The sequence below is a fragment of the Plecotus auritus genome (assembly GCF_963455305.1).
Source record: "Plecotus auritus genome assembly, chromosome: 7".
NCBI lineage: Eukaryota > Metazoa > Chordata > Mammalia > Chiroptera > Vespertilionidae > Plecotus > Plecotus auritus.
The window spans coordinates 90,436,239-90,695,360 of NC_137774.1; the positions used below are offsets into that span (position 1 = coordinate 90,436,239).

A 259,122-nucleotide genomic window follows, 5' to 3' on the forward strand; every position below is an offset into this window, starting at 1 on the left:
TGTCGTTTCACATGGACTCACCCTTCTGTGAGTCTGTCTCTGTCTAAATTTCCTCTTTTTATAAAAACATCAGCCATATTGGATTAGGGCCCATGGTAATGACATCATTTTAACTTAATTATCTCTGTGAAGACCCTATTTCCAAAAAAGGTCACATTCTGAGGAACTAGGGGTTAGGGCTTCAATGTATCTTTTCTGGGGACAACACAAGTGCACCCATAAGAGTTTAGAGAAGATTTGGAGATATTACTGCTGGAGAATTGGCAGAAATGTCACATTCTTAAGCTTCATGAGTGAAGTTGAAGCTGATTGGGGGCTACTATTCAGATTGGGGGCTACTATTTTTTCCAGTTTTATTGAGGTGTAATTGATATGTAAGTATGTCTATAATAATAAAATCGTAATATGTTAATTATACCAGACGTCCTTCTGGAGGACCTTCCGGATGAAGCTGGGCTGCGAGGGAAGCCCGGGTCCTGGGTGCCAGAGGGAAGCCAGTGCTGGCAGCCAGGGAAGGAAGGCCTACTCTTGCATGCATCGGGCCTCTAGTATATATATAATTCTTTATTGTTGAAAGTATTACATATGTCTCCTTTTTTCTCCCTTTGACCTCCTCGCCTGCCCCAGGCCTTCACTGCCCCATTGCCTATGGCCATGGGTCATGGATATATGCATACAGGATCTTTGGTCAATTACCTCCTACTCACCCACTCTTCTCCCCTGCCTCCCCTCCCCATTGCCGCCCCCCCTCCCGCCTTCCCTCTGAGATTTCACACTCTGTTCTATGCTTCCATGTCTCTGGATCCATTCCATTCATCAGTTTATTTTCTTATTTAGATTCTACATGAGTGAGATCATGTGGTACTTGTCTTTCTCTGACTGACTTATTTCACTTAGCATGATACTCTCCAGGTCCCTCCATGCCGTCTCAAAGGGTAAGAGATTCTTCTTCTTTATTGCTGCATAGTATTCTATGGTATAAATGTACTACAGCTTTTTTATCCACTCATCTCCTGATGGGCACTTGGGTTGTTTCCAGATTTTAGCTATTGTAAATTTTAACACTGTATAAGTTTAAGGTGTATAGCATAACGACTTGACTTACACATATTGTAAAATACTATTTGGTTTTAAAAGGGCAAAGGGATCAGCACAGATGTTCACTGCTGGGTTATTTATAATGGTCAAATAGAAGAAATACCTAAATGTCCTGCAGAAGGAGGATGGTTAAGTGGATGATGATGATGATGATAACAAACTCTGCCAACAACTGTATATGAAAATTATCATTTAAGAATAAGTAATAATTTATCAGCCTTACAAAATGCATCCACAAAACCCCCACATCTAAAATCATACTTAATGGTGAGAGACTAAAAGCTTTTCCCCTAAAATCAGGAACAAGACGAGGATATCCATTCTTGCCATTGTTATTTAACCTCTTACTGGATGTTCTAGTCAGGGCAATTAGGGAAGAAGAAGAAATGAAAGACATCTAGGTTGGAAAGAAAGAACTAAGTTACTTCTACTTGCAGATGTCATGATCATATATATATATATATAAATTCTAAGGAGTCCATAAACACACACACACACACCTCTATTACAGCTAATAAGTGAGCTTAGCAAGGTTGCAGGATACAAGACTAATATACAAAAAAAAATCAATTGTATTTCAATCTAAAAATAAAATCAAGAAAATAATTCTACTTATTACAGCATCAAAAAGAATAAAATATTTAGGAATAAATTTTTACCAAGGAATGTAAGAGTTTTATACTGAGGACTACAATACATCCATTAAAGAAATTAAGGAGTTCTTCCTGTTAAGATGTCAGAGTTGGCATGCACACATAGACACAAGCAATTCTATTCAGTTACTGAGATGCAGGCCCAGATAGGCTTACAATAGCAATAGTATTCAAAATATTATCTATCTGCTGCAAAGCAAGCTCTCTAGAATGACATAACTAAGGTTATCTATAAAATAATGAGGAGTTTCAAAATAAAATATTTAAATATAAAAAAACATTTTATATCCTATACAATACAAGATTAATATGCAAATCGACAGAATGGTGGAAAGACTGGTCACTATGACTGCGCACTGACCACCAGGGAGCAGACGCTCAACATAGGAGCTGTCCCCTGGTGGTCAGTGCGCTCCCACAGGGGGAGCGCCGCTCAGCCAGAAGCCCTGAGCCAGGCTCACTGCTGGCAAGCACAGCGGCGGTGGCGGGAGCCTCTTCTGCCTCCATGGCAGTGCTAAGGATGTCCAACTGATGGGTTAGGCCCGCTCCCTGCAGGGAGCAAGCCTAAGCTGTCAGTCGGACACCCCCGAGGGCTCCCAGACTGTGAGAGGGCACAGGTCAGGCTGAGGGACCCCCCCCCCAAGTGCACAATTTTTGTGCACTGGGCCTCTAGTATATTAATAAAAGAAGAAAAAAAATTCAGGTTTAAGAAACGTGGCATTAAAAAAAAGCCTGTCCAATAATTTACTCTCAATAACAATAAAGAAAAACAAATTAAGGAAAACCTCAATTAAAGTAAAGCTATCATGTGCTCATCCAAAAATAATAAACTCTTACTTTTCTGATCAATTTATCTTCAACAAAAGTGCCAAGATCATTCAATGGGGTAAAAGTCTTTTCAACAAATGGGGCTGGTACAATTGTATATATCTATACATGCAAAAGAATAAAATTAGTCCTCTGTTTCATACCATATCTAAAAATTAAGTCAAAATGGGACATTGACTTAAGTGTAAGAAATAAAATCATAGAGGAGAAACCAAGATGGCAGCATAGGTAAATACCTAAACTGCTGCCTTGCACAACAATTTCAAAACTACAACTAAAAGACAAAATGGACATCATCCAGAACCACAGGAAGGCTGGCTGAGTGGAAATTCTACAACTAGAAGGGAAGAGAAAAGCACACTGAGACTCAGAGGAGCTGCAGAAGGCAGAGGTACGGAGGCGCACGTGTGCAGAGAGGGTTGGCAACTGAGTACGCGGCTGGCTTTCTCAATCGGGTGGGAGACAAAAGCTCCCGACTGCTCTGAACTCCAGTTCCGGGTGAGACTCTGGGGACCCAGACTCATTCGGGGAGAAACTGGACTGTCTGGCAGCGGGCGAAACTCAAGGGCGGCTTTCTCTCAGAGGTGTTTGCAGTGATTACTGCGGGACAATGAGACACAGGGGCCTATTAGGGCAGGGCTGACAGGAAGCCATTGCTGTCTGCTCTGCACTGAGACTCTGCCCCATCCAAGCTGAGCACAGAGGCTTTTGCAAGTCTTGTCTCATAAGGGTGTCTCCAGCACAAAAGTTCTCCTGGCATATATACAGTTGATCCTCACAGCCAATTGGCCTGGAGGTCAACGCCTCCCAGTGACACCAACAACAACCAGGGCTTAACTACAACAAGACTGTGCACACAGCCCACAAAGGGGTGTACCAAGAGTGTCCACTTCAGGTAACTGGGGAGGCTGAGCCACTGGGCCCTATAGGACACCTAGCACACAAAGCCACTCTATCAACTCAGGGAAGCAGCCAAAATGCAGAGACAAAGAAACAGGTCACAAATGAAAGAAATGGAGGAAAGGAAACAACTGGATATAGAGTTCAAAACCACGGTTATAAGGTTTTTCAAGAATTTTCTAGAAAAGGTCGATAAATTTAGCGAGGCCCTCAAGGATATGAAAAAGGACCAACTAGAAATTAAACATACACTGACTGAAATAAAAAATATTATACAGAGATCCAATAGCAAACTAGAGGATCGCAAGAATCAAGTCAAAGATTTGAAATACAAAGAAGCAAAAAGCACCCAACCGGAAAAGCAAAAAGAAAAAAGAATTAAAAAATATGAAGATAGTGTAAGGAGCCTCTGGGACAACTTCAAGCGTACCAACATCAGAATTATGGGGGTGCCAGAAGAAGAGAGAGAGCAAGATACTGAAAACCTATTTGAAGAAATAATGACCGAAAACTTCCCCCACCTGGTGAAAGAAATAGACTTACAAGTCCAGGAAGCCCACAGAACCCCAAACAAAAGGAATCCAAAGAGGACCACACCAAGACACATCATAATTAAAATGCCAAGAGCAAAAGACAAAGAGAGAATATTAAAAGCAGCAAGAGAAAAACAGTTAGTTACCTACAAGGGAGCACCCATACGATTGTCAGCTGATTTCTCAACAGAAATTATGCAGGCCAGATGGGAGTGGCAAGAAATTTTCAAAGTGATGAATAGCAAGAACCTACAACCAAGATTACTCTACCCAGCAAAGCTATCATTCAGAATTGAAGGGCAGATAAAGAGCTTCACAGATAAGAAAAAGCTAAAGGAGTTCATCACCGCCAAACCAGTATTATATGAAATGCTGAAAGGTATTCTTTAAGAAGAGGAAGAAGAAGAAAAAGGTAAAGATAAAAATTATGAACAACAAATACATATCTATCAACAAGTGAACCTAAAAATCAAGTGAATTAAAAATTTGAGGAACAGAATAAACTGGTGAATATAATAGAATCAGGGGCATAGAAAAGGAGTGGACTGATAATTCTCAGGGGTGCAAGAAGAGACTGGACAAAAATCGTACACCTATGGATGAGGACAGTGTGGGGGGAGGTAAGGGCAAAGGGTGGGGTGGGAACCAGGTGGAGGGGAGCTATGGGGGGAAAAAGGAGAAACAATTGTAATTATCTGAACAATAAAGATTTATTAAATTAAAAAAAAAAAAATGCCAAGAGCAAAAGACAAAGAGAGAATATTAAAAGCAGCAAGAGAAAAACAGTTAGTTACCTACAAGGGAGCACCCATACGATTGTCAGCTGATTTCTCAACAGAAATTATGCAGGCCAGATGGGAGTGGCAAGAAATTTTCAAAGTGATGAATAGCAAGAACCTACAACCAAGATTACTCTACCCAGCAAAGCTATCATTCAGAATTGAAGGGCAGATAAAGAGCTTCACAGATAAGAAAAAGCTAAAGGAGTTCATCACCGCCAAACCAGTATTATATGAAATGCTGAAAGGTATTCTTTAAGAAGAGGAAGAAGAAGAAAAAGGTAAAGATAAAAATTATGAACAACAAATACATATCTATCAACAAGTAAATCTAAAAATCAAGTGAATAAAAAATCTGGTGAATAAATCAACAGAATAAACTGGTGAATATAATAGAATCAGGGGCATAGAAAGGGAGTGGACTGACAATCCTCAGGGGGGGAAAGGGGTGTCAAGGGTGCAGGAAGAGACTGGACAAAAATCGTACACCTATGGATGAGGACAGTGGTGGGGTGTGTAAGGGCAGAGCACAGGGTGGGAACTGGGTGGAGGGGAGTTACGGGGGGGGGGGGGGAAGAGGAACAATTGTAATAATCTGAACAATAAAGATTTATTTAAAAAAATAAAATAAAAAGAAATAAAATCATAATAATCTTAGAAGAAAACATAGTAAATCTTTGTGACCTTGGATTAGGCAGATTTCTTAGATATGACAACTAAAGCATAAGCAACAATAGATAAATTCGACATCATTAATTTTTTTTAATTATACTTCAATAGACACCATAAAGAAAGTGAAAAGACAACCCAGCTGGTGTGGCTCAGTGGTTGAGCATTGACCTATGAACCAGGAGGTCATGGTTTGATTCCCAGGCAGGTCACATGCCCGGGTTGCAGTCTTGATCCCCATTGAGGGGTGTGCGGGAGGCAGCCAATCAATGATTCTCTCTCATCATTGATGTTTCTATTTATCTCTCTCCTTCTTCCTTGCTCTCTGAAATCAATAAAAATGTATTTTTTAAACAAGAGAGGGAGGAATAAAAAAAGGGTCTAACAGTATTCTGGAATTACCTGTTATCACTCAGCCAGCTCAGGCTCAAGGCAAGCTGTGCCCCAGTGACTGGGTGGGTACTGGGCTGAGTGTGGGGAGAGCCAAGTAGGGATGGAAGATTTGGCAGAGCTCTGTGGTTTGAACCACCTGCACCAGCTTCAGAGTAGTTCTACTGGCCTTGGTGTGAAGTTCAGGCCCCGGCCCATCAGCTGAACACTGCAGGCATCCAGAAGACTATCAGAGTCCCACCTGGGGCAGGAGGCCCAAGGGGCAGGTGCAGCCTGGCAGAGGAGAGCAGTGGCCAGGGGAAGCTGGGATCTGGGCGGGTGAGGGGATGCAATGCAGGGGCCTGATCTGTGGCCCAGCACAGCTGTGGCATAGAAGGCTGGCCCCAAGCTCCCCAGAGCAGGGTTCTTGCTTTCAGGAGCAGGGCTGGGCTGTTACCCTCCCTGCTGCACAGGCCTGGGCTTACAGTTAGGTCCCACTGCTCACACAGCTGAGCAGGTCCGGAGCACACAGGAGACAGGTGTCTAACCCGAATCACAAAACAGTCGTGCAGCTGATGCGCTCACTATTTGTCAGCAGCTCTTTGCTTCCCGGGGCCTTCATGGCACCACTCTGTGCAGCCAAGTGGTTGTGGGTGGGGGCGACAGTGCTGTGGTCCTGGACCTGGACCGCTTTTCCCACCACAGCCCGCCTGCTCCAGTTTCCTCTCTGGTGGCCGCTGGGGGCTTCCTGTCCTCCCTGGCTGGCTGAGCAGCTTCCTTATTTCTCTCTCAACCTCTAGCCCCAAGTGTCTGGATTGCTTCTGCTCTTGGAAACTCAGGCTGGGACCAAGCAGAGAGATTGTTCAAAGGGACACCACGGAAGGAACTCAGCCTGGCAGGGCCCAGCTGGGCTCCCCAGAGCCAGTGCGGGAGCCATTTTCCCGAGGCCCGACTGCTCTGCTGCTCCCTCCGCCTCCCCCACTCAAAGGCCTTCTGTTTGCAGATAAGAGTCTGGCTCCTCAGGGAGGGTTGCCAGAAAAATACAGGAAGCCTAGTTCAATTTGAATTTCAGATGAACAACAACAAATAACTTTTTTTAGTATGTTAAGCCCCACATAATGCATGAAACATGCTTATACTAAAGAATTATTTGTTATTTATCTGAAATTCACATTTAACTGAGCATCCGATATTTTTATTTGCTAAATCTGGCAACCTGATCCTAAGATGTCTCAGCTTTCAAAGTTCTAATCAGGTTTCCCACGAAGGAAAGGGGGGGCGGGGAGGGAGAAAAAAAAAAACCCAAAGGGAGCAGGCCTGTGACTCACAGCTGCCCCTGGGGATCTGAGGGCTGAGAGGACGCCTATGTGCCCAGAGTCGGGTGCCCCTGGAGAGAGGGCCAGGCTGGGGGGGGGGGGCACTGGGTGCCAATCCTGACTCTCATCAACTTACTGTGTGGGTCACCCTGGACATGGCTGGGCTTCCCTGGCTTGTAGGCTGGCGCCTTTGGCCTCCAGCACTCATTTATTCATCACTCTTGTCCCGAAAACCCCCTCCATGTGCCAGACTCAGCCTGAGAGAGGAGTGGGATTCCCAGGCCCTTGAGCAGCTGGCCAGCAGTTGGCATGTGGATGGTACAGACACGATCCAGGAAGATACAATTTCTGCTTCTCTCTTTCAGCCGGAGAGCTCCTGGGCCCCCACTAGGCCCCGCACCTGCCCTCTGCCTGGGGCCAGTGGCCGCTCAGGAATCTGCAGGGGCTGCCTACCGGGAGCATCTGCTTTGGTGGCACTTCTCACAGTACCCAGCGGTGGCACTGCCATGCCAACAAAAACTCATCGGTGCAACCATTCTTTCTCCTGCAGCCCCCGGGATGGCGGCCGTGAGCTTGCTGCGCAGGAAGGTGTTCTGGAGGGACTTGCTTTCCCTGGACCAGCTGCACCGGGTTGTGCTGAAGCAAGTTTGTGTCTCCTAGACACCCACCTATAAGTGTCCAGGGTCTCCGAATCACCTGGGGGAGGTGGGAGTCTTTGAATGGCAGGCAGAGAGGATGGTATGGTCAATACTACTTGCTTTTCCCAGCTTGGATGGATGTCAGGAAAAAATGGAAGGAGGGAATTTGATTTTGATGACCAAGGGAATAATCTAGAAGCCACCATTCTCCACACAGTAGCCAGAGTACTTTAAAAAAAATGTTTTTATTGTGGTAAAATATATATATAATGTTAACATTTACTATTTAAGTGTACAGCTCAGGGGCATTCAGATATTCCCAGAACTTTTCCATCATCCCAAACAGAGACTCTGTAACAATTAAACAATAACTACCCATTCCTCCCCTTTGCTCTGTGGGAGTTCTGCGCTAGTCACCTCAAGCTATGGCTCTGTGGTGTGCAGTTGTTTTGAGTTAAAGGCAACTTCAACTAGAGGGCTAGGAGCTGGAGTTCTACCCGAGGAAAATAAAGGTGTTTTATCGTTCTCTATGTAAATAAATAAATGCAACTTTAGCGGTAGGCTCAAGAGAAACTCTGCCCCTCCTCTCACCACCTAGAAGAACTTGAATTAGGGACCTTGTCCATAACAAGAGATTATCAGAGATAACCTCTTTTGACCTATCTATAGGGCAGGACACACTTCTATTTACTAAGAAGTGCTGTCAGCATCCTGCAATGAGCATTAGAAGTCCCAAGGCACCTTACCTCATCCCCGGCTCAGAATGTCTTATCTACCTCCACCCACCTTTCTGTCTCTGAACCTCTCGTGCATGTGGGCTCTCTGACTCTCTCATGTAGGCAGGGTTCCCATCCATATGTGTGTATTAAATTTGGTTGTTTTTCTCTTGCCAACCTGTCTCATGTCTATTTGATTATTAGACCAGCCAGAAGAACCTCGAGGGTAGAGGAAAGTTTGTTCCTTCCCCCAACCCCTGGTAACCTCTAAACTATTTTCTGTCTCTATGAAGTTCGCCTGTTCTAAATCAGTGGAACCATACGATATTTGTCCCTTTGTGTCTGACTTCTTTCACTTAGTGTAATGTTTCCAAGATTCGCCCATGTTGTAGCATGTGTCACAACTTCATTCCTTTTTATGGCTGAATAATATTCCACTGTGTGGGTGTACCACATTTTGTTTATCAGTTCATCTGTTGGTGGAGTCTTGGGGTTGTTTTTACCTTTTGGCTATTGTGAATGGTGCTGCAGTGAACACTGGCACACAAGTATCTGTTTGAGTCCCTGCTTTCAATTCTTTAGGGTATATGCCTAGAGAGGAATTGCCGGGTGAAAAGGAGAAACTCCGCCGTGTTTATCCTCTATCCTACTGTAACACTCTACGCTCTGGTCACCAAACATGTGGGGATTTCCCACACCAAGCAATTCTCAGACACCAGCTGCTGGGTGTCCTACAATTTGTAGATAGTCTCAGATCCAAGATAGTCTCAGATCCCACAGGTTAAGGGCTCGGTCCCATAAGACTGCCCCCACTTCAGACACCAACTGCAAGTTCAGGTTGTCACCTGTGCTGAGAGGCTGGCTATAAATTGGAGTTTCCCATGACCCCCTCCTTGGGTTCAGTCATTTGCTAGAGTGGCACACATAACTCCGGAAAACAGCTTATTTATTAGATTTCTTATTTATTACAAAAGATATTAAAGGGTACAAACGAAGGTTCCCATTTCTCTACATCCTCACCTGATGAAGAGATACATAGAGCAATGTCCAGAAGGGTCCAGAGCACAGGGACTTCTGTCCCCTTTGAGCTCAAGGCATGCCACCCTCCTGGCACGTGGATACATTCTTGTTCATCAACCTGGAAGCTCTCTGAACCTGTGCTGTAGGGATTTTTAGGGAGGCTTCATTCCATAGGCACGGCTGATTAAATCACTGGCCACTGGGGATTAATTCTATCTCTAGTCTCCCCCTTCCCTCCCTGGAGGTCAGGGAGCAGTGCTGAAAGTTCCGATCCTCTAATCACATGGTTGGCTCCCCGGGCAACCAGCCTCCATCCTTAAGTGAAGTCCAAAGTCACCTCATTAACATAAACTCTGGGGTGTGGAAAGGGCTTGTTATGAATAACAAAAGACACCTTTATTGCTCTTATCACTTAGTCTTAGGAAATTCCAAGGGTTTTAGGAGCTGGTGCCAGAAAAGCAAGTGAAGACCAATATATATGTTGGTTGCCTCCCACAAGTGTTATCATATGATAACGCTGTTGTAGGAAACGGACCTCTGTGATCCATTTCCAGCATGGCGGCTTTTAATGGAATTGGCTGAATTTCCGCAGGGCAAACAGAATGTAGGGAGGAGGGAAGAGAATATAGGAACAAAGAACTGCCCTAGCTGGTTTAGTTCAGTGGATAGACTACTGAAGGGTCCTGGGTTCAATTCCGGTCAAGGGCACATGCTCGGGTTGCAGGTCTACGGTATCCCCAGTAGGGGGTGTGCAGGAGGCAGCCGATCAAATCAATGATTCTCTCTCATCATTGATGTTTCTATCTCTCCCTCTCCCTTCCTCTCTGAAATCAATGAAAATATATTAAAGAGAGGGAGAGAGAGAGAGAGAGAGAGAGAACTGTGCACGTGGGTCAGCATCATGGTGGATTCCCCCCTCCCCTCCAGGCGCCTGTCTCAGCTAGACTGGGGAGGTGAAGGCAACTAGAGAAGGCCTTAGCCCAATTTTTTTAAATGGCCCAATGGAAGACAGAAGACCTAGGTGACGTATGAGGAAACAGGTGACCCCATGGCACCCAGCCAAGGAGGAACCGGAGGAGGGACTGACTAAATGGGCTGTGCCCCGGGTGTGCCTGGACAGACCCCTGCTCTTGAGAATGTATTAAGTCTCGTTTTTGCCATACTTCTGTCTCTGAGTCCGTAATTTGAATTTGGACAGGTGAGCATTTCTCACACTTGTTAAGGTTTTTGTAAAACCACCAGTTGTTTCCCACAGCGGCTGCACTATTTTACATTCCCAGCAGCAAAGCATGAAGGTTCCCATTTCCCTACAGCTTCACCAACGCTTGTTATTTTCTGTTTTGTCGTAATAGCCATCCTAATGGATGTGGTTTGATTTGTACATGGGTAGCTGACCAGCCATCTGTATGCCTTCTTTGGAGAGAGGTCCAATCAAGTCCAATCATTTCTTTTCTCTTTTTTAATCCTCACTCGAGGATATTTTTTCCAGTGATTTTTATTTTTAAAAAAATATATTTTATTGCTTTTTTACAGAGAGGAAGGGAGAGGGATAGAGAGTTAGAAACATCGATGAGAGAGAAACATCGATCAGCTGCCTCCTGCACACCTCCTACTGGGGATGTGCCCGCAATCCAGGTACATGCCCTTGACCGGAATCGAACCTGGGATCTTTCAGTCCGCAAGCCGACGCTCTATCCACTGAGCCAAACCGGTTAGGGCTCCAATGATTTTTAGAGAGAGTGGAAAGGAGGGAGGGAGGTGGGGAGAGAACATCGATGTAACAAAGACACACCAATTGATTGCCTCCCATAAGGGCCCTGACCTGGGGCTGGGGGCTAAAACTGCTACCAGGTATGTGCTCTTGTCCAGGAATTGAATTCGTGACTGTGGGCCCACACTATTGAGCCACACTGGCTAGGGCAAGTCCAACCATTTCTTACTTGGGTTCTGTGTTTTTATTTTTGCTGAGCAGAATGATTAAACACACACACACACACACACACCACATAACTTGGAGCCCTGGCTGTTGTGGCTCAGTTGGTTGGGTGTCATTCCATGCACTGAAAGGTCACTGGTTCAGTTCCCAGTCGGCATATACCTACATTGTGGGTTCAATCTCTGGTCAGGGTGCGTGCAGGAGGCAACAGATTTTTTCCTCTCTCTCACTCTTTCTCTTTCTCTTTCTCTAAAATCAATAAACAAACAATAAAAAAAAAACATAAATTGGAGCCCTGGCCAGTGGCTCAGCTGGTTGGGCATTGTCCTGTGCACCAAGGGGTTACCAGTTTGATTCCTGGTCAGGACATATGCCTGGGTTTTAGGCTCAATCCCCAGTGGGGGAGTGATGTTTCTCTCTCCCTCTTCCTCTCTCTCTCAAAATCAATAAAAATATATTTAAAAAAAAGATATCTGCACCCCCATGTTCATTGCAGCATTATTATTCTTTAATTGATCTTGTCAACGTAAGAAACATTCAAACCTGTAAAGAATTTTTGTGAGTTTATTTGAGCCAAACAATTGTGGGGAAGCAAAACCTCAATGCAGTGAGATAATACTCCAGAAAACATCAGTTTTACACCTTATTTTATACTTTATAATAAAAAGAAAATACATAAGTGGGTTAGATAAAATTAAGTGGGAGAAAGCAAAAACCTTTGGTATTAATACATGTTTTACACAGGTGTGAATAGGATTGCTAATAGTCAACAGTTAACAGGATAAAAACAACAATGAGAGGGTGTGTAGTCTTTGCTCGGGTGCACTGGTGTGCCCTGAGGGATCTGTAAAAGGGGAAGTTACTCTGACTTTCCAAAGGTGTGTTATCTTAGATGCAAAAGACAACACACAGGCTTAAAGTGAAGATTGATTTTTGTCAGGGAAGATTCTAGCCTAAGACATGACTATCTGCCATAAACTGCTGCTTTTAGTTAAAAAGTTTTAATTTCATGCCCTGGCTGGTTTTGGTCAGTGATTAAAGCGTCGGCCCGTTGATTTGACTCCCGGTCAAGGGCACGTACTCCAGTTGCAGGTTCCCCATCCCAGGTAGGAGGGTGTGCAGAAGGCAACCAATTGATGTGTCTCGTGTCCATACCCCTCCCCTCCCACCGTCCCCTCTCTCTAGAAGTCAATAGGAAAAATAACCTCCGTTGAGGATTAAAAAATATATTTTTTAAAGTTTTAATTTCAGATCATCCTTTGCGGTTACTTTAGGCCTCTGCGTTTGAAAGGCCACCACACAGGCCTCCCCTGAGCTTGGCAGGTTAGCACGTGGCCCCTTTTCATCCACAATTTTGAGAGAGAGAGAGAGAGAGAGGCGGGGGGGGGGGGGAACAACGATGTGAGAGCCTAACATCGGTTGGTCGGCTGCCTTCTGCACCCTCCCTCCTGGGGACTGACCCCTGACTGGAATCAAACCAGCAACCTTTCAGTGCCCTGGATGACAGCCAACCAGCTGAGCCACACTGGCCAGGACCATTCCAACATTGTTTACAATGGCCAAGATAATGAAGCAATTAAGTGTCTATCAATGAACGAATGGTCAAGAAAAAGTGGTATGTGTACATGATGGAATATTATTAAGGCATGAAGTAAAGAAAGGAGATCCTGCCATTTGTGAGAACATGGATGGACCTTGAGGACATTATGCTAAGAACAACAAGTTAGAGAAAGACATATGCTTTCACTTATATGTGGAATCTAAAACAAACAAACAAACAAACAAAAAAACACAGAGAAACCAAACTCACAGATACAGAGAACAGATTGGTGGTTGCCAGAGGCAGTGGGGGTGTGTGTGAGAAATGGCTGAAGGCGGTCAGAAGGTAGAAACTTACACTTATAAAGTAAGCAAGTCCTGGGGCGCGATGTGCAGCCTGGTGAGCAAGAGAGGCTTCAGGGGAGTGGCAGGTTTCCAGCGCAGAGAAGGCCTGTGTCTCAGAGCTCATGAAGCACGAGGTCTGGAAGGCTACAGAAAAGGAAGAAAAGAACCTCCTTTTTTTCTGGGGATATTTAGGAGATATTAGGAGCTTGTGTTTCAGGCCATATGTTCAATAAGCTGTTTTTCCGGGGACAATAGCACACTGTGTTTAGTGCTCTGAGAGCACCTGATGGGCCACCCCGCCTGGGGAGGCTGCACAGAGAGGACCCATGCCCTGGGTCGTAAAGCAGAGCAGACTCTTGCCAAGCAAACAAGCAAACAAACAAGACAACAACAACAATGGTGTGTGTGTGTGTGTGTGTGTGTGTGTGTGTGTGAATGTGTGTGTGGGTGGTAGGGACAGGCAGGCCAAGGTCTGGGCAGTGGCATGGAAGTAGGAGAGGCTCCAGAATGCTCTGAGAACAGTGAGGACATGGTTTGGCTGGAGTCCAAGGCACACTGGGAGCTACAGGAGTGAGTAGTTGGGGGCTGGGCCTGGGATGCCAGAGTGAGGCATGTGGATTTCCTCCTGGGACAGTGGAGGCCAGCAGAGCCAGGCTTACGCCGGGTCGGGGCATGCTCAGAGCTGTGGGTGAGCAGGGCTCTTTTTCAGGTGCCAGTTTCTTAATATGTGTGTGCCAAGCACTGCACTGTAATTGGGGATTGTGGCAACACCTGTAATGAGCAGTTTTTAAATGTGGTGTGTCTGTGTATGAGTAGGTGTATGTGAATGTGTGTGTATGAGTGTGTATGTGAGTGTGTGTGTGAGTGTGTGTATGTGAGTGTGTGTGTGAGTGAGTGAGTGTGTGTGTGTGTGTGTGTGTGTGTGTGTGTGTGTGTTTCTGCGGTCCTTCCAGCTGTGGCCTCTGCTGAGATCCCTTCTCTGTGGATTGAAAGTAGTGTCTGGTCTGAACAAAACCTGAACTGACCGGCACCCATTTGTTTGTTTTTTTCTTTTCTTTTTTATGTATTGATGTTAGAGAGAGAGAGAGATTTGTTGTTCCATCTATCCATCTACTTATGAATTCATTGGCTGATTCTTTTTTTATCTTTATTGTTGAGAGTACTACAGATGTCCCCCCTTTCCCTCCCATAACCCCCCTCCACTTGGTTCCCCCTTTTCCCCCCATGGCCCCCCTCCACCTGGTTCCCACCCTGCCTCAGACTTTCACCACCATACTATCTGTGTCCTGAGGTAAGATATTTGGTTAATCTCTTCCCGCATCCCCCACCCGCCCCCCATTGACTGATTCTTGTATGTGGCTTGACTGGGGATAGAACCCACAACCTTGGTGTATTGGGATGATGTTCTAACCAACTGAGCTACCCGGCCAGGGTTTTTCGTTTTTGTTTCTTTTTAAATGTACCTCTCTTCTTCAAACAAGGGGGAAACCAGAAGAGAAACTCTCCCCTAGCCTGAAGTTGCCACTGCTTTTCCATCCCTGCTGGGAAGCGAAGTTGCAGGCAGAATCCATTCTGGAAGGGACCTGGTGGCTTGAATCTCTGAGTCAGAGGCCCTAGCCTTGAACCCTTGTTTGATACTTAATTTTTCCTAGCTGTGTAACCTTGGAAATAGCCCTTGATCTTTCTGAACCTCAGATTCTTCATCTGTTAGTGGAAGAAATAATATTTACTTTGCAGGGCTTGAGGATTAATATTGCACACAAAAGTCTTGCCTAATGGCTGTGACATTGTAGACATTAAGTATACAGCAGTTGTTTTTACTATTAACTGCAAACGTGTAAGCAAGACAATGTTTTTGGTACCTCCAGTAGTGGCCTACTCTGCCTCTTCCGACACCTAGAATTTATCCTGGGTCCCATTTCCTGCATCTTACGTGGGCTGTCTCCGGGACATAATGTTGAAATCTAGAGCTTCTGGAGTCCAAACACTTAAACAGAAATAAAGAAAGCAAGTTTAGTGGTGGAAATATAGGCAGAGGCACCAGTCATGGTTTCCTTATACAAGGATCCTGCGGGCAGGGGGGCGGGGGGGCGGGGGGGCAGGGTGTCTAGAATCATTGTGAAACCGGACAACGAATGGGTCTGGGCTGCCTTCACTACTTGAGCTAATTAAGCAGAGACAAGGTTGAATCATGTATGAGTGTTTATTCTAATAATGCCGGCAGTGTGAGAGCAGCAGGTCATCCACAGAAATCTGCTCTTACCCGCCCCCCCCCACCCCCGCTCCCAATAAACTAGCTTATTATATTGGGTATAAGGACAAAGATTACTTGGGAAAGTAGGAATTACAGGCATGGGGAAGTAGGCAAGGTACAATGGTTACAGGTTACAGGCAATGCGGGCTGAGGGGCACAAAGGGCAGGAACCTCAGGGACAAGACTGTTTCAGCAGCAAGGTTGTTAATCATTCCATGATGACAGGCAGCTCTCGGGAAAGGAGAATGGACTGCATTCTGAGGTTAACTCCCATGTCCCGGGGCATATAACTCTCAGCAGGTTAGACTGTGCTTCCTCTAACCAGAATAGAGCAATCACAATTAACAGAGCATGATTAATATTTCTTATAATAAAGTTAGTCCCCACTGTTCTATTTCTGTCCCTAACATTCCCCACTGCTATTTCTATCATCTCCTATCTATGAGATTAGTTTTAGGTAAAAAGTCTCGCCCTAGCCAGTTTGGCACAGTGGATAGAGCGTCCCGGGTTCAATTGCTGGTCAGGGCCCATGCCCGGGTTGCGGGCTCGATCCCCAGTAGGGGGCGTGCAGGAGGCAGCCGATGCATGATTCCCACTCATCATGGATGTTTCCATCTCTCTCTCCCTCTCCCTTCCTCTCTGAAATCAATAAAAATATATTTTAAAAAAAAGTCTCGTCCTGCTGGACTGCATTTGCTTTTGCCTTGAAAGCAGTTCATGGGGATGGAATAGAGCGAAGGCAAGATCTGAAAAGAGGAAGAGACTGGAAGGAGGATGTACAGTTAAGGGAGTACTTATTTTCTGTTCTCTGTGGACACAGGTGTAGCTGATTCAGACATCTGTGTGGCCGGCTCACATTTAGTGAGTGTCTCCCATATCCCCTGCCTGTGGTAAGTGTTAGGCTGTAACAGTGAGCAGAGGGACATGGTGCCTGCCGTCATAAAGCTAAATAAAGCAAGGCAGACAGCCAGAGAATAACTGCACAGAAGACAGCATTACACATGGTAGTAATGACATGGTATTTTAAAGAGGAGATGAAATTGAAAAACCATGAGGTGGGGCGCCCACTTTAGACTAGGTGCGCTGGAAGGTCTCTTGGAGGAGGGGCATTCAATGACATTTCAGTGAAAGGTAAACGAGGAAGGAGCAGCCTTATGAGTTGGGAAGGGGAGGCCATCTTGAGGAAATGAAAGAAGGACCCCCAACCCTGTGTGACAGAAAGGCGGTGCTGTGGAGACCAGCTTAAAAGGAGACCAGAGGAGCATGGGGCAGGGGCCAAATCATGCAGAGTCTGGGGTTGTTGGAGTCCTGCTGCAACCCACACCTCGGCTTCTTCGCATTCTCCTTCTGTATCCTCAACCTCAGTCACCCAGAATGTTGCCAACAAGAGCAGGGCTTGCACCCTAAGAGCTGTCTGCCCAGAGACCACAGCCTCCAGTCCTGTTCCTTCACTGTCTTATGTCTCAGTTTCTCCACTGAAAAATCCTTAATGTCATTTCCCCCCAAAGCACTCACCTTTCATTGAACCACAACATGAGTCTTAAAAGAGGGGATATCATTTCTCTCCATCTTGTCTCTTCTTTCTCCTTCTTTGCCTGGGCCAGGTGAGAGGGAGGGAGCCCTCCACATTTGGGGTAGTAGACCATCATGATTAAAATGTTGACCTCTTTAAAAAAATAAAAAGGGCCCTAGCCAGCTTGGCTCAGTGGATAGAGCGTCAGCCTGCAGACTGAAGGGTCCCAGGTTCGATTCCGGCCAAGGGCACATGCCTGGGTTGCGGGCTCGATCCCCAGTTGGGGTTGTGCAGGAAGCGGCCAATCTGTGATTCTCTCTCATCAATGATGTTTCTATCTCTCTCTCCTTCTCCCTTCCTCTCTGAAATCAATAATAATAATAAAATTAAAAAAAAATAAAAAGGTATCTCACAGGGTTGTTATGACGCTCCAGCCACTGGCGCTTCATTACCCGCCTCAATTTTGCAGAAGGGAGGTGCCTGGGCAGCGAGGGAGGCTTTGGGATGGGAGCAGGTGCAGTGAGAGCTGCCTCCCCTCCATGTCTCCCCTCCTTCCTCTCCTTCCCCTCCCCAGGAGCCTCACCCTGGCTTTGTCCCTGTGCTGATTATTGCTTTATTACTGTTTTCAGTCAGATATAATTCTGGCATTTTCTATAATCTCGATCTTTTCATTGATACCAGATTTTTATACAAAGATTTGTATATAAAATGATTATGTACCCACCAGAATACATTCCCCAGCAATTAGAATGTTTAAGATGCAGCTCCTAACACTCCTTCCGCACATTCCTCATTTAGTACTTTTGAAAGTGTTTTGTGATTTTTGTGTGTGGATGTGTTTACAAATCCAATAACAATTCTCATTTAGAGTTGCAAAACACGAAGCCATTTTGAACCCAGACAGATGGCAGCTAAATGAAGTTTAATTAAAGAATGAGTGCTTTGAATCAAATCCCTTTAAAAAGTACAGTACACTGAGATTCTGGAGAGGCTGCATAAACAGCATCTGGCTGTTCTAGAGAAAACAGGGAGTGCTTGCGAGGAAAACACTCGGGAAGCCGACCCCATCGGATCAGGGCTGAGCAAAACAAGCAGGCGGGCAGGCGGCCAAGCCGTCCTCCATCCTCTGCCCTAAGCCCGGACACACCTCCCAAAGCCCAGAGCTCCCGGGACAGGAGGGGAAGCTGCCACAGGCCACCTCTTGGTTCAAGAGCTTTGACTGGGGTGGCGGGGGTGGGGTGGGGGGGTCCCCTTCTAAGTTTATGGAATGAGGTCGGGCACCAAGGCGAGAAGGTTTGCTGCACCAACCCACTTAATTGCACGCGTCCATAGTGAAGAGACCGATGGCGGCGGGGGGCGCTCTGCACTCCACGTCCTGGATCGGTGTCCAAGGCTCTTACCCCGGGTCCCCCACCCCTCCGCGCTGCCGCAGGGGGCACACGCCCCCGCCCGCCCGCCCCGCCCTCCCCGCCCCGCGGGGACCCACTTCCGGCTCTGGCCGCTGATCTGAGCGTCGGGCGGAGGCGGCCAGGGTCGGTAGAGTCTAGACGACGGAGCGGCGCCAGCCGGCTGGGGAGGGTTGGGGGGGCAAGCCCCAGGACGCCGCGGGGTGGCGGGTGCCCAGGCTGCAGCCGCTCACCGCCGAGTGGTGACTGCCGTGGAGGAGAAAGGGGACAGACAGACCGTGGGATGAGACGCAGGGGTGAGGACAGACCGAGAGGAACCTGGAGCACCGGGTTGAGATGTTTGCACTCAGTGCTGTTGGGTAGGAAAAGCACGGAGGTTTTTAATTCAGGGAGCGACAGGGTTAGATGGGTACCTGGAGAGGGGGCTGAAGGCAGTGTCAGCTGCTAGGCTGGCCTTCATTTCATGGGCAGTTTCTGCCTTGAGGGTGGTGGTCGGTGTAGGGGGTCGACCTTCCCCTGATCCTGGAGAGAAAAGACCCGGGCTTGAGGATGGAGTGGGGGCCCTGGCGAGCCCCGGAGCCACTGGGATGTGGGAGGGAGGTGACACAGCGGAAAGAGGAATAGTTTGGGTGGGGTGTGCCAAGCTTGTGGTCTCTGGCTTCTTCCATCATCTTTCCGGGAGGAAGCAGAGTCCGGAAGGCTGGGAAGCCTTCCCTCCCAGCTTGGGGCAGGGCTGACCCAGAGGCTGGCAGAAGTACTGGACTGTTTGGATCATGTACTCAGCTGACTCAAACCCAGTTCCTCCAAGTCTTAGGCCTCTTGCTGGATCTTGGCTGGATCTATGGCCACTCTGACCCCTCCACACCCTGACCCCTCCACACTCCAGACCAATTGACCTTCAAGTTCTGTTGGCTGACCTTGTTATTCTCCCACCTGGCCAAACCACTGCCAGCTCTTGCTGGAAAAACTGAAGAGCCTCCCACGAGGTCTTCCAGCTTCTCTCACCCCTGACCTTGCCTCTCTGCAGGAAGGCAGACCCTTACAAAGTGTGGTTCTGGTCATGGCTCTCTCCCACTCCCCTGGGACTTCCAGTTCGGCCTCCCTGCCCTCCCCCCATAAGCTTGGGAGAAAGAGGATGAATCCTGGCCCCAGAGTGTACTGCTGGGCCACCCCTCAGTGCAGCACCATGCTCACAGCCTGCTGCCTGCCCCCACCTACCCCTCTATCTCACCTCCTGCCACTCTCCTCTGGACCCTGCTTCCGTGACTTCCTGTTCCTGGAGAGCCTGGGTTTTCAGTCTGTCCTCCCTGCCTTTGCACACGGGGCGCTCTCCTAGAACACCATCTGCCCACCTCTCCCCATGTTGTCCCACCAACGCCTAATGTGCTCAAGTCTCAGCTGCAGGGACTGTTTCCTGATTCTGCACTAGGGGATGTCGCCCTGCCTTGTGCTCCCAGGTACCCTGCCCTTCCTCAGCAGGACCCTCAGTTCACATGCCTGTCTTCCCCACCAGGAGTGAATGAGCAGCCCCAGCGTGCCAGGCCCTATGACTTGTGTTTCTGCCTCTAGTCTGACCCCTTCTCCCACCTTTCTGCCACCACAGCAGTCTTCCCGAGACGCAAATATGACCCATCATTCTGCTGTTCAAACACCCTGAACTCTATAAAAAACCCACCCTACCCTCCAGGCCCAACCCAAAGCCCCTTCTCCAAGATGCCTTCCCTCCAGCCATGGAGAGCCCACACTTCATGATCATACTTGGCAAGTTTCACTTCACCCGAGTCATTGGGGCCAAGACAGCTCCCTAGCACACTGTGCGCTTGGGGGCTAGTCGGGCACTTGGCCTTCCAAGGCCCCTCTTCCTGAGGTCACGTGGGCACAGCAGCAGAGAAATGGAGTCTGTACCCAGACACCAGAGACCAGTGGTCAGGGATACCACTATTACTTTGGCAAGAAGGGAGGGTGTTGGCAGGCCATCTGAGCTGGGTTTCCTGACCTCGTCCTAGGGACGGCTGCAGCCACGATTCCAAAAGAGAAGACGCAAAGGCAATTTTTTTTTTTTTTTTTTTTTACTTATTTAAAAAGGCCTTGGTGGCAGGAATATAGTGTAAAAATCATTGGAAAAACTAAAAGGCATCGATACATATCCGAATATACACTTTGTACATAAATTACATTTCCTTTAGTCTTTCTGAGTGAGGTCCTGATTCAGCACTGAGGTCTAGTAATTCAGAGGTCCCGGCAGCTGCACGTTCAGGCCGGCATAGTCCACCATGTACATGGGCCATTGCTAGAGAGAGGGGGACAAACGGTCCCGGTTAGGATTCCAGGTGATGTAGAAAGAACACCAGAACCCTTAGCTCCGCTTTCTGAAGGGCTTCCTCGGATGCTTTTATTTTGAGGCTGCTGAAGGCCCAGAGAAGAGACATGACCTGTCCAGGGTCACACAGTCCATCAGTAGCCATGGAACCTGGGCTGGAGCCTTCTGACCTGTTCCCACTTGTGTCTCAGGGACTAATCGTGTGGACCAGACATGAGGGCCAGAAGGAACTAGCGATTGGCTCAGAACTCCCATCAACAGCCCCCTCCAGGCCTCACACTCCCAAGAAGCTGTCCTGTCTCTGTGGGGCGTGAGGGGAGCTAGTAACCCTCTGTGGGCATTCAAATTACCCAGGTAGCGAGAGAGGCAAAGCCTGAACTTTGGGGTTTTCCAGGAATGGAATGAAGGGAAACATGGTCAAAGGGTAAAGAAATCCTGAAATACATGAGGAAATAAAATTCTATAACTGTGTATGTTAACTACTTATTGTGGTGATCATTTCACAATATATACAAATATTGGATCATTATGTTGTACACCTGAAACTAATATAACGTATGTCAATTGTACCTCAAAAAAAAATCTTTTCTAAATGTGTTCCAATATTCTTCCCATTTGGACTCAGGATTTCAAAGGTAATATTTTGAAATCAGAAAGAACTCTCCAGCGTATGCCCTTAATGAGGTTTCCCTGTTGGGTGGGAGAAAACCAAAGCCAGACACATGGCAGAGCAGGCGGAGCTCTGCAGGAGGTTCTCCACCCACCACTGACTGTAGTGAGGCCACAATGTGTAGAGCCCTCATCTCCCAGGGCTGTGCTGGGGCTGGAGGTTGAGATGTGAGCACAGAGATTAGCTTAGTATCTGACTGTCCCAAAAAACTGGGACTCTGCTTGGGATCCTGCGCAGGTACTACTCGGGTGAGTGGACAGGTTCTTTTCGTCTCTCAGCCTTGGCTTGCCAGTGGGAAAGTGATTGTCTGCCGGGGCAACTGTGAGGTCCCGATGAGAGGGGTGGACTACCTTGTGGGTAGATCAGGCAGTTGTGTCTGCAACCCCGGGCTGTGGAGCCCACTCAGAGTCCAGTGCCTCCCCGCACCCCAAACCCACATCCCACAGTGGACGGCCCTGCCCGACTGCAGGGCGAAGGCCAGAAAGAAGAGTGCTCAGGTCCAGATCTGTGCAACTTTACCACGAGTGAGATCTGGTTGGTGGATGCCACGGACTCCGGGTTGGAGGACGAGGAAGAGGAAGACGAGGAGGAAGAGGAGACCGAGTTTCCTTCGGAGACCCGCTTTCTCTTGCGCTTGGGGATGCTGCTGTCTTTGGCTGGTGGGAGGAAAGGTTGCTGACACTGGATGCCAAGACTGTGTCTTGTCTTTACCAACCCCTCTGGAGAGGGCCTTTGTTTCAGGTTTAAAGTCCCTTTCTCAGCATTCAAGGCTCCCAACTCACCAGAGGCCCATCTCTCCAGCCTCCTTCCCTAACTAGGCCCCACAGCCCATTCGTCCACCTCTTGCTCCTGCTTACCTGTCTGCCTTTGCTAACATTATATCCTCACCCCCAGGGAGGCCTCCCCAGAACTCCCAGAATTCCCCTGGGGCCCACAATCCCATGGTGAAGAGCATGGCCTCCCGAGGGCATTGGGGAGAGTCATTACTAGGTGTACTGGTTACTAGTGCGGATTTTTGTCAATAGAGTTATACATATGTTGATATATATGCAATTTGATATGTATGCTATCTGAAGGTGTTAACAACATACTTTTACACTTAAAAATGTCGAATTTTGTGCCAAAAAAAGAGCACTTGCGGGAAGTTTTGATTCATTATTTTGAAGAAAAGTGCTGCTGAAAGTTACCATATACTTCGGGAAGCTTATGGTGAACATGCTCCATCTCAAGATACTTGTGAACGCTGGTTTAAACGCTTTAAAAGTGATGATTTCGATGTGAAAGACAAAGAACATCCAGGTCCACCGAAAAAGTTTGAAGACCAACCATTACAAGCATTATTGGATGAAGATGTGTGTCAAACTCAAAAACAACTTGCAGAAAGATTAAACGTTGCTCAGCAAACAATTTCCGATCGTTTACAAGCACTGGGAAAGATTTCAAAGGAAGGGAAATGGGTGCCACGTCAACTGAACGAAAGACAAATGGAAAACCGAAAAGTCATCAGTAAAATGTTGCTTCAACGGCACAAAAGAAAGTCTTTTTTGCATTGAATTGTGACTGGCGATGAAAAGTGGATTTATTTGGAGAATCCCAAATGCACAAAATCATGGGATAATCCAGGTCAACCATCAACATCGACTGCAAGGCCAAATCACTTCGGAAAGAAGACAATGCTCTGCGTTTGGTGGGATCAGGAAGGTGTGGTGAATTATGAGCTTCTAAAACCAGGTGAAACCGTTAATACTGATCGCTACCGACAACAAATAATCAATTTGAACCACGCTTTGATCGTAAAGTAAGAAGACACGGCAAAGTGATTTTGCTTCATGGTGACACACCATCACACACTTCAAAACCAGTTAAAGACACGTTAAAAGATCTTGCCTGGGAAGTATTAACCCTCCCGCCATATTCACCAGACCTTGCTCCTTCAGATTACCACTTGTTCCGATCGATCGATGCCACATGCACTTTCTTTCTTTCTTTTTTTTTTTTTTAAATATATTTTATTGATTTTTTACAGAGAGTAAGGGAGAGGAATAGAGTTAGAAACAGCAATGAGAGAGAAACATCGATCAGCTGCCTCCTGCACACTCCCCACTGGGGATGTGCCCGCAACCAAGGTACATGCCCTTGACCGGAATCGAACCTGGGACCTTTCAGTCCACAGGCTGACGCTCTAGCCACTGAGCCAAACTGGTTAGGGCCCACATGCACTTTCTGAGCAGCACTTCAAAACATACGAAGAAGTGGAAAATTGGGTCTCTGAATGGTCTGCCTCAAAACAAGAAAAGTTCTATTGGGACGGTATCCACAAATTACCTGAAAGATGGGGGAAATGTGTAGCTAGCGATGGACATTACTTTAAATAAAGCACTTTTGATGTTTCTCTTGAAATTACCGTGTTTTCTTTGATTACAAAATCCGCACTATTAGCCGGTTAATGGTTGATCCGTATTATTAACTGGTTAATAATGTGGGTTAACTATTAACGGATTAATAATGCTGATTAACCAGTTAATAATATGGATCAACTAAACGGGTTAAAATTCAGATCAACTATTAACCGGTTAACAGTGTGGATTAACCATTAACCAGTTAATAATATGGATTAACCATTAACCAGTTAAAAATTCGGATCAACTATTAACTGGTTAATAGTGCGGATCAACCATTAACCGGTTAATAATGTGGATTAACTATTAACCAGTTAATAATACGGATCAACCGTTAACTGGTTAAAATTCGGGTTATCTATTAATTGGTTAATAGTGCGGATCAACCATTAACTGGTTAAAAATGTGGATCAACCATTAACTGGTTAATAAAATGGATCAACCATTAACCGGTTAATAGTGCGGATTTTGTAATCAAAGAAAACACGGTAATTTCAAGAGAAACATCAAAAGTGCTTTATTCAAAGTAATGTCCATCGCTAGCTACACATTTCCCCCATCTTTCAGGTAATTTGTGGATACCGTCCCAAAAGAACTTTTCTTGTTCTGAGGCAGACCATTCAGAGACCCAATTTTCCACTTCTTCGTATGTTTTGAAGTGCTGCTCAGAAAGTGCATGTGGCATCGATCGATCGGAACAAGTGGTAATCTGAAGGAGCAAGGTCTGGTGAATATGGCGGGAGGGTTAATACTTCCCAGGCAAGATCTTTTAACGTGTCTTTAACTGGTTTTGAAGTGTGTGATGGTGTGTCACCATGAAGCAAAATCACTTTGCCGTGTCTTCTTACTTTACGATCAAAGCGTGGTTCAAATTGATTATTTGTTGTCGGTAGCGATCAGTATTAACGGTTTCACCTGGTTTTAGAAGCTCATAATTCACCACACCTTCCTGATCCCACCAAACGCAGAGCATTGTCTTCTTTCCAGTGATTTGGCCTTGCAGTCGATGTTGATGGTTGACCTGGATCATCCCATGATTTTGTGCATTTGGGATTCTCCAAATAAATCCACTTTTCATCGCCAGTCACAATTCAATGCAAAAAAGACTTTCTTTTGTGCCGTTGAAGCAACATTTTACTGATGACTTTTCGGTTTTCCATTTGTCTTTCGTTCAGTTGATGTGGCACCCATTTCCCTTCCTTTGAAATCTTTCCCATTGCTTTTAAACGATCGGAAACTGTTTGCTGAGCAATGTTTAATCTTTCTGCAAGTTGTTTTTGAGTTTGACACACATCTTCATCCAATAATGCTTGTAATTGTTAGTCTTCAAACTTTTTCGGTGGACCTGGATGTTCTTTGTCTTTCACATCAAAATCATCACTTTTAAAGCGTTTAAACCAGCGTTCACAAGTATCTTGAGACGGAGCATGTTCACCATAAGCTTCCCGAAGTATATGATAACTTTCAGCAGCACTTTTCTTCAAAATAAAGTAATGAATCAAAACTTCCCGCCCTGGACAATTTGGCTCAGCGGATAGAGTGTCGGCCTGGGGACTGAAGGGTCCTGGGTTCAATTCAAGTCAAGGGCACATAGCTGGTTGCAGGCTCCTTCCCGGTCCAGGCCCTGGTCAGGGCTCATGTAGGAGGCAACCGATCGATGTGCTTCTCTCACATCGATATTTCTCTCTGTCTTTCCCTCTCTCTTTCACTCTCTCTAAAAAGCAATGGAAAATACCATCAGGCGAGGATAAAATAAGTAAATAAATAAAAAATAAAATTTCCCGCAATTGCTCTTTTTTTGGCACGAAATTCGACATTTTTAAGCGTAAAAATATCTATGATGTTAACACCCTCAGAAAATTTGACATATGAAGTTTTTTTTTTAAAATATATTTTATTGATTTTTTTATATATATTTTATTGATTTTTTACAGAGAGGAAGGAAGAGGGATAGAGAGTTAGAAACATCGATGAGAGAGAAACATCGATCAGCTGCCTCCTGCACACCTCCCACTGGGGATGTGCCCGCAACCAAGTTACGTGCCCTTGACCGGAATCGAACCTGGGACCTTTCAGTCCACAGGCTGACGCTCTATCCACTGAGCCAAACCGGTTTTGGCGACATATGAAGTTTTGAAGGTTGCTGTCAATACAATGAAATAGCATACATATCAAATTGCATATATATCAACATATTTGTAACCCCATCTATTGAAAAAAATCTGCATTAGTAACCAGTATACCTAGTAAATGTCCCAGCACCTTCCTTTTCTTGCCAGTAAAATGTAAATAAGATTCTTCAGGGCTGCTGGGAGGGTCCCGTGAGATGATGTGCATGGCCTCCTGTAAATACTCAGAAACTGAGAATTGGTATCGATATTATTGCTACTGTTCCTGCATGATGACCCGAACCTGACAGATGACAGTTCACAGGGACCAGGAGACAAGGCAGTGCCCCTGTGTAAAAAGAGCTCCGATTTAGAGCCAGAAGTCCTAAGTTCAAAGTTCATGGCTGCCACTTACCATGTGTGTGACCCTGGGAAACTGATTAAGCGCTCTGAGCTGAAAGTGGACAACAATGTGCTGCGAGACTCCAGGAGATTGTGTGTGAAAGAGCCCAGGACCAAGCCCGGCACAGAGCAGGCCTCGGCAGGTTCTGCTGCTGAATTAAATTGATGTGAGGATCTAAGTTTTATAAAAAAGATCTGCAGCTGTGTGCTACATAAGTGGGGCTTGAGGCTTGACTGAGTAACAGGCTACTGAGTAGAACCTGACTACAGCCCACGAGAAAGGTCTTAATGACACAGTGTGAGGGAAGGCTGGGCCCAGGGCAATTCCTTCTCCAGCTGGTGAAGAAAAACTGGGGATATGTGATGTGATATAAATAGAGACCCTGGGAAACAGAAGGCTCTGGAGGCAGGACTGGCCCAGGCTGTGAGCCGGGAGGAGGGAATTTTGTGGGAGGCAGGCAGGCGCTGCTGGAGACTGGCTGGGCTCTCTGGATACTGCCTGCATTTGCAGGCCACGTGCCTACACCAGGCCCTGGGCTTTAGAAACTTTCAGTTTGCAGTGTGCCCGGGCCAGGGTCGGGGGGTGGGGGATGTAAGTGACTGTAACTACCGCTGATAATGTCCCAAACTTTCCTCTTTGAAGCCTCCTCAGGGCCTTCTGTGTCTCTGCCTTTGACCTGGGAGCAGCTCTCAAACCCAATCACCTCCCTACCCTGAGTGCCTGGTGCCCTGCTGGGCCTTTTTAATGGGCACATGGTAGGAGGAGGTGGTCTCTGGTTGGGCTGTGCCACCTCAGGCAGTGGAGTTTCAGGTGAACCCTAACATATCTGCAGTTGGGCCTCAGGTTTCAGGCTGGGGTGGGGTGGCCTTGCTGAATCCCACTACTATCCCCACTGAACAGTGGTCTGCGGTTTAGATGGATAATCTGCACACAGGGCTCTAGGCAGCCACCAACTCACTACATAGCCTTGGCAAGTCCTTCCTCCGCTCTGGGCCTCAGTTTCCCAGCTGAACCATGAGGCCACACCTCCCAATCATCTTGAGTCCTATCGCACATCTTCTCAGAACTGTTGTACAAGACAGTCTCCCAGGTTCCTGTGAACTGAAAGGTTCTAAAAGCCCAGGGGCTGGTGCAGGCACGTGCCCTGCAAATGCAAGTGGAATCGAGGGGGTCCAGCCAGTCTCGGAAGTACCTGGCTACCTTACCCCTGCCAATCATGTCACTCCTTCTTTCCCTGGGTGACTTTCATGACCCTATCTGACGTCCCCGCCTCCTGGCTCCAGCCTGCCCCTCATCCTCTCTCTCCAGTTGATCTGACACACTCAGCTGTGGCAGGGACCCCCTCCAAGGGCACCTACGGGCTTCCTGGGCCTTTTGGGAATGCTGGCCCTGCAGATGGAGATCTCAGGTTACCTGGAGAAGTACTTAGCGGGAGGGACAGACTGTTCTCTACATGGCCAGCCACCTGTTGCATGCCACCTGTTCTATGTCCACAGATCGGTCCCTGCAAGGTAGAAGGGTGCCTTCTTCAGCCTCTGACTTACCTGGCACCTTGGCATCATTGCAGATTTCTGCAAAAGGCCTGAAAAAGAAATGAGGTGGCAGTTAGAAAATGAGGTTTCTTTTCCTTCTCACTTGATACGCCCCAAATATGGACATCTCCTGTGAGATGAGATGCCACCACTGCCGCTGGAGGGTAGCCAAGTAAGACCCAGATGAAAATGGTCAGCACCCCCCTCCCCACAGAGCAGGCAGGATGGCCAGCCTGGTCTCTATTAACTGCCGTGTGTCAGGCAAATGGCCCCTGGGGGCCTGGTTCCCTCATCTCCAAAGCGAGGGTGTGGTCTGACCCAGTGATCAGAAATGTGTGGCTCGGTTTATGTAAATAGATATTCATTACAGCATTATTATTATTATTATTATTATTTTTACAAATCTTTTATTTTATTAATTATTTTACTTGCAGCATTATTTATATAAACAAAAAAAATTTAGACGCAACTCCAATGTCCATCAGTAGAGACAGTATGGCCCATCGTACAGTCATTAAGGGAACTATCATGGACACAATGCTCAAGTGCAACCAAGACAGCCAGACAGGAGACATCAAGTTTTATTTAGTCTACAGATGAACACTGTGATCTCAGTTTCATTTTCTCCAAAAGCATGTCTCAGAGTGTTAAAAGAAAGTGGAAGCATGGCTGGAAAGCCCCTGCATGTCTGTGGTGGTATTCTCTAGGAGGTCAGCCTGTGAGGGCGGGGTACAGGGTGATGGGCATTTTCTCCCATGATCTCCTGTATTTTCCAGTTGTTACTTCAGGGGGTGGAGTGGGGGGTGGGAGGGATGAAACCTCTATTCTTCATTGGAGACCTTTCTGAATGATTTGATTTTTTGGTACACATTCAAATATTATTTTATTTTTAAAACTGAAAAGGAAATATGCGTAGGGGAAAGATATGGAAGAAACACAATACAATGTGAACTCTGAAGAGGAGCATGATGGATTATCTTCTTTTCTTCTACCTTTTTAGATTTCCCTAGTTTGTTTTTAAGTCTGAAAATAATCAAACTATTCTATTTAAAATATTATAAGGATATATGGTAAAATATGGACAAAAATAAAGAAGAATAAAATATCTCTGGGTGATGAAATGACTGTTATTGTATAAATACCATTAAAATGGATAAAAATTAATGATAGAGTCAGAAAGTCAAATTTAATTAAAAATTTAAAAACAAACTAACACCCATGACTGTTGCAGCTGTGTGTTTTAGCAGAAAGGGGTTGTAATCAGGACACCTGGTGATATAGACTAAATGTCTGTGTCCCCCAAATTCAATGTTGAAACCTAGTCCCCAAGGTGATGGTATTAGAAGGTGATTAGGTCAGGAGGGTGGAGCCCTGGTGAATGGGATTGATACCTTATAAAAGAGGTCCCAGAGAGCTCCCTTGTCCCTTCCACCATGTGAGGACACAGGGAGAAGGTGGCCATCTGTAAACCAGAAAGTGGGCCCTCACCAGACACTGAATCTGCGGGCACCTTCCCAGCCCCCAGAACTATGAGAAATATGTTTCTGTTAAGCCACCTGGTCTATGGTATTATTACAGCAGCCTGGACAGGCTAAGAGACCTGTGTCTGGAACCAAACTGACTCATACTGACTTTCACCATCCCTTCCCTCAATCTGGGTACCAGTTTTCTCAGCTTTAAGATTCGAGTCTAAGCTAGCCGGCCTCCTGGATTCTGTGCAAGTGCATGATGGGTCTCTCAATCTCCCTCTTCCCTTCCCCAGTCTAGGCTGGGCCTGCCTGGGGAGTCCCCTCCCAGATCCAGGCAGCACCCTCTCCCTCGGCCCTCAGCCATTCTCCCCACCCTGCCTCAGGGGCTGGGGCACTCACTGGAGCTGGTTGATGATGACCATTCGGACATGCTCCCGGGCCTTCAGGATCTTCTCCAGCCGGTGGATGTCGTACGTGTTGGGGTTCCGGAAAGGGATGTCATCAGGCAGGCCTGTGACCTCGACGGCGTCTGGGCTGTCCCGGATCAGTTTGTAAGGGACCAGCACAGGCCGGTTCAGGCCCAGGGCCTCACCTAGAGGACACAGGGGGTCAAGGTAAGGAGATGTCCCCTGTTAAGGCCAAGGCCTCTGGGAGAGGGCTGGAACCTGGCAGGGCCCAGTGCAGCAGCCATCACACCCCAGATAGTTAAAAAGTCAACACAAACAAAACATTTATCCAATTAGCAAAACTACAAATCTAATACCCAATGCTGATAATGAAATAGGTACCGTCACACGTGCCGGGTGCAACAATTTGTCAAATGTGTACACCTGGAACTGACAAATGAGGACTTGATAGTTGCTTAAAACCTACTACCTTTATTTAGAAAAAAATAAGTCCTTAAGTATTATGGATGAAATGATGTGATGTCTTGGATTAATTTTAAAGTATTAAACATATCAAAGTGAGTATGCAGAAATAGATAAAATAAGACTGGCAAAATGTTGGTAATTACAGAAGCCGGGTTTGGGTTACGGGGTGGGCTGCTATGTCATTCTTTCTGCTTTTGTGTATGTTTGAAAACTGGTTCCAAAATAAAAAGTGAAAAAGACAACAGCACAAACCCCCACAGTGGCTTCCCATTTACTCTCAAAATGAAACCCTGACTCACCTCAGGCCTGCCCACCTCCCCACCGCACTGGGAACCTCGCCCACCTGCGCGCTCTGCTCCCGGCCCTCTGCCCTCCCGCTGGTCCCTCTGCCTGGCAAGCTTTTCCTCCAATGTTTGTCCCCTCTTGACATTAAAGTCTCAGCTAAAATGCCCCCTCTTCGAGAGGCTTTCCTGATCACCTAACCGGGGAGCCCTTGGCCTCCCACTCCTAACCCTCCCCCTCATTCTTGGCCTCTTGGCCACACTACTGCATTTTCTTCTCTCCCTGAAATTCTTCTTTGTAAAAAATTTACTGTATGTCTCCTCTGCTACAATGCAAAATGGAGACAATACAAAATTCATCACAAATACAGTGTAAATGCATGTAGAGCGCTTGGTACAGCCTGACACTCAATAATCTAGAAAGTACTGTATCAATTGTAACTATATTAACGGTCCCACCCTGGGCTCGGCCTTCAGCACAGGGCCTCACGTCTCCTGGTTCTCATCTTCCCATGACCATCTCCCGACGGGGCCTGAGCCCCCTGATGGCTGGAGCAGACTGCTTCCTCTGGAGTCCTCAGGGCAGACAGGCATGTGCATAAATAAGAACTTGGCCGTGGGCCATGGCCTCTGCCACACAGCCCAGGCCTGGAGGCGCAGAAATGCTGACTGCATACCACAGACCGGTTCTTTCCCTTCTCAGAAAGGGGCACTGAAGGATCAGTTCCCATCCGTCATGGGCAGAGCAACTATGTCCTCGGGGAGCTGGCAGGCCAGATGGGGGCAACTGGAGGCCAGGCTGGCTGCAGAGGGAGGAGGGGCCACCCAGGAAGACTGGCCCCACAGATCCTGCCCCAGGGGCCCCGCCCCCGGGGAAACTGACCATATTTCTCATTGAGGGAAACTGACCGTATTTCTCATTGAAGAGTTCCTTCACCTGCTCCCGAAGGATCACCTTCTCCCCGAGTCTGTTGGCATCATCTTCATCTACAAGAGGAAGACAAGGGGGCATGAGGGTTGGCATGGGCTTGGCCACTGCACCTGCTCCTTCTCCCATGTGGCACCCCTGACCCTCACCAGCTGGAGCAGTCTCTCCAGGCCCCACCCACTCCCCTGCAGCCTGCTTTGGTCCCCATCCATCCATCCACCCATCCATCCCACATTCTCTGAACAGCTCCTCCAGCATAGGCCCATGTGCAGCACGGAACAGCCTGAGGAGAGGGAGGCAGGGCTCCTCTGAGGCACTCACAGCTTAGAGGGGTGGCTCGCAGTCACAGCGCCCACCCAGAAGAGACACCTTCAAGGAGACATGGGGCATGAATCGTGCAAGTCTGGGGAGGCTCCCTGGGAGAGGGAGCTGTTTAAGGAGTGTCTCTCCTGCTCTTAGAAGGCTGGTAAAGGTGGAGTGGGGTTGGGAAAAGGCACCCAGGCAGAAGAACTGGCCCATGCATGGCACCACAGGGTGCAAGGTCACAGCATACTGGATGTGGTGGACGCACAGGTTGGTGCTAGGGGAAGTGGCTGTGATGGGTCCAGCAGCGGGTGCCACTGAGACTGAACTGCACTAACAGGCACTCACCCTGCCTGCCTCGCAGTCCACCAGCCCCAGGCCCGTGTCAGGGAGACAGAACGCACCAGGCACTGGGGCTGTGCACCCTCCCTGCCAGGGCAGCTCTTCATGGGGCTTGGACCTTGTGTTCCCCTCACCCCTCTCCTTGGCTTAGAAGAGCAGCGGGGTCGGGGGAGCCCAAGATAGGGCCTGGGCTGGGGGATGTAGAGTTTGGAGAGGCCAGGGGAGTGGATGGCATGAAGAGGGTCCCGGGACAGCAGGCTGCTGGCTTGTGGCCTGAGCTGGGGAGAGAGCTGGGGTTCCAGGAAGGGCACTGTGCACCATCAATCACACAGTAACACAGTAACCACACTGGCTGGGCCTCCGCCGAGGGCGGAGCTGGACACTGGCAGGGAGCCAGGGCCTGGGAGATAAGGAGCAGAACAGACAGATGGGTCTGTGGAGAACAACAACGCCTGCTTTAATCTGGAAAATCTCACAGAACTCAGTTCCATGGAGAAGGCCGACTGGGGAACGGCGTTTCCCAGGCCCGGTATCTCTCAGCATCGGCTGCCCCGTCTGCACATCACTCTCCCCCAGCCTGGGGGCTGCCCCACAGGGCAGAGAGCTCTCCGTACTGCCAATGCCCTCCTCCCCGCGCTCCTTCACCTGCTGCCCCTTGTCCTGCCCTGTTCGTGGCTACCCTCCTGACTCTGGAGTCTAGATCTGTCGTATCTAGAAGTTCCTGCCTATTTCTTTTCAGCTTTCAGGATGCCTGAGACACCAAAACACCACGCATCCCAGTTAACCTCCTCCTGTGTCCCCATCTCAGGGAGCGACAGCTCTCCTTTGCTGCACCAAGACCCAAAACTCAGCCCCTCCAGAAACCTCCCTCCCACACGCCCCAACACGGCCCCTCCAGATGGTCTCCAGGACCCTAGACACGGCTAGAACGGACTTGATCCTTCTCCAGGTCCCGGGAAGACAACTGTGACAGAGTCCTGGGCCCAAGGACCACCCTGCTAGCGGTTCTCAACCGCTGCTGTAGAGCTCACAGGTCGCGACCCACAGGTTGAGAACCGCTGCTGTAGAGCCTAAGACCATCGGAAAACACAGATATTTACATTACGATTCATTAACAGTAGCAAAATTACAGTTATGAAGTAGCAACGAAAATAATTTTATGGTTGGGGGTCACCACAACATGAGGAACTGTATTAAAGGGTCGCGGCAGTAGAAAGGTTGAGAACCACTGACCTAGAGCCTTCAGGGAAGTGGTGGACACTTCCCACTTGTCCCCTTACAACAGGGATTCCTCTGGTGGCCAGGACTCTGCACAGGCATGATAACACTGCATATAGGGGAGGGGGGCCTGGATTCACACCAACGTGTGCCAGACGCTTAGCTGACACCTTTCCTAGACATGATCATGGCCACTCATCACAGCCCAGGATATAGAGGTTCAGAGAGGTTAAGTAACTTGCCCAACGTCACACAGCTGGTAAGTGCCAGGAATAGTGTCTGACCCCAAAACCCTGCTCTTTCACTTCACCACAAACTCCTGGTTTCCTAAAGTCTCTGTCTCCCCATCTATAAAAAGAAGAGCTGATCTTTAAGGTGTTTCCTCTTAATTTTTTGCTTTATCAGCTCGTAGTTCCAGGTCTGTCTCCTCTTGAGCCCAGGGAAAGGCTGGATTTATAGCTGGTTCTCGACAAAGCCTGCTGGATTGAAAGGAAGTGGACAGCAGTCGAAGATGAGCCCAACAGCTGAGGTTGCTGTGGTCGTCTGACGAGGCCGTCTCTGGAGAGTCTGAGAGTGCCTGTCGCATGCACCCACCCTGCCTCCCCTGGAGGCTCGTGCTGCCCAGTGGGTGGAGAGAGACCAAGACAAGACAGCCTCCTCACTTTGGGAGAGGCAATGCCAGACCCCAGAAGGGCACAGAACTTGGGAGTCAGAAACCTGAGTCATGAGACGTCAGCTCTCAGCATTTCTGCTCACTGCTCATTTATCTCCTGAACAAATATTTCATGAGCGCGGTCCCACTTGGACGCAGTGCTGTTCCTGGGCACTTAGCAGAGTACAGAAAACGGCCCTAGTCTGAGGCGGGAGAGGGCGAGGAGCACGTGGTGACCCGCCGGGCTTGGAACACCGCTATGTGAGGACTGTGCCAGGCCCACAGCAGTTACCACTGGGTTCTCCCGCCTCAGTGTCTCCCCACTTCTTTGCTTTTATTTAATTTGGAGGAATGATGGTCCTTTTTTCTTAAAGGAACAGTTGAATAAATGGGCCAAGTAGGTTCTCGGGGTGAGAGGGTTGGAGGGGAGAGTGCCCCTGCCCTCTGGGTACTCAGAGGAAACAGGAGGCAGCTCCTCGGGCTGTGGGGGCAAAGGAGTGACCCCCTTTCTGGGAGGAAACCTGAACCAGAGGGGAAGGGGCTCCTCCATGTTCCTGCCCCAGCCCCAACCTGCCCAGCTCTGTGTTGGGGAGAGGGCAATGTGACCATCAGAACATACTGGTGTTGGGGCTTGCAGGTGCCAAGGACAGAGCTGGTCTCCCTGATGTGAATCGTGGTCAAAGCCCCTGGCCCATGCAGCTTGGCCTGGCATCTGGTTACCCCTGGGGTAAAGAATGGGGGCTGGGGGACGGGAGCTACACTCCATGGTCTAAAGGCTAGTTATTACTACTATGAACCCTGAGTCAGCAAACCTATTCTGGGGATCTGGAATAAACCACGCCTCCTGTGCTCCTCTGAACCTAGGTTGGCTGTAATAGACACCAATAGCTGCAACATTTCAGAATGTTCTCCATTTGGAAACATAATTAGGGCACAATGTGGAGTGTGAGTGTGTGTGTGTGTGTGTGGCCTTAAAGTATCTGCTTGAATGCCTATATACAGTGGGGAAGAAGGGGCAGTGACAGGAAAGGTCCCTGGCTCAGTAGATTACAAAGCAATCTTGTTTGTAACCCTAATGCTGTGTGACATTTGGAAAAATCACTCAACCTCTCTAGGCCTTCGTTTCCACATCCTTCAAATAGGAATCCTAGCCTGTTGGGAGGATCTAATCATGTCACATAAAAAACTTTAAGGTTTCAAGCCATCAAAATCAAATTGTTGTTGATGGCATTACTAGACCAATGCCTCAATTATCCTGTGGTCTCAGGAAATGAAATTTTACAGGAGACTCTTCCAGATAATGGAAGTTTATTCTCTTAATCCTCTGGGTTTGATTTTCCCATTTTAGGTAGAACAGTTTCTAAAATGTATCCAGTACCCTTTTCTTATTAAGCACACAGTGTGGCACGTGAGAGAAGTCACCCTCATGATCTACCCCCTAGTGCCTTCCAGAAAGTGCCCCCTTTACCCGCCACAGCAGTGACCTGTACCCCACTGCCCCCGCCCCATCCTGCGGGCATTTCTCCCGCCTCTTCCTGCTCAGTCCAGTTTCCTGGTCTCCTCTCTTTCACTATTGTCTGCCCTAGAAGCTCTCATCTTGTCCTTTCTCATCTGCTGTCTGTTAGCTGAGGATTAACGGAATTTTGCCTGGGGAAAGAAAGCAACCAAGCTTATTAAATCACAGCCATAGTAGATACACAATTTTAAGCCAATCAGCTTCGGGGTGATGCCTGGGGTGGCCCCCCAGCCTTCTCCTGGGGCAAAGTACAAGAGCCGTGAGCAGCCTGGTCTTTCCCTGCCTGGTGTGAGGCCTGCAGCTGGGACTGACGACCATGCTGATAAGCATGATCATAAACAGAAGCACAGAGGCAGCCAACAGCGAAGGAAGGGCTGCTTAGAGGGAGAGCTCTGTCCACAAGGTGGAATAAATATTCCTCCCCTCCCCTCTCTCTGCCAGGCCTGGGCTCGGCAATCCAGGCATCAAGCAGACCTGGGCGGGCCTGGACCTGCAGAGAACACGGTGGATGTGAGGGCACTCCCCCTTGGGGGAGCAGCTGCCTGGGCCACAGGTGGAAGAGCAGCCACATTCCTCCCTCAGGCCTGCAGCTGAACAACACCTCCCTTTCCTGGCACCAGGCCTTTGCCAGGAGAAGAAGGTGCATTGGGTTCATCTTTTAACTCCTTGTTGGGCCTGCACGTAGGGGCAGCAGGAATTCCGTCATCTCTGTTTTACAGATGGAGAAGCTGAGGCTCGGAGAGGAGATGGCTGTGCTGCAGTGGGTGGAGGCCCTTGCCCAGGCCTGTGACCTCATGTACCAGGAGAAACTTCTGTACGTGCGCAAAAGGAAACATGTGCAAGGGTGCTAACTGCAAGGCCTTGGGAGCAACCCCAGAAGCCTGGGGCAGGAAAGCAGATGAATTCAGGATGGTGTAACGGCTCCATGGAATATTAGGGAGCAGGGAAAACAAACAAGCTACAGCTACATATTTCCGCAATACGTTACATCAAGTTAAGTGACAAACGCAAGTCCCAGACTTGATACCTGGTTATAAAAGTAGAAAAGAAAACAAAGCAAATGAAACAAATTTGTTTTAGGCAAATATATGCCATAGAACAATTTAGAATATCAGCTATTGAACAATGATGACATAATGTGTGTGTGTGTGGGGGTACAACCGCCATAAAAGACATTGAGGAATATGAATATAGACCAGCCTTGGGCAAACTATGGCCCGCGGGCCGGATCCGGCTGTTCTATCCGGTTCTCTTGCTCTCCCCTCCGCTCCTTTACTTTGAATTTATATTAGTTCACACAAACACTCCATCCATGCTTTTGTTCCGGCCCTCCGGTCCAGTTTAAGAACCCACTGTGGCCCTCGAGTCAAAAAGTTTGCCCACCCCTGATATAGACTGTATATTTGACAAGAGGGAGTTGTTAAGTTTCATAAGTGGTATAATAATGTTGTGGATATGTAAGAGAATAGCATTGTTCTGAGGAGATGTGTGTTGAAATATTTAGGTGTGAAGAGTCAAGATGTCTGCAATTTACTTCAAGTGGAAATAAATGGGGGGTGGGGTCTCTGTGTGGGGGAGAAAGATGGAGGGAGGAAGAAGGGAAACGTGGCAACATGTTAAGAATGAATGAATCAGAGAAAGGATGTATAGGCAGTGACTATACTATTCTTTCATTTTTTTCCTGCAGTTTTGAAAATTTGGAGGCAAAAACCAAGAGAATGGTACACATAAAATTCAGGGTATTTGTTCTGGGGAGAAAGGTGGGCAGGATGACGGAGAGCACGTTGTTGGTACTGTTCTAATCCTCATGCGGGTGCTGGGTCCATGGGTGTCCGTCGTAGTATGTATTAACCTGTTAGCAGACCATCAGGAGGGAATACCAACGAAAGAATAAAAATAAGTGAATACTAAGCGCAATGTGGTATCCGGGACTGAACACTGAAACATCAAAAGGATGTTAGTGGAAAAACTGATGAAATTTAATGTCTGTAGGTTAATCACGTCCTATCAATCCATGTTAATTTCTTAGCTTTGACAAATGTACCAAGGTTATGTGAGATGTTAATGTCCTACATGGGTCAAACGCTATTTGGGAACTCTGAATCTTTGCAATTCTTTGTAAATTAAAAATTATTTCAAAATAAAAGGTTATAGCAATCCATTGATGGTTACATGTAGACATCGATGGCAGAGCGATTGATGTGATTAGTGCATGAGGTCCCCTGGGGAGGGGAAGGGAGGAGGGAAGAGAGCAAGTGTTCTCCCTCAGGCTTGGCTCTGTGCTCCCATCAATCCACCTCTCTTCCCTGGGTGGGTGGTGGGTGGGCCACCACCTGCTGAGGCAGGTGCTCTGCACTCCTCCCTAGAGCCCAGCTGTCTGACCTCCAACTGCACACAAGGGGCTGAAACAGTGGCCAACAGGGGACTCTGGCTGGGGCCTCCCCTGTTGGGGCTACCAGGCCCTTGCACTTTCCCCTCAGCTGCCAACATGGGGATGCAAACCCCACATCTGCTGACCACACACCCACCAGAGACTGCCTGCAGATTTAGGGATGCCCTTTACTCCTCATCATGAGGCTGACCTCTAGGTGTTGATATCCCCGTTTTATAAATAAGTAAACTGAGGCTCAGAGGAGTCAAGGTGCCTGCCCAAAGCCACCAAGGATCTGGTCTGCAATCGGTGGCACTAGGACTCAAACCCAGGTTTCTCTGACTCCCAGGTTCTGCTTTCCTGTCTGAGATCAGCCCAGCACCTTCCGGAAGGGCTGTCTCACAAACTCTCCTGCAGCCCAGTGGCTTAACCTACGAGCCAGGGTGGGCAGGGCAGGCACCCAGTTTTGTCATGGGGTCCATCCTAGACAGACAATCCTTGGGCCAGCCACACTCATGGCCTTTCCCAAGGGAAATGCCTCCTTCTCCCCCCCCCCCCCCCCCCCCCGCTCTCTCTCCCCCTCACTCCCTTTGCTTTGCCTCCTTCCCTCTCTCCTCCCTTCCTCCTAGGTCCCAGCTACACAGAGACAGGGACAGCACTGACCCAAGGCTGGCCAAGGCCCAGGCGGAACTGTAGCCACACTGGCCACACACAGAATGCCATGCTCTCCACATGATGAGCAGGGCATCTGCACCTCTCTTGGGAAAAGTGGACAAATTGGGGCAGTTGGCCGCACAGGCTGGGGCAGGAGGGATGCACTCTCCTGCATCACCTGGCTGATTTTGAGGACACATCCTCATGCTGTGCAGCAGCAGCAGCCAACGGCTGTTCAAGAGAGAAACCTCGGCTGCCTCCAACCCTCACTAGAGCTAACTACCAAGAACGGACATTCCCTGCGGGCTGCGATGGTTGTTTTTCAGTGACCTATTTATCTACTGAGCACCTATGATGTGTCCAGCCCGAGCACCTATAATAAATAATGCCTGACACATCATAGGCGCTCAATAAATAGAGAAATCAAGCTCTTTTAAAAAAAAAAAAAATCTTTATTGATTTCAGAAAGGAAGGGAGAGGGAGAGATAGAAACATCAATGATGAGAGAGAATCATTGATCGGCTGCTTCCTGCACATCCCCTACGAGGGATCGAGCCCACAACCCAGGCATGTGCCCTTGACCGGAATCAAACCGAGACTCTTCAGTCTGCAGGCCGACACTCTCTCCACTGAGCCAAACAGGCCAGGGCGAGAAACTGACCTCTTAAGTGCCAGACACTATTCTTAGATCTTTGTATGGATTCATTCACGTAATCTTTCCAACAACCCTATGAGGCTCTATGAGTATCTCCATTTTACAGATGAGAAAGCTGAGGTGCAAAGAAGAAAAACCCTTGCCTTAGGTTACACAGTGAGTGAGTGGGGGAGCCAGGATTTACCCTAGAGACCTAACCACCTCTTAGTAGATATAGCCTCTCTCTGTCCTGGCTGCAAGGATGGCAGAGGAATGTCTAAAACCCAGGCTCATTATCATGCTGACAGCCTATCGGGACCTTGTCTCCACATGTGAGGAGGGAAGAGATCTTCCTTCTACCCCACCCATGCTGCAGCTCCTCACTCTTCTGCACTTGCAACCCCGAACCCACATTCCCAACTTCCTCCTTGAGCACCTTGGATTCTGCACTTCCCCAAAGAGCCTCTCCCTGGTCCCAGACCCCGCTCTCCCACACAGCTGCTCAATGGAGAAACCCTTAAGTGTCTGGCACTTAAGAGGTTGGTTTCTCGCCCTGGCCTGTTTGGCTCAGTGGAGAGAGTGTCGGCCTCGGATTTGATTCCGGTCAAGGGCACATGCCTGGGTTGTGGGCTCGATCCCTCGTAGGGGATGTGCAGGAAGCAGCCGATCAATGATTCTCTCTCATCATTGATGTTTCTATCTCTCCCTCTCCCTTCCTCTCTGAAATCAATGGCTGTCTCCAACCCTGGGTAGGCTGTCTGGCCCCACAGCCATGCACGTGGCCCCCCACTAGCTGTCCTAATCCCCGGGGCCTGTGACTATGTTTCTTTTTATAGCAGAAGGGACTTTGCTGCTGTGACTAAGCTGAGGATCTTGGGGTGGGGAGATGATCCTGGATGATTCCAGTGGGCCCTAAATATAGGGTGAGGCAAAAGTAGGCTTACAGTTGTTCATACGGAAACTAAGACAGCAACGAATTAATAATACAAGGGTAAACTCTGTTTTGAGTACTCACAACTGTAGACCCACGTTTGCCCCACCCTGTATGGTCACTAGAGTCCTCATAAAGGAAGCAAGAAGGTCCAAAGCTGGCGAGGGGACAACGGAAGCAGAGGGCGGAGTCCTGCACTTTGAAGATGGAGGAGGGGCCATGAATTTGAGTGGCCCGCAGAAGCTGGAAGACGAGAAAAGTTCCTGCTTAGAGCCTCCGGAAGGAACCTGTCTGCCCATGCCCGGCTATGGCCCTGCTGTAAGGCTAATTTCAGGCTTCTCACCTCTACAACAGTAAGGCAATAAGCCTGTGTTGCTTTAAGCCACTAAGTTTGAGTAATTCATTACAGCAGCCACAGGAACCCTGTATCCCCTTTCCTCCATCCACAAATCCAGGTGGTCTCCATGACAAGCCACTTCCTTTTTTGTTAATCCTCACCGGAGGATATTTTTCCGTTGAAGGAAGGAGGAGAGACAGAGAGAGAAAAACATCAATGTGAGAGAGACACATCAATTGGTTGTCTCCTGCACGCGCCCTAACCAGGGACGGGGATGGAGCCTGAGGTATGTGCCTTTGACCGCAATGGAACCTGGGACCCATCAGTCAGCAGGCTGACGCTCTATCCACTGAGCCAAACCGGCAAGGGTGACAAGCCACTTTCCCAGGGAAACTTCACACACGTCCAGCCCATGGATCAGTTGACTCTCATCTCACTGTGGCAAGAACGTCTCACCTGGCCTCCACAAATCCATTCTCTGCTCTGCAAGCCACGTTGATCTTTCTAAGCAATCTACCTGACCATGTCATTCCCTTGCTTAAAGCCTGCTGAGGGCTGTTGTCCACCTGACAAATCCATCCTCCTCCCCCTGGCACACAGACCCTCTGCTGGTACCACTCTTCCTGTTTGTCACCCAGGTAGTATGTTCTGCCTGCCATTCCCCAGCTCCCCACCTGAGAGGTCAGGGAAACCTGCGCAGTTTCATGGAATAGATAATGGACCATGAAGGGGGACCTTCTTTTCCTGCCCCGCCCTGTGTGGCATCTACGATCATGTATGGGGGAGGGGGTATCTATAAAGGACAATTTTTCCTCTCGCGCCCAAGACTGGGTCCTGCTAAGAAGCCACCACTGCTCAGGGCCTGATCCCAATATCCCAGCAAGATGCTCAGTCAAGTCTCCAGGCTGTGGGGTCTTCATGGCCACAAGGGGAGAAGGTTCCCCCCTGGGGAGAAATGGGGTTTTCTCATTGGACTTCAGGACACTGCCCACTCCTCCCTGACCAGCTGACCAGCCCCTTCTCATCTTCCCAACCCATGAACACTGAAGGCACCAGGACTCCGGCTTTGACTTGACTCACTTCCAATGATCTCATTCTGTTTTAGGCCTTTAAAAACCAGCAATGTGCTCATGACTCCCCAAATTATACATTAAGCCCAGTCTGCTCCCTGAGGTCCGACTTGTGCAAGGACTTACTACTAGATGACACCCCGGAGTTAACAGCCACAGAATGAGCCCTGACATTGCAGTCTCCCAACTGGCTCCTCCTTTCCTTCCAGCTCAGCCCAAATCCCGGAGGTCAAACTCCTCTCCCTCACAGCTACATCAGCAAGTTCTATTGGCTTTTGCTACAAATATACCTGGAGCCAACGACTCCCCACTGGGCCTCCCGCCTTACTTTTCTCCCTGATTCCATCTGTCCTCCCCCAACAGTCAGAGCAATCCTGTTAAAAGTCTAAATTGGATTCTTTCTTCTGCTCAGAAGCCTGCACTGGCTCCCAGCTCACGGAACAAAAGGCAGCATTCTTACCCCGCCCCACACAACCTGCCTCCTCTCCCATTTCCTACCACGTCCGTCCCGCATCTCCTTCCTCCCTGGTGGGTGATCTCAGGGCCTTTGCGGGTGTTCTTTGCCTGCAGTCATGGTCTTGTCCCGCTCCCCCAGCTCACTACCGCCCCCTTCAGGCCTTTCCTGGACACCTACCCATCTGCTATAACTCCCTAAATATAAACACAACCTCTCTCATGGCTTCTCTGCTTCTCCTTAGCTTTATACTTCACACACTGGTTATTCTCTGCATCCACACCAGAACGTAGGCTCCGAAAGGCAGGTTGTTGATTTTTAAAGTCAGTGTTGATTAAATGTCCAGCACCCAGCCCAGTGCCTGACCACAGACACCTGGGAACTGTTCATGGACGAAATAACTGCACCTGAGCTCCCAAAGCCTTGAAGGGCCCCTCTGCAGGCTGTGCTGTCCTGGTCCCCATGCCTGGGACCCCCCGCCCTCCCCGTTCCCTTCACCACCAGGCCTCTTTTGTCACAAGACCCCTTCCGAGGCTGGAAAGATCCAGTCCACCCAGCAAACGCCCTGTGCTGAGCCCCGCCCCCACTTCTGTGGCTCAAAGAGGCATTTATCCGGCAGCAGGAGCTTCTGTTCAGCAGGCAGTGCCTGGTGACCCCTCCAGCTGATCTCCTTCCAGCCCAAATAAAGGCACTGGTTGTTCCTGTCGTCTTGGGTGGTCCCAGTTGGGGACATGGTTTCAGTGAGGTTTTCTGGAATGTTGCACAAGAATCAGAAGCCCCCTTCTGGGGCCCGTGGAGGCCCCGTTTTAACAATCTCTGGGGAACTCTGAGGTTCCCCTCCCCCACCTGGCAGGGCTGGGGCCACCGACCAACCCAAGGGCAGGATGGGGCTGCAATGACCTAGCTGAGCCCCCACAGGCCAGGAAAAGGGTGGGGCCTCCTGACATCACATCCTTCCATCGCCCACTGCGCAGCCTCTCCGGGAAGAAAGGAGGCAGCCAGCCAATTCTGGGCCTGGCAGCCAGGCGTCTGTCTGCCCACAAAGGCCTCCAGGCCCCGCCCCGCAGATGCCAGCTCCTCCGGGGAAGGCAGAGGAAGATCATTACTGGAGCCTAATTAACAAAGAAAAGCAGAGATAATTAAGTGGAAAAACATGTGGCTGGCACTGGAATTGTGATATCTTTAGAAACTTGAGAAAGAAGGTTTTATTTTGAGTTCTCAAGAGCCTGACAGATGTAAGGGTGGAGAGAAGGTGGGGAAGGAGAAGCTGGAGGAGCGAGCGTGTGACGGGGGCGGGGCAGAGAGCGGTGCAGGGAGTGGGGGAAGGTCACCACTGAGGGCATTTCTGCTCCAGGTAGCCTCAAGGCCCAAAGGCAAGAAGGCTATTTATCTGAGATCACAGACAGCAAGTTAACTTGTCCGAGATCAGATAGTTAGCGAACTTATCCAAGATTACAGACAGTTAACTTATCTAAGGTCACAGGCTCAGAAGTGGTGTGACCGGTTTCTGAAGGGGCAGGAGACCTGTTTCCGCCCCTGTTCAGGCCCCCACCAAACGCCCTCAGCTGATGGCAGCACCTCGCTGGCAGCCAGGCCCAGCTCAGGGGCTCTTCCCGGGAAGCCCACTCCACAGCACCTGCTGAAGGACAGACCCCATAGAGGAGAGGAGCCCAGGAGGGGCGCCCATGGGGACAATGATAGATGTCACCCATGTGAGAGGCTCCCTGAAAACGGGCCGTGGCCCTTCACCCGGGGAGCTTCGCTTCGGGAACTGGGCCTCAGGCTGTGCTGGGGTGGTAGTGAAGTGAGTGAAGTAGAATTATCTCCGTTCCTCAGCAGAATGTAATTTTACGCTGCAGTTCCTTAAATTAAAACTCAAGTTGAGTTTATGAAACAGACCCTGTGAGGACTTCTTAGATAAAGCTAGGGCTGCCAAGAACTCCGGCCCTGGCTTACAGAGGTGCTCGGCTCCGGCTTCGGGGACATCAGCGCAAGAGCTTGCCAAGGCCGGGTCTGCAGGGTCCAGTCCACACTGCAAAGCCAGGCCTTCCAGGCCCTCCACGCTCTGGCCTGGCCGGCCTGCCCGCTTCGCCACCTCCTGCTCCGGACGGGCCATTCACCCCCGCTCCTTGCCTTGGCTGTGTGCTCCAGGGTGGCCCTGCTGTGGGACTTTTTCCGTTTTACACGTAGGGAAACGGAAGCCCAGGCAGGCAACCTGACTTGTGGAGTCAGACAGGAAGTCGGCAGCTATGCTGTGTCTCTGGGGCCGCGTGCTCTGGGTGCCCAGGGGGCGGGGGCCGGGCTGCTCAGCCGGGAGTTCCCTCACGCTCGCAGGGTGGGCAGGGTTGAGGGAATGAAAGGAGAGTAAGCTGGGGCAGGGCAGCTGGCCTGTAACTGGTTACCATTTGGTTCCCAGACCAGAGAGGAGCTGTGGGGAAGCTTGGAGCTGAGCAGCAAAGGGAAGGAATGCGGTGTGTGTGTGGGCGGGAGGGGGGAGGCCCCTCACTCCGCACCCTCCCTGGTTCTGAAGGGCGTGGGCTCGGCTTCCCTTTCTCACCAGGCTGGTGGGAGCTGCACTAAGAAGCTGGCCCCGCCTCTCCCGCAGTGCGCCCTGTGGGAAGCGGCCTCTTTGGGGGGTGGTCACTCAAACTTCTGCTCAAATGCTTCCCTCCAGCAACAGGGATTTCCCTTCCAAGGCTTTTTAAAAAGCCACCATTACTTGAGGATAGTTTTAGAATGTTCTTTACTTCTTTGATCCCTCTGGTGTTGCCCAGGACTCGGCTCTTCTTACCCGCAAACCCCTCCACTTCCTTTCCTTGGGCTCCACCTTCCCCTGACCCTTCAAAGGCTCTTTTCCTTCAAGGTCTCTTGGAGGCTGCAGTACTCTGGGCTCGACCTTGGTCCTCCTCTGCCACCTTCATACCTGACCACGCCCAGCCCCATCGCCACCCTGCTGGCTCCAAGCACCACTTAGGACCCGCCAACTTTACATTTGTCCCTGCATGTCCCATAGGCCGGCAGACCAAGCTTTGAGTACCATGATCACCCTTCCAGAATCTTCCCTGCTCCCTTCTCACACCCTACTGCTACATCTAGACCCAACTCCACCCACCTCTGGGCCCTGCAGCCACTGCCCGACCTCACTGCAGAGTTTAGCCTTCTATAATCCACCCATTCTGGCTGGACTGTCCTCATCCTCACTGTGATCCAGTTCCCTAACTGAAATACAGACGGGCTCCCGACTGCACGTGTCTAGCGGGACCCCCGGATTTGTGGATCCAACTGCCTGACCTGCCTGTCTACTTGGGGGTTAAACTTGCCCACTACTCAGATCCTGCCCCCTATCCTTTTCCAGTTGTTCAGGACAACATCTTGATCCCCACCTCGATGTGCCTCTGTGGTATGCAGATTGTTTTGAACTAAAGGCAACGACTTCTGCCCTAGCCAGTTTGGCTCAGTGGACAGAGCGTCAGCCTGCGGACTGAAGGGTCCCAGGTTTGATGCTGGTCAGAGGCACATGCCCAGGTTGTGGGCTCGATCCCTAGTAGGGAGCGTGCAGGAGGCAGCTGATCAATGGTTCTCTCTCATCATTGATGTTTCTATCTCTCTCTCCCTCTCCTTTCCTCCCTGAAATAAATAAAAGTATATTAAAAATAATAATAAAGGCAATTACTTCTTTTGACCTATCTACAGGACAGCGCAAACTTGTGTTTACTAAATGACTGCTCTTATCCTCCTGCAATGACCCTTTGGAGTTCCCAAGGTGCATTACCTCATCCCTGGCTCAGAATGTCTTATATACCTCAGCCCCCCTTTCTATTCTGAACATCTCCTGCATGTGGGGCCTCTGACTCTCGCCTGTATGCAGGGTTCCCACACATATGTATTAAACTTGGTTTTATTCTCATGCTAATATGTCTCATGTCTATCTGATTACTAGACCAGCCAGAAGAACCTCAAGGTTCTTGAGGAAAGTCTGTTCCTCCCCCACAATGTCAACTTTGTCCTCTCTCTTTTCCGCACACTCACACCTACAGCATCAGCAACCTTGTTGGCTCTACTTTCAAAATATGTCCAGGGCCCCAGGGCCTTCCATCGACTGGACCCACCCCCGGGATGTTTTGACCTGGATTTCTACTTGGCTTATACCCTCACTTCTTAACAGTCCTATCTGTTGTATTTGTCTCCATGGCATTAGTCACTATTGGGTAAAACTGTCTCTTCTTATTTATCTGTCTCCCTCACTAGACTATAAGCACCACAAGAGGAGATTTTTGAATATTTTGTATTCCTATATCTTGCTCAACACAGAGCAGATACTCAATAAATTTCTGTTGTATAAATAAATGAACCCAAAGGATTGTGAGCCTAAAGGATTAGGTAGGTAGGACCAATGTTATAGATGCTGGCAGCCAGAAGGGGGCAGCAAAGAGCCACCCAGTGTAGATGAAAGATGAAGGCGGGGAGATCCTGAATGCGTGTTGAGTGACCTCGAGCAGGTCCCTTTATCTCAGTTTCTTCCTTTAAGACAAGTTATTGGGATAGATCACTTGTGCTGGTATGGGGAGTCCTTGTAATTGACAGATCATGAGCATGATGTGGATATTAGGTGTCCATAGTGTGAGGAGTGTCTCAATGTCCACAGTTGGGGGACAGGGTAGTTAACTATGATGCAGCTTGATGAGGGAATATTATAAAGAGTTTTAAAGACCTGAGGCCAGCCCAGCTGGGTGTGGCTCAGTGGTTGACATCAACATATGAACCAGGAGGTCAGGGTTCGATTCCCAGTTAGGGCATATGCCTGGGTTGCAGGCTCAATCCTCACTGGGGGGTGTGCAGGAGGCAGCCAATCAGTGATTCTCATCATTGATGTTTCTCTCTCCCTCTCCCTTCCTCTCTGAAATCAATACAAAAAATATTTTTAAAAATAAAAATAAATAAAGACATGGGGCCCTAGCCAGTGTTAGAGCGTCAGCCTGGGCACAGAGGGTTGCAGGTTTGATTCCGGGTCAAGGGCACATGCAGGAGGCAATCAATCGATGTCTCGCTGTCTCTCTCCCTCTCCCTCTTCCCCTTCCTCCTTCTCTAAAAATCAACAGGGAAAATATCTTCCAGTGAGGATTAACAACAACAACAAAATAACAAAAAAGACATGGGGAAATACTTATGTTTTAAGTTTTTGTGTATGTAAATTTCAGAGAAAGAACAACAGGGAGATGTAAAATTAATAGGCTTGTGGAAAAATCTGGAAGAAACGTATCATCATAAAAATGAACAGCCATGGCCAGTTAGATGTTTATATTTTCAGATTCTTTAGCATGGGCATGTATTTGCTATTCCCTTTAGGTTTTTATGACCCACTAGGACAGTGGTCGACAAACTCATTAGTCAACGGAGCGGCAAACCGCGGCTCGTGAGCTGCATGTGGCTCTCGAGCGCCGTTTGCCGACCACTGCACTAGGAGAATGTGCTATGGCTATTACTACACCTGCTCCCGGGGCCGAGGCCCCTGCTTCCTTAGTCACTGCTTCTGCCCAACATATCCCCAACTGCTTCCTCTGCTGTACCAGGTTTAAGAGGTCCTCCCCTCTGGGTTTTCAGAGAGATCGCTTGGACTTGAGTACAGAGGGTGATGCCAGGTTCACCCAGAGCCCCTTCCATAGCAAACAACCCTGCCGTGCCCAATGATCTGTGGCCCCTGGTGCACATCTGTTCCTGCGAGCTGGATGCCTGGGAGGACAGAGACGACCCATTAGTGTCCCCAGCCACCCACCTCTCTGGCCCCTGGCCCAGTCTCCCTCCTTGAACTCAGTGTTACTGTAGGCAGGTGGGCTACCAATGTTGTGGACCTCTCCAGGCCTCACTGGCTTGGGCTCCTGAGGTCAGACCTGCGTTACCTCGGCTCCTTGAAGTTAGGCGAGAGCTCACTCTAGTATAAGTGGGGGGGCCTGGCCCTACCATCCCTCTGCCGTTCCAGCTCCTCCAGCCTGAATGCCCATTCCCCAGGGGTCCCATGAAGCCCCTGGTCCACAGCTCCCCTGACTGGAGGCCTGAAAGCCCTCCCATGCTCAGCCCAAGCCTTCTTTCTCTCTAGCCAGGAGCCTACCACCACTCAGCATGAGCTGAAAAGGCTACAGACACCAGTGGGGAAATGCAGGCCCTGTGGGCAGATGTGTACCCATTGGGACAATGCTAATGGCCTTGTGGGGTCATCTCTTTGGACTCAGTACAAAACTAGCCCAGGAATGGCCATGCCCTCGCCCCACTCTGGGCCAGCCCACTGTTCCAGGCCACACTGTCCAAGCCCCAGATTTAATGACCAATTTATTTTCAAAGCATAGTTTCCTTCCTTTCGATGCATCTTCTCAGGATGTTTCTGTTAGGAAAGGCCTCTCTGGGAGCCTCCAATAAATGAAGGAAAATCTGAGAGCCATCCTTCAAAGGGTCCCTCCCTACCTAGGGAAGCTCCCCTCCTTCCCAAGCCTCACCCCCCAGCACCTCATTTCCGCCCTCCCCAAGCACAGGTCATGTCCAACCCTCTGCAGTGTGGTAGTGGCTGCAGAGGTGGGCTTCATAGAAGGTTCCAGGCCCTTGGGGTGGGGGCAGTGCTCAATGGGTAGGAACAAGGGCCGTCTCTCCAATCACCTGGGTGGACAACTGTCCATGGATATCTTCTGCGTACCAGTGTTGACACATGACATTCAAGACTTGACGGCCCCCCGCTCCTAATTTCTTGGCACTTCTCAGCATAACCATTATTGCTTGTCTCATTTTCGGTTCTTATAAGAGTATTTCTAGTATCACATGATCTCACTCATCTGGGGGAAATAATGAACAACATAAACTGATGAATAAAAACAGACCCGGAGACAGGGAAGCATCGATCAGACTGTCAAACCTCAGAGGGAAGGTAGGAGAGGGTGGGGGTAAGGGGGAGAGATCAACCAAAGGACTTGTATGCATGCATATAAGCCTAACCAGTGGTCACGGACAACAGGGGGGTGGGGGCATGCGTGGGGAGGGGTTTAGGATGGGAATGGGGGGATGAGCACAACTATGTGATACCTTAATCAATAAAGAAATTAATTTAAAAAATAAAATAAAATAAAAATACATTTTAATGGAATAAAAAAAAATTTCTTGGCACTATGAAAGCCTCTGAAACTTGGACACAAGTCCGGGGGAAAGGGGGCCCTAAATAGACTCAGATTAAGTTTCTGCCACTATGTAATGGTGGGTTTTGGTAGAAATCTAGTTCAATTTTAGAAGAATAAAAAAGAAAGTTCATATCATACACTTCTGAGTTAGCCGACTAAGGTTCACTCCGTATTTTTAGAAGAGGACAGAAGAGAAAGGAAAGTCTCCAAGTCTCCACTGTGCCAGGATAAGGGCTGCCTCTTTGTCAGGACACACCATACCCTCAAGCTGAATGGGCTGCATCACTTACTGGTGCCCTAGCCATGTCCCCTGGGTACCGATGAACCCTGTGCCAGCACCACACACTGTTCTGCTCACCTCCAAGGCCCAGGTCAATGTTACCTCCTCCAGGGAACCTTCCAGAGCCTCTGGAATAACAATAACTGCCACCCCCACTGGCTGAGTGCTTTCCCACAGCAGGTCCAGGGCTGAAGGCTTTACATACTCATTTGAGTGTCAGGACAAAGGCAGCAGGGTGAAACTGGCCTCCAGAGCTCACCCACCACTGCCCACCATTTGTCCAATTCAGATCACCTGGGAAGTGGGTATGACTATCTCCATCTGACAGATGGGGAAGCGTAGGCTCAGGACGTGAATGAGCCCAGTCACATGGCTAGTAAAGGGTGCAGGGATTTGAACTGGGTCTGTCTGAACACCAGCCTGTGCTTTCCCATGGCTGACATCCTGTTTAGAGATCACCAGCTATTCCTCCACATGCCCAGGGCCCCTGCTAACGTTCGCCTCCCCAGAGACCTGAGGTCCTGCTCCAACATCACCCCCTGATGCTGGCCTGTATCGGGCTTCAGTGATTTTTCTCATGGAAGATTTGGAACAGCCCTTTCTGGGGCAGGAACAGCACTCAATGACCTCCAGTGAACCCTCAGTCTCCTGTGAGCCTGGACACCTTCCCAGCTTAGCATGACAAGTGGCATGAGTAGGCTTGGAGCTGGCCTGCAAGCCAGTCTGCCTGGCCCCTCCAGGCTGCCACCCAGTCCGGCGTGCCAATGCCTGGAAAGGTGCTGGCAGTTCCATCCCTGAGGGCTGGGGCCAGGGCCATTTTTCCACCTCCTCTTCCAGGCAGCCTGCCATCTCCTCCCACACCATGTGGGCGATAAAGTATTTCCAAGGCCTCTCTCTGTGCATAGAGGAGGCAAAGGGAAGGCCGATGGGTAGGTGGGCAGGCAGACTGGCACAGTGACTGGGGGTTGATGGCTGAGGTTCAAGAAGCTGCTCAAACAGCAAGAGGAGCTGCAAGCTTTCCTAGTTGGAGGGTAAGCCCCGGTTGGTGAAAGCGGTCACCCCCGGAAGGACCCAGGAGCTCTGTGGTCCGAGTGACGGCTGCTGGCTGACCCTCTGCCCCAAGTGTTTCTCTCTAAAGCCTGACTCTTCACTATGCGATGACTGCTCTGAATTACATACCACCTGCCCGTGACCATGGCCTCCTGACATAATGCAGGGAGCCAGGCTCGGAGCCAACAGTTCCCTCACTCCAGGTGCGCCATCCCAGGCAAGTCACTGAAGCTCCCACCATCCATTAGCAGGGAACAGAAAAAGGTGCCAGTGCAAAGCACTGAACTCACAGCACAGCACACATCAGGCGTCATGACTATTCTTTGCTGCTTTCCAAACTTATTTAAAATGTACGTGCCCCTTTCAGTCCTCCAAGGGAACCCTTTCTTCTGGGGAGGAGGGGCTGGGGAGCAGAGGGGAAGCCGAGGGGAGGCCAAGGGGTGCCTCACTACATTTCTAGTCTTCATCAGCAGAGGGAGGCTTGGCCATGCTTCCTGCTGCTGCTTATGGGATCGGGCCCAGCACTGACACCAACTTGGGCTGAAACCCAAGTCAGGGCAGGCAGTGGCAGGAAGCTGACTCAGGGGCACAGGCACTGATGTCTATCAGCCCTGGAGCCAGGCGAGAGAACCACAGGCTGCCAACCACGGTCCTGGAGCAAGGCAGGTCCTGGAGGGCCAGGCAGCCGGGGGAGATGGGCTGGTGGTGCCAGGGAAGGTGTGTTCTGGTTCCCAGGGCCAATGAGAAGGGAGCTGTGTGCCCAGCCGGTGTGGGTCAGTGGTTGAATGTCGACCTATGAACCAGGAGGTCAGGGTTCGATTACCGGTCAGGGCACATGCCCAGGTTGTGGGCTTGATCCCTAGTAGGGAGTGTGCAGGAGGCAGCTGATCAATGATTCTCTCTCCTCATTGATGTTTCTATCTCTCTCCTTTTCCCTTCCTCTTTGAAATCAATTCTATCTAATAAAGAGGGAATATGCTAATTGACTGCCCTGCCCTCAAAGATGGCGGTGCCCACAGCCAATAAGGAAGGGATATGCTAATCGACTGCCATGCCCTCAAAGATGGCGGCACCCACAGCCACAAGATGGCGGCGCCCAGTCCCCTCAGCCTCCCGGGGGTGCCGGAGTCCTCCAATTCCCTCAGCCCCCCAGCCGCCCAGGGCCAGCCCGAGCACAGACAAGCCTCGGATGTCGGCTGCCCAGCTGCCCAGGGCCGCCTGAGGCTCAGGTAACCAGGGCCGGCTGAGGCTTGCGCTGTCGGCAGTGGCAGCAGCAGAGGTGTGATGGGGCGTCATCTTCCCCTGATCACCGGGTTGCCTCCTGCCCCTGAGGGCTCCCGGACTGTGAGAGGGGGCAGGCCAGGCTGAGGGACCCCCCCTCCAGTGCATGAATTTTCATGCACCAGGCCTCTAGTAAAAAAATATATATATAAAATAAGGCTTAAAAAGAGAAGGGAGCTGTGCAAGTCCATAGGCCTATGATGTTCTCATGAGCATTTGAGCATTTATGTATCTGCCCTGCTGTCCCCAGCCTGCTTCCTGGGGAACCACTCACTTCCACTGTGGGCATCTGAATCAGGGGGCCCCTGGTTCCACCTCTCCAAGAGGATGGGCCTTCAGGCCACCTGCTCGGCGTGTGAGGCAGCACATCGCTGAAACCCTGAGCTCTTCCCCCGCGTCCAGCTCTCGCACCTTATCATGGGCCCGAGGAGTAAACGCGATGCCTCCTCTGTGTTCATCGCTGAAGCCCTCGTGCCTACAGCACAGCTGGCCCTAGGAGGGCCTTGGAAACGTGTAAGATGAGCCCCCATGAGGCGGGCCTGACACCAGTCATCTTTGGTCAGAGCCACCACGGCTGCTTTTACTACCACTTCCCCCAGCTCCACCTTAGTAATTTCACCTTGCCGTTTTCACACCTCTGAGAGCTCAGGGATCTGGGTTACCAACCAAACACCTCCTTTCCCTCCCCTCTCCAAGTCTTGGCTTCTCCTGAGGCCCAACTGGAGCCTTCCTTTCCAGGAAACCTTCCCTAGTCACCCCCACTCTCGCTTCCCTTCCTGGGGGTCCCTGCAGCCTGACAGCAGCTGCCATATCACTACACCCTTAGGAAGTCTTGCCCCCTCCAGTTCGATGGCCTCCTGACCCTTCCCCAGAAGCCCACCAAGCCAGGCCTGGGCGCAGGGAGCAGGGGCCAATGCCATGCAGGTGGGAGCCTTGCACTGTGTCCAGGACTGTGAACCAGACTCCTGGGTGGCAGGCTTCCTCTGATGTGGGCCTGCTGTGGCGGCTCACCCATTCCCAGCACAGCCGTGCAGCCCCCCTACGGACACAGGCCGGCTGGTCTTCACACCTGCAGTGGCTTCTGGGGTGGGCATGGTGTGGGGTGAGATGGCAGGGCTCCCCGTCTCTCCATACACAGGCCTGGCCAGCCCGGAGTGCTCATCGGGTGGCGATGTTGCCCCCACAGGGACAGCCTCTGCGCATTAAGCGTTGGGGGGGGGTGCAGGACACAGCCATGGAGGAGGTGGAGGGGCTGAATGCCTTGAAAGGGGTCAGGAGAGGCATTTACCATCTGAGGCCGGGTGGGCGCCCCTTCCATCTTACTGCCAAGCCCTCCGAGGTTAGAAAGCCCTGCCACCAACCTCAGCTACTCACCAAAGGCGACCAGGGCCCTTCCACCAGAGGAGTGAGGGGCAGGGACCCAGCCCTTCCTCCGGAACCCTGGCTGGGCAAAGCTTAAAAGTCACAGGTGCTTCCCACTACCCCTTCCTCTGCCTCAGGTTCCAGCTTGGCCTTCCTCCTGGCTCTTGCTTCAGGGCCCCACCCCCTGTGTCCCACAGTCAGCCTGGCTCCAGCCTCTGGCCCCCAGCACCATGGCCGGCCCCCCATGCTAAGCAGCTCCCCCCATAGCCGATGCCTCTTACCAGGCTTTGGGATGAGTCCTTGGAAAGGCCTGGAAGAGAAGCAGAGAGGGGAGTGTCAGGGGAGGGGCCGGGAGCTCATTAGAAATGTTTGGGGCACATCTAAGACCTACTGCATCAGAATCTGCCATTTTAACAAGATGGGCAGTGATTCGTGTGCACGGGACACTGCGCAGAAGATGGTGACCAGGGTCTCCTGCTGGCTCTGTCCTGGATGGCTGTGACCTTGGGCAAACAAGTTGTCTCTGTTTACTCCCCTCTGAAGTGGGCCTGATGCCTCTCCCAGGGGCTAGGAGTGCAGTGGGCAGGTAGAAAGTACCCATGAAGGCCGTGCCTATTATAGTGGTTATGATGTGGTGGCTGGTCTCACCTCTGGGGGCCCTCTGCACCCCGGCTGGCCTGCAGTCCTCCCCCGAACTCCCAGGACCCAAGTTGACACTGGGACAGCTGCACCGTCCTGCAGGGAGGGCAGGACCAACCGGAGGAAAGGCCAAGGGTCCCCTGTGCAAGCCCCCACGCATGCTACCATTGCCTCCTCACCCGGCCTCTCCCCCCAGTACCTGGTGACTGTGAACTTGATCTTGTCAGCCACTGCGAGGATTCTCTCCAGGTTTTGGGAACCAAAGGTGCAGGGCTTTCGGAATGGGATTCCTGGGGGCAGCCCCTCAATGATCACCGAGCCGGGGTTACTCTTGATGCGCTTGTAGGGGACCTGGACCGGGTACTTGATGCCCAAGGCTTCCCCTGTGGATGACGGATGGAAGAAGTGTCATTAGGAGCCAGAGGCACTGCTGGTGTGAGAATGGAGGTGTGTGTGGGTGCTTCGTGCATGAGTGTGAAAGAAATCTGTCATTTAGTACCAAGGAAAGGCACAATCAGTGGGGGACTGGGAGTGAGGGTGTATTGTGCAGGGGGCCTCGGGGGCCAGGTGTGTGAGTCTGTACCTGGGCTGAGGAGTGGGCAGGGGACGTGTAGCTACGGCTGCTGGGGAGAGGGAAGTGGCTAATAATTCTCATCCGAGAATCTGAAAGCCCACCTAGAGGATGTACCTTGTGGGCACAGCCGCCCTTCCCACAATGCCTGGCTCTCCATCAGCTCCAGGGCTCTGCCTCCCCTGGTTCAGGACTGGCCTGGCCTGAAAGGGCAGATGGCATTTGGGAGCAAGGAAAGCAGCTTGAGGCCAGCCAGGGCGCAGCTCAGACCTCTGGGCCCTCTCCCCACATCTGAGCACTGGTCTCCTTCCTGTCACCAGGCCTCTGGGCAGGGCTGTGACATTTCCATCCCAGTGACAGTGCTTTGTCTGACAGCAGGCCTAGGGGCAGTCCGGGGGTGAGGAGGTGGAACTGCTGCCCCACTGAGGCACTGCCCGGCTAGTCCTGCCATGGTTCTTGCCCACGGGGACCACGGACCAGGTGCAGGCATCGTAGCCCCGGATGCTGTGAAGCTGAGTTGAACATTCATGGCTCTCCCAGACTTAGATGGGGTCCAGCTGGAGATCCACGCGGATGGAGGTCTGAGCTCACGGGGCCCTCCTGAGGGGCTGGCTGAGAGCATCATCCTCAGTGCCACAGGATGCCCCTTACGAAGACACACGGCAGCAATCTCCATGTGTCTTGCACTAGAAAGAACAGCTGGGCCATACACTAGTTTTTATCTCACGGGCACCGAGAATGGCAGAACTTGCCTCATTTCCCTTTTTGCTCGGACGCCTAGGAAACGCAGAGTCTGATGAGTGCCCTGCCTCTAGCAGGTCTTCATGTCACCTCTGGATTCGTGCCACTGCTTCAGCCCGTTAGTTTTATTCAATGGAGATGGAATTCACACGCCATAAAGTGTACCATTTTGAAGTGCACCATCCAGTGGTTTTTAATATACTCATGAGGTTGTGAAATTATCTCTACTACCCAATTCCAGAACATTTTCATCACTCCAAAAAGAAATGCCGTGCCCATTAGCAGCCACTCCCCTTGCCCCCTCTCCCCAGGCCCTGGCAGCCACTAATCTACTTTCGATCTCTATGGATTTCCAGTCTACTTTTACTTCTTCATCTTGACTTTGCTGCTCACTAGTTTATATGCTATTACAAAGAGATCCTCTTTTTGAAATAAAGAAAATTCAGACAGAAAGGAACATTTATACCCATAATCCACGAATGGGAACACTGCCATCTCCTTATCCTCTCGCCTCCGAAACGGCTCTTGCCACAATGACCGGTGGCCTCCATGTTGCAAACCCTGTACACACTTGCACTCTTTTGGCAAAATCCAACACAGATGCCCACTTCCTCCTTGAGGCCTTCTCCTGGGTGTCCATGACCCCGCACTCCCCTGGTTTCCCCTCGTTCTGGCCACTCCCCCTCCTCCTGGACCTGACTTCTAAGCACAGCCCTCTTGGCCTTCAATCTGGGTCCTCTTTTGCCCCGTTTGCACCCCGTCGTGTCTCCTCTACTCCCATGCCCTAATTTTGTTTTAAAGACACAAGTGTCTTTAAACACTTTCTTCTTCTTTTTTTAAAAAATATGCTTTTATTGATTTTAGAGAGGGAGAGGGAGAGAGAAACAATAATTGGCTGCCTCCTGCACGCCCCCTACTGGGGATGGGCATGTGCCCTGACTGGGAATCGAACTGGTGACCTCTCGGTGTATGGGATGACGCTCAACCCACTGAGCCACATCAGCCAGGGCCCATGACCTAATTTCTGGTTCCAATCCATATACCCTTCTGAACAGCAGACTTCCTCTCCACTCACTCCTCAAACGTAACGTCCCAAATGGAACCCATTACTTCCTCCCTAACTCCTCCCCTCAGTGATGGCACTGCCCCTTCTCCCTGACAGCTTGGGTATCCACCTGTCTCTGGGGTTCCATGTGCTCTATCCACTCCCCTGCGGCCCCCGCCCCCCCATCATGGTGACAGATCCAGGTACCCAATGAGCATGTGGCATTTCCCTGCCACAGAGATTGGGTAAGGAATGGACATATGACTCAACAGGGACCAATAAGAAACAAGAGGAAAGCTCAGAGAATTCTGGGAAAGAAACAACCTGGCTCTCTTGAGAAAGCCTATGGAAGAGCCAGCCCTTGCCTTCCTTCCAGACTGTGCAGATGGGATGTCTGAACCCGCTGCGGCCATTCTGCCAACAAGCGGGAAGCCAGCCTGAGATGCTGCTGACACTGTGGGAAGACACCAAGGGTACTCCTGGGCTGCTGGATCCCGCTGACCCTGAAGGCCATCCCTCTGCCGGACCTCCCATGCTATGAGTTTTGGCTGACTGTACTGTCCAAAGATAGCTGCACCGATTTTCCTCCCATCCCACATGCTCCTCTTACCGTGTAACCTCTACACTCCCCAACAGAGAACTGGGGATGGGACTTTGTAACTGCCTCAACCTGTACAACAGAGGTGACTCTGCACAACCTCTGAGGCTGGGTCATAAAAGGCAACACAGCTTCCACCTGGCTCTGTCAGGATGGCGCCTCAGGAGTCCTGCCTGACAAGTAGGACTCTAGCTACCCTGGAGTCACTATGCTGGAAAGGCCCCGTGAAGGGATCTCATAGACACCGAGAGATGCCCGAGGGGCCCAGCTGTTCCAGCACCAGCAATTTCCCCAGCCCGGGAGCAGACATGCGAGCCAGGAAGCTGTCCTGGTGATCCCAGTCCCAGCCACCGTCTGCGGCAACCTTGGGAGGCACCCTGAACGAGCTGACTCACTGACACCAATGAGAGATCATAAATAGTCACTGTTATTTAACCCCCTTTATTGTTCAAGCCAGTTTTAGTTTGTTTTTGCTACTTGAGCATCTTCACTGATTCCTCAAGCCAGGACTCAACGGGAGGCCTCCCGGCTCCCTGCCAATTCAGCACCAGTGATTCTCTCTCTGAGCACATCTTGACTCCACCCACTTTCCTCTAGTACCAAGGCCAGGGCCCTGCCCAAGAGCATCACTCCAACCTCTGAACTACCATCCACTCCTTGCTCTCCTGCACCCATTCACTTTCTTCACAGCGTCCAGGAAGAAACTTCAAAAGCACAAAGTGGCTCGTTACTTCACTCTTCCCAACAAAATACAGAGCTGATACCATGATCAGCTCTGTTTCCTTCCTGGCCAGCTCCATGGGGTCTCTCCTCCCTCCATCTCCACCTCCACTTTTCAGCACTCTCCCCTTCTAAGGACTAGCCCCAGGGCCTTTGCACATGCCATTATCTCAGCTGGAATGTCCTTGCTTCACACTTTGCTTAACTCCTTAACTATCCTTCAGTTCTTTCTTCAAAGAGGCTTTCCTTGGCCCCCGATTTAAGGTAAGCACACAAGCTGTTCTCTCTGGAACAGCCTGCTCGTTTCCTATATGATTGTGGAAGAATTCCTCATTGCTATTAGATTCTGTGTAGTTGTTGAATGTCTCTCTTTTCCCTGATCTGTGGGGCCCATGAGGGCAGAGACTGTGCGTTTTCTTCATTGCTGCATCTCCAGGGCCTGGTACATGGTAACTGCTCCAGAAATATCTATAAGTGGATGAATGGTTTTCCCAGAGGTGACCACAGCGGACCTGGGAAACTCCTGCCTCTTCCCACCCTGCCCGCTTCCCTCCACCCCGGCGTCCGGGGCTCACCGTATTTCTTATTGAACAGATCCTGGACTTGCTCCCTCAGTGTGTTGGCAATGTCGATCCGGGAAAGCCTGGCATCATAATTTTCTGCAAAGTGAAAAACAATTATGGATTGGGGCTGTTAAAAGGCACTTAGTGACTTTTAAGGAATATGATTTTCTAATTATGGGGACCTCCTTCTCTGGCAATTATCAGATCCTTGGAGCGAGCCCCTCGGGTCCTTCAGAGCTAACATCTCAACAGAGATGTGTGTTTTTCCGGAAGGACGCACACTGTTACAACAACAGCAATGAGCTGGAAATTGAATTAATTGTTGACATTCGAAAACCACCACAGTGATAAATAAGCCTGGAGGGAGAAACACCACGAACAGGACCTGTTCCTGCACCACCTGCGCAACGGTGGGCTCGGAGGAGGGACACGCGAGCTCAGGTGACTGGGCGGCCCCCAGAGGGGCAGGGAGCCGGCCTAGCAGCTCTCAGTGGTCACTCACTCACCCCAAGGGTGTGTGTTAAGGAGACTGTATGCCAGCACGTGCCAGGGGGGCCCCTGATGGGCCCCTGCCCAGGGGAGATGCCTGGCATTGCCTCGTGAGAAGGGAAAGGTGAGGGAGTGGATCTGGACCCCAGTCCACTAAGAGGACTGGGTCGGAGGAGCCTTGGGGTGCGGTGAGAGACTCCAGTCCCCTCATCACAGAAAATTCCAGCTGCTGGGGAAGGAGTGAGAGACGGCAGTGAGCAGCCACCCCTCTGGGAGTTGGGTCCTGTCACTAGGGCTCCCCCACCTCCGGGGCTGGCCCTCCTGCCACTGGTCTCACTGACCCGTTTTCTCCTCAGAGCCACAGTGACCATCTAGGGCCCACCTAGGAAATGTCCACTCACTCACAGCCACCTTAGGGCTGCCCCAATAGGCACTTGACGGTGGTTCCCTGTCCCCCCACTGACGCTACACTTGATCTCAAACGAAAAGCTGAGAAGTGATGCTGCACCCCCACAGATGGGAGGGGCAGAGCCTCCCCCTCAGAGCCTGGCAGGTCCGGGTTCTGTTTCTCAGGCATGGTCCACTCTTCACGCTTCCCCTCCCTCCACATTCACCTCCTCCCATCCCTTCTTGGCTCAGCTACAGCTCCCCTTCTCTAGAGAGCGGGGGCCCTCCTTGCCCTTGCGACACCCCCTCCTCTGACTTCAAAGCAGCAAGAGCAAGGCTGACTGCCTAATACAGAGTGGGCAGGGCAGCTGACTTGCCAGATGGACAGTGGGCAGCTCCTGCACCCTATGGAACCCCCACTCCCCAAAACTCCCGTGGAGTCTCTCACTCAAAGCTGACAGGCTACAGCCCATCCCCACTGCCAGCCCACCTGACCCAGGCCCCCAGGTCCTGGGGTTGTAGCCAGCCCCACCCCTAGTGTGGGCCTCCAAACTCAAGCCAGGTCAAGGTCATGGCGCTGGGACAGTGGACCCCATCCTGAGCTACAACCTTACCTTGAAAGCCCTGTCTCTTCAGGTTCCTGTCAACAAAAAGGTCCCCTGAATCCCTCTCTGGGGGCGGGGTAGAGAAGCCAGGGTGAGCAGGCAGCTAGCTCCTGAGACCCAGGAACAAAGGTAGAGCAAATCCGATGGGGAGGTCAGTTGGGGAATGTCAGGGGAGGATAGAGGAAGCAGAAGGAGGGGTGGTGGCAGAAGCCTGGGACCCCTCCCACGCCCAGCCCGCACCTTAGCCCATGACCCTGTGCAGGGTACCTTGGCTGTCCGTGATGGGCTCTTTGACTCCTTCGGTGAGCAGCTCAGGCCTGGAAAATACAAGTGGGCGTATCACCAAGGTCTCTCCAAGCCTCCTTCATCCTGCACAGACCGCCCCTCTGAGCCTCAGTCTACACATCTGTGCAATGGGCTCTTCTGCCTTTGGACAGTCCAGGTCTGGGGTCCCTGCCCTTCTCCTTGCAGCTGTCCTGCTGATCCATGTGTGAGATCTGGGCCGGGTGTGTGTGTGCGTGTGCATGTGCGAGTGCGTCTGCGCTGGGCTCCGAGGATGCAGCCGGGAGTGAGACCAGCCTGGCCCTGGCCTGGTGGGGCTGACAGCCTTACTCTCAGTTCCAGGACGCTGCATGACTGCCGCTATCCAGGGTCAGAGCACATGGTCTGGGGAGGCCCCAGAGAACCGGTTTTAAGTGTAGGAGCCACTGGGGATGATGATGTGGCAAGTTCTCGGAGGCATAAGGAAGGCCTGAGGTTTCTGGCTGAAACCTGAGAGCTGCCATTTCACTTTGGAGTCAGGGGCCTCGGGGACCAGGCCCAGTTCTCCCACTAATGTCTGTATCTACACAGACTCCACAAAGCCCTTCCCAGACATGAAGTAACCCGCCCCACGTGCTGCAAGTAGCCACTGTTTCTATCATCCCATTCTCAGGACCAAGAGACTGAGGCATCGGGAAGGTTAGTAACATGCCCAAGACCCCATGGCTCCAGGGGCAGAGTTCAAATAATGTGCCCCTCTCCCCCTCATTGCAGCCTCTCCAGTTGAGGGACACCCCCTCCTCACTCGGACCTCTGTTTTCTCATATGAAATGAGACAGTAACCCTGTCTTGGTTCAAAAAGAGGGGAGCAGGCCTTACAAATCCAAGTCTGAGGAGACAACGCAGGACTGTGGAAGTTACGTTGGCCTGGGTGTCGGGGGTTCTGCTCCTGACCCTCCTACGTGACTGTGGGGACATCATTCTACCTTCCGAGACTCAGCCTCCCCATGAGGAGAAGGGGAGAGGTAGTGGTGGGGGATCTGAATACAGTCAGGCCTTTTCCAGCTCCTGAGACTGTGGGCTAAGGCAGACTGTGCCTCCTCCCTTCTGGGCCCCAGGAGCCCAGCCCTGTGCCAGGGACTGAGCGAATGCCAATACCTCTGCCAGGATAGGCATCAAGTGCTCATCCGCTAGCCGCCTGACCTGGGGGCAGAGTGCCCCGAGAGTTTGGCCTGCTCAGCCCCATCTGTGATGGAGAGCTCATCACCTTTCTGGGCAGTCTCCCCACAGACCCCTCCTCACACTAGACCCTGTCTGCATCCCTTCCTTCCCTTTGGGAGGTTTGAAGTAGCTGTTACGTGTCCCACTCCTCCAGGTAGTCAGCTCTCCTCTGGCCGGCCTGCCTCCCCAGCATCCTCAGGCGGCCAGACCCCAGACCCCCACCACCCGGGCAGGCCCATGCTAGCTGGACCAGGCTGCACTGAAAATGGGGCATTTAGAGTCAGTGCTGGGTGAGAGTTAGTCTGGTCCTTGTCCCTAGTTCCCGGGAGAGAACCTCTAAATCTTTGGAATTTATGGAATGACAGGAGTGTCTGTTATTCGTGGTGAGCCTCTGGGATCACACCTATGTTTATGCTGATAAGCTGACTCGGGTTTCAGGAAGAGCAAGCATGTGATTAGAGGACTGGGGCTCCCAGCCACCTGACATCAGCTCAACCTCCTGACTTCTAGTGGGGGTGGGGTGGGGTTGGCTGGAGACAACCAAGCCTGCTTAATGCATCCCAGTACACACTGAAGCTCGGTGCAGAGGCCTGGTTAATAAATCGATGTGCTGAGAGCGTGCCATGCCCTGATTTCATGGCAGAGGGCGTGGAAGCTCTGTGCCCAGTGCCCTCCCAGACCTCACCCTTTGTGTCTCTTCAATTGGCTGGTCCTGACTTGTATCCTCTCTTTAAAATTGTGATCATAATACAGCCTCCCCTGAATTCTGTGAGTTGTTCTAGCTTTTTATTGAACCTGGGTGAGTCACGGGAAGCCAGTTACTCAGAAGTGTAGGTGGCCCAGGGCCCCTTGAACTTTAAGTGGGGATGCTCTTGTCTTGCTGGGGTCTGAGCCCTGACCCTGTTGGGACCTGCTAACTGGGTGGTCAGCATCAGAACTGCACTACGTTCAGACAGAACCTCCCTGCACTGCTCCCTGGGTCTCAGTCTCCCACCGATAGACTCCCATGGTTTTAAATTTCTAAAGGGTTTTTAAACTTTGGAGAATTTGATAAAAGCAAGGAACCGTCTCTCCAGAAAAATGAACAAAAAAATACAAAAATTTGCATACAAGTTCAAGGATCTGGGTTAATAATGTTTTTTGACCAAAGGTTTAGAAAGTTTAATTTGATTTTTGTGCCAACTCTAATTACTAGGTAGTGGTTGCCTGGAATATTTAGAAGGCTGTAGAGGTCAGGTTCAGGTAGAAAGTGTCAGTCCATTAGTGATGTCTCCTGCAGGTGATAATTTCTCATTTATATATGTGTGTGTGTATATATCTATATCTATATCTATCTATATATATATCCTATATAATAAAAGCCTAATATGCTAAGTGTCCAGTCGTCCGTTCAACCAATCAAAGCATAATATGCTAATGATATGCTAAGGCTGCTCAACCACTCGCTATGATGTGCACTGACCACCAGGGGGCAGATGCTCTAACTGGTAGGTTAGCTTGCTACTGGGTTTGGCTGATTGGGACTGAGCAAGACAGGCCGGACATGCTCTGGAGCCCTCCCGCGGTCCCTCCCCAGCTGACCAACCTCCCGCATCCCTCCCTGGACCTGATCATGCACAGGTGGGGTCCCTCTGCCTGGCCTGCACCCTCTTGCAATCTGGGACCCCTCGAGGGATGTCTGAGAGCCTGTTTCAGCCCAAGCCTGGCCAGGCCAAGGAACCCCACTGTGCATGAATTTGTGCACTGGGCCTCTGGCATAGGCTGAATTGTGTCTCCCCAAACTTCATATGTCAAAGCCCTAACTCTCAGTACTTCAGAATGTGACTATTGGAAAATAATGTCTTTAAAGAGGTGATTAAATTTAAATGAGGACATTCTGACAGGTGCCCTTGAAAGGAGAGGAGATTAGATCATGCAGAGAGAGATACCAGGGATGCATATGTACAGAGAAAAGACCATTTGAAGACCCAGTGAGGAGGTGGCCATCTATCTGCAAGCCAAGGAGAGAGGCCTCAGGACAAACTAACCCTGCCAACACCTTGATCTTGAACTTCTAGCCTCCAGAATTGAGAGAAATAAATTTATGTTGTTCAAGCCAACCTAGACTCTAATACTTTATTATGGCAGCCCCAGCAAACTAATATTCACATATACATACATGCATACATGCACATATTTGTATATCTATTGAGATGTATTTCACATAACATAAAATTCACTTTTAAAGCATACCAATCAGTGGTTTTTACTATATCCACAAAGTTATTTATGTAGCCACACTTCTATCTAATTCTAGAACCTCACCTCCCAAATGTATCCTTTTTATAAGTAAGATTAATGAGAAGTGGCTATTTTTCACTTAATTGTCCCAACAGTATTTTTGCTAATTTTTAAAATGAGGAATGCTATAATAAAGACACTCGAGTGTTCAATCTCTCTCCTCCAATAATCTCTTAAAACCACCCCAGAAGATAGTCTTTCGTCCCATCACCCCACCTGTTGCACTGGATGAGGTTTATCACTCTCCCACTGGAACCACTTTCTTCACTTGCCTTTCAGGAAACTGGAATTAAAGTCACTTTTAAAAACGGCTACATTTTTGCTCTGGCCAGGTGGCTCAGTCACTTAGAGCTTCATCTTGTACACCAAAAGGTTGCGTGTTTGATTCCTAGGGCACATACCTAGGTTGCAGGTTGGATCCCTGGTGGGGGTGGGTACAGGAGGCAACCGATCAATGTGTCTCTCTCACATTGATGTTTCTCTCTCTTCCTCCTTTTCTCTTTCTCTCTAAAAATCAATAGAAAACATATCCTCAGGTGAGGGTTAAAAATAAATAAAACAAAATTGCTATATTGTTAAAGCAATGGACTCCTCATACAGGTAACCCCATGGATAAATCTCAGAAGCTAAGTGAAGGAAGCCAGACGCCAAGGGCTATACACTGTCTCACTCCATTTACATGACATTCTCGAAATGATAATGGAACTCTGCCTAGTCGCTGCCAGGGGTAAGGGCTGCCAAAAAAGGGGGCACAGGAAAGTTTTTGGAAACTGCTTTGTATCTTGATCGTGGTAGTGGTTTATGAGGCTATATGAGTTTGTCTAGTTCAAAGAGTTGTACATTTAAAAAAGGCGAATTTTATTGAATGTAAATTAAACCCCAATCAGCCTGACATTAAAAAAACCCCCACCAAACCCACAGTGACTAAGTTCTTAGAGTGCCAGGTCCTCTGCTAAGCTTTGACCTCTACTGCTATCCTATGAAGTGGAACAGTGCCCCCCACTGAATACCCCAAGGACCCTGCTGAAGGTCACTGGGAGTAATGACTAAGATCCAGGAGACCACCTCTTAAGTCTGCCACGGAGCCACCAGCCTCATGTACTTCTCAATAGAAAACAGCATTTAAAAATGCTCAGGTGCCCTGGTTGGGTAGCTCGGTTGGTTAGAGTATCGTCCTAATATGCCAAGATTGTGGGTTCTATCCCTGGGTCAGGGCATATACAAGAATCAACCAATGAATGCATAGATAAGTGGAACAACAAAAAAATGTTTCTCTCTCTCTCTCTCTCTTTCCCACTCTCTTTTCCTTCCCCTTCCTCTCTCTAAAATCAATAAATTAAAAAAAACGAAGTGCTTAGGAGCACAAGGGAGAGACTGCTTCTGCAGGTGAACAACAAGAAAAGTCAGTTCACATGGATTTGCTATTGATTTGGTTCCTACCTTTGAGCCGCCCAAGGGCTTCAGGTCTGGGTTTAAGGCGATGAATGTGGCAAGCTGTCTCCAGGTACATGTAGCCCCCTAAATGCTGATAGTTCCAACTTTCTGTCCCCACCCTGACCTCTCCACTGAGCATCAGGACTGTCAGTCCCATTACCCACCTCCCTGAAAAGCCCAATGAATCTCAACCTAACACATGTCAGACCCAGCTCTTTACTTTTTTATAAAAATATATTTTTATTGTTTTCAAAGAGGAAGGGAGAGGGAGAGAGAGATAGAAACATCAATGATGAGAATCATTGATCGGCTACCTCCTGCACGCCCTACACTGGGGATCAAGCCTGCAACCCGAGCATGCCCTGACTGGGAATCGAACCGTGACCTCCTGGTTCATAGGTCAATGCTCAACCACTGAGCCATGCTGGCCGGGCAAGGCCTTACCTCTTAATGACGAACTGGATGCTGTTGCTGGCCTCCAGGATCTTCCGGAGCTTGGCAATCCCGAAGCAGTTGGGCCTGCGGAGGGAGATGCCTTCAGGCAGCCCCACCACAAACAGCTCCTCTGGGTACATCAGGAACTTGGAGTAGGGCACCTTGACGGGCTCCGAGATGCCAATGGCCTTAGCTGCAGAGACACAGCTGCTGTAGGGCCACCAGAGCTATGGGGCCACTGGCCTCAACTCCCGCCTCCCCCGTCTGCACGGGGGCCACAGGTGCCAGAGACCTTTTAGAGGCAGCACTTAGTTGAGCCTTTCTAACCTTCCAGAGAGGTGAGTACTGCTACCCAGTCCCCAGGTAAGAGACCTGGAGCCCAGGCGGGATGTGCCTCATCGCAGGTCCCAGAGCTCCAGAGCGGAGGTATGTGAATCCCAAACTCATGCTTGGTCCATGCCCTCACACCCAGGCAGTGCAGGAGAAACCACTGCCGGTTGGTGAGACCTGGCAGTGGCTCCATCCAAGACCATGTGTCCCTCTGTTGCCAGAAAAGCCCTCCAGAGGGTCCTCTGCCACCATAAAGAACCCCAAAACTCTGTGTGGCCTAACACCATGCTTTGGGGAGAGGACAGATCCGAGGTCCAGGCCAGGTGCTGCCACTGACTAGTTGTGGGGCCTCAGAGAAACCATGTCACTTCACCAGGCCTCATTCTCCTCATCTGAAAAATGGGTATTAGGACACAAAAATTCTGTGAGATGGGATGAGAGAACCTGTGAGAAGCACTTAGCCAGTGCCTGGCAAACCACAGGTGCTTAATAAAGAACAGCTTTCTATCCTGCCTCCCCATCCTCTCTCCTGGTCTCTCTAGTAGGAAAGTCCTCGCTATGTAACGAGTCCTCCTGAGGACCCTGAACGACGGTGCCCACGAGGACAGAGGGGCCTTCTTACAGTGGAGTAAGGACCTCTCCCACCTGAGGCTGAGGCGGATGTGAGTGAGCGTGAGCCTGCTGACCGAGCAGGCCAAGACGCAGCATGCAGAGGCTGGGGTTTTCTGGCAGTGCCTGACTTCCTGGATGCCCCATCCCTTTCCCAGTGGGTCCAAGCCCCTCTCGGGCCTCCCCACCTTGTGCCCATGCAGGGAGCAGCTGGGATGGGGGGCCAGGCCAGGCTGCCCAACCCTGCTGTTCCTTGCTCACCGTATCTCGTGTTGAAAAGCAGCTCCACTTGCTTCCGCAGGGGCCGGATCACATCGCCGTGGCCGTCTGAAAGGCAAAAGCAGCGTGGAGCCTCCTCAGTGGCAGCAGCACCCTGCTTCTCAGCGTGGGTCCCAGCTCTGCTGGCACCCAGAGTGACCCTGTGGTGGGACCTCGGGATGGGGAAGGCCAGGTAACGTATTCCTTCAGAAATGGCACCCCCAGACAGGCCTGCAGCTCCTGGGCTCAAATCCTGCTATGAAACCCAGTCTAGGGCATCCCCAGGCTAAGCGGAGGTCTGGGAGGTTTTGTGGCCCAAGAATGATAATGGGCCTTTCTAGGTAAAGTGTCACTCCAGACCAGCTCAGCGAGTTACTTAACCAGTTAACTGCCACGATATTTTGAACTTAATTAAAAAAGGTCTGCCGCTTGCATCTATGGACGCTTACGGGATACAAATGGCTAACTAGTAAACGCTAAGCCTGCAAATTAAGGATGTTGCCACACAGGTGGCAGTGGATTTCGGCTAACACTTCACGGTTCCAGCTGCCTGGCCTGGTTTGGGGAAGTGACCCTTCTCTCCTCTGACACCCACTCATTCCATTGCAGGAGCCGATACTCCTGAGTTGAAACAGGCCCATCCTCACCTTGCTCCCCCTTCCTGGCCTAGTCTCATTCTTAGCAGGAAGGGAGCGAGCCGTGTTCCTAAGAAGGAGCATGTCTGATGGACACAAAGCCAATTTTGTGCTTTCAGGCCTACATTGTACTTGCTCAGGAAGACTGACTCAGACCTCATCCTTAAGATCTTTGTGGATGATGGGGGCAAACAATTAAAAAATAAATAAGGGGAAAAATCTTTGTGGAAAGGAGAAGTGTGTATAAAAACAAAAATGGAAAGCCTTGCAGTTTCCCTTCCCAGAAAGAGCTGCTGTACCTCTGACCAGGTGCCTCCTAGAAAGCAGGTCTGCAAACCTCCCACCTCAGGCCGCCCACTGGACTTCTGTTCCCAACGAGGTGTTGAAGAGAGAGAAAGGAGAGATGAGGGGCAGGGGAGGCAGCAGAGATGGGGAGGTGGGTGAAATGGGGGAGGTTGTCAGTGCCTTACCCTCCACAGGCCGCTCCTCTGGCCGCAGGTCCTCGCTGGGGCCTTTGTCTGAAAGAGAAGAGAGGATGCTGGGAAGCCACGTTCATCACCTCCTGCACCCTGTGGTGCCAAAGTCAGGTCAGACAGGTGAGGAGCGTTAGGCCGGGGGCTCTGACTCTGGAGCATGGCATAGTGACCCTAGACGGGGTCAGGGATCTTGATTGAGCACAGGCACGCTGCCCTCAGCTCCATGTGAGGAGGGCAGGTTCAGAGACCAGGCATCCCTTCACATCTGGCAAGCACCCCTGAGGGCCAGCCCCGTGCCTGCCCGTCCTTCCTACTATGCACTACGCTCTGTTCCAGGCACCAAGGACACGCAGGAACAAGACAAAGCCCTGTCCTCCTGGGATGACGCAGACATAACACATAATGGCAGATGGTACTGATGCCATCAAGAGAAACAGAATCAGATAAGGGGACAGAGGGAGGAGGGGCAGGTGTAGGGCATGGAGCCATCCCAGGTCTGGTGGTTGGGGGTGGGGCTGATGAAGTGGCACTGGCACCAGCCCAGGCTGCCAGCAATGGGTCCAACCTTGTTTCCAGATGCTTTCTGCCCTAAAAAAGAAGGGCGCTTATTGTCCACAGGTAGCAAGGACGCAGGGCAGCAAACGGGAGGTGGCTGCTGAGGCTGCATGGAAGTAGAGGGGGGTCCCTGCTGGCCTGGGGGGTCTGAGGCGGGAGGCTTCCTGCAGGAGGGGACGCCTGGGCTGGACCCCAGTGTCCAGGAAAAGCAGTGGATGGGAGGGACACAGGAAGGGAGCGAGCACACGGGGAGGGGGCGAACTCTGAGGTGATGGGTTTTGGCTGGGATGACATGGGAATTGTGACAGTGGAGTGGGGTGAACGGGCCGGGTCCCTGATGAATATAGGCCCTCGGAAGCAGCCTTTATTGCTGGGGCTGAGGAAGGTCCGGGGCTTTTCAACATTTGTGACCATTAGATGGGAGCTGTGACATAGGAAGCTCACTGGTGCCTTCACACGCAGTACTCAGCCCTTAAACAGCTCCTTTCAGCCCAGGATGCAGCGGAGCTGGGGAATGGTGGAGCAGGTGGACCCCAGGTCTGCTCTCCCAGCTCTGGAGGGCATGCAGTGATGAGGGATGCAGGGCGCTATCCCCCTGTCCAGAGCTGAAGGAAAGGGGCAAATCCTGGGAGAGCTGTCTATGGTTAAGGCCCGATCACTGAGGAAGGGGAGCCCGCACATCTGGGGTCATCAGATAAGCCTGAGCCTTGGGGCTCAGCCTGGAAGGAGCTGGAAGGTTCTGGAAGGTTTCATCTATACAGCCGACTTGAAAAGGTGGAGGGCCAGCCCTGAGGTTTAGGCCTAACCTTTCCTCAGGGAAATGGACACACTGCAGGCAGTGCGTGCTGGGTCCACGTGACCGAAGAACTGGCTGTGGGAGAAGAACCAGCAAACAGCTTGCGGTTAATGCCCTGGAAACAGCGCTCAGCCAATGATGGGGGGTGATGTGGCAGGTCACTAACCCAGCTCCCTCTTCACCCAGCTGTGTAATCTCAGCGCATGACTAGTGGCTCTCATGGGCCCTCAGCTCAGCTGCCTGCAGTGCTCACATACCTGATAATATGACTGTACTGCCCCAGCCCCACTTCCCACCTGGTGTTCCCGGGCCTCCTCCCAAATGAATCAACGCACCGCTCTCGGGACAGCTTCTGGGGGACCCACTAATACGCTGGAGAGCAGGGCAGACAGGAAGAGAGGAGTCTGGTGGGGACAGAGGGACAAGCAGGGCCACCAAGGAGGGATTCCTGGGCAGGTGCCAGTGACAAGGAGTCAGGAACTGTGTCTATCCTAGGATGCAGAAAGCTGCCAGATGGTGATGATGCCACACCCTGGAACACCTATTTAGTTCACCAGGTGGCCTATGAGGCACAGGAGAGGGGAGACCTGGCCCTGGAGTCTGTCCCCGCCTGAGCTGTCCATGTTGCAGTGCCAACCCGCCCCCCCGCCACGCCCCCTGGCAGTAGCAACAGTCTAGAGCACCAGGCCCTGACCCAGCCATTCACAGGGTCTCAAACTGGGAGTGGCTTATGCCAGCCTTGTTGGGCCCCCCAAACTGGACTAGGTCCTCTCCTGGGGAATCTTTCAAAGGCAGGGGGAGACAAAGAAAAAAAATTATTTAATTTCCTGGCACACAGGCAGGTGCTTTGGGGCCCACATTCTAAATAAGGGGAACTTGTCATTTACTCTGAACATTCCTGTCCACAAGCTGACTGCTCCCCATTTCAACAGTGGGAAGCCGGAAACCACCTCAATCAGTGATGCAGGGCACGCCAACACAGCGAAGACCACGCTGCTGCACAGCTGTCCACGGTGAGGACACGAGGGACAGTGTACAAAATAGAACCCGTGCATCAGCATGTGTGCAGTTTCCCGCTGTCAAACCAGGAGGGAGAACCCTTTCCAACAGAAGGGGTACCGTGCTGGTCCATGCCCCCCACACCCTCATGCCACCAGCCCCTAGCTCTCCAAACTGGGACCCCCATGGCATCCTCTAATACTGCTGTGAGCACAGCCAGGCACCAGGGGACCTCCTAGTGGCCAGGCCACACTGGCAGCTCACCCTGAGTCTCTGACCAGCTAAGCTCCCCACCATCTCCACACAGGGCTGTCAAGTCTGGTCACGCCCAGCCCGTGCCCGGCAAATAATATTCCTTCTTCATCACCAAGGGATGGAAAACACATCACAACTGATTTAGGAGACGAGAAAGATAAAGCACTTAGCCGAACACAGCTTCTGTTTTGATATTTCTTTTTTTTTAACTAGTGATTATGTTTTCAACACAGTTGTCAACCGAGTACACTCGGTTTCTGTCTTCTGCATTCTCCTTTGTTGCCTATTTTTAGCGGCTGTGTCAGGAGGAGACCATTAACAGCGCCCTGGTTCTTTCCAATTTCCACTGTCATCAGTAACACGGCTACGAACACTGTGCAGGAAATATTGTCCATATTGCAGATATTTTCCTAGGACTTATTCCTGAAGGGCCACAGGGAGCTTGTTTTCATGGCTCTTCAAGCTGACAAACTTCTTTACTATTATTTCCAAATTTCTTTAAAAAGCAACTTGCACATTTGCATTTGCACCAAGTACCCATTTCCCAATACACTCAACGAAAGTTATATCCAGTTAAAAGGTGCAAAAGACATGGCCCTGCGCAAGCCCTCCTTCCTCTGTGCCTGTCTACTCGCTGTTTGTTTACTGGCGCAACCAGATCACCCATGCATGTCGTGGTGGACACTGGGATGTACCACCAAGATCCCCAGCCTGTTGCCCAGCAGCAGAGACTGTGGTGAGCTGGCAGCCCAGGGCCGTTGCCCCTTTAAGGACCGCCCTTCTGGGCCAGCCCACATCCCATAACCAATTGAGGAATAAAGACCAGGACACCCCAGTTCAACTCAGAACTCTGGGGTGCTATTCTGGCTCCAGAGCCTCCCTGTGCGGTTGGTGGAGACTGTTACTGGGGTTGCATCATGGCTCAACCTCTCCTTCTGCCCCCTGTGCTCCATCCCTTTATTTTCATAGGTGTTGATCCCAAGAGCTGCCCCCAATAGACATCCAACACGTTAAACTCCATCTCTGTTCCCTGGGGAACACAACCCATGACGCATATCCTTGGGCTGTGAGTTCTTGTACATTTCAGCCCAGTGCTCTGACCTGTCAAAGCCACAGAGAACACGTCTTGGATGGACTCTCCATTCCTTCCCGAGGTATCTGCAAATTGCATGATCCTACTGCCCAAGGTCCCTTTACCCGACTGACAATTGTTCCTGGAAGGACCGAGCCCTTCAGGCCAGCACAGGAAACCTCCCCCAGGTGAAGGCTAGGTACCCCTGCAGCCCTGCTTCCCCAACTCGCTCCTCATGCATGGCCCACATTGGGTCCCTTCTGACGACTCTGTCATTTGTGCAGAAATCTTTTCCAGAGCTGTGCCTGGGACTGATGCCGTCTCCCTATCTGCAATTTGGGCAAAACCTCATCTTGAAGTCCGTTTTCTTTTGTCAGCTCGGCTTCCAACCACCATCACTTCTCAAGTGCTATGGACGGTGGATCTCAGGGATTGGCTGCCTGGGATCTAACTGCTGGGCAGCCGGAGATCTGCACTCATCCACAGCAGCTCTGCAGACCCTCGCAGCTCCTTAATGAACGGGACTCTCAGGTCCTCTTCTCGGTCTCCAATTCCAGACCATCCTCCCTAACCAAGATGGAGCAAACGAGGGGCGGAGATGTTCTGCCTTTTATTCCGTCACCGATTCACACGACACCACCCACCAAGGCCTGCAGGAAGCCTCTTTATTTATTTTTCCAGTCACTTGTTTTGTCCCCAGCCCTTTTCTTACCAGTCATCATCTCCATCCCATAACCAGAATCTTCCGAGGGTAGATGCCCGGGCATCGAATCTGTCATTTCCTCAGAAGCTGGCGACGGGTCTGGGGATAAAACTCCAAATGATAAGAGAATCTTCTGCTTGTCCCACCCCGTCATGGTCCCTCAGGGGCCCAAGTCCAGCATGTCCACAGAGCAGGACCCTTCAGGAAGCCGTGCCCTGGAACTCTGGGAGGGCAGCCTTAATGATCCGAGGCCAGGCAGGGGCCCGGGGGCCTGGAACCATGGGCTCAGTGGTTACTCCATGCTGAACCTCCAGAGGCCAAGTATGCCCTCCTCACAGACGTGGAAACCTCATGAGGTGTGGAGGCTCCAAGTCTGGAGTCAAACTCAGATCCTCTTACTCCAATGACTTTTCTTCTCCTCCCGCCTGCCTCCCAAATCCCAGGGAAGCCAGGCCAGAGCAGTAAAGGCGGGGGGAGGGAGCCTAAATTTAGGAAGCCTGGGGCTGAGGCCTGACTCCTGGCACACAGGGCAGATGCAGCTGCAGAAGGCATATGCAATACCCCACCACCCTCAGGACCAAACGAGAGAACCAATAGGGGTCACCCCCATCTAGCTGGGAGGGCATAGGGTGGTTCCCGTAGGAGCCCTGTTGTGGGAGTTGCTTGATTCCTATAGGTTCAGGTTGGGGCAGCAGGGGCAGCCCTTCAGATGCTTGTTCCTTACCTGGGATGGTGACCTGAATGATATCCAGATCCTCTGGCTCAATTTTGATGGGCCTCAGCCCACCCAGCTCCCCGGAGGTTCCTGGGAGGAGACAAGAGACCCAGTCAAATGTAGACATGAGCTTGGCTGGGCCAGGCGAGTCATTCCAAAACATTCTTGTCTGTGACTGGCTGGTAACACGCAGGGAAAGTTGTATAGGCCCCTATGCTCCTGCCCAGAGCAGGAACAGAGGGTCAGGCAGGACGTCAGGCCAGGTCTGGTGGCTCTAATTTACAGACCTGGCAACTGGGGCCCACAGAGAGAAAGCCACTTGCCATAGACATCCTAGGAGGTAGTGGTGATGCCAGAATCCAGGTCTCCCAACTCCCTCAGTGCTACCAAATCCTCTCTGCTTCTCCCTGCCCCCTACCCCGTGAGCTCCCAGCTGTGCTGCAACTCCCAGATGCTCTGAGGCCTGGGGGTGAGGGGCAGGGGTGGGCAGAGGATATTCACTAGGACTCCAGGCTCATGGTCTGAGCTGCTGGGGGGGGGCGGGTGGTGGTGGTGCCAAACACTGCGGGGTCCTGCTCCTCCTCACCTGGCCCACAGTCTTCAGAGATCCCGCTCCTGTCTGACCTGTGGGAAGGAAGCCGAGAAATGACATGGCACCAGCCCAGCTCTGCCCTCCAGGCTGCCAATTCAGAATGCACCTCAGGCCACGCTCACTCCGGTCTCCACAGCACGGTTCCCAGTGCCAGAGACAAGAGCCTGCTTGCTCTCCTGGGGTGAACTGTCCGGGTGCCCACCTTCCCCACCAGCTGGGAGCTCCTGAGGCCTCACTCTGGCCACGGTGGGAGCTCAATTTAGCACAGTGGGGGGTTGAGCAGTGCTTTCTGGGAAGACTGAGAGCTATAGCCGAGAGGGGGGTTGGGAAGCAAAGCTGGGCAGTGTCCCTGGGATGGATGATTCAGTTAATTCACGGAGCCTGGAAGTGACGCTGGGCTGGACATGGGGACTTGGGATAAGTGGCCCAGCCCTGTGTGGGTGGCACTGGTAGATGGTGACGGGGCCAAAATCTGAGTGCAGGGCCTGTGGACACACAGGGCAGATGCCTGGTTGCCAAGGAAGGCTTCTGACACCAGGTGACATGCAGCTAGTTCCCCAGGTCGGACGAGTTCTCCAGGTGGAGGGAAATCGGCGGTCTCTGTCCTCCTTCTCTGTCCCTTTATCTCCCTGCCACACAGTGGGGTGAGGACAGACTGTGTGTCAGGGTGTCTATGCGGGATGCCCCTGTGCCTGTGAAAGGCTTCAGGGGGTTGGGAGACACTAAGCACAGCATCCCGGGCCAGCCCTAGGCCTTGTTCCTCCCCGCAGGTGCCACCACCTCATCCAGAGTGGGGGTGCCCATGGGCTAGGAGCTGGGGTGTGGCCTTACCGAGCAGTCCCTGCCAGGTCAAGAACGGTGGCCCGGGAGACTTCTGCAGAGGTGTCCTCTGGCGGGCTGGCGGGCTCCAGTTTCGTGGGGTCTTTGGTAAACTTGTTCCCTGGGTGGAGAGTCGGGGAGGGCGGGGGAGATCAGGGTGAAGGCTCTCCAGCCTCCTTCTGCCTGGGCAGGGGCCTCTGCGTGAAGCTCTTGGGAGCACCCTTGGGTGTGGTCTGGTCTCGGACCCTCCTTCTTGCGGGATCCATGTCTGGCTGGGCCAGGGTGGGTCCTAGGGCAAGATGCCTCCCCTGGGAGAAGGAATAAGGGCCACAGTGCCAGGGGAGGCCAGGAATCTGCGAGGACTGGGAAGGAGGAAGGAGCTGCCAGCAATGACGGTCCTGACCACCCACACGCTGCTGGGGCTGAGGGAGCCCTCGGGGAAAAGGGCTGAGTCTTCCCGAAGGCCATGCCACAGGACCATTCTCTAATTTAGTTACCCCAGGGACCAGGGGAAGGTGCTCTTATCACACCCACCCCACAGATGTGGAAACTGAGGACCACAAAACCCTGCCAACGGTCACAAAGCTAGTGGGAGGTAGGGCCAGAACTGGGACCCAGGTACATTGCACCCCAACATCCGTGCTCCCTTTGTTGAACCAGGCAGAGTGGGCCTCCTCCTTAGAGGTCTGCTTTCTACGGGCTATGGCCCGGGCTCTGGGGCTACATGCCAGGCCCCACTGCTCACTAGCCGGGCTTTGGGGAAAAGAAAAAGAAAACACGCCATAGGGCTGTTGAAAACGAAATTTAATTAAAATGAAGTATTCTAACAGCTTAGAAGAGTACCTGGTACATGTTAATATTCAGAAAACATTAGCTTTATTGTTTGCTATTCAGGGCATCCCAGGTCTCGAGGGGTTGTCTGCTCCTAGGAGCTGGGGGCCTGTGCCTGCCTGGGTTGCAGAAGCCACACCCAAGATCCTCTCTGTCCCTGGCCTAGTGTAATGGCACCTCAAGCACTCTTGGGGGCATCAGCTTGGTGCTTCAGAAAGATAAGATGGTACCCACACATACCTGTGAAAATTCGCTCATCAAACATCCTGGAGAGAGAGGAGAGACAGGCATGAGAGCGGTGTAGCCCAAGGGCTCCCCCAGGCTCAGGGAGCCGGCCTCCGGGTCCCTTCAGTGACGGTCACTTGAGTCCCATATGCATGGCTATAGCTGCAGACCTGGGCCCGGGGCTGGCCGCATGAGGACAGGAGAGGGTGTGATCCAGAACAGCCAGATACCCGAAACCACTTCTCCTCAGCCAGAGAAGGCATGGGCAAGCCCCTGGGTGGTTCTGATGGTCCAACATGCTCAGCACGATGCCTCAGGGGCCTCCTCCCGCCCTGAGCTCCCCTTGGCCACAGCTGGTGGATGACTCACGCCTTTCCCACCAGGGCCCCGCGGGCCTGTGTCTCAGGGACAGGCATGGGGAGAGACCCTTCTCCCAAGAAGCTTTCTGTTGACTGCATAAGGCAGGCCTGTCATCAGGTCATAGACATGCAAGATGATACCCGGGACCTCTCACGTGTCTCTGAAGCCCAGGGCGCCCAAGCAGAAAGGGAGTCGGGAAAGACTTCAGGGGAGGGATGGCAAACTCAGGTGAGATGGCTGAGAGGTTCTCCAGATAAAGGCACGGGGTGGGGGATGGGGAGAGGGGGGGCAGGGGAGCTCCACCTGGCTGGTGCTCAGGCACATGGTCTCTACTCCGTGGGCAATGGGGAGCCCCGAGGGGCACAGCACCATCAGATCACTCCATCCTCACCCAGAGAATGGACTGGAAGGGGGATGGCTGGGAGGCTGGGCCAGTCAGAGACCCCTGAGTCATGCTGGTGAGAGACCTAGAAATTTGGCAGGAAAATGAGGATGGAGGAAAGGTGGGCAAGGGCGCTGTGATTACTTGCCCACCTGCCTCCAGGCCTGGTGGTCTGTCCTCAGTCCCAACCAGGGTGGCACCCAGGGGGTTGGGGAGCCCTGGGTCTGGGGCCTGCAGTCAAGCCTGTGTGCCAAGGGCCAGAATTGGAACCTAGGCCATCAGGGCTGATATGCTTAACTACTACTTTATATATCAGGGAAGTGAGGTCAAGAAAAAGAACTCGTGTTTATTGGGCATGTCTGGTGTGTTATGTCCACTTCCTCAGTTTATGTTGAAGAAAACCTGGGAGAGGAGCATCGTTGGTCTGGTTTTTATAGATGAGGAAACTGAGGCTCAGAAGAGAAGTTGCTATTCAAGGTTATCAAGATGTGAGTGATCACCCAGTCGGTGTGGCTCAGTGGTTGAGCATCGATCTATGAACCAAAAGGTCATGGTTCGATTTCCAGTCAGGGCACATGCTGGAATTATGGGCTCGATCCCCAGTTGGGGGTGTGCAGGAGGCAGCTGATAGATGAGTCTCTCTCATCATTGATGTTTCTCTCTCTCTCTCCCTCTCTGAAAGCAATAAAAATACATTCAAAAAGAAAAAATATGTGAGTGGCTTCAAGCCCAGTCATCTGATGCCAAAGCTACCTCCTCCAGGAAGCCCCATGGGTTTGCTGCTCAAATGCCATTGAGTCTACACCGGAACATATTGAAGTGACCACCCCTCATGATGGGCAGTGGCCTCTGGGGGCAGGTGGGGACTATGCTTGCTCTTTCATAAAATCTCCAGGGGAGCCCAGTGAAGGGCTGAGCGTGTAGGAGGGACATGCTAGTGAAGAATTAAATGAGCTACAGTTTGGATTGAAGGAGATGAAATACACGGTCAAGCACATAAGGGGACACTGGGATGCCCTTGTTTTCTTCTCTCCGACCCCCCTACCAAGAGTCAACTGAAGAAAATGGACTGAGGCAACAGCAAGAGGGATTTAAGTTAGATAACAGTAACACGGCCTGATGACTGACTACAATTCACCTCCAGAATCATTCATGAAGTGGGCTCCACAGGAGGGGTTGCAAAAGCACATGAGATGGCTCAGATGCAGATGCCAGCAAGGAGTGTGCTAATGAAGGAAGGGGGCATGGTCTTTTTCAGACGCTGAGAAAAACAAAAGCAAGCCTTGAAAGACAGACAGGTGGGAAGCTGGTCCAGGTGGAGGAAGAGCTTCAGCGAAGGCCCAGAGGCAAGGGAGGTGGCAGGAGTTCATGGGGGTGTGGGAGGGCAGAGCAGCAAGAAGGCTGGCTGGGTGGCTGCCAACAGGCCAGAGAGTGTGCCCTGCACCCTGAGGGCCAGAGGTGGTGAAGTCTTCTGGGTGGGAGACCCACACTATCAGCCCTGACTTCCAGAATCATCTCCTGGGAGACACCGAGAGGCCCACCCACTGTCCTGGCCAGCTGCCTCAGCCTTTGGTCCTCGCCCAGGTTTCTAACATGAGCCCTCTTCTCTTCTTATCTCTACATCTCTCTTCCCTGAGATCCCTTCCTGGCCCAGACTGACAATGTTCAGATTTTTATCTCTAACCCAGGCCTCTCTCCAGAACTCCTGACATCTCAACTTGGCCTCTGAGAATGTCATCTTCTGATCTTCCCTGAGTTCACATATCCAAAGTGAACTCACTCGGAAACATGGGGGTGATCCCTGTCGCCCTGCTCTCCACCCCACTCCCACATTCCATCCACCAGCAAACCCCATCACAGCAGAGCATCTATCCCAAATCCCGCCTTCTCCCCCTCCACCGGCCACGCTGGCCTGGCTCACTGCTCAGCCTCCTGCCAATCTCCCCACCTCTGCTCAAGTCTCCCCGCAGCCAGAGGGCCTGTGAGACCCCGACTCTGGCCTCTAGCAGCCCTGCAGAAGTCCTACCCACCACCCTAGAACAATTCTCAACCTTTGCTCACGCCCTGGCCTCCTTGCAGCCCCGGGGAATCCGGACTGCTCGCTGAGGCCATTCCTTCCGCCCAAACACTGCCCAGCTCCCTATGGGGCCCATCCTTCTCAAACTCCCAGCTCTGGCTTAACAAATGGGGCCTTCTCTCAGAGGCCCCCTGACCACCCTACGTAGGCTCCCTCAACCCATTTCTCTTTCTCCCATTACCCAGTTTATTTCCTAAGCTCTAAGAAGTCAGAAGGTATGAGCCCAACTTGGCCAAGCATGTGTGTATGCGTTCATTCATTCACTCATTCCATAGATCTGTATTAGGCATCTACTCCCTACCAGGGACTGTTATGGTCACTGGGGATTCAGTAATGAGCCAAACACAGCCCTGTCCACGGTCCCTGCTTACTTTATAGTCTAGTGGCAACAAATAAGCGAGCAGGCACACGAGTAAATGAATGCACTGGGATCACACCGCCGAGGGGAAACATCCCGGAACATATGCCTGGGGAGGGACCATGCAGTGCTGCCTGGAGGCAGGGGGCTGGCAGGCTCGGCCTCTGGCCACCCCCCCATCTCTAACCCTTTAGAAGGGATCATCCGGGAAGTCTGGGCATTGCTTGGAACTGCTGGTACAAGCTTGGTGGTGAGTCCAGTACCTGTGAGGGCAATTCTCCTGCCAGCTAGGAGGGCCAACACTCTCCCCAGGTAAGAGGAGACCACACAGCTGTTAGGTTAAAGCAGTGGTCGGCAAACTCATTAGTCAACAGAGCGGCAAACCGTGGCTCGCGAGCCGCTGTTTGCCGACCACTGGGTTAAAGGGTCAGAATTCTCTCCCAGGTCTGCTTGATTCTCTCTTCAAGTCAGAGAACCACTTCATTCAATCCCTGCCCCATCGTCGCCTCCCCAGGGCTCTGCCTCATGTCTGCTGTTGCCCCTGCCCAGCCTTCACACCCTAATACCTTGAACCCAGGCCTAGCATGGAACAAAGGTCATGCCCCCTGCAACCCACCCAGCACCTCTTAATGATGAAGTGGATGCTGTGCCGCTCCTCCAGGATCCGCTTCAGCTTGGGAACCCCGTAGGTGCAGGGACGCTTGAAGGGGATCTTGTCCGGGATGCCCACGATCTCCACAGCCTCCGGGTCGCAGGCAATCTTCCTGTAGGGTACGGGGACCATGTGGTCCAGTCCCAAGGCTTCCGCTGGAAGGGCAACGGCAAGGCTGAGTGCAAGATGAAGGCCGCAGGGCCCCCGGGCCATGGTCGCCATCACCTCCCACCACCCGGCACCTCTGGCCACCCAGTGGCCATGCTGAAATGTCAAATCACGTCATCTCTCTTAGAAAATGCCCACAGGCTCCCATCTCACTCAGGGATGGTCGAAGTCCTACCTGGGCCTCTGAGGCTTGATGGGACCAGGACCCCATCACCTGGGACCTTATCCCTCTCCTTTCACCCCTCTGCTTGCTCATTCCAGTCTCCGGGCCTTTTTGTTGCTTCCCTAACATGCCAGGCACACACCCACCCCTTCGCTCTTGCTCTCCTGTTTATTCAGATACTTTCCTCCCATATAACCAGATGCTTCCCTCTCTCCTTTTCTCCAAGTGTCTGTCAAATGTCCCCTCATCAGCCTAAAACGGCCCCCTCCACCCCTCCCAAGCCCACCCTGCTTTGTTCTTCACCCTGAGTTTATCAGGACCTGCCATTGCGAACATGCTCATCTATTCACTGGTGTCCTGTCTGGAACCTAAGCTCCACGGGGGCAGGGGGTCCTTCACTGCCCACGTCTGGGACCGAGATGGGGCTGGCACACCACAGTGCGCCGTGCGTTTCCACTGAGTAAGTGAATGGCTGCAGGAAGCCCCCAGACTCAGGTGGCTCTGGCAGGATGCCGCTGGCCACACAGGTGTGCCTCTTCCTCCAGTGAGGGCCTGGCACTCCTCTCACTCTTCAGTGACATAAATGAGATCCGGGCCGGAAGCCGACAGCTTTGCGGACAGCATTGCAGACAGAATCCGGGCTCATGACTGGTTACTGTTCTTTCCCTCTGGACTCTGAGGTTTGGTCTTGTGCATTTCAGTCATTCACTTATACCCCAGCTCTCTATGTGTTTACTCATTCACTCACCAAACACTACTTGAGCACCCACTGTGTGCTTGATGGCACTTAAATTTTTTTATTTTTTATTTTTAGAGAGAGAGAAAGGAAGAGAAACATCGATTGCTTGCTTCCCATATGGTCCTGGACCGGGGATCAAACCCAAAACCTAAGTATGTGCCCTGACTGGGAATTGAACCTGAGACCTTTTGGTGTATGGATGACACTCTGACCAATGGAGCCACCTGGCCAGAGCTTGATGGTACTTTCATGCATCCCCTGTTCTCCCTAAGGCCTAGGAGGTCTCAGGAGATCAGCTGGACCCAGTGTCCACTCTTTTTTTTTAAAATATATTTTTATTGATTTCAGAGAGGAAGGGAGAGAGAGAGAAAGATAGAAATATCAGTGATGAGAGAGAATCATTGATTGGCTGCTTCCTGCACACCCCCTACTGGGGATCGAGCCTGCAACCTGGGCATGTGCCCTTGACCAGAATCGAATCTGGGACCCTTCAGTCCGCAGGCTGATGCTCTATCCATTGAGCCAAACCAGCTAGGGCCAGGTGTCCACTCTTGCCTTCTTACTCTGTTCTCTCCCAAGGGACCCACATCTCCTCACTGTTCCCTAGGACCTTCCCCATCCTGCCTGGCCTTGCCTGTGTCCCCACCAGGCTTTGTCTTTGTCCTGACAAGGACCAGCCCTGAGCTGGACCTCCCTCCAGCCAGGCCCTGACCAGGGCAGAGCAGAGCTGTGTGGGCCCTTCCTGGGACACTGCCGACATCGTTTTCCTGTTGATGCAGCCCAGGTCTGCGTTGGTGGCTTTGGCAGCCAGATCCCACTGTGAAGTCACACTTAACTCACTGTCAAATTAAACTCTCGAAATCTCAACAGCTGTCAAACCATTTCTTCCCCCAACTCCCCACCTCCAATGTCACCAGCCACGCCCCAGCCCCAGCACTTGAGCAATAGGTTCCTCAAGTCTACGTAAATTCATCTCCACTTGGGTTCATCAGATGTGCTGGGCCTGTCTTTTCAGCAGCAAGGGGCTCCAGTGGACGGAGACATGACCCTGCCCAGCCTCCAGCTGCAGCAGGGCTGGGGAGAACCAAGCCACCATGCACAATCTGATATCCTTCGTCTAGTCTCTAGGTTTCCCAGGTGACAATGTCCTTGAGGCTCCCTAAAGGCTGCCTCCCCCAATTTCTTTATTTTTCCCTCTGTACCCCAGCCCCATCACCTCCCCTAGAATTGGTGGCTGAAAGGACAGAACCAGGAGCAGAATCTATTCATCCGGGGTCTGCAGGATGCCTCAGGTCGCCCAATGTTCTCATCCATGGGATCCCCCAATATTCACGGGGAGTCTCCTCCTCCCCTGGGCAGCTGAAGGGAAAGCTGAGAAAGGGCAAGACCTGGACCACTCCAAGTCCAACATTCCTGCTTGGATTTGGCTGTGGTGGGGCCCAGGTGCTCATGTCTAGAAAAGGTTCCACATTCCGGAAACATCGAGCCCACAACAGGCCTGAAAACTGATGGCTGCATGCCAGCGAGGCTGGGGCAGAGCCCTCCCCAGCTCCCTCCCCCTGCCTCCCATCCAGTTCACACCTGCCTGGGGCCTGGAGGACTCAGGTGCAGACAGCCCTCCAGTCCCAGGCAGAGGGGCGGAGTGGGTGGGCCAGCATGGCCACATCAAAGGCACCCAGCCTATCCCAGACTTCTTACTAAAGCCTCAAGGGCCTGCTCAGCCCCACCCCAACCTGGAACTGTCAAGCTCATGCACCCAGGCCTCCTCAGCCCCAGCCTGGATCAAAGGGCACCTCTTCTGTGAAGCCATCAATGACTCCCCGAGCCTGTTGAGAACTCACCTTCCTTTGAGCTGCCTCTTTCTGAGGGCTCCCATCCCTGTGCGCTACCACACACTGGAGTGTGCGGCTGTACAGCACTGCCTGCTACCAAAGACACATCTTCAGCAACTGCTGCAACACCGTGAGACCAGAGCTGGCCTGGGAGCCTGGCACAAGGTCGGGGGCTCGCAACGCATGACTGGTAAGTGTGCGGATCAATAAATGTGCGTGAAGAGAAGGGAGAAAGCAAGACCAACACGTGATATAATAAGTATGTATGTGGTCTTCAACTCTGGTTCCTGGCGCAAGCGCTCACAAAACCCTTGCAATCTTCGGAGTGACAGGGGGGTGAAGGGCGTCCTTTGTTACTCATAAGAAGCCCCCTTCAACCATAGCTGACAGGGCTTTGGAGGCCCACCTAGCCCAGGCTGAGTCTCGAAGAACAAGTGGGACTTAGCCTCCAAAAGATGCAAAGGGCATGCCAGGCAGAGGGCACAGCACAGGCAAAGGCAAGGAGGCAGGAAGGGGCACGGTGCTGTGGGGAATTTGCAAGCAGCCATTTTTCATCTAACTGCCTGCCCCCCGATCTGCCTGCCTCCCACAGGTGAGTCAAGGTCTGGGGCTCTGCCATCAGCCCCATCCCCTGGAGAATCCAGAAGAGAAATATTGACACAACCACCCCCTACTCAGACAGGAGATGACATTAGCGCTGATGGCATGCGGGTACCAGCATATGGCTCTGGCTGTCATGTTAGGGAACACAAGTGACTGCCACGTAATGAGATGCTCAACACGCCACCAGGGCCACACAGCGGGCCGCCGCCCACTCACCATATCTGCTGTTAAACAGGATCTGCACGCACTCCCGGAGCGTGTTGATGTCCTCGGTTTCCTTGATGAAGGCGTCCCACTTCTCTATCAAAACACAGGAGGTACGAGTGAGGCCCAGTCAGAGACGTGACCCCGTGGTCCGGCTGCCTCGTGAAGAGACGCCCCCGCTCCCAGCTGCGGCTGTGCCCCAGAGACAGCCACTCTCTCTCCCTAGCCCTGGGCCCTGGGCTTTCCCCTCCACAGCCCTTCCACCCGTTCCCACCTCGGATCCTGACGCCCCAGCCTCCTCCAGGAAGCAGCCCCACACAAATCCAGGAAGCTCTGACAGTCTCTCCACCCACTCTCTCCTCTTGCCTCTGTCTACCCCACGGGCAGAGGATATGGTGCAGGCTCAGCCGGTCCATCCTGGGCTCCTCCTGTCCCAGAGAGGTAGGAAGTTGGGAGAAAGCTCCCTTGGAGAACAGAGAGGCTGAGTCCTGACCTCAAAGACCAAACGCTCATGCCTCATACATCCGGGGATCTCACCTAGCCTTGGTGTTGTTGGCTTCCCCTACCAGGGGTCCTCAAACTATGGCCCGCGGGCCACATGCGGCCCGCCGAGGACATTCATCCGGCCCACTGGGTGCCGCTGCCTGTCTTGCTTAGCAGCCGACTTGTCCCGGGCCCGCAGTGCGCATAGGAATTTGTTCACAGTTTTTTTTTTAAACTATAGTCCGGCCCTCCAACGGTCTGAGGGACAGTGAACTGGCCCCCTGTTTAAAAAGTTTGAGGACCCCTGCAACCCTACTGGCCTCTTACATGAAACCAAAGCCTCTGCCTCAATTTAACTAGAATAACAAAAGTGATCATTTGTCATTATAATTATAAAGCGACATCTTTAATTTATTAAGTGCTTATCTGTGCTAAGCACTTTATATATGTATATATATAATATCCTATTTAATCCCTCATGACAACCTTTAAACATAGATATTATTTCTATTTTTCAGGTAAGAAAACAGGCTCAGAGATGCTCAGTATTTTGCCTGAGATCACCCAACCAGTACCCAGCGAGATTCTATACCAGCTTGGACCCCTTGCCCACCAAGGCTGCTCCATCTGGATACCCACATCCTCTCCTTGCCAGGGATGAACCTTGTTTGGGGCAGTGGGGTTTCCAATCTCATCAAAGGGGACTAGGTTTTCTAAAAAGAGCCTCTATTGAAGGTGAGGCGGAGACCTCCAAGAGGCAAAACTGCTGGGAAGTCTTCATCCCTCTTTGGTATAAATTAAGCCCAAATTTTCCTGCTCTCGGTTCTCTGTGAGGTACTTTCCAATCTGTCCACATTTTTTTCATACCCCTTGTTTCAAGAGGTGGAATGTGGCAAAAGAGACAGTGATGTCTGAGGCTAGGTCATAAAAGACATGTGGCTTCCTCCTCACTCTCTCTGGAATCATTAACTTCAGGAAACCAGTTGCCATATTGTGAGAATACTCAAGCAGCCTTGTAGAGGCCCAAAGAGTGAGAATAGGCCTCCTGTCAAGAGCCACACCACTGAGCTTGGAAGCGATGACTCCAGCCGCAGTCAAGCTTTCAGATGATCATGGCCACAGCCGACATTGTGACAACAACTTCATGCGAGATCCTGAGCCAGAACACCCAGATGAGCTGCTCCTAAATTCCCATCCTACAGAAACTTAAGATATAAATGCTTGCTGGTTTAAGCTAACTCTGGGGGCAACTTGTTATGCAGCAACATGTAACTATTACACTCTGGTTTTACTCCCTTGTGCAGAGCTGTCCTCCTTTCTCTCACAAAGAGATGGTAGACGCATTTCCATTTTATCAAGCACCACCCTCAGCCCCCGACCCCCACTCTGGACAGGATGCTGCCATGGGCGCTGTCCTACCTGACTTGTCATGGACAATGGAGAAGAGAATGCGCTTAGAGGCATGGACGTTCTGAATGAGAGGCCCACCAGGCCCGGTGGGCTTCTGTCCTGGACAAGGAAAAGGAAAGGTACAGGTTCGAGGTGGGTCCCCAGAGGGGTCCCCAGATCTGGCCTTGGAGCACAGGCATTGGCTCTGGGGCAACAATGTCACCCAACACAAACACCCCAGAACTGAGTCCTGTATTCATGAACTCTAGGCAAGTTCTCTAACCAGAGGCCTGAGACATTATTGAATAGAGTCTGCTATCCAAATGGCAGATCAGGGAGGGCAGGATGTCTGAGGTCACCTTTTAGAGTTGGGGACAAAACAGGCATGTAATCCCAGCCCCCTGCTCAGCCAACACATTTGTATGTATGTGGGCATCCTTTTGTCTCCTTATAATAATTAGAGGCACGATGCTCAAAAATTTGTGCAAGCGTAGGCCTTCCTTCCCCCGGCTGCTGGCACTGGCTTCCCTCCGGCACCCGGGACCCGGGCTGGCTTTCCTCTGGCCCTGGCTTCATCAGGAAGGACATCTGGAGTGATGTCCGGAAAATGTCTGGTCTAATTAGCATATTACCCTTTTATTATTATAGATAGTAAACATAACTTATAAACACCTACTATGTGCCAGCAGTTCTCAAACTTGAGCGTACATTGGAACCACTTAGTGGATTTGTCAATTTGCAGACAGTTGGGCCTTGCCCCCAAAGCTTCAGACTCAGCTGGACTTTGATGGGGCCTGAGCATGTGCATTTCTAAGAAGCTCTGTCATTTAATCATGATCACAACAGCTCAAGGTAGGCACTACTGGCATCTCCATTTTACAGATGAGAAAACTGAGGCTCACAGAGATAAAGATTTGCCCCAGGACACTTAGCCACTAAGTACAGAAGCCAGGATATGAACAAAGTCTTTCTCATATCCAGCTGTTCCTTCTCTGACGCTTCCAGTATCCCTAATCCAGTGGCTATATAGTAGGTGCTTATTAAATGCATGTGACCAAGCATGTTTTCATAGATTCCCCTGGGAGTCCTCTTGGCTGTCTCTTGGTCCCAGGCCAAGGACACTGTTCACAGAAGGCTGAGTGAAGGCCTGGTGTCTGACTGGGTCTAAGCCAGAATGCCATTTGTCCTGCCCCAGCCCTGTGCCCCGACATTCCTCCTTCAGTTTTGGGAGGGCCTGAACACCCTGACTTGCCCTAGAGGGTGCCCTAAATGAGCAACCTCTGTCCCACCCCCAGACATGGGGGCCCTAGCAGAAGCTTACCACAGCAGTCAGAGAAGTCTTGGGCAGTGGGAGTCTTGGACTCAGGCCCAGGCCGGCTGAGGCCCAGGTCGCTGGGGGCAAGTGGGTAGGTGGGCACCTCCTGCTTGAGCTCTCTCACAGCGTGGTTGGGGAGTGCAGTGCTGTACAGGAAGCTGGCCATGGAGGAGGAAGTGGCGCTGGGGGGCAGGTCCTGGGGTGGCCCCTTGGGGGCCTGGCCATGCAGGCCACAGTCCCGAGACCCCTTGGCTATCAGGGAGACACCATTCAGCTCCACCAGGGCCTTTGAATCCCGACCGCCATCCTCGAGTGGCCTGGGTAAAGGAGACAAGGACACACAATAGCTTTGTGCACCTGACCGCTGGCTACATAACTTCTGCAGCCCCTCAGCCCTCCCTCCGCAGAACACGACAGCCTGTGAGGTACGCAGGACAGGAGCCATTCCCCATTCTACAGGTGGGGGTGCAGGCCTGGGGTGGGGCGTGATGTGCCCAGGGCCACTTGGCTGGGCGACCGGAGAGGCCAGGCCCGGCCCGGCCCTCCGCCTCTGTGTCCCAGTCCACCAACGGTGTCCTTTCAGCTGCAGTTAATCCCTCCATCTCCCATCATACCCCTCTTCTTCCTGGCCCGTGTGCTGACCGTGGGGCTGGAGCACGGTTGGCCCTTGGTCTGCCTTGCCACCTCCACACTTGGCCCAGCCATCCCTGGAGTCTGCAGTGCTGCTGGTGCTATTTCCCTCAGCCAAGTCTCTCTCGGCCTCTCTGCACCACAGCGATCCCCTGGGAGGCCTCCGTGACTAAACGCCTGCTCAGGTAACACTCCATGATGGCACTTCTGCCTCACCTCCACCATCAGACTGGCAACTTTTACAACCAGGGTCCCCTGTGGGGTCTGAAGGGACCACACGGGGCTGAGCCAGCATGGGAGCAGGTCACCCTCCTAGCCTTCCCTGGCCCAGCCCTTATGGTCCAGCCACCAGACCCTGGCCCTCTCCCAGGCAGGCGGCCTCACTCACCTCTTGAGCTTGAAGCGGATACGGTGGCTGTGCTCCAGGATGGCCATGAGGGCCTTGGGGTCATACTCAGCCGGCCTCCGGAAGGCCAGGCCCTCCGGCAGCCCCTGCACAGCAAGCAGCCCTGGCTCCCTGAGTAGCCTCTCATAGGGCAGTGGCACCACGCTGGCCCTTCCCAGGGCCTCGCCTGTGGGAGGAGGGATCAAGGAGAGGGTCTAGCGTGAGAGGGCAGCCAGGATGGGTGGGGGCCAGGCCTGCTCCAGAGCTGGGGCCACGTTGAGTGACTTTCCTTGGTGCTGGGTTCCCAGGAAACAAGAACTCCATCAGTTCCTTAAATGCAGATTCACACAGAATAACCCCAGAGGCTGGTGGGTGGGGGCTGTGGGTAAGGACCCATTGTCTGAGGGCCAGGGCTACCCATGGAGGCATCTGGGTGGAAGGAAAAGCAGGCCTGGGACTGTGGGCACGAGGTGAGGTGAGGAGGGGTGAGAGAGATGAGAGAGAGAGAGACAAGAGGGCAGGAGAGAGATTGTAAGGAAAAAGCCATAGGGAGGAAGGGAGAGGAGAATGAGAGGGAGAGAAAGTAACGAAGACAGGAAGTAGAGAGGAAACAGAAAGGGGGGATTCAGAAAAAGACAGGAGAGACAGACTGGGAAGATGGAAAGGATGAAGGAAAGGGTGAGTAGAGGGGAGACTGGCTGGGGAACGAGGGGGTGGGAGGGCCTAGAGGCCTGGGCTCAGAAACATCTGTGGTTGCCCCTATGCTACATCCCTCACCTCAGTGCCACCTCTGATTCTGCTCAAGGTGGGGAAGGAGGCCAAGGCAGAGTGGGCAGGGGCATCGGGGACTCTGGGCACGAACCCTGCAGCTGGCAAAAGTGTCTGCAGTGGCGTAGCCACCACGAGTGACAAGTCTTGTCCCAGGGTAGCCAGTGTGCTTACCCAGGACCTCTGGGCCCCATCTCCCGGCTTGGCCTCCTTCTCCCGACATTTAAACAACAGCAGGAGCTCCCTCACAGACCTTTGCTCCACAGAACCAAAGAGGAATGGGGAAAGGTACAAAGCGAGTCAGAGATAAATGAGGTAGGACCTGCCCAAGGTCCCCTGGGGTGTGTGAAGGCTACCACTGGGCCCTGACTCTGCAGCCTGACCCTTCCCATGAAAGGCCAGGCCTGTCCCTCCCCAGCCTCGGAGGAAAGACTTGGCTGCCAGGGAGCCTTCACTCAGTCGTTCAACAAATGCCCTCTGAACCCTGCTGCTGCTGGGCCCTGACCTGCAGGCTGGGACCACAGCGACAGCAGGTACATCCCTGACCCCGCTGGGAGCAGCTGGCCTGGTGAGGGGAGATGGCACAGTGGGTACCCAGAGGGGGCCCCAACCAGCCTGTGGGGGCCTTCCTGGAGCTGAGCCTTAGAGTAATATGGTGTCCACCATACAGAGGAGAAGGCAGGCACCAAGGGCACAGTGGTGCAAAGGCGAGGGGGTGTGAAATGGAGCCAGGGTGTGCTGGAGAACAGGAAGTGGTTCAGGAGGTGGGTCAGCTCGGCCGGCCCAGCTGGAGAGGTGGGCGGGGAGGGGCTGTGGTGGGTGCACAAGCCACACTGACGGCGACAGGCACCCCCAAAGGAAGTACAGGAAAGAGCATGGTCAGACTTGTGCTCTGGGAAGATGCCCTTGGTCACAGGTAAGGAGGCCTGGGGCCATTTCTCGGTGAGAGGTGGCAGTGACCACCAGGGCCTAGGCAGGGGCAGAGGGGATGGTGGGTCAGGACATGGGCTGGGGCGGAAGATCCATGCCTAGAGATGCAGGAGGAAGGAGCGCTGCACTGAAGTGTTGCCCAGGGTCCATAGTGGGCAGAAGGGAGCCACCTCATCTGAGCGGGGACTAGGGCTCCCACCCACCTGGGGGCCCCCAAATGGAATGAGGAAGGATCTTACTATAAAGAACATCAAACACCTCCTCTACCATCTTCCGCAGAAGGTACACATCTGCGCCATGCTCCAGGGTAGACCGAGGGATGTTCCGGCCGCCAACCTCACCCCGAGGCGCCCTCTTGTGGTGCTCTGCCTCCGGCTCCTTCCATCGGGGTCCTCCTGTGGGACACAGAGCACGCGGAGGGGTGGTGAGCACCCATCCCACCACCTGCCCAGGGCGCTGGACTGCCCCTGCCCTGTGCTGAGCTCAGCAGCGGGCCACCCAACACAAAGTGCAAATGAATGAGTGAATGAATGAATGAATGAAGAATTAATGAGTGAGCAAACCCTGCATAGGGCCAGGCTAGTCATGGGGCCTAGGTCTCGACCCTGGCCACCCCTAACCTGCTGTGTGACTGTACGCAAGTCTCTTTCCTCTCTGGGCCTCAGTTTGTGAGCTCTCACTGGAGACCAGCTGGCCTGGCTCAGAACTGGGGTCCAACGAATGTCTATTCCATCTGGCTCTTTCTGTGCTCTGACGCTAATGCTCCATTTTAAACAATCGAGGCCCCCGTTTTCTGCTCTGCCAAATGGGGAGATGATGAGGACCTGACCAGGGGGCTGAGAGGTTTGGAAGAGGCAGGTTCATGCAAGGCTGGGCTAGGGCGGAGGCTTAGGTGTGCCAGTGGGTCCCTGGGTGGGGAAGCTGCTGGAAACAGTGTAGGAAAGGAGATGAGAGGAGAGTCCAGCGGCCCCCTCCCAGCTTGCAGCCTGCTCTCCTCCGAGGATCTGTGACGCTTGAAATAAACCAGCCCGAGTTCCCGGCGCTATAAATAGTGGCTCTGCCTGGCTCTGGGAAGCCAGGTGCACCTTCGTCAGGCCCCAGTCTGGCTTCCAGCCTGGCCAACTGGGGACCACAGACCCTGCTACTGCCCACCCTACCCTGCCCCGGCCCCCCGCCCTCCCTTGGAGAGGGTGCCGGCTCTGAGGGCTGAGTGGGATGGGGAGGCTGGGGAAGCGGCTGGGCCCCAGGAATGATATGTCCAATGCTAAGGGGCGGCTTTCCCTGAAATGGCTGATCCCAGGGTCCAGACCTGGGGTATAAGGAAAATGCTATACTGGTAAGACAACAACTGGCATTTACTGAGTGTAAACTAAGTGCCAGGCATTGTTCTAAGTGCTTGCCACGTATTAACTCATTTAATCCTCAGACCAACCTGTGAGGACTGTTCTCCCCTTTCACAGATGAGGAGGTTGAGGCCAGGTAGCAGGTGGCAGGGCCAGAATGTGGCCCCAGGCGTCTGACTCCAGGGCCTGCCCTTAACTCAAGAGCTCGAATGCTCGATTGAGTGCTAGCCTTCAGCGCTGGGGCCAGGCCCTAATCCTGTAGGACCTAAGAATCCACCAGAAAGGTGAAGGTGACCTCCCCCAGCTTACTGCCAAGCTGGGGCGCCAGGCGCAGATGGAAATTTAGGGCACAGGAGGCTAGCATGGTGTGGGGAGCAAGAACAGCAAAGGTTCGAGGGATGGAGGGGCCTAAATGCGGCCTGAGGCGAGAGGCTGGGCAGGCACCTGCCAGGTAGAGGAGAGGATGAGGACCTTCCAGGTGGGGCAGAGGCAGAGATGGGAAGGGACACAGAGCTGGTGAACTAGCATGCAGGGCAGCGCAGCCAGAATAAGTACAACCGGGATAAGAAATGCTGGGAGGTCAGATGCAAAGGCAGGGCCTGGGTTAGGAGGGGCCCTGAGGCTCAAGTAGCGTTGAAGGGTTGGGGGCCTCAGAAGGACTCCTCTGTCTCGGGGGCTTCCGGCTCATAGCCCTGAATGTCGGTCTCTGCTGAGAGCGACCAGAACCCTGTGGCAGGGCTCTTGGGGTTTCCGTGCTGCATCTCCCCCATTCTGAAGGAGTGTAGCAGAAAGAGCATGGGTTTCAGAACCAGAGGCCTGGCCTCAGATCCTGCCTCACTCACTCATCGGCTATGTCCCCGGAAAAGTGGCTTATGCTCACTGAGTCTCAGTTTCTTGTTTGTGAACCAGGGGTAACTGTAACTGTGCCCGAAGCCTGCTGGGAAAAGTGAACAGCAGTAGTACGTGGCAGGGCCAGAGCACAATTTATCAGAGCAGCACTAACTGCTCACATTTACCGAGTATTTCCTATGTGCTGCTGGACGTGTCCTGTCACTCCATCCCCGAGCCACCGGGGATGGCTCCAAGATGATGATACTATAACAATGACAGTGCCTACCCCATAAGGTTGATGTCAAGGTAAATGCGTTGGCATTGTGAAGGGTGTTGCATACAGCAGGTGCTCAGTAAGTATTAAACAAGTGTGCTCAGCCTCTTGTCAGGGATGCACAAGAACTGGACAAAAACTGGGCCTCAGTGTCCCCTTCTGTCAATGAGTAGATGGGGCTGGCTGGCCCTGGGGTCCAGTCAGCCAGGTGCTACCAACCGAGGGGCTGCTGTATGATTCCAACTAAACCTGGGGCTGCCCCTGATAACGCCAAGTCAGGAAGCCTGCACAACCCCTTCCTGTCCAGGGCGTCCCCCGACAGAGTCACCCAGTGTTGTTCTGGGACCTAATACCCTGGCCCTGCAGAGTCCCGGGGTACTCACGGCAGAACCTGAGGAAGTCTGATTGCAGCTCCTTCCGCGCGGTCAGAAACATTCTCCCCTTCTCGGTGCCCACCACAAAGGCGCTCTCATCATGCACAGCAACACAGGCCACCTCTGCGTTCAGCTTGGAGAGCGCCGAGCACTACAGGGGGAGCAGGGTGCGTGAGCCGGGGGAAGGTCTCCCGTTCCCGCACACCTTCATGCCAGCTTTGGGGTGGGATGTGAGTTCCCACCAGCAGATCCAGCAAGCAGTCAGTCTTCAAACATTCTCAGTCTTAGAATCTGCAGTGGGAACCAATGAATGACCCGGCCACCCCCCACCCTATCCCCCCAAGAGCTTGGCCAAGGTCAGGGGGAGAAGATAAGTTTACGGAGGCTGGAGGAAGACCAAAGGCACAAGGCCTCTGCCCTTCCTTCTTCCCAGGTCCTCCCTGCTCTGGGGTGGGCTTCCTGTGTTAGGCCTGGACCCAGCCCCAGGGACAATCCTGTCCTGGACTCTCTATGCCCTGGATGTGGAAAAGGTAGGATGGGCCCCAGGAGAAACAAGGCTCAGACAGATCTAGGCTTCAATCCCACTTCAGCCACTTCCTGTTGTGGGTCTGGGGCAGTCACACCCCTCACTGGGCCCCTTTCCAAATCTAAAGAATGGAGACAAGCAGCCCAGCTTGAAGGGCTTCAATGGGTTTGGTTGTGGGGATTCAAGGAGGCCTTGTTGGCGGGAAAGAATTTCCAAACAGGGCATCCATGTGGACATCCAGGCAAAGAGGTATTTTGCAGCCCTAGAGTTGAGGTTGGCAGGCTCACTGCAAGGGGAGCCCTAACACAGGGGACCCTCAACCAAGACCACTAACATCTCAGGCCTCTGACCTATCTCACCAGGAAAACCCTGCCTGTAACTTTCAGCATGCAGTTGGTGCCTGATAAATGCTGGGTTTTCTGAGTTAGGTAGTGCTTTGCTGACAGTCAGGAAATCTGGCTTCTAATCTCAACTCTGCTGCTGTGTGACCTAGACATGTTCCTCACCCTCTCTGGGCCATAATCATGCCTCTTGTCCAGCTCCATCCTAGAGTTGCTCTGGTGAGGAAGCTGGGACACTACAGGGCCAGCAGGCCTGTCCCCATCGATCCCCTATTGAGGGGGGTTTTGTTTTCTACTCTCAAAGATGAAAGCAAAACCTGCCACTCCCCTTCCCCACAGCAACACTGCAGGATATTAACAAACAAGACAAATAGATCTGGTTGTTTCTAACGAAGGAGTGGCTGTCAGAGTTGGAGGAGAGCCTTGTGGTGTGGTAACTTCTGAGCTGAAGGAGCTGAGGCCACGGCAGGGAATCGACTCACTCAAAGGCACCAAGAATGGGGGCCGTGAGGAAATGCCTGGAGGAGGGTCTGAAACGGGTGGGGTGGGGTGGTGATGATGGACAGCACTTGCCCACACCCCTGCGGACCACCTGAGGACCCTGGCCCCGAGCCCTGGAGGATGCCAGAGTTCAGTCACTTCCAAGCAAGTGCCTTGTCACCCGTGAAGGTCCCTCAGGAAATCCGTTAAGGGCCCAGGGGCTGGGGGAGCTTGTCTTCTGCATGTCACCAGGCTAGCTACAGAGTCATCGGCTCCTCCAAGCCCCAAGGAGCCTCGGAAAACCCTCTAGACCAGTGCTGCCCAATAGGATTTTCTGCCATGATAGAAATAGTCTATTTCTGCCCTGTCCAATACCGTGGCCACTTGCCTCATGTGGCCATTGAGCACTTGAAATGAGGCTAGTGTGACTGAGCAACTGAACTGTTTACTGTATTTAATTTTAGCTAGTTACAATCTAAATGTCAACTGCCTCTTGTGGCACGTGGCTGTGGTGATGGCCATCCGTGCCTGTGTCAGCTGCGTTCCACCACCAGCAGGCTAATACCGCTGCAGGGCACGGGGCAGCTCCCTCATCATGAAGGCGGCTCTGCGCAGGGCGGGGGTTGCACCCAGCCACCTTCCCCGGGGTGCTGCTGCCTCTGGCCCAACCCCACCTATGCTGCTCTAGAACCACCTACAGCAGAACAGCCTGGAAGGAGGCCCTTTGTCCTAGGGAACTGAAGACTTTGTACCCGAGTCCACTTCAAAAACTGGTCATACTGTGTGACTTCAGGTAAGGTACTGCTGTCTCTGAATTTCAACTTCACCATCCTAAAATGCGGATTTAAACACACACACACAAAACACCTGCCTACCCTCTATCATAGAACTTTCCCCGGAAAAGGATAGAGGAAAATTATATTATTATTTTCTCATTTACTATTAAAGGCTTAGATATGTAGGCAATGGTGCCAGAAAAGTAATTTATGAAGTCCCATTTCTCTCTCCCAGCCCCAAGATGCAGTTACAGCTGTTGCTATAACACTGGGATTACAGCTTTCTAACGAATCACTGCCCACACATTATCTTCCAGGTGCTGGGAGGGAGGCTTGGGACCATGCCAGCGACGGGCCTTGAATAAGAGTTCATGAAACGAGGAGCAGGGGATGAGGACGGGGGCCAGCCTTTATTCCCAGGACTGGATGTTTATGTACTTAATCTCACTTGAGCCTCTCGTCCCCTGACGTAGGCAGAGGTGGGACTCGAGCTCCAACGTCTGGTTATAAAGCTGGGTGTCCCACTCCCAGGGGTGGGCCGGGGTACTCACCATGGAATCTAAGGCAGACACAAGGCTGGTGATGATCTCGTCTTTGCGGGCGAAGGCGGAGTTCCAGCGGTCAGGCCCACAGCCATTGGTGGGGACGTCACAGCGCTTCCCCAGCAAGGCCATGGTCACCTGGATAGAGAGAGGGAGCAGGCAGAGGTGGGTGTGCGCCACGGGGAGTGGAACACGTGGTAGGGGCCCGCCCCGACTGGCTTGGCCCCAGACCTCAGGGCTGTTTCTACTTCCCACGTGGGATGAGTCAAGAGCTGGCCTAAGGGTCTTATAAGCAAGATGGAGTACATCCCCCAAATCTGCAGGCTCAGAGCTGAGCCCAGGACCATGACCAGTCTGTCCAGCAACCCAACCATCAACTCTCCCCATACACACTGCTCTGGTTATAGCTCTCTCTTGCTCACACACCCTATGTGGCTCCCTACTGCCCATAGTTCTGGACTCAGCTTGGTATTCAAGGTTCCTGGTCCAGACACCTATGTTCCAGTGTTCTAGGTGTCGTCATCCTCCAAACATACCACATTCTTTAAAAAATAAAAAATTTTTTTATTGATTTCAGAGAGAAAGGGAGAGGGAAAGAGAGAGATAGAAACATCAATGATGAGAGAGAATCACTGATCGGCTGCCTCCTGCATGCTCCACATTGGGGATCGAGCCCGCAACCCAGGCATGTGCCCTGACTGGGAATCAAACCATGACCTCCTGGTTCATAGGTCAATGTTCAACCATTGAGCCATGCTGGACGGGCGACGTACCCACATTCTTGTGGCTCCCCAGCTGTCACAAGTTCCACTCTCCCTGCCCCAAGTGCCTTTCCTGGCCCCTTTGTAATCTATGGACTGCCTGCTCAGCTTTTAATTGTTGCCTCTGCTGTGAAGGTACCCCCCTCACTCCACTTCCTGCCCTAGCTACCCTTGCTGTCTTCCCACATGTCCCCAAACTCCTCCATCCCAGCTCTGTATCAAGCCACAAGCTCCCCCGGGGAAGGCCACTGCCCCGAGGCCTCTGAGCCACAGTCTACTTCCAGGCTGTCAGGACTCAGTCTCAGAGATACAGAGGTTGCTTCATCTCAGACCTGGGTTTCTCACACACAGGACTTTGTCCCCTCGTCATAAGGCTCCTGGAGAATAGAGCTGCATTCTCCCCGTCTCTGGGGCACCCTCAGACCAGGGCCCCCCTATCAGGAATTCCCTAGGCAGGAAACTGGCCTGCCTGTACCACCCAGCCTGGCCTGGGCACCCGCCAGATGCAAAGGTCAGCCTCCCTCAGTTCCCGTCCCATCCTGCCCTTCCCCTTCCAGACCCCAGAAAACATGTCCAGGGGTCCCACCCACAGGCCTCCTTAATGGCAGCTGCCCCCTCGCCAATCCAAGCCAAGGAGAGGGCAGAGGTTAGTCGGTTTCCCTCTTGGGGCCCAGCCTCATCTAGTGCTCTGTGCATGGCCCCAGGGGGCCCGTTCAGGGAGTGAGCAGGGACCAGGGCTGCGGGCCTTGGAGGGAGTTTGCAGATCCGGCCTCCTTACTTCCAGCAGATCGGAGTGAAGGAGTCTGTGTACATGACTAGGGATGGAGCGGGGGCGGGGAACAGCACTGGGCAGGTGAGAGCTGGGTCTGGCACCATAAAGGGTGCCAAGCCCGGAGTCTTCTATCAGTGCAGCTGCTCCTGGACCTTAAGCTCTGTGAGGACAGGGACCAGTCTGCCTGTCGCTGCTGCACCCCCAAGGCACAGCTCAGGGCCGGACATATACGATGGACCAAGGCACTGTGGTCCATACCAAGGACTGTGGCCTTTAAGTGGCTCATAACGTCGATGACATAAAAGAGCAAATGTCTGAGTGTGTCACATATAACAAGGTGAGAGATGTCCGACTTCAGTTACAGAAACATCCAAAGGAATTAGGGCTGCATCAGAGCTTGGCTCTGGCCTCAGTCTTGGCCAGAGTCTGCTGTTGGCTGTGGATAAATATTGATTCTAACAACTGGCCAGTCAGCAGTTGGCCAAAATGTATATTGGGTTCACTTCTAAATGTTTATTAAATGTATTTCTTCCCCTAGATTGCAATATTATAGACGTTCAAAATCCACAGTATTAAGGATGCCGAGGGTATAACAGGCCATGAATAAGACGTGCTAATGGACCAAGAGGCAGCAAGCATCAGGGCCGGGGGCCTTCTGTGGCATGACCAGCTGAGAGGTTTGCCTGTCTGGGGCAGTGGTCGGCAAACTGCGGCTCACGAGACACATGCAGCTCGCGAGCCGCGTTTTGCTGCTCTGTTGACGAATGAGTTTGCCGACCACTGGTCTGGGGTGCTTGTCCCCTCCCCTCAGCTACCCCCGCTTGCCAGTCCCTTAGCCATTCCCAGAAAGGCCTCTGGCTGCCAGCCTCCCAGCTGCTGAGTCCAAATCAAATCAGGGCAAAGTAGGAGGCACCAGACAGCACTCCAGCCCCGTCCTCCAGGTCGCCCCAGCCGGCTGTGGCTCCTAATCCATTTAGGAAGGATCCAGGGAGTCAGAAAGGGAGGGGAGGTGGAGGGAGTAAAGGGAGGCTGGGCTGGGGGCCATCCATCCCCTGACTCCTTGTCTTGGCTATTTGGGCTCCTAGAACCCTCTATCCTAAGCCAAGGAGGCCCAGCCCTGGGCAAGTGGGTGTGTTCAGGATGAAGGTGAGAGAAGATCCTCCTGCAAACTCCCAGGCCTCTGAGAGGGGCGGGTTCCATGTGGCTGGAGCTGCTGCATCTGGGGCAGGGGGCCAGAGCGCTGGGCTGGGAGCCATGACCCCTGACCACTGCACAAAGGAGAGCCAGACCCAGGTCTGCTGGGACCACTTTGGATCAACCATGTAAACAGGGGGTAGTTCTAAACTGAAAATGAGAGAAGGGAAAAGAAAATCACCCAATAAAACCAAAAAACCATATGAAACAGAACACAAAGTATGACAGGGAGTTCACAAGGAGGCAAGTGCCAAGCCTGAACAGGAGCAACGTCCCTGGAGGAGGGGACAGTGAGAACTGAGGCGACGGCTTGAGCCATCACACACTGATAAACAGAGGACGGGGGCCAGGTGAGGGGTGAGGCTGGAGATGCCCGAGTGCCGCCCTGTGGTACCTGGAGAGGACATCAGAAGTGATACCACGAGCAATGGGCAGCTGGACCCTGACCTGGGCACAAGTGGCCAGGAAGCCCTCAGTGACAAGGGACTTCCAGCCCCGCTGGGTTCCTGATGGGCAAGGACTGCAAGAGGCAGGCAGGGAGCCTGTGAGCCCCCCTCCATCCTCAATCACCTCCCGAGGCTGCCAGGGCGCCACACACCTGGTTTGCCTCCCACCTCCTGGGCTTTGCCCTCCTGGCACTGACTGCCACGCGCTAGTGGGTCCTGGGCCCTCTCCTCTTCCCTGTCCAACACCCTCCCTCACTGCTAGGCAATCTCTTGGCTTTAATATTACATATGTGCTGGTGACTCGATTTCTCTCTCACGTCTCCTGAGCTGCCACCTCCAGCCTGCCTCCTCCACTATACCTCGCTCTTCACCATCTAACGAGCAACTCAAAGGGAGCACAGTGCGTGCTTCTCACTCAGATCTGCTTCTCTCTGGTCATCCACTCAGTCTGGAACTGAGGCTTCATCCTGGAGTCCCTTCTCTGTCACTTCTAAAACAGTCCGGGGCAAGTCTCCCTGCTCGGCTCCAGAATGCACCCAAATCTGTCCACTCTTCGTCACCTGCCACCATCCTCACTTACCCACACCCTGGCAATGGACTTCTCACTGGCCTCCCTGCCCTTCTGTGCCCCCCAGCCCCTCCTGTAAACAGCAGCCACATAAATCCCATGTCACTCTCCTGCTTAGAAGCTTCTTGTTTTCCCACTGTCCGCAGAATGGAAAGCAACCTCCTTTCGCTGCAGGCCCCGTGTGTCCTGGGCCCACCTAGGACCTCCCATGCACGTTCCTCCCGGAGGAAGGCTGTTCCAGGTCTCCATCTCCTCCCGCTGCCTCCTTGGCCCCACCACGCCTCAGCCCAATCACCAGCTCCTTGGATCCTTCCTTGACCATGAAGCCACAGCGGCAGTCCCCACCCCGTCCACGCACTCCTCATGTCTTCCTTTATTGTCTTCAAGGATCTGAAGTGACTTGTCTGTGAGCTTCTCGCCTGATTTCCCCAACTAGAATCTGAGCTCTGGGTGGTCAGGGGCCATGCCTCTCGAATTTACGGTATCCCCTCTGTCTTGAATGCTGCTTGGGGTTTCATAGACACTCAACAAATATTCAAGAACTAACAAGTATGACAGTTGGCCACTTCAGGTGGGAGCCAGGACATCTGCAAGCTATGAGCAGAGTGTCTGACAACTTTTGGCGTGTCTGGCTCTCAAAAAACAAGAGGTGCCCGGCTGGTGTGGCTCAGTGGCTGAGGGTCGACTTATGAACCAGGAGGTCAATGGTTTGATTTCTAGTCAGGGCACATGCCTGGGTTGGAGGCTTGATCCCTACCTAGTAGGGGGCGTGCAGGAGGCAGCTGATCAATGTTTCTCTCTCATCATCGATGTTTCTTTCTCTCTCTCTCTCTCCCCTCCTCCTCTCTCTGAAATCAATAGAAAACATTTAAACTCCCCCACCCCCACCCCCACCCCCACCAAAAAAAAAATCAAGAGGCAGCATGAGAGATTGCAACTCCGGCCACAGTTAGATCATGGAGGGACAGTCCTGGAATGGAAAGGGAGGGTCGGTCCCAGGCCTACAGCACGGGCAATACCTAGACAGCCATCAGAATGTCGGGGGTGACGCATCGCTGTGTGTGAGTATGAAAGGACTTGCCTAAGACCCCCAGCCACTGGGAAGTGGGGATGAGGTCTATCCTGTCTGTCTGTCCCTAAGCTTGGTCTTTCCTGTTGGGAGGACTCCTCCTCCCACTCACCAGGACATGCGGAACAGGAAGACCAGTGATCAAATCCACAGCTGACACTCAACCAGGTTGATCAACTCGCCCTGGGACTTGCCTGGGTTTAGCCCAGAAACCTATCAGTCCCAGGCAAAGCAGGGTGGTTGGTCAGTCCACCACACAGACAGGGACCAGCAGGACCAGGGGCCCAAACGCCCCTCTCGGCCTCTGAGAACAAGGACAGACACCAACAAGGAAGACAAAGTCATGGACATTAGGTCCTATCTTCGGGTCCAAAATATTCAGTTTCACTTAGGGAGGTGATAGACAGGCTTGGGACAGAGAAGGAGCCTCCCAAGGAGGGGCAGGGCCGCTTTATCCAGGGAGATTACAGGAGGCAGCGACTCTCCTGATGTGCCTGAGGCAGGGGTGTGTGTGTGGAGGGGGTCAGGGGTGGACAGAAGCCCCAAAAGGCAGAGCTGGAGTGTGTGGAGAGCAGACTGGGATCCTGGTCTGTGGGAACACTGCTGTGTTAAACCTGCCCTATCACTCAGCTTTCCAGCCTCACTTGCCCATCTGTGAGGGAGGCAGGCAGAGAGCACAGCTGCTGCCAACATCTGCCAGCCCCACCCTGAGATTCCGGGCCCCAGAATCTCTCAGGTGACAGGTCCCCAGCAGGGCCCAGGACAATGCATTTTGAAGTTCCCAGGGGATCCTGACAGGCAGCCAGGTACAGGTTGATCTCTGGGGACATTTCCAGCTCCAACATCCCGACTCCAGTTTCCGCAGCTTTTCCTGGCTGCTGCCTCCCTCCCTCGCCAGGATTCCTTGCCTAGACAGTGGCAGCTTCCTGGCCGCTGAGAGCTGGAGGTCAGCCCAGTCCCTGAGCCAACAATTAGCCAAGTGCTAGTGTCCATGTCTGAGTCACTGCTGCTACTACCCAGGCAGGCCTGCCTCCAGCTGGGAGGCACCCACGGAGGTCAGGCCCACAAAGCCCACTCCAGCTGGCCCTGGGGCCAGGGCGAGTGCACATCCAATCCCAAACACCCTATCACTCAGCCTGCACTCCAGGCCAGCGGGGAGGTGACCCTGAGCCTGTCCTTTCCGCTGCCCATGGCCTGGACACCTATGGGAAAGGCGCTTGGGGCAGGTTTAACACAGCAGTGTTCCTGCAGACCAGGATCCCAGGTCTGCTCTCCACACGCTCCAGCTCGGCCTTATGGGGCTTCTGTCCCCCTTCCCGCCTACAAACACACCCCTGCCAGACCCTCAGGCACATCAAGAGAGTGGCTGCCTCCTGGTGAGTACCTGAGCTGCCCCAGGGGCCCAGCAGAAGTGAATGGGGCTGATGGGGTCAGAGGTCCGAAGGGGTAAAATCAGGGTTGCAGACGAACCTCTCAGCTGTGCCCATTTACAAACTCCCCTTCCCCACCCACCATCCTGGATGTTCCCTTCATCCAGGGGTTCGACAACCCCTCCCCTCCCCTCCTTGCCCTGCTTCCACTGCCAGCTCCTTCCTCCTCTCCCAGGCTGGAGAGCCACCCTCACGCCAGCCGACCATGGCTGCCCACCAGGGGCCCCTGGAGTGGGGCCTCGCCTTCCCCCTTGGAGGCTGCCATCCTGTTTATGAGCAATCTGACATCCATGACCTCCAACCAGGGAGGGCGGCTGGTGAGAGGGGAATGAAGAAACGGAGGGTACAGAAACCAAGTTCCAGAGGCAGGGCATTCTGGCTCAAAGTGAGTGACAGAGTCAGGACGGGATTTGGGACGCAGGACCCACTCCTCATTCAGAGGAATGCGGCTAATGGTGGGACCCCAGGTGCAGCAACCGGCCAGCTGGGTAGCTGACGAGACCCGTGGGGCTGGCCACGTTCCTGGCTGGCGGCAGACAGGACCCGAGGCAGGGTTTGAGCATTTGATAGCCAGGGCCCAGGTGCCGGACCCTCACACCATGAGCCCAGGGACTCAGAGATGCACACAGAAACACTAAAGGGCCGGGAGCCAAAAAGCAAGTGCCATGGAAGTGGGCACAGCTATCATCTCTCTGAGGGAGGCTCTGCAGAGGGGAGGCAGGGAAGGAGCAGCAGGGCTGTTTCCTAAGCACCCAGGGCTGGATAGGCCCCTGGGATACAGTTAACTCTCAAACCACTCTCATGTTACAGAGAAGGATTTGGAGGCTCGGGCACCCTGACCAAAGGCCTCAGAGCCAGGATGTGGCAAAGCTGAGACCTGAACCCATATCCTGACTCTCCAGGCTGGCCTGCTGCCCCTTGGCTCGGCACCCACAGCTCCTTCTTCCCTCCTCCCCTGCATCTTTTCCTCTTCCAGAGGCCACCTGCTCCTCTGGGCCCCCTGGGTCTGCCCAGTACCAGCCTGGAATACAGAACGAGGCCTGGAAGGGTGTCTCAGGGGAGGGGCAGGTTTGGAAGAATCAAGAGATATGAAGAAGGTGGGTGGGGAACAGGGGGGCACCCTGGACAGAGGGGGCAGCACAGGCCGAGGCATGAGCAAGCATGTGGCCTGGGTCCTCACTGAGGCTGGAGGGGAGCTGGTGCAGACCCCTGAAGCGCTTTCAGACCACGGTCCAATTCCGGGACTGTCCAGTAGGAAACACCTGCACTGTCCCACGTGTGGCCCCAGAATTTGGGCCTGCACTTCAGAAGATCCTGCCCCACCTTCCTCTGCGGGGCAGGCAGTCTGTAAGCCTGAGAGGACACGCCCCATGGGAGCCCACATCTCCCCAGGCCATCTTCTGGGTACTCGGGCCCCCAGAATCATCGGGCAAACACCCCCCATTTCGGGCCCCCGAGGCCTGTTCGCTGGTGTGTCCTCCCATAGTGGCTTTAAATATGACGGCAAACTCTTTGACCCTTAATATGGGCCTTAATAACTCACTTCTAACCAACAGAACGCTCCGAAGTGCAGCCACGTGACCTCCAAGGCCAGGTCCCCAAAGGTACTAGGCTCCTCCCTCTGTCTGAGACGCACACCACTGGAACTCTGAGCCAACATGTCTTCAGCATGACAGCACCATGCTGAAGAGGCCGAGGGGATCTAGACACGCCTGAGCAGACCCAGCCCTTCCCCAGACCGGGCAGCAGACCAGTAAGGAAGTCTTTGAGATGACCCTAGCCCCAGCCATCTTTTGACTACAACTGTTGGAGAAACCTTGAAAAAGAACCACCAAGCTGAGTCCAGTCAAGCCCCAACTGTGAGAGATTAAATGGGAAATGACTGTTGTTTGACCTTGCTAAGTTTGGGGCTACTTGTTACACAGCGATAGTTAACTGATATACCCCGAGGATAGGCCATGCAGATGCAGGTACACCCCCAAGGGGCAGCTGCTTAGGAGCGTGGATAGAGCTTGGATATATTTGAGGTATCCACAAGCATACGCACAGTGTGGGGAGAGTTGAGTCAGCTGGGAACTTCCTCTTGCCCTCCTCTTCCTAGCTGGCATACGCTATGGGAGAGCCCACCTACAAGAATGGCCACTCAAATTTGCCCGTAGGGTCTCATGACAGGCCCAGAAATGGTCCCCAAAAGACATTCATGCCCTAATCCCTGGAGCCTGAAATTTCACCTTGTATGAAAAAAAATCACTTTTGCAGATGTGATTACATAAGGGCCTTGAGACTGGAAGATTACCTATTATCCAGGGGGGCCCTAAGTACCACCACATATATCCTTACTGGAGGCATACAAAAGAGAAGGCCACACGAAGGCAGAGCAGAGAGAGATCTGAAGATGCCAACCTTGAAGACTGGGGTAATGCAGCCACCAGTCAAAGAACGCTGGCAGGCACCAGACACTGGAAGAGGCAAGGGACCGATTCTCCTGGAGTCTCTCAAGGGATCATGGCCCTGCCAACACCTTGATTTTGACTGAGCAGTACTGACTTTTTTCTGGTCTCCAGAACCGCGAGAGAGTAAGTTTTGAATGTTTTAAGGCAATCTGTCACAGCAGCCTCAGGAAATGGGTCCAGGACCCCTTCACTCCCCACTCACAAATCTGGGTCCACACCCTCAACTCCTGGACACATAGTCCTTAGCTCAGACCTCTGCAAAGCCCAGCCTGGGTTTGCCAGAAAGTTCTCCAATCCCTTTCTCATTGGGAACCCCAGACCACTGGAAAGAGCTGGAATTTTCTGGATGCCAGGGGAACACCTCTGACTCAAGTCTCACTGCTGGGTGCTGGAGCTGATGAAAAAATACACTCAACCATGCAAAAGGCAAGCGTACACACCACCCAAACACAGCCCCCGCACCATCCGCTGCCATATGCTTGTGTTTCTTGAAAAAGAAGCTTGAGAGAACAAACAAAAAGAAATCTCTCCTCTTGGGGGCAGGGCAGGGGCATCCCTCCTCCCCAGGAACCCCACCCCCACTGGACACCCCATCTCTGTCCTAAGGCCCCTCAGTGGGGATGGAATTGCCTGGGCCCTTAATTCATGCCCCCTCCCCACAGTCCAACCATCGTTGCAGCTGACAGAGAACAAAGCAGACCACAGCCCTGACTTGCTCTCCTGTCTGCTCAGGCAGGCTCCGCAGGGCAGCTTGAGGGAGTCTTACATGAGCCACAATGCAATGGATGGCAATCTAGACCTGTGGTCAAGACACCCGAGTCCCAATTCCCATTCTGACCCCAAGTCCTTTCCCCGCTCCCTGCTAACAGAGCCCCCTGTGGCCTCATTGAAATAAATACAGGTGCGTGGGGCAGCTTGACTCTGTAAGGCTTAGATCAAGGCAAGCCCATCATCCCTTTACCTGGGTTGGATTAAGGAGAAGCAGGTAACCCTGTTTTGGCCACTGAGACACAAGGGGCTTCTAGGAAAGGTGTCTACAGAGCGTACATCCCATTACACCCCATTTGGTGATCTACCCACAGCAAGAATCTAGGATTTGGTAGCAGATGCTGTCACCGGTTCACTCAACCCCTATTCGACCCTCTCCTCCCCTACCCACTGAGCAAGCGCTGGCTGCCCAATCCCTCCCACCCCTTTAGGTCGGGATGACCAAAGCCACTGCCTAGGAGGGAAGAGCCAGGGAACAGAGATGCCAGCCCCTGTGATGTCCCTGAGCAGCTGCCCCAGGGCTGGACTGCCCGCCTCCAGACTTCTCTTTACAGAAAACAAACCCCTCACCTTTTCAGTTTCTGCTTAACAAGTTACTTACAATCAAACACTTTCCTAATGGCAACAGATTCCACAGCAGGCATGTTCAAATTCAGATTCACTTTGCTACAGTTTATGTCTTTCAAATCCCTTCTGAAATAAGGTGGGGCACAGATAAATGAAAACAAATCAATCCACTAACCTTTTAAAAGGCCTGGTGCTGGACACCATTCACGGAGAGAAAGCCCTGCCTCCCCAGGAACCAGTTTGATGAGTAAGTTATTTAATCTCCCCAAACTTTCCTTTCCTCATCTGTAAAATGGGGCAAATCAGACTCAACTCACTGCACTGTTGGCGGGGTTAAATGTTAGTTGAAGAGAATCTATACTTAAAGACCTCAGTCTCCAAGACTCTCCTGATAAATATCACTGTCCCTCAATTCTCACCATTGAGGAAAGTTTTCCAAGCCCTGACCTGCTTCCTCCTGGCGGTGCATCTGAAGGCACAGAGGATGCATGGTTGAAATTCCCTCTGCCATGCTCCCACTCACCAGGCCTCTTTCCTCCAGCCTAAGCCACCCCAGTTCCTGGCCCTCAGACAATCAGAGGCATTAGAAGGCAGCAGGGCTCCCATCCTGCCCCTGGCACGAATCCAAGGTCAGAAATCTCAGCAGGAATTGAGATGGATAGACCCAAGCACTGGATAAGGGGTTCAAAGAGGTGACTTCTCAGATCCACTCCAGGTTTGAGATTTTTAAAAACCAAATATATATATATTTTTTTATTTCAGAGAGGAAGGAAGAGGGCGTGAAAGAGAGAAACATCAATGATGAGAGAGAATCGTTGATTGGCTGCCTCCTGCACACCCCATAGTGAGGATCAGGATCAAGTCTGCAACCTGGGAATGTGCCCTGACCTGGGAATCGCACCATGACCTCCTGGTTCATAGGTTGACGCTCAACCACTGGGCTACACCGGCTGGACAGGTTTGAGATCTTATATTAAAGTAATATTGATAATAAAACAATAATCCCCAAAATGATATCGTACACCCATTTTCATAGAAGCATTATTTGTTAATAGCCAAAAGTGGGAGCGACTCATGTCAATCCACAGATGAGTGGATAAAGAAAAGGTTGTATACATACACAATGGAATATTATTCAGCTTTAAAAAGGAAGAAAATTCTGTAATATGCTGCAACTGGAATGAACCTTGAGAACATCATGCTAAGTGAAATAAGCCAGTCATAAAAGGGCAGACACTGTATGGTTCCACTCGTATGAGGTACCTCGAGTAGTCAAATTCACAGAGACAGAAAGCAGAACAGAGGTTGCCAGGGGCTGCAAAAAGGGGGAAATACGGAGACAGTGTTTAATTTGCAGTTTGTTTGGGAAAATGAAAACCGTTCTGGGGACTGGTTGCACAACAATATGAATATACCTAACACTACCTAACTGTCCGCTTAAAGATGATAAAGATGGTAAATTTAAAAATAATAACAACAGCAGCTGCTACCATTTACCGAGAGCTATCAAGTGGCACCGGTTACACCAGGCCTGGTGATGCATGTCACCTCGCCCATCCCCGACGCCATGACTGGCTTCTGGAGGCCCACACGGAGTCCAGGTCCATTCACACCGAGCTGGTAGAAGTTACAGGGATACAGGCTTTAGCTCAACCCAGGGAAACACTTCCCATGGAGGGCTGTCCCCAAAGGAAAAAACAGGCTGCCTCACAGGCACTGGGTCCTCTGTCCCTGGCGGTTCTCAAAGTGGAAGTAGACCACGTACTAAGTAAGCCCACGCTTTTCTAGGAGACCGACTACCTGCAAGGATCCTTCCACCAGTCATATGGCCTGGGGGTAACATGGACAGAGGTCAAGGACAGTGCGGTTTGCTTTATGGAGAAAGGGAGGCAAGTTGATAAACAGGATTGCAAGAGCAAACTCCTGCCACTTTAGAAAATAAACTCTTAGTGCTCTTAAGTATACACTTAGCATCATAGGATTCCGAGCTGGATGGGCCCCACCTCCATGTGCATCTTGGAAAACCGAGGCGAGAGAGGGGAGGACTGCAGCCCAGACCGGCACACCCAGCGCAGGTTCACGCCACAGCACAGCGTGCTCTTCCACGTGCTTAAATGCTGTGCTGGTCACAGGTGCTTTCCTAGTCACCAGAGCAGGTCCTTGCAGGGGCCCTCAAACTACGGCCCGCGGGCCACATGCGGCCCGCCGAGGACATTTATCCGGCCCACCAGGTGCCGCTGCCTGTCCTGCTTAGCAGCCGACTCGTCCAGGGCCCGCAGTGCGCATAGGAATTTGTTCATAGTTTTTTTTTTAAACTATAGTCCGGCCCGCCAACGGTCTGAGGGACAGTGAACTGGCCCCCTGTTTAAAAAGTTTGAGGACCCCTGCTCTAAGGGAACAAACTTCTATTTCTTTAAAAACGGGCAATTATTCTGATGGCATTCAGCGTAGTGCCCACGTGTTTGCTTTCACTGCATTCTCCCTAGTGCCTGATCTGCTGAAAAAGACATCAGACATGTAAACAAACCGCACCTCACGCAACGCCCGGTGGAATCTCTCCGTATGATGAAAGAATCACAGCACAAGAGGTCACGCTGTAGGATTCAATCTGTATATGGTCCAAAACAGGCTGAACTCGGATGTTAGAAGTCAGGACAGTGGTCATGTTGGGGGGCAAAGGGCAGATTAGAACAAGGCATGAAAGGGGCTCTGGGGGGCTGGGAATGTTCTATTCTTTTTTTTTTTTTTAATCCTTATCCAAGGATATGTTTACTGATTTTAGAGAGAGAAAAATATCAATGTGAGAGAGAAATACCAATCTGTTGCCTCCTGTACATGCCCTGACCGGGAATGGGACCCACAGCCTAACCTTTTGGGGTATGGGACGACACTTGAAACAACAGAGCCACCTGGCCAGGGCAGGAATGTTCTGTTCTTAATCTGGGTGCTAGTTTCCTGGGTGATTTGGCTTCTAAAATGTATTGAGCTGTTGACTTATAATAAATAGCGTTTTTTCCTCAATAACGTTTTAAGAAGACAGCAGGGATTGGGATTCCCCAGTTAGGCAACAAACAGGAAAGTTGCTTTGGCACAACACATCTCAAGAGTTTTAACTGAGTCCCTACCCTGTGACCCAGCACTTATAGCATTGTATCCGGAGGAAAATCATCTGAAACAAACATGAACTTGTGAAGGCATTTCATCAAAGCAGGTCACACACGTGTAAATACAACTGCACACAAAAAAAGGAACAGCAGACACTCCAAGTACCCTGAGGGGGGACGGGGGTGCTGAAACCAGCACTGTGCAGACTGACCTCAGGTACACACGCAAGAGCCTGGGATGCCAACTCCAGACTGTTCGTCTCCGTGTGCTGGATCACCAGGGACTTTTCTTCCCCCTCTTTTTCATATTTTGTAAGTTATCTGAGACATCACTTTTGCAGTTTGGAAAGAAATAACAGAAACCTCATTCTTAGGAAAAAGTAAAAAAAATAACCAACTAACCCACATAGCTGTCCCCCTCCCAGGGCAGGAAATCGGCCCCCGGCTGGGCCAAGGGCAGACCAGGGAAGCACAGGCTGCTGCTGCTTCCTGGGGAAAAGGAGGGCGGCCTCCTGCCCTCTCCTTGGAGGAGCTGGGGGACGGGCAGGTCTGTGGCCTGGCAGTGGGAAGCCCCCGCTCCTTTTACTTAGTTCAGGATCCCTGAAGGCAGGGTTTTATCCCTCTCAGGTGGAGAAGGGGTTCATGAAGGTGGGCTGTCTCCTCTCAGATCAGGCTCCCCTGGACCAGGCCAGGGCCATGCCTATGCTCTGAGCGCTGAGACAATGAAGGGAACCCTCTAATTCAAGTTTTGCCATATCTCTGCCACCCCAAAGGAGATGGGCGGGGTGCTCCTGGCAGTATAGGGTGTCCTGGCTCTAGTGGGCAGACAGCTCTCTGGGGTCAGGTTTCCAGCCCTTTATTTAAAGCCCCACTCTGGCTCCTGTGGACGGGCAGGGGCAGCCGCCGCCTGCGTGACCAGGATGAGAAATTGCAATTCCGACTCAGGCCTGCGTGCCTATGGCAACTGGCGTTGTGGCCTTGGAGACTAATCTCCAGGCTGCCAGCCAGCAGGGGCCTCTCTGGGAGGGGTGATGCCCCCAGCCGAGGCCCTTGGCTGAGGAACGGGACCACCTTCTCTCCCCACTGAAGAGGGGGCATCTGGCCTTGCAGTGGGCTCCTGGCCAGGCTCAAAACACACAAGTTCCCACAGCCACAGCCCAGCCACCCTCCCTCCCACCTCATGGTCACACATGTGGGGACATGGCCACACAGACACACACAGCAACACCATCACACTTCATCCTACACAGCACTGGGACAGACTGCAGGTGCTCCTGCCCTTGACAGAGCCCCAGGCTGGGAGGAGATAGGGCAATTAGGTTATGAGGAAAAAAAAAAAAAGATTAAAACACAGTGTGACACACCTTGATTTGAGTGATGGTTACATGGGTGTATACACAGGTTAAAAAAAATCATCATGCCTGGACGCTGCAGACTTATGCATTTTACTGTAAGTAGATTATACGTCTGTCAAAGATAAAAAAATTAAGTTACACACAAGAAGCACAGGATGACAGGGGGGGAATGTCAGGGGAGGCTCCTCGGAGGAGCTGACACCCAAGCTAAGTGAAATGTGATGTCATGGGGGAGAAGTTTGCAGGGGAGGAGCAGGGCCAGGGAACCAGGGAACGGTGCCCAAACATTGCTCATCTACAATGGGATGACTGCCCCGCCCCCTGCAGGGCCCACCTCCCTAGAAGTAAAAGCTAAGCAAATGCGTCAAGCCCCGTTTGAAGGAGTGCCAAATTACTGGCTGCCCAGTGGGGCTCAGGCAGGTTGGTGAATGGGGTGGGTCACTGGGTCTGGCTATGCATGGCTCAAATGTTCAGGGCAGGAAGTGGTGGGCAAAGAGACGGGCTGTCACCAGGGCTACGCCAGGGACCTCGAAAGATTATCATTTAGGGGACAAGAACGACCAAAAGGGTTGGAGCGGGGGCAAGACAGGGTCACTTTAAGGGGTTCTGGCAGGATATGACAAACTACGGGGGCAGGGCTTGATAAGGGAGCTGGTCCTTATCAAGCTTCTGCAATAGTCTGGGCCGGAGATGGTCAGGTCTGAGGCAGATGTTGGGAGCGGAATGGAGAAGAGCAGAGCTTTCTGATGGAGTGGATAGGGAGCCCTAGGGAGTTCTGGTTCCAATGATGGAGTGGATGATGGTGTTCCCAGTTCAGCAGGGAACAGAAGGGAGGAGGCTGTCAGATCCCTAGGGCCATCTGTAACCTGTGGGTGTCAGAGGCTGGGGGTGTGGGGGGGACTCTGGGCAACTGAGAACTAGGGAGAGTTGAAGAGGCAGGGGAGGGAAGAAGGATGGGTCCTGGAGATGGGAGACCGGAGGTCAGGAGGCTGGTCAAGGAACCTAGAGGAACCCAAGGGCTGGGGAGACAGACGAGTGAGCAGGGGAGCTGTGCAGAGGCTGAGGAGTGGGAGGGGGCGGAGGCTATGGGATCTGGGGGAGAAAGGAGGTAGAGAAAGAAGTGGGGTATAGAAGGCTCACAAGGGCTTCATTCTTTATGAGGAGGAAACATGAACCAATGGGGTGGACGGAGGAGACACAGTCTCTCAGCGGAAGGCCGGCTCCCAGATGGGTCCCAAGGCCTCTGAATTCAGGACACAGGCCCAAAAGCTGAGCCAAAAGCCCCTGCGCCCAGGCCCTCTGCCAACCTAGGACAACGAAGGGTCCCCACAGATAGCTCATTCCACCGATGAGGTGTGTGCAGGACGGCAGAGGCTGGACCCAGAGGCCACCCTGGGCAGGTGAGGGAGGCAGTGGTCTCACCAGCTTCCATAAAGGTGTGCGCACCTGGGGGCACGGATTTTCTCGGCTGTGCCCAGTACCAGATCAAACAGTCCATACACACTTGCTGGGTGGATGAGTGAATAGCTAAAGTGAACTGGAGGTCTGAAGCGGGGGAGGTACAAAACGCTTAGCCAAACATGACGTCCTTGGCATCCAAGGCCCTCCCTGGCACTTCCAAGTCCACCACACCCACATCTGGTCAGCCTGAGGGGAACCACCTGGGTGTCGGGGTCAACCAAAGCTGGGTCGAGTCCCCATCTGGCTATCAGCAGCTGGTGGCTCCCACGGAGGCACATGAACTCTCCATGCCTCAGTTTCCTCGTGAGCAAAATGGTGCCACCAATTCTGCTGCTGTGCTGTGAAGAGCGCTGGGGCTAACGCGTGAAGTGTCTGGCACGGGCCCTGGAGATCATGAGCGCCCTTTAAAGAAACACAGCGATGATTGCTTGGTGCTGACATCACCTGCTGAGCTTCTGTCCTCCCCAGTGAGCTCACTGCGTCTCCTCAACTCCAGTGTCCTCACTGGCAGCACAATGACATTGCTGTTCCCCCACATGCGTGGGACCTGGGTGGGAAATGCAGGCCTGGCACTCAGCTGGGCGCAGGGGACCCTGGCACCCCCTCCACCCCCCAGTTCTGGGTGATCCTCCGCAGCTCACCAGCACAGTGTAAACTGATTCTTAAGCATCTGCAGTGCTTGGGGGCTGGGTGTCAGGAGACAGTAGGAAGCAGCCAGCACTGGGTGGTGCCAGGCCCTGGGGTGATCATGTCCCCAGAGAGCCCCCTTGCCAGGCGGAAACAGGCCTCAGAAGCATGAGCAATGTCAATGAGGTAGCATCAGGCCCTTTCTTGTTAGGAAGAGGCTGGGCAGAGCAGGGCTCGTCCCTTGTGGCTGATCTAATCCTGGCAACCGGGCCCCACTCCTGAGCTGGCCTGCTCCCTCTCCTCCTGTGGGCTTCTACTCAACCCAGTGCCCACCTCTGGGCAGCTAGGGGTGGGGAGCAGGGGTCCCAGGGACGGCTGTGCCCTGCTGTGGACGAGGGGTCAGGAGACCTGGCTTCTAACTCCAGATACCACTCCACCGTCTGGGCAACGTCCCTCTCTGGGCCTGTTCCCCCCTCTGTACATCTGAACTTGGGCTAGAAGTTCTGTGAGGGTGTTCCCCTTGCCAGAGGGTGAGGGGCTTCAGACAGGGGCTAGGCTTCCTCTCTGGGGTCACAGTGAGGTCCAAGGCGGGCTTCCTAGAGACATCGTGGGCCCTGACAACCAGAAGGGACCTTAAAGGTATGGAGCTGTCATTTTCTGAGCCAAAAGTGGGGCTATGCTGCCAAGATCATGGGCCCTCAGGGATGTTAGGGGAGCATTATGGAGACAGCAGAGGGGAATTCCAGGAGCTGAGCAGACCCTAGGCTCCAGGCTGCCCAGTCTGTCCGCCTCATGTGCAACAGTGGACAAGGAGCCAAGAAAAGGGAACACGTTTTCATGCCCAAAAAGTAACCCCCTTTGAAGCCTGGGGAGAGAAAGTCACTGCTCTTCCAAAGTTCCGTCCCTGCAGAGGTGCAGGTCAGTGGGAGGGGTCGCAGGCCCTGCCCCTGGCATCCTCATGTCCCACCCATGGGCTCTGAGGACCAGCTTAGACAGTGAGAACCCTCCTCACGGGGCTGCCGTAGCTCCAAACCAGCTACCCGAGGTGGTGGGCAGCAGTGGGCACTTGGACATAAGCCGGCTCCAGCACCAGGCCTACCCGCCCCCCCACATCCATTTTCACTAAAGTCTCAAGAGCTCTTGGCAGCAGCATGAATGTGGACGCAGCCCACACGGGCAGCGACTCAACACCAACACCAGAATAAACCTGGGCCTGCATCTCCCCTCCTAGGGGGTCACCACCCAAGACACCCATCTGCCCCATCTGGTCTTCTTTAGTACTTCCTACAGTGAGGGCATCAGCCCCACTTGGCAGACCCTGAGGACTGCGCCTGCTGGGATGTAGCCGGACAGTAGTGAGGCGGTAGGGATACCCAAGGTTACAGCATGGGTTTCCCGGGGCAGACATCAGTGCCCCTTCTCTCCTGCCTGTCCCAGGGGGCCATCAGCCATTCCAGACTCAGAACCTGCCCCTTCCTGCCTCCAGCAGCATCTGAGCCACCCTGTCCCACTGTGAACCCTCATCTCATTTGGGGTTTTGGAGGCCCCGACCTCTCTCACTTCCCTACTTTTCCCATCTACCAGCTGATTGTCACGATACTCCCAGTCTCCTGAGAGAGGCAGACAGGGGAGGCTCAGTGGCACCTGCTGGAGGGCAAGGAGACTTGGATCAAGAGTCACGCGATGTGTTGCCAAAACTGGTTTGGCTCAGTGGATAGAGCGTCGGCCTGCGGACTGAAGGGTCCCGGGTTCGATTCCGGTCAAGGGCATGTACCTTGGTTGCGGGCACATCCCCAGTGGGAGGTGTGCAGGAGGCAGCTGATCGATGTTTCTCTCTCATCAATGTTTCTAGCTCTCTATCCCTCTCCCTTCCTCTCTGTAAAATATCAATAAAATATATTTAAAAAAAAAAAAAAAAAAAGAGTCACGCGATGTGGCTTTTGGATCTTGATTCTTTTAACTCCAGAACCTTAGTCAAGTGTCTTCCCAGCCCCGGGCCTCAGTTTCCCCATTTGAGAAGGAAGAGGTCAGCCCATTCTGTGGTTCCTTCCAGATCTAATAGTTCATGGCCCAAAATCACATGGCACACCCCCTCCAGGAGGCTCAGGAACAGGGGAGGGAGAAGGGTGTCTGAGGGAGGTGGCAGGAGGCCCCACAGTAGCTCTTGGCCCCAGCCCTAGGCATAGATCACGTTGGCCATCCCCAAGGACAGACCCAAACTCAACAGTTACATTTAAAAGGGAAGGTGGCGCCAACTAGAACGAGTGGAACAGTTAACGCGACATGGGGTTAATTTGGGAAGGCTGGTCTCAAAACCAGGTGTACTCTTCATCCACTCAATTCACTTACTGGTGGACAGTTCTCTCAGTTTTCACAGAGAAGGCAAAACTGTGGAAGGAGAAGGATTCTGCCCATCAGCACCCCAAACTCCACTGTATCCCTGGTCAACCAACCCACCCCTACCCCTAAGCAACCCTGATCTGCTCTGTCCCTACAGTTTTTCATTTTCCAAAATGTCATATACATGCAACCGTACAGGATGGAGCCTTCCGGGTCTGTGCCTTCCACTCAGTTTAATGCTTCTGTGATTCCTCCGTGTTGTTTGTATCGAGTTCACTCACTGTCACTGCCGACTAGCATTCCATGGCATGGATGTACCAGGGTGTGTTTATCCAGGCACATTTAGATTGTTTCCAATTTAGAAAATTATGAATAAAGCCACTATAGGTTCTATTCAGGTTCTGATGTGAACATAAGTTTTCATTTCTCTTGGGTAAATATCTAGAAAGGGAATAGCTGGGTCATATGGTAAGTGCATGTTTAACCTTTTTAAAATATATATATATATATATTTTTTATTGCTTTCAGAGAGGAAGGGAGAGGGAGAGAGATAGAAACATCAATGATGAAAGAGAATCATTGATTAGTTGCCTCCTGCACGCCCCCCCACTGGGGATTGAGCCTGCAACCACAGGCATGTGCCCTTGACCGGAATTGAACCCGGGACCCTTCAGTCCGCAGGCCGACGCTCCATCCCTGAGCCAAACAAGCCAGGGCACGTTTAACCTTATAAAAAGATGCCAACCTAGAGACACCATTAGTGGTTGCCAGGGGGCTGGGCGTGGCGGGAGGATGGGGATGACTGTTAATGGGTATGGGGTTTCTTCTGCAGTGATAAAAAAACTTTCTGGAATTAGACAGTGGTGATGATTGTACAACCTTGTGAATACACTAAAACCAGTGAATACTTTAAAATGGTGAATGTTATGGTGTGATTATATGTCAATGAAATAAATAAATAATTTCCAAACTCTTCTCCAAAAATGGCCATACCACTTCACACTTCCACCAGCTGTGTATGAGAATCCCGGCCCAGACCAGTTTTATTTTTAATTTTTATTTTTTTTTAGTTAAACAATGATTTTATTGCTTGAGTACATAGATATTTTATGCAACCAGCGCAGAGGCTGTGGATGACTCGTATTTCCAATTGGGGGGCAGGACTCGTTTGGTCTTATAATATCGAGCCAACCGATGAATAAGGCTCTCGATCAGAATCAGACGGAATTTAGCATCCTTATCCTTTCTGTTTCTCTCAAGATACTTTCGAACTGCAACAGCTTTCTTAATTAAATGGTAGAGATCCTCAGGAAGATCAGGAGCAAGTCCTTTAGACTTAAGAATTCTCAGGATCTTATTGCCTGTCACAAATCGTACTTGTGCAACGCCACGCCCAGGCCAGTTTTAAAGGTGAGAAGTCCCACAGCTCATTCTGGGTTGGGAAGCATGAAGGAGCAAAGGCCCTGAGGCAGGACTGAGGGAGCCCTGGACTACAGGCTTCCCGGCCTGAGCAGAAAGGTCTCTGAGTGGGGAGGGAAGTCAGGGTGGCTTGGGAAGTGACTGACACTGCCCTCCACAAGGTGTGGCCCTGGGACTCCTGGGCAGGATATCTGATGGGCAGTGGTAAGTCTGAGCTGTAGCAGAGCCAGATGCCCAGTGGCAGGGAGGGGTTTCTCATCCCTCTTCCTGCCCCTGGAGAAATGAAAGCATTCCCACTGGTCTAGGCTACAAAGGGCCAAGACCTGAGATCTGCTTGCCCACAAGCATCCCTGACCCCGTTCCTCTCCCAGGAGGCCAGGAAGCTGATGTCTCGATGTCCTTCCAGCTCCCTTGCAGTTAAGAGAGCTGGGCTGAACCCGTGCAATATTGGAGAAGTCCCCGAGGAGCGTGTGCAGAAAGGCAAAACTGTGAGAGGAGAAGAATTCTGCCCTAACTCCTGCTCTCCATCTGAATCATGGGTGTGAGGGCTAGAGGGGATGCAGCCATCTCTTAAGCATGAAGCACAAGCATGAAGACAAAATCCAAAATGCTAAATCAAAACCATGTGATAGCACTTCACACCTATTAGGATTGCTATAATAAAAAAGATGGATAATACCCAGTGTTGTCAAAGACATGGAAAAATTGGAATCCTCATTACACTGCTGGTGGGAATGTAAAATGGTGCAGCCATTTTGGAAAGTAATCTAGCATTTCCTCAAAATGTTAAATTGTCATCACGACCCATCAATTTTACTCCTAGGTATTTAGCCAAGAGAACTGACAACACAGTTCACACAAAACCTTTTACACAAGTATTTACAGAAGGATTATGCACAATAGCCAAAAGGTAGAAACAACCCAAATGTTTATCAACTGAGAAATGGATTAAAAAAAATGTGGCATATCCATTAAGCGGAAAATTCTTCTGCCATAAAAAGGAATAAAATTCTGACATATGCTACCCCATGGATGAACCTCAAAAACATTAAGTGAAAGAAGCCAGACACAATGACCATGTTACGATTCCATTTATATGAAATATCCAGAATAGGCAAGTCTGTAGGGACAGAAAGTACATCAGTGGTTGCTGGGGGAAGAGGCGAGGGGATGGGGGTGACCCCATGAGTCTGAATTTCTTCTTGGGGTGATGAAAATGCCCTGATATTACATAGTGGTGAATATTGCACAAGTTTGTGAATAAATAAAAACACAATGAAGAAAACTTAAAAGAAGTTAATTTTAAAATAAACTAAAAACAAAACAAAACAACATGCCAGGGAGGGAAAGAACCCCTGAAGGCAACACTGCGCCCCATCCAGCCTCCGACCACCTACCCACGAGCTTTTTCTTGAGGAATAAATAAACCTCTTTGTTTAAGCTTCTGCAGTCAGGTTTTCTATTACCGGGAGCCAAACACACTCCTAACTGAGGAACTCGGCCCCATCTGACACCCAATGAAACTAGAGGGGGCTCTGTATTCCAGGCAATACTCGTCCCAGGCTGGTGGTCAGCATTCAGCTAAACGTCAAGTTATCCAGCACAGTCATGGCTGGTGGCCTACAAAATGCCACACATACGTGAGCACACACACATGTGCACACACACAAGAGTGTGTGTCCACATAGCTCATATGACTAAGTGTTCGGAGGCTCCACACTTGTGTTCTTTCCATGCACACCAGCTGCCCTTCAGAGCGGAAACCCCCCAAACTAGTCTGCACCAGCCCAGTAGACATGACACTCCCCCACCATCACCCCCACCCCCATCTCTGGATGCCTGAGAGCCACAGCCAGCAGAGGCAGCCCCTGAGGAAGACAAGGGAGAGTCAGCAGGAGTTGGTATAGAAGGATGGAGAAGCCCCTCACCCCTCCAAAGCCCCACCCAAATCCCCAACACCTGGCTCACTTCTAATTCATGTCATAAAGTTTGTACTGGACGCCCTTTGGGCCAGGCTGGGTGCTAGGGGCTGGGAATGTGGAGGGACACGCATGGCCCTGACCCACTGGAAGGTGACAGATAAGTATGTGATGAGGGCTACATTGGAGAAGTTCAGGGGGTTGTAGGGCCACAGTAGAGGGGCCCCCACACAGCATTAGAAGGGGTATCAGGGAAGACTTCTGGGAAGAAGTGACATCCAAGATGAGACCTGCACGTGAGAATTAGTGAAATGAACAGGGAGCATTAAAACGTGTTGTAGGGAGAAACAACAGTACGTTGGAGAGCACAGTATGTTCTAGAAACCAAGGGAAGTTCATCATGGCTGACACAGAAACAGGCAGGGCCTGGTCACGCCCAGCGTGGGTGGTCCTTACCTGGACCCGACACAACACCCCAAGCTGGTCCCTGGGGGACGCCTTGCCACCTCTGGAGTGAAATGCTCACCCTGCTACCCTGCCATCCCCCCAACCCCCAGAATGCCCACCCTGCCTACTTCTGGGTCCAAATCCCACCCATCTTCCAGGGCCAAGCAAAAAGTCACCTCCTGCAGGCTGCCCCGAGAGTGGACTTGTCTCACCTACATGGAGGGCAGGCTCTCCAAAAACCAGGCGCAGGGTCCACATCTCTGGGTAGCCCCAGCCGTCTCATAATGATGCCTGGTTACACTCCAGGGGGCTGAGGGGTGGACAAGCCAAGGGCGCGAACCAGTTCTACCCTTGGGGCTTCCCCAGCTTGGAGAAGCAGAAACTGAGGCACCGCCTACCCCATGCTCTATGGGCAGATGGCGCTCCCCACAGGGGCAGGTGCTAGGAGAGCATGGGAAATGATGGTGTCCAGTTCCCCTCTGGGGTCATCATGTGACAAGTTGAGGAAAACACCCATGGACGAAAAAGGGGTCCCATCGAAAGTAACCTCACAGGTGATCTGATCATACATTCCTAACTGGGCAGGTCATGATGGTTCATGGCACGTAACTTCTTTAGTAAAAGGCTTATCTCTGCCTTGAGCAAGCCCTGTCCATTGTTTCTGTGCATCTAGGTTAACACATCTCTGAAATGCCCCCTTTCTGCCCCCCTTCTAAAGGGGACCAACCTCAAGCAAACACATAATCTCACTAACTATCCTGGAATCCAATTCCCATCTTACTTTCTTTCTCCACCCTCCTGTAAACTTCCTTATGTTCCCTCCTTAATATCAAATGCATAAAAGAAACTGCAAACTGTTATTCTCCAGAGCATTTGAGATCTTGCTCCCTGGCATATGTTATCAGTTTGGCTCAAATAAATGCTTATAAAAATTCTTTACAGGTTTGGCGGTTCCTTACGTTGACATACTCTTAACTGAAATGTCGACCGGCTTCCCCCGCATCACCCAACTGAATGTGCTGATCCTCCCAAGAACCCTGCTACGTTGGAATAACCTTCCTCATTTGTCCAAATGAAGCTCAAAAAGGTGAAGCCACTTGCCTGAGGCCATACAGCAGGTTGGTGGTAGAACTGAGGCTTGAACCCTTGTCTGTCTGGCTTCAAAGGTCCTGGTGGTTCCATGTCACCCTACTGCCAAGAGGGGAAGCCCTGAGGCAGCCAAAGGAACCCCCAAAGAAGGGCACTGGCTTCCTACCCAGGGCAACAAAGAGCATCTCACTATCTACCATGTGCTGAGAGCAGTGTCTCAGGGAGCAGCTGGCCCTGGGCGGGGATGGTCTAGGACAGTGGTCGGCAAACTGCGGCTCGCGAGCCACATGCGGCTCTTTGGCCCCTTGAGTGTGGCTCTTCCACAAGATACCACGGCCTGGGCGAGTCTATTTTGAAGAAGTGGAGTTAGAAGAAGTTTAAGTTTAAAAAATTTGGCTCTCAAAAGAAATTTCAATCGTTGTTCTGTTGATATTTGGCTCTGTTGACTAATGAGTTTGCCGACCACTGGCCTAGGATCAGAGGGAGGATGTGGTTAGCCCACCTGCCCTGAGGCAGGGAACGGGGCAACCACCTCCTTCCCAGACGCCCTATCTCTCCCAACCTGGGCCTCTCTGCTGAAAGCCGCCACACCTGAAAAACCAGCTCTCGGATAAACATGAGAGACACCAGACTGGCCCAGTCACAAGACCCCCTTGGAGCCCGCCAGGACCACCCTGGAGCCAGGTGGGTGTCTGAGCAGGGGTCCTGCCTGCTCAGGGCACCACCCAGGAGCACCCGAGGGCCCTTCTGCACAGGGCTAGCCTGCCACAATCTTCCTAGGCTCCCGAGCACAGCCATGGATGGAACTGAGGTGCCGGTCCAGCTCATCAGGAAAAGCCAATGACACACACACACACACACACACACACACATGCGCACACGCACACGCACACGCACACGCACACGCAAAGAGTTAAAAAACCCGAAATCTCTTAAGACACTCACGCAGGCCTGGTTACCACCCAGGGAGCTTCCTTCTCTTAGGAAGCCACGAGCCCTAGAAGACCAACAATCTCTCTTGGGCCCTTCCTTCGTTCAGGCACTGCTGTTCAGGGCATCCACCCACCCAGGAGCCTCACAGGGTACTGTGGCCTCCATTGCCTGGAGGTCAAACTGAGGCTCAGCCGATTGGGCAGCCATACAAGTCACACGCAGTGGGCAGGTGGCAGAGCTGGAATCCACTTGACTAGAAGCTCCTGTGACCAACCGAAATCTCAGTGCTGCTCCAACACTGAGGAGAGAGGGCCCACCAAACGTTTTTGTCAGGTAACATTTTATTTAGAGCCCTAACAGAGAGCTCGGATAAAAGTGGCCCTACTCTGCCTCAAAGGGGGCACAGGGAGCCGGAGGCACACATGCCCCGCCTCCTCTCCCCCTTGGCGGTCCCCCCAGGCCCTCCAGGGCTCTAGGAATTCCACCAGCTTGAGTTACCCCCACTGAGCCGCACGCTGGTCCTGCACACCAGATGCTCTGGTTCTCCCATTTACAGATGACCAAACCGAAGCACAGACACGTGAAGTCGCTCACCTGAGGTCACGCAGCCCTGCTGTCTGACCCCTAAATCATGCTCACAACTGTCTTCCCTACCCCTAAAGCCCTGCCCTGGTTTCAGGAAAACACAGAATTTCTACCCCAAGCTAACAAGCTACAGGAGTAGAGACCAGAGACACATGGCTAGGGACCCCCAGCCTCCTAGAGGAGTGGGGTGCAGAGATGGGTGAGACGCCCCAGGCAACAGACGGCTCCCCTCCCACCGGCCCAACCCAGAGCATCGATTGTCTCAGGAGCCCACCTGCTTGGCGGAGGATCCAGCCCTGAGGGCAGCGCAGGCAGGTGTAATTTCATCCGGGGCTCGCTCTATGTGTGAGTCACCAGCTCTATGTGTGAGTCACCAGAACCGGAGGATGAAATTCCAGCTCTGCGGACCGAGGCATGCAGCTCTCCTGGCTCGGGTCAGCTCTCAAAGCGGGTGGGGATGGGGTGCAGGCAGTAACTTTGTGAAAATGAGAAAAAGGCACTCTTCCTCTGGGTGGTCCTGAGCAGAACAGGTGTGCTGCATCTACACTACGTGGTGGACCCACGCAATGGAATACTACTCAGCAACCAAAAGGAACCAGCGCCTGATATAATGGAGAGAGGCATTATGCCCAGTGAACAAAGCCAGACAGGCTGCAGACTGTGTGATTGCATTTATATGACTATGTGACACCCTGGAAGATGCTATACAGACAGAAAACAGACCAGTGGTTGTGAGGGACTGGGAACAACAAAGAGACAAAGAGAGTTGGCTACAAATGGGCTTGAGGGTTTGGGAAGAAGGAATGTTCTATGTCTTGACAGGGGCTAGACTATGTGAGTGTGTGCACTGGTCACACTCCTTGGATGGAATACTTAAGATGTGGGCATTTCACTGGCTGTCCATCGTCCCTCAACAACATATACAATTGGTAGGTGAGCCCCTCCTACCTGCTGGTCTGCAGCGGGATGCCAGAACCTGGCACCCTGAAGATCTGGCGCCTGTGCAAATTTCTCACTGGCTGGTAGATTAACAGGCAAGTGGACAGATGGACAAAGACCTCCCAACCCTTTATGGTGGTTCTGTAAGTAGCCAAAAAATGTACCTTGAGACTCCACTAGACCTCAGCCAGCAAACAGGCCTGGCCCTGTCGAAGCCTCCAGGAGAGCAGCAGCCCGAAGGGTCTCCTCCAGCTATGGGCCCAGGAAGGACAAGGGCCGAGCTGCTCTAGCTCACAGCTCACCGTCCCCCCACCCCTCAACCACAGTCTGGCTGTGCACCTGTAAGAAGCCCAGGATTCCAGCCCTCAAGCTGGGATCACTCACCTCTGACTTCCAAGCCCGTTTCCACTCCAGATCTGCACAGGGGTGACCCATATACCCACTAGTGGCTGTGAAGTCCCCACCATAGGACACCAAGTCCACCAAACCACAGCACCACCTTGGGGCTCAGGCAGAACAGGGGGTATCATTTCCATGTTACATATGAGCATATATCTGTACTGGGGAGGAGGGGACATGGCCACGAGACCCTGCCCTGCCTCACTTCCTGGCCATGTTCCCCACCACATTCTAGGGTCCTCAGCATAGCACAGGTGCTGAGGGGTGGGGGTTCTGCCTCTATGGCAGCATGGCGGGAAAGGGGGTGGGGGGCAGTGAGCAGCAATTCCCAGCATCCAAAGGGACAGCCCCTCAAACCTTCCCCTACCAGGGGCTCCAGAGACAGGATCTCCAAACCTTGAAGTAGGGCATCAGAGAAACCACCTCCCAGTACTCAGGCCTAACTCTGCAAATCTTGTCTGTAAATCCTATTCTGGTGTCTGATAGGGTGGTTCCTGGCAACTTCTCTCCTCCCAGCATCTCTTCATACGCTGTATGGACCACAGTGACACAGAAGACAAAACCAGGGCTGCCCAGACTGGTGACCCTCAGCACCCACACCTTTAGGCCTAACAGGAGATCTGGACCACAGGCCCGGGAATGCCTGACCGAGGAAATTAGAATCAAAGCTGCTCAATTCAAACTCACTCCAGTCCATCCCCAAAGTCTTGGCCCCAACTCCAGGCCTTAGCCACACCCTGAGCTCCTCCCTAGCCCCCAACAGTCTCAGTGCCCAAAGGCTGAAGCTGTAGAGCTGCCAAATAACACAAGACCCTAGTTCAATCTGAACTTTGGATGAACAATGAGTTTTTAGTGTAAGTTATGTCCCCAATACAGTATTATTCGTTGCTTATCTGAAATGCAAATTTAATTGGGCATCCCAATTTTTTTTAATCCTCTCTGTAGGATGCTTATTGATTTGAAAGAGAGAGAGAGAGACATCTATGTGAGAGAGAAACATCGATCCGTTGCCTCCTGCACGCACCCCGACCAGGGAGCGAACCCGTAACCTTTGGGTGTTCAGGATGACCCCCCAGCCAACTGAGCTACACCGGCCAGGGCGGCATCCCTATTTTTATTAGCTAAATCTGGCAACCCGAAGCAGGTGGTCCTGAAGGAGGGAGACAGGTGGGCACACAAATAACTCTGGGTCAGCCAGGCCAAGCTCTGACCCATGAGGAAGGGTGTCTGAAAGGAGAGTTCTGCTCTTTGCCTGAGACACCCCCACCAGTCGTTCCAAGCCTGGTATGGATAAAATACAGCCTTACTAGCTCATTCAGGAAATCTAACTCATAGAACAAGTGCTCAACCCCTGGTACCACCCTCCCCCCGGGCTCTGAGCTTCTTTGCTGTCATCACTGTAACCCACAGCACCAAGTTTGAAATGACCAAGTACTGGCCCAGTGAGCATTAGGATCACAGACAGTCCCAGCCAGACATCCCTGCAAAAGAGGAACCTTGGTGCCCAGCCAGCAAAGGGTCTGGCTCCCCTTGAGACCCACCGAAAGCCCCCAACACCTATACTCAGAAGTCTCCACACCACCAAGGGGGTGACATCCCTCTGTCTTCTGACTAGGTTCACCTCCTCCTTCCCCCACGCAGACCAACCCTTCCCACCACTCAACCCCAACTTATGAATTCCTGCTGGGAATTCCCTTCCAATCTCCCCAAGGTCCACGGCTCCTGGGTCCCCCATTCCCCATCCTGAGCCCTTGGCCCTGGGTCCTGCTCTGCTTTCCAGTGTTTGTGGACTAACCCTGCAGGTCTTGTTCCTGGGTACCCCCACCCTCCAAGGCCCCTGCAGGCCCCATGGTGCTAGTGGCACACATTCCTAGCTTCTCTCAAAGAACCTGACTGTCCAAGGCTGCCGAGCATCAAAGAGAGAGATGCCCACAAATGGCTGAGTGGGAGGACTGAGAGAAGCAGGATGGAAGACACTTGGGGAACAAAGCCCCAGATGCAGATTCAGGGGAAGACAGAGACTAGGGGGCCTAATCACAAGGAACAACAACAGCCTGTAATTATTGGAATCGAGAGTCTAGGTCAGTGGTCAGCAAACTCATTAGTCCACAGAGCGGCAAACCGCGGCTCGCGAGCCGCATGTGGCTCGCAAGCCACAGTTTGCTGACCACTGGACTAAGGTAATGGGGAAAGAAGGAACCTCTGGGAGGATGGGGAGCAGGAAGTTCAGGGAAAGAACCTGGGATTCCTACCATTGTGGGAGACCTGTCCGGAGATGAAAATGTAGGAGAGAGTTGCTTAGCAATGTGGGCCAAGGCTCTGGATTAGGCCTTCATTCATTCATTCATTCACTCAAGTAGCCATTCAACAGATATTTGGGTACCAATCCTGGGGCACCAAGGAATCAAAAGCAAGCCTCAGTCCCTGCCCTGTTCCTAGGGCAACTGAGGAAACAGCCATGTAACTTCTGAGTGAGATCAATGTTGGGACAAAGGACAGGATGTCATGGGAACAGAGAAGTAGGTAGCACTTCGGCCAGCCCTAGGGACATGACAGCTAGCTATGTCCTGACCAAGGAGAGGAAAAATACATATTCTACAACTCCTGCCCTCCCCCAAGCCTAGTCAGGCAGATCCGTTAAAGAAATCCTCCTATCCCTCTCAGGGGAAGCTCAGGAAGAACCTTCCAGGTAACAGGAACAGCATGTGCAAAGGTCATTCAGGAAAACTGCAGGTTTCAATGAATGGGCAAACGAGGCCGAGGGTGGACAGAGGAGATGAGCCAGACTGAGAATGAAGATGGAACAGGAGATGTGATCTGTGGTTCTAAGGTCACACTTAGGACTTGAATGCCCCAAACCGTCACCCACATCACCCTGAGATTCTCAGCTGGGGTCTCCGACAACATCACCCTGAGATTCTCACCTGGAATCTCTGACAACCGGTCCTCTACCAAACTGTGGCCACCCTGGATGCTGGAGACAGGCGAGTGGTAAGAACAGCTGCCTCCGAGACCCCTATATTCCCCTATATTCACGTCTGCCTTCCCAACTATATCCAAGCACCAAGCAATAACGGCCACCGTGTCAGGGGCTAGCCCTGCTCTGGGAGACTGCCTTAAGTGAACACATAGAAAGTATCTGTGATTAGCATATTGCAATAAATGTCCTCTCCTCCAGCATCTAAAGAACAGTCATCTTAAGTAGGTTAAGTGTGCCCCTACAATGCTGTCTTTAAGACCCAGTTTTGCAACCTTCGGCCCCAAGGTCTCCCACATTTAATGGATGGCTGTAGAGTTCCAACTCTTCCTCATTTCTTCCACTGGGGCCCTCTGGGACCCTCGAATCAGAGCCAAGACTTTCTAGGTCATCCTCAGAGCAGGCTCCAGAATGGGGTGTGGTCTTAAGCCTCCCACATCCCAAAAACAGGTTGGGGGTTCTGACATCCTACTGCCTTGGTGCAGGGTCTGTTCCTTGGTCCCCAGTCCCTGTTCAGAAGAGGTCAGAATCCACCTTGCACCCTCCTGGACCCTGCAGTGAGTGGCTCATGAGGGCCACCTGACGGACCCCATCCTTGCTGCCCTGTGCCCAGCCCCTCTCAGCCAGCAGCCAGCAGCCAGCAGCCTCCTAGCCACTGCCTCCTGCTTCGAATAGATAATCAATGCCAGTGCCCTTTCCCAGTGGGAATGACGCTGCTGAAACAAATGGGCTACTCTGAGGCACCTCCCAAGCCCTGAGGCCCAAGGCCATGGCCAAGGAGCGACCAGTCCTAGCCATGGGGTCACCAAATACACGGAGGAAGATGATGGTCAGTGAGAGCAACTTTTGGCCACCACTTCCTTCTGCAGTGAGCAATAAGAGGAGCCCCTGCAAATGCCCACTCCTCCAGAAGCTGTCCGGGCCCACCTCTCTCCTTGCTGCCAGGCCCAGGTCAGCCCCAAACCCCACATCATCCTTACCACATTCCATCCTAGGCCAGCGCTTCTCCCACCTTCAGGCAGGGAGATCCCCTATAAGGTAGGCTCCCTGACTCCAGCTCCCACCCCATGTCTGGTCCTAGGAGGCTGGGACACAGGGCCAGATGTCCAGAGCTTGAGCCCACTCCAACACTGCCAGGAGGGCAGAACTCTCAGCTGTGTAGTCCCCCTTTGCCCTGGGCCCAAGCCAGGGCATCATCCCTTTTCCTGGCCCCAGGCGAGCCTGTAGAGCCCAGGAGAGGCAAGTCCATCATTCCCAGAGACTCAGGATTGGGGGTGGGCATCAGCACCCTGTGGCCCCTCCTCAGCCTGGCCTCCCGGCCCATCTGCAGGAACTCAGAGATTGCCCACAGATGGGGCACCTCAACTGCTCCTCTGAACCCTTTGAACCCCCACTGAGTGTCCCCCAACCAGGGGTTAAGCTGCCACCCTCAGGCCAGGCCCCTCCCTTGACTCCAACAGGAACCACTGTATTCGCTGTGTTGGACTCTGTGAGTGGGGGGCACGGGCCAGGGGATGGCCCAGCCCAAGAAAGGCAGAGGTGGGGGGAAGGGGCCCGCGGCCTTCCCAGCCCCCTCAGCTCCCACACAGGCGCCTGCCTCCGCGGGCAGCACAACTGACCTCATTCGCCAACTGCAGCAGCCTGCGGGCGCCCGCTGCCCGCCAGGGGAGCACCCCACCTCCGGAAGGGCCAGGGGTGACAGCTCTGGGCTCCCAACCCCTCCCGGCAGGTGGGGGCGGCCATACCTCCCCTCCCCCGGCCCGAATTATAATCCCAGTCACGTGCCTCCCAATGCACCTAAAAGCCGGACCCAGATTCTGTAACACCTTGAGGGGGAAGGGCGGGGGCCACCGGGGTGGGAGGAGAGGGGAGAAGGGCCTGGGCGCCCGCCCCCCGCAAAAGTTTCTCCTACCTTGGAGGATCCCCAAGCGCTCCTGCCAGCGGCGCCCCGGCCCCGGCCCGCGGCCAGGACGCAGCCTCCTGCCGCTGCCTCCTTAATTAATCCGGGAGAATGGGGGACGGCGCGCGCGGCGGGGGCGGGCGCGGGGCGCGGGCCGGGGAGGGGGCCGCGGTGGGGGCTCTCGGCCGGCCGGGGGGCTGGCGCTCGGCGGCCCCCACCCCCGGCGCGGGCTGCGGCGGAGGGCGGGGCGCGGCGCGGGGAGCGGAGCCGAGAGCGGGAGCGCGGGGAGGCTCTTTGTTCTGTAATCCCAGTAAGATTGCCAGTCATTCGCCCCGGCCCTAATCCCAGCCCCGCGCAACACCACCCTCCATTGGCTGTCATTTACATACGGGATTAGCCCTCCCGGCCCGCCCCGCGCCCCAGCCTGGGCACCGCGGGGGGAGCGCCGCTACCCCGCCCGGCGCTCCGCGCCCCACGCGCGTGCCGCCCCAGCGCTCGCCGCCAGGGGGGCCTGCGGGAGGGGCGCCCGCGGCCTCGGCGCCCCCTGGCTGCCCGGCTAGGTTCCTCCATCGCCCTAGCGCTGGCTAGGGCGGATTAGAAAGCAGGGGCACAGGGACCCGGTGGGTCAAGGTCACTCAGCGGGCGCGGGGAAGATCTCAGGAGGAGAGGCCAGGGCCTGGAGCGACCGAAGGCCTTGCACCTCGTCTGGGGAGACTGAATTCGGCGCAGCTGGTCACTCCCACCTTGCCCCGGTTATCGTGTGGTGGTTTGGTCCAGGTGCCTCTTTCAGCCTTTGTCCCCTGAGATGTGGAGGAAGGCAGTGACATGCCCAAGGTAGCAGCAGATCCAATTGGACACACCAGGTCTCATCTTGTCTGGGCAGCCCTCCTTCTGATCCTCTGACCAGGTTTGTGCCACCACTTTCCCCCACCATAGCCGGTGTCCTGCCGGAATCAAGGAGCTACACCTCCATCCTCGCCAAAGCCGTGCATGTTAACTCAGCACAAGGAATGCCCTGAGCCCTGTGTTAGGTCCTTGCTATGCTGGGCACTGCAGGGAGGGGCACAAACCACGTGCGTGGGAGCTCCTGGCCTGGATGGAGAGAGCCACATGTAGACTGAGAACCTACTAGGTCTTAGCGAAGCCCACAGGGTCTACCCCCAGCCCCCTGGGGCCCTGTTGGACACAATGAACACTTGGTAAAGGCTAACTTAGGCTGGCCAGAGCTCTCGCTGGCAAGCCTACAAACCCACCAGCCTGAGAGCTCCTCCCAGGCAGGCCATGTCGCCAATGCCCAGGCCAAGGCAGAGCCCAGTGCCCACTGGATGTCTTGTTCACAGAGGGTGTTGGCCCAAGAAGTAGGGATTGGGAATGAGGCCACAGACACTCCCTCCATCCCATGCTGTCCCCTGCCCTTTTGGGGTACCTCATCTCCCGCATCACCAGAAGGCCTGGGGACACTTGGAGGTATCCTGTTGTGTAGTCCCTCTCAGACCCACATCCCCACTTGCCCTGTGCTGTCCCTGGCATGGCAACCTGACTGAGGGGAAGAGCCAAGGTCAGGAGCCTGATTGTTCAGGTTCAAATCCTGGCTCTTCCTCTTACCACTGTGTGACCTTGGGCAAGGCAGGTCACTTCTCTCAATCTCCATAGCCCCCTTCCTGAAGCCTCTCAGTCGGCCACAGTGTGGCCCCAGAGTGGACAACGTGATAATGGCCATGCTTGTTAAGCGTCTACTAGGCGCTGGGCATATTGCATATAAGATCTCTGTTCCTTACACTAAGCCTGCAAGGCGTGTCCTATTGGCCTCATTTTACATTGAAATGAAGTGACTTGCTTAGGGACATATAGCATGTGGGTGGCGCTGCTGGGACTGGCTCCGCATTCTGCCCGTTAACCTGCATCACATCTATACCCACACATGAGATTCTGGGAGTAAAGGCTAGGAGAAGTTGATCCCAGGAAAGACTGGCTGGCTAGGCTGTTGGTTTCTGGGCAAAATGCTTCCTGGACCCTAAGTCCTGGGTTAGAGATCCAGAAGCCTTAGGCTCAGGGGCCTGGAGGATCTGAGACCTGGTATGTGCTCAGTACTACCCTCTGCAGGCAGAATCCAGAGCAGCAGTAATACAAGTGGGCTGTTGTGGGTGAATGCCAGCCACTCCTCTGGCTCTGGTTTCTCTTAGTGGTGGGAACAGCCAGCCTGACCCCAACCTTGTCCAGGCAGAGACTAGGGGCAGTGTGGTACAGCAGGAGGCCCTGGCCTGGCATGTCTACACCCCATTCAGCCACATGTGACCGGGGTATGAAGACTGGCTTCACATTTATGGGCTGTGTGTCCTAGGCTTCTCTGGACCTCAGCTTCCTCATCTGTAAAATGGAGCTAAGACAGTCCTTCATAAGATTGCTATGAGAATTAAACGACATATAATACAGGAAAAATGTTTACCAATTACCCTTGATAAAGGGTAATTCTAACTTTTAAAAAATTTGTTGGCTTCATCTAGGGACAAAATCATAGTCAGAGTCTTTGCTTGAACTGCTCTTCCTGGGGAGATAGAAATGCTCAGGACAAGATTATGGACATGGACATTTTTGTTAAGTTCAGCTCCTTCTCCTGCGAAGAGCAGCAGTGGCTCCCTCCGTTGCGAGGAGAGTTTGATTGAGAAATCCTTGCCAGTGGCTACTCCCCACCTTCAGGAACATACCTTGCCAGCCTTATGACGCACATGTGCACAGGCCCTGCCACATCCTCCCCCAGGCCTGGCCAGGTCACCCCAACTATGCAGGTGTGGAAACGGGCTCCTCTCAACAGCCTTGAAGCCACAGGACTGCTCCCTCGGCAAAGCCCTTTCCATGCCCCCTTTCACTTAACCAGGTGGGCCTGACAGTCCCCATGTCACAGAGGGGAATGTAGGATGCTGGATCATTTGCAGAAGTGAATGTGTACCTGGGTGCTCTGTTTCCCCATCAGCCCAGGAATGCCTAAAGCAGGAGCTGGTTTCTTCCTCCTGGTCCAGGTTCTCTGACCAGCAGACTGGCCACCAGGGAGAACTGCCCATATAGACTCAAACCCCTGCTCCCCTGGGGTTTGGGCCCAGTCCTGGGTGCCTGACCTCCTCTATGCATACTTTCCTTTCCCACAACCCTAGACCAATTCTGCCTCCTTGTTCCTTGGAGGTAAGACTCCATGAGGGGGGCGTGGGCAGGTAGAGGGATAGCCCAGCCATCCCCAGCAAGGTAACCCTTCTCTGAACATTGAGGCAAACCCAGAGGGAGCCTTGGACTGTGTTGCCCTGTATGTGACCACCAGGGACCTAAGGTGAGAACAATGAACCCAACACCCTCATCTTTTAGGTAAACAGACTGCAGTACCAAGCCCAGGGGTGGATTCCCCATCCCCACCTGCCATTCCTTTTTATTATCTCTATGACTTTCCTTATATTTTCAGGAATATGATTTTTACCTGGTAATTGCTATTTATCCTTTTAAAATGAGACAAATGGCTTCTGGGATCAACAACTATTTTTAGAGCAGCATATCTCCTATTCCATCTTGGAAACCAAAGGGAAAATAAAATTCGATGTTTGGAAATATGCTTTCAAGGCAGCGTGCAGGATCCACGAAAGAAGGACAGACCCGGTGGCCATAGGCTCAGTAGCCTAGATGTTAAATGTGCTGAGCCAGGGCACTCAAGTGATGTGGGGGCCGCAGAGTCTGTGACCCCAATCTCCAACCCCCTCCCACCACAAAGGGCCATCCCCCAGGCCTCCTGTTATCGCCTTTCATCTCCTGCCTGAGCTTCGTTTGTTTTTCGAATCTTTGTTTCCATGGCTTGTCCAGGCTTCTGAGGACAGAAATCATTTCCCTCACTGGGGTTTTGATAAGCAGAGTAACCTCTTAGAGTCCTCCAAGCCTTCTGGAATCCTAAAAATAAAGCCCCAGTGTTGGGATTTTGGGCACCCTGACAAGCTGGGGTGCGGACAAAGGGAGGCCTTCCATTCGGACACGGCAGAACTGCAGTCCAGCCTCGCAGGGCCTAGGGTTGGCCCTGGTGAGCAGTCTAGGGCAGCGCTGGCCAAAAGAAATAGGATGCGAGCCACAAACGCATGCCACAGAGGAAATGTGAAATTTCCTAGCAGCCAAGTTAAAAAAGTAAAAAGAAGCAGGTGAAATGAATTTTAATAATATGTTTTATTTAACCCAATATGTAAATTATATGCTCATTTCAACATGTAATATTTTTTAAATGGAGGTAGTTTATATTTCTTTCCTTGTGCTAAGTCTTTGAAATCCAGTGTCGATTTTACACTCACAACATCTCACTTTGGATGAGGCAGGCTTTAATATGTGACTAGCAGCTATGTAGTGGACAATGCAGGTCGGGGGAGGGGGGATAATTTTCCAAACTTTTTTTATGCCACAAAGCCTTTTTCCAATAGATTCTCACGTAGAAACTCGGACCTTACAATAGATCATTGTGGTGCTGCTGGGGTGGGTGCAGGAGTGGGTCCTGAAGCTGCCCTCTCAAACTCCTTCATCTGCTAGTTCCTCTGAGAACTGCTCCTCAGAGCAGACATTAAAAATACTAATAATAATGATAACTGACATTTATTGAATGCTTACTCTAAGCCAGGCATGGTGCTAAACATCTCACATTATGCCCATTCTATGGAAGAAATAGGCTCGGATGGGTGCCTCGGGTTAGTCAACTTCACGTCCAACATCCCACCCAGCAGTGGGACTCACTGACGCTGCCTGTGAGGAGCTGGGACAAGTGGGGAACAAGGAATTGCCCCTCACATCACCCGCACGAGGGGTCCCTGCTTCCCAGGCCCCAGCACCTCCAGCCTCTCACCTGGGCCCAGCCCCAAGCCTGGCAGGAACCAGCAGGCTTGTTTTTCTAGCAGCTGCTCTGCTAAGCAAATCTATAATAATGAAAGCATAATATGCTAATTAGACCAGACGACCTTCTGGATGAAGCCGGGCTGCAAGGGAAGCCCGGGTCCCGGATGCCAGAGGGAAGCTGGTGCCAGCAGCTGGGGGAAGGAAGGCCTACCTACTCTTGCACTATTTTCGTGCATCGGGCCTCTAGTTGAGTTATAAATTCGTGACAACTTAGAACAACTTCAGGGCCAGAAGAGGAAAAACAAGGGAATGTACTTCAAAGCCACTTGCCCAGATACTGTTGGAAAAACCAAGGTCTGTCAGAAAGCTCTGAGGGGATTCTGCTTGTGTGTGTCTCTGTGGAGAGTCAGGTAGAGGGGACTCAGAGCAGCCAGGCACCTTCTCCCTGCTAGACGCTGAAACAGCAACATTGTTTGGGGTGGTTTCTCCTCTGAGCCTCTGTTTTCTCATCTGCAGAGCAGGTTACTCTCACAGCCAAGGCCTACAGTGAGTTCAGCTCCAGCCCTGGTGAGTGGTCTCAGGCAGCAGGGACAGAGGTGGCAGGTGGACAAGCGAGAACTCGGCACCATGTGGGAGCATCTTCCATCTCAGCTCTGACTTGGAGGGACCTGGGCCTCACTTTTCTCATTCTGTGTGCTTCTTAAGAGCACAGGTCCAGTCCCTTCCAGGAGATGTGTTGGCTCAGACACAAGGGGTAGGGGAGAAGCTTGGGCTTTGCATGTTTTAGCACAGCGTCCCCAGCTCTATTCAAGTTTGGACAGTAGTAGCCTTCATGCTCTTGGAGAGCCATTCAAGCTCTGGCATTTGTTGTCTAACACACAGCCATGCAGTACCGGCCCTCGGCTCACCCCTTGTGCCATGGGGCACTGGATGCTGGCTCCTCTGTCACAGGCTGCCCGACTGGCCCTGAGATGGTAGTGCCCTGATTCCACACCAAAGCACCCTCTGCACCCAGCATCACCATCCTTGCATATGGGAGCTCTAGGCCAGCAGAAGGGGCCCTTGGTGCTGGAGCCAGAGGGGGCACTCAATTCATCCTGAGGAGGGAATGAGAATTGCTGAGGCCCCATGGAGAATGGTGAACCAGCTGGACTCCAGCCTCCATGCCAAAGACCCACTAGTTCAGGGCCCCAGCACAAGCTAGAATAGTTCTCTCCACCCCAGAATTTTCCAAGAATGCAGGGTCCTACTGCACCCACCTCACCCCAGAAGAAGACTTATCACACTGGTCTCTCTTTCTCCCCCACCTGCCTCCCATACCCCCAACCCCACAATGTTGGCTCAAGTTCTTGCTTTTGCATCAGTGACTGAAAGTGGGCCTTTGCATGGTGTTTTTGCACGCACAGTCTTTCTAAACCCAGGGCCCTGCCTGCCCCGCCAAGTCAACTCATCATCCTGCAGATCTCAGCCTTCCTGGCTGCACGGACAGGGCCACCCACCCCATCAAGTCTCTCAGGGACCCTTAGGAACTCTCAGCGACCCTTAGGAACTCTCAGCAATTGGTCTGGTCAAAATTTTACATTGGATGAACAATCCCTGTCTGACTCACCCATTAAACACTAAGCTCATGTGAGGACAGAGGTGGGGGGGATGTCCTTGTGCATCTTGGCGTCCAGCCTGGCGCACAGTAGGGCTCGACAAACATTTGCTGAGTGATTGAATGAATGAAAACGGGATCCATGTGTCTGCCCTCAGGTGACTTGTTGGACCCTATTGTCTCTCTATTTCTCTTCATCTGTTTGTTGCTGTCCTTTTAGGTAGCTCTCTCCAGCAAAATGTGTGCGCGGGTCTGATCCTATGTCCTTGTGTCTGCCGTGGCCTCCGTCTCTCCTCCTGTATTCTCTCCGTGTTTGATCTTAGCTGTCTCTCAATTGTCTCTGCCTTTGTCTCTCTAAGTCAGCTCCGTCTTTCCTGTGATGTTTGCTGTCATCTCTCTCTCTGAGCCTTTAGCTCTCCTGGGTTTGTCATTTCTCTCTGTCTTTGTCGCTGGGGGTCTCCGTGTCCATTGCTCTCTGTGTCTCTTTCTCCTCGAACCTGTGTCCGTTGTCTCTGCTCTCTGTCTCCTCCGATTCCGTCCTCTGGAATCTTTCAAGAGCAGCGAGAGGCATGTAATTGAGCTGGAGCCGTCTCCATGGTTGCAGCTGCAGAGTAACTGAAAGATCAATTTGGAACGACTCTCTGGAATAATTGTGCCTTAGTAGTTTCTGGGAGGCATAGTGGGGCTCTGTCTGAGGTGGCCAGGACCTTCTGGAGCCCCCAGTATCCCTGGGCCAGGCTCTGGAGAGGACACTGGCCTTGGCCAGAAACAGGAGTAGGGGTGGAAGTGGGCGAATGGGAAGGGAGGCCAGTCTCAGCCTCCCATGCCCTCCCAGAGGTATTCCTGCCTCTCTGCTCCTACCCGCTGTGCCCCACTCCTGTTTACAATTTATTCTTATGATCAGAATGATCAGCAATAATGATAACATGATTATAATTGCCTGGCTCAATTGCAGTGCTGTTGGTAAATATTATGATAGAGAGTAGCGTGAGGTCACTGCCTCCCAGAGCTTGAGAGATGGCATGGGGGATGGCAGTGCCACAAGGGTTACATGGTCCCTCCACACTCCCAGCCAGGCTCACCCACCCCATTGCAGAGAACTCGCTGCTGCATCATTTGCTCATCCATTTTAACGCCAGCAATCCTCCCTGTGTCTAACTTAAATCATTCCTACTTTAGGCTTGGCAGTAGCCGGTTAGAAGGCTGTGGGTGTGGAGACATGTCATCTGCTGCCCCACCAACAGAAGGCACTCCAGAGCTGTGGTGTGACTTTCAGAGAGGATGATCCTTCCACATCTGAGTTAGGTTTGGTGACTCAGTCCCCTAGGAGCTCAGAGGTGGTCTGAGGGGGCTTGCCAGAGGGCGAAGGAAATGGATAGCGCCACTGCCGGAGGCACAGGTCCTGGGAGGGGGGACATTTCTGGCATCCAGAGACCTGCTTTCTGTCTAGGAGAAGTGAGGCTGGAGGCCAAGGGTAGCAGCAAACATTGCAATTGCCTCAGACATAAAAAGAGCCCCTTTTAGAGAGTCTGCCCAGATAACCCAAGGACAGGGTGAGAGGTGCCCACGCTGCCACCCAAAGGCCCACTCTAAACTGAGGCTGCCTTGGTGTCAATGGAACTGGGCCCTCACTCACTGTGCTCCCAGCAGCCTGGAATTACCATCAGTCTCCGCTACTATGAAGTCCGTGTTTAGAAAAGCTGGTGGGTGCCTGGTCAGCGTGGCTTAGTGGTTGAGTAGTGACCTATGAACCAGGAGGTCATGGTTCAATTCCCGGTCAGGGTTGCGGGCTCGATCCTGATCTTCAGTGTGGGGCCCGGGCGTACAGGAGTCAGTCAATCAATGATTCTCTCTCATCATTGATGTTTCTCTCTCTCCCTCTCTCTTCTTCTCTGAAACCAATAAAAATATATTTTAAAAAAAGAAAAGGTTGGTGGGCTCAGAGTCAGTGAGGACGTGAGCAAGGACAGCGATGCCTCAGGGGAGGGCCACAGTGCCACTGAGGACAGGACCCGCACTCCACAATGGCCTGTGGGTGGTGAGGGGAAGCTCAGTGCCCCTGTGTTAAATCTGGGGACTCTAAGGCTCAGAGGGACTTGCCCAATTATGCAGGACAGCAAGTGGCAGGGCAGGATTTGCCCAGGGCCCATTTGTGGTGACTTGGAGCCTCCGGACAGGACGAGCCAGCAAGACCCCAGTCCCGATGTGCTGCATTATTCATAAGCCGCACACTCTCCCCAGGGCAAACATTCAGAAGGAGCATTTCAAATCCACTTGCCTGCTCTGAAAATAAATGAGCTGAGAATGCCGGCACCCATGGAGGTGGTGGCCGACTCCTCGGCCCTTGGAAAGCTCACAGGTGGCCTTGCTGTCCCCTCACCTGGGGCCCCTGAATGGCAGGGCCGAGACCCATGAGTTTGGCAAGCTGGGCCGAGCCTAGAGAAGGACCTGAAGCCAGATGCCCCTCTTTGCCCACTTCTCCTGTCCTGGACAGGGGACAGCGCAGCCCCCAACATCCCAGGGGACCGTGACTCTTGGGACCTGTTGGTTCCCTGCAGTTGGTACAACCTGGGGTCCTCCAGGAACTAGGAGCTGGCTAGGCCCAGAGAGTGCCTTGGCTCCTTGCCAGATCAGGCGGATACACACTTAACTGTGCTTTGTGGCCTAAAAAAATTAAGAATTAGAGGCACCACGCTGCTGTCTCCATCCCCGGGAAGATGCCCGGAGCCCCGTCTCCCTGAGCTGCCTCTGCGCTTCACCATTCCTTCCTGGGGAGCTCATTACTCAGGAGGCCCTCAGCCCCCGATGGCCTGGAACTCCGGGAGGGGGCGGGGCGCCTTTCCCAAGACGGTGCATCAAAGACGGAAATGTTGATTTAGTTACACCCACAGCAACATTGATCTTATTTTTAAATTTTTATTGATTTCAGAGAGGAAGGGCGAGGGAGAGAAACACAGAAACATCAATGATGAGATAGAATCATTGATAGGCTGCCTCCTGCATGCCCCCCACTGGGGATTGAGCCCGCAACCTGGGCATGTGCCCTTGACCGGAATTGAACCCAGGACCCTTCAGTGTGCAGGACAATGCTCCATCCACTGAGCCAAACCAGGTAGGGTTCAACATTGATTTTAAAAAGGAGGTCAGTGCTCTGGATCAAGGTCACAGAAAGTGGCCTTGAATTCAGCAGCAAGAGGGCAAACTGAGAACTGCCCATCTGAAGTTCTAGAGGGGGTGTGGGTTGGCCAGGATGGGCCAGCGGGAGCTGCTCCTTCACAGCCTGGCTGCTCAGATAAGGGAGGAGAGGGGAAGGGAATGTAGGTAGAAAATGTGGAAGAGTATATTCAGCTCACTCATTAGCTCCAGCCCTCGAGGAGACAGCAGTGAGTCCTAGTTCCCCAGGTGACAAGGGGAGCAGTATGCAGATGGAGGAAGCCGGGGCTCACCCGCTGAATCTCCTCTCCAAATCTCCATAACCACAGGTCCCACCCTGGGGGCCCACCCGCACCAGTGAGCTGAGCGTGGGCACCATCTTCCATCCTTGCCTTGTGATGGGTCCTCTGGGGCCGGTGCTGAAGGCCTCCTGGAGCTGCTGCTCAGCTGGACACATGTGCCAGGGCCAACCAGGCACTCAAAAAACCCGAGGCTCCTGGACCAATGACCACCAGGTGTCCTCACAAGTCCCTTGTCTACCCCCAACATTCTGTTCGCCTGTCCAGACCCAGCTCCTGTCACGGCCTCCAGGAAGGAGTCCCCATCTCAGGCTGGTCAGCCGCCAGTCTGGGTCCTTGCAGGCCCACAGTGCCCTGCCCTGCTCAGACTGCTTTGCAGAGAGAACTGGATGAAAACTCAAGACACACCTCTCCTCCTGCCTGGCCCCTGAATGGTTCAGACCCCGGGCTGGGGCCAGCTATATAACTGCAGAATGAGAACGTGGGCACATTGTTCAACAAGCAGGAAAAGTGTGTCCTTAAAAGTACTAACACATAAAACATTTTCCTTTCTTTCGACTTGGTGTTTTTGTTGTTTTGATCTGGCATTTGATGTCATTCTAAGTAAAGGAAAATGAAAAGGTTTATTCACATTTTGACATCTCATTCTTTACCATTCAGAGCTGCCTCTTCTGACCTGCACAGGCGAAATATACATAGTGATTTCAGAGATGAAGGGAGAGGGAGACAGAGGCATCAATGATGAGAGAGAATCATTGATCAAACCTGCCACCTTTCAGTGCATGGAATGATGCCCAACCAACTGAGCCACACTGGCCGGGACTACTTCACTTCTTGACATATGTTTCCCCAATTCCCTCTCCCTTTGGCTTATGATGTGTACGGACTGAAAGGAAAAGGAAACTGTGAGTTGCCCCATCTTTCCTTTTCCTTCTCTGTTATCCTTTTGGCTAATCTGGAGAAGTAATAAGTAAGGATATGGTAGGGGTTCTCAGTTCTTCATGTTTCCTAGAAAGCCGTTGCCTTTCTGCATGCGGAGAAGGTCTGGTCTGAACAGAAAGCGGGGCTTCTCTAGGCTCTCGGGGGATCCTGGATATGACCTCCTTACCTGGCACTCGCTTGATCTCACTGAACTGCTGCTCGTCAGGGGTCCACTGGAATTCCGTGCCCTGGGCATCCACAACACTGTATGCGAACATGACGCATGGGACAGGGGCACACATGTTCTGAGTTCCCCCTCCGTTCCCATTCCTGCTCATTGTCCTCTGGACTCCACTCACAGAACACACATTCAGAGATGAAATGATTAAGACTTTCCAAGACAGCAACAGCAGAGCATTTAACCAAGCGTGGAGCCCTTCGGAGCATGAGGCCCTGTGTGGCCCAAGAAGCCGGCCCTGCCAAAGGGAGCAAATTTGCTCATCCGCCCGATTACACATCCAGCCACAGGACTGCATTTTTCTGCCAGATCCCTACAGACCCAGCCCAGCACTGCCTGGGGCCCCCACCTGAGGCCGGTCAAAGTCGTTACCCCCAGCCTGGCCTCCCTGGCTCATGGGCCCAAGCTTCCGCTTCCAGAGCCCATTTGCTATCCTGCCTCCCCTCCCCAACCTCCTCCCGCCCAGAAGCCAGAAACCTGCCTCCCCTCCCCTGCTGCTCATGATCTGTGCGACCTTGGGTGGGTACCTCCCCTCTCTGAGGCTCAGACAAAGGCGGTGCCATGGCTCCCTGACTAGCTCCGTGAGCTCACCATCAGGTGGGGGGAGGGGGAGGCAGTTGTCCTTCTCTCTCAGCCACCTCTTTGCCATACTTGGGGACATTTTAGGGAACTGTCAGTGTGTGCGGTCACGCAGATTTCACTGTCCCTGGTCCTGGGGCAGCCTCGCCCCCTTCCCAGGTGGGGTGTTCATCCCCCCCGGGTGCATTGGTTTCCTTCCCAGTTGGAGTTTCGCTGGCACAGCCGTATTTTCAGCGCTGGCACTGTGTTTGTATTTAGGTCAGGCCTGTTTTAACTCCTCTGGGACTGGTGCTGGGCTGCGACCGCCTTCCGGGGCTGACACAGAAGCACTGGGTTGGTTCAGCCCAGCTGGGCTGCTGAGAGTTTGGGGAGGTGGTAGAGGGAGGAAAGAAAAAGGCAGGAAGGGAGAGGTGGCTTCAGCCCCCAAACTCTGGCCCCTCTGAGTCCCCTTCACCCTGTCCCTTCCTGGTGGAGACCCCTGACCCACACACTGAGCTGCAGGGGAGGGGACACAGCTTGTGCTCCCCAAGGTGCAGTGTGATTGTGGCAGGTGACACCCTCTCCTGCCTCAGTTTCCTCCCCTGTGTCATAAAGGACTGCTTTGATGACGTTAGCCAGCATGTCTAGGTCCTTGTGTCCTTGTGGTACTGCCACTGGCTAGCTGTGTGACCCTGTAAAGTTACAAAACCTCTCTGCGTCCAAATGTCCCCAGCTGCAGAGTGGGGATAAAAATAGGATCAATCTCAAGAGGTTTGGGGAGGTGACAGAGGCATGTGTAGGTGGTCACATGGCCCCTGCCTGGTGGCCTGGGAACTGCCTGGCCGGAGGTAATGTGCGGCAGTGATGTTGTATTTATTACTGGTCATCCACGAAAGGTGCCCCTCGCCTGCCAGCCCTCCTCAGCCCAGACTGAGCCGTAGAGGCCGGGGCTCATTGACATTCTGACCGCCCGGATCTGTACCCAGCCTGAGTAAACCAACCCTGTGTCTATCGCCAGATCTGGTAATTAATACCCTGGACAGCTTTTATTGGAATGAAGCGGGACCTGCACATGACTTGCTTTTTAATTAATAACCAGCCTCCGCCCCACTCGCCTCTCCTCTCCCTGTTGTCCTTGAAGACAGGCTGGGGTGGGGGCCCAGAGTTGCCCAGGCCTGTTCTACTACCTCTGGAGGGAGGGGTGCATGGCAGGGCACAAGAAAGTGGGACTTGGTCATTCCCCCACATTTACCCCAAATCTTCCCTGTGCAGACCGGAAGAGGCAGCTCTGAGTGGGGCCAGGATAGGGGTGGGTTGAGGGGGGAAGTGTCCAGATGTGGCCCCTGAACTCAGGGAGCAAGTAGCTCAGGGTGGCCAGACCACAGACACATCGATACCAAGAGCAGTGCTATAGGAGAAGTCTTTGGAAGAACAGAGCCAGAAATAGCCAGCTTGGCCTGGAGGCACTGGGGAGATGCCTTTGAACTAATACCTGAAAGATGGCTGTAGTCAGGCCGGCGTGGCTCAGTGGTTGAGCATTGATCTATGCACCAGGAGGTCATGGTTCGATTCCCGGTCAGGGCACATGCCTGGGTTGTGGGCTCGATCTCCAGTTGGGGGAGTGCAGGAGGCAGCCGATCAATGATTCTCTCTCATCATTGATGTTTCTATCTCTATCTCCTCCCTTCCTTTCTGAAGTCAATAAAAATATATTTTAAAAAAAGAAAAATAGCTGTAGCCTTCCTGGTGGAAAAGAGGAGGCACTGCTGTTCCAGGTCGCAGGAATGGCCTGTGCAAAGGCTCAGAGGCTCAGAGTCGGGGCACGGCCGGGCTGATCAGAATGGGTGTTACCTCAGCTCGATCAATGGGGAGCTCTGGGGGCAGGTGGCAGATGAGAAGACCAGGCAGGTTGGGCCTGAGCACAGGGCTAAGAGCCTGGCTTTATCCTGAAGGCAACGGGCTGGTTACACACAGAGGAGCGATGTGGTCAGATCTGAGTTTTAGAATCACTGCTCAGGGGTCCAGTGTATGAAAGGGACTAGTGGGAGCAGGACCCCTGGCTTAGAGCTGGGGTCCACGATCAGGCTGTGAGGCCTGCTCAGCCCACCAGGGGCCAGGAACCTGGCCCTTCTTGGGGCATCCAGCCGGCAGCCTCCCTCCATCCAAAACTTATCGCCTTCCTCCTGCTATTTTTAAGCTAGCACCTTGTTGAGATTCAAATGAGCATCTCTAACCTGGCTTCTTTGCATAATTTCCTTCCATTAACATTTCCAAGAGGCCAAAGAAGACCGCACAGCCCCCACATGGGGCCCCACTCACCCTGGAGGGAGAGGAGCACATGCCCATCTTCCTGAAAGCCGAGCCCCAGACAGGAACTTGCTGAACTTGACTGAATGCTCTTGGGTGGGCCCTTGGCATCTCTGGGCCTCGCTTTCCCCCTTTTTGAAAGGAGGGAGCTGGCAGCGTGATGTCTGCCCACTCCTGGCACAGAAACCACACACGGTCTCCTTTCCTTCCAGCACACTTGTAAGGGTGATGGACCTACTTAATAGCTGAGAAAACCGAGACCCAGGGAAAGGAGGGATTTTTCTCCATATCACTCAGGGCTTTGGTGGCGGGACTAGACCTGGTCCTTTCATTTCAGACAGTAGGGGCTCCTGCGCTCTACGGGCTCCCGGGTCATTGGGGAGATCAGACCCCCTCATGGGAAAACGATGAAAGGAAAAGTGAGGCAAGCAGGGCCACAGTCCCCGAGGGCCGGGGTAGCCAGGAAACCTTTCCTTTTTGTTCCCCAGGTCTCAGCCCTGACCTGCCTCCTCCAAGAAATCTTACCAGATCTTCCGGTTCTTTGAGCTACTTTGTCCCTTGCTGTCCATATTGCCCACCATCACCTGATCCCATTAGGTAGCCCTCTTCTCCCAGGATCCTCTGCTCTCCGCACTGGACCAAGGCCTCACTGAGGGCAGGGATGGCATTCCTTTGCTCATGGCCTTCCTGCCTTCTAGTCCCATGTGTGGCTTAGCAAACAGGGCTGGCTGTCCCTGAATGCCTGCCTTCCAACACCTGTCAGGACACGCCTGAGTGCCTGGTCCGTGGGCCCTGACACGCCACCCTTTCCTCGGTTGGGCTCACGTCTCTTTTTGGCAGACAGTTCCTACCCCGTAGGGCTGTTTGTTATCGGTGCTCAGTAGGCATTGGGGACTGCGGTCACTTTGCCTCTCAGGTCCAGGTCTCCTCACTGGAAAATGAGAATTCACACACATTTTATGGAGTGTCTGCTCTGCGCAGGGCACTGCGATAGACCCTGGGGCCCACAGAGGAAGCAGATCTGACCATCCCGTCCTCTTGACACCTGTTTAGTTGGGAGCTGGGCACATCTAGGAATAAATAGCAGGTCATGAGATTGATGCTCTGCGGAGGGCAGGTAACAGGCCGCGGGGACCTGGGCGGAGGGGGGGACACTAGTGTGTGAGTGGGACCTAAATGATGGGAGGAGGGAAAAGCCTGAGCACCACCCAGGAGACAGAGCAGCGCATTGTCCAGCTTGATCCAAATGCGGGAGAAACGGCAGGAAAGGGAAGTGGGAAGGACCCTGAAGTGGGGGGCTCAGTTGTAATGTTGGGGGGACATGGCATAGTTTGTGGTGCTTTTACCCACATGGCTGAGGCTGTTCCCAACCTGAAGTCACCTGCCTGACTCTGTGACTCTGCCCGAGGGCGATGCCTGGCCCCAGGTGAGTGCCTAAATGCCATGGGGGACCCTCAGCCGTTAAGGAGTGGGAGCTGGTGACCTAACCCCCCAGCTGCCCCCATTCGGGTGGACAATCCTGAGGCATGCTGTCCCAGCTTCCAGAGGGTCCCTAACAAGACAGAGCCCCAAAGGTCCCCCACTCGCTAAGGCATTCTTCGCTGACTTTCCTCCCTGTGCCACCCCTCAGGAGCACCCTAGTGTCACCTCCCAATCACTTGCACCCAAATCTTTGGGGAATCCAAGTGAAGACAGCCAGAATGCCCTCTTTCTCTGGGATTGACTTGGTCAGGAAGGGAAGAGATATTGCAGACAAGGTGGGAGAAGCAGCCCAAGAGGGTGGGGCCGCAGGAGCCATGGGGCAGGCTGGTGTCTGCTGCTATAAGGTGGAGATGCCCCAGATGTGAGGGCCTGTGGGAAATGGTGGCATCTTCACCCCTTCATTTATTCAGTGCTCTGGACTGCATCTCATTTCAGAGAGGATTTAGAGCCACTTTTAACCACATATATTTAACACTCATGTTGCTTAGTGTCATTCTGTGCATTATGAAGTGACACTGTCTTATGCAGGGTTTTTAAGGTCACCACTTCAGCCTCCCGTTGTGCACACAGAGGCTCAGTGTTAACCTTGCTGGCTTGTCTGGCACCCCTGCCCAGACCAAAGCCATCTTCTCTGGTCCCTGTTGGGTGTATGAGGGGAAGTTTCATGTACTGGGTTTTTATCCTTTTCTTATTGATTTGTAAGTGTTCTTTATATATGATAGATCCCAATCCTTTGTGAGTTATATATGCTGTAAATCTTTTCCCAAACTCAGACTTATCTTTCATTTTGTTTTCAATATTTACTTATTTATTACTAGGATTTAAATATTTTATTTATTAGGAGCTTTAGATTTTAATTTAGTCACATTGTCAATATTTGCCTTTAACATTTGTGCCTTTTCATATCTTGTTTCAGAAAAACGTTCTATGGCTAATTCTGTTGGTGGTGTCCAATATCCATTCTACTCATCTTCCTTAGTGACAAAATTCCAGGTTTTATCTGAACATATTGCACTTAGCTATAAGACTACATTTCCCAGTCTCCTTTCCAGCTGGGTGTGCTATTAGACGGACATCTGACCAATGGGATGTGGATGAAAGTGTTTTGTGAGACTTCCAGGACATTCCCTCCCTCGCCTTCCTCATTCTGCCACCCAGAAGGTAAATGTGATGGTTGGAACACCAGCAGTCATCTTGTACTCTGAGGTGATTTCTGTATGAAAGCAATATGCTGAGTAATGGCAGGGCAGAAAGTTAGAAGCCTATTTCTTTTTAATTTTATTTTAGAGAGAAAGGAAGGGAGAGGGATAGAGAGACAGAAATATTGATGAGAGAGAGAGACATTGATTGGCTGCCTCCTTCATGCCCTGCTGGGGATGGAGCCTATAATCTGGGCATGTGCCCTGACAAGGATTCAAACTGTGTCCTTCTGGTTCATAGGTTGACGCTCAAACACTGGGCCACACTGGTCGGGCTAGAAGCCTATTTCTTTCTTTCTTTTTAAATTTAATATATTTTATTGATTTTTTTACAGAGAGGAAGAGAGAGGGATAGAGAGTTAGAAACATCAATGAAAGAGAAACACCAATCAGCTGCCTCCTGCACACCTCCTACTGGGGATGTGCCTGCAACCAAGGTACATGCCCTTGACCGGAATCAAACCTGGGACCTTTCAGTCCGAAGGCCGACGCTCTTTCCACTGAGCCAAACTGGTTAGGGCTAGAAGCCTATTTCCTGATATCACTGTAAACCAGTCATAACAGTTTTTCTGGTTTTGTTGTTGTTGCCTACCTCACACCTGAGATAGAAATGATCATAAATAAGAGAGGACTTACTTAAGCCACTATTGCTTTGCGTTTTCCAATCTAATACACTTTCCTATTTTACATTTTCTTTAAAAGTGTCACAACCTCGCCCAGCCAGTGTCGCTCAGTGGTTGACTGTTCACCCATGCACCGAGAGGTCGCTGGTTCGATTTCCACTCAGGGCACATGCCTGGCTTGCAGGTTTAGTCCCCAGCAGAGGGCATGCAGGAGGCAGCCAATCAATGTTGATGTTCCTCTCTCCCTTCCTCTCTCTCTAAAAATCAATAAAAACATATTTTTAAAAAAGTTTTGCCGAAACCGGTTTGGCTCAGTGGATAGAGCTTCGGCCTGCAGACTGAAGGGTCCCAGGTTCGATTCCGGTCAAGGGCATGTACCTTGGTTGCGGGCACATCCCCAGTAGGGGGCGTGCAGGAGGCAGCTGATCGATGTTTCTCTCTCATCGATGTTTCTAGCTCTCTATCCCTCTCCCTTCCTCTCTGTGAAATATCAATAAAATATATTTAAAAAAAAAAAGTTTCACAACTTTACTTTTTACACATAGCTCTTTAACTCCTCTGGAGTTGATTTTTGCTTATGTGGGAGGTGGGAATCTAATTTTATTCTTTTCCCATATGTACAGCTAATTGTCTTAGCATTATTTACTGAATAGTCCAAAACAAAATACAAGGTATTTTGGAATAAATTTAGTAAAATTTGTTCAAGACCTTTATAGATAACATTGTAAAATTAACTTAGGGATGCAAATTTTTTAAATGTTTAGATAAATAGAAAGACTTACCATGCTCATGGATGGGAAGATAATTTTTCCCTGAATCAATTTATAAATTCAATACCACCTCAATCAAATCCTGCTGTGGGTTTTTCAAATGATATATGCAAAGATAAAAAAAAAAACCAAACAAGTTAGGAAATGAGGGAGAATAAGGGCGGGAAAATAAGATGAAGTCAGAGGTGAGGGCCGGTATATTTGTCAGAGGTGAGCCACACATTTTCCATTGAAACTTTTGGCAACTGATGCACAGAGGGGAACGTAATGAGTTTTTATTTAAAAGATAAAAACATGTCATTACCAGATAAAGAGCTGTTCCTGGGATTGGTGGAAGGATTGGGGGATGATAGTTTCTTTCTGGGGTGATGAAAATATCCTAAAATTGTTTGTGATGTTTGCACAACTCTGGGACAACATGAAAAATCTTTTTTTTTTTTTAAATATATTTTATTGATTTTTTACAGAGAGGAAGGAAGAGGGATAGATAGTCAGAAACATCGATGAGAGAGAAACATTGATCAGCTGCCTCTTGCACACCCCCTACTGGGGATGTGCCCGCAACCAAGGTACATGCCCTTGACCGGAATCGAACCTGGGACCTTTCAGTCCGCAAGCTGACGCTCTATCCACTGAGCCAAACCGGTTTTGGCATGAAAAATCTTTGAATTGTATGGTATGTGAGTCATATCTCAAGAAAGCTGTTAAAAAATAAAAGAGGGACAAAGAAGAACACATAGGAAGGCGTCATTGGGGCATGGGTGTGAGCGAGGGACTTCCTGGCAAGCCCTCCACGATAAACTGGCTCTAAATCAGGCCCGGGAACTCAGTGGGCCATTACCTAAAAGTCCATGAAATCTAAGCATTTCCTGGTCCTGAGCTGGGATGGTGGGTCTGAGCCCTCTGATGGCCAGGACTAGCAGGCAGGCCCGACGGGGCCAGACCTCGGGAGAGCCTCCGCTCTGCCTGCAGGAGAATGCTTCCTTTGGTTTGTTAAACAGCTTGTTTTGAGGCATTACATACAGAAACGTACACAAACCATCCATGTGGACTTCATAAACTGAACAGTTCCGAGTAACTGGCACCCAGGTCAGGAAACAGAATGGGCCAGGCCCCCAGAAGTCCCTCATACCTTCTGCTGGGCATCGCCTTGGAGGAAAAGTACCCCACTTCCAACGGCATAGATACCATTGCCTGTTATATTCTGTAGACACGTGAATACTGGCAGCTCTCAACTATCTATAGCTGGGAGTGAGGGAAAGAACTGAACAAGCTTAACAGATGGACATTCCAGGGGGTCTTGGTGACCAGTGTTGGTCATGGCAGGAAAGTGCTGGGACAGGATATCTTACTGGAGGTTCCTGGTACCCTCCTGGCCTAGTCTGCCTTGACTCCATTGGCCACGGGTATCAGAGACCACAGATTGTAACACATGCAGGGTTTGGAGGAAGCCTGGGTGCGTGAGAGTTTAGGCAACCACGTGCTTCAGTAAATCAAAGACACTTACCTCCTTGGGTCTCATTTGCTCATATGTGAAACAGGGTTGATGATATAGAACATGGGCTGCATGTGTAAGTACTGAATGCCTAGACCAGGCGTTCTCAAACTATGGCCCACGGGCCACATGCGGCTCACCGAGGACATTTATCCGGCCCGTCGGGTGCCGCTGCCTGTCCTGCTTAGCAGCTGACTCGTCCCGGGCCCGCAGTACGCATAGGAATTTGTTCATAGTTTTTTTTTTTTTAAACTGTAGTCCGGCCCTCCAACGGTCTGAGGGACAGTGAACTGGCCCCCTGTTTAAAAAGTTTGAGGACCCCTGGCCTAAACGATTAAGAAGTAATGACTGAGAAAAATAAGGATTTTAAACTAAGAAAAATCAAATGCCAGCAAAGACTTAAAATCAAGAACTTTCTTTTTATTTATTTTTTTAAAAAAGATATTTTATTGATTTTTTACAGAGAGGAAGGGAGAGGGATAGAGAGTTAGAAACATCGATGAGAGAGAAGAAACATGGATCAGCTGCCTCCTGCACACCCCCTACTGGGGCTGTGCCCGAAACCAAGGTATATGTTCTTGACCAGAATTGAACCTGGGACCCTTCAGTCCACAGGCTGACGCTCTATCCACTGAGCCAAACCGGTTAGGGCAGAACTTTCTTTTTAAATAATGAAAAAAATGTTAACATGAAAGAAATAAAAGACTAGGACCAATGAGATGACAACTTTAAAATATAAAGATGAGGAAAAGTGAACTGTAATGCAAAGTTAAAATTAGCAAATACAAAATGAAAATAAAAAACCAGGAAGTTGGGCTTAAAAATTACCCTTAACAAGAGATCAAAGTTAAGAGGCTTAAAATATTGATAAAATAAAGTGACAAAATGAATGTAATTTAATTTAGAAGATCAAAGCCTAAAGGCTGAGATTTAAAGATTAAACAAAGGGAAGTTAAAGATGTAAGAGTTTAAGAAGTTTTGGACGACCACCCATGAGGTGAAGAGGGATTTTCAAGAGGACAGGACCGTGTATGAAAAACTGACATTAAGAATGAAGACAATTATGTTTATCTTCTAAATAAGAATTAAACTTTAAAGACAATTAAGAGAAAACCTATTTTAAAGGAAACAATAGCAAAAAGTTTGAAGATTACAGATGGTCAAATAAACTCAGATTACAAAAAAATAAGGTCAATTATGTGACTAGTAAAAGGCTACCAGAGAAGGAATTTAAAAAATTTTTAATTGATTTCAGAGAAGAAGGGGGAGGGAAAGAGAGATAGAAACACCTATGATGGGAGAGAATCATTGATCAGCTGCCTCCTGCATGCCCCACACTGGGATTGAGCCTGCAACCCAGGCATGTGCCCTGATTGGGAATTGAACTGTGACCTCCTGGTTCATAGGTCAATGCTCAACCACTGAGCCACGCCAGCCAGGCATTTATTTATTTGTTTATTTATTTATTTTAGAATGGTAGGCCAATATAGGAACGTTTGGAGCTTAGGGAAGATGGCAAAGAAGAGGACAAGATAGAAAATTGTGTGTGTGTGTGTGTGTGTGTGTGTGTGTGTGTGTGTGTGGTTACTGGAAAGGCTTCTCTGAGGATGTGGTGTTTGAGCCAGGATCTGAGGGCTGAGCCAAGAGAAGGGGGCTGGGGGTACCCCAGGGATGTCCAGGCTGGAGGATGGTGGTGAAGGATATAATGAAATCCAGTGGTGCACCTATTGAGGGGGAAATGAAGACATCCCTGGTAAATTTCAGGCTCCAGGCTTCTGGGAAATCAGATCCCAAGTTGTCTGTGTGAGTCAGAGGGAAGGGTGGCCCCTGAAGCTGGGAAAGGGAGGCTGTAAGAGGCTGTAAGGGGCATCTAGATGGATATTGGGGCAGCTGGTGAGATAGCAGGTCCTTCCCTCGTTGGTATGTTTGAGGGAAAGAGCAGAGAGCTTTGCAGAAAGTTTGCCCAAGTTTCCAGAGAAGATTCTAGAACTAAGTCTTTTGTTTTTTAAATTCTCACCCAAGGACATTAGGGGGTGGGTGGGGGGAGAGAAAGAGAGAGGTGAGAGAAACATCAATCAGTTGCCTTCCCTGTGTGCCCCCACTGGGGATGGAATCTGCAACTCAAGTATGTGCCCTGACTAGGAATCAAACCAGAAACCTTTCGATGCACAGGACCACACTCAACCAACTGAGCCACCCCAGCCAGGCTAGAATTAAGGCTTTTGGTTGTTTACCCCATACAGGAGGTTATTTGCCTTCTGAATTTTACACCAGATCCCAAACTGCTGTCTTTTGACATTTTCAGTCACTCCTGGGGAGTAGAAGAGGGGCCAGGGTGAGTGCCCAGAGTTGGGGTTGTCCAGGGGGAAGTGAAGATAGAGTTTATGACAGAGATCCACGCCCAGGAGGCAGCCCAGGGAGGGGAGCAGATTCTGGAGTCAGGAGGGGCATACTAAGACCCCAGGTCCTGCAGGGTGGGGAGGCCACCATGATGGGAGGAGGGATACTGGGTCAAATCCTGGTCTATGGGGTCCTGGTGATGGAATGAAAATCCACCCTCTATTTGGCCTCTGTCCCAATGCATACTCATGTACAGGCGGGGACCAAGTCTGGGAGGCCACAGGGACAGTGATCTCTAGGGCTACGAGCTCGGATGCCTGGGTCCCCAACTGGTTCTGGCCTGTGAACTTGGCCAGACGCCATCTGCGCTGTGGGCCTCTCTCCCCTCTGCATCTATGGATGGTGGCTTGATACACAGTGGTGAGAGGGCTGAGGGTGACACCCGGTGGTGAATTGAAAGCATCACAAGTGAGGCTTGGCTGATGAATCACCATGGAGTCCCCAATGCCTGTTCCACTCTCCAGCTTCACCCCCAATTCCCTAGGAGGAGAAGGCCAAGGCGTCTCAATGGAACTAGATGGTCCAACCCGTGTCTCCCAGGGCAGGCAGAGCAAAGAAGGGAAATGGACAAGAGAGGTCCCGGTGTCTGAGACAACCGGCCCTCCGTGAGACAGACCCTGCGTTGTGGGGAGGGAATGAGGCACTTGATGGCCACGATCCCGTGCAATGCATTTCACTGTCCTGACCATACTGGAGGCAGGAAGCAGGGGCTCAGGGAAGTTTAAGGGTCTGGCAAACGTCATAAACCAGGTAAGAGGCTGAGCTGGCATTCAAACCAAGATCGTCTCATTCTTAAGCCTGATCAGGTGCCTTTCCGGTAGGTCCCAAGGGGCGCCCTCCAAGGGCCAATGCGCATCAGGCAGAGCTGGCTGAGGACACCCCACTCCTCACTGCAGTCCACAGCTACTCAGTCCCACACCTGAACACTGCGGCTCCAAGGTCTACTTAGTCTTCCCTGGGAGGGACCTGCCTGAGCCATCCACGGAGGGGTGACGATTCCCAACATTTCCCCCTGTGACCCTTCCCTCACCTGGGGATCGTGCTCCACGTTGCAGATGAGGAAACAGAGGCCGTGCCCAGGGCCACAGGTGGGCTAGTGAGTCAGAGGTGGAACCTGGGCCACAGCGGCTGCATAGCACTGCCTCTTGAGGATGAAGGCAAGGCCCTGTCAGCCATCTAAGGCCCGCCCCCTCAGGCGGCTCACCCCATCAGGAGTATAAAAGGGGGCGCTGATGAGAAAGAATCAGAGGAGGGCTGCTTCGGAGCAGCATTTCTCAACCAAGGCACGGCTTACCTTCTGAGCTGGATGATTCATTGTTCCGGCGGGGGGCGTGTGTGTGTGTGTGTGTGTGTGTGTGTGTGTGTGTGTGTGTGTGTGTGTGTGTGTCTGTCCTGTGGATTGCAGGCCACGAAGGAGCATCCTGGTCTCTACCCACTAGGTGCCAGTAGCATCCCCCAGTCGTGAGCACCCAATGTGTCTAGAGACATTGCCCAATGTCCCCTGGGGGAAAGGCAGGCTGGGTTTAGATCCCCTGGCTTGGAGAGAGCTGTGTCCCACCCGGGGCGTGAGGTTGCCACCTCCGGACTAAAGCCGCTTAGGTGGGGCTTTAAGAAGACCCCCTTGGAGAGCTCATTTTGCTTTCCTCGAAGTTGGGGGACACAGTGGACAGGTGTCCAATATTTTAAGTCGTGAATTGAGACTATGCTTGCAATCAAAGTGACCTTGGTACTCTGACCTTTGAGTGCTTGCTGAGGTGGAGGGGTCTGCCCAGGCTCTGGGGCAGGGATGGGGCAGGAGCACCCCCACTTGAACAGGTTTCGTGACAAATTGGAGACAAAAATAAAGTTGTGTTATGATTCTATCCTGTGAGTTCTGCTTGGATCTTTATCTTTCACGTTCTGCAAATGTTAAGGAAACGTGCCTAAGCATGGATTTCTTTGTATTTAATGCTCGTGATCCTTTGTATTCCACGTTTGTACCTTTTGTCAATTCTGGTAATTTCTCAGGTGTTTCCTCTTTAAACAATTCTTCTGTTCAATTCTATTTTCTTTTGGAATCCAATTAGACACATATAAGCCTTTCTTTTATTCTCTTTGTCTCCTATTTATTCAGCAAATATTTATTGAGCAATATGCCAAGTATGATCAAGCTCTTTTGCGGATCTTTCATTTTTTAAAAATTGGATTGAGAGAGAGAAAGAGAGAGAGAGAGAGAGAGAGAGAGAGAGAGAGAGAGAGGAAGGAAGAGAAATATTGATTTGTTGTTCCACTTATTTATGTATTCATTGGTTGATTCTTGTATGTGCCCTGATGGGGGCTTGAACCCACAACCTTGGCATATGGGGACGATGGTCTAACCAACTGAGCTACTCGGCCAGGGGTTCCTTGTGGATCTTAACCAGTCTTTTCCATCTTTTACCTCTAGGTAATCTTTTCCGATCTAGCTCTAGTTTTCCAATTTCCCAACAGCTTTGTTTAATCTTTTGCTTTAAATATCTATTGAATTTTAATTTCAGTAATGAGATTTTCCATTTTAGAATTTCTAATTAGATATTTTCAAACCAGTCTGGTCTTCTTTCTTTTCTTTATAGTATCATGTTTCCTTGCTCCTGTTTTTAATTCAATCTTATTTCCTTAAACCTTAAAGATAAGCATTTTATATTTTGTATTAAATAATCCCAGTATCTGAAATACTGTTTCTCCTGGCGTTTGCTTTATGTACTGAATTTTGGATTGTGAGCTTATGTTCAGTGGGAGTGCTGGAGGGCTGGGATGACGGCACATTCCTTCAGAGAGGGTTGCACCAGCTTCTGCCAGGTGCTCTGTACCAGGACCACTTGAAAGTCATTTGCCTGCTTATTGTTTCCTGAATCACCCTAATGGCATTTTCAGACTCCAATCTCTCACGAGGCTTGGGTTGTTAGAAAGTCCGTGAATTTTTTTTTTCTCACACCCAGAGATTAGGCCAAGACACTCAAGTTTCCTTGTCACCTCCCTTGGCCAGGGCAAAGATTTTCTAGTCCTTACGTGTAAGGAGGTTGTAGCTCTGTCGTTTTTGACTTCCGCAGGAGTCTTGGTTCCAGTTTTCCACTTTGCAAAGCCCAGTCTTCAGAGCCCCTTGTGGCTGTAAAATCCCCAGCCTTTGGGTTTCCGATATGGGCAACAGCCTGGGCAGCCACAGCTCACGAATCAGCTTACCACTCTGGCTTCCAACCTGGGTTTTCAGCCCTTGGGGATTTCCTGTACTTGCCTGCAGGCTCAGCATGTGCTTAACAGCATGTGTGGTATATTTCATCTGGCACATTATATCAGGAGAAGTTATATCGAGGTATTTTAAAAAATGAAGTTTAGCCTGTTACATTGCCCGACACAGAAACCTCACCATGTCTTCAGGCACACGTTTGTGATTCTGGATTCTGTGGTCAATTGTTTTCAGAAGTTCCGTCTTCTGCTCCGAGTCTCCCAGATGCCCTTCCCCTCCTTTGTTCTGCGGTGTCTTTACAGGCCCACACTGCTGAGTTTTGCTCCCACTCCCGCTCCGCTCTTTCCTGACTCTCTGGGAGCAGCTCAGTCAGCGCAGACAGACAGAGTGAGGGCTCTGTTTGCCCAGCCCTCCTGTCCAGCCTTTGATTCCCAGGTGGAGCATGGGTGGCAGACTTCAGTGTGTGCCTTAGCCTGGCCTCCCGGTCTGGCACCTCCTGTGAGGCTGCCATGGTGCTGGCCTCCCTCCCCAGCACACGTGGAGTTAGTTTCCGACGTCTGGATCAGGGGACCCAGAGGCTTGATTAATGTCGCCAGACCTCCCAGGTCCTAGCGTCAGCTGTCTGTCCATCTTATTGTACAGTGTTATTGTGAACCTTCATCATTTCCTATGTCTCCATGGATAGAGTGCACAATATTTCTAACCCAGTTGTGTATCAAGAGAAGAACAGATAAAGACAAATACGGTATGTTCTCACTTATATTCAGAATCTTAAAACAGCCCCAAAACAACAAAACCACAGACACAGAGAGCAGACTGGCGGTTGCCAGATGTGTGGGGTGAAGGGTGAGCGAAATGGGTGAAGGGGATCAGAAAGTACAAACTTCTAGTTACAAAATAAATGTCATGGGATCTAATGTACAGCATGGTGACTATAGTTAATAATACCATATTGTACATTTGAAAGTTGCTAAGAGAATGGACCTTGAAGTTCCCATTACAAGAAAAAAAACCAGAACTGTGACTATATGAGGTAATGGATGTAAACTAGACTTACCGTGGTGATCATTTCACAATATATACAAATAGGCAATCATTATGCTGTACACTTAAAACTAATATAATGTTCCATGTTAATTATACCGCAACTTAAAAAAAATAACAAACAATGCCAAAGGGAGGAGAATAGATGACTAAGCTGTGGTATACTATCCAATGGAATACCACACAGCAATGAGAAAAGAATGGATTGCCAAAACCGGTTTGGCTCAGTGGATCGAGCGTCGGCCTGCGAACTGAAAGGTCCCGGGTTCGATTCCGGTCAAGGGCATGTACCTTGGTTGTGGGCACATCCCCAGTGGGAGGTGTGCAGGAGGCAGCTGATCGATGTTTCTCTCTCATCGATGTTTCTAACTCTCTGTCCCTCTCTCTTCCTCTCTGTGAAATATCAATAAAATATATTTTTTTAAAAAATGGATTATTACTACACACAAGAAAGAGGCGGATCTTAGATGTGCAATGTGACCCCAAACAGCACACAAGCAACACTCGCCTATGATGACAGAGGCAGAAATATTGCTTATTTCTTGGTGGGGAGGGGTGAGTATGGGCTGGGAGGGGCATAAAGGAACCTGCTTGGAGTTGGAAATGTTCTTTTTTTTTTTTTAATTTTAGTGGTGATTCCACTGGTTCACACTCAGATTCATCAATCTGGGCACGAAGTTTTTGCACTTCGTTTATGGAAATTAATCCTCAATAAGAAAAAAATTTAAAAAGTATTATAAAATATTCTAACACCCCCAAAATTATGAAGAATCATTCCCGTACAAAACATTTAAAAATAACGACCTCGATGCGGGGACATCCCCGGAAGTCCTAGGTGTCACCAGCTCTCTCCTGCTCCATCCACCTTGGTGTTTATTCCTTTGGAAAGTTGGCAGATGCTGCGTGGTGGGTTCTCCACTAACCTGGGAGTCACTGTTTCTTTCTTTTATTTGAAACGAGAGGCCCAATGCACGAAGATGTGTGCAAGGATGGGCCTTCCTTCCCCTGGCTGCTGGCACTGCCTTCAGTCTGGCCGGAGCCACCTTTCCCCCTTCCCATGCTGCCCAGAGGCCCTGAGAGGCTGAGGGTGGTGTGGAACACCTTCGTCCCGCCCTGCCCCCAGCTGCTCAGTGCCTGCATATGCAAATTAACCCACCATCTTTGTTGGGCTAATTTGCATACTCACTCCTGATTGGCTGGTGGGCATCACGAAGGTACGGTCATGTTTCTCTCTTTTTTTTTTTTTTAAATATATTTTATTGATTTTTTACAGAGAGGAAGAGAGAGGGACAGAGAGTTAGAAACATCGATAAGAGAGAAACATCAATCAGCTGCCTCCTGCACACCTCCCACTGGGGATGTGCCCGCAACCAAGGTACATGCCCTTGACCGGAATCGAACCCGGGACCCTTCAGTCCGCAGGCCGACGCTCCATCCACTGAGCCAAACCGGTTTCGGCATCATGTTTCTCTTTTATTAGTGGAGATTTTATGGTCAGTTTATGAAGTTTGATGATGAATGTTATGAGAAGAATATTCTCCTAAAATTATTTTTTCTCTCAGAAAAAAAAAGAACAGAAAATGAAGACCCTCTCAGCATAGCCTCAGATGCTGTGCCATCGACCTGCCAATGGGGATGGGCCATTGTTTACTCTGATCAGCAGGATTGTAGCCTGGACCATCCTCTTCGCCCTCTCACTCCATCACCTGTTTCCTGGCACAAAGCCGCATCGTCCTCCACTGTCTGCAGCACCTCCTACAACTGGATATCAGGTGGGTGAAAATCATGATCTGTTTTATTTATTTCTTTTTCAATATATTTTTATTGATTTCAGAAAGGAAGGGAAGTGAGAGAGAGAAACATCAATGATGACAGAGAATCATCGACTGGCTGCCTCCTGCACTGGATTCAAGCCTGCAACCCAGGCATGTGCCCTGATCGGGAATCGAACCCTGACCTCCGGGTTCATGGGTCGACGCTCAACCACTGAGCCACGCTGGCCAGGTGGTCATGATCTGTTTTGAATCGCTGTTTCCCACCTAATTACTTTTTTCCTTCTTGTTCTTCTTCCACTCACTTCATTTTTAATTTCCAAGAGTCCTGCATCAAACCTGGCCTTCCAGCTTTAGAAATCGTCAGTCATAATGGGGCGCCATGAAATAATTGCGTTTTGGCTCCTGCTTCCTTTCCATTCTGTAGCTGCCTTTTTTTCTTCTGATTTCTATTTAATCTACTATTGCATTGAATTTTCTTGCACAGACAACATTAAAGTAAAGATCCTCACCCTGCCAAGGGTTTCTGCTGCCCATAGGGCTCATTTTAAAATGTCTGAGACATCTTGTCTTCTGGATTCCATTCTAGAGAATATTGCGTAAAAGGGGAATGCAGCGGGGTATTTTTCACTGCATGTCAACTTGAGTGTGATCAGGACAGCTTTGTCATTAGATGTCAGAGTAATGGTGAAGCTGGGGGATTTCTTGGTAATTCCAGATAAGGACACTGTCAAAACCCTCTTCACTCACCCCCTCACATCCTTACAGCATCCCAGAGAACTAGAGCAGGCCTGGAGCTGGATGGAGGCAAGGCGAGCAAACCCCAGGGCCTCCAGCTCACGGCGCTGCTCCTCGCCGGAATGTGGCATGGTGGCCCTCACTGCTGCCCGTGGATGACCTCTTGGTGCATGGGTCAATGCTCAACCACTGAGCCACACTGGCTGGGCATCATCCCTGTAGCTTTTAAATCAAGTGATATCCAACAGATTCACTTGGGAGACCTAATGTACAACGTGGGGACTATAGTCAATAGTATTGTATTGTATGCCTGAAATTTGTGAAGAGAGTAGATCTTAAGTATTCTCACCACATCAAAAAATAGTAACTATGATGTGTTTAATTAGCTCGATTGTGGTAGTCATGTCACAATATATACATACTAGAGGCCTGGTGCACGAAATTCATGCATGGGGGAGGGGGATCCCTCAGCCCGGCCTGCACCCTCTCCAATCCGGGACCTTTCGGGGGATGTCTGACTGCCTCTTGCAATCCAGGACCGCTGGCTCTTAACTGCTCGCCTGCCTGCCTGATCACCCCTAAACACCTTTGCCTGCCTGCCTGATTGCCCCTAACCACTTCTGCCTGCCAGCCTGATTGCCTCTAACCGCTCCCCTGCCAGCCTGATTGATGCCTAACTGCTCCCCTGCTGGCCTGGTTGCCCCCAACTGCCCTCCCCTGCTGCCTGATCGCCCCCAACTGCCCTCCCTTGCTGGCCTGATCGCCCACAACTGCTCTCCCCTGCTGGCCTCTTTGCCTCCCCTGCAGGCCATCTTGTGACGGCCATCTTGTGGCAGCCATCTTGTGATGAGATGAGGGTGTCGTGCGAGGGCGCAAGGACCACCTAGGCTTTTATTATTATAGATATTAAAAACATCACATTAGATTGGCTTGGAGAAACCAAGATGGCGGCATAGGTAAACACCTAAACTGCTGCCTCACACAACAATTTCAAAACTACAACTAAAAGACAAAATGGACATCATCCAGAACCACAGGAAGGCTGGCTGAGTGGAAATTCTACAACTAGAAGGAAAGAGAAAAGCACACTGAGACTCAGAGGAGCTGCAGAGGCAGAGGTACTGAGACACGCGCGCAGAGAGGACTGGCAACTAAGTGCGTGGCTGGCTTTCTTAAGCGGGAGGGAGACAAAAGCTCCCGACTGCGCTGAACTCCAGTTCCGGGTGAGACTCTGGGGACCCAGACTCATACGGGGTGAAACTGGACTGTCAGGAAAGAGAAAAGCACACTGAGACTCAGAGGAACTGCGGAAGGCAGAGGTACCAGGCACGCATGTGGAGAGGGCAGGCAACTGAGTACACGGCTGTCTTTCTCAAGTGGGAGGGAGACAAAAGCTCCCGACTGCACTGAACTCCAGTTCCGGGTGAGACTCTGGGAACCCAGACTCATTCGGGGAGAAACTGGACTGTCTGGCAGCAGGCGGAACTCAAGGGCGGCTTTCTCTCAGAGGTGCTTGCAGCGATTACCACGGGACACTGAGACACAGGGGCCTATTAGGACAGGGCTGATGGGAAACCAAGGCTGTCTGCTCCGCACTGAGACTCCGCCCCATCCAAGCTGAGCACAGAGGCTTTTGCAAGTCTTGCCCCATAAGGGTGTCTCCAGCACAGAAGTTCTCCCAGCATAGACACAGCTGATCCTCACAGCCAATTGGCCTGGAGGTCAATTCCTCCCAGTGATACCAACAACAATCAAGGCTTAACTATAACAAGGCTGTGCACACAGCCCACAAAGGGGTGCACCAAGAGTGTCCACCTCAGGTAACTGGGGAGGCTGAGCCACTGGGCCCTATAGGACACCTAGCACACAAAGCCACTCTATCAACTCAGGGAAGCAGCCAAAATGCAGAGACAAAGAAACAGGTCACAAATGAAAGAAATGGAGGAAAGGAAATGACTGGATATAGAGTTCAAAACCACGGTTATAAGGTTTTTCAAGAATATCCTAGAAAAGGCTGATAAATTTAGCGAGACCCTCGAGGATATGAAAAAGGACCAACTAGAAATTAAGCATACACTGACTGAAATAAAAAATATTATACAGAGATCTAACAGCAGACTAGAGGATCGCAAGAATCAAGTCAAAGATTTGAAATACAAAGAAGCAAAAAACTCAACTGGAAAAGCAAAAAGAAAAAAGAATCCAAAAATATGAAGATAGTGTAAGGAGCCTCTGGGACAACTTCAAGCGTACCAACATCAGAATTATGGGGGTGCCAGAAGAAGAGAGAGAGCAAGATACTGAAAACCTATTTGAAGAAATAATGACAGAAAACTTCCCCCACCTGGTGAAAGAAATAGACTTACAAGTCCAGGAAATGCAAAGAACCCCAAACAAAAGGAATCCAAAGAGGACCACACCAAGACACATCATAATTAAAATGCCAAGAGCAAAAGACAAAGAGAGAATATTAAAAGTAGCAAGAGAAAAACAGTTTGTTACCTACAAGGGAGCACCCATACGACTGCCAGCTGATTTCTCAACAGAAACTATGCAGGCCAGACAGGAGTGGCAAGAAATATTCAAAGTGATGAATAGCAAGAACCTACAACCAAGATTACTCTACCCAGCAAAGCTATCATTCAGAATTGAAGGTCAGATGAAGAGCTTCACAGATAAGAAAAAGCTAAAGGAGTTCATCACCACCAAACCAGTATTATATGAAATGCTGAAAGGTATTTTTTAAGAAGAGGAAGAAGAAGAAAAAGGTAAAGATAAAGATTATGAACAACAAACACATATCTATCAACAAGTGAATCTAAAAATCAAGTGAATAAAAAAATCTGATGAACAGAATAAACTGGTGAATATAATAGAAACAGGGGCATAGAAAGGGAGTGGACTGACAATTCTCGGGGGGAAAGGGGTGTGGGGGGTGCGGGAAGAGACTAGACAAAAATCGTACACCTATGGATGAGGACAGTGGTGGGGGCATAAGGGCAGAGGGTGGGGTGGGAACTGGGTGGAGGGGAGCTATGGGGGAAAAAAGAGGAACAATTGAAATAATCTGAACAATAAAGATTTATTAAATTAAAAAAACCCATCACATTAAACACCTTAAACATATATAATTTTTTATTTGTAAATTATACCTCAATGAGGCTGGGGAAAAAGCAAATGATAGATAGTGGCAAATGAAAAAAGAAAAATGGCCCTAGCTAGTTTGGCTCAGTGGATAGAGCATCAGCCTGTGGACTGAAGGGTCCCGAGTTCGATTCAGGTCTAAGGGCACATGCCTGGGTTGCGGGCTCAGTTCCCAGTGGGACCATTCATGAGGCTGCTGATCAATTATTCTCTCTCATCATTGATGTTTCTATCTCTCCCTTCCTCTCCCTTCCTCTCTGAAATCAATAAAAATATATATATTTTTAAAAATGTTATATATACATATAATGGAATATTATTCAGCCTTAAAAGGAAATCCTGCCATTTGTGACAACATGGGTGGACCTTGAAGACATTATACTAAGTGAACTAAGCCACTAACAAAAGGACAAATAGACTGTGATTCCACTTATATGAAAATATAAAGTATTCAAACTTATAGACACAGAAAGTAGAATGGTGGTTGCCAGGGGTGGGGTGGGGAGTAGAGAGCTGTTGTTTAATAGGTACAGAGCTTCAGTGCTGCAAGATGAAAACATTCTAGAGATCTGTTGCAAAACTGTGTGAACATAGCTAACACTAGTGAACTGTACACTTTTAAATGGTTAAGACACAGCCCAGTCGGTGTGGCTCAGTGGTTGAGCGTTGACCTATGAATCAGGAGGTCATGGTTTGATTCCCAATCAGGGCAGATGCCTGGGTTGTGTGCTGAATCCTCAGTAGGGGGCATGCAGGAGGCAACCAATCAGTGATTCTTATTGATGTTTCTCTCTCTCTCCTTTAAACTTTTTTTAAAGAAAAAAAAAAAAAGATTAAGATGTGTTGCACAGTGGTTAGAGCGTTGGCCCGAGCACCATACGGGCATGTACCTGGGCTGTGGGTTTGCTCCCCACCCCCGGTGGTGGTGCATGCGGGAGGCAACTAGCTGATGTTTTTCTCTCACATTGATGTTTCTCTCTCCCCGCTTCCTCTCTCTGTCTCTCTCTCTCCCCCTCTCTCCCTCCCTTCCACTCTCTCTGAAAAAACATTGGAAAAAAACATCCTCAGGTGAGGATTAAAATGGCTAAGGCATTAATTCTATGTTGTGTGATATTTACCACAATTAAAAATGAAAAAATAAAATATTCATTCACCCCCCTGCCCAGCCCTCCTCAGTTACTGAAATGGTTCCTGGTACCCGCCCCGCTCTCCGCTTTTTTTTTCTGTTAACATGATAAATTGCATCAATTGATTTTTTTCCCCCTCAGAGGTTATCTGAATAAATGAAAATATGCACATATCATTATTAGCAAAGATTCTAAAACAGTTTGGTATTAATATTAACAAATCTCACTCTTTCTACAATCTTACTGGTACACATGTGGAAACATGGCAATTATCATAATGTAAACTTTCTTTTCTTTTTAAAAAAATAACTTACAGAGGTGAAAATTACGTAACATAAAATTAGTCATTTAAAGGAGGCACCCAGTGGCATTCAGCACATTCCTCAAGTTGTGCAACCACCGCCTCTATCTAGCTCCAAAGCATGCTCATCTCTCCAAAGTACATCTCATATCAGTGAGCAGTTTCTCTCCATTTCCCCTTCCCTCAGGCCCTGGCAACCAGCAATCTGCTTCCTGTCTGTGAAGTGTCTATTCTGGACATTTCCCGTAAATGGAATCATATGGCACGTGACCTTTTGTGTCTGGCTTCTTTCACTTAGCATAATGTGTTGGAGGTTTATCCACATGGTAGCGCGTATCAGTACTTCATTCCTTTCTACGGCCAAATAATATTCATTGTATGGATGTATTACACTAGATCCATTCCTCCGCTGATGGACATTTGTGCTGTTTCCACTTCTTGGCTATTGTGACTAATGCTGCTATGAACAGCTGTGTACAAGTCTTTGTGTGGACATTGGAGAACCCTACGCTCATCAGCATAGTGATCATCGCTGGTAATGACCCGGAAGCAGGCTCCCCTGACAGGGTGCGCTGGAGGGCACGTCACCCCTGCGCTCAGTCTAGTCATGAGAAAACACGAGACAAACCGAACTGAGGGACTTGCAACAACATCACTGCTGGGTGCTCTTCAGATGCGTCAAGGTTGTGAGAGACCAGAAGGTCCGAGAAGCTGTTCCAGGTTGGAGATGGAGGAGAGTGATGACTGTGTGCCATGCGGGATCCTCGATGGGATCCTGGGACAGCAAAGGGACATCGGAGGGAACACTAAGGAAATCCAAAGTGTGTGCTTTCGCCAGGGGTATCCTATCAATGCCAGTTTTCTAGTTTGGGTCACTCAACTGTGGTTGTGCAAGAGACTCACGTGAGGGGAAGGTGGTGAAGGGTATGCAGGAATTATACTATTTTTGCAATTCTTTTAAGTCGGAAGTTATTAGAAAATTTAAAAATTAGAAATGTCAATGCAGGGCTGGTGTGGGGACGACACCTGTCTGAGTGGCCGGCTCCGAGCCCCATCCCAGCATAAGGCAAGCCCTGACCTGCGGGCGGCTCCTGAGCTGTCAGTGCAGGGGCGCCTGGGCAGGGGCGAGGGGCTGCGTCCAGCTCCCGGGGCTCCTTCCACGTTGTGTGAGCAATCTGCTGACGCCTGACGGACTGTCGAGGGGCCCACCAAGCTGGGCTGAGCCGCTGGTCTAAGCCTAAGGGCTTCTCTGGGACACGGACCCACGTGGTGGTCAGTCCATCTCGCCCATCATTTGGAACCCACCTGCCTGAGATGGGTTTTGTGTTTTCCGTTCCACAAGTAAGCGGAGCAGTGGGCCTGGCCTGCACAGCCAGAGCGTGGCAGGCTGGTTGGACCCAGGGTGTCCAGTGCCAGCTCTTACCAGGATGATCCTGGGAGAGACGCCGCCCCCAGGGTTACAGCTCTGAAGGGTGGCGGCTGCCCTCCAGACCTTTGGCTTTGTACACACCTCCCTGAAGCGGCCCACACCACACGCCTGGGGCTCCCCGCGCTGGCGGCTGGAGCCGCTGAAGGCTGCTCTGGGTAGTGGACTGTCATGGCCACCTCGCGCCCCTCCTCCCCCTCGGAGGCCTCCCCTCCTTCCTGGTGCTTTCCGTCATCCTGCGCCTCCTGGACGCGCTCCCTGGGCAGACAGCTCAGGAAGCTCCTTCTGTGAGAGCCAAGCCCGTGGCCACCTGGCCTCCAGTTTCTGGCCCCTCAGCCTTGGTGACAGCAGGGAAGCCCTGCCCACCTGAGAGGCCAGCCCCCTCTCCCTACGGCAGTCCCGCCTACTCCCCTTCTCCGTCCTCCCTCACCAGCACCCTTTTCACAGAAGCTGACGTGGAGTTAGACTGCTGGCCTGGGAGTCACATGTGGGCAGGGGCCTTGATCTTCTCTGACCACAGCCCCTGGCCTGGAGTTCCCACAAACTTGAGCCAATTCTCTCTCCTGCAGCAAGCGGTCCCGGGGGCGGGGGGGCGGCGGGGGGGACATATTTGGTGTCATCACCTCAAGTGACTGGGCTCAGTGCCGCGGGTGAAAGAAACCACAGGCCACCATGGTGTTTGTTCTGAAGAGGAGAGAACCTTGTTCGCAGCAGCTCTTTGAATTGCAAATGCTGGGCTGGTAAGAAAGTTCTGGAAGGACAGAGACCATTTATATTCAAGGCAGCAAAAGCCCAGAGAATAGGGCACTGTTTAAATCTATCTTGTGATGGATACTGTGTTGATCGCACTCCATTCCTACCCGCTCTGCACTCCCTCCCTCCTGGATGTGCCCAGGGCTGGCCTCTCGCCTGTCCTCCGCCCAGGCCCCCCCTCCAGACCCGCCCCGACAAGCCCCCTGGCCTTGGCTTCAGGTATAACTAAAGGGAGAGGCATCAGGAGGGCAGGAGGAGGCCAGGGTGTTTCCTCCTCCAGCCCCTTGGGCCACCCCACTGCTGGAGTCCCACCACAGCTGCAACATTGGCTCCATTCCAGCCACAGCCCCTCTGCTTTGCCCTTTGGGTAGGAATGGCTCCCCAGAGTCCTTTGTGGGTTTCCATAGTCCTGTCCACACATGCACACACGGCCCCTCCCTTCAGGTCCTGTCCCCCCTTGAGGTCCCACTGCTCGTCCTGAGACCGTGCCGATGCAGCTCCTGAGAAATGGCACGGGGCTCCTGGACCCTCAGCTGTGAGCCTCGAGGGCCTGCTCTGTCTTCTGGGGAGGCCACCTCAAGGGCAAAGCCTGTAAAAGGACCACAAGGCTGCAGACGTTGACTGCTCATGTGATCTATAGACAGCTTGCTGTAGGACAGAACTAGCTCTGAACTTGAAAGTGTCCTCACCTAACTCAGCAAGCTGGTGTTGGCTGATCCATCGCTATTTCGCATGTTGGGAGATTTTTCTTTTCTTGCAGGCCCACTTATAACTCTAACAGATTCAAGTTCAAACCTCTGCCTCTCAAAGAACTGCTGCAAACAAGATCCTTTCAAGGCCCAGGTTCAAACCCAAACAAGGCAGCTCAGCCCCGGATGTCTTCAACACCAGGCCCTCTGAGGTCCTCACCAGCCATCCACACCCGAGTCCAATCGGCAGGCAGCCCACCAGGAGCAGGACTGAGACCAACTCCTGGCACCAGGCACCAGCATGTCCACCAGCTGGGAGAGGCTGGGAGCCCAGAGCACCGACAGAGAAGCAGACAACGGCACAGGTCCTGGACCTCAGTCACAAGCTTTATTGTCTCGAGCACGGACTTGCCACACTTCAACAATTCCACTTTGGGGAGGGGAGGGGAGGGGAGGATGTGGGGAGGACTTGGCAGGGCGTGGCTGAGTCCACACGGGTCAGGCGGAGATGCTCTCTGGAAACGCTTCTTTGATACCTGCCACCTGCAAACCCATCTGGGGCTCAGCCCTCCGGTGTGGGCCTTTGGCTGTTAGTAGACTCATCAGCGCCTCCTCTGGGAGGCAGCTGCCTGAACTTGCTGGAAAAAGTAGTATTAACTCTGGGTTAGGCCACTAAAGCATCGCTCCTAGACTGTTGTTAATAAAACAGCATGCGAGAGCTACCAAAAGCCGAGGGGGAGGGGGAGGGGGCTGATGGGACAAACTGGCTGCCCCCACGATGGCAAGGTTGATGGCAAGTCGTGAGCACCACCCACCTGCACCTGGGAGCACTTGCAGGCTACCTGGGCTGCTCCCTGGGCAGACTGCATACCCGTCCTGGCGCACCTTGGAAACGCCATGATGGGACGCTAGGCTCCGCCTGTACCCCCCAGCAGCGGTGCTGTGGCTTAAGGCCATGGCCTGCGGGCCCTCCAGCTCTAGAGGTGGGCACTGCTGGACCACAGCTGGCTTCTCCTGCCACACACAGGCCTGGAGAAACTCAGCAGGGCTCGAGGGGGAGAGGTGCTTAGCTTTTTCTTGCCAACTACATCCCTTGGGTTCTCTTTCTGGAGACAAGGTTTGAAAGGCTCCGGGCCGGTGCCTGGTAACATTGAAAGGGGGCTGTTGGTGCCTGTGCATTCTGATGCCTGTGCCTGGCACACACATCCCTGAACGCTCACTGCGTGTACCTGGGTGTGTGCGTGCACTGCCAGGTTGCAGGAATGTCTGTGGTGTGTGCGGCCACTACCTTGCCCAGCCTGGGGCTCAGTCCTGGAACCCAAGTGTGTGCATCTGTGTAGCCTGAGCATGGCAGATGCAAACACCCCGCCTGCATGGCCGCGTGTGACCCGTGAGTGTGCGTGAGTCAAGCGTCAGTGGGTGTGTACGTCAGGGTGTGCACAAGTGCACCTGCAGGTGGGAGGCCCAGTTTTGGAACAGCCCAGGGGACACCGAATTACCGACCAGTTAAAAGATGCCTGGACCACTGGTCTGAACGCCCCTGCAGCCACCCTGCCCCAGCTCCAAGCCAGGTCGATGTGGGGGTGAGGACAGGGGTCCCCACTTTCCTAATACTGTGCTCCTGGCATTGGCGGCCAGCCTCTGGCCAGCAGCTTGGAGTTGTGTGTGTTGGTGTTGGGGGAAAAGGACCTTGCACCCCAACACCTTGAACCTGGGACTCGCTGGGCAGACAGGCCAAGGGGAGCTTGTACCAGTGCTTGAAGGAGGCTCACGATGTGGGGACAAGCAGCCCTGGGAACTGCCTTGCCTGGAAGTGGCTGCAGAAAAGGGGGTCCTCAGTGGCTCCTGAGGCCCGGACTTCGCTCCTTGGTGCCTGCAAGGAGACCCTGGGCCTCCTCTGACCCTTTCCTGGGACAATGGCTCTCTGGGACCCGAGGGGGACCCTGGAGAAGAAAGGGAAGAAAGGGAGGGTAGGGACATGCTCAGGGTGCCAAGATGGTCCCCAGCAGCTCGTTCTGGGGAGAGGGGCTGGTCGGATAGCCTCAGCCTCCCCACACAAATTCCAGAAACTGCTGGGTGTCCTGGGCATCGGGGCTGCAGGTTCCGGGGCCATGTCAGGGCTGTACCGCTCTCTGTGGAAGTTCGTGCTTGAGGAAGCCTCCTGGTCCGGCAGGGGGTTGAGGGTGGGGATTGTCCAGATGGTAGGTACATTACTGTTACAAATACTGTTCTTGTCTCCAAAGTAACAGTCCTGGCTGCTGCCTGGAGGGGGCGCCACTGGGGCAGAAAAGAGTGGCTCTTGTGTGGATGGGGCTGCTCCATGATGGCCCTCAGGGTCAGTGCTTGTCCTGGAGAGAGCAAGGGTTTGATCAGCAAGTGGCAGAGGAGAGGAGGTAAAAAAGGAGGGGTTGGGGGAGGAGAACCCACCGGTGCCAGGTAGAGGGAACAGCATGGGCAAAGGCCCTGGGGTAGAACTAAGTCTCTTTGCTGTGTGTTGAAGAATGGTGAGATAGGAGGTAGGGTGGGAGCTGCTTAGGGGAAGTTGAGGAGAAGAGGCAAGAGCAGGTGGGTTTATAGAGCCCGGAGTTCCTGTGTGGAGGTTGGATCGAAGAAAATAAAAATTGGAGGCAATACTCCAAGCCCTGGTTTTCATGTCTGCAAACTGGGATGACTCCTGTGCCTCAAAGGGTTGATGAAGCCACACAAGGATTGGCTAGCAGCACCCTGACACTTCCCCCTACAGCTCTGTGCCCCTCCCACCCATTTCTCTCTTTGGCCCTTGGCATATTCTATGTCCAAGGTTCTATCTCCAGGTGAGCATGTGTGCCCAGGGGTTCTCCTGTCTGGGGTGGAGGACCAGTTCCTCCAGCCTCACTTGCCCAATGTCACATAGCAAACCAGGGACAGAGCCAGGGCTGGGCTCTTCCCACCTACTGGGCTGGCATCTGGGCCCCAGGTGGGTGCCCATAACACTGTGGGTAAAAGCAGGTGTTAACTGTGGGGTGGGACCATCAGGCACCCTCTTAAAACACAACAGTCTAGCAAAGACATGACAATCACAGGGGTCACAGGCACCTGTAGGCCCACAAAGTTCTAGAAAACCAATTTTATACCCATAATGTTATAAAACGTAGGCTTAACAGATTGCTTAAGGAAGAGAGAACATGGTTATGTTTAAAATATTCAGTGAAAAATACAGGAGGTGAAATTGAATATAGTGTGAGACTTACTCTATAAAATGATGTATGTGCTGCTTTGCTACTATCACAGTAAAGATTGGCTCAGGCTAGAGTCATCCCCGGATGCTAATTCCAGGGGAGGGGTTCAGTGAGGAGAGGGTATTCACATGGCCCTACCACCTCCACAGCCTGACTGTTAAAAAAGAGCCAATAACTATGCAGTGGAGAAATCAAATAACTCCTTGATGAGGTGATCGCAATTCACATCAGGAGGGAAGGGCAGATGGCCATCATGTCCCCAGTCGGGATGCCAAAGACACGGCATTGACGAAGTGCTCCAGCCCGAGATGCAGGACCTGGCTCAGATCAAGGGACCCACCAGCAAACCTCAAATGAGGAATCTTCTATTTAAAAAAGGGGGGGGGGGCGTGCAGTAGGCAGCTGATTGATATTCCTCTCGCATCGGTTTCTCTCACTCTCCCTTCCTCTCTCTTTAAAAATCAATACAAATATACACTGAGTGGCCAGATTATTATGATCTCTGAACACATAATAATCTGGCCACTCAGTATGTGTGTGTGTGTGTGTGTGTGCATATATATATATATATATATATATATATATATATATATATATATATATTTTAGAGGCCCAGTGCATGAATTCGTGCATGGGTGGGGTCCGGCCAGCCTGGCCAGGGGGAGGGGACATGGGCGGTTGGCCGGCCTGCCTGCTGGTCAAACTCCTGGTTGAGAGGACAATTTGCATATTAGCCTTTTATTATATAGGATATACATTGAGTGGCCAGATTATTATGTGTTCAGAGATCATAATAATCTGGCCACTCAGTGTATATATTTCCAAGAGGAGTGGGGACTATATTTCAAAAATGCCAGTCATAAAAATCAAAGAGAAATCGAGAACATGTTCCAGATTAAAGGAGACTAACGAGACCTAACAGCTAAATGCAATAAGTTAACTTAACCTGTGAAGAATCCTGTACAGAGGGGAAAATGAGTATGGAGAGTAGAATGGATATAAATCTTAGATCAACATTCTGTTTGCTGAAATTGATAACTGTACTGTTGTTATGTATAATCATGTCCTTTTACTCAGGAAATACAGATCCAAGTGTTAAGGGCCAAGACATGCAATTACACTGAAATGGTTCAGAAAAAATTACAGGCATTACTACACACACATCTACACATAGAGAGCGAGAGATGAAACAGGCAGGGCAACATGCTTACAATGAAGCGTGGGCAAGGGCAGATGACACGCTAGGTACTATTTTTGTTCTTGCAATTTTTTGGTAATTTTGAAATGATATCCAAATAAAGTCAATGTTTACACACATGCATATACATACACATACACATAAAACAGCTTCTCATTATTCACAGTAGTTATGTTCTATGAAGTCATCACCTGCGCTGAATTAGCAAATACCGAGCCACTGCTCCCGGCGGAAATATGGGTTAGGTTCCCTCAAACCTCTGATCAGGACGTTTTAGTCAACTGATCATACATAACCATATTTTGTGTGTGATTCTGTGTAAAGACATCTTATTTAACACATGCTGTTGACTCATTAACAACTCAAGGCCAAAGGTACAGCAGGTCTTCGAATAACATTGTTTTGTTATAATGGTGACGGGGAAAAAATCGATTCTTGGCCGGGACCACTGTCTGTGTGACATATGCACATCCCCCCTATGTCTGCATGGGTTTTCTCTGGGGACTCTGGTTTCCCCCGACATTCCAAAGACCTGCATGTGAGATAAACTGGCGTGCCTACACTGCCCAGTCCGAGTGGGTGTGGGTGTGAGTGGCACTGTGATGGAAGGGCATCCTGTGCAGGTGGGTCCCACCTTGTGCCCTGAGCTGCTGGGAGCGACCCAGCCACCTGTGACCCTGAACTGGAATAAGCAGGTTGGAATAAAATGATCTTACCTATTTTTATTCTTCTTAAATGTATGAATAGCTCACATTTATTTCAATATTTAATATTAGAAGTGTTTGGGGTCTTTATTTAGAAGTTGGTGATGTTTTTGTGACCAGAAATATGCCATGGGAACTTAACTCGTTTATATCAATTAGCTAATCGCAAAACTGGTGTTGTTATATGTCATTTCGCTTAAAGTTGCAATATCCAAGAACCCATCAATGATCTTAAGTGAGGACTTACTGTATAATTCATGCCTGAACAAAGCTTATTTATTTATTTTTCAAATATATTTTCATTGATTTCAGAGAGGAAGGGAGAAGGACAGAGAGAAACATCAATGATGAGTTACTGATCGGCTGCCTCTTGCACACCCCACACTGGGGATCGAGCCTGCAACCGGGGCATTTGCCCTGACCGGGAATTGAATGTGACCTCCATGGTTCACAGTTTGACACTCGACCATTGAATCACATCGTCCGGGCTGAACAGCTTATTTAACACACAGATTTTCTTTGTAGGGCACATAGCCATCACTTGGGGGTCATTGTAAACAGCAGAAATCACCAAGTAAAAAGCACAAAAATGTGGGAAAGGTGGCACTAAATAGATTTCAAAAAGGACACGTTTGCAGTATGAGAGCTGAAACAAGAAGGGAGAGAGCAGCCTTGTTACCCCTCGGCTGGGACCTGGCAGGTCAGGCAACCCAAATTTTCCTCTGCTCTGCGCATGTCCATAAATGACCACAAAATTGTTGCAAATATTGATTTCAGGGTTATAAACACATTTTAGTTGCAAATTTGCGAATATGGAATCTGTGAATAATGAGGCTTGATTGTGCATATCCGTGTGTGCACACACACACACTTCGGAAAGTTCGGGAAGGCTACCACTTACAAACACTAACCTTGGTCATCTCTGAGTAGGAGGGCTACTAGTATTTTCTTCTTTATATATTTTTGTTTTTTTCTCAATAGTTTCCCAAGAGGCATGTATTACTTTATAATAAACATTTATTTAAAACAGGGAAACGAGGTTAAAAAGCAAGAGGAATTCTGAATCAAGATGGACTGCGTGGGTTCCTCTGTGAGAGAACCTATTGTGAAGCCTTTGCATGATGCATCTTTGTTTGCATTTCTGGTGATTTGTCAGGTTTTCCTGCCCGTGCAGGAGTGCAGTGGGAGTGCCACGGTGTCTCCCGGGGCCAGAGAGCTCCTTACCTCTTGTTTGTGGGTCTTATCTTGCTGGTGGATGCCGTTCGCAGAACCCGAATTGCCAATGGCCTGTAAGAGTCATGGGCAGATGCTGAGCGAGGTTCACAACAGTTCCTCGTTCGTCCACTAGATGGCGTTGTCTTCCTGATAGGATCGTCTCGGGCTCCAAACTGATCAGAGCTCTTTGGAATGGGGGTCCCAGGACCCGTAGACCAAAGCTCTCGGGGCAAGGTTGCATCTCTCCCCTTGGTCTGAGATCCTCATGGCAAAGCCATGTATCCCTGGGGCTGGGGCTCTCAGAGCACATGCCTATGTCTCTCCCCGCTAGACCAGGGTTCCCAGGATCAAGAGGGCTGCCTCCCCCTTCAGACTAGGTTTCTGCGGACAGGGCCACCTTCCCCTGACGATGGGGGTTTCCAGGATAGGGCCATGCTCCATGAGGACACTGCCCACTGGCTTGCCTGGTCAGCCCAGCCCTGGCCCATGGCTCACCGGGGACTTGTCGGGACTGCTCCTCAGGGCCTCCATGAGCTTCTCCACCTGCTGAGCCTGGTCCAGTGCATCCCGCAGTGTGTCCTCTGTGCTCATCAGCTGGTGCTGTAGCCGCAGGAGCTCAGGTGCCGAGGACGGGTCAATGAGGGAGTAGCGCCTCTGATCCGACAGCGACTTCTCTTTGTCCTAGAAGTGGCCAGAGAAAGGAAGAGCATGCGTGAGGGTGCAGTGTGCATGTGTGTTAGGGGAGGGTGACCTCCAGGCAGGAAATTCTCCTGGCCCCGCCCCATCTCTGGGCCAGGCCCCCCTCCCTCACCTGAGGGCCCCTACTGAAGCAGGCTCTGTCAGATGCTTCACATCCTCCAAGTTGCAAAATCCAGACACCTTCCTCTTTCCTTCTTGATTCTCCCTACTCTGTCCACACTGTCTTATATGGGTCCCTCCTCTGGACCGCCAGACCCCGTCCTATAGTGACTTCTCTACTCCTCCTCCCCTACCCAGCAGGACACAGCGGCCCCACCCATGATGGTCTCTGGAGACACACCTGCCTTTATACAAACTTGCCCTCTTCCTCCTGACATTCATGTGTGAACTCCCACTGCAGGGCCCTGAACAAGGAGCTGCTTTCTGGTTGATTACTTCTCTGGGTGGGGAGCTCACCTGCATAGGCCCCTTACCTCTGGATAGGTCCGATTCTTAGACAGTATTCCTTTGCATTGCATCCCCTAGACTGCCACACAGTCTAACCTGCATAGGCCCCTTACCTCTGGATAGGTCCGATTCTTAGACAGTATTCCTTTGCATTGCATCCCCTAGACTGCCACACAGCAGCCAGCCACGATGCCTGCAAAAGCAGCTGCCTGCGACCCCTCCACCAGCTGCATCACTGACCCTGTGGTTCTAGGGGACTGTGAATTCTCTGGGGCTTGGCGGTTCCTGGGATGGCTCCAGGAGGTCACCACTCTCCTGGCCTGACAGCAGGGCAGCCTCAGTCCCACCCTAGCATTCCCCTGCCCCCACATACCAGCCCAGTCAGCTTTTCACGAAGGCCCCGGATGTCATCCTTGAGTTTCTGCTCCTTGATCCGCCACTCGGCCTTGTGGACCTCACGGCTCAGGTCCCTCTCGGGCCCTGGGGAGTGGCGATTGGCTTCCAGCAACAATACCCGCAATTCGTTCAAGCTCCTGGGGGAGGGTGTGGGGGGGGGGGCAAAGAACAGCTACAGTCACTCCCACACTCCAGCTATCTGCCAAATGCCTAGAGACGGCCACTGTGAGGGGGAGACTGGCTATTAAAACAGCACCTGCGCCAGAAGGGGCCAGAGTGGAAACATGAGCATGAAATCATTCAACCACAGCCAAAGAGCGACCAGGATTTAGGGACGAAACACTGAAGAGGACTTGGCCTTTCATAGAATGTTTTTAAAGTTGTTTATTTTTTTTAAGAGAATATTTAACTAAAAAATTAAGCAAAGCAAACAAAATATTCATCCAAGGGCACCCATGAAGCAAGCCATTTTAAATGGCTGAAATCAGATGCGTTTTCTTTCCTATGTCAACCCTTAATCAACTGGCAGTAGCTGCCTGGAATACTGTGATGAGAACGATTCTCAGGCACATCCAGGCTGTGCAGAAAAGAGTGCGGCAGTCAATGAGCAATGTCTGCAATAGGCACAGGCTTAGAGAATAGGACACACTCCTTCTAAGCCTTTCCCCTTCCCTCCAACTACTATAGAGGAGAGGGAAACTCCCTCACTGGGTGGCCATGGGTAGTTGAGAACAAAGTGGAAGTCCCCTTCCTCCTCCTTCCTGCTATGGACATGATGGCTGGAGCTCCAGCAGCCACTTTGCAACCATGAGGAGGAGTTCAAGAGAACCAATCACTTAGCACTGGTATTTTTAGCTACTGAATGGTCATCCATAGCTACTCCCAGATTTCTATTATGTGAGGAAAGTAAGTCTCTACTGGTTAATCTGCCAAAACATTCCTAGCTGATCTCCCACTCCCACCCTTAGCATCACAGGAGCGTGGAGGAGCTCATGGTGGCCTACTTCAATAAAGGAAGGCTTCAAAGAAGAGATGGGCTAAGAGCTAAGCTCGAGCATGGACTGGACAGAGTGAAATGTCCAAAAAGAAGGAGGTAGCAATTGAGTAAGTGATGAGGGACAGAGGAAGAAATGAGCCTGTTGATAGCAGGAAGACAGACTCCTCAGAGGAGGCAAGACCGGGCTGAGCCCCGAGAATGAAATATCTGATTTGGACGGGGGAGGATACGGGGAGCAAGACAGCAGTGGAGCCTTGATGGAGCATCTGGCTGGCTGTGAGTTCATGCTGGCAAGGAATGTTCCCCAGTTGCACCTGTTTCACTCCCTCCTGGGAAGGGCCACATTTTCTAGAGAGGTGCTAAATTTAAAGCAAATCTAGCACAGAAACTCCCAGTGTGTCATCAGCCTTAACAGGAGGGGAAGGGAAGAGACACCATTTCCTTTATAAAAAGATGTTTGTACTTTAACAAGATTCCTTTAAATCAGAGGATGAATCTCAAATGTTCACAGGGGCTGGCAAACCATGCCCATAAGTGAGTGCAAGTAAAATAATGAAGAGGGGTGGAGGACTTGGGACACGAGATGTCCCTGTCCACCGAGAGGGTGCAGGTACTCCCCAGCAATGACTGGTTGTTACTATGCTGGGAGTCAGCCTATTGTTGTCAGAACTTCTGGAGAAATCTAGATTTTATGTGCAATCTTCTGATTTTTTAAATGTTCATCTAGGTGTTCTCCCTAAAGCCTCATATGGGTTACTCAAACCATGTCTATAAACTGGAACCAAGTGGTTCTCAAAGTGTGGCATGGGGAGCCCTCAGGGGTCCCCAAGACTCTTTCAAGGGATCCTTGGGTCAAAACTATTTTCACTATCATTTCTCATGTGCATACAATGAATTTTTTTCTTGGGGTCACGTAACATATTAATGATCTGAAAACAATATTAAAATATGCTCTTTTCTAACTACAAATCACTGTGAGGCCAGATTTTCATAATATACTTCAACCAAAACAACAAACTGCAAAGACTGAATACAAAATGTGAAACAATGCCCCTCTTTTCATTAAATATCTTTTTGTTTTGGAAAAACAGTCACTTTTTATCAAAAGCATGTTATTTATGGTACATGCAATTGGTTTATTATTTTTAAATGAGTTAATAAATATTTTTACATTCCTCACTTTTAATTTCTAATATGACAAATATAGAATAAACAAACACAAGCTCCTCGGGAATCCTCAATAAATTTTAAGAGTTTAAAGGTAGCGATGAAGACCCAGAAGTTTGGGAACCACTAGTCTTCCCTATACGTTCTGCCTGGAGAAAGAACTGTGTTAGGGAGGATCCTGAGGCCTCATCTGAGCTTAGCATATGCCACCTATCCTACTCAGCCCATCCTTGCCCACCTCTGGAGAAGACTGGCTAACGTTGGGTGGAGTGAGGGTCAGGGCAGAGGGAAGACAGCTGGTGGCAGGCCAGGCAGGTCTGAGCACACTCCCCACGGCTACGCACCGCTCCTTCCTGAGCAGCTCCTGGCTGATGAGCACCAGCTGGCCTGAGGCGTCGTGGGTCTTCCGGGACACGGCCTCCAGCTCCGCCTCCAAGCGCCGCTTCTCTTTCTGGAGGACGTCCACCTTCTTCTCCCCCGACTTGCACTTGCTCTCCAGCGCTGAGGGTCAGCCAGCAGGAAAGAAGGAGGCGTCAGGATCGCCGTGGGAATCTGTCCCACCAGAGGGCCCGGGCCCAGGCAGGGAGCCAGTTTTCTCGGAGGGTGTGTGTGGGGGGGTGTTCACTGTGACACACTCCACTGAGTGGGCCTCTCAGGTCCTGCAGAGCCAGGCAGCCAGGGGCCGAGAGAACAGCCACAAAAAGCAGACCAGGACCCCAAGCACAGAGCCCGGGCCCTGGGTGGTGGGAAGCAGTCCGCCCCTGAGACATTCCACTCCTGCCTGAACAAGCACAGGCTCGCTTCACCTTTGCCTTGGAGGAACTGAGCTCAGCTGACCTCTGTTGGAACCAATTAGGCCCTGTGAACTTGATGGGAACTGGAGAGAGGGGGGGTGGGAACCATTTCCCAGCACGGGGGCCGTCTCACGGACACCACCCCTGACACTGTGGCGGACAAGAAGCAGGGCCAGTTTGTCACCAAGTCACAAATTCCAGGCGCCCTGCCTCACCCCAGGCTCCCCCTGTCCTTACTTCCCCTGTGCCTTGCTCTCTGCTGCAGCCCGTGCCCTTCCCCCGATTCTAAAACCCTGGTATTTCCTCCAGAGGCTGGGGCGGATAGACTGTCAAAGTGGCCTGAGAAACCAAAAAGTCCTGGTGGTATTTCAGAACAGCGTGGCCGCTGGCAAGAGAAGCTGGCTGGGGTCCCCGGTCTATTATGGACCATGAAAGGGGTACTATTCCCCCACTCTGCTGCCCATGGAAGTCCAGTGTAGGTGAACTGGGCCAGGCCACCTCCTCCTCAAGGCAGAGTGTGGGCGGGCTCCCAACCCAGGTGCCAACCCTCTCCATGATCCCAAGGAAAGCCCCCACATCTGCCCTTCGGGAGGGAGACTTACCACTTACTTGGGCCCTGAGTATCTCAGTCTGGTTCGTCAAGGCTGTCACCTCTTTGTCCCTCTTGTTCAGCTTGTCCTGCAGGCCTGGGGGAGAAGGGAGAGATGAGGGGCCATTAATACTCCAGGTCCAGCGGCCGCCACCCGTCCCTCTGGGTAGCTCACTCTGAATTAAAGGCTCCAGTACTGTGTGGTCTCAGGCAACTTAACTCTCAGAGTTTCCTTGAGTGAAAAATGGAGATGATAATAATGGTGCCCATGTCACAAGGTCATGTGCATTCAGTACTGGATAGACAAACCAGGCTGGTGTGGCACAGTGGTTGAGCGTTGATGTATGAACCAGGAGGTTGCAGTTCAATTCTCGGTCAGGGCACTTACCTGGGTTGTGGATATGATCCCTGGTTGGAGCGAGAATGAAAGGCAACCGGTCAATGTGTCTCTCTCACATCAATGTCTCCCTCCCTCCCTTCCTCTCTCTAAGCATGTCCATAGGTGAGGATTAAAAAAAAATGGCCAAGAGAATTTTTGAAAGAGCAGAGTTAGGCAAGGGTAGCATTGCCAGTAATTAAAAACCAAACAGACCTTGGATAATTAAAACATTATAGGACGAGGCCGGAGCGGCTAAGTTGGTTGGAGCATCGTCCTCCGGAGCAGAAGGTCATGGATTCGATCCCCGGTCAGGGCGGGTGTGAGAGGCAACCAATCGATGTGTCTCTCTCACATCAACGTCTCTCTCTCTCTCTCTCTCTCTCTCTCTCTCTCTCTCTCTCTCTCTCTCTCTCTCTTCCTCCCTTTCTAAAATCAATAAAAAATTTTAAAAAGTTATAGAATTGGCACATGAACAAATAGAAAGGTCATTGGAAAGGAATAGAAAATCCAGAAATAGAGTCAGCTACATAAGGACAGTTAAAAATAATAAGGTTGGCAATTCAAATCAGTAGAGAAGGGGAGATAAGTTTTTCAAATATGGGGTACTCTTTTAGGAAAAAAATAAAAATGGATCCTTACTTCACACCTTCTAGAAGGATGAATTCTAGAGTGATCAGAGATTTAAACATAGAATAAGGAACTAAAAAGTACTAGAAGAAACCATGAGATAATTAATAAATTAATAAATACAGAAGGCCCCCCCCCCAAAGAAAGATCGATTTAAGAATATCTGCATGGCAAATACCATTATAAGAAAAGCCAAACCACAACTTGGGGGATATGTTTGCAATGTCATAAATAAGGAATTTCTAAAAAATGAACAAAAAGATCACTAACAATAGGAATAAAATGGGTAAAGTATGCAAGGAGACATGGAAATGGCACTTCATTCACAGTGAGAGAAAGCTAAATTGAAATTACGTCAGGCAACATCTTTTACTCTTCCGATTGGCAGAGATCACAGTTTGCTGAAATATTGCTGGTGTGGCCTGTGAGAAAACACACTTTTTTTTCTTATTAAAAAAAAATGTTTTTATTGATTTCAGAGCGAGGAAGTGAGAGGGAGTTAGAAACATCAATGATGAGAAAGAATCACCAATTGGCTGCCTCCTGCACACCTCTGACTGGGGATCGAGCCTGCAACTTGGGCATGTGCCTTGACCGGGAATCAAACTGTGACCTCCTGATTCATGGGTCAGTGCTCAACCACTGAGCCATACTGGCTGGGCGAGAAACACACTTTCAACCACAGCCAGTGAGAGTCAAAATTGGTTGAGCCCAAGGAGGAGGTAATTTACTGCAGCAGTGTTTGCAATCCATCAGCAGGAAACTGGCTAAATGATGGTAGCTCCACACAATGGCATATTCTGCACCACGGAAAAGAATGTAATGATAAGGAAGAGTCTCCAAGACACATTATTAAATGGAAGAAAGTAAGGGGCCGACCAGAGTGGGAGGCATGGCACCATCTGTTACCTATTTGCTTGTGTGTGCAGAAACGCTCTCTGCATGGGGACAGAAGCTGACCAACTTTGTGCCTTTGGGAAGGGAACAGGGAGTAGGACCCTTCACCTTATGCCCTTTGAACCATCTGTAGTTTATACCTATTTTAAAAACAATGTAAAACCAAACAAACAAGGTATGCCCAGCACTCAATAAACTGAGCCGCAGCCCGCCTCACCTGCGGGTGGGGTGATGGCTGGTGCATGCAGTAGGCACCTCTCCCCAAATGGCAGATGATGCAAAACCAAGTGGCACCCAGCTCAAAGGCAGAACCAACCAGCTTGTCCCCAAAGCCCGTGTCCCGCCTGCCCAGCGGCCACTCACCCTCCACAGTCTCCTTCATCCTCATCTTCTCCCCTGAAATGTCGTTCGACTCAATCATCTGAAAGAAGAGGACTGTAAGGGGGACGCTCGCCTCCCCTCTCTGCCCCCAGCCCCAGCCAGCCAGCAAACTCCATGCCTACACTACATAAGGGGATTTGCTGTGGCAGGGAGCACAGAAGTCCCTGAGATGACCCCCCTGACAACAGAGGACCCCTCCTTTGTTCCCATCATCCCAAGGCTGCTGTGTGGCTCCATTGAACACCTCCTACCCCCACCTCTGTTGAAAATGTTTATTATATTGAACAGATATCTCCTTCCCTGGGATGCCTACAGAGGTTGGTCTTGGGAATCTGTTTCAACAACATCCAGAGGCAAGATTCCAGCCTCGGTTTCCCTCCACGAAACAAGCATCGACTGCCATGGCGCAGTGTGTGCAGAGCATACTCAGGGCTGGCTCCCAGAGGGACTTCAAGAAATGCTCCTTCCTTTCTCTCTAACACTTCTTCTAAATAATAAACTCAGAAGCCGAAGAAGATCAAGGAAAAAAAAAATCTGGGCAAACATCAACTGGCTCCTTACTGCTTCCTTCTCCAAAAGTCTCTGGCCTCCTGTCCAAGCTGGCTGTCCTCTGAGCGTGCAGTTTGTCAGAGTCTAACACTGCAGATCAGGATGGCACAGAGCTGAACAGGCAGTCACCTCCATCAACCTGCCCTTCATACTTCTTCTCATACATCCCAAGCCCCGTTTTGTTCTCAGCTAGTGATAACTAAGCCCCTAGATCGTTATTTACAAACACTGCAGGGAAAATGAGGCACACACTAAAACATCTTTTTAAAATTCTCATACTTATTACATTAGACTAAAAATCCAGTTGTACCTGGACATGTGGGTCCAGACTGAGACCCCGTGTGTGTAGAAGTCAAGAGAGGTCTTCTTGAGGTCACTACCCACGCCTCCACCCGAGGACTGTGACTGAGGAGCAGGAGGCCACTCTTAGACCTCTGTCCCCCATGCTCTGTAGAGCTACAGCAGCCCCAAACCTCTCCCGCTAAGGGAGTCCATGTGTGGGGTCCCGGCCTGACCCCTCGCCTGAGAAGCCAATCAATCAGGACGTATGCGTATAGGCTAACCTGGGGCTCTTCCTTCCCCTCTGCCCAGGATCCTGGGAGAGCACTTCCTAGCAGAAGGGGGTCGGAAGGCTGCTACAGTGGGACCTCAAGGCATGACAGGCACCCTGTACTCGGACCTCCTGAAGACTTATTGCTGGAATGCTGAGTTCTAGTGTAAAAGTACAAGGGGAACCGGAAGCCCAAGAACCCCCGGGGCCTGTAAAAAGGCAACGATTGTGCTGCTAGCTGTCCCTTCATATCAAACTTGACGTTTGTCATCCTGGGCACCCTCTGGCAGCCCTCTGGCACCAGGGTTGGGCACCACCTCTGCCACTGGTGGGCAGAAACCCTGGGAAGGTTACTCGTCTTGAGGTCTTGGTTGGATCATCTATGAAATGGAGCATCGACCTCGTGGGAATGAAGCTGAAATGGGGCAACATAGGGTCTGGCACAAGGTGTGGTGCTCGGAGCCACTCAAAGGCCCTTCCCAGCCCCACTGGAGTGAACACAACCCATCTGGGCCTCCCTAGTGTGCTCAGCCGGAACGTCTGGATTTGGAGCAAAGCTGATTGATACTGGTGGCAGTAGCTTCTCCAGGGCCACCCCCTCCGGCCTTCCAGACTCCACTCCCGGGACCCCCACTCTGGGAAAGTGACCACTGGACTGTGGCTCGTCTCATTAGGACCAGCAGAAAGAGGACACCCGCAGATCCCCTGGGTCAGTGCTCCAGGTGGAGATGGGAGCCTGGGGATGGGCAGGGCTTGTCCACATCAAGGCCAGCCCACGGCACAGCAGGACATGTGTGGGCACATCAGGGACTTGGGGACTTGGAGGAAGCCTGTTCTCTGCTCTGAGGTACATCTCTCTCCAGGCCTGGTCTGTGGGGGATCCAGCCAGGTCAGCTCAGACCACCGTGGGTCCCCACAGTCATCGGGCCAGCTGCCCTTCTCACAGAGGGACGAGAGGCTCCCTCCTCTGAGCCTAGTGCCCCCATATCTCAATGGACATGTACCTGGGGGCAACGAGAACGCTTCCCTGGGCTGAAAAAAGAGGTCAGTAAATACTAGGCCCTCCCCAGCCAGCTCTCAAGCCTGAGCTGCTGTTGCCCACGGACCCCGCACAGCCCACAAGAAGGTGCTGCATACGTTGGTGTGCTGGGACGAGCACAGGGACTCGACAGCCTGGAGTCTGTTTTCAGCGACCAGCAGCTTCTCCCGCAGCCTCTCGGCCTCCTGCTTGCTCTGGGCCTCCGACCGCTGCAGCAGCTCGTAGTCCAGCATCTTCTTCTCAGCCAGGGAGATCTGCTCCTTGAGGAACTCGATGGCCTGCGCCTGGCCCCGGTACTCTGCGTCCAGCTTCTCCAGCTCATGCACCCGCAGCTCAGCGTCCCGGCGCTGGTCCTGGGCCTCCTGCAGCTCCAGCCGGTGCTGGCCAGCCTGCACCTCCAGCTGGGCCCGCCAGTGCTGCTGCAGCCCGGCCAGCTCCTCCTGGGCCTCCTGCAGCTTCTGCCGCAGGCCCTCCTTCTCCTTCACGTGCATGGCGGTCTCGATGTCGTGTTTGGCGCGCAGGTTGCCCAGCTCCAGCTGGTGCTCCATCTTGATGCCCTCCATCACAGCCTTCAGCTCCCCGATCTCCTTCTGCTGGGCGCCAGGGCCCGAGTTCAGGGTGGCCTTGAGGTCCTCCAGGGACTTCTGATGGTCCGAGGCCAGTGAGTCCAGCTTGGACTTCCAGTTGTCCATGAGCCCCATGTTCTCGCTGGTGGCCTGCTGGACCTTGGCCTTGAGGTCCACCACCTCCTGTGCATACTTCTCATTGGCGGCCCGGAGCTTCTCCACCTCAGCCTGGTAGGCCCTCAGGGCCTTCTCGTACTTGTCCCGCAGCACGCCGCTCTCCCTCTGGTGCTCCTTGCTGGCCGACAGCAGCCGCTCCCGCAGCTGCAGGGTCTCGGCGGCCTCAGGGTGGTCGGCGGGCGGAGGGCCGGAGTGCAGCAGGCACTGCTGCAGCTCCTCGATCTCACCCCGCCGCAGGTTCAGCTCCTCCTCCAGCTGCAGCACCCGCGACTTCTCGGCCACTGTGGTCAGCTACCAGGGAGAGAGGGAGACAGTGAGCAGGCCGGCTGCAGAGCAAGGGGATGCAGCAGGGGTGCGGGGGCTTCCTCACCACTCAAGGGCCCCAGTCCCTGTGGGGTAAGGTCACGAGAAGGGAAGGGCATCCACTCCTACCCAAGTGTGGCTTTTCTCAGTGGCCTTGCCACCACACCTCCCAGAAAGAGCCCCCTGACTGGTACCCCAGCGATTCAGGGAGTCAACTGTCTCCACTGCACCAGGCGTGGGACAAATTGGTGGTTAAAAAACCCACTTATTTGAGGTTATGGCTTTCTTTCAGTTCATGTTATTTTTAAAGGGCAGAGACGACAGGGAAGTTTGCAAGTCCCCCAGCTGGAATGGGTGGACTCAGGGGCTGTCTGCACGGGGTGGCCAAAGAAGGGCCAGTTGAATGCCTAAAGCAGAACAAAATTAACGCTCCCAGACCTGCCTCCTGAGGGAAAACTCCGCACACCTTGATCATGTCAATGGTCAGATTTGGAAACAAAAATATTTAAATGTTTTAAATCTGTTACAAGCTTAAACATTTTTGTTTCTGAAGCTGACCTTTATTTTTTTTTAAGATTTAAAAAAATATATATCTTAATGATTTTTTACAGAGAGGAAGAGAGAGGGATAGAGAGCTAGAAACATCGATGAGAGAGACACATCGATCAGCTGCTACTTGGGGATGTGCCCACAACCAAGGTACATGCTCTTGACTGAAATCGAACCTGGGACCTTTCAGTCTGCAGGCCGACGCTCTATCCACTGAGCCAAACCGGTTAGTTTAATGAACCTGTTTTTGTTTTTTCAATCAGGTTGAGCCCTAGGTCAGTGGTTGGCAAACTGCGGCTCACGAGCCACATGCGGCTCGCGAGCCGCGGTTTACCACTCTGTTGACTAATGAATTTGCCGACCACTGACCTAGACTCTTGATTCCAATAATTACAGGCTGTTGTTGTTCCTTGTGATTAAGCCCCTATCCCAGTGGTCGGCAAACTCATTAGTCAACAGAGCGGCAAACCGCAGCTCGCGAGCCGCAGTTTGCCGACCACTGCCCTAGGTTAAGGTGCCTGGGTGTGGAGGGCTGCAGCATGTCAACTGTGACTGGGTCAGTTCCTGCCAGTAGTCTCTGTGCACACGAGTGTGTACTGCACAAGCACACGGTCACTGGGCAATACTTAGTGTGCAGAGCCCTCTGTGTCTCCCAGATGCCCCCCGCATGCACACACTTCCTGGTGCTGAGGCCAACATGCAGAGACTGACCACTGCTCACCCCACACCCCATGCTGTTTACGCCCCAATCACTGCTCGCTGGCTTTTAGCACCGTTGCCAGGAGAACGGTGGCTGCACTGTCCCGTGGGCTAGGCCAGCCAGCTGTTTGGACGTGTGTCCCTGCACAGGGGGCTCAGTCCCAGGACATGCATGGGCTGTGGAGGGGCCAGCTGGGCCTGGAGCCCGGACTTGGAACCAGGCCCTGGGACTTGGGGAGAACCACCCCCAAACAGAGCTTTCCCTAGCCTAGGAACCACTCCCTGGCCCATCATATCAGAGCAGCCACACCCTGGACCAAAACAGAAACCCATGTCCTGGGGACACCCCTCCTCCCCCAGCCCCAGGTCCTTCAGGGGGCCCCTCCTACCACCATATTTAAGACCTTCCAGGCTAGAGAAACTGGACCTATAGCCCCCAACCTCCACCTTCCCAGCTGGAAGAAGGGAGGCATGGATAAGTTGTCTCCGTGACTGCCTGCAGGAGGCAGACCTTTCCCAAGAGACCCCTGATTTCTGAACCTGACCAAGCCTTGTCATGGCAATGCATGGGGAGGGAGGGCAGCGGAGGGTCTCACAGGACATTCCCAGCCAAGGGGACCAGCTGAGGAGCAAGTCCCAGAGAACCAAGCCCCTTCCTCCCCAATAGGCATCCGTGTCAGTGGAGCCGAGGCAGTGTCTGACCCTCCACTTCCCTCCTAGAAAAGGCACAAAAGGGAAAAAACAATGAGGACAGCAGCCAAGGACAGAGAAAATAATCAAACAGAGGAGCCCCAGGGGCGTCCAGGGGCAGGGCGCTGGCGGATGGAGGTTGCAGGCGTGTTACCCTGTTGTCGGCTAATTCTCGGAGCAGGCGCTCGGCCTGCGCCTTCTCCAGTAGCAGGCTCTGCTCCAGCTCCCCAATGCGCGCGTGCTCCAGCTGTGTCTGGGTCTGGTCCACCCGTGGGTGGGGAGGGAGGGGGAGGGTAGAGGGCACAGGGAAAGGAAGCCGGAGGAAGAGAGAGGGAAAGAGAGAGAGAGAGGCGGCGTCATCTACCATGAACAAGACAGGAAAACAGGTCGAGGAGAGGAGGTGGCTGAGGGAAAGAGAGGTGGTCTGGTGAGGTGGGCCTGCCTCCTGCCCTCGTGTCCTGGCTGGGTTTCTTCACGGGCACCCTGGGTCCCTCTGTCACCTCCAGGTGGCCCTCCCCTTTGCAGCTCTGGGGAGGAGTGCCAGCCTTCTCCCATTCCCCACGGGGACTCTGCGGGCTGTTTTTCAGGCCAGGCACCGGATCCTGCACACAGCCACCAGGATGGATGAAGAGTAAATGACCCCAGGGTTCCTGGCCCTCAGGAACCCACACCATCATGGTTCTCCCAGCCTGGCCTCCCTGGTGGAGGCTGAGCTGTGCCTCCCACCGCCCAGCCCCAAGCCCGGCCTGTCGGTGCCCACCCTCCAGGGCCCTGCAGAGACGGCCAGTCTCCTGAAAGCACAAGGGCATTTCTGTCCCAGCTTCACAACTCCCACTTCACACACTAACAAAGCCCAGCATTCTCCGCGCATCCAGGCTGACATTTGGGTTTCCCATAACAGATCGGTGAGCACCCAGACTAGTATGGAGGCCAGTTCATGGTAGGGAGAGGCAAGGTCCTCCTTATCCTCCTGCCTGTCCCATCCTCATCCACGAGAAACAAGGTTAAAGCAACTTAACTGTGGGGCAGTTCTGAAGAGGCAGGCTCAGCAACGTAGCACATATTTGTGAAAAGAATACACACCGGACACCAGCAAGGCTGATGGCAACAGTGTAAGCTGGTACCTCCCGTCCCTGAAATACGTTTGCAGTTCATCAAGAACTACAGAGATGTTCATGTCTGTTAGCCTGTGACCTTATATATTTCTGTGAGTTTTCCTAGACTCTCGATTCCAATAATTACAGGCTGTTGTTGTTGTTCCTTGTTATTAAGCCCCTATGCCAGTGGTCGGCAAACTCATTAGTCGACAGAGCGGCAAACCACGGCTCTCGAGCTGCATGTGGCTCACGAGCCGCAGTTTGCCGACCACTGTCCTAAAATAACTATAAAGGTTCCCTCTCTCTCTCAAGAGGGCAGCATGCTGCAATGCTAACAAGCAGCTACACTCAGTCTCTTCCAGAAAATCACAGGCTGATGATGTTGCCTTACCCCAGCCTCATAGGCCATGTCCCCACCCAATGGTGGGCACAGTACACTGCCTGAGACCCAGGCTAGACGGAGCATGATCATAAATGCTCTACTGGTGGCCCCACTGGTGGCCCCACAGGCAAGGAAAAGCCCCGAGCATTACAATTTTAAGGGCAATTTCATTTGGTGTCCCCCAAGAGGACTCTTCTCCATCACCTTCAGAACGTCTAGCCTCCTGGTCCATGGACTGGGGTCTTTGTGGGGGCACAGGGAGCTCAGTGGAATTGCTCTGGTGCTCGATTAATTAAGGTAAATTCGATGTACTAGTAGGAGCTTGAGGGGCAGCCTCAGAGGCTAGATTTTAGGTGGGGTGGACAGTTTGGACTTCCATTCTGCTCCAGGGACGCTGCCCAGGGCCTGTGGGGGGCCACCACACTCCTGTCTCAGTCACTGTCAGGTCCCCTGGAATTAATGTTCTGAAAACCACCATCAAGGCTGTCTCCCCCTCCTGTGGGAGAGAGGCCCCTCCAGGCAGAGAAAGCCTCGGCTCAGAATCACACAACTTCGGGCAGCGCAAGGTCCAGACTCAGGCCGCTGGACCCCAGGACGGGCGCCTTTCCCAGACCAGCTGGACTCCGAGGGGAGGCAGGGTTTCCGTCAGCAACGGGAGCAGTGACAGAGACTCCTGAGACCTGCGGCTCATTTCCTTCTCCTCACATGGACCATGTCACCCCCCTCCAAAGCACACAGCCACGCCTGGCACATTTTTATTATTAATTAACTGGCGAAGGAGCTTCCCCAACTGCACGAGGGGCTCCTGAAGGTCATGGGCACATGTCACCCCTCTAGATGTCCCTCCAGGCCTCACACCAAATCCTCCTCAACCTATAGCTGATTCTGCATTCATAAAACTGGCTCTTTCTGGTGTGTGAAAATGAAAAATAACACTGAGGGGAGAGACAGGAACAAACGGAGAGATGTTTGGGACATGTTACATGTGGGCTCCTGTACTGGACTGAGTAGCATCCCCCCAAAGTTCATACCCACCTGGAACCTCAGAATGTAAGCTTGTTTGGAATAGGTTCTTTGCACATGTAATTAGTTAAGATGAGGTCAGATAGATTAAGGTGGCCTGAAATCCGATGACTGGTGTCCTTATTAAGAAGGTCATGTGAAGAGATGCAGAAACACACAGGGAGGAAGACCATGCGATGAGGGAGGCAGTGAGGCAGCTACAAGCAAAAGTCATCAGGGGTTTCCAGCAACCCACCAGAGCTGGGAGGGAGGCATGGAGCATTTTCCTTGAGGCCTCCAAAGGGAATGACCCTGCCCACACCCTGATTTCAGACTTCTGGCCTCCAGAATTGTCCAAGAATAAATTAGTGTTGTTTTAAGCCACCAAGTTATAGTAATATTTTTTTCACTGCAGCCCCAGGAAAGTGCTACAGGTGCCTGTCACCTACCTGTCCTATGGAGATGTCCAGGTGGCACGCTAGTACAGGGCTCGGGGAAGACCCAGGGAATCATGGGCTTATTAAGGACATTTAATGTCACAGACTGGAAGCTCTCAGGGAGAGTGTGGACCAAGAGGCAAGTGGGCCCGGACTGAGCCCTTGGACAGGCCAACATCAGGGGCCAGGAAGGAGGCTGAGAGGCTGGAATGAAGCACCTCCTGTGGTTGGGGGAATGAGGTCAGGAGGCGGACAAGCAGAGAGATGGGGTGATATGGCTGGAAGAGGACCAGGTGTTATGAGTTTTTTTTGTTGTTTTTTTTAATATATTTTATTGATTTTTTTACAGAGAGGAAGGAAGAGGGATAGAGAGCTAGAAACATCGATGAGAGAGAAACATCGATCAGCTGCCTCCCGCACACCTCCCACTGGAGATGTGCCCGCAACCAAGTTACGTGCCCTTGACCGGAATCGAACCTGGGACCTCTCAGTCCGCAGGCCGACGCTCTATCCACTGAGCCAAACTGGTTTTGGCCAGGTGTTATGAGTTTTATTTTTGACTTTTAAGATGAGTGGGGATGAATGGAACTTTGGGTCAATTTGTCTTCTGGCTACCATGAATATGGTCACACAAAAAATAGCAGCAATGGGACTCTACTGCCCTTGGACTGAATTAGCTGTCGGTCATTGTTTGTCCCACCCCCTGCCTCTCCCAGCCAAGACCAATTGGATCTGGGATGGAAGCTGATCTAAAGTCAGACAGCTCATTGGCTATCCTGGGATCAATCAGATTCTCTTGAGAGGACAGCTAGTAGCTGGTGGATGCCGGAGCCTGATTTGGGCCAGGAGGCTGGGTGGGTGGTGGGGAGAGGGAACAGATGTGCCAAGGGACATGGAGACACGGTGAGAGAGACAGATAGACACGAAGCCTGACCACATGTCATGAGAAGAAGGAAATCCCTGGGTGGGAGAGAACGGGCTTGGATCCTAATGCTGTTTCTGTTCCAATTCCCTGAACTGCCTTTTCCCTGTTGACTGGAGTTGGCAGGAGGGGGGGTCTCTGTTCTTTTCACCTACAGGCACTTTTTCCAGAAGCCCACCTCAAGCCCTGCAGGAGGCAGCCATCCAGTGGGAAAGCCAGCCAAACATAACCACATAACCACATGACCTGCCCTTTGGCTAAGAGGGAAACATCCATGAGAACACCCTGACACTGGCCTGGGGCTCCTACACCACATGGTGCCCTGACATCCATCCTTTAAGCATGAGAAGGAAAACCTGCCCCAACAGAGGCAGCTGGCAGTGACCTTATACAGATCATACAAGTCCCTCCCCAGCAGAGTCATCTAGGGGACAGACAACCATTCGCACGCTTTTGCTGTGCACTGGAACTTATAAGGATCTTACTATGGCTCTTTTACAAAACCAGAAACTGCAACTTCCAACCTGAGCTCAGAATGATCTAGTGCAGTGATTCCCAAAGTGTGACCCTACAGATCACCTGGGAGCTTGTTAGAAATCTCAGGTTCCACCCAGACCAGCTGAATGAGGCTGGGGCCAGCCTTCTGTATCTGAACAAGCCACCCAGGTAATGCATTCTCAAGTTTGAGACTCACTGACCTAGTTTGACCTCTTCATTTCACAGTAGAGCAAACTGAGGCTCAAGAAGGGAAGAGGCTGCCCAAGGCCAGTTGGGGCAGCTCAGCATGTGGGGAGGGACTGAACACACTGTGGTATCTGCATGGTTTCGTGAGGAGGGCTGAGAGGGGTGGGGTGCTTTACTAATTGATGTGAATACCTCCGTCCCTCAGCTTAGAAAGGGTGGGCTGGGTTGAAGAGTACAAGGTCCACCTGTGTCTAGACCACATGTCCAGGCGTTATAACAAGGAGATGCTATAACTGGCCATCCTTTCCAGCTGCGCTCAGGGGCAGGAGTCCTGGCCCCTGGTCCCAGGGCTGCTGACTTGCTCTATTACTGGGTGAGTCCATGTGCCTTTCCGAGTCTGTTTTCCCATCTATAATTTCTGTGACTCAACAACAAGCTAATTTTAGCCAAAATTTTACCTGGAATCTAAGATGAACTAAAGGCCCAAGGGTCACCTTTAGGGCTATTACCCAATAATGCAGGGACTGGGGAGTCCGGCCAATATGTCCTCAGGCCCAGCCCTGTGGATGCCTTGGTCCATCCCACCCAGTGGCCAACACAGCAAGCATGGCCCCTCAGGCTCCTGGAGCTGAGCCATTCCCACCTGTGACATCGGAGTCTCTCGTGACCAACTCCCTCTCCACTCTCCCAGAGTATGACCTTTGACCCTTCTTCATTTCTCCCTCAAAACCCCCAGAGCCCCTCCGTGGGGGCCCGGAATTGCTGCCAGGACCTCATGGCCATCTGCCCCGCAAGTGCTGGGCCTGGGGTGCCAAGCAAGCCAGGCTAGTGCCTTTGACTGTTACCTCCAGGTCTCCCTTGGTGATGGACTCCTCCTCCACTCGGAACTGCAGGTCCTCCACCTTCCTGTGGGGGGAGAGGGAGCTGAGTGGGCTTTGCCCAGACAGGTGGGCTTCCCCAAGTCAGCAATGACAGAGAGGTGAGGCCACAGATGGCCCAGAGTCTGAGGTCACACAGAAGGTGCTTTCCCCATCTAGGGGACACCTGCCCAGAGCCACACGGCTGATGGGGCAGAACCTCCTGCAAACCAGCCCTCCCAGCTTCCTGGCCTGTGCTCCACGCAGAGACCACCGACTTCCCTAAAGTAGGAGTGCTTAATGCCACATCCCTCCTCCCCAGGGTGGCTGTGGGAATAAATTAACACAGAGTGATGCTAGTGACCACTCAGTTTTCATCACTGCAGGGGACAGAACCTGCCACATGGAACAGTGGAGGGTGGGAGGTGAGGTGGGGGGAAGGCAGGGCAGGAGGGCAGGCTTTTCCCTGCTGACCCACACTCATTCACAGGCCTCAAAATTGGGGGCTAGAGTCCCAATCCCCACTGCTCTCTGATGTGGAGGGCACCACCCTCAGGGAGACACAGTCACCCACCCATGTGCCAAGACACCACAGGGAGACACAGGCACATTACAGCTCACAAAGCTGCCCCTATTGGGCTTCTGACAGCCCCCAGCAAACACATGAGAAAACTGAGGCCCAGAAAGGGCAAGTGACCTGCCCAAGCTCATCCAGGGCAAAGCTGGGACTTATACCCAGGCCCTTCCTGAACACAAATCCCACAGTGTCTTAAAGATCTGTTTTTGTTTTCAGGCAAGCAGGCATGTTGCCATGGGAACCAGGTGTGTGGGCTCTGGCAGATATAAGTAAGCTCTCCCCTCCCCAGTCAGATTGTAATAGCCTGTGGGGCACATGCCTGGCTGAAAGCCCCCAAAGAGACCCACGGTGGGGGGCTGCCTACTACATGGGGAGGGAAGGAAGCCACAGAAATCTGTATCAGCCAGGAGACAGAGAGGCTCCTGGGTCAAGGGAAACCCTGTCCCCCAGGCGACCCAGGACCAAGCCAGGCCAGGGTACCCACAGAAAGGGAACCACAGCCCCACTAGCCACCAAGCCCGGGCAGAAAGAACCAGTGAACAATGAATAGGCTGGTGGCCTGGGACAAGTCCCTTCTCTGCCCTGAGCCTCAGTTTCTCATCAGTGACATGAATTAATACCTGCCTAGGCTAATGGTTAGGCTGAGACGGTGCAGGTACAGCACTCAGCATGGGGCTGACACCAGGTGCAAGGCGTTTCAAGCATCCCTTTGCTGCTGTTTCTCTAAGCCTCAGTTTCTTGACACGTAAAATGGGAACAGCTTCTGGACAGGAGCTGTGAGCTCCATGCACAGAAAGGGCGCTCCACGGACCTGAGCTGGTTCAAGGGGTGAGAGCACTGGGTCTTCCTCATGGTGCATATCTCCCTAGGGGCATGGGGCATGAGAGCCACCTCCTCCACGGGGCATTCTCCTCATGATAGGCTTCCTGAGCCATGTGGGGCAGGAACAGTGAACCCCACCAGGTGGGAAGGACAGTGTCCCCATGTGTTCAGCACCATGCTGGGTGCTTTACTGGAATTATCGTGCAAGTCCTCCCAACAGCTTGTAGATATGGGGATCACCAGCCCACGTTACACATGAGATGACTGAGGCCCACAGAGCTCATGTCACTAGTTCAGGTGACACAGCTTGTAAGTGATGGAGGCAGGATTTGGACCTGGGTCACCCCACAGAGGCACAGAGAAAATGTGCGCCCAGGACCAGGGCAGGGGCAGCACATACCTCCTTTCCTCCTCCAGCTGGTTGGACAGGTCTACCTTCTCCTTCCGCACGCTCTCCACCAGCAGCCGGGCCCGCTGCAGCTTCTCCTCTGCTTCTGCAACATACTGGGCCCCCAGCAAGGGCAGAACAGGGTCAGCCTCCTTCTGGGGACTGGGGGCCAAGTGAGGGAGGGGTGGGAGGTAGCAGGGGTGGTTCAAGGAGTCAGGCCTGGAACCCTAGCCACTCCTGCTCCCCTGCCAGCCTTAGGTGAGCAAGGACTATGGGCCTCATGTGAGGGGTAGGCCCAGCTGCGGCCTCACCCAGTGGGAACCTCAAGTCCACCTGCCCCTATATCTAGCACCCCAATATCTGCCACTTCCCTAACTCCCAAGGGCCTAAAACACATTGTCTTGTGAAGGCCCCTGCCACAGCACACACATAAGCTTGAATTTATTTTATTTATTTTTAATATATTTTTTATTGATTTCAAAGAGGAAGGGAGAGGGAGAGAGAGAGAAACATCAAAGATAAGAGAATCATTGATCGGCTGCCTCCTGCACGCCCCCTATTGGGGATCGAACCTGGGCATGTGCCCTTGGCTGGAATCGAACCCAGGACCCTACTGTCTGCAGGCCAATGCTCTATCCACTGAGCCAAACTGGCTAGGGCTGAACTTGGCCTTATTAATTCCAGCACCCCAGAGAGGGGTGAGCTGGCCCCAAATGGGGGCCGTGGCCCAGGAGGGGGCTCTCATGCAGGTGACAAACATCAGGGAAGAGTAGACATGCGACAGCAGATGACTCAAGGCTGTGGGCAGGGGATTACTTCCCTAAAGCTCAACCCACGAATCTGCTAGAAAGTTCAATCTGAAACGAGGACAGGTACACACAAAAAATGTGTATACGAGCATTATTTTGAGAAAGTGAGAAACAAAACAATTTAAACAATAGCAGGGGACTGGCCGCGTCAGCAAGGATGCAGCCCGTGACAGACGGCAATGCAGCTGTTCAGATGGGGAAGAATTTTCCATGGCCGAGGAAACGCTCACACTGAGGAGGTAGGAAAAAGCAGCGGACGGGCCCTGACCGGTTTGGCTCAGTGGATAGATCGTCGGCCTGCGGACTGAAGGGTCCCAGGTTTGAGTCCAGTCAAGGGCATGTACCTTGGTTGTGGGCACATCCCCAGTAGGGGGTGTGCAGGAGGCAGCTGATCGATGTTTCTCTCTCATCGATGTTTCTGGCTCTCTATCCCTCTCCCTTCCTCTCTGTAGAAAATCAATAAAATATATTAAAAAAAAAAAGCAGGGGACGGTTTATTTCCAGGCTCTTTTTTCTAACTTTCTTTTTTTAAAGTTGTTTTTATTTATTTTTAGAAAGAGAGGAAGGGAGAGATAGAAACACCGATGAGAGAGAAATATCAACACTGATTGGCTGCCTCCTGCACAACTGCTGCTGGGGATCAAGCCCGCAACCCAGGCATGTGCCCTGACCAGGAATTGAACCATGACCTCTCAGTGCACGGGTCCACACTCAACCCCTGAGCCACACCGACCGGACTATATCCAGCTTCTGAAAGTGTGTGAACCTATCCACGGAAGGACTTCTGCCAGTCGGAGGAGTCTTCTCTGCACATCCATCGTCTGCACTGATTGTAAGTGACCTATGAGCCTGGCCTGGGGAGGCTGCTGGTGCCCCTCTGGGTGCCCACTGCCCCGCCTGCCCACCCACCTGCTCATGCTGCGCCTTGAGCAGGGCAATCTCCTTCTCCACCTCGCAGATGTGGCTCGTGGCCTTGGCCACCTCAGCCCGCTCCAGGTCCCGTTCAGCCAGCAGCTGCTCAATGTGCTGCTGCTTCTCCTTCAGTGCCTCTTGCAAGGCAGTCGTGCCAGAGATCTTGCGGGCGTAGCGTGAAGAGGTCTCCGTGAGCTGCAGGAGGACATGGGTGCAGGCAGGACTCAGGGATCTGAGCACCATCCAGATAACCCACAGCTCCCCAGCAGGTGGGGGCCCAAGGGCCTGGACTCCCAGGGTCCTGCTCCTCCCCTGCTAGTGCCCCTGCCTACTTGTGCAGGGGGAAGCGTATTATTTCAGATTCAGGAAACTCCCCCCTCCCAGGAGAGTCACAGCTGGGGCTCTGCCGCACGGTAGGCTCCCTCGCCGGGGTCACCCTCTCCTGGGTCAGGAGGAACCTTTCATCTTAGACTGAGCTTGGATAGAAGCTCACTGCCCAGAAGGACAGCCTCACCTTTCCCCTCATCCAGGATGCCTGTGGCAACCTTTTTGAAACCTGCACCTGTATGACCTGCCCTGCATCTGTATGACCTGCCCTGCATCTGTATGACCCTCAACACCCAGGAAAGGTTCAGGCTACTGACAAATCAGTAATATAAAAATAACAATAATGTAAATGGATTAATTTCCCTTGTTAAAAGATATGCGCTTTCATCTTTCCTCAAAAACTCCAATCTGAGGATGCCTGGCGCTAGTGCAAGTCAGGGGCACCTGGATCCCTCTGTCCTCAATCCCCATACATACATCAGGACACCCCTCCCCAGCCCCACCCTCACCAGGCCACTGCGGCTGGGCCGGCCGCCCACGGAGGAAGCCACAGAGCTGACGGAGCTGATGGAGGAGCTGCTGGGACTGTGGGTCAGTGCTGAGACACCCATGGCCATACGCTTGGTCTTCTTGGCTTTGGCTGGGCTGGTGGATGGGAAGCCGATGCGGATCACCTTGTGGATGGGCGCGAAGAGGCCAAACTTGGGTGGGCACTGGAAGTACCTGGGGAAGCAAGAGAGACCCATGCTGGCATCATGGCCACATAGCCTGGAGCTTTACCTGCCTCCCCCACCTCCTCAGAACCCAGTAGAGAAGCTCATCCTTGGGGTCCAATCACCCACATCCCAAGACCAATAGAAGAGACTCCCAGAAAGGGATTAGAGTAACTAGGGCCTGAGATTCTTTGCAGCTGTGAATAGCTGGAGCTGGGGAGGGGTGTCCTGGTGTATGTATGGGGGTTGGGAACAGCTACTGGGCATATCTGGGGGGATGTAGACGAATAACAATTACTGAGCACATGCTCTGCCCCAGTCCCTTTTCATGAATGCTCATTTTAAGCCCTCAACCACTCTACTATTGTCTACATTTCACAGATGAAGAGACTTAGGTTCAGAGAGGTTAAGTAACTTGCTCACAGTCACACAGCTGGTCAAGTGGCAATGCTGGGACTGGAACCTCTAGCCTGCTGGACTCCAAAGTCGACTATGCTTGGCTCCCACACACCATTCAGAGGCCACCAGGCATATCTGCAGCCCCACTCTCATGGCTGCCCCTGGTCCACCCCACACCTAAGGAACCCCATCAGCTCTCTGCCATGGAACTCCCTGAATAGAGAAGCAAAAGTGTGAGGGAGACATTGTGTGTGTGTTGGGGGTGGGGCTGCCACCCAACCTGCCCCTGAAGTCAGAAAGCAGGAGTAAGTTGAGAGAAATATCGGTCTTGAAAACAGGAAGGCAAAGTATTGTTACGGAACTCTGGGTGATCTCTTGGAATCTCTCTGGTCAAGGATTCTACAAGGGACCAGGCGAGCTAGTTCTGTCCAGTTTCTGACTCACTTTGAAACGACTACCCCACCCCTCCTCTTCCTACATTAAGGTCTTTCCTCGGCTGTCCCCCAGCCTAGCATACCTTCCTTCTCCGAGCTGCCACAGACTCATCTGGGCCTCAGAAGCTAATCCAGGCACAGCCAATGCAGGAATGAGGCCATCTAGCCTGAGCCCCACATCCCTGACCCTGTTCACCCATCATATCACCCAACCCCATCCCCAATGATTGAGACACAGTCTTAGACCCTCTTGACCCAGCATTCCCCACAGTTAATTCCCTTTAATTGGAGATGGCATGGAGCCTAGAACCAGTTGTGACTCCACCCTTGACTTCAGAGCTCACTGTCTGATTTCCTGTGTTGTCCAGAGAAATCCCAGGGAGGCAAGGACCACTGCTTCTCCTAGCGTTTGCCCCTGACTCTGTGTGACCTTGAGCAATGACCTCTCTGGCCTTTGTTCTCTCATCTGTGAAATGGGGATGATAGCCCCACCATCTGCCCCGCATACTGCTGTGACAGAAGGATGGAGGCAGCATCTATACTGTGGTGTCTGGCACAGCCACCCACACACTCAACACTGGCTTCTTCAGATGCCTCATCCTTGTCCACTGCACCCATCCCAGGCAAAGACAAGCCCCCTCCCACACTCCTGGGGGAAGCCCACCGTACCTGGTGCCCGCCACCGCCCCATCGTTCTTCCCAAGGGGCTCGTCCAGCTCCACGCCACACCACTCGCCCTTGGCAAAGTCCGTCTCCCCCACATACCGCACCACGCCAGTCTTTGTCCCGCCAACCTGTTGGCACACGGAGAGACTCAGGGCTAGAGCAAAAAGTGGGCATCTGGTGCAGGGACCCAGGTGCCAAGCTCACCCCACCCCTCCTTTCCAACATGCAGGAGAAAGGAGAGCCAGGGTGAGAAAGGATACAGGTGTAACCAGTACTTCTCAGGGCTGCCCCAGGCAAGAGCTTTGAGACAGACAGACCTGCATTCAAACTCTGCAGTGAGCTTGAGCAAGTTACCTAACCTCTGAGCTTCAGCATCTTCATCTGTGAAAAGGGATTTTGTGAGGGCTAAGTGCTATGTGTGCAGTACATACTAGAGTCTCAATCCATTTTACCCTTAAAAATGAGTGTTTCAAATGGTGGTTGCCAGGGGCTGGCAGGAAGAGGGAAACAGAGTTGTAGTTTAAGGAGGGAAACGAAGAGTTGTAGTTTAAGGAACAGTTTCAGGTTTGCATGATGAAAAAAAACCTGTAGATCTGTTGCACGACAGCGTGAATGGACTTAACATACTGAATTGCACACTTCAAATGGTTAAGAAGGTAAATTTTCTTATGTGTATTTTACCACAGTTAAAAAGTTCACAGGATAGACTAGTGTGACTATTACTGTAAAAATAGTTAAGTTTTTAAAAAATTAAAGTTATTTACACATAAAGAGTCAGATACTTCTAAAGCCTCCCTGGAAGTTTCTCTACTTCTCCCCAGAAGCAAAACCTTAACTCTTTAAGCTGAACTGTTCGGTATTTTACCTCCATATTTCTAACTAACATGCTTATGTTGCTACTTTTTGCCTTTTCCATTTTGGGTGCCATTCATTGACTTCCCATCAAGGAAGGGGAGGTGTTAGATCCCCATCACCATTGCGTCACTCCTACTTCCGGGCTTGCCACCCTCTTCCCCCTGGTGAGGTTGATCAGATCCGGGTTTACAGAGCTATGACCAAGCAAACACTACTCAGGGCCCCTCTCCCCTCGGGTGGGAGCCTGGCTAGAGCACTAACAAGCCTGCACCAGCCCCAGCCTCAGCAAGGGGCTACTGCAACCTTAGTCCTCAGCTGCCTCCAGAGCGGAATTCTCTGTCCCTTCCTGTCTTCAACGGGATGAAACCAGGCAGGTATCCTCAGAGATGGGAGGAAAGCAGAAAGAGTGGGACAGTCTCCAGAGGGGACGGGTCTGGTACCTGACCCCACCCAGGCCAGCACAACCTGGGGAAGCTCACCTCCCTGGGCGATTCCGCAGCGGCTCCCTCACATGTGTGCCAGGCCCCTTCTCTATTGACTATTTTTTTAAAGTAAAATATTTAAATAGATTTTATTGATTTTTTACAGAGAGGAAGGGAGAGTGATGGGAGAGTGATAAGAGAGTTGAGACATCGACAAGAGAGAAACATCGATCAGCTACCTCCCGCACACCTCCTACTGGGGATGTGCCCGCAACCAAGGTCCATGCCCTTGACTGGAATCGAACCTGGGACCCTTCAGTCTGCAGGTCGATGCTCTACCCACTGAGCCTAACTGGCTAGGGCTCTATCTACTATTTTTATTATGCTGCCCAGGGTCAAACTGCTGTCAGGGGCAGAACTGCGCTCACACCCAGGCGTGTACAACCCCTAAGCTACCTTCCCACTTTGCCACCTCGACACCGCCTGCTGGGTGTTGACCCAGGGGTTGTGGGGCAGGACTGGTAGAGAGAGAACCTCATTCTTCATCTCTCAGGACCCTGTTCCCATACCTAACCAGGCCAGCTGCCAAGGGGATGCCTGGAGGGACACAGCCCTGCAGAGAACCTACCGGCCCAGTGGGGAAGAGTCGGCTGGTCAGACTGCCTGGTGGGCTGGTACACTCTGGTTATCTGCATGCCAGGCTGGCCTCAGCTGTGAGCTTTAAGATGTACTGGGAGCCTGGCCAGTGTTGCTCAGTGGTTGAGTGCCAACCCATGAACCAGGAGGTCATGGTTTGATTCCCAGTCAGGGCACATGCCCAGGTTGTGGGCTTGATGCCCAGTGTGGGGTATGCAGGAAGCAGCCGATGAATGATTCCCTCTCAGCACTGATGTTTCTATTTCTCTCTCCCTCTCCCTTCCTCTCTGAAATCAATAAAAACATATTATATAAAATAAAAATAAAAAGGTACTGGGCGAGGGTAGCAGGTGGTTGTGGAAAGGTCCCACCCTTCTTGGGTTGCCTCTGCGGCCACTGCGTGAAGGAACGTGAAGGGCCAGAGCCTTCACCTACAAGGAGCTGCTCCACACAGATCCTGCTTCAAGGACGGCCTGGCTGCCCTGCTTCGAGCCCCTTGACACTGGCCTTTGTTGCACGCCCCCCTCACCTGAGCTGATGCCTTTCCTGGGGCAGCCACACCAAGTGACTGAGTGAGGCAGGAGCAGAAAGGTGGAGACCAGGGCTCAGCACGGGGTGCTGTGATGGACAGTCTCTCTCTAGAGCTCCTGGGTTGGCCAAGGCTCTATCCAGCCTGTGTGCAGTCTGACTTCTTCTTCTGCCCAACCTCCCATAGATACTAAAACTCTTAATAAACATCTGCACCACAAGCCCACTTCAGCAACTACTTCTGGAGAACCCGACCTGTCACGACGACCTTTCTGCCATTGACGTCTTTGGGGGTCAGAGAGCTCTCCCACCACCTCACATCTGTCTCCACGTCTTTGGCCCTGGGGTGCCTCCTGGAGCCACAAGCAGCCAGCCAGGCCACTTCCTTCCTGAGACAACGTTGTCTGTTCCTTGCTAATTATACCCCACATAGTCAATAGTAGATAACCAAGACATTTCTGCTCCCCACCAGGCTACTGGGCACACTGAAGGTGGAGGATACAGGGAACGTTCCTGGGCTGATAGGTAGGAGCCCAAAGTCCCCATCTCAGCCTTGCCCATGCTCTGCTGTGTGACTCTGAGCAAGTACTTGCCCTCTCTGAGCCGCACTGTCCTCACTCAAACAACAATCAGGGCCTGGTGGTCTCTGCCCCAGCAGGCCTCTGAGTCAGGATCAGGTCTCATTGGTCAAAGACCCTCAGGTGGGGTTGTCTTCCCAACCCCTCCGGTCACCAGGTCTCAACCTGCCCTCTTGGTTCCTGCTGCTCTGCATTTCCAACCTAGAATATCTTTTGTCCTCAATGACCTCGATCCTAAACTGGTGGTTGCGTGGCTGGTCCCTGAGTCTGCCACACCAGCCATGCTGCCTCTGAAATCGACTTCCCTAAAACCCATGCAGACAGACCACCTCCTGGGCTGGAGGGGGCAGAGGGTGGGAAAGCAAGGCAGGGCAGCCAGCCTCTGGGCCCAGCTCAGCTGCTTCCACTGCAGGTGCTGTGGGAAACTCAGGTCTCTCCGACTGTGAAATGGGCGACTGTGAGAACAAGAGGTGATCCACCAAACCCAATGCACAACTCCAAACAGCATCTGAAAACCGGGTCAGACAAGCATGTAACAAAACTTCCAGTATTTAAGGAACACTGTTCGGGGAACGGGAGGCATGTTTCTCCTGTGGTCTCCAGGTCTCCCTCTCACCCTCCAGAGGTTCCTCCAGGGACCAGGGCCTCTCAGGGCTGAAGAGGAAATGGATTGTGGGTGTAAAGTTTTCGGCACAGGATTCCATTCACAGCAAGCGCTTGACCAATAGAAGCCACGGACATTCAAGCCATCGTGAGCCACTGTGTGACCTCAGGGAGCCCCCCTGAGCTCTGAGCACTTCACTGCACCAGGACCCCCTGGCCGAGGAGAATGCCCACCCATCATGGAATTAAAAAAAAAAAGTTTTTATTGATTTTCAGAGAGAGAAAGGGAGGAGAAAGAAATAGAAACATCAATGATGAAAGAGAATTATTGATTGGCTGCCTCCTACACACTCCCTACTGGGGATGGAGCCACAATCAGAGCATGTGCCCTGATCAGGAATTGAAATGTGACTTCCTGGTTTATGGGTTGACACTCAGCCACTGAGCCACCCAGACATGCCCAACACAGACTTTAATGCTGACAATAGCTAACACTTCAGAGAGGTTACACAGAGCCACCCAAGACAGATGAACGATTATCCCCATTTTACAGTTGAAGAAACTGAGGCAGAGAGGATAAATAACTTGCCCATGATTACTAATCTAGTACACAGACCTTATGGGGTAGTGTTGAGGCCCAAATGAAACCAGGATCCAGGGGTATCTTTAAAGCTCAGCACAACTTAATAAGCATAAATACTGTTACTTATGTTCATAAATAGTGAACAGAGCTCAGGCCTTTGACCCAGGTCAGAAGTGGACTTGTGGTTGGTGAAGCTAACAGCTTAGGCTTCAGGGACCCTCACCTGCACTGGCCTCTTCCAAGGCCCTGACAATGCATTCATGGGAATCACATGATTTATAAAATTTGCAAAAGCAATAGCTTCTCATATAGTTTTTCTAGAGTCCCTCATCCTCTATAGTCACCCATGTCCAGGATATAATTTTTTTAAGGGTGGGATAGGGGCTGGAAGGAGAGGTGTCAGGTGTTCACAGCAGGTCCAGGGGAGAAAAGCAAGGTCCAGGGTCAGCAAGCCAGCTGGGTCCTGGCAGTGCTGGACCAGCCAGGAGGACTAACCCAAGGAAAGCTGCAGGCGAGGGTGGGGTGGGGGGCAGGTGAGGCCCAATCCTTGTGGTAGAAATAACCCCCTTGTTCAGATTCCTCTCCCCCACCCAGAATCCAAGGGCATCCAGGCAGGCACAGTTGATGAGTGAATGGCCCATCAATTCCTGGCTGTGAGTCCTGGGGAGGCTGTTTTCCATGCTGAGCCCAGTTTCCTCATCTGTAAAACGGGGTGGGTGGGGAGGAGATAACCCCTACCTTGTAAGGCAGAGGGGGGAGGACCCACAGGGACAAGGTACAGAAAGTGATGGGCAGGTGCCCAGCATGGGGTACACCCCCAAGAAAGCAGTGTTTCAAAATGAGGACTCAGCCCACTCGTGGGCTGGGAAGTCAATGGGGTGTCTGCTGCTACTGCTGCCAGCTCTGATGAAAGCTTGAGGTTTCAATGGGGCAATGGGTATAAACATTTCCTCTCATTCCTCCAACCCACATGCTCTTCCCAGAAGCCTCCAGGAGAAACCATGGCCCTGTGTGAGGTCTCGAGTGGGGAGGAAGGATCCCAGGCAGTGATAACTTGTTGGGATCCCCACATTGGGACTCCAGAGCCCGCCAAACCCTTCCCCGCTCAGACTTAGAGCTCCGAGCATGTGCTCCCCACCTTGAGGTGGGAAACCCCTCCACTCTCCCCCACCTGACCTGAGCAAGGAACCTCTCCCTCCACCAACTGATACCTTTCCTTGACTCCTCAGACCCCAGGCCTGCCTGACACCCTTCAGGTAATTTTTTTTTTTTAAAGAAATTATCTCTTCTTTATTGCTACATTCACATAAAAAGTTTGATATTTTGGGGCTGGTAAAAGAAAACTACACTATATTAGAAAGAAAGTTGTAGGAAGTTAAAAATATATGGCTTTAGTGTTTGGAAAAGCAGTTATGAAGTGCTTCCTGGTTTCCATAACCAGGCGATGGAAATTCTGGGTTTGGGATTCTTGGAAGTCCTCTGGCAGCAATACCTGAGGTTGGACAAGATGCTGTTTGCCTGGGAGAAGCAGAAGACGCCGAGCCGGCCTCCTCGCATGGTGTGATTCCCACCTACCCAAAACCATGGTTCTTGAAGGACAGGGTCAGCCTGGAGCCACCTGGGCCCTGGATCTGGCACAGCAGGTCTTGGCCCTATCCTGTGTACCTTGCCACCCCCAGCCCAGGATTGGCTCACAGCAGGTGCCAGGAAAACACTCCCACATTCATACTACAGAAGGATGAATCCAGACTCTGAAGGGACCTGAGGGCCACTGCCCCCTCTTACTCCTGCCCCAACAGCTGGGCGTGCCAGAGAAGAGGAACCCCTGGCAGGTAGACTTGCCTAGAGAGCCCGTTGGCTCTTGGGACCCAATTCTCTCCTCCACAGCAACAGTGATTACTCTCCGTTACGGTTAGTTAGGTGTCTGAACCAACCACCCGACCCTGGGCCAGGGATCTTGAGCACTCTAGTCCCTGGCCATTTCAGTATAGGCCTGGCACATCCATGATGGTGGCCTAGATCAATGGATAGCATCAATAATAGCTAACATAATGGGGCACTTATTAAGTATAGGCACCATCTAAAGGCATTATACATATTAATGCATTCCAACTTATGAGGAAGGTACTATTAAAATTCCCATTTTATAGATGGGAAGACTGAGGCCCAGAAAAGTTAAGACACCTGCCCAGGGTCACACAGCAACAGTCTGCAGAGCCCACTTAACCTGTCTCCCTGGTCCCTTTGTGTGGTTCTACAAGGAGTGGATGGCCCAGCCGGGACCCCACCCGAGCCTCTTGAGTCCACTCCCTGCCAGCCCCCTTGTTCCAGCTTGCCTAGTGGGGTGCAGCAGTGGGGGGAAGGGACTCACCAGCACACGGTCTCCCAAGCGCAGGTCCTTGTCACCCCGCTTCACAGAGCCACTGTCCGAGAGGTTGGAGCCTGACTCGTTGCCTGTCTTGACGGAGCTGTTGAGGACACTCTCCCGAAGCGGGATAACGCGGCTGGTCAGCGGGGGTGTGGCTGTGCCCGAGTGCAGTGACAGGTTCTGGGCGGTCAGCGACTCCACCGAGTGGGTGTCGCTGCCCGAGCCCTCAGCCGTGGGCTGCCGGGTGAGCTTGGAGGGCCGCGTGAAGATGCCCTGCAGGGCCGGGCACTCGAAGTAGCGCACGCCGCCCACAGCGCCATCGTTCTTGCCCACGGGCTCGTCGAGCACCACGCCGGCCCACTGGCCAGGTGCGAACTGTGTCTCACCCAGGTACTGCACCACACCTGGCTTCACGCCATTCACCCATACCCGCTCGCCGACCTCAAAGTCCCCCAGGAAGTCATCGCCCACCTCGGCTGCCTTCGGGCCAGGCTTCTCAGGGGCGGCGGGCGCAGCCACAGAGGGTCCCGAGGCCTGCTTGTGCAGGGGGGAGCCTGGAGAGTGAGGAGAGAGGCAGTGGTTAGGGCTGAGTGAGAGCTGGAAGGTGCCAGTGCTGGTTACCTGATGGGGAAACTGAGGCAGGTGTGGTTGGCAGTGTGGGCTTGGGCAGGTCTCATTCTTCACGGACTTTGTGCCCCAGCAAAAGGCTATTCCTTGACAGCTGGCCATAGCCACAGACATTTGGGGGCAAAGAAAGAGCCAGGAAAAATATCTTACTCCACCCCTAAACCTCCCCTCTCTCCTCCTCCTTCCCAAGTCTGAGCCTCAGGGTTGTGCAGACCAGAACAAGTGGGAGGGAGGAAGCAAGTGTGTAACCTCATTCCTAGGACTGAACGTGGGGTTCTCTGGCCTGAACTGGGTCCCCTAATCCAGTCCTCCTTACAGGAAGGAGGACCCTGAGGCTGAGAGAGGCAAAGGCCTTGCCCAAGGCCACACAGCAGAGATGGGACTCAAACTCTGGGAGGGGACCTATCTCCCAGCAGATAGGGAAGGGAAGCAACTTGCTCAAGGTCACTCAGGAATGGACAAAGCAGAGCTGGCCCCACCACGCTTTGTGTGTGTGTGGCTCCTGGGTCCTAGGCTCCTGGGAAGGTGGGAGCTCAGAAAGCCTTCCTGTTTGCACCTCAAGATCCAGAGGCTGCCCCTCCTTCCTGCCGGGCCACCCTCCTTCCCGCTGGACCACCCTCCTTCCCGCCAGACCACGCATCGAGCAGAGGAGAGCTCGTCCTTCTCTATTCCAGAGGCGATGGCTTGTGAAACACAGACAGAGACAGGGGCAAGCAGGTGTTTCTGATGCTTTCCATGGGCAGCCAGTGGAGGGGGCACAGGGTAGCAGCTCCAACCTGAGTCCTCCTTTCATCCAAGGCCACGGAACCCTGGGCCCCGGCCTGGCTGGATGCTGTCTCGGGGCTGGAAGCCAACCCTTAAGGACAGAGCTTCTGGGACAAGGAAGCCACACATTCCAAGGCAGGCCCCACAGCCGAGGCCAAGCAAGCAGGGTCTCCCTCTGGGCACTGGCAGTGGTGGTGAGAAAGCACGTGGCCATCCAGGACCCAGCAGCCAGGAGGGGGTCCTGACCAGGCGGGAAGGGACACCTCTCACCTGTGAGCTAGGCCCCGGGAGATCAACGAGCTTTAACGCTGAATTTGATTAACATCCGAGTCATGAGACCCACTGATGGATGCTCTGTGCACAGAGGCTGACATGCAGCAGCTCATCTGGCCCTCACAGCTAACCTGCGAAGTGATTTTGTTGTCCCAGTTTTACAGCTGAGGACACTGGGGCTCAGAGATAGCAGGTGCTTCCATCTAAGCTCCCAAGCAGCAGGCAGCAGAGCCAAGCCCTGGCCAAAGGCCTCTGGCTCTTGGTGCAGGGCACTTCCAAACCATCTAAAAAACGTATACACAATGCCCACAATGCCCAGCCCCAAGCTGCCATCACCCCAATTCTTGGACTCCTCTGAATGGACCTATTTCCCAGAATCTGGCTAAACCTTATGGTTCCCTACAATCAGGTAATAATCTCATCTCTTACTTCTTCGTATGTAAGGATGTCCCCTTCCATTTCTTGTGTAGATGAGACCGCTGAGTGGGACCCTGGTTTGGGGCCCAAGGCTCTCTTCCACCACCGAGATCCCAGGAGGCGGAGGTCACAGTGGCTGAGGGAGCAGGTCCTGGAGCCCAGCAGTCCTGCTCTGGAACCCAGCTTCCCTGGCCCCACCTGTGTCCCTCACCCGCACCTCTCTTCTGGGCTGCTGTGTGACGACAGGGACAGTGCCTGCCTGGTCCATACGTGTGCTGACTTTTGTTATTTTCATGAGAATGACTTATACAAAAACTAAGGGGCTAGAAAAAAATTAAAAACCACAAAAGGCCCAGGAGGCAGAAGAAGGGCTTACAGGCAGATTCTGGTGATCTTGGGCAAGTGGCTCTACCCCTGAGTAAGATAAGCGGTGGGCGGGGGGGAGTGGTTCGAGTCCTCTGAAATTGACATAAACCACCGAGTGTAAGTCTGCTGACACAGACCCCGTCCTGCTGGTTCCTTGTGCCTGGGCCGAACTCCTGGGAATCCTCAATCTTGATTTAGGATTTAGGACAATCCTGTACCACAAAGAGCTTCTGCTGGGACCTAGGTCCCAACAGCATGGCTATCTTCCTCACCGGGTCAGGCAGGCACCTCCCTTAGAAGCTGCTCTGAAAAGCAGGCAGAAGGGAAAGAAGCCCCCAGCCCCCTCCTAACACTGCCCAAGGAGCCGGTGGGGCCCATCAACAATGAGGTGTCAATGTCATCATTAAAACAGCAACTAGCATTTATGAAGTGCCTAGTGCATGCCCCCAATAGACTGAGTACTTTTAATATATTGCGTTCTTATCTTGCAGACGAGGGAACAGAGGTTATGGAACTTGCCCAATGTTACCCAGGCAGGAGTCGGGCCCAGAGTCCTCCCTCTCAATGATGCCCCGGCAGGGCATGCATGCCTAGCAGGTGTCAGTGCCATCTCCGTATCCATTTCTACAACACTTCCCTGTGCCAAGGGTCTGCATGATGCCTGTTGACTGAAATGAATGGTGGTGGTCCAGGTGAGAGCCTTCTCTACCTGTCCTATGCTTACAGAGGAGAGTCCCAGGTCGAAGGGAACCCAGCTATTATTGGCAAAAGGCTGCCTACTCAGCTGTCTTCCTCCCCAGCTGTCCCGGCCCAGGCAGACCCTCAGGTAATATTTCTTCCCCACCCACCCCTTCCAGGGGCCACAGGCCCAGAGACCAGTTGTTTCAACAGCTGCTAAAATCCAGGTCAAAGCCTGTGGCAACCGCACTCCAGCATTTTGTTCCATTTTCCCTCTTTGGCAGACCCTCATCAAATCCCCCTCTCACACCGGGGAGTGTTCAGCAGCCTGAACTTGGGGAGGCATGGAAAACCCTTCCAGGGCCAAAAAAGAAGGAACGCTTACCTTTTGCAACAGCATGGAGGGACCTGGAGGGCATTGTGCTAAGTGAAATAAGGCAGCCAGAGGAAGACAAGTGTCACATGGTCTCACTTTTATGTGGAATCTAATGAACAAAATAAAACGACGAACAAAATAGAAACAGAAGCATGGATGCATGGAAGAGACTGACAGCTGTCAGAGGGGAGGGGGCTTAGAGGGCTGGATAAAAGGTGAAGGTATTAAGAAAATATATATATATAGATATATACAGACAGCAGTGTGGTGATAGCCAGAAGGAAAGGGGTGGGGAGGGGAGGTGGAGGTGGGCAAAGGGGGAGAAGGGACAGAAAGAGACTGCTTGGGGCGATGGCACACAATGCAGATGATGTTTTGTTGAATTGTACACTTGAAACCTGTATGGTTTTATGAACCAATGTCGCCCCAATAAATGTTTTTTAAAACTCACTAAAATAAACAAACTAATAAAATAAAATATAATTTAAAAAACAAAGCCCTTACAGAGTCCCCCTCGAGCCAGGGAGCCATTGTAACACACGGGCGAGGCCTGGCCAAGCCCCTTCTCTTATGTGGGCCTCAGTTTCCCCATGGGACAACTAAGAACTGGGTCAGAATAGCCAGAGACCCGGCCAGCACTGATATCTATGGCCCCCATCTCTCCTGGAGGAGATGCTGTGAGTACTCATGCTCTCGGACCTGGCCCCACCCGCCCGGCTCTGCGGCTCTGAGGCAGGCTCTGGAAGCTCCCTGAAGCCAGGACCGGGGCCCTGCTCCCTCCAGGTTCCTGCACAGAGCAGCAGTGGTCTCAGCAAACCCCCAAGGCAGCGACAGACTTACACCTCACAGGAGCAGCTGATCCTTTTCTAGACGCAGGCATGAGGACATTTATTGCCGGTTTCAAGTTCAAAGTAGAACTTGGGTGGAAAGGGCTAATGGACATGGTGAAGAGTGACAGCAGCTGGTGGCCTGGTCCACAGAGGGTAGGAGGCCCAGATGAGAAGGCATCCTCCCCTCTTTCCACAAGGACTCAAGTCCTACCCTGCCTGGGGAAGCAGGGACAGGTCCTTTCCACACCCGCGGCATCTCAGCCACCAAGGGTGAAGAGGTCAGTGCCCCTGACTAAATAGCCAGGTACCGTATGTTTTAAAAATTCGTATGGCACACCAGTGTGCTGCAAAACCCCGGTTAAAAACCGCTATTCTAGAGGAAAGCTAAGAGCCCTCTTCTCTTTTTAGAAGCAAACTTCTATTCCCTTTTGGTCTTCCCTGGGAGCTGCCTCCCTATCTCTCCTCTCTCCCCCGACTGGCTCTCCAACAGAGCCCACCCGTGGCATCAACACCCCGGCCCATAAAACAGCAGCTCCTCCTCTTGTTGTCTTCCACTCTCCTTCCCACAATCAAGCTTTCCTCTCTCTCTATTTAAATGTTTATCACAAAGATCATTCATATGCCCACTGAAGGAAAACATAGGTCAGCGATTTTTAAGAAAATTAAAGCACCTATAGTTCTATCATACAGACATAACACAGTTAACATCTTGGTGTATGTTTTTCTAGGCCTTATATGTACATGCATATATACTGCATAGTTAAAAGCACAAGCGAGGCCATATATAGATATGACTTGGTCTTCTGCACTTGGAGAGGTGGGTATTTTCCCATCCGGCACCATCTAGAAGGAAGTGGCTCCATTCGCTGAGGAGACTCTGCTTCGCAGGCCCTCTCTGACCCTCAGCTCCCGACCCCTCCCCATGGACACTGCTGGAGGGAGGCCGACAGTGCCCCTTCCCAGACCTGTGGTTGCTGTCTCCCCTCCTCAGAAAGCTCCCTGTTTCTGTGACAGGACGGGGGGCCTCTCTGCCTCTTCCACCCTGGTGGTCCTTCCCAACAGGGCAGCCTCTGTTTATTCCTCCTCCCATCTACGTTCCGGCCAGTAGTTGCTGGTAAAGGCTTAACAACTAGCTCTCTGGGAGAAAATAAATAAATAACTCTGATTTGTAGCATTTGCCAGTTCCCATGGTGTAAATTTTCCCACCATGACCAATTTCAAACTACCAGCATGATATCACTGAACATGATGTTGGAAAAAATGATATAGTATTTCCACCACAGAATAAATAACCTCAAAAACACAGATATTATAAATCTTACTATTAGTAAAATAATAGCAGTATGAGGGTACAAACACTACCAGAAGTACCACTAGAAGTCATGAGTTTTGAACATTTACTTTTGTTTTTTAATAGAATTTATTTAATTGTAAATTTACACACTCTGCTTTAAAAAGAATAATGGCTGTGATTAACATCTGACTGGCAAAATTCCTGAAATTTCACAACTGGTCCTTGTGAGCTGGCATGGGTTGGCACTACCACACCACCAGTTCCAGCCCTGCCCACACCCTGGATGGGTGGCTCATCCAAGACCCATCTACATTCTCTCTATACCCCACAAATGAGAGATCGGAAGGGGATACAGAGAAGCACCAAGTCCCTGATAGTCTCCACTCAGAGAGCAGGTGGGGAGAGGGGGAAGAGGCAGGAGAAATGGCCTCCTTCTCTGGTCAGTGCCTGGGGAACCCTGACCTAACTGTGACTATGCTCCCCATATAACCCTCTCCTCTCCTGAAGCTTCAGCTACTGCCTGTATACTGACATACTTCCGCTTTTTAAAAGACACTAGTAAATCCTCCTTGTAAAAGATCTAAATGACAGCGCAAGATATAGAACGAAGTTGGGCCCTAACTGCACTCTCCAGCTCAGAGTCCTTCCCTGGATACCAGACCTGCCCACCTAGCAGCTGCCTCCTCCAGGAAGTCCCCCAGCCTCTCACTCGACATCCTGAACCAAAGGACCCGCCCTCTAAGAGCTCTTCCTCTGCCCTCCCCATCTCGGAAGTGCCCCCTACCCATTCAATTACTCAGGCCCAGATCTTCATTGCTCCTTCCCCTCCTACCCCAACAATCCAGTTACCCATCAAGATCCAGCAATTCCACAGAAGAAATAACTCCTTAATCCACATTTCTGTCTAGGGTCTCAAAGGCCCCTCCCAAGATCAGGCCCTTGAGATTTCACACCTGGCTCAGTACAGCAACCTCCAAAATGGTCTCCCAGCCTCTAGTCGCCCCACTTTGCTCCAGGCCCTCCTCCAAAGCCTTGAGAGTGAGGCCTCTGCAAGGCAAATCTAATCACGCATCATCCCTCCACCCCATCCATTTGAAATCTTTAGCTACAGATCACTTTTTATGTTACCTTTTTGCTTTTGTAATGCTACTTTTATAATAAAATACAATAACAATGAAATACAATGTTTTCAATTAGGAAAACTAAAATAAGGAAGGTAATCTGTGCCTCATTTCCCAATGAAATAATTTAGAAAGAAAAAACTAACTCACACCGTCTTGTCATTCACAAAGCCCACAAAAAAACAAAACCTGAATCTAAGTGCCCCAAAAGAGGGGACTGGGGAAGCAGTGATGTAAATTATCAAGCCACCTTTAAAAATCATTCTCACCAGGAAACGTGTTTCTGATGTGATGCTTGATGAGAAAGCAAGGTTTCAGAGTGCCCCAACACATAGCACTGAGGCACGAATGCCTGGGGCTGGGGGGATGGGAACACAGGGACAGGACAGAAAGGAATCAATTTGAAAAAGCACAAGCAGGGGCTTTGCAGGAAACCACAGAGACAGGTGTGCTGTGAAGCCTGCTCCTGCCATGGAAGGCCAGAGGAAACAAAGCGTGCTGATGCTAGGATCTGGTCAGTTTCCTAAACGTTCCATAGAAAACAGTTCCACAGGGTGTAATGAAAAGTAAAAATTAATCTCAAATTGCAAACAAGCTTGAGAACCAGTGGCTTAAACAAAGTTAGGGTATGTTGCTGCAGGACCTTTCCGAGCCTTTAAAGTGCACTGTGACCACTTAGGAAGGGCTATAAATAAGGTAACCACATGATTCATCAGCCAAAACCAGGCACCTTGGAGAGAAAGGAGGTGTTATTAAGCCAGCATCATGCCAAGACCACAGGTGTAAACTAGGGCTGTCCCAGGCAGAACAGGGCCGCCCTGGCCTTAAAGTACAGCACTTTCCTCTCTGGGTCACCCAAGGAAACCCTGCCTGCCCATCAGACCAGCTCCAATAGCCCTCACCGGCAGCCACCCCCCAGGGCTCCATTCTTCCTTGGTTTTGCACAGTCTGCCTTCCAGGATACGCATCTGCACCCCACCCAGAACCCAAGCCCTGGGAGGTGGAGCCCGTACCAACTATTCTCCCCATCCTTGGAGCCCCAGGACCAGACAGAAATGCAGGCTGGCCATGATGCTGAACTCCCCTCCCTGGTGGCCCCAAAGCAACATACATAAATGCCCACAATCTCTGAAGCGGCTTTTTTGCTCTAAGCTCCCTCTCCTCACCAGCAGGTGCTCAAGGCATAGGTCACGAAGAAGGGACGAGATCTTCATGCATTCCTCAAGGGAGCCTGGCTTTGCCACCATGAGCCCCCAGCCCAGTTCACCCTGAGGTCAGTCCTGATGGTACCCGCCAATATGGCCTTCAGAAAGAGCCGAGTCCATCCATCCCAGCACAACCTGACCAAGGTAGCCTTCTGGCTACCACAGGCCCTGCATCCCCCTGCTGCACTGCCTCCACCACCCATCCGGGAGAAGGGACGGCTCTCAGCCACTATGGGGTGGGCCTCAGTCCCAGGGATTGCTCATCACCCTTCCAGAGCCATATGGAACTCAGAAGCCCCTGCCATTCCCTCTACCCCCAAATCAGGAGGGTAAAGCCACCTCCCAGCAGACTCAGCCAGGGACGCAGGGAAGAAAGAAGTGGGTGGCTTACCCTGGAAAGAGCAGAGCCAGCTGCCCATGGAGGAGCCCTGCTGTGGCCACACCAGGGCAGGCAGTGCTGGCAGCTGGGCCCCCACCCCCTGGATCAATACCAGCGACGTCAGGAGCATTAGGAGGCTTCGATGCCCCTCCCCCCCACAGCCCAGCCACAAAAAGGCTCGGCTTGGCTTTCCCCATCCTGATGCCATTAAAAAGTTTAGGATGTGGTTAGGGAGAGCCAGAGAGGTTGACCTTGACGGGAGTGAGTGCTGCTGGGGGCTGTGCTGGCTGGTCTGGCTCCGCAGGGCTGGTAGCCCTCGTTCTGCCCAGGTTTGCACAGCATCTGGGACAAGTCACTTACAACGGGGATGATGCCTCCTGCCCTCCCAGGGAACAGGGGTACCAAGGTGAAAGATAACCCTTTGGGGTGGGGTGGGGTCAGTGTCTAAGACTAGAGGCCAGCTCTGGGGCCCTGTTGGGGCAGGGCAGGCTGGCTGCCATGTCTGAAACACCCAGGAAGTGCAGAGGTACCCAGGCCCAACTCAGTAAGCCAGAACTAAAAGCCCCAGGTGGGCCCTTTGCGGGGATCAAGATATAGGGGTGAACCCCACCCCAAGTAGCCTGCTCCCTATCTGAGGGGAAATCCACGCATTCTTCCTTGACCTCCCGTGTCCTGGGTCCCCAGCATGAGGAATGGCTGCAGGCACATTAGGGGACAGTTGTGACCAGCTTAATGAGGACAGCCCACTCCTCCCACTCTGCCCACCTGTCTGGGGTCTGAGCTGAGTGTATAGAGCTGGGACTGAACTTGGGGCACCAGTCACCCCACCAGATGCCAGTGGCTTGAGCCAGCTTTAGACCCAGCCTAGCCTGAGGCTCAACTCCAGCCCCATCGCTCTCTGGCCCTGTAACTCTGGGCAACGTAGCTGAGAGCTCGAAGCCTCAGTTTTCTCATCTTTAAAATGGAGTGAAGAGCAGTTATCTCACTGGGTTGTTAATGAGAAATGTGGTAAGATGACTGCTGCAGAGCCTGCTTGTGACACAGCAAGTGTCAAATTTTGTCCCTCCTAGAGAGGACATCTCTGGGGCTGGACCATTCTGTGAGGGATGGGAAAGGTCCTTCCAGGACCTGCCTGCCCATCGGAGCCAGGGCAGAGGGGAGAGCGACAGTGGCTGTGGTCTGTCCCTTCACTCAGCAGCCTAGAGTCCGCCCCAGGTCACTGCAGTCATCCCTTCTTATTGGGGCAAGTGGACACCTGGCCTGACCCCCTGACCTGGGGCTCAGAAGGGAACCCCATGGAAGCGCTAAGGGCCCCTGTTCACAGTGGGCCACAGCCCCTTCTCTTCCCCAACTGCAGGGCAGTGTCAGACCCTGCCGACCACTGCAGGCTGCTCCTGACCCCAAGGGAGGGCTATATGCCAGCAGCAGTCTTGGGCCGCCAGCCTGGAGGCCTGAACCCCCTTCTCCTTCAAGCCCAGGATAGATTCCAAACCCCCCGGTGGTCCCAGGCTCTGCTCCCCAACTTCCATCTGGGGCCCTGACTCATGCCCTGGACCTTAGTGACCACCCACCTTGCCCACTCAAGCTGCTCTCTGGTTCTCAGACATCTCAAACCTCAGGGCCTTTGCAACCACTGTTCCCTCTGCCTTGATGTTCTTCCTCTAACCTCAGCTGGTCTGGCTCCTGTCACTCAAGTCTCTGTACCCATGTCACCTCCTGAGCAAGACCCTCCCTGACCTCCTGATCAGAGCAGCCTCCGAGTGCTCCGTCCTGTCCGGCTGGGATGCCCCCGATCTTGCTCCTCACTCAGGCCTTTGCCCACAGGTATGTCCCAGACACACTCCTGCACACTTGCTCGGACCACCTCTGGGCCACCTCCTAGTGTGAGAGACCCCCTACACCAGCCCCCTGGCTCTGCTGCTCCCTGTGTGTCACAGCTCCTGGGACCCACACAGGCCCTCCATCTCCCGGGGCAGGGGCATCAGTCCAGGCCCAGCCCTTGGCTAGACCCTCTGCCAGGAAGCTGAGCTCATGCTTTGGGAGGCAGCCACAGCCCCGATTCCCAAAACAGACGCCAGCTTTTTACTGTCCCCTCCCCAACCGGCTCGTCTCCTCCAGACTCGTCTTTCAGGGGCCTCTGCCCCTCACACAGGGTCCCAGCATCCGATGGGGGCAGCACCCCCAGCACCTCAGAGAGCAGATGGCCAGTTCTAGGGTGTGGGGAAGGCAGTCTGAGGGGCCCACAAGGTGGGGTGCACAGCCCTGCCCTGCTGCTCCCACCGTCCCCTCCTCTCCAGAGACTCTTGTTATGAGCAGGGACAAAAGCAGTTCTGGGTGGCAGAAATCTCCCTTCCCCTCTCACAGGGTTTCTCTGCCTCTGCCAGCTCTCCCCTAGCCTGGGTGTCTGCAAAGGCAGCTGGTGCCAGAGGAGGGAGGGCACCACCAAGCCCAGCTGCAGCCTTTCACGCCCACATGGAGTACAGGGGCATGGCTGTGTCATCAATCAGACATTCATGGAGTGGCACCCCCTCTCTCTGGAACAGCCCTGCGGGGGAGGGGGGCCCAGGCCAAGTCAGACCATGGGCCCCCACCCTCCGGGGCTCCCAGACCACTGTGCAGTGTGACAGGAAGCAACCAGCCCCACACCGTGTGCTCCATCCCCATTCCCTGGAGGGACCACTACGCAGCTGTTCTAAAGGACGGCAAAGACACTGCGGGCACCATCCGAGGTGGAAGAGGAAGATGCAAGTGTGGGCACAACCCATGATTTAACTCCTAGACAATATGTGCAGTAGGAAGACTGGAAGGGAACACGGCACAGTGGTGGCTGTGATTACGTTCAGGGGAGGGCTGTTTCTTCTTTTATCACTTCCCAGTTTTTCTGTAATGAGATTACAGATGGGTGGAAGGAAAAGAAATTACTCTTTAATGAGTTCTGTACCTGCAGGCACTTCACATTCCTCCACTGACGTGATCTCATCAGAGATGCTATTACCCCATTAGTGGCTCAGAGAGGTTAAGTAACTCAGGGGCAGAGCACATTAGACCTGGATCAGAGCCACATTCAGGCCCCTCTTGACCAGGAGGGAGCAATGAGGAAAGGACCCAGAGGTGCCATGGGGCTCTCTCCAGGAGAGAAGAGGGTCAGGGTCAGGCTGGCTGGTGCCCTTCTCCAGAGTGGGTTACCCACCGCTACTGCCATCGCCCCCCCCCCCCCCCCCCCCCGCACCCGACCAAGCTCAGCCTACTCGGTGCCTTTGCCCACGCTCTACTCCACTGCCTGCAAGGCCTCCTTTTCGCCAATACATTCTCCCACTGTCAAGGCTACGCTCTTTCGGGCTTTCTCCAAGAAGTCTTCCCTGATGACCCACGTATGGTGGTCAGAGCCCTGGCAGTGAGTAGACATCCTCGCCTGGGTGACCAGTTGTCACTGATCTCCCCAAGCACTGTTCCTAACCCCCGCAGCCCGTCCTGCACATGGTGGCCGGAGGGATGTGTACATGCTAACACCCTCCAACAGCTCCCATCACACTGAAACCCAGAGCCCCTGCCCTTCATCATCTGCCTCTGCCACCCTCCCCAGCCTTGTTTACACTCTTCTCTACCCAGACTTGCCTTCCTTCTTAACAAGCACAGTCCATCCCTGCCGCACGGCCTTCGCGCCGCTGGTTCTCCCACTTAGAACGTCCTTCCCACCTTGTTTTCTCTTCCCTGGCTTCTTCTCGTTGCTCAGGAGTGCCTCCCAGGAGTAAAAGAAGGTTTGCCACCTCGGATGGGGAGTCTGGACCTTCAAACGAGGATGATGGGGCAGACCTGGCTGTGTAGGTCACCCGTGGCCACACTGCATAGCTTCCTCACCTGTCATGCTGGTTGTTTGGCTTTGCCAGGGACCTGGTTCTGCCAACTGCCCAAGCCTTTGGCTCAAACTCTCCTTGACCCAACCCAGGACCCAGATTTTCCAGTCTGGCCTCTGGCTATTTTTTTTTTATCTCCCCAACTTCTGTGCCAATCAGATGACATGGAAGCATCATACCTTGATGGCTGCAATATATTCAGAGCAAGGATCTGTGCCAAAAGATGTTCATCACAGCATCTTTTTATTAAAGTGAACATAAAAAACAATCTCAATTTTCAACTGCAGAGAATGGGTTAATAAAAATTTTCCAATTCCTTCTATCCTATTCCTTTTGATTCACAACCCTCCAGTGGCGTCCCGCTGCTATTAGGATGTCAGTAAACTCCCTGCATAACCCCAAGCTGCCCCGCCCGGTCCACCACCTCACCAACACGCTTCTCACTGGTCATACTGCAGCCTCACTCACTTGCTTTCCCTCCCTTGTACTCACCATGCTCCCTCCGGCCACTGAGCCTTTGCATGTGCTGTTCCCTCTGCCAGGAATACCCTTCCTTTCTCATCTAGGAAACCATCACCTTCCAGACCCCAGCTTACCTGTCCCCACCTCCCAGACCTGGGCAGGCCCCCCTTACAGGATATCACGACATTCAGTCTCCCCACCAGACTGGCAGCCCCGAGGGCTGGGACCACATCCGGTTGTGTTCAGAATGAGAGTCCAGCGGTTAGGGGTTAGGACTGTGTCAACAAAGCAGGCCCTTGACTTATATTCGTTGAATGAACAGGATATTTTCCAGCCATTAAAAATGATGAGCATGTGAAGTTTTAATGATATGAAAAATTCACCTAATCATACTGAATGGAAAAAAAAGCAGATTTTCAAGTTGTAGATGCAGAATGATTACAAATAGTTTTAAGAAAAAAAAAAAAAAGAGTAAGGACATAAACCACAATAATAGTTGCCTCCAGGGGATGGAAATTTTACTCCTGCATCGAACTGTCCACATATCCCTCAGGGGCCATCTTACTTTTACGATCAGAAAAAGCAAGTCACTAGCAGCAGTTCTCTACCTCTTGCCCCCAGAGCTGGTTCCTCCAGCCAGGGTGCCCTCTGCCCACCAACAGAAAGACCAGGGTCAGATAAGGAAAGGTTAAAGGGCACGGTTCTGGGTGGCAGACAAGAAGGCTGGTGGGAAAATGGGGCTGGCTCCACGAGGACAATCTCAGATCCCAGAAGGGGAATGAATGGGGGCAGAGAGGCGGTGGAGTCTGAGTGACCTTGGGCAAGATGCCAGGCCTCCCTGGAGCTCCATTTTCTCATCCGCAGTGACCCGCCTCCCAGGCTGGGGGAGCATGAATAGGCTCAGCGCACATAAAGCGTGCATCGGTGCTTGTCACTAGTTAGTCGTTCAAGGGATCACAGTCAGACAGAAAGAAGAACTTCCACGCGTCGCTGGCCTCCGGGTCGGTCACAGAGCGGCTCTTCCGGGAGATCCACGCCCCACCCGGCCCCTTACCCTTGGCCCTGCGCACCTTCCTTGGAGCCGCTGGCTGCTGCCGTGGCAGAGGCTGAGGCTGACCCAGCAGACGTCCGGCCCATGGGGCTCGAGTGTTTCCCCCCACGGCCAGGGGGCTTCAGGCCGCTGGGCTTCTGCATGGTGGTGCCACTCAGTGGGTGGAAAAGGGCCCGTGCAGGTCACGTTCTCCCTGCCATCGTCACTCACCTGCCGGCAGAGAATAAGAGTGATCACATCATAACGTCATCCAGATGCCAACACCGCAGGACTCCAACGCTGCCAACACTGTGAGGCACAGACCACCATCACCCCTCTTCTCCTACACGGGAAACGGAGGCACGGGGCCGTGGCAGCAAGAGTGGGCCCAGTGTGGCAGTGGTGCTGCCAGGACAAGTGTCCTGGCCTGCTGGACTCAGCGGTTGGCTGCGTTCTCTTTGCCCACCTCCTGGGCCCAGGAGGCGAGAATCAGGAGCAAACTGGTTTCGGGTCTACAGCAATGCTGTATGAACCCCAGAAACCCCAGGCCAGGGCCACGAGGGCCTGCACAGCCCCCAACAGCTGAGCGTGACTCTCACCACAGAGCACAGGCTGGTGTGGATTCTGACATGCATGGCAACCCAGTGAGTTCCCCTCCATCAGCCCCCAGACTCTCCAGGACTAGCCAATAACTCACACCCCTCCTGATGCGGGCTGACAAAGCATCTAATTTCATCAACCAGCTGATTGCTCTGCCTCGCCACACAGGCCTCACTCGGCTCCTGGGCTCACCCTCCTGCACCTGCCCACTCCACCGGTGCGGGGACATACACACAGAGAGGCCTCATCCCTCACCAGGGTGGACTCACGTGCCCTCTGCCTACCCTTCACCGTTACAGCTCCCTGCCTATATGACTAAAACGGGAAGGGTGTGACGCACACGGTGTCTGGGGTGCATGGGGCACTAGCATTTTACAAAGGGGACCCTTGAGAGGGGAAGCTCCAGTCTCCAAGGCATAGAGGACAGGCCACTGTCCCCTGGCCTCCTCCCCCACTGTCCTGTGTGCACACCCTCTCCTGCACCCATGTCTACAGAGGGCACACCATGGGCCTGGCCCCGTCCTAACCGAGCCGCGGGCCTCTGCCTCGGGAGCACACCGTCCAGTGGGGAGAGGGAAGGCAGAGCACCATGGACAAATGGAGGGTTCTGATGAGAGCTTTCCCCCCTCAGGACCTTGAGAAGGAGAAATCAAAGCCTTCTGGGCACTCCACTCTGAAAGAGTCAGGGATGCCAAACCCTGCGCCTGTCCTGCCGTATTCCTATCCCCGCCTTGGTCACGGAACATTATCCCTTTGAGAGAATCCTTTTCTCCACTCGATCCACATGACTTATGTGGGCTGACCCCGCACACACTCCTGGAGTAAACACAACGCAGACCTGGTCAGAGCCCCTAGTGGTTAGCTGAGGGGAAGTCACGTGACCCAAGGAGCATCAGGGCCTGGACTCTGGCTGGAATCTTTAGGAAGAGGTGCTCTCCTTGTCCTGGGGCTGCCTGGGTGTGGGATGGACGCCAGTAACTGCAGGGCCATCCCAGTTACCACCTGGGAGAGCTGCCAGGAATGATGCCAACACAGAGAAAGCAGAGCTGAGTGGCTGGATTTGGAGGGGTTGGATCCAGCTGAGCCTGAAGACGGTCACTTGAGCCCGTCACTTACATCTGGATGGCAGACAAGAAGGCTGGTGGGAAATGGGGCTGGCTCCACTAGGACAATCTCAGATCCTAGAAGGGGAATGAATGGGGGCAGAGAGGCGGTGGAGTCTGAGTGACCTTGGGCAAGATGCATCCTCTCACACACACATGCATTGTTTTCTCTTTTTGCCTAAACCTATCTGAGGGACACCATTGCTTGTAACCACAGAAGTCCCGACTAGTACAGAAGCCAACTACAATGCTCACGACAGGAATACACAGTGTCCTCAGAACGGCTCTCAGGCCAGCAAGATGAGCCTGCAACACTACTACCTGTGCTGGGAAGATCAGCCATGGGAAGGATCGGCTCCTTACAGGGGGCTGCCAGCCACACGAACAGAGAAAAACAAGCACACAGCACACAGTGCTGCTGCCTACATGCCCAGGTGAGCCGACAGGAGCACAGGGCATTCTTGCCGACCCTGATCTGGCCCTGGAACCTGCAAACCCAGCACCACAGTCCCCTGACGCGCTGAGCCAACAAGGGCATGTGAGGGTGGTCTCTGGTGACAGCGAATGGGTGGCCACTCTGTGGGCGGCCAAACAAGCTTCCTGTTCCTGTGGCTTAGCCAGGGAACCCTCTGACCTAGGAAATCTTGATGCAGCCCACATGCCTGAGGCAGAGAAGAGTGTGTTGCTGGGACTGAAGCCAGGTGCAAGGACCCACTCCCCATGCCCATGGCCCCTTCTCTACCTAAGACCCTCCGAGAAAAAAAAACTACAAACCATGTATCTAATAGAGACTTGTATTCAGAACATATAAAGAACTCTTACGACTCACTGATAAGATGACAACCTAATGAAAAATAAACAAAAAACTGAACATCATTTCACTAACCAAGGAAGATACGCAAACAGCAATAAGCACATGGAGATATGACCAACATCATCAGTCACTAGGCAATAAGGACCGAAACCTCAAAGAGATACCACTTCACACCAATTAGAAATGCTTAACAGCAGGGAAACCGACAATATCAAGTGCTGGTGGGGATGCACAGAAACTGGCACACACACATTGCTGGTGGAAATGAAAAACGGTACAACCATTTGGGAAAACAGTTTGGCAGTTTCTTAAAAAGTTAAATACATACCTACCATACGACCCAAATACCCAAGAGAAATAAAAACATATATCCATACAAAGATTTATTTTTAAATGTTCATAGCAACTTTATTCATAATAACCAAAGAATGGTAAAAACCCAAAGGTCCATCCACTGGTGAATGCACAAACATGGTATGGATCAGTGGTTGAACATCAACCTGTGAACTGGGAGGTCCTGGGAGGTCTTGGTTTGGTTCCTGGTCAGGGCATATGCCCAGGTTGCAAGCTCAATCCCCACCCAGTGTGGGGCATGCGGGAGGTGGCCGATCAGTGATTCTCTCTCGTTGTTAATGTTTCTTGCTCTCTCTCCCTCTCTGAAATCATTATATATATCCTATATAATCCTATATAATAAAGAGCTAATATGCAAATGGTCATCACGCCCTCATGCCTGAACAGCTCAGACACTCAACACTGGGGAGAGAGGGATGGGGACCAGCCAGGCACAAATGAGCTCACAAGAGAGGAATGGGGACCAGCCAGGCTGCAGCCCAGGAGAGGGACAAGCCACACGCCCTGCGGTCCAGGTGCCAGCGGCTGCGCCTGCGGCCCAGGAGAGGAACAAGCCGCACGCCCTGTAGTCCCGGGCACCAGAGGCTGTACCTGTGCCTGCAGCCCAGCCCGGGAGTGGGACAATCCGCCGGCCCCACGGTCCCGGGCACCTGTGGCTGCGGCCCAGGCAAAACTGCCCGCCCACGGTCCCCTGAGGCTGTGGCCAGGGTCCTGGGTGCCTGCGGCTGGCCAGAGGGAGGGAAGCCCGGGTCCCGGGTGCCTGCAACCAGCCGGAGAAAGGAATCCTGGGTCCCGGGTGCAGGGCAAGACAGAGGCAGTTAGGAGCGATCAGGCCAGCAGGGGAGCAGTTAGGGGTGATCAGGCAGGCAGGCAGGTGAGCGGTTAAGAGCCAGAGGTCCTGGATTGCAAGAGGCAGTTGGACATCCCCTGAGGGGTCCTGGATTGGAGAAGGTGTAGGCTGGGCTGAGGGACCCCCCCGCCACCGCCGTGCATGAATTTTGTGCACCGGCCTCTAGTATGTATATATAAATTCCAACAGTCCTATAGCTATACAATAGTATAGCACTCAGTAATAAGAAAATACTGACACATACAAAAAATATGGATGAACCTCTAAATGCATTATACTAAGTGAAAGACATCAGACAAAAAGGAATACATATTGTATGATTCTATTCATACAAAATTTCAAAAGTATAGACAGAAAGCAGATCAGCGGTTGCCTGGTGGTGGGAGCAGGGATTGACTGAAAACACACACGAGAGAACTTCCTGGGTGGAAGAAATGTTCTAAAACTGGATTGTGGTAATGGCTGCATAATTGTATGTTTAGATTAAAAGTCATCAAACCGTCTGCTTAAAATGAGTAAATTAAACCTCAACTTAAAAAATACATATTTAAAAAATCCTCAAAGAGTCTCCATAGTAGTGCAATGACCTTCAAAGCCTTCAGCAGCTCCTGAATCACAGTAAGCATGCTTCAGCTTCAGGGCCGTTTGCACATGCTGTTCCCTCTACTTGGAGTGCTTTTCCCTCAAATGCTGTTCATCTCTTTCAAGTATCTGCTCCAATGTTCCCTTCTAAGATAGCAACCCCTACCCAGTCCTCCCCATTCTGACCCTGTTTTGTTTTTCTCCACTGCACATAGGCAGGGATTTGGGTCTGTTTTGTTTGCTGTGGTACCCTTAGTTCTGACAAGGGTGCCTATAGGAGCTCAATAGATCACCTTTGAATAAATGTATGATGCTAGCCCATGGCAGGAAGAGGCCCCGAAGATCCCCCTCACCTCTGCAGGGCCCACTACTCAGGACTGAGTAGCTTGTGGCCATGGTGTTTCATGTAGCTGGTCTGACCTCTTCATTAGCCAGGGTGCCCTTGGAGACAGTGACCAGGTGTTATAACCATGTCCCTGCATTAGAAGCTCCCCAGCCGGGTGTGCTGCTGATGACCACACAACTGACACCTCCCCACTTCCCAGACTCTGCCTGCGCCTTTTCTCCCACCTGCTTCACCTATTCCAACCACCTGTGAGAACACCTAACCTTATGCCGCCTCCTCCAGGAAGTCTCCCAGGATTTTGCCCTACAAAAATCTCAGGACACACACTGAGCTAGGAGAGAAGATACTGCTCTCATTTGCCTCCTGAGAGCTCACAGACCACAGGTGGGGCCATAGCCTCTCAAGAATTCAGCCCCTGCATGATGTCTGGCACAGAGCCCATGACCCGGAAACTCCACGGAGAGCACACCTGCAGTGGCCCAGAGGACAAATCCCCATGGACACTCCTCCCAGGAGAGGCTTCCGGAGGCTCCCACGGTTACCCTGATGATCCTAGCAGCCTCCAATATGAAGAGCCTATTATGTAGCAGGCCTTGTAGGAATGTGGCCTCATGAGTCCTCACAAGCCCTGAGGCGGCAGTGCTCATCTTAGAGGTAGAGCATCTGAAGCTCAGAAAGTTCAGGGATTCACCCAAAGTCACACGCAGCTCAGTGGCTGAGACCAGATCCTGTGCGGCCCTCCATGCACACTGCCCGGCCCAGGCCTAGAATAACATTTGTGAGACCCCTGGCCTCTGGAGAAAGTGTCCACGTGCCTCGCTGACAAAGGAGAAAAGAGGAGCTGGTGGGAGACGAGAACCAGAACCAGGCAGCACTGACTCAGTCCCAGGCACTACTGCTGAGGGTGTGGGGACCGCCAGGGAGCAGAGGCAAGCAGCCCACTCCCCACCCCCGCCTCCCCTAGGGCCTCCAGAGCTGGGGGAGCAGGGGGAAGGGGAGATGAAAAGAATGGTGAAGAGGAAGAGGGGGAGGAGGTTACGAGCAAACTGGCCTTTGTGACTCAGCTCTGTTCCTGGGATAGAGGAAGAGAAAGGGTTTCTTGGGAAAAGCTAGACATGGTGATAAATTGGCCCTTGGCCACACTGCGCTGATGGGGGAGGCCTGGGAGGAAGTAGATTTAAGCTTCGGGGAGGTCCAAACCCCAGACTCAGAGTGGCTGTGGGAGCTTGGCCCAGTGCCTCGGTTTCATCACCTGTGAAATGGGGTAAAAGTATTGCTGCCTCAGAGGAGCAGTCCACAACCGCCCCTCCGTGCCTGGCACTCAGGAGCTGCTGGGAAGGGCAACTGTCGCTACTGTCAGGCCTCTATTGTGATCTCCGAAGGCCCGGGATGCCCACAACACCTCCCCCAGGGACTCGAGCCCAGACGACGGTGTGAGAGGCGGGAGAGGGCGGGTGGCATTCAGACCAACAGGCCCCCTTTGTGCTGCCCTCAATTACCATTTACTGAAGACAAACCCGGGCTGCATTTCAGGGTTTCCATTTCAGTTGCCCCCCCCCCCGGGGGGGGCACACCGAAGTTTCAGTGTAGATGAGGACCAAGAACTTTCTGCCAACCGGCGGCCCAGGGTGCGGCCCCGACGGAAGGACAGTTGTGCCAAATAGGGCAGTGGAAAGCCCATCTCTACGTGCCAGCCTGCCCAGAGGGCAGGAGAGGCGGCACCCGGAAGGGGGCTCCCGGGTCAGACTCGGATGGGGGACCGGGGAGGGCCATGGCTCCCCCCCAGGGTCTCCTGCCGGGAGGGTGGTGCTTGGGTAGGGCACTGCTGCTGGCTGAGTCCTCACGGGCACTCACCCCCTGACAGTGGCAGCTCTCCCTGTGCTGCTCCTCCTTCCCCATCAGGGGTCCTGGCAGTCAGGGTACCCATGCTCCCCGCTCCCCTCCTGAGCCTGTGACCAGAATGCAGGGACTATAGTGTCCAGAGGGAAATTTACACCACGGGGTGAGGTGGGGAGGGGGTAGGCTCTGTAACAGGGAGCAGGGAGTGGTGGCAGGGGGAGGGGGAGCACGTGGAACAAGCCAGGCACAGACCACACCCTGCCAGGTCAATCGAACAGCCGAGGATTTAGTGGTTAAAATGTGTGGGGGGGGGTGGGATTCAGGGACTGGAAGGGACAGTGATGGGAGAGGGGTCTTCCAGTGCTGACCATTAGGCTGAGGCTACCCGAACTAAAGGTGAGCCCTTATGTGGCTGTGGCATGGGCTCCCCTAGTCTTGCCCCACTGGGCACCCCAATGCTCACACCTACTTCCAGGCATCAGGCTGGAGGGGTGAGGAGCCATGGGGGACATCAGCAAAGGACGCGACAGACTAGATGTGCCCATCAGCAAAACGGCTCTCAGGAGCTGAGGGGGATGATGGAGGGAATGAGGGCACAGAGGCTGCTGTGACGACAAGGGGCAACAGTGAGGCCTGCACTGCGACAGAGGCAGAGGCTGGAGGGGACGGAGAGGGGAAAGGCTGGGTAGGATTTGGTGGCAAACAGCGAGGGACAGGGGCGCCAGGGTTCCAGCAGGTGGTAGAGTCTCTCAAACTGGGAGGGACCCACTGGAAGAGACCCAGGGGAAAGAAGGCAGGGGCTGGAAGTGCGAGGTGACTAAGGGACCCTGGCGGGGGGGGGGGGGGGGGGGAGGCGGGGAGGGAACATGAAACAAGTTGTGCCCTTGGGGGAGTCACTGGGGACAGGTGAGGCTAGGGAGAATGAGGAGCACAGGCCTGGGGCACCCACTGGTATGCAATGTGAGAAGCTGAAGAGAAAGAAGAAAGGCATCACAGGGTACACACTTGAGGGCACCCCAATAACATAAGGGCATGAATGGGGCAGCTTTCGAGGAGAGAATGTCCGGCTGGGCCGCTGGGCCTCCCAGTCTTCAGGGAAATGCATGTCTAAACCTCAAGAAGCTCCCATTTCCCACCCAATCAGACGGGCGAAAAGTCAAAAAGCCCAGTGATGCCAAGTGCTACAAAGGCCACGGAGCAAGAGCTTGTGGGCTGGGTGGGCATAGCCTGGGGCAGAAGACCCAGCCAGGAACCGCAGCCCTGCACCCTGGGAGGCACCTACAGGGTGCTAATCGCAGTCCTCCATGCAACAGCCAGGAAATGTGGTTTTGGGGATGGGAACAGGGCTGCTCGGGGTAACTGGGGCTTCATTTCTATTTATAAGACTTGTTTCTTAAGTTCTGCAGGATACACATGGGTGTTCATTGCATGTTCTCTATTCCTTTATTGAATGCCTGAAATATTTCATACTCACTTCTTAAACAAAAAACAAGACAGGCACAAGAGGAAGGGAGAGCAAACAGTCCCCAAACAGAAGGAACCCCCACAGATGCTGGCCACCAGGCCAAGGTTACCCAAACGGAAGGTGAGTTCTTATGTGAGCATGGCATGGGCTACCCCTAGCCCTGCTTCACTGGGTACCCCAGCAGTCATGCCTGCATTAGAAACCCAGTGCTATCCCAACCCCCCGATCCAGCAGAGGCCCCAATGAAGTGTGTGACTGTCTCCACGAGCCTACTCCCAGCTGGCACCTCCTGCCCGTCCCATCCAGCTTGGAAGGGAGGTTTATTTAGTCTGCATTTGACCCAGGCTTAGGAACTTGCACCAGTGGTAACGCTAGAATCCCCAAGCACAAGCAGAGTGCAGGGCAGGGCTGGGACAGGCTCCCTTGGGTCCTGCCAGCTTGAGTCAGAAGCCAAAGCTCTGAGCCTCAGGCTAGCGGCCCATCCAGCCAGGGAGAGCCAGGAAGATGGTGCCTGTCTGCCTAGGCCCCTGTCCCAGCACCCACCCTCTGCTCACTCTGGGTCAGTGAAGCCTTGTGGGGAGCTGCAGCCAGGGCCATACACACTCAGCACACTCGCCAGCTGGGGTAGGGACAGGGGGCCCAGAATGGGGTGGTGATGGACCCTGCTTGGGGTCCCAAGTTGCCCTGGGAGTACCAAGGGGCCTGGCAGCCATCCAGAGCCAGTCATTCCTTACCTTGGGAGCAGGGACCCTCCCAAGCCGCAGAGCAGAGCTGGGCTGGCACCCAGCTCCAGCAGCAGATGGGGCTTGGAGAACAGGAGGGAGCTGGAAGGACGGTGGGGCAGAGCAGAGCACACTGTGCCAGCAGCATGGACGAGAGCGCAGGGACACTCATGGTCTACCAGGGAAGGACAAACCAGCCCAAGAGCCCCATCTGCTCTGGCACCTGCAGCTGGGACACAAGCAGGGCTTGAGTCCAGCGTCCGGCTCCAGTCCCACAGGCTCTCCATCGTCACAGCCTCCGAGCTCAGGGCTGCAGCTCCACTCTGTGAAGTCAGCACCTTCCCTGTCCTACCAACAACCTGGGGCCACTGCAGAGCCTGGGAACGGCCAGTACAGCCTGAGCTGGACACACGGGACTTGACCATCTTCCCTCAGGTTTGGAGAGATCCTGTCTCCCAGCCAAGAACAAAGGGGATCAAGGCTGTGTCAGGTCTAGGGAAGGGAAGGAACATCAATATATTTCCCTGCCTTATGCAGGCGCACGCACGTGTGCACACACACACACAGTTGTCATGTTCAGAACTAGGGCACACCATGGCCCAAGAGCCTGCTCCTGGCTATGTGGTAACCTATAGGCCTGCCAATCACACAACTGGAGCCCTCCTGCCACTGGCCCAAGATGCTGGCCAGGCATTAGCCTGGCTCTGACAGATGGAGTCTCCCACCTTTCCCAATGGAGAAGGGCTTGGGAACAACACAGCTCAAGTTGCCCTCGGACCCATCTTTATTCCCATTTCAAAGAATGAGAAACTGAGGCCCAGAGCAGACTTGCCCAAGGTCACAGAGCAAGTGAACAGCACACTGTGATTCAACTCCCAAATGAAGAAAATGTGTGTGGGGCAAGAGGATCCCTGCTGAGATGACCCAGCAACAAGGACTAAGGAAGGAATGGGCTCCAGTGTCCTGCCTCCCAGGCCAGGATAGTGACACAGTCGTCTTTCATGATGGCCCCATCCCCTTCGGATCTCTGTGGCAGCTCCATCCCATACATCTAGACCAGGTGGCTGCAGGAAAGCCACCTCATCTCCTGGGTTCTCTCCAACTCAGCCTGCGCAAGTAACCAAAAATTACCTGTGAGCAAAGAATGGTCTTTACAATAAGTGGTGCTGGGTCAACGGTATAGCCACACAGGAGAAATATCCTGATCCTCCTTGGCAGAATAACGGCCCCTCCCCAGTAACGGCCCCCCACAACTTGTGAACATGTCTACATGGCAAAGGGCAATTAAGTTACTGATGGAATTAAGGTTGCTAATGAGCTGACCTTGAGATGGGAAGATTATCCTGTAATATTCAGGCAGGTCCAATGTAAGCACAAGGGTCCTTACCAGGAGAAGGGGGAAGCAGGAGCAAAAGAACCAGAGAGATGGCGGTGTGCAAAGGACGCAGTCCAACATTGCTGGCTTTGAAGATGGAGGCAGGGGCCACCAGCCAAAGAATGCAGGCTGTGTCTAGAAGCTGGAAAAGGCGAAGAAACAGACTCTTCCCTTGAGCCTCTAGAAGGAACATGGCCCTGCTGACATCCGGATGTTAGCCTGAGATCCATTTCAGACTTCCGACCTCCAGAATTGTAAGATGTTGTTTGAAACTACTGAGTGTGAGCCCGGCTGTAGTGGCTTAGTGGATTAAGCATTGACCTACGAACCAAGAGGTCCTGGGTTTGATTCCAGGCAGGGAACATGCCCGGGTTATAGGCTTGATCCCCAGTAGAGGGCGTGAAGGAGGCAGTCAATCAATGATTCTCTCTCATCATTGATGTTTCAATCTCTCTCTCTCTCTCTCTCTCTGCCTCTCTGAAATCAATAAAAATATATTTAAAAATAAATAAATAAACTATTAAGAGTGTGGTCATTTGTTATAGTAGCAAAAGGAAACGAATAAACTTACTTCACATCACACATACAGATCAATTCCTCATGGACAGCAGATCTAAAGGTGAAAGTTAAAACAATCCAGTCTTTAGAAGAAGACATGGAAGACCTTCATAACATTGGAGTAGGCACAGATTCCTTAAACAGGACACAGGAAGTGCTAAAGATAAGGGAAAGATGGATAAATTGGACAAGATTAAGAGCTTCTGTGCATCAAATGATACCACTGAGAGTGGGGGGATGGGAAAGCCACAAAGGGGGAGAAGACACTGACAACTCCTGTATTCTACAAAGGACTCATATTCAGAATATAAAGAGAACTCTGACAAGTCAAGTTTGAAAAATAGCAAAAGCACTTCACAAAAACAGGGTATCCAAAAGACCAATAAACATATGAAAAGATGTCCACCTTTAGTAGTCATCAGGGTAACACCATACATGCACCAGCCTGTGTAACAACAGAAATGTGTACACGTGTATACCAAAAGACATGTTGTTTTCCTAATACTCCCAAACTGAGCATAACCCAAATATCCACCACCATTAGAATGACTAAATAAGTTGTCACTCAGTCATGTGTGTAAATAAATTCACACAATTGAATAAAATACAACAATGAGAATGAATGAACTGCAACCACAGGTAACAATGTGTATGCATTTTGGGATTATAATCTCGAGTGGGACAAAAAGCTAGATATAAAAGAGTGCATGGAGTATGACTGTATGCTTCCATTTAAAATGAAGTTCATGGGCAGGCAGCGTGTATTTATTGATGGTGTTGGAAATCAGGGAAGGGGTCATGCTTGGGCCAGGCATAGTGACTGGAAGTAATAACAAGAGGGGCTTCTGGGAGCTGGCAGGTTCTGATTCTGGGTCTGGCTGCTGTTTCACAGTTATTTCACTTTGAGAAAATTCCACAAGCAGTGCACTGAGGACAGGTGCACTCTTCTGTATGGAGGTTGTACTGCAATAAAAAGTTTTAAAATTTTTCCTGGGAAGGAGTGGAGGACGTAGGGATGGTCCCTGCTGCTCTGGGACCTTCCCACCCATCAGAGTGCCCCTGCTGGTGGCACCTAACCATGTGGACCTAATTGATCGTCTGCCTCTCCACAGTTCTGTGAGCTCCCTGGGGAAGGCCCGAGCCCCTTGGACTTCAAGTGCCCAGGGTGTGGCTCTCAGTGGTGCTGTGCTCACTGAACAACCTTCCCTAAAGAAGGTCAGGAGTCAGCACAGGGCCTCCTTTCACACGGGAGCCTTCCCCTGCAGGGAGCAGGGAGGCTGAGCCCACTGAGGTCCAGGCTTGGCCCCTCTGTGGCACGAGAGGCTCAGCCAGCTCTGGGAGGGGCTGTAACCAAGGCCCACAAGGAAGGGCCAGGGTGTGGCAGCCTGGAGAAGGCATGAACCAGCTAGGGGGATGAACCAAGACCAGGGCACCATCTACTCCTCTGAAGGGCAACCCAAAGCTGCTGGAAGGCAGAGGAGGGAAGTGTAGAGAAGGGGCCGAACTTGATGGCCCTTGTTGACACACATGAGGTCAGTCACTAACAAGCCCTCAAAGTTATGTGGGTTTTGTTTTTGTTTTTTTATTGCTTCCAGAAAGGCAACCCCTGCCTTCCATTATCTCCAGCCACCAAATTCTGGCAGAATGCCCAACACCTACCCAAACCCATACAGACTGTCACATCTCCAGCCTTTACACATGCTGTTCCCTCTGCCCAGAAGGCCCTTCCTCTCAGCCTCTGGCAAACCCCCTCAGCTGTCACTGACAGCAGCTTAAGAGGGCAGGTTCTTTGCATATCTTGCTCACTGCTGAGCTCTCGGTACCTAGGACAGCGCCTAGCACACACAGAGCTCAGAATATTTAATCAATAGACGAATGAATGGAAATGCCCTCCTCTGCCACCCTTATCCTCCCCACATTCAGTTGCAGGCCCACGGCAGCTTATTCACACCCCAGGCGGCACTCACCGGCTGGCCTGAAGCCATGTCTGGGAAGGACAGAGAGGAGCAATTCAAGGTTCTAATGGCTCGCATCCTGAAGAAAAGCCAGCACCAAGCACATCTGACGCACACAGCACACAAAGGGTGCTCACCCGCTATGGGTCCAAAGAGCAAAGAGGCAGTGAGTCCCCACCACGGGAGGGGACTGAGCAGAGACTAAGGCTGCTCTAGGAGCAGGATTCTGCTCCAGGTGGCACAGCTGCCATAGGAAGCTCTCCCAAACTCATGCAACTATTATTACTGTCAAAAACCACATTAACAGGGACCTGCTGAGCACCTCCACCTCCCAGGGCCAGCCCACCACAGGGCAAGGGCGATGGTGCCCACACCTCTCTCTGTCAAGGACTCTGCTTCTTCACTGTCCTTGACTCTGAACTTGTGTGCTCGGGGTGGGATGAGACCCTCCCCCACTAAACTGCTCCAGCGTAAGCAGCTGCAGATCTATCGTGTTTGTTCTGCTCCAGACACCAGTCTAAGAGCTTTATAAAATTAACCCACTTAATCTGTGCAACAGTCCTGTGAAGAAGATACTATTATGAGACCCAATTTACAAATGGGGAAACTGAGGCCCAGAAAGGTCAAGCCACTTGCCCAGGGTGATGCAACTGATGAATGGCAGAGGTCTCGTGGGAACTCAGGCCCCCTGGCCACAAGCCTGCGCTCTGAACCACTTCTCCTTACTTCCTCATAACCAAGACCAACTATCCTCCAGGTACCCAGGTCGGGGGGACAAGGGCAAAGATTTAGGCGAAAGGTTAGGAGGACAGCCCACATCCCTCAGTGCCAAGGCCACAGTCTGCAGCACTCCTGTCCGCTGACCTGGCCCTCACCTGCCCTGGCCTTGTTTCCTGAGCCCTGCATTTCAGCCCCCCTAAACTTCTCAGTACTCCCTCAGACACCCTACACCATCTGCCAGGAATGCCTTCACCCCTCTTCTATCCCTTAGCCAACTCATGGGATCAAGTGGGTGCGCACAGTCCTGTATCAGACCCCCCACACCTCCCTGCAAGGTGGGGATTCTCGGGGCAGGGACCAGTCTGGCTCCTGGTTCACAGCGTCTCATCCACCTCTAGAGCCCATTAGACACTTGAGGGGCTGGCTGCAGGCAGCAGCCCAGCCACAGCTGCTGGCTGGACCCTCCAGGAGGAGGATTAGAAGGATCAGAGGCGGCTGCTGCCCTCCCTCCCACCCTCTGCATTCTGGGCATCTGCGTGTCCCAGGACCACACTATCCAGCTCCTCCTTGGTGGTGCTATCCCTCGCTCAGGCTGTTGTTTTATACATAGCATGGCCTTACACAGCCAATGTGACACTACAAAGCCACACTGCAACGCCACTCCGAATTTGCTCCCAACTTGCACGTCCCCCTCAGATCTAGCCGCTGGAAAGCTCAGAGTCAAATTACCTCCAACAGAGGGTGCCAAGGTCCCCTTGGGCATCATTTGGCTTCTGCTACCCTGCGTTTCCTCTGGCCCCAATTTTCCTGTCTTTTTCATCTCATTATACTGCATTTATCTTTGCAAATCACCTCAAGTCCTTTCTGGAATCAGGCAAAGTACACACATGACCCTCTCCAATGTCTCCCCTCCTCTGTTCCCAGTTCCGAGGCCAGCACAACCTCTGGTCTGAAAGAAGCTGAATGTGAGCTGAGTGGCTGAAGCTACAAACAAACAAATTTATGAAGGGAACGGTCTACGTCAGAAAAGGACCTGGGCAGAATCAGGATAGAGGGCAGCCCAAAACCTGAAGACACCAAATGTCCCTCCTCTCCTCATCACAGGTCCTACAACTAGACGCAGACCTGGCTCCTTCCTGAGCCAGATCTGCTCCTGCTGGGACCCACCCTGGCCCCAGCTCTTCCCTGGGGTGCCCCACCCTCGCCCCCAACATGTGGCATCAAGGATGGGTGGGTGGCTGTGCAGAAACCAGCCTCTCAGCCCTACCTGGTTTGGCTCGGTGGGTAGAGCGTCGGGCTGTGGACTGAAGGGTCCCGGGTTCGATTCCCATCAAGGGCGCATACCTCGGCTACAGGCTCGATCCCCGGCCCTGGTCTCTCTCTGTGTCTCTCCCCCTCCTTTCTACTCGTCCTAAAAATCAATGAGAAGATGTCCCTCCTCTCCTCATCACAGGTCCTACAACTAGACGCAGACCTGGCTCCTTCCTGAGCCAGATCTGCTCCTGCTGGGACAGACACTCTCCTTCACTTTCCTCCTTTGTGCCCCCAGAAGACCCTCCTTAACTCCCCCAAGTTTGGCCTCCTTCCAGACATGGCCCAGTCCTAGTCCTCCAGGGAGCCCTAGGCCATCTCACCCACCCCGTGCCTGTGGACCTGAGTATCACCTAGAATGACTTGCAACCCTCGCCAAGGCAATGACCCCACTGGGCACTGAAGCAGCTCTTCTACCCTGGTCTTCAAATGCTCCTCAGAGGTGCTGGTCTTGTTTACATTTTCAGGAAGGGTGCTGATGTCTTCCTAATTCAGTAAACGTTTCTCAAAGGCAGGGTCCAAAACTGAAGTGCACTGTGCTCCCTACACACTGAGAGGCAGGTTAATCCTCACCGGAGGACATCTTTTCATTGATTTTTAGGACGAGTAGAAAGGAGGGGGAGAGACACAGAGAGAGACCAGGGCCGGGGATCGAGCCTGCAGCCGAGATATGCGCCCTTGATGGGAATCGAACCCGGGACCCTTCAGTCCACAGCCCGACGCTCTACCCACCGAGCCAAACCAGGTAGGGCTGAGAGGCTGGTTTCTGCACAGCCACCCACCCATCCTTGATGCCACATGTTGGGGGCGAGGGTGGGGCACCCCAGGGAAGAGCTGGGGCCAGGGTGGGTCACAGCAGGAGGAGATCAGCCCTGGACACCCACAGGACTGCCGGCTTAGGGAAGCGAAGCTGGCAAACCCGGCACTCCTTGTGAGCCTGAAATCCCACCCTCTCATGGCAAAGAGGGCAAAAGGGCAAAGAAGGAAGCGGAAGAGGAGTGGGTGTCTTTCTGGCTGCAGCTGGGGTCGAAGGTAAGATTCCAGGGACAGAGCAAGGCTGCTCAGTGAAGACGGAAGCCAGCAAGTGGACAAGGCCCTGCATTTATGCCTTGTTAATAAAAACCACCTGCCGTGCTCTGCTTTCTATTCAGAAGGGAACCATTTCACTATCATTTTGAAGCATTTCTTCTGAAAACATGGGTTTTGTATTACTGTTTCTGTGTACTGACCCTGGCAGCTCGGCTCAGAGCAGGGAGTGGGGGGACAGGGAAGATCCTACACTGGAAATAGGAACGCAGCCTCCAGGTCCCGAAGGGAGGAGCCTCCTCAGCTCCAAGCCAGGGCTGGGGAGACGCATGAGGCATAGCCATCCCGTCCTCCCCGAGATCAGCGAACTCCACTTTCTCCCAAGGAATCCCAGTGCCAAGTGGTAGAGACCCACACTTCGTATCCTGTGGCATTTTGGTAAATCAGCTGTGGGTCTGCCTCTCCCTTCATACCGAGAGCTCTCAAGGAGGGTGATACCCCATTTGCCTGTCTTTCCCCAGAACATACCACGCATTATAAACGCAGTGGACATTGTAGCATCTGTGCCCGGCACTGCCTCCCCCCCGTCCCAGAGACCATGTGGCCTGCCTCCCCCAGCTGAGTGGACAGGGCGGACACCCTCACCCAGGCCAGGCCAATTGGTTTCTCTGGCACCCCAAGTCCAAGGGCAGTGCTCCTGGGAAGTCCTGTGGCCTCAAGCTGAAGCCACCATTTGGGGCAGCCACACCAACAACCCAGAGACAGCGAGCCTACAGGGAGAGAAGGGACAGATGCACCAGGAGAGGTGGAGAAAATGAAACCACAGCCTAGAGAGGAAAGCCAGAGGAGGGGTGGCTTGCCAGCTTCCCGCGTCCTGGGGGAGCCAGGCTGCCTGCAATTGTTTGCTACACAAGTTCCCTTTCCCTCCTCTTAACTCTCCTTTCACTAAACCTACTTGGAGAAGATTTCTGACCCTGGCAACAAAATGATCCCAGAGACATGGTCAGAGCCTGCTCCCCTTCCCCATCAAGGGCAGGCCCATCAGCAAGCCATGCCCACTACTCAGTTTACAAGGTGAGGCAGGTTTGGGTAGGGCCAGTACCAGAGAGCATGCTGGAAAGGCAAGGCACCGCCAGCCGGGGCCCTGAGAGTCAGAGAGCATTTGGACTTTGGACTTTAGCAAATGAGGTGGAGGTGTCTGAAGATAGCATGCTTTAGGGTCAAATGGCGAAGGGGGCATGTCTTCCACAGTAGGTGCCTAACAAATGCATGGAGGGCAAACAGGAAAACCTCTCCATGCCTTGATTTCCTCATCTCTAAAATATAGGGAATGTGATGAAGATATCCAAAAACTAACACATTTAAAGAGCTCAAAAAAGGTCCTAGCATACACTCAATATGTATTTTGTTTTATTTTAAACCTACACACAGACTGATGTTCTCCCCTCAAGAACCCCCAGCCAGATGCTATGGTCAGAATATTTGTGTCTCCCAAATTCATATACTGAAGCCTAATGCCGAATGTGATGGTGTTACGAGGTGGGGCCTTTGGGAGGTGATTGGGTCATGAGGATGGAGCCCTGATGAATGGGATTAGTGCCCTTATAAAAGAGCTCCCTTGCCCCTTCCACCATAGGAGATGGCTGCAACCTGGAAGAGGGCCTTCACCCGACCATACTGGCAGCCTTACAGCCTCCAGAACTGTGAGAAATAAGTTTCTGTTGTGTATAAGTCTGTAGTATTTTGTTAAAACTACCGGGACTACAATGGCAGGGAACCAGGAGGATCAAGAACGAAGCTCCCCCCCTCTGGGCATAGAAGCAGAGGTAGAGTAGATGGCATCAAAAGGGCAAGGCCAATCTTTAGGGTGGCAGGGCCAGGGACGGAAGGCCAAAAGGGAACTGTCCCCTACATGTGGATCAGAGTGGAGGGAACACGGATGGTTAGAGCTGTGGGGATGGTGGCCTTCCCATTGCTAAGGGAGGTTACCAGAGTGGAGGGGAGGTGGGGGGTGAAGCGGGGGTGTGGGGTGAAGGGGAGGAGGCTGCAGTGAGGCAGAGAACAGGGTCTGGGCGGGGCTAACAACAGGCAGAACTGCCTGACAGTGGACAAACAGATGGAGAGGGAATAAGCATAAGTGTGCACGTACACGTGTGTGTGTGTGTGTGTGTGTGTGTGTGTGTGTGTGTGTGTGTATAGAATGTAGGGCCATCAGGCACAGCCACAATAACAACATTGGGCATGTCTCCATCAAGTGAACATACTTCACACACATCGATTCAATTCTCTCAATAACCCTAGCCTCATTTTTATAGATGGGAAAATTGAGGCAGAGAGGTATAGTGATTTGTCACTAGTAGGTGGCAAAGCTGGGATTTGAACCCAGGCAGTCATGGCCCAGTATCTGAACTCTTAACCACTAAAGTGGTCAGGAGATGCTGGAAAAGAATCGGTGCCCAAGGGTGAATCCCCAACTTGGGATTTCAGGCTCTGGGTGCAAAATTCTAGGCACCACCTTCCCAGCCTGCTGGGTGGCCCTGGGGGCTTGCAGGTGCACCCTTGTGTGCCTAGGCTCCCCCCAGGTGCCCTCTGCCAGGCTCTTCTGCCTTTGAAACTCCTTTCATCTCTAACCCCCTCCTTAGAGATGCAGCCCACCACCCCTTGTAGGCTAGGCACTGCAGGTGAAACGCATCCCAGCTCACTGCTCATGGAGGAAGGCGTCTGAGGGGCCCCATCTGGGAAAGTAGGAAGGACAAGACAATCCCTTCCCTCAACAGAACTCCGCTGCCTTAAACCCCATGCCCCATCACCTAAATCCTTCACTGCTCCTCTAACCCAGCAGCTACCAGGACTCCTGCCCCCTTCTCTGACTCCAGGCCCTGCCCATGCCATTTCCCTGCCTGATGCCCATTTGGCATCCTGGCAGCAAACTTCTGCAATGGGCTCCATCAAGCTTCCTCTCCACCCCACCCTCCACGTGTCCCTCCTCTGCTCCCAGCTCCCCCACCACTTCACTTGGTGATGGGCGGTGCTCCCTAGTGGCAGCGATACCCCAGTCCTGTGTACCTGCCAGCCACTGGCAGAGCTAGGCCAGGTGACAGCAGCTAGATGAATGAAGGGTTCATTGTTTACATTACAACTGGTGGGGAGTGTGTGGCACACAGGAGATGAGGCGGCCCCACATAGTGCTCCCAGTACCCTGCTCCTCCTCTGTCAGCAGCCCTAGGCCAGCCCACTGGCCTCTTTGGGCATCTTACAAGGGTGAGGACAGCCAGCACCCCTCATTTGGACTCCCATTTCTCACCCAGAAGGGAGAGGTAGGATCTCAAAGATTGGGGGATGGGCCGCTGTGTGTGTGACTCCCCACAAGGTGCCCCTCTGCCCAACCTCTCCAGGGAGGGGGTGGGGCTAGAGCCAGCGTGGCAGTGCCCAGTGAGCACCCGCCCCACCCAGGCCCCGCCTGAAGGGCCCAAACGGGCGGGTCCTGGAGGCCCAGCGAAGCATCCTTGGCGGCTGCGGCCCCTCCCTACAGGGAGGGCAGAAAATCTGCTGCCTCACCAGCCACCAGCGCCAGCTTAGGGGGGACACCCCCTGCGGGAAGCCGCCCTGCCCCAGTCTCCCCCTAACCTCCTCCGCTATGCACTTCAACCAAGTTTTGCAAAGGGCATTAGCCAGGCGCTTCCAGCCCGCCGGCGAGGGCTCCGTGTTCTCCCAGACCCCGGGTCTGCAGAAGGGGGTTGGGGGGCCGCGCCCACCAGGATGTGCCCCTCGGGCCAGTTAGTCCAGAGCCCTCGCCCTGCTCTTGGGAGAGGCGACGGGCGGCCCCCCGGCAGATGTGCCGAACCCTCGTCTGTAGATGGGGGAACGAGGTGCTGACGATGCCCTCACCACGGGGACGCGCAGCCAGGCAAACACCTCCCAACGCCAGAGCACCCCCTCCTCGTTTGCAGGCATAGGGAAGTTGGGGTGCATCCCAGGATCGGCTCCGCTCACGCCCACCCACCAGCCCTGGCCGTGCGGCCTCTCCCACGCCGGACGATGTCCCCGGGCCGGCCAGCTTCTGCCTAGGCTGGGGCCACCGCCGCCTCCCGACCCCTCGGTCCTTTGTTGCCCGGCAAGCCCCCTCCTCCAGGGTGCCCGCTGCTCCTACCTTCGCCCCTCCGGCAGCAGGCTGAGCGGCAGCGACCGGGCGCCGGCCTCCTCCTCTGCGGGCCGGCCGCCGCGGGGGGAGAGGATGCTGCGGCCGCTCCCGAACCCGCCGCCCCACCCCGGCTGAGCCCTGCGGCGCCCGGACACAGCGCTCGCGCTCCGGACCGGGTCTCGCGCCGCGTGTGCGACGGCCGGCGGCGGGAAAGCAGGAGGAGCAGCCCGGGCAGCCCCGCCGCCGCCTACGCGCCCGTGGCCGAGCCCAGCAGCCGAGCGTAGCGGAGCGAGCGGCCCGGCTCCGGGAGGGAACAAAAGGGGCTGGCGCTGGGGAGAGCGCCGGAGGGCGGGGCCTGGCGCGGCGGGGGCGGGCACGCGGCGCGTGGCCTTGCGGTTCTCGGGCCCCGTCGCCGAGCCGTCAGTGCGCGGGCGGGCGGAAAACGCGGCGAACCTCCTGGTCTTCTCGCAGTAGTCAGTTGGAGGTGTCCAGGGGTGCGCCCACACCCACTTCAGCGCTGGCCCCCCTATCGGTGCTTCAGTCGCGTTTGGCGAAAGAACACTCTTCAGCCTTACTCTGCTCACAAGGATGGCCCAGACCTTTGGGAGACATGGAAGCCTGGGAAGCTGGGGGGAGGGACGGGGAGGTTCCAGGAAGTCTTCACGGAAGAGGTGACTTGGACTGGACTGGAAGAAATGAGGAGGGGACAATGTGACCGAGGTTCGAACTCCGGATCCTACTGAGCTGTCCTGAGGCCAAAGGGGATGGTGATAAATGACACAGGGTTCTTGGTGATTTGCTCCCGCCATGTCTTTGCAAAAATTGGTATCCAAGACAGATGAACCCTGAGCCCTTTTCCCGGGGCAGGATCTCTCCCCTGCGACGTCAGGGAGCTGCGCGGTCCAGCCCCCTGAGTAGGGAAGCAAAGGCTAAGTGGCAGCCAGAGATAAGAAATAAATGAATCCCAACACCCATAGGAGCCTGGCTGTGGTTGGCCTCTGTGCCTTTGTGTCCCCTTTCCCCCTTGGTAAACGAACCCCTGAGCCTTTGTCTTGCTGGTTTTTCTACCAGTAATGCTGCCCCCTCTCCCCCCTCACACAAATCATCCTTCCCCTGGCTCAAACTCACCTTCATTTCCCCTGAGCACGGGAACCTGGCTGTATTGGGGGAGGTTGTGATTTCTGCAGTGAGACTCACTCGGGAGGGCAGGCACCAGCACAGTCTTGTTTATGTCCCCGAAGGTACCCACTACAGTGCCTGGCCAAGGGTGGACATTCAATGACACTTGTTGAATGAATAAATTTGCTAAGTTGGCACCAATCATCCTTCCATTGCCCTAGTATCCATAATCTTTGAGAAATGAATTAACCTCTGAAACGCCGTTTCCCCACCAATAAATTGAGATAGTGTTTCATTTCAGTTTGGCAAATGTGTAATGGCATAATGATGGAGGCTGGGCAGGGGCCAGAACTGAGGAGGTCCCCAGCTGGTGAGGGTGCAAGACCTGGAGACCAACTGGGGAGGAGGGTGCAGAGTGAGCCCACAGGAGAACCGGCTTTCGGAGGAGGTGCCAACCTGATAGAAAAGGAGGGGATCCGAGGTAGGAAGGGCTGTGTTCAGGACAGAGGGAGCATGGGGCTGGGGTGAGTGGTCCGATATATATGTATAAAAGCCTAAGCAATCGTTAAGACCAAAAGACCAGAGAGACCAGTCGACCAGTAGCTATGATGCACTGACCACCAGGGGGCAGACACTCAACACAGGAGCTGCCCCCTGGTGGTCAGTGCGCTCCCACAGCCAACCTCCCCCAGTCCCTCCCTCTGGCGGGCAAACCTCCTGCAGTCCCTCCCCCCAACCCTCCCTCAGTCCAGCAGGCCTAGGAACCCCCCCTCCCCACCTGCATGAATTTCGTGCACCAGGCGTCTAATTAAGAGATAAGACCAAGGCATCAGGCAGTGGTAAGAATCCAGCTCCCTAACCTTCAGCTGATGGGCAATATTCTCTGGGCCTCTGTTTCCCCATCTGTAAAATGGAGCTGGTGTTACACTGCCTCCTAGGGTTGTTGTCAAGGCTGAATGCGTTAACCTATGTGAAGGGCTTAGAACCAAGAGTGTCTAGTGCACAGTTGACATTCAAAGAGCAAGGTCATAAAAGGATCTTGTATGTTAGGAGGCTGGATTTTCTCTGTGAGCTGGAGATGTCTAACAAGGACCTCTCTCCCACGGAGAGGAAGAAGCACAGAGAGTGAGGTGCAGGGCTTTCCCGGTTGCTCTCCTCCAAAGATTCTGCCCGCTCCTCCCTCCCTTGGGAAGAGTGGTGGGCAGGGAGCCTAGGATGGCTTTGAAGGCCATGTGGGTCCTGATGATGGAAAGCAAGTGAGGCCCAATCAGAAGCCATTCTGAAAGCTCTCCTGGCAGCTCATGGGGGCAGGCTGAGACCCTGGGAGACCAGCTGGAAGGCTGTGGAGGTCCAAGCTAGAGCTGGGGTGCTGGGACACTGTCAGCAGAGCAAACCAAAGGAGAGGCCAGTCCAGGTCAGGTCTTAGGGACACTCCTTTGAGACTGAAATCCATGGGGACTCTCCCCAGAAACATGTGATATGCTTATGCACACAAGCTTGTGCACACACACGTGCGTGCACAGACACACACACACACACACACACACACACACAGTTTTGCAGACAAGTTCAGACAGTTCACAGACCCCCTGAAGTTCTGGGACAGGAGAGAGTGCTCAGAAAAAAACAGAGCAGATAGGGTGTAGCTGAGAGTGGGATTTGCCCAAATGAGTGGTTTCTGACCCAGACCAAATGGTACATGGGCCCTGGAGGCACTTCTCCCTTCTTTGGCACCTGAGGCTTCTGGAACCAGGAAAGAGGCCCAAGTTCCCAGGACAACAACCCATCAGAGATGGATTAAGAAGGTTCCTCATTATGACCGGGTTGTGGGCTTGATCCCCAATAGGGGGCGTGCAGGAGGCAGCCAATCAATGATTCTCTCTCATCATTGATGTTTCTATCTCTCTATCCCTCTCCCTTCCTCTCTGAAATCAATAAAGGAACATATTTTTTTTAAAAAAAGAAAGGAAACCATCATTTCATCCCGGCCCCACCTTGCACAGGTGGGGAAACAGAGGCCTCAACGATCGGCAGGGATTTCAGATCACACAGATCCTGCTGTGATGCACCTGAGCTCACCTGTGCCCAGCCAGTGCGTTCAGCCACCTTCCCCCCTGCCTGCAGCAGGTAGGGGGAAGACCCACCAGCCCCCTCCCTCCCTGCCAGCCCCCAGATCCTGCAGAGTACTAGCCTCTCCTTACCTGGACTGGGTGGGCAGAGCTGCAAAGGCACCACTCACCGGGAGGAGCATTGATTGCCCCTGCAGCTGCGGGGCTTGCCCTAGGTGAGAGACTACAGGCTTCTATCTTGTTGGGTTTTCTACTTCCTGCAGCCAAACAAATGATATAGACATGGAAGGTGGAGCCTGGCACGATGTCCCAGCATCAGGCCTGTGGATGGCAGGGGTGGGGGGCGGCTGGGATTACAGGGAGGGGGACTTTCTCACTCAGGCCTTTTGTCTCCATAGAAAGTGCTGATTTGACCATTTTCTTGCTGACACTGGCCATGACCAGCAGCAAGGTGGGGGAGGCAGCTTATGGGAAGAGCACATCAGGAATAACGGGGCAGGGCAGAGGTCTCAGAGGCCTGGCTGCCCTGCAGGTTACTGCCTCTCTGGTATACTTTCTATTGTTTTATTTTCATTTTAAGGGCCAATAGGACATCCACATGATGGAATATTTTATATTCTCTGAATCACTATTTATAATGTATTTGTAATAAATGGGGAAACACTCCTATATTTATGTCAAATGAAAAACGCACATCCAAAACTTGTGTATAAGGTAGAATCTCAACCGTGTAAACTGTAGAGGGGAAAACTGGTCACTATGATGGGCTTTGGGTGGGGGAACCCACCTAACACAAGAATAAACTCAAAATGGATTAAAGACTTAAATGTAAGACTCAAAACCATAAAAATCCTAGAAGAAAACCTAGGCAGTAAAATCTCAGACATTTCTCCTAGCAATACTTTTTCTGATATATTTCCTTGGACAAGGGAAACAATATAAAAAATTAACAAACGGACTACATTAAACTAAAAAGCAAAAGAAACAACAACAAAATGAAAAAACAATCCACTGAATGGGAAATATATTCACCAATGATACATCTGATAACAGGTTAATATCCAAAATCTATAAAGAATTTATAGAACTCAACACCAAAAATAAATAAATAAATAAACAATTCAATTAAAAAATGGGCAAAGGGAGAGAGAAACCAAGATGGCGGCATAGGTAAACACCTGAACTGCTGCCTCGCAGAACTACTTCAAAACTACAACTAAAAGACAAAACAGACATCATCCAGAACCACAGGAAGGCTGGCTGAGTGGAAATTCTACAACTGGAAGGAAAGAGAAAAGCACACTAAGACTCAGAGGAGCTGCAGAAGTAGAGGTACAGATGCACGCACGCGCGGAGAGGGCTGGCAACTGAGTATGCGGCTGTCTTTTTCAAGCGTGAGGGAGACAAAAGCCCCTGACTGCTCTGAACTCCAGTTCCAGGTGAGACTCTGGGGACCCAGACTCATACAGGGAGAAACTGGACTGTCTGGCAGCAGGCGGAACTCAAGGGCGGCTTTCTCTCAGAGGTGCTTGCAGCAATTACCGCGCGACACTGAGACTCAGGGGCCTCTTAGGGCAGGCTGAGGGAAAGCCATTGCTGTTTGCTCCACACTGAGACTCTGCCCCATCCAAGCTGTGCACAGAGGCTTTTGCATATGAATGGCCTGGTCCTTTGAATTCTAAACTTACCTATCAAACTGCAGCTGAGTCAGTGAGACCCAGAACATTCAAAAGAAGGCCCAAGGCCCCACAGCAGCTTGCATTGCTTCACAGCTGGGCCTCATCTGGGCACCTCCAAAACCCAAACAAAGAGGAATCTGCAGATCTCTCTGTAGCTCCTGCTGAGTGGCCTCAGGCAAAGACTAAATGAGTACCTCCTTGGAGATTCAAGAGCCAGTGTACCCAGGGGTCAGAGTGGGACCATCCAGATTACAACTCCTCAGATCCATAAGGGACACACTCAGGGGGCAGACTCAGTGAGCACCAAAGCCCCACTGAAGCAAGTCTTGCCTCATAAGGGTGTCTCCAGCACAGAAGTTCTCCCAGCATAGACACAGCTGATCCTCACAGCCAATTGGCCTGGAGGTCAATTCCTCCCAGTGATACAAACAATAATCAAGGCTTAACTATAACAAGACTGTGCACACAGCCCACAAAGGGGTGCACCAAGAGTGTCCACCTCAGGTAACTGGGGAGGCTGAGCCACTGGGCCCTATAGGACACCTAGCACACAAAGCCACTCTATCAACTCAGGGAAGCAGCCAAAATGTGGAGACAAAGAAACAGATCACAAATGAAAGAAATGGAGGAAAGGAAATGACTGGATATAGAGTTCAAAACCACGGTTAGAAGGTTTTTCAAGAATTTTCTAGAAAAGGCTGACAAATTTAGTGAGACCCTCGAGGTAATGAAAAAGGACCAACTAGAAATTAAGCATACACTGACTGAAATAAAAAAATAATATACAGAGATCCAACAGCAGACTAGAGGATAGCAAGAATCAAGTCAAAGATTTGAAATACAAAGAAGCAAAAAACACCCAACCAGAAAAGCAAAAAGAAAAAAAGAATCCAAAATATGAAGATAGTTTAAGGATCCTCTGAGACAACTTCAAGTGTACCAACATCAGAATTATGGGGGTGCCAGAAGAAGAGAGAGAGCAAAATACTGAAAATCTATTTGAAGAAATAAGGACAGAAAACTTCCCCCACCTGGTGAAAGAAATAGACTTACAAGTCCAGGAAGCACACAGAACCCCAAACAAAAGGAATCCAAAGAGGACCACACCAAGACACATCATAATTAAAATGCCAAGAGCAAAAGACAAAGCGAGAATATTAAAAGCAGCAAGAGAAAAACAGTTAGTTACCTACAAGGGAGCACCCATACGACTGTCAGCTGATTTCTCAACAGAAACTATGCAGGCCAGACGGGAGTGGCAAGAAATATTCAAAGTGATGAATAGCAAGAACCTACAACCAAGATTACTCTACCCAGCAAAGCTATCATTCAGAATTGAAGGGCAGATAAAGAGCTTCACAGATAAGAAAAAGCTAAAGGAGTTCATCACCGCCAAACCAGTATTATATGAAATGCTGAAAGGTATTCTTTAAGAAGAGGAAGAAGAAGAAAAAGGTAAAGATAAAAATTATGAACAACAAATACATATCTATCAACAAGTGAATCTAAAAATGAAGTGAATAAAAAATCTGATGAACAGAATAAACTGGTGAATATAATAGAATCAGGGGCATAGAAAGGTAGTGGACTGAATTTTCGGGGGGAAGGGGGGTGGGGGGTGCGGGAAGAGACTGGACAAAAATCGTACACCTATGGATGAGGACAGTGGGGGCGTAAGGGCAGAGGGTGGGGTGGGAACTGGGTGGAGGGGAGCTATGGGGGGGAAAAAGAAGAACAATTGTAATAATCTGAACAATAAAGATTTCTTTAAAAAAAAAAAAAGAAAAAAATGGGCAAAGGACTGGAATAGACACTTCTCCAAAGAGGACATACAGATGGCCAATAGACTTATGAAAAAATGCTCAACATCACTAATTGTCAGAAAAATGCAAGTTAATACCACAGTGAGATACCACCTCACACCTGTCAGAATGGCTACCATCAACAAATCAACAAACAACAAGTGTTGGTGAGGATGTGGAGAAAAGGGAACCCTCATGCACTGCTGGTGGGAATGCAGATTGGTGCAGCCACTTTCAAAAACAATATGGAATTATTCAAAAAAATGAAACTGCCATATGACCCAGTGACCCATTTCTAGGAATATATCTGAAGAAACCTGAAATACTTATTTGAAAGAATATATGCACCCCATGATCATTGCAGTGTTATTTACAATAGCCAAGATTTGGAAGCAGCCCAAGCGCCCATCAGTAGATAAGTGGATGAAAAAAGCTGTGGTACCTTTACACATGGAATAGTGAGTACTCAACTGTAAAAAGGAAGGAAGTCTTACCTTTTGGGACAGCGTGGATGGACCTTGGACCTGTAGAGCAATATGCTAAGTGAAATAAAGCCGTTAGAGAAAGACAAACACCATATGATTTCACTTACATGTGGAATTTAATGAACAACATAAGCTAACAAACAGAATAGAAACGTACTCATACAGAGAACAGACTGACAGCTGTTAGAGGGGAGTGGGCTTGGGGGCTGGGTGACAAAGGTGAAGTGATTAGGCAAAGAATAAAAAAACCTTATAAGCATAGAAAAGAAAGAAAGAAAAGAAAAATTTAAACCCAAACTCTTTTCTGTTGAAAACACACAAAAAGTTACTGTTTGGATGCTGTCAGTGGCCTGGTGCTGGAGTGACATCACCATGGAGATATCAGCTGAGTCCATCACTCTGAAGGCCACACCCCTACTTTCAAACACGTGGTCTTTGCCTGAGTCCCGCTCTTCCTTCCCTGGGAGAGGAAGTCCAGGCACGCCCTCCAGTTGATGCAAGTGGACACAGCCTGTGGAGGAGGGAGCCCAGCAGGGACAGGAAGTGTCTGCTACTGCCCAGCCCAGCTGCGGGGCTCAGTGGTTGAGTGTCGACCTATGAACCAGGAGGTCATAGTTTGATTCTGGTGGGGGCACATGCAGGGTTGTGGGCTTGATCCCCAATGTGGGGTGTGCAGGAGGCAGCCAATCAATGACTCTCTCTCATCATTGATGTTTCTCTCTCCCTTCCTCTCTGAAATCAATAAAAACATTTTTTTAAAGTGTCTGCTACTGTGTGGATTCACAAGGTCCTGGGGTCTTTTTCCATGCAGCCTCCTCCATTTCCTACGGGCTGCTGAGTGAACAAAAGCTGGCATTTGTAAGTAAACTTATTACAGGGTAGGTTTCAAGCTAAGAAGGGTGTATGGATTATGGAAATGAAGACCAGCTGGGTGAGAACAAGCAAAGGCAGTGTAATCGGAGCTTGCTGGAGTAGGGAGTCAGGTACCACCTCTGTGATGGCCCAGTGACACAGGCGGGGGTGGGAGAGCTTCGTAGTGGACGAAGGGATGGCGGAGATGGTCTTGATGGAGAGGCTGATGGTGTGGGGAGCTGGATGCAGGATAACTAGAAGCAGGACGTGTATCACCTCCATGCTTGGTGAGGGGAGCATACTTGGCTTTTTCCAGTTGGTCCTGAGTTGGAAGAAGAGGCAAAAACCGGGGAGCTGGCCGTTCTTGATCAAGTCCTGGCCATCCGGTTGTCATCTGGCTTCCTGGACTGGAGGCGCAGAGTGAGTCAGTTCTCTCTTTGTATGTGGTCTGGCTGTTGTCTGTTTATCCCGTCTCTCAGTGTTAACTCACAGGATCCCCCAACTACTCTACAGCTGGTGCGATTGTGATGTCAGTTCAGAGAGGAGGAAACCAAGTCACAGAGAGGTTAAGGGACATGCTCAAGGTCATACAGGTCAGCCAGGATACCGGCTGCAGAGCAGGGCTCTCTCCTGACCATGAGGAGACGTGAGGGAAACCTCGCCTCGAACTCCAGTCTGACCTCCGCCACTCGCCAGCTTTCTGACCCAGGGCAGGTAACATGGAAACCCTCCTCCTCCAGGCCATAGAGAGAGCGACCCTGAGAGGCAACACGGAATGCCCGTCCCACATGGGCCCGTGGGGTGCCTGCTGGGAGCTGCATTTATTGTTCACTATATGCTGGGCACAGTTCTAAGCATCTGAGATTCTGTAAACTCACGTAATCCTCAGACTCACCATGAGCAGGTTCGTTACTGGCCCTGCCCCACTCCAGGTGCAGCCGGAAACCTGCCCACGGCCACACAGCGGGCAGGGGTGGCGCCCCGTGGAACCCAGGCGCCTGGGCAGAGCTGGTGGTGCAGTCCCTGCACTTCCCGCCTCTCCGAGGAAGCGGTGGCCGTGAACAGGCAGCAGGAGGCACCTGCCGTAATCCAGGTGGCACAGACCCTCAGCTGAGGCTGCTAAGGTGAGCTGCTTCTTTTTGGAGTGACTCCTGAACGGGCTTCTTCATCTGGGACCTGGAGATGAGGGAGTGCGGAGGGAAGAGGCCGCCCTCCGGGTGGACAACAGCCACCTCGCCCCCTGGTTCCTTCCTCCCTGGTCCTGAGCTGAGCCGAAGGCACCCGGCCTCCTTCTACCAAGGGAAGTCTCTAGAACAGGGTGGGGAACATCCACATAAGGCCCGTGAAATCCTTTGGCCTGGCCCTGCCAAGGCATTCGAGGTGAGTTAATTAAATGTTTGACCAAATACAGCAGGCTGACTTTTAAGCTGATCATTTTGTATGGCCCGTGAATGATGTTATCAATATCCAAATGGCCCTTGGCAGAAAAAGGGTCCCCCACCCCTGGTCCAGAAGGTGCTGGCTGGGGAGCGCTCCTCAGTCCCTCAGTTTCCAACCTCACGGCCTTCCTTCACAGCTGCTATTCCCCGCGTCCCCCAGTCTGCACATCGGTGCAGTGCGCCCGCCAGCTGAGGTGGTGACACGCCCGGCGGCATGTGAGCCTTCGCCTGGGGACACTGCCAGTGTCTGTCTCCCCAGGACGCTGCCCACCGGCCCTGCTGCTTTGCAGGGCTGCCCGTCCCTCCCGAGGCTGCGCTTTCTCTGCAGCCCGGGTATAAGGGCACATTTTTGGGGGGTCTTTGGGTCCTTCTGAGAAGTCACACAAATCAGTCACCTCACCAAACACCCCAAAATTAGAGACTGATTTGTTATTTTACCATGAAAAGACATTGGGAAAAAACACCATGCAATCGCCATCATTTCCTGTAAGAAAGGATGTTTTAGCACCAGATGAAGGAAGGAACATAATTTGGGGACACAGACCAGTCCTAGAAACTAAGTAAATCTGGCTTTCTGAAAAGGTCTTGTTCTGTTCACCTTGCTGCTGATGGAGGAGCACCTGACCAAGGGAGGCAGCTGTTCCTGGAACATTTGGGAAGCAGGGCCCTAAAAAGGCTCACTCTGGCTTAGAGCAGTGGTCGGCAAACTCATTAGTCAACAGAGCGGCAAACCGCGGCTTGTGAGCCGCATGTGGCTCGCGAGCCGCAGTTTGCCTGCCGACCACTGGCTTAGAGGCATGACTTTCCTAGTCGCCCACTCCCCCCACCCCCCGCCCCATGCTCTCAGCCACCTTGGTTTCCTGAAAGAACCACACGGATCTGTTTGTCTATTCTTGGACCAACCCACACGCCTTTCCATCCCCCCTACACACACACACACACACACACACACACACACACACACACACACACACCCCTTCTGGGGCCCCCTGAGCCTTGGATATCTGTGAGCCAGATGTTTGAAGAGAAGCTAGAAGGTCATTTGTCCAATCCCTGTTGCTTTTCAGCAGGGAAGACAAAGCACCATTAGGAAAGCTATTAGCCCTCTTAAAAACCACAGTCTCCTGTCTCTACAGCTTACCCCTGTGCTTCGTTGTTCCTAAACTGCCCCCTCGTCCCACGGATGTGGTCCATGTGTGTATAATACACTAAAGCTAGAGCTCATGTTCAAACTGCTGGTGTCCTAGCAACAAAACCCCCTTTACTGCTTTCAAATCCTTTAGCTCCTTTTCTGCCCAGTGTATGGCTACAGAATACGCTGACACATAAGGCCCGTGAAATCCGTTGGCCTGGCCCTGCCAAGGCATTCGAGGTGAGTTAATTAAATGTTTGACCAAATACAGCAGGCTGACTTTTAAGTTGGTCATTTTGTATGGCCCGTGAATGATGTTATCAATATCCAAATGGCCCTTGGCAGAAAAAGGGTCCCCCACCCCTGGTCCAGAAGGTGCTGGCTGGGGAGCGCTCCTCAGTCCCTCAGTTTCCAACGTCACAGCCTTCCTTAGGAAAGCTATCAGCCCTCTTAAAAACCAGCCTCCTGTCTCTTCAGCTCTGGGCAGGGTACGGATGGAGGAATGAGGCACCGGCTTGGGAGCCACAGACCTGTGGACCTGGTGCTGCTTTCCATGCATGTGAAAGGCTCACACAGTGTGAGGTACAAGGGCATCCTCAGTGTGAGGTACACGGGCTCACACCGTGTGAGGTACACAGGCTCACACCGTGTGAGGTACACGGGCTCCCACAGTGTGAGGTACACGGGCTTCCACAGTGTGAGGTACACGGGCTCCCACAGTGTGAGGTACACGGGCTCACACCGTGTGAGGTACACAGGCTCACACCGTGTGAGGTACACAGGCTCACACCGTGTGAGGTACACGGGCTTCCTCAGTGTGAGGTACACAGGCTCACACCGTGTGAGGTACACGGGCTTCCTCAGTGTGAGGTACACGGGCTCACACAGTGTGAGGTACACAGGCTCACACCGTGTGAGGTACACGGGCTCCCACAGTGTGAGGTACACGGGCTCACACCGTGTGAGGTACACGGGCTCCCACAGTGTGAGGTACACGGGCTCACATCGTGTGAGGTACACGGGCTCCCACAGTGTGAGGTACACGGGCTCGCACAGTGTGAGGTACACGGGCTCCCACAGTGTGAGGTACACGGGCTCACACCGTGTGAGGTACACGGGCTCACACCGTGTGAGGTACACGGGCTCCCACAGTGTGAGGTACACGGGCTCACACCGTGTGAGGTACACGGGCTCCCACAGTGTGAGGTACACGGGCTCACACCGTGTGAGGTACACGGGCTCCCACAGTGTGAGGTACACGGGCTCCCACAGTGTGAGGTACACGGGCTCACACCGTGTGAGGTACACGGGCTCCCACCGTGTGAGGTACACGGGCTCCCTCAGTGTGAGGTACACGGGCTCCCACAGTGTGAGGTACACGGGCTCCCACAGTGTGAGGTACACGGGCTCACACCGTGTGAGGTACACGGGCTCCCACAGTGTGAGGTACACGGGCTCCCACAGTGTGAGGTACACGGGCTCCCACCGTGTGAGGTACACGGGCTCCCACCGTGTGAGGTACACGGGCTCACACCGTGTGAGGTACACGGGCTCACACCGTGTGAGGTACACGGGCTCACACCGTGTGAGGTACACGGGCTCACACCGTGTGAGGTACACGGGCTCACACCGTGTGAGGTACACGGGCTCACACCGTGTGAGGTACACGGGCTCACACCGTGTGAGGTACACGGGCTCCCACAGTGTGAGGTACACGGGCTCCCACAGTGTGAGGTACACGGGCTCCCACAGTGTGAGGTACACTGGCTCCCACAGTGTGAGGTACACGGGCTCACACCGTGTGAGGTACACGGGCTCACACCGTGTGAGGTACACGGGCTCCCACCGTGTGAGGTACACAGGCTCACACCGTGTGAGGTACACAGGCTCACACCGTGTGAGGTACACGGGCTCCCACAGTGTGAGGTACACGGGCTCACACCGTGTGAGGTACACGGGCTCCCACCGTGTGAGGTACACGGGCTCATACCGTGTGAGGTACACGGGCTCACACCGTGTGAGGTACACAGGCTCACACCGTGTGAGGTACACGGGCTTCCTCAGTGTGAGGTACACGGGCTCCCACAGTGTGAGGTACACGGGCTCCCACAGTGTGAGGTACACGGGCTCCCACCGTGTGAGGTACACGGGCTCACACCGTGTGAGGTACACGGGCTCACACCGTGTGAGGTACACGGGCTCCCACAGTGTGAGGTACACGGGCTCACACCGTGTGAGGTACACGGGCTCACACCGTGTGAGGTACACGGGCTCCCACAGTGTGAGGTACACGGGCTCACACCGTGTGAGGTACACGGGCTCCCACAGTGTGAGGTACACGGGCTCCCACAGTGTGAGGTACACGGGCTCACACCGTGTGAGGTACACGGGCTCACACCGTGTGAGGTACACGGGCTCCCACAGTGTGAGGTACACGGGCTCACACCGTGTGAGGTACACGGGCTCCCACAGTGTGAGGTACACGGGCTCACACCGTGTGAGGTACACGGGCTCACACCGTGTGAGGTACACGGGCTCCCACAGTGTGAGGTACACGGGCTCCCACAGTGTGAGGTACACGGGCTCACACCGTGTGAGGTACACGGGCTCCCACAGTGTGAGGTACACGGGCTCACACCGTGTGAGGTACACGGGCTCCCACAGTGTGAGGTACACGGGCTCCCACAGTGTGAGGTACACGGGCTCCCACAGTGTGAGGTACACGGGCTCCCACAGTGTGAGGTACACGGGCTCCCACAGTGTGAGGTACACGGGCTCCCACAGTGTGAGGTACACGGGCTCACACAGTGTGAGGTACACGGGCTCACACAGTGTGAGGTACACGGGCTCACACAGTGTGAGGTACACGGGCTCACACAGTGTGAGGTACACGGGCTCCCACAGTGTGAGGTACACGGGCTCCCACAGTGTGAGGTACACGGGCTCCCTCAGTGTGAGGTACACGGGCTCCCACAGTGTGAGGTACACGGGCTCCCACAGTGTGAGGTACACGGGCTCCCACAGTGTGAGGTACACGGGCTCCCACAGTGTGAGGTACACGGGCTCCCACAGTGTGAGGTACACGGGCTCCCACAGTGTGAGGTACACGGGCTCACACAGTGTGAGGTACACGGGCTCACACAGTGTGAGGTACACGGGCTCACACAGTGTGAGGTACACGGGCTCACACAGTGTGAGGTACACGGGCTCCCACAGTGTGAGGTACACGGGCTCACACAGTGTGAGGTACACGGGCTCCCACAGTGTGAGGTACACGGGCTCCCACAGTGTGAGGTACACGGGCTTCCTCAGTGTGAGGTACACGGGCTCACACCATGTGAGGTACACGGGCTCCCACAGTGTGAGGTACACGGGCTTACACAGTGTGAGGTACACGGGCTCACACCGTGTGAGGTACACGGGCTCCCACAGTGTGAGGTACACGGGCTTACACAGTGTGAGGTACACGGGCTTACACAGTGGAGGCAGTAAGCGCTCTGATGGAGTTGCCTGTAATGCTTTGGCTGGTGCCTTGGGCCACATTCCTTCTCAATGTGTGGGATCAGGGGCAGATTCCTGGAGAAGGTGGCAGCCCAGATGTGTCTTGACGGCTAAGTGTGTGGCAGGCAGGGGGAGCAGCCCAAAGGTGCTGTTGTGAGGAGCCTTGAAGAGGTCGGGCCACCAGAGCGTGAGGAAATGGAGCTGAGATGAAGGCGGGGGCAGCAGGCCTCTGTGGAGAGGGATTCACATGGCTGGGCTGTGGAGGAGGGCTTTGGGGACCTGACTGAAGCCTGGCTCCCCAGGTCATAGAGGAACAGTGTGGTGACAGGCTAGAGGAGCAGGGCCGGCAGGACCAGGGGGTGGGAGTGCTCATGTGGACAGAGAGAGAAGTATGTCTCGCAGCCACACCAGCCTCTATGTCTAGCAGCGTGTGGCCTGAGAAAGAGCAAGTCGTGGGAGACGGGACCCCCACATTCTAGGCTCCCAGCTTCTCCCAGTGAGAGAAGGGACCCCAGTGCCTGATGCCTCTGACGCTGAGGGAGGGTTTTGCTGCCTGCAGTTGGAGTGAAGGATGGACCTCAGCTGCCTGCCTAAGAAAGCAGGGCCAGCCCTGGCCGGTGGCTCAGTGGTTAGAGCATAGGCCCACGCACCGAAGGGTCACGGGTTCAATTCCCAGTCAAGGGCACGTACCTGGGTTACAGGTTCCATCCCCAGCCCATGCAGGAGGCAACCCACTGCTGTGTCTCTCTCACATCGATGTTGTTCCTCTCTCTCTCTCTTTCTCTCTCTCCCCCTCTCTCCCTTCTACTCTCTAAAAATCAATGGAAAAAATATCCTCTGGTGAGGATGCACACACACACACACAATGCAGGGCCAGGGACATGAACATACTTGTTTTCCAAACCTGCTGCCCCGCCGTGAAAGTCTGCCTTCTCCACACGCTCCTGAGGGGACGTTGTGTCGGAATCTCCCACACTGTGGACGGAGCTCCTGTGACCCTCAGTAATGGAGGCTGGGTCCAAAGAAAAGTGAGGCCACAGACAGGCTGATTCCAAGGGGGCCCAGTCGGGGGGAGGAGGCATCCAGCTGGGTGCCCTCCGGAGCTGTGGTGACAGCGACGCCAGTGCACCCTTGGCTCGGACGAGCAGCCCTGGGCAGGGTACGTGTGGAGGAATGAGGCACCGGCTTGGGGCACCGCAGACCTGTGGACCTGGCGCTTTCCATACATGTGATGCACCAGGTATGGGGCCCTGGATGAGGGACTCAGGCCCCAGCCTCAGTCTCCTTGTCTGCCAGACGCGAATGTCAGGCCCCACCTCACACACAAGGACAGACAGACAGTCCAGAGCCATACTGCTCTGTGGAAGCATGGCCAGGGGGCTCAGCGCCACGTCTGATTCTCACCTGTGGGACCAAAATGTGTGCCAGGCAGCTCAGGGCATCAGGGCTGTTTCTGCACAAAGCGTGGTCACACCTGTCTTTTCTCATTGGTTGGACGAGGAGAGGCAGAAGTAGAGACATTAGCCCAGAGTGGTCAGCTCTGGTCAAAGCGTTAGCAAAGGAGTGAGAAGGAAGGAATCAAAAGGAACCTTTTTTGTCTTTGGCAGGAAGGAGAGTGTCTGTGAATGTCATCAGGGAGCTGGTTCCTCTCCTCCCCAGCCTGGGGCACTGAAAACAGCCTCTGCAAACCTTGCATAGGGCCGATGAAGACATGTCATTGCTGCGCGCCTCCATTCCCCCATCACTACCACTCTCCTTTTTCTCTCTTAGCTCCACCCCAGCCTCCCCACAAGCTCCCAGCGCTGGTGGCCTGCACAGCCGAGAGTGCTGCAGCCCGTGCAGGGGAGCTGACGTGGATCCCTTGTCCCACAGCGCCCAGCCGATCCTCTCCACTCCCCAAAGGAGCTCCAATGCTCCTTTTCCTCTCTGCATCTCCAGCCCCCCACGCGGCCCTGGGAGGTGAAGTCCCTGGAGGCCCCAGCAGCCGTCAGAGGGGCCGCCCAAACCTAGAGGGTATTCTCGAGCAGCCAGCCCATCGAAGCACAGGCCATAACCTGGACTGTGACTGGCGTGGGAGGTGGAGGGAGGGGGCAGGCTTGTGGGACTGAGCCCTTTAGCTGAGAGGTCTGTGCAGAGAGATAGTGTCAGAATTGAATGACATTGTAGGTCACCCAATAGTTGTAGATAATTGCTTGGTGTGGGAAACCCACAATCTGCTGTCAGAAGTGAATGAGCTTGTGTAAGGAGACACAGGAGTTTTCCTATAGTGGCGGGGTCTGTAGGTCAGGGTGGGGCTGGGGGTGGAAACACTGTGTGGCTTTGGGCAGGTTTCTGCCCGCACCATCCTTGGTTCATGGATGGGAGAGCTGTGGGGTACATTGCTTTTGGTTTTGATTATAAAATATCAGGCATATAAAGCACATTTATAAGCATGGCTTAAAGATAACACAATGGGCAGCGATGTTAAGAACATCTGGCTTAAGAAATAAAACCTTGCCCTGGCCAGTTTGGCTCAAAGGATAGAGCGTCAGCCTGTAGACCAAATGGTCCCAGGCTCAGTTCCGGTCAAGGGAACGTACCTTGGTTGCAGGCTCCTCCCCGGCCCAGGCCCTGGTTGGGGCTCGTGCAGGAGGCGACCAGTCAATGTGTTTCTCTCACATCGATGTTTCTCTCTGTCTTTTCCTCTCTCTTCCACTCCCTCTAAAAATCAGTGCCGGGGGGGGGGGGGGGCGGGGGGGACGGCGGGGGAGAGGTGGAGAAGAAAACTTTACCAGGACCTTGAATCCCCTACACGCACCTTTCCATTCCATCTCCTCCCCAAAGGTACCTGCTCTTGTGAATTTAGTTTTCCTCGCTTTGCTCTGCTTCTCTGTATATGTGCACCCCCTCAAACAGTGCTGTGTTCATATTGCATGCTTTCACCCGCATGTAAATGGGAGCCTGCCGTAGGTATTCTTGTGATTTCTCTTGTGCTGCAAACGGATGGTCGGGATTCAGCCACACAGATGAGGGTGGCCGCGGAGTGTCCCATTGTGTGCTGTCCCTCAACACACTCCTTCTCCTGTTGACGGAACCTTAGGTTGCTTCCAGTTTGGGGTCGTGTTTAGTTTTGTTGCTTTTGCAAAACTCATGGTGCTCCTTGCACAGGTGTCGGTTGGGTGCACAGCTAGGAGAATACAAGTTCTTTTGGCCCAGGGTCCATAATAACACCGTGTGTTGTCAGACCTTTTAATTTTTGCTGGTTTGATGGTTGTAAAAAACAAAAAGAAAGCAAAACAAGCAGCCAGAACCTGACTACAAATGAGGCAGCTTTCAAAGGGCCCCTCTTCTGTGACATAGTTATCCATGCACTTGTTCACTATAGGGTGGTTGGTCTTCTTGCTTTATGATTTGTAGGATTATTTACAGTGTCTTAGACACTATTTCTTTATCAGTCTGAACAATCGCCAAGACCTCTCCCAGTGAGTGACTTGTCATTTAACTTTATCGTAGTCTGTGAATGGACAGGAGTTTTTAATATGAATGTAGTAAAATTGATTATCTTTTTTCTCCACAGTTTAAGTCTTTGGGAACTTGTTTAAGTTCGAGATTTTTCAGTTTACCTTTTAGCAACATGGCTCTTTGTTCAAAAGAAACCACATGTGGATTCCCACACAGAATGCCCACCCTCTTACGGGGCCAGTTCTTTCTTTAAAGAACATTTCCTGGGTTAATTATCATAAATCAAAGCTCTAATGGCCAGGGAGATTAATGCTACACATTTTTCAATAGTTAACAAAATAAACATGCGACGTCCATGTTTATTTTGTTTCAATAATTGAATCATTATTGCAACAACAGCAATGAAACCAAGAAAAGTAACGACAAAGAAATCAACGACGGCTCTACACAAGCCGCCCCAGGTCACCCAGCGCTCAGCTCGGAAATCAGGACAGCCACACGCCACCAGGCCAGCCACACGCCACCACACCAGCCACACGCCACCAGTCCAGCCACATGCCACCATGCCAGCCACACACCACCAGGCCAGGCTCCAGTGTGCTCTGACTCGGCGGCCACTTTTTTTTCCAGATAAAATTAAGTTAATTTACTTTACAAAATGATTCTTTGTTTTAGGGAAGTAATTTCAGAACATTGGTAAATAAGTTCTGGTTGTGCAATTAAAATATAGATATATTTTTCATCCAAGTTTCCAGAGAAAGTAACTGAGTAAAGCTTAGTACTTGCTTTAAATAACAAATGTATAAATGACACAAAAATCACGGTCTTTTAACCCGGCTGGTGTGGCTCAGTAGTTGAGCCTCGACCTATTAACCAGGAGGTCATGGTTCAATTCCCGGTCAGGGGACATGCCCCAATCCCCAGTGTGGGGCCTGCAGGACGCAGCCTATCAATGATTCTTTTTCATCATTGATGTTTCTATCTCCCTCTCCATTCCTCTCTGAAATCAATAAACATAAATTTTTTAAATCACGGTATTTTGAAATGTTATAGGATCCTGGAACATTTTGACCAAATTTCCTCATTTTATTAAGTAGGAGACGGAGGTCCATTTTCTGGAGATCTTGAGATGCAAGAAGCCCACAGCAGGCCTCAGGAAGATGAGTTGCCTAGAAACAGAGGGTGGTACCAAGGGAAGCCCCTCCCCTTGGATGGACTCCTCAAACCTGAATGGCTGCATGTGGACAAGTGGCAGACTGACATTCACCTCAGCCACCTCCGCCAGGGACCTGCATCCAAGTGAGGTGCCTGACCTCCCTTCTCCCTGGGTCCTGACAGTGGGCCTGGCATGGAAGTCCACCAAGGTGCCTTTGGGCCGGTCTCCCTCACCTCCCTGGCCCTGCCAACAGCTGCACCTCTAGCAGGAAGGTAAGGGTCCCCACCAACCTCACCTAGACTTTCCTTCCACCTGGGTGATGTTCTGGCTGTTACAGTGGAGACACGGACATTTGTCTTCCAACTGGATGCTCAGCCTTCATGCAGCAGCAGCCAGGGGTGGGCTGGGGTGCAGAGGGCACTGCCTCATGGGCCCTACCAGCTTTCCAGCCTTGAGGCCCCAGCCCAAGGAGGCCAGGGCTGGGAAAGCATCCTGAATCCTGTTTCCCAGGAAGCCACTGTCCCATGGCTGCTCATTCCTACTGTCCAGCCAGCCTGAGGCCACAGACATCTGGAACCCCTCATCCCTGTTCCTCAATTTTTTGCCCCAGGTGGGAGATGAGATGACACCTCAGGCCCATGTCCAGCTGTACTTTCGAGGAAACTTGGGAGGTCTAGGGTGTCTTTCCAAACACAGAGTCTGCAGGGCTGGGTAATGCAGCCTCTGTGGACCGTCAGCCCCCCCTTAGCATTCTGCTGCTCACTGTCTCTGTGGCCTTGGACAACGACCTTCACTGCTCTGTGCCTCGGTTTCCCTCTCTGAGATAACATTTCCTCTAGGGCTCTTCACACAGTGCCTGGCATGCTGTAAGTGCAAGTAATTATGTGCTCCCAGAGAAGGGGTTGCTGGGAGGAAATGCCTACGGTGCACTCCCAGGCAGGCTCTCCAATGCCCCTGAGATTAATTCATCTACCCAGCCCTCCCTTCTCTGCCTACACACACACACACACACACACACACACACACACACACACACTGCTTCCCCATTGGTGAGTGGTGTCACGCTCCTGCCGTCCTTGTTTCTCTTCCATGCCACCAGCTTCAGCCCAGATGTTGCCCACCGACCACCCTGACTCCCACCCCCATGGGAGGCAGATCTGGCCCCGGGCTGTTTGCAGACTCTAACCCCTCTCCCTGAGCCCAGGGTGAAGCCTGCACAGCCAGGCCTATGGCAGGACTAATCGAGTATATTCCCAGATGGTCCATTTAAGCTGGAATGCTTGACTTCCTGTTTTGTTTTCCATAAGCAATTCTCAACCAAAACTTTCTTTCCCATAAAAAGTATTTCTTTAGATAACTGACACTCACCCCACTCTGCAAATGAGGAAAATTTTGAACACTTTTTATTTGGATAAAATTTTTATTAAAAAATTTTAAATCATTTTTATTTTTGCAAGTTTTGCCAATTGTACAGTTTTATTCATTTTTTAAAATTTAATTTAATTTTTTATCACCATTTATCCCCTCTATGCCCTCTACACCACCACCACCACCCACAACCACCACACTGTTGTCCACTGATTTTTAGAGAGAGAGAAGAGAAAGAGAAACATTGATTTGTTGTTCCACTTATTTGTGCATATTGCCAAGCGAAAGAAGCCATTCTGAAGAGACTAAATAAATCCATTTCAGAAGGCTAAAGAGTTAAAGTCTACCTGGCAGGCGTGGCTCAGAGGTTGAGCATCAACCTATGAACCAGGTCAAACTGGATTTCTGCGGATTCTGGTTGGGTTGGGGTAGATGCAGGGGTTGGGGGCTCCAGGCGTACAGGAGGCAGCCAATCAATGATCTGTCCCATCATTGATGTCTCTAACTCTCTCTCTCCCTCTCCCTATCTCTCTGAAATCAATAAAAATATATTTTTAAAAATTTGAGTGAACATCTGAGTTTCTCAGGAAACATGGAATGTGCGCTGCAAGTAGTTTAGTTCCAGGGACCCTCCCCCACCTCCCCAGTACAGAAAATGCCAATTCTCTTGCCCTGTCACCTTGACGAACCAATTTAAATTTCCCCAAATTCCACACGGTCGGCGACAACAACCGAAACATTAAACTGCTTCTGGTCCCTACCAGCTGGCGGGGTTTCTTCCCTTCTTGGCTCGGCCTAGAAACTCATATTTTATTCATGAAAATTGAGGCCCTGGGAGGCCTCGGCATAAACAGGATGTAAATATTTGCGGGTGGTGGCCGAGAGATGGTATTTGAGCGGGGACTGTCCAATGTGGGGACCTCCAGGACAATGCTTGCTTGGGACCCGCCCACCTCGATCTCCTTTATTGGTGGGGTGATGGGGGTGGGGGCGAGGGGGAGGCTGTACCCCTGATTGGAGACCGGGTTTGGTACTCCAATTCCATTAAGTGAGAGGGTATGTTGCTTCACCTTTCACCTTCTGCCTCATCCCACTTGCCTAACCATGGGGTAGGGAGGGCGGGGGGGGGGGGGGGGGGGGGGGGCCGGGAGGTGAGTGTCCTTCCTCAGCTTGAGATTTAGGTTTGGCTTTCTTAAGTCAAAGAGAGAGGACCCGGCCTCCTCTCTAGCCCCTCACCTGCCCTTCCTACATCTGGGCACCTCTTGTTTCAGCTTTGTGGAGTCCCCTACCGTTCCCCAAATTATACCCTCTCATGGTGCTGTCCCTTCGCTTATTCCAGTGACTTCACCTGGTGTGAACTTACATCTGTGGCTCCCCCTGGTCTCTAAGACCTCCTCCAGATGTTTGCATGGACAACACCCTTTCCTGGAACTCAGGGCCTCCCCATCTCTTGGGCTACCTTGGGAGAATAATTCTGCTCAGCTCTCAGGGCCTGGCTTGGGTATCACTTCCTCCAGGAAACTGTCCTGCTGCCTCCCCTCCAAACCTGGGCTGGAAGTCCCTCCTCCGCCTCCCTATAACGATTTCTCCTATTTTAGCACCTGCAATGCAGAGCCAAAGCCCTCCCCACTCCTTATCCCACACTCTAATAGGGCCCAGACTCCCCGGCCCTGTTCACTGAGTAAACACTTGTTGAATAATTGAATGGATAAATGGATGGATGAATGGGTGGGTGGATGAAGCTGTGACTGCCTGTGTCTGTGGCTCTCTTCAACTTGCCACCACACCCAGATGGAACCCATCACTCCCACATGGAGGTCAGACCCACTCTGTTAATGCCTTACACTCACTGTGCATTAGTCCCTTGTTTCTTGCATGTGTCCCCCACACCCTCCCCCACAGCCTGTGCACTTAGGACACTTCCTGGAGCATAGTAAGTGGCAGTCTTGGAATCTCCCAGGGTAAGGAGGACTTTCAAAGTTACACCCTGCACCCAACAGCCTCAGGTATGAGGAAAACATAAGCTTCTTGGAAATGACACCCTCTGGGGATTCCCAAAGAATGTGGTAAGTGTGCATGTGCATGAGTGGGCATGCTGGGACAAAGCTTTGTTCAAAATGTTCATGACACTCTTCAGATAATGAGACCACACTTGGGTACTTCTGAGATTAGGAAAAACATAAACTACACCCCCAAAGTTGGACCATCAGCCGACCAAATTGGACCCAGCTGAACTACCCCATTCCCAGTGAAGGTGGCATTGAAATGGTAGGTGGGGCCTCAGGCTGAGAAATAACATCTTAGGGAGATTGCTATTGAAAGAAATGTCAACTGGCTTAAGCGAGGTTTTTTAAGTTTAACCCCTTCTTGATCCTGTGTGCACATGTAGATTTTTTCCCAGTACCTATAAGACTTCGTAGCTTAAAGTGGGCTCCGTGATCTAGCAGTTCAAATATCTCACACAACAGAGAGCCCAACAGAAGCAAAAACAACAACAAACACTTATCAAATAGCCTAGAGTAGTGGTCAGCAAACTCATTAGTCAACAGAGCCAAATATCAACAGTACACGATTGCAATTTCTTTTGAGAGCCAAATTTTTTAAACTTAAACTTCTTCTAATGCCACTTCTTCAAAATAGACTCGCCCAGGCTGTGGTATTTTGTGGAAGAGCCACACTCAAGGGGCCAAAGAGCTGCATGTGGCTCGTGAGCCGCAGTTTGCCGACCACTGGCCTAGAGGGTCAGCCCGCCGCCACTCACACTGTCCCTGCATTCATCACTTACTGGATGTCTCAGAGCAGAGGTGCAGCCCTACTGTGTGCTCAGGCCGTCAGACCTATCCCCTCAGAACCTCTGCAGTGTGCCGGGCCTCAGCATGTGTGTGAAACTCTCTGGGCAATTCGTGCAGACGGGCTTGAAACCTTGACGGTGCCTCATGAGACTGCATTTCTAACCTGCTCCTGCAGAAGCTGGTGCTGCTGATCCCTGAACCACAGTTGAAGTGGCAAGACTTTAGGCAGAATAATTTTTACTTGAAACAAAAATTTTAGGACACGAGTAATTCTTCTTGTAGAAGACTAAAACAGAAATGCATGGAGTGAACCATGAGGTAAAGTTTACCTCGTCCCCCTTACAGCCCCTCCACACCGCTGTCCCTCCACAGGGAGAAACAGCTAACACTTGTTGCTTGGGGCAGAGATACAATGAGATTATGTTTTTTCTGTGATTTTTTTTTTGACCTGGAGTCAGTGTACGTAGATGTCCTTCATATTTTAGTGACTATGTGGTACGAATATACCATCACTCACCTACCCATTCCGGTACAGATGGACATCTCTATCATTTCCTGTTTCTCCCATTCCAGCTGGCTGCAGTGAATATCCTAGTCAGATGTCTCGGTGCACATGTGTAAACACTTCTGTAGGACAGTTTCTAGAAGCAAATTCTGGGCCAAAGAATGTATACTTCTAAAGCACTGCTAGAAACTGACAAATTGCTCTCCAAAGAGCTTTACAATTTGTACGGAACAGAAAAATGGGCAAATGCACAAGTCACAAAGGAGGGCAACATACATTAAATGTAAAAGGTCAACACACATTAAAAAAAATGTGCTTATCAAGAAAAGGAAAATTAAAACAGTAATTATATATACATACATGTTCTATAGTACATGTAATGCACATGTTACATGCAATAACATATTTATATGCACACCAGACTGGCAAACAAAGAAAAATATGCCCTCCCGTGTCTCATCTCCGCTGATGGAGTGATAACTGGCCATAACCGGAATGAGCTTAGTGTGCTGGCCCCCATCCCTCAGCAGATTTAGAAGTGGCCACATGGACACCAGGCCAGATGTGCTGACGGAGAACAGGAAGCAGGGAAAGCTTGGATGAATAAGCAAACAGAACAAAATTAGCAGTAAAGACTCCAACAGCCTAATGATCCCGCTCTAGAGTGTGGGGGCAAAGAGTAGCCTGGGGTCATCCCCACACCACAGCACACAGATCGTGTGACCCCTGCAGCAATAACCCTAAAGCATTAGGGAAATCCTGTACCTTTGTTTTAGGAGGACAAGGAAGCAGTTTTCAAAGTTTCCCAATTGTTAAAAATTAACAGAACCGTTAAAATGCAAAATTTGCATGCAGAGGGCACTTAACCGGGACGTCTTCATATAGAGTAGCTTGTTCTCGGAGGGTTATTAAAGTCTTACTGTTCAGAATTTGCTTAAAGCGGGGCAGGCTCTCTTTGAAAGCACCAGCCTCACCCACTCTAAAATGCCACCCTGTGAGAAAAAATAAATGTCTTTTAAAAGATGCATCTTAGGGTATTTTGTAGCCATCTTCCATGGCTCTCAAAATAGAGGTGTCAGGGGACGGGACCAGAGCTGTTCTGCTGAGAGGTGTGAAAATTTAAAAAACAAGAGTCCTCTTGGACACAATGGCTCAGGAGCACCGAATTCACACTTCAGCTGTGCTTCCTTTCAAGGCCTAGCTCACAGGTCATTTCCCTGTAGAGCCTGGGCCACTCCAAGCACAATGACCCTTCTCTCCCTGTGCTCCTCAGGTGTCAGCAGTGGCGTGTGGGATCCTGCCAGGATTCTCGGATCATGGACCGATATTTGTATCTCCCTCCATGATCAGAACAGTGCTCACCCGGGGCTGCCCTTTGTGGACTGACTGAGTGTCACATCTAGACTCTATAGGAGGGCCTGTCCTTGTCAAAAGGGCTATCCTCCCTGGGATGGATGCCTGTAGAGACATCCCCTGGAGGTCACCCTGTGACCTCGTTAACTGGAATGATAGGAGCAAGAGACACACTCACACATTCAGGGAGAGGCTCCGAGAGGCAGAGACAAGCATGGAGGGAGGACCTTCCAGGTGGCTGGTGTGCCTCTGCTGTGGGCAGAATGACCTCAGCTCCAGGCCACCAAGGCCCCCGGGAAGCTCCTGAAGAGGCAGGTGTCCTTAAAGAGGCAGACACGAGAGCAGCTGCTCAGACACGGCAAGGAGCACAGGCTCAGCATCGGACCTCTATGTTGGATCCCAGCCCCATCTTCTCATGGAGATGTACCATGTGCCTCCCTTTCTAAATCTGTAATGGAGATAATAACAACCTCACAGAAGGGTTTCAAGGAAACGTGTAAAGCCCCTTCACGGGGGCCAATTGTTAGTTACTATTACTGATCCTCAGCAGGGCCTGAAGACTGTCAACAGCCCCAGACTCATTGAGAGGATGCCAGGTACCACAGGGGAGAGGCCGCTGTCTGAGGTGGGAGGAGCAGGCCCGAGGTAGGAGCTGGGGCTTGAGACCCGCTGCCTTGGGCGTGCATTTGCGACAGGGCCTCACTGAATCTCAGCAGCCCTCGGGTTTCTCGCCTGTAATAATAATAGTGCTTGACCATTGAATTGCACTTTAAAAATTACCTCCTGATACTGCTGGTAGGAGTATATGTTAGCACAACCTTTCAGGACACAAGTAGCAACACCCACCCTGTGCATTGAGACGTTTATTGGAAAGTTACTTTAAAAAATTTGTTTTGCCTTGTGAAAGTTACAAATTTGAAAAACCTCATTCTTCCTCAAGGTTTCAAGTTCACTCTACATATCTCATTTTTCTTTTTATAACTCTGTCAAATTTTGACAATAACTTTTAAAGGTCTTTTTAGATAGAATATCTAAATTAAATTCTCGGAAACATTTGAAACTATACTTACAAATTTAATATGTTTGATATCCTTTTTAAGTATCTCAGTTATCTGACAAATCTTCCAAGTACTTAAATATATCTTATAAAATCTAATAAATTAAACTTGTAGTATGTTGAATCTTTTTTTTTTAAATATATTTTATTGATTTTTTTTTACAGAGAGGAAGGGAGAGGGAGAGGGATAGAGAATTAGAAACATCGATGAGAGAGAAACATCGATTCAGCTGCCTCCTGCACACTTCCTACTGGGGATGTGCCTGCAACCAAGGTACATGCCCTTGACCGGAATTGAACCTGGGACCCTTCAGTCTGCAGGCGGACACTCTATCCACTGAGCCAAACCGGTCAGGGCAAATCTTTTTTTTTTAATATATTTTTTATTGCTTTTTACAGAGAGAAAGGGAGAGGGATAGAGAGTTAGAAACATTGATGAGAGAGAAGCATTGATCAGCTGCCTCCTGCAGGACCCCTACTGGGGATGGAGCCCACAATCCAGGTACATGCCCTTGGCTGGAATTGAACCTGGGACCCTTCAGTCTGCAGGCCAACGCTCTATCCACTGAGCCAAACCGGTTAGGGCAGTATGTTGAATCTTAAGTTATCTTAAACATCCTAATACATTTGGTAAATTTTAATCTCAAATCACTTTTTCAACTTAATTTAATTTTGCATTTAAATTAGAATTAGACATTTTCCCTGTTAGACATTAGTATGCCAAGTTTTTATAATCATTTCAAATCCTTAATATATCAAATATATAACAATTATCTATGAGTTCTACAAAAACACTAATATAAGTTTTGTACTTTCTATACTTCTGAAACTCTCTGAGATTATTCAGTCATTCAAATGTCAATGTCTGTAAAGTGCCAAGCACTCACAATTCTAGGCACTGACAACAGAAGTGGCTGTGAAGGAGAAAATCCTTGCCATCTGGAAACCTATTCCAATGGGGACACACACACAATACACACATAATACACTATCAGCTAGAGTTATGTTATGGAAAAAGGAAAGCAGGGCAGGGAGGAAAGGACTTGGTGGGAGAAGGGAAGCAGGAAAGCCTCAGAGAGCAGATGACACTAAGCAGGGGCCAGAATACCACAAGGGGTGAGCCATGTGGACAGTCAGGGGAAAGCAAGGGCCAGGTCCTGGATTAGGATGTCCGTGGGCCTTGTCATGTAGAGTAAGGAGGCCCATGTGACTGGAATCAAGTGTGTGAAGGTGAGGGTGGTGGAAAGGCAGGTCAAGAAAATAACGGTGTGGAGGTAAGACATACAGGGCCTTGTAGGGCTTGGGTTTTTATTCTACCCTGACCCTGAATATTCTGTGAGGATTTGTCTGGAGACCTTCTACAGAAAGTCATTCTCAGGATCCTTAGTAAATGGAAGGTGCCCTTACCTGGGACCCAACAGTTCCATTTCTAGGTACTTACGCTAGAGAAACTGCCTCGGAAACACAACGGAATACTCTGTGGCAGAACACAAATGAATTCATTCAGCAAGTTTTATTGAGCACCTATTCTGTGCCAGGCAGTGAACAAAAGAGACAATCTTACATTCTATAAGATGAAATAGACCAATATAAATAACTCAAAAACAT

General features: G+C 52.1%; 2 protein-coding genes across 6 annotated transcripts; both read right to left on the minus strand.

Moving 5' to 3' along the window:
• Positions 1–20,583: 20,583 nt before the first annotated feature.
• On the minus strand, positions 20,584–125,519 carry GTF2IRD1 (GTF2I repeat domain containing 1). 3 transcript variants are annotated; one of them, XM_080677702.1, is made up of 26 exons: positions 125,425–125,519; positions 93,900–94,028; positions 91,235–91,376; positions 88,643–88,798; positions 86,709–86,892; positions 85,697–86,007; positions 84,406–84,495; positions 82,516–82,599; positions 78,766–78,949; positions 74,981–75,006; positions 73,922–74,030; positions 73,085–73,122; positions 72,508–72,588; positions 71,793–71,882; positions 67,398–67,445; positions 66,296–66,361; positions 65,105–65,288; positions 59,732–59,781; positions 57,996–58,079; positions 53,945–54,128; positions 53,388–53,416; positions 31,476–31,553; positions 29,813–30,005; positions 27,957–27,994; positions 22,022–22,158; positions 20,584–20,802 (listed from the first exon to the last, which is right to left on the minus strand). In XM_080677702.1, exons 2-26 carry the CDS (start codon positions 94,020–94,022, stop codon positions 20,734–20,736), a joined length of 2,778 nt encoding a protein of 925 aa, XP_080533828.1. In that variant the 5' UTR covers positions 94,023–94,028; positions 125,425–125,519; the 3' UTR covers positions 20,584–20,733. The 3 variants fall into 3 exon arrangements, with proteins under 3 accessions (XP_080533828.1, XP_080533826.1, XP_080533827.1); XM_080677700.1 differs by lacking the exon at positions 20,584–20,802 and having other exon boundaries at positions 21,766–22,158; XM_080677701.1 differs by lacking the exons at positions 20,584–20,802; positions 125,425–125,519 and adding an exon at positions 125,132–125,261 and having other exon boundaries at positions 21,766–22,158.
• Positions 125,520–161,861: 36,342 nt separating this feature from the next.
• CLIP2 (CAP-Gly domain containing linker protein 2) lies at positions 161,862–232,074 on the minus strand. Of its 3 annotated transcripts, XM_080682456.1 has the most exons (17): positions 231,774–232,074; positions 212,044–212,234; positions 198,330–198,880; positions 191,757–191,881; positions 190,051–190,264; positions 189,212–189,409; positions 187,506–187,609; positions 185,695–185,755; positions 180,480–180,584; positions 177,440–178,375; positions 175,186–175,243; positions 172,933–173,016; positions 171,881–172,037; positions 169,350–169,509; positions 168,326–168,511; positions 167,840–167,902; positions 161,862–163,843 (listed from the first exon to the last, which is right to left on the minus strand). In XM_080682456.1, the coding sequence occupies exons 2-17, from the start codon at positions 212,165–212,167 to the stop codon at positions 163,832–163,834; spliced, it is 3,138 nt and encodes a 1,045-aa protein (XP_080538582.1). In that variant the 5' UTR covers positions 212,168–212,234; positions 231,774–232,074; the 3' UTR covers positions 161,862–163,831. The 3 variants fall into 3 exon arrangements, with proteins under 3 accessions (XP_080538582.1, XP_080538584.1, XP_080538583.1); XM_080682458.1 differs by lacking the exon at positions 180,480–180,584; XM_080682457.1 differs by lacking the exons at positions 212,044–212,234; positions 231,774–232,074 and adding an exon at positions 211,789–211,889.
• Between the last annotated feature and the right edge of the window lie 27,048 nt (positions 232,075–259,122).

What these genes read in the sequence shown, in the direction of transcription:
- GTF2IRD1 (XM_080677700.1), bottom strand. Translation starts at nt 94,022, where the DNA reads ATGGCCTTGCTGGGGAAGCGCTGTGACGTCCCCACCAATGGCTGTGGG. An exon ending in AGACTTCTCTGACTGCTGTG is followed by an intron (nt 84,496 to 85,696) that starts GTAAGCTTCTGC and finishes TTCCTTGTCCAG; the next exon opens with GACAGAAGCCCACCGGGCCT. An exon ending in GCTTTTCAACACGAGATACG is followed by an intron (nt 65,289 to 66,295) that starts GTGAGCAAGGAA and finishes GTGTCTCTGCAG; the next exon opens with CTAAGGCCATTGGCATCTCG.
- CLIP2 (XM_080682456.1), bottom strand. Translation starts at nt 212,167, where the DNA reads ATGCAGAAGCCCAGCGGCCTGAAGCCCCCTGGCCGTGGGGGGAAACAC. An exon ending in AGCCAGCGGCTCCAAGGAAG is followed by an intron (nt 198,881 to 212,043) that starts GTGCGCAGGGCC and finishes CTCACTCTCCAG; the next exon opens with GCTCCCCCCTGCACAAGCAG. An exon ending in ACTCAGGGCCCAAGTAAGTG is followed by an intron (nt 172,038 to 172,932) that starts GTAAGTCTCCCT and finishes GCTGACCCTCAG; the next exon opens with CGCTGGAGAGCAAGTGCAAG.